A 215,093-nucleotide genomic window follows, 5' to 3' on the forward strand; every position below is an offset into this window, starting at 1 on the left:
TCATGATGAGCCTACTGTTGCCAATGTTGAGTCAATACCCATTTTTGAGGAGCACATATCAGTCATTTACCAACTCCGACCAAACAAAGCTGATTAGTCCTACAGGCTAAAGAAACACTTGCTGGTTCGGAACTACTTCCCTTGCACTGCTCCACATTTTCCCCCAACGGAAACGCTTGCGCGGACGGATCAAGCAACAGTCACAAAATGAGAGCCGGCGCGTAGGGATCTCAGCATGGTGAAGAGGCTCCGGGCCGAGTGTGCGCAGAGGGAGCGCCGAGTAGGCCCAGCCTGAGGCGGCGGGAGGCGCCGAGCAACGGACGGAGAGCGCGGACGAGCAGCGTAGCGAGGGAGAGACCGAGAGTGTGTGAGGGGCTCGCGGTCCGGCTGGGTGGGTCGTGGGAGGTGTTGCTGTGTGTGTGTGTGAGAGAGAGAGGGGGGGGCGGGAGAGAAAGGAAGAAGAGCCTCCTCTGTCTCTCCAACGCGCGCGTGTGGTTGGGCCAGAGGGAGGGGCTTGGGAATAACCAGGGGGCTGTTGTGTTGGTGCGGATCTAGGGAGGTTTACCTCGATTTGGACCGGGAGGAGGCCTATGGGGGGCAGAACTTGACCAAAGCAAAAAGAAGGGCGGAAGAGGTAAGCTTGAGATGGTGGGTGAAGAACTGGAGGGGTAGGGGTGCGTGGGAGACCCATGAAGCCGCTAACAATAATAATATCTGTGTAAATCAGATCTACCACATGTACACCCTTCCCCAAAGTGATACTGTCTGGATGTGTTGGATTTACAACTCCCAGCATGGGAATGTCCAATCCATCTGGAAGGCACCAGTGTTGGAGAAGGGCATATGTATACCAGTGGTCAAACCGCTTCGCATATGTTACCTTGCAATTCTGACAACCTTGCAAGGTAGGTATCACTATATGATTCCCCCCACACCCATGGTCTTGCAGATGGGAAGGTGAGGGAATGTGTGGCTTGCCTTAGGCCCAACTAAGTGAGATCTCCTTACTCCTGCTGCAGAATGAGGTGTTGGAATCTGAGGTGGACTGTACCACTTCAGACTGCTAGGGTGGGGGAAACCATATTTTTGAATGCTTTCCTGCATTGGCGAGGGGGGGCAGACCTAGCACTGTAGAGAGAAGTGAGGACTAGAAGCTTGCTTTATGCTAGCTTCTGTGTCTGCCATCCCACACAAATCATGGTAAGTAATTTTTATACATGAAGGGACATTGCGAAATAGTAATCACTCACTCACTATCTGAAATGGTACAGTTCTCTACTATCTGCTGCTTGTGTAGACCAGGCCTCAGTTCATACTGGGGACTTCCTTATTCAAAGCTCAGTCTTTTACAGTGCAATCTTTTTCATAATCTACTTAAAATAAGTGCTATTGAGTTCCATAGTGCCAGATAAGTGCATATAGGTTTGCAGTCTTAGCCACTGTACCACACAGCTGCTAGAAAGGCATAGTGTTGTGCCAACCTTTCCCAACCCGGACCCTTCCAGATGTCTTCAATTCTGATTAGCCCCAGCGAACATCGCCAATGGTCAGGGATTATGGGAGTTTTAGTCCAAAACATATTGAGGGCATCAGGTTGAGGAAGGCTGGTGTAGGTAAAAGCCTATATGGGGAGAGAGAAGTGTGAAAGATGCATTAAGGAAGCTAGGGCATATTGGATTTAACTTTGGAGTTGACATGTGTAGGAATGCACTTGTAAGTCCAGATTCCACCCACCTAGAGTCAGAAGTGTCGTTTTGGACAAGTTTCTCATGCTTTATAGTTAAAAGAATTTATGCTTGTATGTGGATTCATAATAGTTCTTCTGCTTCCATGGTAAGAACTTTTGGGACAATGTCTGTACCAGCTGTTCTTGCCCTGTTCTAAAATTCTGGGATCTCTTCTTTCTCTTGCATGGCAGGTTTTTCAAGATGACGCAGTTTCTGCCACCAAATTTGTTGGCACTATTTGCCCCCCGTGATCCTATACCCTATCTGCCTCCTTTGGAGAAACTACCCCATGAGAAGCACCACAATCAGCCCTATTGTGGTATTGCCCCCTACATTCGAGAGTTTGAGGTAAGTTCTTCAGGATTTGCCTGGCTATCTCAGGCTTGTGGTAATTTGCTGGGACATTAACTAGAGTGTACAGAATCAACTGCTTTCTTAACACTGTGTATCTCCTTTGTTATATGTTGAGAATCAGTTGTTAAAAGTGAGCTCTTCTTTTCCAGGACCCACGCGATGCTCCTCCACCCACTCGTGCAGAGACACGGGAGGAACGGATGGAACGGAAGGTATGCATAGCAGTGGCCTGTTTGTAGGTTGTCAAGTGTGATGTGTGAACCCAAAGTGCTGAGGCTAAACAACCCAGTGGTTAAGCCATGCTTTGTTGTTGGCTTAACTACTGGATTGTTTGGCCCATCAACAACCCAGCATTCCAGATTTGCATTTGATGCTCAATCTATGAACAGGCAAATCACAGGTTGTTGATTAAAAGCGGACGTGGCAGCCGCTTGGGAGGTATTATGTCCAAACTCTCCCAGTTGCGCATGAAAACCCATAGGTTGCTTCAACCATAGGGTGTCGTTATGTGTGAACCAGGTCTTAGATTGCCTGGGAGAATACTTTGGGTTCTGTCCTTGATTATGTGTTAGTAGGATTAAAAAGAAAGAAAGGAGCGGCTAATGTTGATGGTTGCAGTAGGATTCAGAAGGATGTATTTAGACTGAATAAGAAGCTAAGCATTACTGACAGTTTGCCTCTCCCTTTCCTTGCAGAGGCGAGAGAAAATTGAACGCCGGCAGCAAGAGGTTGAGAGTGAGCTGAAGATGTGTAAGTTTGGGAGAATTGCACGTTGTAGGGAGGAACAAAATTTGTGAAAATCGTATCACTTTTCTTTCTTTTACCTGCAGTGGCGTTAATATTTCATATGATGCCTGTTAATTCGTGGCAGGGCTTAGTGTTTGCATGTATGAGAGAATAAACAGGAAAGTAGAGGAGGGGATATATTTTACTTCCCTCACGTTGTCTTACGCAGTGACTTATTTTTCCAATTAGGGGACCCTCACAATGATCCCAATGCTCAAGGAGATGCCTTCAAGACGCTCTTTGTGGCCAGAGTTGTAAGTGACCCTATTCCTTCTTCCTCCTGCCAAAGCTTAGTTTTAAATAACCATTCACCTTATCTTTTAAGAGATGCTGGGATGCGAATGGAAGTAAACAGTTTCTTCAACCCTCCCTCCAGGGTTTATGCATTCGGTTTTCCACCAGTATGATCTCTCTGCCTTCTCATTTGGCTTCCCACTTATTTTGCAGAACTATGACACAACAGAATCTAAGCTGAGGCGGGAGTTTGAAGTCTATGGACCTATCAAAAGAGTGAGTGTAAAAATTATTTTGGGATCTGTTTGGCAAAAAAAGCTAACCCTATTCTATTCTCCATGAGTTTCTTGAATATAATTATCACCACATTCCACGGCAACAAATTTTGCAGGCCAAAATTGCACGGGTGGGAGGAATTCGTTTGTTTAACCTGTTTCCAGCTTAATTTCATCAAGAATTCACTCAAAACATTTCTAGACTGAGAGTACATTCCTGATTACCGTCCCCCCCTTTTGAGAGGAGTCTTCATATTTTTCTTTCCCATATAGTAGTTTTTTTAAAAAAAATTCATATCAAGTATAACATTTGTATTCAAATAGATTTATTAGAAGCGTTGCAAATGTTTAGAGCTTCTTCTTTTGTTTTAGGGTTTCATGAAAGCAGCACCTGATTTTAAAGCTTCTGTTTTTCTCACTTCAGTTTTGCAGGCCCATTGTATTGACCATTCTATCAGGGAAAAGTGGGAGTGGTATAAGTGCCATGTGGGGTCAGCGGGGGAAAACCTCCCTTCCAAACTCTCCTCACATAGCAGATTTTTTCCCCTGAGAGTTTGCTCATGCATGGTGAAGATTGTTCTCTGAGATTCCTTTCCTTGCTTATCTCTGTGCTTCCACCCTCCCTGCTTATATAGTGCTTCCACTGGCTTGCAGACTTATAGAGAGGGGGAAATGGGAATCACCAGGTTTCCTTTATAAGAATTGTAAAATGGGTTCTGGAATCTGTATCTTTCTATATCACCGAGGTCTTGTGGCATGGAAATGTCCCTCCAAATACACCATAGAGAACAAGGTTATTCGAGCAACTGGGAGTTGAGAGGATGCTGATATAAGTGGGTTTTTAAATTTTGTTTTTAAGTAATGGGGTTCTTTAAGGAGGTACCTTCTTAGAATTCAGTTGAAGCGTGTCAACTTAGGGCCATGTCCAAGCCCATAACCCTATTTCACCATTTTCTGGCACTGACAATTCAATTTCAGATCTACATGGTGTACAATAAGCACTCCGGCAAGCCACGTGGCTACGCCTTTATCGAATATGAACATGAGCGTGACATGCACTGTAAGTATAGTCCTTTTCTTGGGTGCGTTTGTGTCTTGTGTGTGAGTGTGTGTATGTTTTATAAATTAAATTTCTATTATAAAAGCATGTGTTTTGTAAAAGTTCTTTAACTGTTAAAGCCCTTGAACTATTTGAGGGCTTGGGCTCCCCCCAACAGGTAAGTACAGAATGGGGGAGCCCGGCTTGGTTTGGCGAGCACCCAAGTTCCGTTAATCTGGCCCTGATAGGTTTCCAAGGGGATGCTTTCCATCGCATCAACAATAGCATTCAGAAGGGAGGAGGTTTTTACCCCCTTCTCTCTGCAGATTTTTGTAATTGAAGTAGGATTTGGTGTTGGAAATCCCAGTTTGCTTCAGGTAGGCTATCTCTCTGGGGAGTGTCACTTCTGTTTCTTTGTCTAGTTGTGAAAGAACAAATTAACGTAGCTGGGGTGCCGCAAATGTAATGTGTGTGCTAAAGTAATACAGGCAACAGTTCAACAGCTATCCTCTTTACCCACCATAGTGCCCTTGTGTTTTTGCGGGCGGGGGGACCCTGTAGGTAGAGGGTGGGCAGCCAGTCCTGCCAGTCTCTTTTTGAGCAGGCTGAAGTTACTGCTTGCATTATGGGACCCAGCAGGGTCATATGGGCTGTCCCCACACTCTGAACTGTTGCCCATCTCCTTTCTATTAATTTTTTTTAAGAGGGAGAATGAATGCTATGAAGAAGTTCTTCTTCTAAAGCAAGTGTAACTTTGACCTGAAGCTGTGTTTTGAAAAGATGCTGTTGTCGAGAGGCGTGTTGTGAGCGGGGTGTATTAATTCTGTGTTCTTATTGTCACTGCAGCCACCTTTCTGATGGCTATTGCCACTGCTGGCTTGCAGCTGATCCTTATGCTTCCCCTTTACAACATCTCATTGTATGGTTGGTATAAGGGTTTGTATAATTGGTAAGAAACCTCAGTACCCAACACACTTTTATACACAAGCCAGGTCAAAGGCAGATGATAGGTAACATGGCTTAGTTAAGGGTGGAGGGAAGGAAGGTGTGTGGGGATCTATTTTTCTTCTGGCTTCTGCACTGCCCTCTTGCTGTGTGGAACGAGAAAGAGAAATAGATTCCTCATACTATATCATTGGCCCTATATTTTGCAGCATGAATTTAATGGGGAGGGAGGGAAGAATAGGTCAGCCCTCTCCAGTAGGGCTCAAATATCCTGAGTGAACCCTCCCTCTCCAAGCCACACATGTGCCATTTATAGTTTCTGCAATCTGTAGGGCCAGGCTGGAAACCATCAAGCGACACAAGCAGAAAGAAGTGTTGTTAGGAATCTAATTCTTTTCTCTCTGCCCCAAATGAAACACAGGTGGAGGTGGGGGCATCTAGTACCTCTTCAGACTGGCTAGACCAAAATAAGTGTGTCCTCTTGACTGTTAACAAAAATTAGACTCCAAATTAGACTCCTGTTCAGATAATTTGGCAGCAAACGGTTTTGTTCAGAAGACACCTTAAACCACGGTGGTTAAGGCTGCTTTTTGTTAACGAAAAATCCTTAACCACTGTAGTTTTAAGGTGTCTTCTGAACAGGGCGAGTATGTTTAAACTGTGGTTATGTAGCCACTATTAGAGCCTCGTGTGGCGCAGAGTGGTACAGCCGAAACTCTCCCCACGACCTGAGTTCGATCCCAGCGGAAGCTGGTTCTCAGGCAGCCGGCTCAGGACGACTCAGCCTTCCATCCTTCCGAGGTCGGTAAAATGAGTACCCAGCTAGCTGGGGGGAAAGGTAACTGCGACTGGGGAAGGCCATGGCAAACCACCCCGCTACAAAGTCTGCCAAGAAAACGTCAGCGAAAGCAGGCGTCCCTCTAGGTGTCAGCAATGACTCAAGTGCTTGCACGAGAGGTTCCTTTCCTTTCCTTCCTATGTAGCCACTATGGTTAGGAATGGTTCACACAACACGCTAAGCCATAATGTTTAGCTCAAAGTTTCCTAACCACCGTCACTTCGCATGTCATTTGAACAAGGTCAGTGTTTAAAGGTCTCTTGCTTAAAAACTGTTCATGAGAATATTAATCTGTACCACATTGAGTTACTTTCAGGGCTATTCTCATTATTTAGGCACAAATGTTGATAAGGCTTGATTAGGCCCACAATATTCTCACAAACATGGATTAAAGTTGCTTCTGGACTGGGTTAGCACTCTTTAGAAATATGGGGAAACATTCTTAATCATCCCAACTTACATAAAACAGACTGCTTGAAGCGTATTAAGATAGCCATATAACTTACCACTTGCCTGGTCATCTGTGGCAGTTACAGTTGCATTAAGATGCATCTCTAGTGCCAAAGGGGTAGAGCTGCTCACAATTGCTGTAAATTGTGTTTACATAACCCTGCTCGTTGCCCACTGCACACACACACACACACCTCTTTTTGTCTTCCCACCTAACCTCAAAAGTTTTGTTAGCTCTTAGTTTATGAAAGATTCATACATGTAGCCTCTGTAACTCTGTCTTGAAAACAGGGCAGCACTATGGCAGCTGTGCACTTGACTCCTTGCTATTCTTGGACAAGGACCTGCACTAGTTGCTTGGGGTGTGGAAATGACAGGCAGCAGCTTAGATGTGAATTGTGGGGAGGTATGGGCGAGTTTAGGAAGAAGTAGGCAGGCAGCCTTTGAGAAGTTATTTGCACACCTGCATTAAAGGAAACCTGCTTGTGCCCTGAGATGCTTGAATTTAACAAAATTATATTTGGGAAATGGAGGATTCTTCCCCGTTATTGTGTCATTTGAACTGGGTTGAGACATTTAAGGACTTGCAGGCAAATTGCATTTTATCCTTTCGCTTCTGTACTGGAAGTTCTTTCTTAAGTACAGAGATGCATTGGCTAAAAATATTTACTGAGAACAGTTGCAGCCTACCTCTTGTCAAACATGTGGACAAATGATCTCTGATAAATACCCCTAAAACACATTATGTGCACAAGCCCTGAGTGGCTGATGTGTGTTTCTTAGAAGGGAGTGCATATTTTTGCCTGTGCTTTTGGTCCTTCAATTGATAGGAAGCAGGACTGAGGATATTTGAGCTCTGCTTTTAGTTATTAAGCTAATGGGCAGTTTGGGTAGTTAGCCTGACTTGGGGCACAAAGCTGGGTAGATGGATTCCCTTGGCTACCCCTAGCATGGCTTGCCAAGGCCGTAATGGACCTTCAAGTGGGACACGGTTGGGATGTCTGTCTCAACAGAGGTTCTAAATCGTTAGTCCCCTAATGTGGGTTTTAACATGCAAGCAGGCAACTATACCACTGTTGCTGGGTTCCTAATTACTGCTAGAGAGGGCAGTTCAGATACATCACACATTCCTTGCTGTTCTTTCTTGTTATCTTCTTTTCTGTCTGGCTCCTTTAGCTTAGTTCTTTCAATTGTGAATTATTTGGAGCTTTCAATCCTGCCTGATGCAGGCTGTAGCTAGGAACGCCAAGAGGGAGGGCTGCTAAAATTCAGGACTTCAGTTGCTTACCTGAATGTGTAGTTGGAAGGATGCATTCTAGCAGGGGCCTTTAAGCATTGGGGTTTGGGTTTTTAAATTTATGAAGGTTTTAGATGGGATCATCCTGAAAGGTGTTTACTTTTAGCTAGTCTTTAGCTAGATCTAGAGTGCTATTTAGCATAATCAACAAAATCTTGTGGCATCTTAAAAGTCTGGCATAAGCTTTCATGGGCACTATCCACTTCATCAGGTGCATGAAGTGGACAGTGTCCACGAAAGGTTATGCCAGAATAGATTTGTTAGTCTTTAAGGTGCCACAAGACTCGTTGTTTCTGCAGCAACAGACCCCTCTGGGAATTTAGCCTAATGTTGCTGCTTTTGGCAAGCTGTAAAGGCTGGTGTGCATCTATTTTCCACTTCTGTTTTGCTTTGGGGAACTGTTGGCTGGGTTGTAAGCTAATCAAACATCAATAACAACCCACCTTTGCCCCTGAAGTGTAACTGCTGGCCTCTGGATCCAAGTGAAGGAGTGATAAGTGATGTCCTTGGATCTTCTGTTAGGAAACCAGAACAAACAGCACCTATGAGTTTAGTATCGGAGCTGTAAGCTGCCTTGTGTGGTCGGTGACAACCTTTCACTGTTGGCTCCTTGAGGGACTTTGTAAATGCTGTAAGTCCTTCCCCAGCCTTGCAGTTCTTTAACTTCTGCAACCTAGTTCAGAGTGTTAGCTATGCTAAACTCTAAAGCTATGCTAAACTCTAGTAAGTTAAGAGGGCATTATTTTCAGAGAGTTGCATGTTCATCTACATAGCAATCTTGCTACAAGATGAGTGATTCCTATATATTCTTTCATATTTAGTCTCATAAAAGTGTATCTGCCCAATAAAAATTATGACAGAGGTGCAATCAATGGAAACGGAATATCTTTCTCTCTACCTCTGCCCCTTGCAAGAATATGGAAACGTGAAGAATTATAGGAATTTCTCTTTGTGATGAGATTTCTGTATCAGCTCATCCTTTGGAAGTCAAGAGTTGTTGACCTCTTCTAGGGACGAGAAGCATTTGAGAGTACAACTTGGCGTTGAAAAGCTTTGAGTTGGGAGTGTAGAGTCATTAGTGGAAGATGGGCGAAAGGCTTGGATAGTAACCTTTCAAGCCTAATTGTAAAAATATTAGAATTGTTCTAGGTGAGTTTCCCCATCTAACCAGATGGTTTTGCCCATATCCCCTAAAAGGCCTTGCGGAAAGTTGAGAGGTTCTTAGCTAGGACCGTTGTGCTTTATTGTAAAATGTCCCTAAAAGGTAAGATGCAATACAGAGGGTGGTTTCAGGTAAGCATTCTGCAACTCTCCCAACCACGGACTGACCTCTTCATTGGAAAAGGCCCAGCTTCGTCTCCTTCCTACGATAAAATGGTGGTGAATATGCGGGGCAGGGTCTCTGCCCCTTGCTGACTTTGGTCCGCTGACTGCCCTGTCTGGAGATGAGCCGTGAGACTAACTTGGAGGCTCTGTTTGTAAGGGATGGTGGTCTGTCATCATGCCCCAACATCCAAACTGACTGGCTGCTGATTCTCAGCATGATGGGTCGCTTCAAGGCTCAGGATGACGTCTTTGCCATTGGTCCTTGGACAAAGTTTGACTTGGTGATGGTCTTGTCAAGCCCCATCTTTCAAAATTCTCTTTAATAGCTGGAATATCTCCATGGTTAAAAGAAAAAAAAATGGAGGCAGGGGGGAATGACAGACGGTTGAAAAACACATCCTCCATCAAAGAAACTGATTTCTGGACTGTATTTTTTTTAAACCCAAAGCTTTCCTGAGTAAATTAGGATGAGTGGAAATGTTTTGTGTGGTAATATGTTAGCCAGTACATTTTTTTATGAAGCCTTTTACTTGAAATGGATAGTTTCTAAATCACCCCCCCCATACACACACACACACACACACACACACAGAGTAATATTCCCCCCACCCCCAGTGCCATTTCTTTCTCTGAGAATAGAATTCACCACCACTTTTTTCAGTTCTATATATGAGAATACGGGTGAGGGGGAAGAAATTTTTTTTTTCTGTGTGCATGCACATTGAGGAGACAAATTCTTTCACACCTCTTTTCATGTGTCTACATCAGCCTTCCTCAACCTGGGGCGCTCCAGATGTGTTGGACTGCATCTCCCAGAATGCCCCAGCCAGCAGAGCTGGCTGGGGCATTCTGGGAGTTGTAGTCCAACACATCTGGAGCGCCCCAGGTTGAGGAAGGCTGGTCTACATGGAGACAATGATTCCCCCCTTTTCTCTAATGCATAGTTTATGCACATGGTTGACTTGGTGTTTTAAAAAGATGTGATTTCCCACAGAAGCAAGTATTTCCTTCTGCTTTTCCCCCTAAAATTAAACGTACACACATTTTCCTTTTGTCCCAGCCCCACACATTTAATAAAAAGTTTAATTTTCATTCTTGAAAGGTTCCCAAACAAGATACACAATAACCCTGGCCACTCTTTAAAGTCACCCAGCGTTTTGATAACTAACAATACACCGTTGTAATGTTTGGCTACCTGAATTTGGAGGTGGCCATGTTCTTAAAAGGAGATCGTTCTAAAACGGATGGGTTGAAGCTCTAGTAGTGTCTAGTGCTGTTTGACTGACTCTGTGGCCTTCTGCCACGCTTGCCTTCATCGCCACTTATAGGTGGCTTTAGTAGGTTGGTGGGGTGTGGGGCCCACGAGGCTTGTAAAGACCCCTAAAGGCATAAATGGAATCCACGCTCTTAATTAAGAACTTTACCTAGTTTGGGGAGTGGGGTGAGGCTGGGGGGCTGGGGAGGGGCTGGCAGGGGTGGGGGTCTGAGTGTCCGACTTCTGCTGCTGAGACAGGTAAGGCAGGGAAGGTCGGCTCAGCAGCTAAAATGCAAAACCCAAAATACCGCCCCAGCCGGGGGCGCCCGGGCAGGGGGGAGCTGCGCCTCGGGCCCCAGCGCTAGCAGCCCGATGCAGTGAGTTTGAGGAGTTAAAAGTTGCAATGGTTTTGTAAGTAGTTTCTCCAGGTAAATGCTTTTATTTCCTTTTTACATGTTAGCTGTGCTCGCCCCACCCTTCCCTTAGCAAGTGGCTTGAGAACATTCCCCTTCCCTGACAATCATCCTAGAGATTTGCAACGGGATAAGCGCGGCAAGGGTGGGGTAGAGTGGGCTGGGTCTGTTGAAGGAGGGTGCCAGCCAGTTCCCTGAGCGTTCTTCCCGTTTTTTGTGTGTGCGTACCACCCTCTCTCTTCCCTGCCAAGCATTCCGCTACCTCTCTAACATAGAAAACGTTTCTATCTCCCTCTTCTCTCCTCCTCCCCCTGCCCCAACACCTTCTCCACCACCTGTTTGTTTTTCAATTATTTCTTTATTTCGATGGCAAGAGCTCTTGCTTTGGGAGGGGGGTTTGGGCATGGCCAATCTTGGGACTGGCTGGTTAGGGGTGCTGCTGAAGGAACGGCAGAGCCTGGCTCACTCTGAAGTGAGTTGGTAGGGCTGGGGTAGCCCTTTCCCCCTCCGGGCAAGTAATGTATGTAGCGCGAGTGTCTTGACTGCTCAATAACCTTCCTTTCTTTGCAGCGGAGGCCAGGGGGGCTGCATTCTGGGATGGAACTGGGGTTGCTCCACAACTCGAGGGGTTTGTGGCTCTGTGGCAGCTGTGTTCAGGCAACTCATGAGGCGGGCTTGCCAATCCCACCCACCACTGCCACACTAGTGTGGATTTAGTCTCAGCTGCTTAAATCAAGGCAAGCACTAGGGTTTTTCTCCTGGAGAGCTTGATATGACGGCGCTTCCCAGGCAGGTGTGGAGCAATCCCTCGCCCAAGGGGCCGTGGGGCCATAGGAGCCTCCTCCCTCAGAATTCTTTGCGTGTGGTACATGTCCCTGGGGGAGGGTGGGCTTGTTTGTGTGCACTGTGAATAATGGCAGTTCCCTTTGCCCTTCCCTTCCCCCTGGATACCCCTCCTAATCTGTTGCAGCGGCTTACAAGCACGCGGACGGGAAAAAAATTGATGGCAGGCGGGTACTGGTAGATGTAGAGCGAGGCCGGACGGTGAAGGGATGGCGCCCACGTAGACTTGGTAAGTGTGTGCAGAAACATTGCATCAAACATGTTTCCAGCTCTTCTGCCCCACCTCTATCCCCACGTGAACTTGAAGTTGTTGCATTAGCCGGAACATCTCTTCCAAGACTCCTGAAAATAACAGCGCTGCTGGACTGCTGTATTCTGTTCTGGCCACCACACTTAGAAGGGTGTTGGCTTTTAGTAAGAGGAAATTAAAAATATGTAGGTTTGATGATTTTTCAGATTATTTTTTTCTAAATATGAGGAGAGGGAAAATAGAACATTTAGCGTCTCTGAAGACAAGTTAAGAATCTATCAGTATTAACTAGAGGGAAGTAGACTTGAGTTAAACACTTCTTCTTTTTAGAGCACACCTTAAGTGCAAGAGCCATTTTACAGTGAAGTAATGTAGCAAGGAGGTAGAGCAGAGGTGGGCAACCTGTGGTCCTCTAAGATGTTGACTTCAAGTCCAACCAACCCTAGCCAGTACAGCCAATGGTAAAGGATGATGGAAATTACAATCCAATAACACCTAGAGGGCAGTTTGCCCACCCCTGAAGTGGAGGAATCACCTTCCTTGGAAGCATTTATCATAGTATTTTTATGTCTCTCCTCAGCCAAAAAGGCACCCAGAGCAGCTTACATATAATCAGTTAAACAAGACAGTCTCTGCCCACAGGCTTAGAGTCTAAAAAGACATGACATACAAGGGAAGAGGAAAGGGGGGGGAATGAATTCTTTCCACAGCACTGGTAGAATGGCCCCGTTTCTCTTATCTCCCTCTGTTATGGCTTTTGGAATGGCTGTTGATGGTAAAACTTGAGGTGTGTGGGGGATCCTTCATGGGAGAGCCCTTTCAGCAGGGCTGGTGGAGTGGAGCTGCTCTCCCTCAGCTCAGCCAGTATTATTATTATTATTATTATTATTATTAATTAATTAATTTATTTATTTATTTATATAGCACCATCAATGTACATGGTGCTGTACAGAGTAAAACAGTAAATCGCAAGTCCCTGCCGCATAGGCTTACAATCTAATAAAATCATAGTAAAGCAATAAGGAGGGGAAGAGAATGTAAACAGGCACTGGGTAGGGTAAACAGGCACAGGGTAGGGTAAAACTAACAGTGTAAAGTCCAAACAACATCAAGTTTTAAAGGCTTTAGGAAAAAGAAAAGTTTTTAGCTGAGCTTTAAAAGCTGCGATTGAACTTGTGGATCTCAGATGTTCTGGAAGAGCGTTCCAGGCATAAGGGGCAGCAGAGGAAAATGGACGAAGCCGAGCAAGGGAAGTAGAGACCCTTGGGCAGGCAAGAAACATGGCATCAGAGGAGTATGTTGGATAGGCATCTGTCAATGCTTTCTGTGTGGGCTAGGGCTACTAGTGGCTTCTGTACAATTCTGTATAAGGAAGAAATGTTAGCCAGGTCCTGGAACCTGACAGATGGATCCAACTTTCCATTCTACGGTGTCATTGACCTATCTAGGACCCCTCTCTGTTTGTCAGGATCTCCTTTTCTAACAAACTGCTTGTTGGGAAAAGGAGTTTCCATTTCTTCACTATATGTTTAAGACAGCCATAAAGACTAATCTCTTCCGGCAGGCCTACCCAGATGAATTTTAAACCTCAAAGTTTTAAGATGTCCTGATTGTTATTTTGATATTGTATTTTTTTATGCTCTTTTAATTAATTTTATGAATTTGATTTATATTGTATTGTTGTACTAATGTTGTTTCCTGCCTTGATCCAAGGGGAGAGGCGACTAAGAAATTATTATTATTATTATTATTATTATTATTAATAATAATAATAATAATAATTGTTATTATTTAATAATATTTGTGAGTGCGATGCCTGGAGAAGGTGGACTTGGAGAGTCTTCTTTCTCTCCCTTGTTTCATATGAATTTGGTTCACAACATAACAAATTCAGTACCTACACTGTGCAAGTAAAACACTCTGGAGGCTATTTCTTCTTCCACTCTTGCTAAGCCAACCCCCAGTGAGAATAAAATTGGAAAGAACCAACCTTTTCTTTCCCCTCCTCTACAGGTGGTGGTCTCGGTGGCACCCGGCGAGGTGGCGCTGACGTCAACATCAGACACTCAGGCCGGGATGACACTTCCCGATATGATGAACGGTGAGCTGACCTTTATGGAGATGATGATGATGATGGTGATGATTTAGAATATTTATATACCGCTCCCCATTGAAAAATTTCGGAGCGGTGTACTAGGTAAAATGAAAATAAAAACAGAATAAAACAGTTGAAACAAAATTTAAGAAGAAGCAAAAATCAGAAATCCAAGGCTGCATGTTAAAGAAAGGCTTCTTGGAATAAAGACGTTTTCAGGAGGCGCCGAAAGGAGTACAAGGTTGGAGCCTGCCTGACCTCCAGAGGCAGGGAGTTCCACAGGAGGGGGGCCACCCCACTGAAGGCTCTTCCCCTGGTGGATTCCAGTCGGAGGATGGATCTAAGTGGAACCACCAGGAGCAGGCCCTCGGATGACCTCAGTGACCGGGCAGGTTGTTAAGGGAGAAGGCAGAGCTCTCTCAGGTATCCAGGAAAACAGTAGTGTCTGGGCCACCACTCCTGATATTAGACTCCTTTAGCAACTTCATTTCTGGCACTAGGAGCAACAGGGAAATTATTAATGGTTACTCTCATTCAACGTTTGACTTCATTCCAGCTGTGTGGTAGAACGTAAAGAGGGCTTATAGTCAAAGCAAATACCCATGCATTTGAAATCAGACATTTCTCAGTTGTAGAAGGACCCTTTGTTAAAATACACAATATACTCTGCAGATTAATTAAATTTGGACATCTTGCATAATTTGCCTAGTTTTTTCCTTATAAAATTGATTTTTTTTTTACAAGATTTCAGACTAGTAAGAGATAGGGAGGTCTGAGCCATGCATGCATTTTGTATCTCCATGTTTTCTTTGGAAATCTCTTGATCATAAGGTTAAGAAACTGAGATCGGTTAAGAAGCCAGATCCTAGGACTGGCAGTGGCTGTTCAGATTGCTAGCCTTTCATTCTGTTTGTTTTAGGCTGTTTAGTGTGCTGTTCCGCAGAAGCCATTTAGGATGCAACTTTGCTACGAACCTAAACTGGATTTAAAACAATTCAATTTTGAAACCCTGGAAGTTACAATTTAACAAACGTTCCAAGAGTTTAGAGAGATTTCTAACCCTTTGTAAAACTAGAATTCCTAGAGCTTTCTGAGAAGAGCTAGGACGTTTAAACCAGCTTGAAGTGCAGATGTGTCCTTCTTCCTGTATAGATGCCGTGTTCATTTATTGGCTTGCTTTTATGTCGTGCAGTGGCAATGCTTGTGGTAAACAGGCCATTCTGTCTGTTGACGAAGTATCTTTTGATTTCTTTTCTCCGAACTCACAGGGATCGGGACCGTGAAAGAGAGCGGGATCGCCGAGACCGCAGCCGAGACCGGGACAAGGAGCGGGAACGCCGTCGCAGCCGATCCCGGGAGCGCCGGCGGCGAACGCGGAGTCGAGAAAAAGATGAACGGAAACGCAGCCGGGAACGCAGCAAGGATAAAGACCGGGAGCGCAAGCGTCGTAGTCGTTCCAGGGACCGGAAGCGGGATCGGGACCGCGACAGAGACAAGAAGGAGGAGGTGCCGGAAGTGGCTGACGCCCAGCCTGATGAGGCCACCCTTGGCGAGATGGGCGTAGATGGGCTGGAAGTGAAGCCCGAAGGGGAAGAGAAGGCCAGGGACCGGGACAGGGACAGGGACAGGGATAGAGAGAGGGATCGGCGGCGCAGTCATCGCGACAAAGACCGAGACCGGGAGCGTGACAGAGAGCGTCGTCGGGATAGGGACAGAGATAGAGACCGTGACCGGGAGCACAAGCGCGACAGAGGTGAACGGGGTGGGGAGAAACGGGAGGACAGGGGGCAGGACAATGGCATGGGAGAGGCCCTGGAGGAAACCAGCCAGGATATGTTCCTGGACCAAGAATCCATGCAGTCGGCTGATGGCTACTTATCCACTGAGAATGGCTACATGATGGAGCCCCCGCTGGAGTGACGAATGAAGATGCTTCTCGCTTCCGTGCCCCTGTGCGGTCCAGTCAGGTGAGGCTCTGCCTCCCAGGCTGCCTAGCCAATGAGGCCCCATCAGCCAGTTGAGATAGCTGATTTTAACTGGCTTTGTTTAGAAGGGTAAGTGTTTCAGTTCTGCTTGTCCCTGCCCCATGTCTTCTTAACATGTAACCTTCCAGCAATTCCTTGTGTATTTGGATATTTTTCTTTGAACAAGAATAAAGTGTTGAATGTTTTTTCCTTCATGTGAAGTGTATCGAGAGCTGACATGTTTGAAGAAACACTTCGTTGGATTCCAGGCTGCCAGTGGATCAAAGATCCACAAAGAAGATCTTGGTTACATGCCAAATCACTGTTGCTGAAACCTTTACTGGTGGTAGTGGTATGAGGATTCAGCTTTTTGCTTGTGGTGAAATGGGTGGAAAGCAGCAAAGGTTAGAAATGGACAGAGGCAATGCAAACTGGGCTGCGTATTGCAGTTATAGGGGCTTTTTTATGGGGGAAAACTCACCAAATTGCTACAGGTATGGTTGGAGGAAGGTGCTTCACTTCAAAGGGGAGTGGCTCTGTGGGGACTGAGAAAAAGGTAAGCAAAAGTTCATCTAGGTACACAGAAGGTAAACTCAGTTTATCTGGAGTTGACCCTAATACAAGCATTTGGTGGGAATATAGTTAAGGCGGGCAGCCAAAGTGAAGGAGTACTTAGTTTTGAGCCCAGCAGTAGAAATAAATTCAAGGCTAGCTATCAAATCAGTATACTCTGTGCTAAAAGAAACAAAGTTGAATCCTGCAACTTGTATAAATTGAGCACATTTTCAGAACATAGCTTAATTTGCCTATTACTGCATAATACACACACTATCTTGTGTGATTTGTTTCAGTTGTGTTAGAAGGGGGATGGGGCAAAGAATTACATATGGTACTATGTCTTCTAAGATCTCTTCAGGTATTGCCCATGGATTTTCAAGCATCTCTTCAGAAGCTTAAACTTGTTTTTAAAATATGAAAGTAGAAATCTTTCAGGAAACTGAATACTGCACTCATACCACTGGGATTCTGTGAAATCACAGTGTACCCTAGTAATATTGACAGCTCAAAGCTAAAGCCAAGGGTTGCAATAAGTAGAGAGGTGGAGACTGTAGGGGTGAGTGATTATGGGATGTGGGGAGAGGCTACATGAACAGAAGCAAAACCTGTTAGTGCCTTTGTTATTACCTCCCCTGAAGGCAAGAAATCTGGTAATAGAATGGTTGGGCTGAGATGGAAACTGTAGGAGTACCTTTCATTGTAGTGATACTTAACTGGGAGCCTACATCTCTTCCAGGCACTTAATATCCCTGCTTCCACTTGCTGCCACCATCACTACTCAGCTGGAGACATTTTCATGGCTTTTTCATATACTACACCTCCACTGCTGCTTAGCTTCATGGAAGGGCAGGCTGTTGCAAGCAAAATTTGGCAAGGAGGCAAGCCTGATACAGCAGCTAGCCGAAACCTGAGGCTGGAGGACAGGCTTGAGCAAGGCTGACAGAATCAGCAGCAGGCTGTGTGGGTGAAGTGTATATGGAGGCTGTGAGCATGGGAGAAGGAACTGTGCTCTGCACAGCAGCCCCATCTGCTGGTCTATGTCTGAGCTATTTTAATACACTAGCCTTCTCCAACCTGGTGCCCTCCCCGTGCTGGCTGGGGAATGATGGGGGTTGTAATCCCAACACATCTGGAGGGCACCAGGTTAGGAAAGGCTGTACTATGCTACTTCTTCACAGCAAGTTTGTGAGACGTTAAACAGACTATCTTTCCCTGCAAGGTCCATATGAGTCACTGGAGATTTGAATCTAGTTCTCTGTCTGTCACTTTAACCACTGCACCACCCCGGCTCCTCTACCCCAAATCGTGGAGTGCAATGTATCTACTCTTAAGTTACCCCTGTAGCTTACCAGAACTTTTTACTGACATGCTACTCAACATATATGTTGTGAAGGCTGATGATGGCTGTGTTAGGGTTGTAAAGGAAGAGCGCCCAGCAACCTGCTGGATTCTTAAGGAAAAGGGTAGGAATACATGGGATTAGCAGAATAAAACCATAAGAGCATGCATAAATGTATAAGAACCCAGAACAAGCAAGCTAAAAACTACAACTACAACGTCATATGTCACCCAGACCGAACTCAGCTGACACCCCCTGTTCTATTCACAGGGAAGTCTTTATACTATTCTTTTGGCTCCTTCCCCCCTCCCTTCAGCTTTGATGCGTGGAGTTTCTTCACACCTCCGCCCGGGATGGTTAATCACTCAAGGACACAAGACAGTTACAATCAGCTTGGCTCCAGTCTTCTCCCCCTCATACAGCTGCCTGGTTCTTATCTCCCTTCCTGTGGAACCATAAAATCCATAAATTAAAAGACAAGCCAGTCCCAAGGTCCGGTTAACCCTCACCCCTACCCTTACAAGGGTGACCATATGAAAAGGAGGACAAAGCTCCTGTATCTTTAACAGTTGTATAGAAAAGGGAATTTCAACAGGTGCCATTTCTATGCATAAGAACGTAAGTGCCATGCTGGATCAGCCCAAGGGTCCATCTAGTCCAGCACTCTGTTCATACAGTGGCCAACCAGCCATCAGCCAGGGATGAACAAGCAGGACATGGTGCAACAGCACCCTCCCTTCCATGTTTCCCAGCAACTGGTGCACACAGGCTTACTGCCTCGAATACTGGAGATCGCACACAACCATCAAGGCTAGTAGCCATTGATAGCCTTTGCCTCCAGGAATTTATCCAGCCCCCTTTTAAAGCCATCCAAATTGGTGACAATCACTACATCTTGTGGTAGTGAGTTCCATAATTTAGCCGCTGTGTGAAGTATTTATTTGTCCTGAATCTCCCGCCACTCAGCTTCATGGGATGACCCCAGGTTCTAGTATTTTGAGAGGTAGAAAAATGTCTCCCTATCCACATTCTCCATTCAGCACCTGCTGAAATTTCCTTTTTAATACAACTGTTAAAGATTCTGGAGCTGTCCTTTTCATGTGGTCACCTTAGGTTGTGTGAGAGCAATGTGTGCGTTCACCCGGTGTCAAACTTGTACTTTGCAAACCACTATAAAGTAAGACTAGTTACATAATTAAACCCAAAATAACAAGAAGACATGTAATCCCCTGCTGACAAGTCCAGGGCAGGCAGGCAGGCCTCCCTCAACCAATGCTGATGTCTACACTTCACACTTGGATCCCAGCGTGATCTTCTAAATAAGTCTCCAATGTAGCTGGAGTCCTTTTCTTTGAAACCTAGAATAATTTTTTGCATAAGAGACCATCTCTTATGTAAGAAGGTTGGGCTGGGTCTGATTCTTCCATGGTGTCTGGAAGTTGTGGGTTGAAATAGTCCACATCCTGTGAAAGACAAGATGCAAAGTTTAATAATATAATATGGGGAGGCAGGTTGGGTAGGTTTTCCTTATGTAAATACCTCTCAGGTTGGGAAAGGATGTTGCTCCATATCCTGTGATAGGAAGTGAAGTGTGGGATGTGGTTTCTTGTCACCTCGATTTACTTGTGTGAACAGCATCTGTGTCGTAACAGCTGTGGGCTGGTCATGGAACATGGGTTTAAGCAGCCTACCCCAAACCGGTGCGTTCCAGATACTTTTGACTTCCTGACCATTGGCCATGCTGACAGCTGAAGTCAAAACATCGGGGGGGGGGCACCAAGTTGGAGGGGGGGCTGAGATAAGGTAAGAGAGGGAATGGGGCGAGGGGCGCTGGATGAGAGAGATTTTTTGGGGGGTGTATAGGGTGGGGGATCCTACTCCAGGAAAGCTTGTGGCACCTGGGCGATTGCGCCCCACCCGTTCCTTTTGCAGCACGGCCGTGCCCCCCCCCGCCCCACCTGGCCTAGATCGTGCCCAGGAGGCGAGGGGGCCGGGCGGGGCACCTAACGCACGTGCCCAGGCAGACACGCGCACCAGAGCTGCGTGTCAGGTTGCAAATCCCGTACGCAGTAGCTCCTCTTCCCTCCCCTCCGCTTTCCACGCTTTGACGTGCGAGACGGCGGTGGGGCTTGGGGCGTGAAGATGGCAGCGCTGGCCGAGCCTCTGGGGCTGGAGAGGGGTAAGCACCGGGCAGGAGGAGGGGGGGGGTCGGCTGCATCCTCGCCGAGTGCAGGTGTTGCATCAGATGTGTCCGGAGCGGGAGGGATGCCCTGGGGGGTTCCCATAGATCGTGGGGGAGGGGGAGGAAATGGAGACGAATCGGGGGCTGATGACCAGCCAAGACCGAGGCAGAAGGGGGCTGGTGAGAGTGAGTAGACCATTGCGCTTCCCACCCGCGACGTGGGAAGAGCTATCTTGGGGGATGCGCGAAGGATCAGCCCATCAGATAGACGCGCGCGGCTGGCGGTAAGGGGAAGGTTTTTGTTGCTCCCTCCTGGAAGATGGAGGTGGCGCCTGCGGGCCCCTATCCTTCCTCGCATGGCTGCTGAGCAGATTAGTTGAGCTGCTCCCTGGAAGAAACTGGATCAGATCTTCCCTGTTCACCTCCTCCCACCCCCACCCCATTATTTATCTTCGGGAATAAAGAAACTGGAGGTATTTTGTGTTGGGGGGGGGGAGGGAGACTGGGGCGTTCAGCATTCCTCCCCCTCCTCCGTTGGGCCCCCAACGCTGCCTGCCCTCTTCCCCCTCTTTGTAGATGTGGCCCGGGCGGTGGAACTGCTGGAGCGACTGCAGCGCAGTGGGGAGGTGCCCCCCCAGAAACTCCAAGCCCTTCAGAGGGTGCTGCAGAGCAAATTCTGCTCTGCCATTCGCGAGGTGAGAGAGAGAGAAGGTCGGCCTATCTTCCCTCGCCCCTGCCCTCCGGATCCTGCAGAGACATGCCTGCCTTTCTTCTTTTCCATTGGTTGCCTCATGGGCTTTGGTCGCCAGCTCACCTGTCTCCTCACATTGCCCAGAGCCCCTGCCCCTTTTCTCCCTTTGACATCCCCCTCTCCCATATACTTATTTTTATTATTTTATTTATTTATTTATTTATTACATTTTTATGCCGCCCAATAGCTGAAGCTCTCTGGGCAGTTCACAAACCTCTTCGTCAGCCAGTCCTTCCCACCCTGCAACAGCCTATAATTCTTGAATATTTGCATCTACGTCACACTCAGCCTCTCAACTACCCCCACCCCACCCCACGCAATTGCCTTTGCCTCCTTTCCCGCTATTTTGTATCCCCTCGTGGTCGGTATTTCCCAGCGTTGTGTCACCGCTGTGCCTTTTCAATATCTCCTGTGGGCCTCTCTGTGCTCCCCCGTCACTCTGCCCGAAGCTGACGCCCTATTCAAGCCTGTTTGTTAGCTTCTGTGTTCCACATGGTGTCACCCTTGTTTCGCAGACGTTCTCCCTCACCCCTCTTGTGTCTCTTCTGGGCAGGTGTATGAGCAATTGTACGACACGCTGGACATATCAGGAAGTCCTGAGATCCGAGCGCACGCCACGGCTAAGGTACCACCAGAACCCTGTTGTTATGCTTCCTGTGGTGTGCCCGACCCCCATTCCCCATACTTGTTCAGGCTATACAGCACAGGTGGGCAGAACAGAGATCTCCACGTGTTTTTGGCCTCAATTCCCAGATGTCCCTGCCAAGATGGCAAGTGGTCAGGAAGGCTGGGAATTGAGCTCCAAAATATTTGAAAAGCTACTTTCTGCCTCTATGCATCAGTCTTCCCCAACCTGTTGCCCTTGAGATGTGTTGAACTACAACTCCCAGCATCCCCAGCCAACTGGCTGGGACTCTGGGAGTTGTAGTCCAATACATCTCGAGGGTAACAGGTTGGGGAAAGCTGCTGCACATAGTTATACATAGTGCCTTATGATATGTGTATCGTATATATGTGTATACGATACATATATACGTATAGGATATATGTGCCATCATGCCTTACAGTTTTCTCCAAATGCCCTTTATGCGTGTTTATATGTTTGCAAAGGAGAGGGACTTTTTTGTGGTGTCACCATGGTTTTGGAACATCCTCCCAAAAGAAGTGGGTTTGAAGATAACATAAAAAAAATCCCTGCACCAGATTTTTAAAAATATTTGTCAAGGTATTTTAAACAGTCATATTTTTTCTGCCTAATTCTGTGCGTGCATGCGTGTGTGTGTGTGTTTTTTTAAAAAAATCTGCCTGTAGTTTATTCCAATAAGTTGTGGATGCTTTGATTGTGTTTGTATTATTTTATTTATAGTGGTATGATTGGTTTTGTTCATGTGTTGATAAACCGGCCACCCTGGAACCCATCTGGACGAATGGCAGTTTAGCAATCTTAAAAACTGATTGATTGCTTAATTAATGAAAGATGTGGAATTTCTAGCAACAAAACATAGTGATGGCCACTATAGTGAGGTAAAAAGGATTAGACAAACCCATGGAGGATAGGATGATCCGTGGCTGCTAGTCAAGATGACCATCTATAGGTACCCTCTGGGTTCAGAGGCAATAAGCCACTGTATACCAGCTGCTGGGGGCAACAAGAGGCTATTGCCCTCATGTCTTGGCTGTGGCCTTCCTAGAGGCATTAGGCTGGCCACAGTAGGAAGCAGAATGGTCACGCTCTTCTTTTGTTCCTTAGAACTGACCCCCAGATTTCAGGCAAGATGAAATATTTGCTAGAAACTGGCTGGGGTTGTATCCAATTTGTATTTACTTATTTATTAATAGCATCTTTCCCCTGTTCTGCAGCCCAAAAGACTCCCAGAGCAATCTTATATAAGATTGATAAAAACAATAACAAGCAAGTCTGCAAGCTTTCAGTTGGGGGGGGGGGGATGACACAGAAAGAAAGAGAGGGGAGGAGGAGAAATAGGAGGAAGATGGTGGGGAAAAGGTTTGCATGCATGTTGTCCCAGGGTGCCACATTCCTTCTGCTGTGTCTCTTGTACATCTTTTGTTTCTGTTCACTTGTTGTGGGAGTACTGTGAAGCGTACAGAATTCAGCCCCAGAGCTGAATTCCATTGTGAAGAAGCTCTCAGTGGCTGGATTCTAGTGGTGTTCGGACGAAAGGCAAAAGGGCAGGGTCAAAAATGCCAGCTTATTTTCGCTTAAAGCTCTTATTGCCAGTAACTAAGCCTCAGGAGAGGCAGTTCAACTTTTGAAAATGGGTTTTAAGTAAAACGTGCACGAAAGCTGGGAAACCACCCAATGATTGGTGGTTGAGGTAAAGGGGGCAGGGCCAGAGAAAGGGTGGGGCGAACTGGGGAACCCCGGTGGGCCAAATAGGGATTCCAGGAGGGCCGGATTTGGCCCCCAAGCCTGAGGTTCTGCACCCCTGGTGTGACGCATTGCAGCAAGAGTTGGTGCTTTAAGATAGACTAGGGAGGCTCTTCCACAGGTACCATTGGGTCATCCTGTTGACAGCAAAGGAAAGAGCCTTCTCTGTTGTGGAACACGCCAATCATGGAACACCCTCTCCACAGAGGTGTGGCTGGTGCTGGCATATTCTTTTCCATGCCACGTCAAAACCTATCTGTTTGCCAAAGCACTTTAAACTTTATTTTAAGTTGGCTGATATGAGCTTGCTATTTTATGTATTTCCTGCCTTGTATTGCAATAGTTCAGCCTTATCCAACCTGCTATCCTCCATGCTGGCTGGAAGATGCTGGAAATTGTAGTCCAACATTTCTGGAAGGTGCCAGGTTGGAGAAGGATTATATATATATATATATATATATATATATATGTGTGTGTGTGTGTGTGTGTGTGTGTGTGTGTGTGTGTGTGTTATTTTGATTGTATATCATAAAAGTATTTTAAATTTTTCTATACTGTCTTGCTATCGTAAGATGAAGGATGATATAAAAGTGTTTCTAATAAATAAATAACAAAATGAAGGGTGAGTCGAAATACAATGAAAATCAATGGAATTGCAATGCAAGGGGAATGGTGTAAGCCAGTGGCACCGATATCAGTGGGGTGGTGAATTCTCCCCAGGTTTCAGTCAGAACTCTAAAGGAGTGATCCAAATTGCAGAGCTTCTGACTGAAACCCAGAATGGATTCACTGCTCTATTAACATCGTAGCCACCAGCCTCCACTGGTGTGGATGTATTTTTTCTTTATTTATTACATTTTTATACCGACCAATAGCCGAAGCACTCTGGACGGTTCACAAAAATTAAAACTGCGAAGAGCATAATAAACCAACCAACAATCTAAAAACCCAAATACAAAATGCAATATAAAAAGCACAACCAGGATAAAACCACACAGCAGAAATTGATATAGGATTAAAATATGGAATTAAAACAGCAAAGTTTAAATTTAAGTTAAATTAGGTGTTAAAATACTGAGAAAATAAAAAGGTCTTCAGCTGGTGACAAAAGGAGTACAGTGTAGGCGCCAGCCGAACCTCTCTGGGGAGCTTGTTCCACAGCCGGGGTGCCACAAGAGAGAGGCCCTCCTCCTAGTAGCTGCCTGACTCACTTCCTTTGGCAGGGGCTCACAGAGAAAGACCTCTGTGGATGATCTTAAGGTCCAGGCAGGTACATATGGGAGGAGGCGTTCCTTCAAATAACCTGGCCCCAAGCCGTTTAGGGCTTTGAATGTTAGTACCAGCACTTTGAATCGGGCCTGGACCTGGACTGGCAGCCAATGAAGTTGTGAAAGGACCGGCGTGATGTGGTCTCGCTGGCCAGTCCTTGACATTAAAAAAAAAGAAGCTTGTGTACCATCACAGCTGCTGTAAACACTGACTTTGACTCTCTTCCCCCTCTGCAGGCAACGGTGGCCGCCTTTGCCGCGAGCGAGGGCCACGCGCACCCCCGCGTGGTGGAGCTGCCCAAGACAGATGAAGGCCTGGGCTTCAACATCATGGGGGGCAAGGAGCAGAACTCTCCCATCTACATTTCCCGCATCATCCCAGGAGGTGTGGCTGATCGCCACGGAGGGCTCAAGCGAGGAGATCAGTTGCTGTCGGTTAACGGCGTGGTGTGTATCAGGGGTGGTGGTGGCAAGAAATAGGGGAGGCTTTGTGGTAGAAGAAGGGTGTGTGTGTGTGTGTGTCATGGTTTTACTCCAGGACTCTATCTCAGCCTTTCCCCCAACTTGAGATGTCTTAGACTACAACTCCCATCACTCTTTGCCAGAATGGCCAGTGGCCAGGTACATGGGAGTTGTAGTCCAACATACCTTGAGGGCACCAGGTTGGGGAATTCTGCTCTATTTGGATGGGGAATTGATGACTCTGTTATTGGACAGGCTGGTTGACCAGTTCCTGCTTCAAATGTGTGGTCAGCCCTGAACTTGTTGGGAGACGTGGGGTAAGCTGGCCAGTGTTTCCCAGATGTGGATTGTCAAGCAGGGCCGGTTCCATGTTTCAGGGAGGCCCTCTTATATCTGTGGGCCCTGGTGAAGCAGCAGCGGCAAGTAGCCGTGCTCCAGTCAGCATTGGATCGCTTTCATGGCCACCAACCTAGAATCCTTTAAAAGGGGATTAGACAAATTCATGGAGGATAAGGCTATCAATGGCTACTAGTCATCATGGCTAAATATTACTTTCAGTATCAGAGGGTTTCCGTATGCAGGTTGCTGGGGAAGATGACCATGAGGATGTTATTGTGTTCATGTCCTACTTGTAAGTTTCCCAAGGGCCGCTGTGTGAACAAAATGCTGGACTAGATCCAGAAGGGCCCCGTCTTCTGTTCTTAGTGTCACCCCAGGGCATTGTGGGAAATCAGGGGTGTGTGCCATTTTAATTTCCCACAATGCTTCAGAGTGACACTACATTGGAGACATTGTGGGAAATTAAAATGGCGTCTCCTCTGAACACAGCTTCCCTTTACTAATCAAAGTGCTGGGGAAGAAATATTTAAACTTGTACTTGTGGTGGTGTAAACAGGGGGCCCAGCAGGGACTTTGGGGCCCTGACAGATGCCTTAGGACGTTGCACACTGATGTTGGGTCTGAGATTTAGTAGGTGAGCCCTGTGAATGATTCAGGAGCACCAGGTTAAGCAGGTGTAGATCTGGTCACTGCCTGGATGGGTGGCCACCAAGACCGCCGTGTAAATAAGAACTGGTTTTAAATACGATAACTAGCGAATGAAATGCCCTTTAGCAGTTATTAATAACATAGATGTGTTTGTTTAGTGAGGGGTTCTAGAATTCTCAAAAAAGGGAAAGGGCGAGTCCTTGGGTGGATTGTAAGTATTTCAAAGGTTTTGTGGAATGTGATGGAAGTATTCCAGTATTGCAGCTGACCTTGCAGTTCACTGGCTGGGGATGCTGATCCTTATGAAGCCAAAATGGCACCACCCAGTCACAAGAGGGAGGTGTCAACAAGCTTGGAATTAAAAAATGTCTATTGGGAAAAATACCCAAAGGAGAGGGTGGGGGCATCAAAACAGCTGGAGGGCTATGGGATCTGAGCGACTCTTGGGGAAAATGGAAAGGGGAGGGGGGATGAAATGGAGTTCCCTGGAAGCGGGCCTGGCTGGCAGGCACCCTCAATAGGAGCACTCCCACTGCAACGTTTTGATGCCAGTTATTCACATTTACACAACTAGGACTGCTTCTCGGTGACCCTAACCATGATGATGGGGATGAAGGGCAGAGTTAGGGGGCTTGCACAGGATGAACCCTTCTGCCTTGATCCCGTTGCATGTCTGTCTTTTCTTCCGCAGAGTGTGGAGGGTGAGCAACATGAACGGGCGGTGGAGCTTCTGAAAGCCGCACAGGGCACCGTGAAGCTGGTGGTGCGCTACACGCCCAAAGTACTTGAAGAGATGGAGGCACGCTTTGAGAAGATGCGGACGGCGCGGCGCCGGCAGCAGCACAACAGCTACTCGTAAGTGTGATCCGCGAAACGGACGCTTGGAACATTGACTCCCCTGGAGAGGGGATAGAAGGAAATGGTAGTTTTCAAGGATAACTGGCCCACTTGGGGTTCCCATCCAGCCCTCTGGAGTTCCCTAGCGGGCCATGTGCTTTCCCCTGTCCGCTAATTGTTTGGGGGCTTCCTGGCTTTTGTGCAATATTTTCACAAATTCTAAAAGGTTGAAATGCCACCCTTAAAAGCTCAGTAAAAGCTTTGAGCTACGATGTGCTGGCATTTTGGCCCTGCCCCTGAATGTGGCCCCTGAGAGCTCCGAAATGGAATTTGGTTTTTGGGCTGAAAAAGGTTTGACACCCCCGTTTAGGGCTGAAGGTTGTGGAGAGTCATTTTGACACTGCTTTTGTGGAATAATCCGGAGTCAGAAGTCCTTGTCATAGAATCATAGAATAGTAGAGTTGGAAGGGGACTATAAGTCCATCGAGTCCAATGCAGGAATCCACCCTAAAGCAATCAACTGCAAATCACCCAGGGATCTACCAATGAATTAGAGCTCCCCTCTTCCTTCCAAAGCCATGGTCCCAATCTGGATTACCACCACCCCATCCCACCCCTGCAGCTGCAATTTATTTATTTTATTTAAAATATTTCTTGGCTGCCTTTCAGGGCAGAAGTCCTCACAAGGTGGCTTCAAAAACCTTTCACGCACTTGCTAATCCTGTGAAAGGCCCGCCATCTTGTCTGGCCCCCAGTTGAGTCACCAGCCAGTTGTCAGATTTAGGGTGGAGTTGAAGCTTCGTCTGGAACGGAAATGTAGCAATCGCTTGCACCTCAGCAGGCAGTAAAACAGATCTGTGGTTGCTCAACTCCAAATCGGAAATTCAGATTTTGAAACCTTCCCACTATCGGATAGCCATGGGCAAATACAAAACAAGAAATGAATGGGAATTCCTTCTGGTTGTGTGTTCCTCCAAACAGACCCTGGAAATCAACATTTGATTGTCTTGACACATGCAGCTGGGGAACTGGGTGTGTGTGTGGTGGCAGCATGGAACGGTGGTGGTGGGGGAACCCACCCCAAACACAACACCTTTGTGAAGTCCGTCAAATTTACCAAATCCAGACACAAAAGGGGGCCTTCACTATTGGTTCCTACTTAGGGTTGACGGGGAGGTCTGGCCATGTTGCCTCCCTGATCGTTCTCATTGTTGGCATTTCCTCTTCCTCTCTTTTGTTTCCACAGATCCCTGGAGTCACGAGGATAATTCGCTTCGTAATCTGGTTGCTTGGGCTGCCCGGCCTGTGACTCTTCCTTCCCCACCCTCCCCTCCCTTCCGCAATGGTTTTATCTGTATAGCAGGAGACATATTTATCTACCTTCCTCCCCCTTGTTTGGGAGGTGGGCTTTTATGTACAGTATTTATTCTCCACATTCCTCTTATTTAAAGATGTTCTATGTGAGTGACTTGTGTGTCTGTGCGAGTCCGTACCATTGGTGAAACTGGAGAGAGCACCACAAAATTGCCCAAGAGGACTGCCCTCACCCGTGACGTACAGGGTATTGAAAGAGGAAAATGGGGACAGCCTTGCATGAAACGCCTTCCGCTCTAGAACCAGGCTTCATCTCCACTGTGGGTGTGAGGGATCCCTGTTTAACCAGCCCCCTTCCCCACCCTAGAGGGTTGCTACACATTTGGCCCAGGAAGAGGGTAAACGTAATAAACAAGCAGCCCTGATGGGAAGGAGCCAGGGCAAGGTAATAATGGATAAAGCGTTGGGATTTTGACTTCGATTCAAATCTTATCATATTATTCTCTCTCTGCCTCACCTACCTCACAGGGTTGTTGTGAGGATAAAATAGTGAAGACCATTGTATAGTGACCCGAGTTTTTTGGAGGAAAGGTGGGATATCGTCATCTATTATTATTATTATTATTATTGGGTGGATGGGGAAAGAAGATTGTCCCAGAACTCTTAAAGTGACAACTTTCCTAATCCAAACCAATTTTCCCTTTAGCAATCTGTGTTAGAATGTGAAACAATTTTTTAAAAAAACAGGTTGAATTTTGATGTGGAAACCCCCAAACCTCTCCCCAGTTTCAGCCACAGAGCTCACTGCCTATCTCTGGGTAACTTGTGTGTGCTCAGCCTTGGTTTCCAATCTGTAAAATGGGAACTGAGTTGCGTTGAGGCTCCAGGAGATAAAGACCTTCCTGGACTCCAAAGCACTATGGGAATTGTGAATACAATGACGTGTAAATAATGTGTATTCAGATTATATGGATCTCTATTCTACGTTTCTCTTGACAGGCTTCTAAATCCTTTTCTGTTGAAGGCTGCATTGTCCTGTTAATAATGTCAGGAGCCAAAGCCAACAGCTGAGTGGGTCCAGCCTCTTTCCACTCCTTTTTTGGCCATCACTTTTTCCTTCCTGCCCACCTAGCTGGCAGGGGAGGGGCAGACAGCGCTTGCCACAAGTTGCCAACCCTGGGTGCTGTTCACTTTTTCAGCGCCATCAGAGTGTAGGGTAGCCTTCCCAAATCTGGCGCCCTCTGGATATTTTGGACTACAACTCCTAGAATTCCTGACCATTGGCCATGCTGGCTGGGAATGATGACAGGTGAAGTCCAAATCATTCACCAGGTTGGTGAAGCCTGGCGTGGGAACAATAAAAAGCCAGAGGATGCACTATGCTGCATTTTTAACTTTCTACCAGTTGGTGGAGGTCTTCCTGTACTGCAGAACTAGTCAGGATTACTATGGCATTTGGAAGCTGTAGTTCAGGAGCGAGCAACTTGTGGCCCTCCAGATGTTTTGGCCTACAACTCCCATCATCCCTTGCCACTGGCTATGCCAACTTGGGCTGATGGGAGTTGTAGGCTAAAACGTCCGGAGACCTGTAAGTTGCCCACTCCTGCTGTAGTTTTTGATCCATCCATATTGACTTGAAGCCATACTGCTGCCATGCACAGCATTGGTTGCTAAAGCCACATGCTGAACTTGACATGGGTCAGTTTTTCATATGCCACTGTGAGTGCTTAAAAACAACAGTCCTGCTACTTGCAATTGCATTGAAAAAGCCAAGCCAAAGACTCTTGTGTAGGCTTTGAGCATCTTGGTCCAAAGTGGCCATCGCTAGAAATCAGCATGGAACTGACTGAGAGCTACAGTTTTTGTGTATCACTCAGAACAGCTTAGGAGAGAGCCACAAATTAGTAGAGTACATGCTTCGCATAGCAGTTGTCCCTTGTTCAATCCCCCTGATATTTGTGGCTAAAAAGATCAGGAGATGTCGGAGACCTTACCTATTTTTTAAAATTATTTATACCTATTTTTAACCCCACTCTTTAGTCCCAAAGACTGCCAGAGTGGGAGAGCAATAGCATTGCAGTCCCTGCCTTCAGGCTTACAATAGAAAAGCCATGACACACTAGGAAAATGGGATGGGGAGGGAAGAAGAAAAATACACGCTCAGGCACCTATCCTTAAAGGTAAATGGTTTTTTAAAAAATAAATAAATAAATAAAAGTAAATGCTTCTGCCAGTCAGACTAGACAATGCTGGGCTAGATAGACAAATAGTCTCACCTGGTGTGACAACTTCCTAACTTAAAATGAAATACAGACTGTGAACACCTGAACACACACACATTTGTATATAGTGTGTGTGTGTCAGACACACATATATTGATATGCATACACGTGTGTGTGTGTGCATGTGTATAAAAAACCAGTCCAAACTTTGTTTTTCATCCATAACTACTGTATGCTAAAATATAGGTCCATAAGATTTTCATAGTCTTCCAAAAAATCTTGTATTTATGATGGGAAAACTTGTTCAATAGCCAAAAAACATAAATCTCGTTCTGCATGCTAGAATTCAATAAAATGTCATACAAAGGGCGTTTCAATGTTGCTACACCTTTAAGACTGGATTGATTTGAATTTATTGTTCTGTATGGAAAACTTTTTGGACCCATGCTTTGCATACGGTAGCTGTCCCCTTAAGTCTAAGTGAAAGTTGGAGTCTGAACTGTTTTCTCTGGAAACATACTTGAAGGTGTCCTTTTTCTATACAGAATTGGGACCTACTCCTGTGTTCTCACTGTATGGGCTGAGGGCCAAAGTAGGCCTGTCCAGTTGAGCAGGATCAAAGCAGGCTTGGAAGAGTCAGGATTTAGCCCTTTCTTCCCCTGCTGTGGAAACTCCTTCTGAAGCTAGGATTTGCTCTGGGGCAAAATCCATGGAGGATTCCACCCTACAGCCCAGGCCACCCTGAAGCAAATGCTAACTTCAGGATTTTTCTCCTCAGCTCTGATTCTGTTAATTATCAATCAACTGGTTGATGCCATTTACATTTTCAAAAAATCATGCATTTAACTAGATTGGCCCCCTAAGGAGTCATGAAATTATCTGGGTTTTTGGAGAGAACAAAAAGTTTAGGCATTCATGGTCTCTCCAGCAGAAGAAATATTAACAACAATAAAGTGTTCAGTTGCAAAGAACTAGTTTAGGAGTTCCTTAGCCCCACCTAACCTGGGCCTCAATCTGTCCAGTGGAATCTTTTACTACCCAGCCCTCATTTGAACACCAAACCACTTGTGTTATATTGCAGTCGGCTTTCGACACTTCTTTACTGCTGAGGGAAGCTGCTGTGCAAGAAAACTTTACAACAGAGACCCTCTTAAGGTGTGCGGTTCTTTGTTTCTTTTGAAATGGGCTCGGATGCCTTGCCTTTGATTTAGACATTTGGATCCCCAGTTGTCTTTGGACCACAACTCAAAGCATGTTCAGCCAGCAGGGCCAATGGCCAGGGATGATAGATGCTTGAGATCCAAAAATATCTGAAGATCCAATATTGGGAAAGAGGGGCGAAATAAATTGCTTGCCTCTTGCATGACCCCCCAAACATTAAATTCTTGTCAGGGAGTCCTTATAGGTGATCCATATTGCTTCTCACTAAGATGGGATATGAAGTCTTCTCCCTGGCCCATTGAAGCAGACATACACACAGGTACACACACATACTACCCCATTCTTCCCTGATCTTGCATGCTCCAAATTTGTTGGACTGCAATGGCCAGTATAGCCAATGGTCTGGGATGCTGGGAGTTCAAGCCCAAAACATCTGGAGGGCACCAGGTTGGGTAAGGTTGCCCTATGCTATGGCTGGATTAAGGCTCAGTAACCAGATGTTGCGGTCCCCCAACAGTGATCAGCCTTTTTTAGGGAGAGCTGTCTTCTCTTGCCAGCTCCCATATTTCCATGGGCTTTTTGTCAGCTATCTGGACCTATGGATGGATGTCACCTGATCACACCACTAGCAGGTCTCCACTTGATCCATACTGGGAGGAGAACGTACCTGGGAATTCCGTGTCAGCTGTTCTGAGCTTGGTGAAAGAAGAGTGTTCTATGAGTGTAATCAACCAATAAACTAGTAAAGCACAGTGTCCCAGATGCCTTGCTTGAGATATTGTGTTACAATCTCCTTAGCTTCTCTTCCCTTCCTTCTTTAAAATGGTTGTAGTGAGGATCGAGCAGGTGTTCAGAACTCAACTGGTGCCTGAAGATGTCAAAATATCAATTTTCACTCAAGGAATTAGTTCAGTCTCAAGGGCCTTCCTTGGCCCATGTATGTGCAGTTCTAGAGTGCTCATCGTACACAAATAATATCCTTTGTCACTGAACAAATGTTGGAAGATTTGATTCCAAAGCAGCCTACTAGGTAGACTGTTGGTCCAACATGGTCCCAAATGGTACTGTGCCCAACGTGGTTTCCTAGAACAAGCTTTGTAAAACCAGAATGCCTCTTGGTTAGTCCCGCATGGATGTGCAGCCTCCTTAGTATCTTGGCAGTGAATTCTATTTGTAGCTGATCATGTGTGTGTGTGTGTGTGCATGGAATGTTTTGATGTTATGTGTGTCTATTGGTATAACTAACCAGGGTAAGTGGTGTAACTTTAACCAGGGTAAAGCAGGGGTGAGCAACTTGTGGCTCTCCAGATGTTTAGGCCTACAACTCCCACTCCTCACCATTGGCTATGCTGGCTAGGGCTGACGGGAGTTGTAGACCAAAACATCTGCAGACCCATAAGTTGCACACCCCTATGCAAAGTCTGCTTTCCACCAGTAAGAAAGGTAATTCATAAAGTTTTATCCCACCAGTTCTGCCAGAAACATGTCTGGTTTGGGCAGCTGGACCATGGAATGTTCTTTCGTCGTGTAAATGGGCCAAGGTACTGGTGGTAGGATCTTAAGAAGGATGTGAATTTTAATTTACAAAAAAAAATAAATGTAGTTGTGTGTGTGTATTCTCCCCTGTGAAAAGGCCCACAAGACAATTTATGACATAAAACCCATAAAATACAGTTGACAAAAACAAAAATCACAAAAAAATTGCACATGATCAGTATTAACTTTACAAGCAGCTAGTAGAGTAATTTAAGAGAGAAGCAATGCATGAAAAATTAAGGAGCAATCCAAAAAGCCAGAACAAGAAAGAATTAATTTCCTAGATATTTGATAGGGATGACTAGACTCCCTTGAAAGAGATTCCCTGGGGAAGGTGCCACAAGGAGGAAGGCCCTGTTTCTGCTGTTAATGAAGCTTCCCCAAGTTATGGTATTGGTCATTTATCACTTACTTGAGTAGTGAGAAGAATTTGATTAAGTTATAAATATACAAGCAGAGCAGAAGTGGAGGCAAACAGGCACACCTACTAAGTGGAATGTAGCCCAGAGAACAACTTTGGGGCAATCCATTAAAACTGCACCTAGCTCAAAATTCTCAGTGCCAACTTTGTAGATACCCCTGTTTTCCCCCTTCAGCTGGAAGGTTGTTCATCTTCTCCAAACTGGAGTGGTATCTCATTCAAAAACCCAGAGAAAAAAATCTAGCTACTAAGAGACAATCTCCTAACTTTAGATCCCACTGCTCCAATACCAGTGGCTTGATAATTTGCTAAAATCAAGCCAACGATAGAATATGCCCAGATCTCGAAAAGTAGTATAGTAGCAAGCTGATCTCAAAATACTTTGCTTTGGTTTTGCCAGCTCAGGAATATGGAAATTTCATTTTGTTTCATCCCTATAATATTTAGGAAACTTCAATGAACACTCTGAAATTGGCAGGAACAAAGAAAAGATGGAAGATCAGCCTTCAAATACATACACATGCACACACAGACAGATGCACAGACACAAATAATTAAATATAAGAAAGAAACATGCCAAGGTAAAAAAATTCTCTTTGCTTAATATTTTTTTTAAAACGGTGGTCGGGGTGGCGGGGAGGACAGACTTGCTACTGCTATGATAGAATACCAAGAATTATAATGGATTGAATCCAGGTCTAGTCATACTTAGAGTAAACCCACTGGAATCAATGGGACTTAAGTTGGTCATGACTAACCTAGGTCCCAATGATTCTAATGGGTCTACCCTAATCTCATATGGTTTGAAAGGGGAGAGTTGGTGAGAGCAATCTACCCTAAATAGCACGCCCCAAACTGGGGAATCTCCTGCTGAAAGGTAAGCGATTTGGAAGATCCCCTGTCAGTGACCTGAGAGGGCTCCCAGTCTTCTGAGAGTCCTGGTTTCCAGTGGGCCCTCCCTGGCAGGCATATTCAGTGTCAGCAATGCTCCTCCAATAGGCATTGGGCAGCCACCATTTAAAGTTTTGCGCAATGCTCCAGAACACTGCTGTGTCCAGGGGTATTGTGGGAAATTAAAATGGTGGCTAAGCAGCAGAAAAAGGGTTTTAAAAGGAAGCCCAAAGCAGCTGCTGGTAGTGAGCCCCTGCCAGGATTCTGGGGGCCCAGCAACTACCTGAGGATGCTGTATGGTGGCGCTGGGCCTGTTGTGCAGGTTTCACAATCTAAAGGTGCAGATATGACACTTAACGGAGGAAAGGAAAAGAGAGAAATAAAGAAGGTAAGTCACCCGGAGTGATTGAACAGCTGGCCAAATAAACAAAGGAAGGTTGTCTTTCTCCCACCGCCTCATATGGAGTGTCTGCTGGAGTTTAATAGCTCCATCACACCCGGGGTTAACACGCTCCCTACCTCGCTTCTCCACCCGTGTTTTCCTTCCTCAAGTTACTTCCTCTTTCAAAAGAGGAAGTACAGAACGAGCACGAGGCCCATTGAGTCCGCTGTTCTAATGGCGCTGCTTCTCCCGCACACAGCAGGAGAGAGCAGCAATTCCATGTTTAAAAGAAACATCGGACTTAATGAGGTTTTTATTGTCGCGCAAGGAAGGCCAGAAGGGGCGGAAGGCGGGCGGGCGGCAGACAACATCATGTCAGGGACCCGAGCAAACTCTGTGAGTGCCCAGTAACGAGCGTGCAATAAAACGCTTGTCAGATGGAGCTTTAAGAGGGAACCTGGATTAGGGCAGAGGTGCAGAATCTCAGGTATGCAGGCCACACCTCTTTCTCCTGCTCCCACCCCCTTTCTCGCAACTATTTATTTCATTTCTATGCCGCCCAATAGCTGAAGCTCTCTGGGCGGTTCACAAAAATTAAAATCATAAGGTACCAGCGTAAAATATGGAAGCTTAAAACCAGAATATAAAAGTAAAACCAGAATAAAAATGAGCAGCAATGCAGAGATTTAAAACAACAGAGTTTAAAGACTAGGATGGTAAAATGCTAAGATACAGAGAAAATTAAAAAAGTGCTGGAACTCTTTCCTGGTGCTGGAAAGAGTACAAAGTAAGTGCCTGATGTACCTCTCTAGGGAGCTCATTCCACAGCCAGGGTGCCACAGCAGAAAAGGCCCTTCTCCTGGTAGCCACCCACCTCACTTACTTTGGCAGGGGCTCATAAAGAAAGATGCCTGGAGATTATCCTAGTGTCCAGGCAGGTACACATGGCCATTTGGTGGTTTCCTGGCTTTTGTCCAGTCCCACCCCCCATTCGAAAAAGGTTAAAATGTCTCTCCTAAGGCTTAGTTACTGGGCCCTAAGACCTTAAAGCTAAAGCCTGCTGGTATATTTGGTATGTTGGGCCCAACCCATTTGCCCCACCCACCTCTGGAATGCCCTAAGAGTTTCTCTTTGGCCCTCTGACTGAAAGACATTCTGCACCCTGGGACTCTCCAGAAAACCCAGGTATCCTGGCTCCGAATTGCCCTGCCCTTTTAAGACACCTGCTGCTCCTTACGGCTTTCAAGCAGGGCGGGAAGAAGAGACAGGTGGCTTTTCGGCTCGTCAGATTTCAGGTTCCAAGGAGGTTTTTAATGGCAGGTTCCCAGGGCATCTCACACATCTCTCCCCCATCCCCACCCCGGCCCTGCCCTGCTCCCTACACAAGAGGAAGGTCACAGAACGCAAACAGGTCTGAGCTTGCTCAAAGGAACCTGTGCCAGTTAAAAAGAGAACCCAGGCATCCAGGTGCCCAGGACCACGCCCTTTCTTTTCTGGTATGTTAGGCCTCGCTCCTTTCCTAGACTAAAGAGGGCGGCGGGGAAAGTCACGCTTCTGTTCTTGCCCTGCGTTTGCCACCTGCATATTGAGGTCTCACCTTGTTCAAGGAAAAAACAATAAGGATGATGATGCTTCTCCCTGCCCAACAGGTGTGTGTCTGTGTCTGTGTGAGTCACCCCCACTACCCTTCCCAAGTCGGTTCTACTGGTTGGGCTGCCCTTTGGAGACTTCTTTTCCAGAAGGGGTGAGAAGGAGGACTGCAAGCAAGCAGGCAATGGCTCAGTCTCGGGAGCCTAGCAGAAAGAGTTAGCAGCCAGGACTTCGGAGTGGTTGTTGTTGTTGTTTTGACAGGCTGAAATAAAACGACAGGCTGAAGTAAAATGAATTCCAGAGGGTCAAAAGGGAGTGGAGGAGGAGGGAGAATTCTCATGCAAACCCAGGCAGGCTCATATGAGGGAATGCAGCCTCCACGAAGCTACCTGGGTGACCTTAGGCCAGCACTCACACGCACCCACCTCACTGGATTGTTGTGAAGATAAAATGGGCAGGCAGAAAAATCACTTTTAGTGGGATATCGATGTAGCAAACACCTCCCGCCCCCAATACTGAGTTACCTGGGGGTGGTGTTGCTCTGTGTGTCAAAGAGGGCATTGTCAGGGCCAGTGCCAGACTATTTTGCGCCCTAGGCAAGGTGAGCTACTTGCACCCCCCGCCCCCCAAAATTGCCAACTTCAATTTTTAAGAACAGATGTTTTGTAGAAAAAATAAAAAGCACAAAACTTGAACTTACTGTCTTTTCTTAAAACAGCTAATTTGTATAAAACTGTGACCCTTAAAAGTCAGTACTGCGCTCCTCTGAGGTCTGCGCCCTAGGCGGCTGCCTTGTTGGCCTAATAGTAGCACCGGAATTAGTCATTGTGTCAGGTAGACTAGACCACCTAAACGGGGAAGACTCTTCCACAGAAGTGCTGTGGGTGAAAATGCAGGGCCCCAAAACTAATGCAGTGCTAGGAACATGCTATTGTCCCCCAGACCAAAATGCTCAGAGCGACCTTGAGATGGAGAATGAAATCAGGGAGGTCTCTAAACGAAGTGTTGTAATAATGTGTGACTTCAATTATCCTCACATTGACTGGATAAATTCATATTCCAGTCATGACAAAGAGGTTAAATTTCTTGATGTCCTAAATGACTGTGCCCTAGAAGAGTTGGTAATGGAACTGACCAGAGGGGAGGCATCCCTGGACTTAATCCTAAGTGGTGCTGCCCAGGACCTAACACGAGATGTAAATATTGTTGATCCAGTCCGTAACAGTGACCACAGTGCTATCAGATTTAATATATACTTAAGTGGGAAATTTCCCAGGAAATCCAACACATTCTCACTTGACTTCAAAAGAGGAAACTTCTCTAAAATGAGGGAACTAGTGAAAAGAAAGTTGAAAGGGGGAATCAAGAGGGTTAAATCCTTGGAAAATGCACGGAGCTTACTCAAAAGCACAATAATAGAAGCTCAACTAAAATGTATTCCACAGGTTAGGAAAGGTAGCACCAAGTGCAAGAGGTCACCAGCATGGTTAACAAGCAGTGTCAAGGAAGCTATTGTAGAAAAGAGGGCTTCCTTCAGAAAATGGAAGTCTTGCCCAAGTGAGGAAAATAAAAGGCAGCACAAGCTGGCAAAAAGGAGATGCAAGCAAAAAGTAAGAGACGCAAAAAAGAATTTTGAAGAGCACATCGCTAATAATATCAAGTCCAACAATAAAGAATTCTTTAAATATATCAGAAGCAGGGAACTAGCTAGGGAAGCAGTTGGACTGTTGGATGACAATGGAGTTAAGGGAGTACTAAAGGAGGACAGGGAGATTGCAGAGAAGCTGAATGCATTCTTTGCATCGGTGTTCACTGCAGAGGATACAGGACAGATGCCTGTGCCTGAATTGATGTTTTCAGGAAGGGAGTCTGAGGAACTGAGGCAAATAGTGGTGACTAAAGATGAAGTTCTCAACCTTATTGACAAATTGAAAGCAAATAAATCACCAGGCCCAGATGGTATCCATCCTTGAGTTCTCAAAGAACTCAAATATGAAATTGCGGATCTCCTCACAAAAATATGCAACATGTCCCTAAGCTCAGCTTCTGTACCAGAGGACTGGAAGATGGCCAATGTAACACCAATTTTCAAAAAGGGATCCAGAAGGGATCCGGGAAATTACAGGCCAGTTAGCTTGACATCTGTTCCAGGTAAATTGGTTGAAAGCATTATTAAAGACAAAATTAGTAAGCTTATAGAAGGGCAGGTCCTGCTGAAGAAGAATCAACACAGCTTCCGCAAAGGCAAGTCCTGTCTCGTTAATCTACTAGAATTCTTTAAGAGTGTCAACAAACATGTAGACACCAGTGATCCGGTGGACATTGTTTACTTGGACTTCCAAAATGCTTTTGATAAAGTCCCCTACCAAAAACTCCTGAACAAACTTAGCAGTCATGGAATAAGAGGAGAGGTCCTCTTATGGATCAGTAACTGGTTAGAGAACAGAAAACAGTCAGTTCTCCCAATAGATGGAAGTAAATAGTGGGGTCCCACAGGGATCGGTATTGGGACCAATTCTTTTCATCTTATTCATAAATGATAATAGAATCATAGAATAGCAGAGTTGGATGGGGCCTACAAGGACATCAAGTCCAACCCCCTGCTCAATGCAGGAATCCACCCTAAAGCATCCCTGACAGATGCTTGTCCAGCTGCCTCTTGAAGGCCTCTAGTGTGGGAGAGCCCACAACCTCCCTAGGTAACTGATTCCATTGTCGTACTGCTCTAACAGTCAGGAAGTTTTTCCTGATGTCCAGCTGGAATCTGGCTTCCTTTAACTTGAGCCCGTTATTCCGTGTCCTGCACTCTGGGAGGATCGAGAAGAGATCCTGGCCCTCCTCTGTGTGACAACCTTTTAAGTATTTGAAGAGTGCTCTCATGTCTCCCCTCAATCTTCTCTTCTCCAGGCTAAACATGCCCAGTTCTTTCAGTCTCTCTTCATAGGGCTTTGTTTCCAGACTCCTGATCATCCTGGTTGCCCTCCTCTGAACACGCTCCAGCTTGTCTGCGTCCTTCTTGAATTGTGGAGCCCAGAACTGGACGCGATACTTTAGATGAGGCCTAACCAGGGCCGAATAGAGAGGAACCAGTACCTCACGTGATTTGGAAGCTATACTTCTATTAAGGCAGCCCAAAATAGCATTTGTCTTTCTTGCAGCCATATCGCACTGTTGGCTCATATTCAGCTTGCGATCTACAACAATTCCATGATCCTTCTTGTTTGTAGTATTGCTGAGCCAAGTATCCCCCATCTTGTAACTGTGCATTTGGTTTCTATTTCCTAAATGCAGAACTTGGCATTTATCCCTATTAAATTTCATCCTGTTGTTTTCAGCCCAGCACTCCAGCCTATCAAGATCACTTTGAAGTTTGTTTCTGTCTTCTAGGATATTAGCTATCCCACCCAATTTTGTGTCATCTGCAAATTTGATAAGCGTTCCCTGCACCTCGTCGTCCAAATCATTAATAAAAATGTTGAAGAGCACTGGGCCCAGGACAGAGCCCTGCGGTACCCCACTCGTTGCCTCTCCCCAGTTTGAGAAGGTTCCATTGATAAGTACTCTTTGAGTCCGATTCTGCAGCCAACTGTGAATCCACCTAATAGTTGTTCCACCTAGCCCACTTTTAGCTAGTTTGTTAATTATTATTATTATTATTATTATTATTATTATTATTATTTATTTATTTATATAGCACCATCAATGTACATGGTGCTGTACAGCGTAAAACAGTAAATAGCAAGACCCTGCCGCATAGGCTTATAATCTAATAAAATCATAGTAGAACAATAAGGAGGGGAAGAGAATGCAAACAGGCACAGGGTAGGGTAAACAGGCACAGGGTAGGGTAAAACTAACAGTATAAAGTCCGAACAACATCAAGTTTTAAAAGCTTTAGGAAAAAGAAAAGTTTTTAGCTGAGCTTTAAAAGCGTTAATCAGAATGTCATGTGGTACTTTGTCAAAAGCTTTGCTGAAGTCAAGATATATGACGTCCACAGCATTCCCACGGTCCACAAGGGAGGCTACCTTATCAAAAAATGAGATAAAAATGAGATAAAAAAATGATCTGGCATTAGGAATGAGCAGTGAAGTGGCCAAGTTTGCCGACGACACCAAATTATTTAAGGGTGTTAAAACACAAAGGGATTGTAAAGAGCTCCAAAGGGATCTCCCCAAGCTGGGAGAGTGGGCATCCAAATGGCAGATGTGGTTCAATGTAAGCAAGTGTAAGGTGATGAACGCTGGGGCAAAAAACTTGAAGTATAACCTAATGGAATCTGAGCTGGTGGTGACCGAACAAGAAAGAGATCTTGGGATTGTGGTGGACAGCTCTATGAAAATGTCCACCCAGTGTGTGGCCACTGTAAAGAAGGCAAACTCCATGTTAGGCATTATAAGAAAAGGAATTGAGAATAAAACTGCTAGCATCATACTGCCTTTATACAAATCTATGGTGCGACCACACTTAGAATACTGTGTACAATTATGGTCAGCACACCTAAAAAAGGTTTTTATGGAGGTGGAGAAAGTGCAGAAACAGGCAACTAAAATGATTAAGGGGCTGGAACATCTCCCCTATGAGGGAAGGTTGCATCAAGTGGGATTGTTTAGCTTGGAGAAAAGGAGTCTAAGGGGAGACATGATAGAAGTGTACAAAATTATGCATGGTACAGTGAATGTGGATAGGGAGACATTTTCCCCCCTCTCTCAAAATAATAGAACCTGGGGTCATCCCATGAAGCTGATTGGTGGGAGATCCAGGACTAATTCACACTGCGCATAGTGAAATTATGGAACTCACTACCACAGGATGTAGTGATGGCCACCAATTTGGATGGCTCTAAAAGGGGGCTGGATAAATTCCTGGAGGCAAAGGCTATCAATGGCTACTAGCCCTGATGGTTGTGTGCGATCTCCAGTATTCGAGGCAGTAAGCCTGGATGCATCAGTGGCTGGGGAACATGGGCGGGAGGGTGCTGTTGCACCGTGTCCTGCCTTGTTGGTCCCTGGCCGATGGCTGGTTGGCCACTGTGTGAACAGAGGGTTGGACTAGATGGACCCTTGGTCTGATCCAGCAGGGCTCTTCTGATGTTTTTATCTGGCATTCACTGACAGGATCTCAGGACATAAGGTAGGGATGGGGAACACAAAGCCCTCAAGATGTTGTTGGACTGCAGTTCCCATCAGCCCTCACTATTGCCAGCTAGGGCTGATGGGAGTTGCAATAGTCTACCTACACACACAAACATCATCATCATCATCATCAAGATTTTGTTCACCTCACTTAGTTGTCTGGCAGCGCTTCCAGACAGAGAGATTTTAGCACTGCCAATTTGAAGGCGTTGTGCAGTTCTGTCTTTTCCCCCTTAACAGATTATCTGTGATAAGGAAGAATGCCACTGTGTCACCACCCCGACCCCGAGGGCCTGCCTTGAATAGCCTATCTCCTCAGGACCCATTGGCTGTACTGCATCCTTTAAGACAGGCGTGAGCAATTTCTGGGGGCCAGAAATTCAGCAGCGGGGGCGGGGGGCGCAAAGAAAGGCTGCAGGGACTTCAAGTGGCCCGCACAGTGTGTGTTGCCCACCGCTGCTTTAACACCTTTTCCCTGGTTATATCCTCAACCTTTTTGCTCTCTTTTAGTCAGCGCAGTTTGGAACAGACACACCCTCTTTGAAGTCACAGTGATGTTCTCTGGCTCTCGCTCTCTCTCTGTCTCCAAGACAGTTGCTGGTTAACTCCAGCCGTGGGCATTTTGATGGTAGGGAGAGCATTTGAGTTGACTCAGCGTCATCTTTGTTTAACCTCTATTCATTTATACGTCAGTTCATACTCCAATCTCTGCACACACATTTCTCCCTCCCTCCTTTCCTCTCCTTCTGGGATACCATTTGATAACAGTTCTGGCTCAGGTTTATCATTCTTTATTTTTTAATATTTACCCAGTGAACCAATCAAAATGAATGCTATACTACAGCCTCCCAAAACCTGGTGCCTTCTGTATATTTTGGACTATAGTTCCCATCAACCCCAGCCAGCATTATGCTGGCTAGAGGTGATGGGAATTGTAGTCCAACATATCTGGAAGTTGCCAGGTTGGGGGAGTCTGCTCTTTGATTGCAGGGACTCCCATCGTCCATTTCATACAAAGAGCTTTGAAGATAATGATGGATTATGGGGGACAGACAGAGTGATCAAGACGAACGCCATGGCAACAAAAGCGCCAAACCTTTTGGTAGGCCCAGTGTTTCAAATGTGTAAGAAAGGGTTCCGTGGGCCAGAAGCCATGTCATCCAGTCTCAGTGTGAAGGAATGCTTGAGGTTTCTGGAGAAGGACTGTTCCCTGTCTGTTCAGAGGCACCATGCAGTTACTGTGAAAAACTGCCCCAGTTTTATCATGAATAGGGTGACCATATTTGGGAAACCAAAAAAGAGGACACCTAGTGTGTGTGTGTGTGTAAGCAGCTTTCTGAGTCCTGCAGAAAGTACGTTATTCCCCCGCCACCTTAAAGAACCCGATTGGAGTGGAGGAGGGGGAAGGATTTCATTCTGCACCACCACCATCCACTCCAATTGGGGCCTTTTCTATAACGTCCACGAATGACCCACTTTCCCCTTTAAGACCTCAATTGGAGCTCGGGGTGGGGGAATGATGTACCTCAAGAAAGCATGTCATTCCCTCCTGCCATGCTAATGGCAGCCTTAAAGGGGAAGGTGTGTCATTCCAGGACATTATTGAAAATTATAGAAAATCCCCCCGGACACCATGGAAAGAACAAAAACCAGGACAAATCCGGGGAAATCCTGACAGTTGGTCACCCTAATCATGAAACACTTGGGGCTCACCACTAGCTTCTGAAACATTTTCCTGTGCCCAACAATGGCAAGTCAGAGTGTGAAACGAAACATAGAAGCGATGTTTGTGTGTGTGTTTTAGCAGTGACCTGGCTACATTATATTTATCTGAGAACCTAAGAAAAACGTTGCTGGATCCAACCAAAAACCTTTCTTGCCCAGCATTTTGTTAACACAGTGGCCAACCAGCTTCCTGTCGAAACCCCATAAGTAGGATATAAGTGCAATAGCACCCTTCCACGTGTGCAAATGGTTTACAGAGGCATACTCTTTATTTTAAATATTTCTAGGCTGCCTTTTAGGCCCAAGTTCTCTTATGGTGGTTTAAGTAAGATACAATCCCAATAAATATCTAGTAAGATACAAGTAAGATACAATAAATTCCAGTAAGATACAATAAAAGTTGAAGCAGCAACTAAACATTTCAAAAGCTTAAAACCAGCAGCGATATAAAACATGGATAAGTCTAGGGTGACCATATGACAGGAAAAACCCGGATTTGTCAGGATTTTTGGTAACAAATCCGGGAAGGGGGGAATTATGAAATTTGAAGAAAAATCTGGATTTTTCCCATCCTCCCCGGCCAAAGGGCAGCTCTACTTTAATGGTAATTATCAAAAATGCTTATATCTCTGTCATTTTTAAAGATAAAGAAATAAAACTTGGCACAATGATAGCTCTTAGGTAGGGCTTTAGTCATACAAAGTTTGAAACATCTGTTCATCTGTTGAAGACCCTTTTACAAGTCAGCACTGAAGGGTCAAATGCATGTCCCTTGGGAGGAGTTCCACAGATATGGGCCCACCACCAAAAGAAAGCCCTATGAAGGTTTGAGGCAGACAGAGGCAAGGTAATAAGCTTGAGGAATGGGGTTTTTCTGTTGGGAGAGGGTGTCCCTCAGAGAAGTAATTTCATTTCCCAGTTAAGTTTAAATTCCTAAGTTAAGTTTCATTTCTTCAAGACTGAAAGACTTTTTGTTTTGAGGAAAGGGAGTATAAGCTTTGAGCCAGGGAGAAGACCAGAGCATACAGAAGGAGCACACAAAAGCAGCCTGGAAAAGTCTAAATGCAGCTAGGGTAAAGGAACTTGCATTTTTGCTACTTTTATTTTCTTTTAATGCCTTTATGTCACTCAGCTCTATTGAATAAACACATTTATTCATAATCTGATTGTTTTGATATACTAGTAAACTGTTGTGTTAAACCTGATGTGTCTGATGTGCCAGACATCTACAGCAAAAACCCCACATTACTGGAAAGGGGAAGGTAAAAGAGGGAAGATGGGAATTTTAAGGAGACAATAAATCATTAAGGAGTTGCTCAGGGGGTCCTGGATATAGAAGAAACCCTGATAGCACCCCATCTCCAGTACTTGCCAATCTTATAGGTCTTAAGGGCAGGCCATGAGCAGAACCTCCAAGGCTGATCTCAAGGCCCAGATTGACTCATGTTGACACAGGTGGTCCTTCAGCTATCCTGGTCCCAAACCCTTTAGGGCTTTAAAGCGCAATACCAGCATTTTAAATTGGGCATAGAAACACACTGGTAATCTGTACAAGGAGTGCAATGTCAGTGGAACATGGTCCAGTTGCCTGGCCCCCAAAATCATCCACCTGCCGCAGATGAAATTTCCAAACCACCTTCAAAGGCAGCCCCATGTACAGCACATTGTAGTCTAGTCTGGATGTCACTAGAACATGAGTAATTGAGGCCAGGTTTGCTTTCTATAAATATATACACATTATGTTCCCAGGATGGAGGCTGGTGGGTAGAATTCTTTCTGTATTTCCATCTGGTAGAATCTTGAAAAGGTGTTGGCAGTAGCTAAGGCTATATTCTCTTTAGCAATCTCCTAATGCAGATATCTCTGTGATTCCCACCCATCCCACACTTCTAACAGCCTAACCTGGGAACCTAATTTGATCTTAAGCGGAGAAAAAAAATCATATCCCAATTACATTTTATGACGTAGTTCTACAGGGCTCTATTTTATCCCCTATGCTGATAAACATATACATGAAAATGCTGGAAGAGGTTGTCTGGAGATGTGGGCTGAAGTGTCATCAATATGCAGGTGATACCCAGCTCTAACTTTCCTTTTCATCAAACCCAGGTAAGGCAGTGGCTGCTCTGAATCAGTGCCTGGACATGGTAATGGACTGAATGAGGGCCAAGAAACTGAGATTCAATCCAGACAAGATGGAGGTCTGTTAGCGAGTGGTTCATCTGTCTGGCTAGGGCCTCATCTTGACGGCGTGGCGTTGGTGCCGCAAGGCCTCAGGCTCCCGCATTTGCGTTCCTTCATGGCATCTGCACAGGAAGGAGCGCGAGTGTGGAGTTGCCGTCACCATCGCTGCGTTGAGCACTGGGGGGGGGGGGGGACGAACGAGGCAGCCAGAGGACAGAGAGGGACATTGCGGTGACCAAATCAGCTCTCCTCCCTCTAATCTACCTCTGGCTGCCCCATTCCTCCCCCCTCCCATTTTAAAAAACTTTTTAATCTGTAAATGCGAAGCTTCAGATTTATAGGTAAAAAATAAAAATAAAAATGGGGGAATGGGCCCTGTTCCTCCCCCCATTTATTATTATTTATCTGTAAATGTGAAGCCTTGCATTTAGAGATTAAAAAATATAAAAATGGGGGGAATGGGCCACGTTCTCCCCCCTTCCATTTTTTTTTTTTTATTTACAGATTAAAAAAAATTAAAAACGGACCCGGCTCCCCTGACTTGGAGCTCCTGGGGGTCCGCCCCCTTCGCTGTCCAGCCAATGGTGACCAATCAGGGGTCGCCATTGGCTGTGACACGCCTCCACAGCAAAAAGTCGGGTAAGTACCCAACTTTTTTTAAGCAGAGTTTCAAGGGTTTGCCCCTAGATGGCTTCGCAATGGTGACTGTGTCATGTAGATGACCTGCCACCACTCCAAATCCAGCCCGGGGGCAAACCCTTTGACAAGACAAGCCCTACGTGATGTTCACCCTGTTCTAGAGGGAGTTGCACTCTCCCTAAAGGACTGGGTTCATAGTTTGAGGGTGCTCTCGGATCCAGAACTGTCACAGATGAACTCAGTGGCAAGGAGCACCTTTTATCAGCTTAGGATGATATACCAACTGTGTCCTTATCTGGACAGAGATAGCCTAGCTACAGTTATCCATGCTCTTGATAACCTTGTCTGGATTATTGCAATGTGTTATATGTGGGTCTGCCTTTGAAAATGGTCTGGAAACTTCAGTTGGTACAAAACAGGGCAGCACATCTGTTAACAGGGACTGGCCAACAAGACCACATTACGCCAGTCCTTTTCCAGCTTCACTGGCTGCCTGTCCAGGTCAGGGCCCAATTCAAAGTGCTGGCATTAACACTCAAAACCCTAAACGGCTTGCAGCCAGGCTATCTGAAGGAACGCTTCCTCCTATATGTACCTGCCCAGACCCCAAGATCATCTTCAGGGGTCCTACTCTGTGAGCCCCTGCCAAAGGAAGTGAGGCAGGTGGCTACCAGGAGGAGGGCCTTCTCTGCTGTTGCACCCCGGCTGCGGGATGAACTCCCTAGAGAGGTTCGCCTAGCACCTATGTTGTACTCTTTCCAGCACCAGGTGAAGACCTTTTTATTCTCCCAGTATTTTAACAGTTTATCATCCTAGTCTTTCTTACTTCACTGTTTTAAATCTGTATTTTAAATCTATATACATCTCTGCATTTCTGCTCGGTTTTATCCTGGTTGTGTTTTTACATTGTACTTTTATATTGCAGTTTTATAAGGACATAAGTGCCATGCTGGATCAGACCAAGGGTCCATCTAGTCCAGCACTCTGTTCACACAGTGGCCAACCAGCCATCAGCCAGGGATGAACAAGCAGGACATGGTGCAACAGCACCCTCCTGCCCATGTTCCCCAGCAACTGGTGCACACAGGCTTACTGCCTCGAATACTGGAGACAGCACACAACCATCAAGGCTAGTAGCCATTGATAGCCTTCTCCTCCAGGAATTTATCCAACCCCCTTTTAAAGCCATCCAAATTGGTGGCCATCACTACATCCTGTGGTAGTGAGTTACTTACACTCTTGCTTGTTTTATACTTTGAATTGTACTTCATGATTTTAATTTTTGTGAAATGTCCAGAGAGCTTCATCTATTGGGCAGTATAGAAATGCAATTCATAAATAAATAAATAAATAAAAATATGTTGAGCTCCAAAACTGAGAAGAGGTTTCAGGGCATTATCCTAGCTCAAGCCGTCATGAACCCCATCTTTCAAGTCCCTTTGCCCTCCAGCCACTTCAGACCACACCAATAGGTCCCCATCATCACACGGACCAGTGATCCGGAAGAGAGAGAGAGAGAGAGAGAGAGAGAGAGAGAGATCTCTGCATTAAGGAATTGTTAGTGAGCATTGTCTAAAATTAACCTATTGGTGCTGCTATGGAGATTGGGTGTGGAATAAAAGGGACATTTAAAAAAACAACCAGCCAGCACAGCTGAACAAAAATGGTTTTGAAGTCGCAAAGGAGTGTTTGAGAAGCAGAAGCGGTCAGGGAATTGAAAATAAGGATACCTAGCAAAGGTGCGCTGATTTAGGGGCAGGGACCAAGATATTTCAGCGGTGAGAGCAGGATTCACCGCAGGGATCAGAAGAAACTGCTGTTCAGTTTATTTCTTAATTTGGTCCAGTACTGTCTTCTCCAGGGTGGGGAACATTTCGCACTCCAGATGTTGTTGGACTTCAGCTTCCATCAGAACTAGCTAGCACAGCCAATGCTGAGGGATGATGGGTATTGGATTCCCAACAATGGCTGGAGGACCACATATTCTCTATCCTTGATATGTTTTGACTAGCAGCAGTTCTCCAGGGGACTTAGGCAGAATCCCCCCCCATCACTGCTCCCTCATCCTTGTAACTGGATATGCTGAGGATTGAACCTGTGACCTTCTGTTCGTGCTCTACCACTGAGCTGAAGCCGACCCCCGAAAGGACCGCTCTCGGATATATTAAACTGCACAGCAGCAGTCAGTTTTTAAGAACATTTGTCATCCTTTCGCTTTCCTTGAAGGAAAGCATGCATGTCCCTTGGGAGGGAGTTCTACAGGTATGGGGCAACCACAAAAAAGGCCCTGTCTTTGACACCTGCCAAGCTTACAGATTTCACTTGTTATTTCCTTACAACAAATGTTACTGTCAGCAGCCTAACAGTAATTCAACTTGGGAATTTGTTCCTTTGGCATCCATACACAGCACATAGTTTCCTTTTGTTATTTAAATTATACTGCTCCCAGGGCATATCTATATCACAAACCTGTTATTAGCTTTGCACAAGGTTAACTGATATGGCTTGCTCCGAAGAATCCTGGGAGTTGTTGTTCAGTAAAGACAAAGTTACAGGGCCCTAACCCCATAGCAGAACTAAAATCCCCGGGGTTTCCTTTTAAAGCACTGTGTAGATATGCTTTCAGTATGCAGAATTGGTTGGTCAGCGACAGAGGGCCTCTGAAGGAATCATCATAGTATAAAACTATACCGTGTGCCTGGATTTACAGGTGGCGACAGTGTCAAGGCATTTGTATGCACACAATTATGTTATTACCTACCCATACACTAGGTTCAACATCTAAGGTTCCCCTCGGGTGCGTACTCCGAGGGAGGCTCGGAAAATGGCAACAAGGGAGAGAGCCTTCTACCCAGAGAGCTTGAGCTATGGGGCAGTATAGAAAATAATAATAATAATAATAATAATAATAATAATAAGAAGAAGAAGAAGAAGAAGAAGAAGAAGAAGAAGAAGAAGAAGCAGCAGCAGCAGCAGCAGCAGCCAGTGGTGACCTTTCCTTAGTTGGACTAATTTGGCAATAGTTATCCACACCATGGTCATATCACCTTTAGGCAACTCCAATGTTTTATGTAGGGGTACCCTTAAATCCGGAAGCACTAATTGGTGTAAAATGGGGTAGCGAGGCTGTTCAATGGTGCAGAATATCAAAATCATATTACTCCGATATTGAAAGACTTGCCAGTTGTTTTCCGGGCTCAATACAAGGAGGTGGTTTTAACTTTTAAAGCCCTAAAGGTGCAATCCTATGCATGTTTAGACAGAAAAAGATCCGCAACTCCCAACCATGCTGGCTGAGGCATGTGAGTTGTAGGCTGCTTTTTCTGTCTAAACATGCATAGGATTGTACCCTAAATGGCTTTGGGCCTGGTTATCTCAGTGTGTAGTTTGGGCCTAATGCAAAGTATGACAATGGCCACTGTTATTGGATTACAACTCATCTGTGACCCTTCAGATGTTGTTGGACTGCAACTCCCATCATCCCTGACCATTGGCCATGCTGACTGGGGATGCTGGGAATTGGGGTCCAACAACATTTGAAAAGCCAGAGGCTCCTTAACAACAACGAAAGGTTTTAGACATATTAAGAAATAATTATTCTATGAACAGCTACTAGCTCTAATAACTAAATGAACCTCCATTCAGAGACAGTATTCCTTGAAATAATGAATGTTCTGGGTGTGGGGAATAGCCATGATCTATATGCCCTTCTTGTGGGCAACCTCGTCTGCTGTTGGGAACAATGCTGAACTAGTTCAAGGATGGAGAACTTTTCCCCTGCCGTGGTCTGCATTACAGGGGTTGGACACTGTCAGTGTCCACATTCCAGCAGTGAGCATGGCCAGAGCAAAAGCAGGCAGGATTACGTATGCTTTGTTCAGCATGCAATGGGGAAAATCCATTTGCATCCAGCCATTCTTCTTCTCCAACTCGTACTCTCTATCAGCTTTGTAGTTGAGGGACAGAGCAGGACAATGTAAATATTTATTTATTTATTACATTCATATACCACCCCATAGCTGAAGCTCTCTGGGCAGTTTACAAAAGTTAAAAACAGTGAACATTAAAAAGTATACAAAATTTAAAACAGTTTGTTGATTATTGAACAACGGTATCAATAATCCAGAGTGGGGCTGGTGAAGGGGCGAGGACTGGGGAGAGGGGGCATGGCTTGGGAAGATTCCAGAAATCTAGATTTTGAGCCCTGGGCTGGAAACTCCCCACTCCTGGCCTAGTTGGATCCTTAGGCCTTAGCTAGACCTAAGGTTTATCATGGGATCGTCCCGGGGTTGTCCCTGCCTGCTCCCAGAATCCCATGTGTGTCATTTACATGAACAGGGATGACCCCGGGATAAACCTTAGGTCTAGCTAAGGCCTCAGTCTCATCCACCAAAGCAATTCTTAACTTCTTATGGGTTGCATATTGGTGTGTTTTTATTTTCTCTGGGATGCAATTTACGATCAAGTGCATACGTTCGAGAGGTATCTACTTTGTAGTAAAATCCCTCGGGATGTCATGTCTTTCTTCTATGACAAGCGATGGGATCCAGACCAAATCATACTTAAGTGTTGACCAACTGAAATTGATGTGATTTCAGTTAGTCATGGTTAGCTTTCAGTGGATCTACTTATATGTCTTGGATCCAACCTGCAGACTGGCTAACATATATTTGGATTAGAAATGGGTCTTCATTTCCTCCCTTAGCGATTCCATTTCTGTTGGCTGCATGAATGGGTGCTACAGCTTTGCGGCAGCTCTGTAGACCCACACCTCTATAATTATATGCACAGCTTCATTATCCTTCACTGCACGGGGCTGCATTCTCTAAATTAAAAAAAAAGGGGGGGGAGGGAGAATTTCCCAGGATATTTGATATTTCTCTCATGAATGCTTTGATGCACTTTCCCAGTTTTAACTTCCTGTGCTGGGTTATTTGTCTGGATCGGGCACTTTCGTGCATTTGTGGGAGTTAAGGCTAACTGAATTTTGCTGGAGGTCTGTCGTTGAAACCAGAATATTGCCTTTGCGTTGCAGACCTGGTGCGTTTCACAGTTGTCTTCCCCAAACCTGCGCATTTTCCTCAAAAGAAGTCCATTTTGCCTGCACAAAAACACACAGAGTATTTTGTCATTTGGAAAATATTAATTCTGACCCACTTGCGATCAAGGATACTGGTTGCACAAGTTCCTATTGGCTAGTACCTATGTACCATTATATTTTAAGCCACAGATTGCTAAACTTAAGAGCAGAAAAGCAAGTGGAGTCCTTACCAGTTCTGTAAATGCACAAGACAGCTCCTTTAGCTCTTTAAAAACAAAAGGAAATGTGACAGAGCCTAGGACATCTACTCCTGCCATTTCATGAATGTTTTTCCATTCCTTTTTCTCTTTGAAGGTTTTTCCCCCCTGTGTTCTTTGAAGGCTGTGAATCCTCTTTGCTCCTCTAGCAAGGAAGTGCACACCTGTCTCATTTTTAAAGACAGCATCAGAAAGGCTTAGCCCGATGCTCCTCTAATGCATTTACATGGGGACAAAATAGCACTCGGCTAATGTTGATTCAGAGCTGGCACTTATATAGCGCCAAGAATAAAATGTGTTATTTGCTCTCCCCCCTCCCTTGCCATCTGGAAAGGCCCTTAATGATGCATGGTTTGCCGTTCCCTCCCTAGATGGCCTTCCGCGTTGCATCGATGTGCAGTTCTTTGGCTTCATGCATTGATTTTTGCACCTTCCCCTACTGCATCCCTTGATATATTTCCACATCTTTATGACTGGATTCCCTAAGCTAGCACATTTCATCCATGGTACCAGCAATGTCCACCTTACCTTGCCAGTGCATTGTTTCATGTTCCTCTCTTAAACAGATGAGTTTTCCCAAGCTATTGAATGCACATTTTTCCAGGATGTTCAATGGATGCATTTCTCCAAGCCGGTTGACTGGCACATTTTTTTTAATGGATTGAATATATATATATATATATATATATATATATATTACTACCTTGCACGAATTGGTGTGCACGTGGTTTGGTGTGTCACCCCCCCCCCCCTTTGGGTTCTCTTGAGGTATATGTATGGCTCTTTCCCCCCATGAGTAAAATGGACCGGTGCATCTCCTTGGAGTGGGTGACTTGATTAATTTCTCTCCCTGTCGCATGGACTGGTGCATTTCCCTAGATTGATCCACTCCTCGGTAGCCCACGGACCGATCCTTCCGTGTGGAGTTATGCATCTCGGGAGAAGGGGTCGTGGCAGGTGCTCTCCGCTGGATTGCTGCATTTTTTTCAGGTTCAGGTGTATTTCCAGGTGGTACATGCATAGACAGAGATCCGCTCTGAACGGCATGAATCAGTGCATTTCTCGATCTCCCTCTCGCTTTGCACGCATTTGGTGCATTTTTCCGCCCTTGGTGCAAAGTCTCATTCTTTTCACCGGACTGTGGCGTTTCCTTAGATTATTAAACATGGGTTAGGACGTTTTCTTGGGCCGCTGCATGAATTCCGTGCATTTTTGTTACTCCCCCCGCTAACCCCCTGTTTTTACCTGTGATGCATCTGATTTTTTTCTTCTTCTCCTCCTCCTCTTCCTTCCCCCCTCCTTTCCCCCCCTAAAGAACCACCGGATGACATCATCCTTAAACTCAGCCCCGCCCACCGGCTTCCCCCATTGGCTTCCCATAGCCCCCCTCCGCCCACCAGCCCTTCCACTCATTGGCTTGGCCTCCTTGCCACTCGCAGTCCGGCGTCCCCTCCCTTCTCCACGCGTGGGCGGTGCCTAAGGGGCTGCCCCGGATCATGCCAAGCGCTCGTTGGACAGGACGCGTGTCAGTCAGGCATCTCTTAAAGGGGCAGGCGCGCCCAAGCTTTGCGCCGAGCGAAGGGGCGGGATTTTCTCCTCCTTTCGCTCTCTAGATCTGCCTGGGCGGGCTGGAGGGGGGGCGCCAGGCGGTGGCCGACCGGCCGGCCGGGAGGGAGGGATGCCGGGACTGGGGAGCGGGGTCCCCCTGGGGGACGGGAATCATCCCTGAAGACCGGGGGAGGGGGCCAGGCATCAGCAGCATCCAGGCTCCCTCCTGCATCCCTCCTGCATCAGCACCACCAGCAGGAGCAGCAGCGCCGCCTCCCCCGCCTGCTGCAAAGGCAGGTAAGAACCGGGCTTGGAAGCCCCCGTCTACTCCGCGGCGCTCCCCGTGGCAGGCGCTCCCCCCGAGGCCCCTCTCCAGGGTGGCTCGTCTCCCCAGGGCCACCTCTCCCCGAGGTCCGCCTGCAGCCTTGGCTCCGTCTTCCTCCCGCCGTGGCGCTGTCCAAAATCGCCCAGCAGTTCCCCCCCAGCTCCGCATCCCTCCCTCCCTCCCTCCCTCTCTCTCCGCCGGCCTTTCCCCAATGCACCTCTGGCTCTCGCATCCCCAAGTCTCCGGTTCTCGCATTGCACTGCTGCCCGGCTCTCGGCTCTCCCAGCGCCCACCTCTCGTCGCTTGGAGCCCACACCTTCCCCATGCGCTCCGCACCGCTCTTCACCGCGAACACCCCACCCGCCGCCGCCCAGATCCCACCGCTTCTCCTCCCCCTCCCCCAGCCACTCCGGTGCTCCGACACGCTCCTTTCAACTCAACTCCTCCACCCGATCCCGTCTCCCCGTGCAGCCTGGAGCCTTCCCACGAGATCTCGCCCTGTCTGTTCTTTATCCCTGAAACACCAACCACGCAGTCTGCCGCCCCCTGCCTTCCCCGAGTCACCCCCCCTCCAAAAAAAGAAAGAAAGAAAAAGCCTGCAACCTGCTCTCGGCTTCCTTCCTCCTGGAACCTTCTAAACCTCCTCCGCCCAACTCTGACCCACCTTCCAATCCCCTCTGTCTCCCCACCCACCCAGGCCTTGTAGGCTCCAGAGTGCTGGTGCTGACCTGCCCAGACCCCAATGCCTGGCATGCTGCCACAGAGGTGAGAGAAGGGGAGAGGGTCCTGCCACTAGCCCTTAGCATCCCTATGGAACCCCACTAACAGATGTCTTGCGCCCCACTCGTCTGTCTCATGCAAGTACCTCTCCAAGGGCCCTTCTGTGTATCACCTTGCCTTCTCCAGGGGCCTTTTCTTCCTCCTTCCTTGTTCTATTTCCAAACCTAGTCCTCTTTCAGACCCATATATCCCAGGCCCCAAAGAACAAATCCCCTTTCTAAAGGCCCTCCCGCCTGCCTGCTGCCTGTCAATGTTTCCATTTCTTTCCCTTACCAGTTCCTCTGACCATCCTTGCTTGTGCTCTGCTCAGCTGTCCCCAGTTCCCCTTTGAGCCTTGCATGCCCCCACATCCAGCAAATGCTAGTCCAGTTTTGGATTTCAGCTCCCATCAGCGCCAGCCAGCTGGGAGTTGTGGTCCAAATGCTTGGAGTTGTAGCCCAAAACATCTGGAAGGCACCAGGCTGTGGTAGGTTGCCCTAGGTTGTAGTCTAAATGCTGGGAGGTTGTAGTCCAAATGCTGGGAGTTGTAGTCCAAAACATCTGGAAGACACCAGGCTGTGGTAGGTTGCCCTAGGTTGTAGTCTAAATGCTGGGAGGTTGTAGTCCAAATGCTGGGAGTTGTAGTCCAAAACATCTGGAAGACACCAGGCTGTGGTAGGTTGCCCTAGGTTGTAGTCTAAATGCTGGGAGGTTGTAGTCCAAATGCTGGGAGTTGTAGTCCAAAACATCTGGAAGACACCAGGCTGTGGTAGGTTGCCCTAACTTCATTGATTCTCTGGCATACTTTTTGTACTGTGTTCTCCCCCGCAATCTTAGAGCACACAGCCCTTTCCGCCTTCATCACAGCTGTGCCCCCAAGATCCCCCAAACACTACTTCGCCCTAAGCTCTGCTGTATTTCCACATTGTCCCTCCCTACCCTCCATTGTCCCTCCATCTCCCAGCATATCTCTACTTTCACCTCCATTCAGCTACACTGAATCTCTAGGCCAGCCTTCCTCAACCTGGGGTGCTCCAGATGTGTTGGACTACAACTCCCTGGGCATTCTGGGAGGTGCAGTCCAACACATCTGGAGCGCTCCAGGTTGAGGAAGGCTGCTCTAGGCAACTTCACTGCTCTTTGACATTAGGGTTCCACCCTATGGCCCACCTCATGTCCACCAAAATTAAGGCTATCGGTGGTTACTAATCGCAATGACTATACATTGCATGCAGTATCTGGAGTAGTATGCCTCTGGAACCCAGTTCCCCCAGGGTGCCGTTGCGCTCATGTCCTGCTTATGGTTTCCCATCAGGGCATCTGGTTGGCCACTCTGCGAACAGAATGCTGAACTTGGCCTCATCTATACCAAGCAGGATATTCCACTATGAAAGTGGTATGAAAGCGGTATATAAAAAGGCAGGAGCCACACTACTGCTTTATAGTGGTATTGAAGTGCACTGACAACTGTTGGGGCCCATTGACACATACCATATACCACTTTCATACCACTATGTCCTGCTTGGTGTGGCTCCTGCCTTTTAGATACCGCTTTCATAGTGCAATATCCTGCTTGGCATAGATGAGGCCCTAGACAGGCCTTTGGTCTGAACCAGCAGGGCCCATCTTATTTCTCTCTCTACCCATTCTATCTCATTTGATTTTCTACCCACAATCCCTGTCTGGCTCAAATCCGTAATTCCATCCCTCTTGCCTGTTCTGCTGGCTTTATCCATTGGTCCATGGCTGGATCCCTTGCCGCTCTTATTTCTCTGGAGGACCTAGATCCCTACTGCCTGGCCACCCCATCTCTTTTGAAGCAGCCTTTTCTCCCCAGCTTAGCATAGTTCCACCCACTCCGATGGGTCTTTCACCAGCTCTGATTTCTCCCCATTACCCTCCACTAGGCAGTCCGAGTAGTTTGTTATTCTCCTCCTCTCCATTTTTATTGAGTCAACCTTTTAGCTCATTTTCTTCGTCTGCATGTATTTTCATCTTCCAAATCCCTGCATGTAAAGGATCCCCTTTACATGTACACTCCCTTTCTCTGGGATGTCTACCTGGAAACCCCTTACCCTCCACCTCCAGGCATCTGCCATCCCAGTCATCCTGCCTCTCAGATCATCTGCTTCTGCCAAGACCCCTCTGCAAAAGATTTGGCAGTAGTTCCACTGAAGAATGACAGCCTTCCCCAACTGGTGCCCTCCAGATGTTTCTGATTATATCTCCCTAAGCATTAACAATGCTGCCTGGGGCTTATGGGAGCTGAAGTCCAAAAACATCCTGAGGGCATCAGATTGAGAAAACCCGGACTGTGATATATAGAAAAGGAAGCCCGTGGGGGTGGGTACGTATATTCCTTGATAGCACAATATATTAGGGTGTTGTGTCAAAGCCAAACTACCTGCTAGTATGCATCAAAAGGTGGAGAGTTCTTTATATGTAGATTAAAAGTCCTCTTATAGATTTCCAGAGCTACACTTTCCATCTTCATGCATCTATTCTGTTAAAACTGAACTGTGGCTGTCTGCTGGAGGAGTTGGTGTTGGGTTTACTGTTGGTCTGTTTCCCACCTCCCCACTCCCAAGTGCATCAGTCATATTTGATAAACCTTTATTTGTAGTCCAGATATAAGCGTGTAAAAACAAGATGTGTATGTGGAGGGAGCAAAGTACATGCACCATCAGTGTTTCACAGGTGCACTCATATAAGCTGTGGATGTGAAACACCTTTGCACAAGCAGTTAAAAGTGCTTTATTCACCACTTTTGTGGACCAGAGATAATATGTGCTCATTGACACAGATTCCTGCTTATATATGATTGTCTGCCTATTCATTGTGGTATGGAGACACTGTCACATTGCACACATGTTTGGGTGTGCATGTATGGACATGAATGTTAGTTCCCTCACACATGCAAACAGTAAATGTGCTTGGCCACATGCAAAAATGTCAAAGATGATATGTTAGTGTAGACAACTGTGACAACATGTGTTGTGTGTGTAGAAATGTTGGAAGGTGCAAAAGTATAAACAGCTAGAGCAGGTATGCCCGTGTTACAAGTTCTTTTCATGAAAAATTGCAGCGGAAAATGTGTTCCAGATGTGTGTTGTGTGGGGAAAGTATCCGCTATGTGAACACACCTGTGCTACATAGAGGTTGCAGCACATGTACAGACTCTGCCTCTAGGAGACACTGATATGCACATATGTGGTTTTACTTGCACCAACATGTAGTTGTAGTTATGTTTGCTTATTTGCATATCTCAGTCGAAGCATGAAATCTTATGTATCATATACCATGGTTGGTGCACATAGTATTGCTCATGCTGCACATGTGGGATGGTGCTGACTTTTGCTTGCATACATCTGGACACCTTTGCTAGTTGTAGACAAACAAGTGTGAATATTGCCCACAGGTTTGCAAGGTGCTTTAAACTGCCATGTGACTGTGCTGTATATTCATCCTCAGCTGTGGTGTGAGAAGATGTCCATGTGTATGCAAGCAGAAATCAGCACCATTGCACATGCACATTTTGAGCATCATCACTCATGTCCCAATCCTAGCAGCATGCAAAGGCATGTACAATCACCTAAATTTGTGCAGTGTCAATGATATTCTATAGTCTGTTCCAAAGACAAGCAAGTTCTTCATTCAGAATAAATTTATAAACAGTTGCTATACTGCTATGTTAAATTAACATAACTTAGACTAATTTTACCCACTCACAGCCAATTTTGCTTCCATAGGATAGGAGTCTCTTCAAATAACCTAGAATATTTGACAGCATGGAGTTGGATGACAAGTAGAAAGGAAGGGTGTTATTGTTGTGTGGGCGCTATGTGTGAATGGCCCAACTAGATAGCCTTTCCTTCTCCTAGTTTCTGAGTCTTCACTAGACTCTGTAGTCATGAATGTTAGAAACTTGCAGGTGTAAAAAAAGAGTGGGAGACAATCAGAATGTCTACATTTTGCCTCAAGCTGGATTCTGAACCTGTTTGGTGTGTCTACATAGCATACTTAAACCTTTGGTATGAGTGTGTATGGTTTTGGTTCTAGGGCAGCCTTCCACAATCCAACCACCTCCAGATGTTTTGGATTGAAACTCTCATCATCCCCAGCTTTCATGGGTTATGGGAGTTGTGGTCCAACACATCTGGAGGGCGCAAGATTGTGGAAGACTGCTCCATTGCGTGCTCTATCTATGTGTGAGTCTGCTGAGAAAAGAGAAAATTGAACATTCAAGTCATGGTGTCTTTCTCACATCATTCTCAATATCCATAACTCTGTGCATGAATTCCTCAGTCTCTCTCTACTTCTCGTGTGCAGAAAGGTGTGTAAATTCATGTGCTGGAGTTATTGGCTGCTAGTCTGTGGCGTGCGCAAAAGAGCAAAACAATCCAGTGCTTGTATTCAATGGTTCCACAAGCCTAACCATTTCATTTATACCTCTGCTGTGCCTTAGTATTTCCATGACCAGCTGCTACATGGGGTTTTTAGTGTTTTTTGAAGGCGTAAGATTGACGGTGCATGAGTGGGCTTCCATAAGCCTTGGAACCTATTTTTTTCAGCGTGAAAGAGTCTGTGTGTCCTCTGCAATCACTGCCCCTGTTTGGTGGGCTCTTTGCTTCAGTTTGTGTGACTTGGGGGAAGGAAGGGGATGCATGGCCCACCAAGAAACGCATGTACCGTGCAACCCCTTTTCAGTTGACGGCCACATTTCTTCGTGGGCAAAATATTGGAGGCCATATGTCAGTGGGCAGAGCCAAAAGTGAGTGGGTCAGCCCATTTCTCTTTTTGCTAGCCACTTTCTCTCTCTCTCTCCCTTCCCATGCAGGGGGCTGCCAGGAAAGGGGCAGGTTGTCCTTGCCAGAGGTCTGAGTATCACATGCAGAGGGCCACGTGCAGCCCTATAGCTGCAAGTTGCCCACCTTTGGCATATCCCATGGGTGCCCAGCCTTTTGGGGGCCAGTGAGTACATTTGGAATTTTGGGGGAGTGTCTTGGGTGCTCTCACAAAATGGCTGACATGGGGGGCTGGGCTTACCTTTTCATAAAATGGTTGACGTGGTGTGCATGGCTGATGACAAGACACTTATTTCCCTTAACTGACGAGAATAAAAGAAAAGGAAGAACCTAAATACAAGGCAGAGGTGGTGTCTAGCGCAAAACATAAAACCTCTCTTTTGAACCCAAATAAAGAGGATGCTGGAGGCCAGACCTTTATTTTGTAACATGCCAGCCTCCCAAATCTTAAGAAATAAAATAAAAATGGAGAGGGCAGGAAGTCTGACGGGCACTGAAAGAGAGAGAGAGATGGCACATTGGCGTTCGCAAGCAGCACGTTAGAGACCCCCATGTGTGCTGACTTGCATGGCTTTATCTCTAAACATAGGCCTTTATTTGAGACATAGCTTCAGTACTTGTTACCAGTGACAGGGGTTTTGCCTTGAAAATAGGAGACAGGGTTCTCTTTGATCCACTCAAAAGTATGTCCTTTCCCCAAGGCGTGGTAGCACCTTTTTCAAGCACTTCTATAGGAATATGGAATACAATCTGTTCGCCTTGTTATGCCAGGAAAACAGAACATCTCCAACTGAAAGCTAGACCAAAAGAAGTGCTGGGCCTGCATGTGGTGTGCTCTAGAAGTTGTTTGAGAAGCCAGGGTTGAATATTCCTGGAGCCAAAGTGTCATCCTGCACCTTCAGGCTGGCTGGAAGGGAGATGTTCCTCTGCATACGGAATATCTTTCCCTCACCACACTGAGGGACTTCCCAGCATCTAAGGTTTATGGGAAGGGCCTTTAGGTCATGGGGTGCAGCTTCTAGCCAGGCTTGATTCCCAGGACCAGCTCTACTATGAATCAGAGTGAGGTGGCCACCTCAGGCAGCAATTGCCTGAGGGACGTGGAATGGATAGAGCTGTATGTGGCATGTAGGCCTGCTCTGTGCCCCCTAAGTTACCCAGCTTCCCTCAGGTGTAGTGGAAGATGTTGTCCTGTCACCAATGTTGAAATTGTCATCTTTTGTACATTGAATGGGGGCTAAGGGCGTGGAAATGCCATCTTGTCTGTTGCCTCAGGCAGCAAAACGTTTGGGGCAGGCTCTGTTGATTCCCCAATACTCCTCTTTTTTTTAAAAAAAAAATATATCTGTGCCTGTGTTAATCTTGTTCGGGAAGAGATGAAAACAAATCCTTATCCACCACTGCAGGGATATAATTCTTAACTTATTTGGCGACATGTGTGTAAAATTTGAGTTACTCTGTGTGGATGGAGGACTTATTGGAGATCATGGGTTTAAGAGTGTGACTTTAAATTCTAGGGAAGTAGACTTGGGTTGCACATTAGCAAAACTTTCCTAATCCTATGGGGAGGACTGAAATGGAATAATAGGGTATTTTTGGAGGCTGTGAAATGCCAGAAGGTTTTGTATTTAAGTGCCTGTGTGGATCTTGGTATGAATTGGGGCACACATCTTTATTTATATATTTACCATTTTTTTTAATCCCGCCTTTCTAGGTTTTTTTCCTAAGGGTACAGGGCAGCTTTCAATCATCATGTCACTAACAATAAAACTAACAAACAAACAAGCAAATGGAAAATGTGATTTAAAATAACAGCAAAAAGGAAACCAACAACAACAAAAACTGATAAAAGACCAGGAAAATAAAATAATCTTAACCCCACCCCACCAAAGAAATAACAAATTTGGTACAAGTAGATGTTCTAGGGAAGGGAATTGCACAGTTGGGTTGCCACCTGCAAAAAGGTCCTCTCTGTGGTTGCTATCCTCTTATCGCTTGGAGGTTGGAGTGCTCCGAACAGAGCCTCAGAACACTGCCTTAAACAGATAACTTGCTTTGTTTCCATCAATTTGCAGTGGGGGAGGAGAAGAGGGAAGCATTTTGTCCACAAGAGGAGTGCCCTCAGTGGGTGCTTGTGAAAGCGAATGAGTGAAAAGATGGCTGCGTTCACACAGAACAATAAGGCAAATTCCAGAGAATCCTGGCTTATCATGAGCAAGTTGGATGGTGGTGCATGCAGCTCGTTGGCCTTAGCTAGACGGGGCTTTATCCCAGGGCGAACCCCGGGATTGTCCCTGTGCATCCACATGAAGCACAGGGGATCCCAGGATCAGGGAGGGATCATCCCTCCCTTGCCCTGGGATAGAGAGCCCTACACTTTGGGCCCGGTTTTCCCGCGTTCCTGGACTGAGCCCGAGACCGTGGAACCTGTGGCCTGTTGTCCCGGGTTGACCCGGCTCCCCGCGATTCCTCGCATGGAGTCAGGAGCCACGGACAGGGCGCAGCGCTCCTGAGGGTGGGAGGAGCAGGGAATTTTTTAAAAAACAACAACAATGTACCTTTTGGCGCTTGTGTGTTCCTGTTGCTTTAAAAAAAAAAATGGCAGGTGTGACGCCTCTCCTCCTGAGGTCGTCGCACCTCACGTGTAAACGGAGAAGGGATCTCGCGATAATCACATTGCGGGATCTTCCCTCTGTTGTGGAATAAAAGGTAGCTCTAGCTAAGGCCATTAACTCCTGCTTGGCTCCTCCCACTAATGCAGTTGGATAAACAAACTAGGAACAGTTCGTTTAGCATGTCATTTGACCCAAGCATCCAGTTTGTTACTCCCCTCACAAACCAGGATCACAAACCAAGTTTTAGAAACCCTGGCTTGTTTGAGAATGACAAGGGCAGGATCTACACTACTGCTTTATAGTGGTATTGAACTGCACTGATAACTGTTGGGCACATTACACATTCTATCTACTCCTTTCATAGCATTATTTTTATTCCACATTATCCAAAATACCACAACAAATGTGTGGCCTATGATGTTTAAGTGTGGACGAGGGATGTAGTGTCCTAATCTACACCAAGCAGGATATAGCGCTATGAAAGTGTTATATAAAAGGCAGGAGCCACACCAAGCAGGATATAGTATGTGTATGAAAGCTGGATATGGTATGTGTCAATGGGCCCCAACAGTTGTCAGTGCACTTCAGTACCGCTTTAAAGCAGTAGTGTGGCTCCTGCCTTTTATATACCGCTTTCATAGTGCAATATCCTGCTTGGTGTAGATTAGGCCAGTGTTACCATGATGGTATTGTGATAATTTGACTCAAGGTACAGATCCGACCAAGGTAAAGAAACAATTCCAACTTTGTTTAGTTGGTCCTGCTAATGGGAGCAGCCAAGCAAGATCAACTTGTTTAATAAGACAGGGTTCTCCAGAATCCTGGCTTATTTTGTATGTGAACCGCCCAGAGAGCTCTGGCTATTGGGCAGTATAGAAATGTAATAAATAAATAAAGTATGAACACAGCCACTATTCCCTGTGTTTTCTCAAGGACCACATGAGAAGACAGTGAAGGGTGAGGAGTCAGCCCCAAGCCTTAAAACAGCCTTCCCCAACTGGGTGCTATCCAGATGTTTTGGACACAACTTCCAAAATTCCTGACTATTGGCTATGCTGGCTGGGACTGATGGGAGTTGAAGTCCAAAACGTCTGGAGGGCACCAGATTGGGGAAAGCTCAGGGGTCTGGAAACAAAGCCCTGTAAAAAGAGACTGAAAGAACTGGGCATGTTTAGCCTGGCGAAGAGAAGATTGAGGGGAGACAGGATAGCACTCTTCAAATACTTAAAAGGTTGTCACACAGAGGAGGGCCAGGATCTCTTCTCGATCCTCCCAGAGTGCAGGACACGGAATAACGGGCTTAAGTTACAGGAAGTCAGATTCCAGCTGGACATCAGGAAAAATTTCCTGACTGTTAGAGCAGTACGACAATGAAACCAGTTACCTAGGGAGGTTGTGGGCTCTCCCACACTAGAGGCCTTCAAGAGGCAGCTGGACAACCATCTGTCAGGGATGCTGTAGGGTGGATTCCTGCATTCAGCAGGGGGTTGGACTCGATGGACTTGTAGGCCCCTTCCAACTCTACTATTCTATGATTCTAAAGTAACTATCAATCTACAGGACCATGGGATGCTCTCTACATGCCTTTCCCCCTCTTTTAGGTTTGTGGGCTCATCTACACCAAGCAGGATATTGCAGTATGAAAGCGGTATATAAAAGGCAGGAGCCACACTACTTCTTTATACGGTAGCAGTATTGAAGTGCACTGACAACTGTTGAGGCCCATTGACACATACCATAGACCGCTTTCATACTGCTATATCCTGCTTGGTGTGGCTCCTGCCTTTTATATACCGCTTTCATAGTGCAATATCCCACTTGGTGTAGATGAGCCCTGAAAGGTACTAGCTGACATTTCACTTCAGGGCCTCCCATTGCTGAGCTTTCAGTGCACAATACAGACTGGACTTCCAAGCAAGGGGCGCAGTTAAAAGCCGGGCCTAAGCTGTGAAAACACAGGGTTCTGCAAGCTGACAAACACAGGGGTCTGCTTTACTCCTCCTGGAACAACTGCATTATTATTATTATTATTATTATTATTATTATTATTATTATTATTATTTTGGTCTGTGACACATGTACAAAAATTGAAGGGGTCAAAGAGGCCAAAGATTACATTTTGATAAAGCATTTCAGTGTCTGCACACATGTGCTTGCAAGAGAAATCTGGGAAATCCTTCCCCCTATGGTGTGTGTGTGTGTGTGTGTATCTATCTATCTAACTGGAGCTCTGCCTGCTTACAAACAACCATGAGGCCTTGTCTGAGGTTATCTAGCAAGTCCATGGCTGAGGTAAAATTTGAACCAAGGATTTCCTGCAGAGAGTGGGAGGAAGAGATATCAAAGAAATGGTATGTCACAGTTGGGGCTCATCTACACCAAGCAGGATATTCCACTATGAAAGCGGTATGTAAAAGGCAGGAGCCACACTACTGCTTTATAGCAGTATTGAAGTGCACTGACAACTGTTGCGGCCCATTGACACATCTACACCAAGCAGGGTATAACACTATGAAAGTGGTATGAAAGTGGTATATGGTATGTGTCAATGAGCCCCAACAGTTGTCAGTGCACTTCCATACCGCTAGAAAGCAGTAGTGTGGCTCCTGCCTTTTATATACCGCTTTCATACCACTTTCATAGTGGAATATCCTGCTTGGTGTAGATGAGCCCTCTGTCCAGGTGTGATTTTGTGGAAGAAACAGTGTTTTGAGGAAGGCTTGGCGTACAAAGGCAGTTCCTGGCACAGGCCACAGCCTGGCGGAAGGTAAAGAGGCAGGAGTGACAAGGCAACAGAGGGGCAGCAGTGGTGGAGGGCAAAATGTGCAAATTGACTAAACCGGTGTAGCATTTTAGGACATAGACTTTGTTTGGAGTGAGCAGAGATGGTGGCTACAATTTATTCAAAGAACTGCTGCTGCTGCTGCTGCCTACACCAAGTTAGCTTCTCTGTCTGGAGTGCAAATTAGTGACAGGCAGAAGTGTAGGCAATAGTGATCTGTGGGACAGAGGGAGAGGGTTAGAAAGATGTGGGTGACTGTATTTTCTCCTCCCTTCTTCCCTCCTGCATTGGTAGAGAATGGAAATAGGGATAGGTAAGAAGTAGGTGTGTTGAACTTTATGGCAGCAAGCCAGGCCATATTCACCACACCCAGAATCTTCCCCAACCCGGTGCCCTCCAGATGTGTTGAATTACAACTCCCATCATCCCCATTGACCAAGCTGGTGAATGTGTTCAACACACCTGGAGAGTACCAGGTAGGGGAAAACTGCCCTGATATCACTATTGTTACATAATCTATATATTATGTACTAATACATGCTATGCACCTAGCGCTTTACAAAGGGCCCGATTCCAAGGATTGCTGATCAGTACTGTGTTAAATAGCACACACTTGAGCTGGGTCGGATCAAGGATAAGTTACACTGCTCTTGGCAACTGCCCACATCATCACAGGGGCCTGTTTTGCCTCCACTGAGAACAGGACAATTTTAAAGCAGTCTTCCCCAACCTGGCGCCCTTCAGATATTTTGGACTTCAACTCCCATCAGTACCAACCTACATGGCTAGTTGTCAAGGATGATGGGAGTTACGGTCCAAGACATCTGGAGGGTACCAGTTTGTGGATGGCTGAACTAGAGGCCTTCTGTCTCCTTCAGTTCCCTCCTAGACCCCTGTGATCTTCAGCAATTCCCATTCTCACTTTACCTGCCCTCCACTATTGTATCTGGTTGCTTCCCACTCCACACAACTTGTCAACCCTCCAACCTGCGATGTAGAACATAAGTTCCCTGAATGCAGAACATGCTTTTTCGATGTTCTGTACAGTATCTAGCATGTTGGAGCAAAATTAATGCTGAATCAAGTGCAGCATGGAAACCATCTGCCTGATACTGAGTAAACATGCATGCATTGTTCATAACTCAGTGCAGTTGTGTATTTTAAATGTAGTATTTTGAACATGCGAACCCCCATTGCCCTTTCCTCATCTCATTGGCCACACTCTGGACTATGAGGAAGGCCACAGGCTTCTATAATGTATGATGTCTAGTGTTTTGAACATTCAGAAAAGGGCTATACAAATGCCAGTGTGGCATAGTGGTTAGAGTGCTGGATGTGGATTCAGGAGTCCCCAGTTGGCCATGAAGCTCACTGGGTGATGTTGGGCCCATCATTGACTCTCACCCTAACCTACTTCACAGGGTTGTTGTGAGGATAAAATGGAGAGGATGCTAATATAAGCCGCCTTGGGTTCCTTGGGGGTGGAGGGGGTGGGAAGGCAGGATATAAATGCAATAATAAAATAAGTAAATGTTTCGTCCATTTTACAGATTGGGAAAGTGTGACTGGGATTTTAATGTCGGCCAAGGTCATCCGGTGATGCCTGTTGTGACTGTGCTGCAATATTATTCTAGACCCCCACAGGTCTGTGGTCATAGATTATATAGCCACACTGTCTGTGGAGGGTGAATAGGGGGCAGCATAGGGCATTGCCTGTTACTTTCTTCAGAAAGGAGGACCAAAGCCAGGTGTTGTTTTGGCACAGGTGTCAGACTAAATTGGCCATTGACCCTACTTTGAGGCAACAGAGAGGGTGTTACCCTAAGGAGCTAGTTGCCCCAACATGGGGAGGGAACTCAAGGATAGGGTGGGGCTGGATTGGTTTCTGGCAGCTCCAGTTCTCCAACCGGCTGAACCTCATGCCTACCCCGTGACTATGCTTGCTCTCCCTGTCCGCCCACAAAGTTAATCTCAACCTCTCTTCCTTCATCTCTTCTTCCTCCACCTTCCTTCCCAGCCAGCCCAGCACTATTGTGGAACCAAGGCTTTTTTGCTTGGGAGGCGGTGACAAGAATGCAGTCGTTCCTACAGTAACACTTCTGAACCCCTTATCTCTACTTGTAATAAATTAGCAAGAACATGCGTGTCATCTGATTGGCCAGTTCCAGGGCTTGTGGCTCTGAAGCTCTCTTCCCAAGGGCAGTGCTTCTGTGCTGGAGAATGCAGCAGCCAGAGTTCGCCGTATATTCTTGCCACATCTCACTGCTTGATAGTCTGGTGGGTCCAGACTCACAGTTTTCAGCCCTCTGCCTTTAGGCTACTCTGCTCTTCCGACAAAACTCGGAGATCCTACTTCACACACGGAGTTCTGGGGTGCTTACCTTCCCTGTCATAGCAAGCTGCACTATTTCTCCATCTAGCCCAGTATTGTGTTTTCTGACTGGTAGCAGCTCCCCAGTGTTCCCACAGCCTAGTGTCTTCCAGATGTTTTGGGCTGCAGCAGTCTTAATCCCTGACCATTAGCCATCCTGGCTGGGGCTGATGGGAGTTGTAGTCCAGAGCATCTGGATGGCGTCTAGTTGGGGAAGGCTGCTCCAGGATCTCAGGCGGAGGCCTTTCCCAACTGTTGCTATCCAGTCTTTTCAACAGGAGGTGCCAGGGATTGAAGCTAGGGCTTTCTACATGTGAAGCAGGTGCTCTCATGACTTCTTGAAAGGAACATGTTCTGCTTTCCCCTCCCTTTGATTCAAGCTTCTCAGTTCTGTAGCGTTTGAAGAATCACACTCTCTCTCTCTCTCTCTCTCTCTCTCTTTTTTTTCCAACTGCAGGATCCAATTCTGTTCCTTCCTGAGGAGCCCCCCGGGCGCCCCTCCCCACTCCTCTTGGCATGATGATGTGCGAAGTGATGCCGACCATCAACGAGGACAACCGTCGTGGCTCGGCCTACGGGTCCGACGACGCCAACTTCGAGCAGCTCATGGTCAACATGCTGAATGAGCGCGAGCGGCTGCTGGAGACCTTGCGGGACACGCAGGAGAGCCTGGCCACCTCACAGCTCCGCCTGCGTGAACTGGGCCACGAGAAAGAGTCCCTGCAGCGCCAGCTCAACATTGCTCTCCCCCAGGTCAGGAATGGGGAAGGGGTGGCAGGCTGCAAGGGGAGCTGGGAGAAGTGGGCAGATGAGCACAAAACTTAAACAGCGGTGAAGGCCTGGCATGCAGATGGGTCAAGCTGAGGACGTGGCTTCAAAGGGGGATCTCTGCTCTTCTGGTGTAACATTAGTCACACCCTCTTCCCCTGGCCCCGCCTCCTCTCCCCTAAGTGCTGATGGGTTGGTTGTTTTCCAGCTTTGGCCCAGATCTTTCCCTTTTCTCAAAGATTGAAATGCCTCTCCTAAGGCTTATTTACTAGCAGTCAAAGCTTTAAGATGAAACATGCTGGTATTGGGGGGATTTTGACCCTGCTCCCCACTGAAATACAGCCCCTGAAACCTGCTCTGAAAATTGAATTTGGCCGTCGGTCTGAAAGAGGTTTGATTCCCCTGCCCTATGCAGGGGTGTTCCTCCTTGCATCGTATAGGTCAGTGTTCAAATTACAGGGCCTACATCTCTTCTGTGGTTGCCCCATAAAGAACTGTTTTTAGAAGGCTACTGAAGGGGGCAGTGGGTGAGAATCAATGGGTGGAGCTTGTGGGTTTCATTAAGGTCCTTCTCCTTCCCACCTTTTCACCGTAAATCTACCACTAGTGTGGATTGATTTGCCCAAGGCGATCACATGCAGGTGGCATCAAGGTAGCAGTCCAGGCCAGAAAACCAGCAGTCAGGTAACTCATAGAAATTGTATGTCAGGGTAAAACATGCATCCGATTCCCCCAGTCCACCCCCCCCCCAACTACCCCTGGTTTGTGCTTACGATCGATGTTTCTGTCTTAGAAGGAGTGTCATTCCCTCACCTCACGCTCAGGTTGGCTAGACAACCTGGGGCCCTCCAGAGGCATTGGACCACTGATGGGAGTTGTACTCAAAAACACTTGGAAAGCACCAGGTTGCCCCTGTGCTAGAGACTAAGGTGTCCTTCCATTGAGGTGTCTGGCATAAATAACTTCCTTGCATCCCCTGGGAGCAGTTTGCTCTGGCTCCCTCGATGAGGTCAACCTGGGTTGCTCTGGATATTGGCTCTGGTCTGGGACTCGTAGGTGGTGTTGGATTCCTGATATTCTACATCAAGGGTGGGCAACCGAACCGGCCCTCTTAGAGTCCAATCTGGCCTGCTTGGGTTCCCTAGATGGCCATGATCCCTTCCTCTACTCACTTTCCTCTCAGCACCAGTCTTTGGTGGTTTCCCAGCATTTTTGATGTTTTCCCCCCTTTCTAAAAGGTTGAAATGCCTCTCTTAAGGCTTAGTTACTAGCTGGAAGAGATTTAATCTAAAATATGCTGGTATTTTTTGTATTTTTGCCCCCACCCCTTTGCCTTCATTCCACCCACCACTGGAATCCAGCCCGATTAACTTCTCCAAAATTGATTTGGCCCTCTGGCTGAAAGAGATTCACCACCCCTGTTTCACATAGTGCCCAATTAGCATTTATGCCTCTATGTACCAGATAAATTCAGAGATCATATAGTCTTAGAATTGGAAATGGAGATTGTCTGGGGGCATTTATCATTGTTCAGATGGATAAAAATGGAGAGGAGGAGGAGGATAATTTACACCGCCTTGGGTTCCTTGGAAGAAGACAGGCGGGATATAAATGCAAAAATAAATAAATAAAATTAAATCTCACTTAGATCTTACCTTCATGTATATGGTGATATTCTGGGGAGTAATTAAGGATGCAGCCTCATTCATTCTAGATGACCATTGCAACACTAAAGCAGCACCCCCCAATCTGGCACCCTCCAAATGTTTTGGATTACAATTCCCAGCATTCCTGAACATTGGCTGGGGCTGTTGGGAGTTGAATTCCAAAGCATCTGGAGGGTGCCAGGTTGAGGAAGTCTGCACTGAAGTGTAGACGGGGATATAATCAGGCCACACACACACACACACACACCCCAATGTTACCTTGACTGCAAGGTGGATTTGCTAGATTCCCTTCTGTTACCACTCCTACATCCTCCAGATTTCATACCCACAGATGTGAGACTGATTATGTACAAGCAGCAGTAAATCGAGACATAAGCTATGTAGATGTAGGAGGTTGGATTGTATGGAGTCTTGTATGGCTTTTAGGTGCTGGAAGACCACCTCAGAAGTCGCTCCTCACCATTTCAGGGTGTTATGGAAAACCAACTGAGAAGAACATGGGCAAACCACATCTCGCTATTCAAAGGGCAGACTGTAGGAAGTGGGGCTGGGCAGAAAGTTGTGTCTGAATTGGAGTGAACCTCTTTTTGTTTATAGAGATGATACATTTTGAGAGATAACAGAAGTGCTTCCACCCTCTTTTTGTTGAGCACAATATAACCATATTGTGACCATACGGAAAGGAGGACAGGGCTCATGTATCTTTAACAGTTGTATAGTAAAGGAAACTTCAGAAGGTGTCATTTGTATGAGTGCAACTGGTGAAATCCCCTCTTCATCACAACAGTTAAAGCTGCAGGAGCCTGGCCCTCTTTTGTATCTGGTCAAGAGGGCAGAGCTCCGGCAGTTTCCAAACACTCTTCAAGGACAGCCCCACAAAGAATGGATTGCAGTAATCTAATCTGGAAGTGACGAAGGCATGTGTAACTTGGCCAGATCTCCAGAAAGGGACTCAGCTGGCGTGCCAGTCAAAATTGGCCAAAGGGGTAGGCAGAAAGTAGATCTCCAGATGTTTAGGACTTCCAACTCCCAGAAGTCCCTGCCAGGATGGCCAGTGGTCAGGATTGCTGAGAGTTGGTCTCAATCATCTGGAGATTTACTTTCTGCCCAGCCCTGCTTTAGAGGGAGTGTAACTCCATCCAGAACACTCCTGTTCTTCCACTCCTGGATCAGTTTGCCCACTGACCATCAGACGTTTGCCCAGGCAATTTTGGAAAGGTTTAAAAATAAATGTAAAGTCCTATACTTTAATCAGTAGATTTAGTAAATTAAAACCTTGGTTGGCTAAGCTGAAAGGGCATATTTTAGAGTGGCCGTGCATTAAAGATGTTATGATTTTTTAAAGCTATTTGGTCCTGGTGCAAGTATAATAGGGAATTAAAACTTACGTAATATTAACTTAAAAGGAAAACAACTAATAGTTTTATTAACTTACAAGTTAGTAATCATGCAAGTCCTTCAGTATCTTATAAAGGTATTTGTAATATACCCATTGACTGACATCTAATCATTTACAGTGCAATATTGTATATGTAGCTTAGAGAAAAGGAGGCTAAGGGGAAACATGATAGAGGTGTACAAAATTATGCATGGTGTGGAGAATGTGGATAGGGAGACATTTTTCTTCCTCTCTCAAAATACTAGAACCCAATGGGGTCTTCCCATGAAGCTGATTGGTGGGAGATCCAGGACAAATAAAAGGAAGTACTTCTTCACACAGCACGTAGTTAAATTAGGAACCCACTACCACAGGATGTAGTGATGGCCACTAATTTGGATGGTTTTGAAAGGGGGTTGGATAAATTCCTGTAGGCAAAGGCTATCAATGGCTACTAGCCTTGATGGCTGTGTGCTATCTCCAGTATCTGAGGCAGTAAGCCTGTGTGCACCAGTTGCTGGGGAACATGGGCGGGAGGGTGCTGTTGCACCATGTCCTGCTTTGTTGTTCCCTGGCCGATGGCTGGTTGGACCCTTGGTCTGATCCAGCATGGCACTTCTCATGTTCTTATGTCTACTGAGAAGTAATTCCCATTGCGTTCAATGGGGTTTATTCAAAGTACATGGATATAGGATTGTAGTAGTTTATGGAGCAATCCTACGTGATGAGGGGGTGAAGTAATAGCTGATCCATCCCTTCCAAAGAACTGCTGGCTCATTCCAGCTAGGGCAGGAGCAGATGTTTGTTTTGGTCTACATTTTCTGGAGGTTTTTATTTAAAATAAAATAGCTGGCTTCAAAGGGATGGTGAGGAATTAAGTATGCCAGCTCTAATCCTGGGCTCTCTCAGTGGGTAAGAGGAATGGTGTAGTGGAGCCAGGACACACAGGGACTTTCTAATTGGCAAACACAAGGATGTTATCTGCCACACACACTTTCTGAGCTCAGCTGTAATACTCATAGTAGCTAAAGAGGAATGGGTTTTCCTAGCAACGACATAGTGTTGTGAGCTATCCCTGTTATAATGCAAGGTATTTGGGGTGGCTTAATCTCGAATGGGCAATTAAGAGTCATTAGCTTTACAAAAGACCTGCTCCTGGGAGAGAGGAAAACTGCTAGAACTGGTTTGCTGATATGGATCAACACAGCTGCTTGCATTTTTGGACTTCCCTTGGAGGGGTAGCTAAGGGGACTGTTAGGATGAGTGCCTGCACTTGAAAATGTACCATTGATATCAATGGTAGGGAAGTTTTGGATCCAAGGCTACCCCTGAAATGGCCTATTTGGGGGCCTGAGACTGGTGATACTCTTACACTCACGGAGCTTTCTGCAGCCTACTTTGTCATCCTACTAGCAGATCTCCTTTCTGCTAGAGGGGCGGTCCTCCCCCCACATCTGCCCCCACCTTGGACCGCTGTCCAAGGGGGTTAGGATTGCTGTGCTCATCAGTTAAGACATAGATGGTTCATCAACCAACAATTCTTTAAGTGTTTAGCAGCCCAAATCCTTTTATGCATTAACTCAATGCAGGTAAGAATTCTCCCCAACTTTTTAAGCACGTAACTGCTCAAAACAAATCCAGTTTTTAAAGGCAAACAGGACTTTCCCCTACTGCACCAAGGCTCTCCTTGCCTGAAAAAAATGGATTTGTAAAACCCCTGTATGTATGCGCCTGTCCACATGTAAAACCAAGCATTTTAGAAGTTACTAGGCAACTAGTAATAGGAATACTTGCTCTTCTTCTTGCTTTTTAAAAAATAAATAAATCACAAGTAGATTAGAAAAGTGAATATTCTTGCCGTTCGCTTTGTCACTTCAGTAATAGGACTGGTGGCAAAGATGGCCGGTAGTAAAAGAGCTATGGAAATATCTCAGGCAAGGATGTGCTGGTCATTTGCCTTCAATGTCCCCAAAACCTTAATTTAGGGATTAAGCAGATAAGGAATGACAGGCCTTATTAACTGTAGAGCCTACGAAATCCACACAGCTATGATTGTGTCATGGACCATAGCATCTAACCTGGGACCCTGGGTTTGATTAGAATTCTGAGAATACCAGGTTGCTTCAAATTTAAATCTTAACCCTTAGGATACAGAAAAGATCCTGAAAATGTGTTGGCAATTTTTGCTTTAAAAAAAAAGATGAGGGAAAAATCTGGATAGCTAAGGTAATAGTACCTAAATACAAGTTTGTGGGCTTAACTCCCCCCCCAGTAATTACTAGAGTATTTAATTTAAAACATACAAAAGAATATGTAAAATACTTTCCCCACATTTTCTGGATTGATGGGTTTGGATAGTAGTGTTTTATTTATGCATATACACGGCAAGACATTTTCACATTAATTCTGTTTGTGAAGAGTTTGGGATTTTTCCCTAGCAGAAATTAGATAGCTGACTACTATAAAATGCACTGCTCATTTTATGGGTTATTCTGTTGTCTGAACGTAGTGTGTTTTCCAAAGGGTGGCTTGTTAACCATGCAGTATAGGTTATTTTTCTTGAACAACCCACCTTGAGAACCCATAGCTTGTTCTTGGGTAGTTCAGCCACACTGTGTGGTTAACGAGCAACCCTGCAGAAAAAGTGCTGTGTTCAGACAACAGAATAACCCACACTTCAAAACAACCCATTGTGGGTGGGTTAGCGTGTTGTGTGAACCCAGCCAAAGAGTGGTGGGCTGGGGCAGGAAGAATGGTTAGATCTGTAGTACAAGGACTGTTTACTTATAGTACAACTCTATGGACTTCTACTTGGAGATAAATCCCATTGTGTTCAGTGGGTCTTGTGCCCAGGTAAGTATGTATAGGATTGCAGCCTTAGATTTTTTGTAACCCGTAGAAAACATTGTGCACTTTATCAATGCGTAGGATGTCAACTTCACTCTGTATTCATGAGAATTAGCCACCTTTCCATCCTTCCAGATGATGGGTTCTGTATGATACTGAATACTGCACAGCTATATCAGAACTGCTTAGGGAAGGCAAGCCAGAGTAATGCAAAAAGATCTTCATGAACTTGAGAAATGGATTGGTAGCAACAGAGTGAAAATTCAGCCATAACAAACATGAATCACTCTTAGAACAGCACATAACCAATTATGAGAGAGATAAGTGGCTGGACAACTGCAGAAGGAATGCAAAGCTGTGATTGTTGGTTATATGAACTGGATCTAAGTCAGTGTAGTGGAGAGTTTTAAAAATGGGTCCTGGTTGGACTTAGAAAACAGAAGTGTTGTTTCTAAGGTGAAGAACTAAAAAAAAATCAGGGAGACAGCTGAAGTGTAATAATGGATGACTTCCAGCAACCCTCAAATTGACTGGATAAATGTAAATTCATGACATGACAAAAGACAATTTCTAGATGAGAGTTATTGTCCCTTGGAACAGTTTAGTCATGAGACAGATGAGGGAAGGGACAGCAATTTAGTCTTAGCAGTGTCAGATCTAGCACAAGTAGTCACTGTTGTTGAATTGCTTGGAAATTGTGACCACAATGCCATCAAATTAAACATTTGAGAGTGGGAAATTGCCCAGAGTGTCCAACAGTCACTTAATTTCAAAAGGAAGAAATTTCTCAAGAGAGAGGATTGGTTAAAAGGAAGTTGGAAGTGCAATTAGGAGGCTCATCTCCCTTCAGGAAGCTTGGAAGCTATTTAAAACCACTGTGTAATAAGAGTCTCAAAACATATACTTAGATTAGAAAAGGTACAAACAAGCCCAGGAGGGTGCCAGTGCGGTTAAACAGCAGAGTCAGAAAAGCTAGAAAAGATGAGACCGATCAAGTTCAGGGAAAACTAGTCCTGTGTATTTGCAGCAAAAATCTGCTGTGTACAGCACTGATTGGCTTGCGCCCGTGATATCACAAACCATCCTCGGCCAGGCAGGATTTCAACCTTTAAAAATTGAATTTAAAAAAGAAAAGAAAAAAGCAATGAGTGAATTGAATAAATTTGCAAGGGTTGCTTTTTTTTAAAAAAAAAAATCAGACAATCCACCTGAAATATGTGGGGAAGTACAAGACTGATGACTGAATAAGCATATGAATTGCTGGTAAATATATCTGTCAAATGCATGGGTTGGGGAGCTGGACTCACCCTGCAGAAAAGAATACAGAGTCCTGTTTTAAGGTATATTTGTATACACCCAAACATCCTGAATAGCTCAAGCAGGCAGCTGCCCAGAGAGTTTGTGGAAGCACTGTTCTGGCGATTTTCAAGGGGAAAGTTGGAGTTGTGGGGCTAGGATTTGGTTAGGTATTGGATAAAGTGATACCTTATGTTTGTTATGGCTGGGCAGAAGGAAGAGCAGGTTTTCTGAGTGATTTTCAGTAGATCAGCAAGGACCTTGAATTCCCAATTGTTTAACAATAGTAGGGTGACCATATGAAAAGGAGGACAGTATCTTTAACTGTAATGTAGAAAAGGGAATTTCAGCAGGTGTCAATTGAAAAGGGTGAAATTCTCTCTTCATCAACACAGTTAAAGCTGCAGAAGCCCTGCCCTCTTTTGTATCTGGCCACTCTACTATAGCTAGTGTAGCTTTAACTGTTGTGATGAAGAGGGAATTTCACCCACTTCAATTGACACCTGTTGCAATTCCCTTTTCTACATTACTGTTAAAGATACAGGAGCCCTGTCCTCCTTTTCATATGGTCACCCTAAACAATAGAAGTTATTCAGTCTAAGACCAGCCATCTCCAAGCTGGTGCACTCCATATGCGTTGGACTCCTCCTCCTAGAATTCTCCAGTCAGCCTATGCTGGCTGGGGGATTCTGGCAATAGTAGTCCAAAACATCTAGAGGACACCAGGGGGCTGTCTTCACCGCCAAGTTGGCACCGCCTCCCTCCTCAAACTCTCACATTTCCTCTCCCAAGCTGGTGTCGGGAGTGCAGGGTTTCTGGGCAGCCATCCGGATCCCAGAGCCGCTCCCGCCCTCTTCCTGGTGGAAGGGGACCAATCGCTGGTTGCCTTCCACCAGGCTCTGCCCCTGGGTTGGTCCCAGGTTTCCCACGGAGCAACATTACACAGTGGAAGTGCCTTGTTGATGTCTCTCCCTTTGAAAAAGTCCTGGTAAATACCTGACTTTTTCAAGTTGGAGCGTCGCAGGGAAGCCCCATGGTGGCTGCGAACCTGCGCTTGCATTGTCTAACTGACAGGGCGTAGATCCACAGCCACTGCAGGTCTTTCCCCGTGTGTAGGCAGCCCCCATGTTGAGGAAGGCTGGTCTAGACTGTCAAAATAGCTGATTTGTAGTAACTCAGTGTAGATTTGTATTTGTGTGTACAGGTCATCCTAGTGTGTGGCTCACTGTATTTGGTAGGTAATTGGTTCTGCCCCTGAGCCACTATTTTGCACCAGGCTTCAGAATGTGGGCCTTTGGGTTCTAATAGAAACAAGATTGAAATCTTCCCTCCACTGACCTACTGGGATCTCTTTCAATTTAATGAAGAAAGTCCAATAAGAGATAATGGGCTGATTTTGATGCCAATATTTATCTTTATTTGGGGTAGGGTTAAAGATGTGAAGGCCTGCGGGGGAAAACTCAGGAAAAATGATTGGTGAAGGGAAGACAGTTTTTTTTAAAAAAATCCTTTTTTCCCCCAAGGGAGTTTTGGAAACTTTAGGAGAAAGTTTTTTTTCTGTCCCCCACTCCCCCCGTACAACAAGTCTCTAGCTAGGTTAAGCCAGTGGTGAGAAGAAGGAAAATCTCCAAATGTTTTGGACTTCAACTCCCAGAAGCCCCATGGCCAATGGTCAGGAGTTCTGGGAGTTGAAATCCAAAACATCTAGAGATCTACTTTCTGCCTTCCCTGGGGTAGACTACCATTCTGGTCCAGTATTTTTTCTTACATGGTGTTGATGCTACAGAAGAGTTAATCACCATGGTAGGATGATCTAGGCAACTTGGTGCCCTCCAGATATTTTCGATGACAACTACCATAAACTACTGCCAATGTGGCCAATTGTGGTGACTTTAGTTGATAACATCTGGAGGGTACCAGGTTGTCTACGTATAATCTAAGCCATTGGCCTTCAACCAATGAGTCACATGAGCAGTCCCACCCTTAGGTTTGGGAGAAGCAGAGGGAGGGAGAAATATATCGGCATACGCTCTGCTTTACCTTTACCAATTAAAGCAGCCTTCTCCAGCCTGGTGCCCCCCAGATAATTTGGACTACAACTCCCAGTATTCATGACCATTGGCCGTGCTGATTAGGTCTGACGGGAGCTGAGGTTCAAAACATCTAGAAAGTGCCAGGTTGAATTAAAGAGCCAGAACAGATATTAAACAAGAAATCCATTATGAGATCCGACTTTTTAAAAAGACTTACGCTGCCAGCACCATCCCCAGTTTTGACTGAAGCAGCACTACAGGGGAAGAAGTGGTTTACCCTTTCCCCCAGCACTGCTTTCGTGATCAAAATTACTCTTCAGCCCAATCAAAAGCTATTCTTGGTCTTGCATGAGGAATTTTGTTTTTGCAATGATACCCTGTGTCTACACTAGCCCTATATCCCGGGATCGTTCCTGTGCATCCAAATGCCACACGGGATCCTGGGAGCGGGCAGGGATGATCCCTCCATTTTCCTGGGATAACCTTTAGGTCAAGAAAGGGCCATAGTCTTGATGCTGCAAGGATAATAGCCATTAAAATGTAATATGGGGGCAGGGTGAAAGTGGGGAAGGTTAAATTCCTGCTACTGATGCTGAAATTTGATTTGTCCTGTTTTTTCCGTCCTGCTTTCCTTCAGTAGCTGCTAAATTTTCAAAAAACATTGAGAAATCTGATCCTGCATCTCCCATGTCACATCTCTTTTGGTCTAGAGAATGGGACGGGTGGGTGGGTGAGTCCGACTAGGATGACCCTATGGAAAGGAGGACAGGGCTTAACAGTTGTATAGTAAAGGGAATTTCAACAGGTGCCATTAACTGTTGTGATGAAAAGGGAATTTCACCTGGTACCTAGAGTAATGAAGGAGCTAGCGGAAGAACTCTCAGAACCTTTGTCTATTATCTTTGCAAAATCATGGAAGATGGGTGAGGTGCTGGACGACTGGAGGAGGGCTAACGTTGTCCCTATCTTCAAAAAGGGCAAAAAGGAGGAACCTGGGAACTACAGACCAGTCAGTCTGACATCCATCTCTGGGAAAATTCTGGAGCAGATTATAAAGAAGTCAATCTGTAAACACCTTGAAATCAATGCAGTGATTACTAGAAGCCAACATGGATTTGTCAAGAACAAGTCCTGTCAGACTAATTTGATCTCATGTTTTGATCGGTTAACCTCCCTTGTGGACTGTGGGAATGCTGTGGACGTCATATATCCTGACTTCAGCAAAGCTTTTGACAAAGTGCCCCATGATATTCTGATTAACAAACTAGCTAAAAGTGGGCTAGATGGAACAACTATTAGGTGGATTCACAGTTGGCTACAGAATCGGACTCAAAGAGTACTTATCAATGGAACCTTTTCAAACTGGGGAGAGGCAACGAGTGGGGTACCGCAGGGCTCAGTCCTGTGCCCAGTGCTCTTCAACATTTTTATTAATGATTTGGATGAGGAGGTGCAGGGAACGCTTATCAGATTTGCAGATGACACAAAATTGGGTGGGATAGCTAATATCCTAGAAGACAGAAACAAACTTCAAAGTGATCTTGATAGGCTGGAGTGCTGGGCTGAAAACAACAGAATGAAATTTAATAGGGATAAATGCCAAGTTCTACATTTAGGAAATAGAAACCAAATGCACAGTTACAAGATGGGAGATACTTGGCTCTGAAATACTACAAACGAGAAGGATCTTGGAATTGTTGTAGATCGCAAGCTGAATATGAGCCAACAGTGCGATATGGCTGCAAGAAAGGCAAATGCTATTTTGGGCTGCCTTAATAGAAGTATAGCTTCCAAATCACGTGAGGTACTGGTTCCTCTCTATTCGGCCCTGGTTAGGCCTCATCTAGGGTGGATTCCTGTAGGGTGACCATATGAAAAGGAGGACAGGGCTCCTGTATCTTTAACAGTTGCATAGAAAAGGGAATTTTAGCAGGTGTCGTTTGTATATACGGAGAACCTGGTGAAATTCCCTCTTCATCACAACAGTTAAAGTGCAGGAGCTATATTAGAGTGACCAGATTTAAAAGAGGGCAGGGCACCTGCAGCTTTAACTATTGTGATGAAGAAGAAATTTCACCAGGTTCTCCATATATACAAATGACACCTGCTGAAATTCCCTTTTCAATACAACTGTTAAAGATACAGGAGCCCTGTCCTCCTTTTCATATGGTCACCCTAGATTCCTGCATTCAGCAGGGGGTTGGACTCGATGGCCTTGTAGGCCCCTTCTAATGCTGCTATTCTATGATTCTACTGCATGCATACAAATGACACCCTCTGAAATTCCCTTTACTATACAACTGTTAAAGATACAGGAGTCTTGTCCTCCATTTCATAGGGTCACCCTAGTACTGTGTTGCACGTTGGGATTAAAAATTGGTCCCAAAAAAGTTGAAGACACTGCTTTAGGTACACCTGGGCTACAGGGGTGAGGGATGGGTGGAGGTAGTTTGAGATCTACTGCTAGATTTCTGGGTGATTTACTGTGGATTGTCAAGGGTTTCTGACTCCCAGTTGTTTCACAATAGCAACAAAAAATGATTTTTTCCACCTAAATTTGACTGCTGAGATGAAGAAAGTTCAGGAGTGGACTTGTGTATTAAAGGACTGTGGGTTCAGTTCAGATCTGGTTTCAAAAACAAATTCTGAGGGTATGCTCAGAGGCACCCTAGATTTCTAAGTGTTTGTCTTTTGCACCTGCCTCTGGTTGGTGAATCTTGGGGTTCTAGTAAAAAAACCAAAAACAGAGTAGACAAGACAGGCCTAAAGTCCGCCCACAGTAGGCAGCCTTCCCTAAGCCAACCTGGAACCTCATTATGAAACAGAAAGCTTGATCCATAGGGCTGTTTCCATCTAGTGGCTGAACAGTATAATGTCTCAAATGGAAATTCCTCTGAAGCCAAGAGTTGGGTTTGCAAGGATGCGTTTAAAGATCTCCACATTTCCTCCCTCCCCTATAATTTAAAGGCGCACAACCTAGTATTTCAAGATGACCAAACAAAAAACCCATGATCATTCTATTCAGGCATCTAACTTTAGATATGCAAGTCCCCAAATGAGTGGCTGTTACTATAGCCTAGCGATGCAAAACTTGAATCTGTGGTCAGCAGGATCATTTTGTAAACTATTGGTTCAGCTCAGATGTCGCAGCCAAACCACATCAAGGCTGTGCTTCTGGATTCCCTCCCGCTCCTCTTGCATTGTGTGCATCAATCCCCACCCTGCATTTCCTGGTTCATAGTATCCAGATCAGTCTTCTCCAACCCGGTGCCCTCCAGATGTGTTGGATAACCATTCTTAGCCTAGCCATCATCCTGGCTGGGAAATGCTGGGAAGGGACCAGGTTGATCTAGCCACTTGGAACTGGGGATTTCCAAATAATTAATGTCCCAGTGACTTATAAAGGAAGTCCAATACGCAGGAGAGCAGGGCTGTTGATGAACCTCTTTCAGTCTGACGGATGAATTCAATTTTGGAGAAGCTCTCGGTGGGCTGCATTCCAGTTAAGAGAAAGGTCTGATGGCAAAAGAGAGTGGGACCAAAATACCAGCACATTTCAGTTTAAAACACTTACTGCCAGTACTTAAGTCTTCGGAGGGGCATCTCAGTCCTTTAAAATGGGTGGCGGTGGTGGAGGGTGACCCTATGAAAAGGAGGACAGGGCTCCTGTATCTTTAACAGTTGTATAGTAAAGGGAATTTCAGCAGGTGTCCTTTGCATGCATGCAGCACCTGCTGAAATTCCCTCTTCATCACAACAGTTAAAGCTGCAGCAGCCCTGCCCCCTTGACCAGATACAAAAGAGGGCAGGGCTCCTGCAGCTTTAACTGTTATGATGAAGAGGGAATTTCACAAAGTGCTGCATGCATGCAAACAGCACTTGTTGAAATTCCCTTTACTATACAACTGTTAAAGATACAGGAGCCCTGTCCTCCTTTCCATAGGGTCACCTGGGGTGGTGGCAAATGTGCAAAAGCCAGGAAGCCACCAAACAACTGGCAGGTAGGGGCAGGGGTGTGGCCATCTGGGGAACCCAGGAGACCTGGACTGGGACCCCAAGTGGGCCAGATTTAGCTCGTGGGCCTGAGGTTGAACAGCCCTGCTGTAGAGAGTACTGCCAATGAAGGAGGAAGATAATTTTGAACTGCCGTGCCTCTCCGCACCACAACTATCTGCCCTCTCCACTAGGAATTTGCAGCCCTCACTAAAGAGCTGAACTTGTGTCGGGAGCAACTGTCGGAGCGCGAGGAGGAGATCTCGGAACTGAAGGCAGAACGTAACAACACACGGGTGAGTAGGAGAAGGGGCATAGAGGGGCAGGGGTGGGTGGGATCCCAACTTGGTTTTAGAGCCCAGAACTTGTCAGATACTGGTATGTTGAGTATTAATGTTATAGGGCAGCCTTCCCCAACCTGGTGCCCTCCAGACGAAGGCCACGCTGGCTTGGAATGATAGGAACTGTAGTTCATCATGTCTGGAGAGCACCAGATTGAGGAAGGGGGTTATAGAGTCTTATGCCAGCCTTCTCCAACATGGTGCCCTTCACTTGTTGTGGACTACAGTTCCCATCTGCCCCATCCAACAATGCCCATAGTCAGGGATGCTCGGCGCTGTTGACCAAAACGTCTGAAAGGACTCAAGTTGGGGGAGATTGGTCTGTGCCAATATACTGGAAACCTAAGAAGTCTTGAGGAACCAGTATGGGAGGATGAGAAATAGAGTTAACTCTTGATGGTTTGGCTGACACTAAACTTGATTTTGGGATGGGCGTGGGAAGACTGAGATATCTCCTTTGTAGCTGTTTGCTCCAGCAGGTTGCAGGAGACCTGAGCCTACAATTTTGGTTAGAGTGGGAGTCAGGTGCTTTTGGGGTTACCAAAGCCACTTGCCCCGGCCTTTCCAAATAGGTCCTTTAGGGCAAACAAGCAGTTTGAAGAGAGCAGGATCTGGAATATCCACTCAGCACCACCCCAGCCATTCTTTCTTTGCAGGACATACAAAGCCTACCAGAGGATCTGGTTGTAGGAGGAACTTCTAAAGACTCTGGCCTTAGCTAGACCTAAGGTTTATCCCGGATTGTCCCGGTGTCATCCCTGTTCATGTAAATGACACACAGGATATCCCGGGAGCAGGCAGGGACGACCCCGGGATAAGCCTTAGGTCTAGCTAAGGCCACACTGGGCAGGAAGGAAGTCTCATTAAAGGGTCTTCCATTCCAAGAAAGCTACTAATAAAACTAGAAAGATACCCTACAGCAGTAAACCCATACTTATAAAAACTATCAGTCAGAATAACAACTCAAGCTGAGACCTCTCTTCCTCCTCAAAGGATCCTCCTCTAGGACCCTTCAGGTCTGCCCATTTGCTGGTCATCTGATTTTTCTGATCTGTTTAAAGGACAAGCAAAAATAAGTTTTCTTGCATCAGTGGGGTGGCAGAATATTTACTGTGCTTTCGGTGTTTCCCTTGTTTGCTTTGCTCCATTTCCCACTCTTCCTGAATTCTGGCTTGGGGAAAACCTCTTAACATTACTTCTATAATTGAAGTATGTGCAGATCACTGCAACTTTCCATTCATTTGCATCTTTTTTGCAGTATCCGCACATTCATTGATATAAAACAGATATATTCATTGATATATAAAGCAATATATATATTCATTGATATATAAAGCAGAAAAGGAATCTTGATGTAATCGCCCAGATGATTACATCAAGATACTTTTGTGTGTGGTGTTTTACTCATATGCAGAGGCATTCCGATACATTGGTGAAACGCCACACAAAATATGGACGATTATAAATTTGCCTTTTTTTGCAGTGTTCACCAATGTGTATGTAAAATACCCTGTTTCCCCGAAAGTAAGACATCCCCCGAAAATAAGACCTACTTCCAGTTTTGCCTCTCGCTGTAATATAAGGCATCCCCCCGAAAATAAGACCTTTTTTTTTTGTTCAACAATAAATGTGTACCGTATTCTTCTTCATGGAAAAATAAGACATCCCCTGAAAATAAGACCTAGCGCATCTTTGGGAGCAAAAATTAATATAAGACACTGTCTTATTTTCGGGGAAACAGGGTACCACACAAAATGAATCCTGATGCTGCCATGAGTATATTCATGTTCAATTTGTTTTTAGTAGCATTTTGTCTATGTGGAGATATAGTCTCTCATTGTTTATTGAATTTTATCATCTGTTCATATACTTATTAATCTGTTATTTGTGTATTATCATTCATTAGTTGTTCATTATTTTAATATTCATTAGGGATGGTGCTCTTCTTGGTGGGCTTTTTCTTCTTCTCCTGTTCGAGTAGGAAGGAGCACTTGTTCCTTCCTCCTTCTGTTGTTTTTCCTGATAGATATCCAGATGCTGCTGGACTCTAAGGCTCAGTTTGGACAACACGATAACCAATGGTGGTTTAGTTAGTCAACTGTCAGTTGACTAGCCAACCGTTGGTTATTGTGTCATCTGTCGGGCAAAAAACACCCCACAGTTCCTCAAAATAACCAATGGAGATAACCAACGCTGTGCAGAGTTGACTATCTGCACAGCCGTTGGTTAGCGTGTTGTCTTTCGGACTCAATGGACTATTATACAGGGTTGAGTTGACTATCCTGGCTGGCTACAGAGTTCCCGGGCAAGAGTGGCCAAAACCATGCTGGCTGCTCTACTACAGCCACCACAACTCTCAGGGGCTGCTGGGAAGGCACTGGGAGGACTGAGGGAGGAGGGAGGGAGGGCGGGGAGAGAGGTGGAAGCTGTGTCGGTCAAATTCCAGGTTGACTATTAGTTCACTCAACGTCAGCCCCAACCACTCCACAGTTGTGTAGAAAAGTGTTGTGTGGGGAGTACCCATAAAATAACCAACTGTGAGTTGACTATTCCCGTCACTATTGACTATTGTGTTGTCCAAAAGCAGCCACTGAGGCTGGGCTCACACACAGCATGCTAAGCCACCCAGTGTGGGTTATTGTTGAGATTGGGAAACTATTATGTTGTCTGAACACAGTGAGTTTTTGCAGGCTGGCCTGTAAATTGTGCAGTGTAGCTTGTTAAGCACCCCGAACAACCCAACAAGTCAGGGGTTTTCAAGATGGCTTGATGAAGAAAAATAAACTACCCTGCATGGTTAACAATCCACCCTGCAGAAAACTTGTTGCCTTCAGACAACATGATAACCCATGGCCAACAACTCAGGACCAGGTTATGTGAGAGACCATCTTCCCCATAGGCATCTGGTCTCTACATTCTGAGTGGGAGGTGTTGCTTACCATACCATGGCCTACTGATGTTAATTTGGTGCGGAGGAGGATTTTCTCAACAGTGGCATCCTCCATGTGATCTCCACATTAAGGATTCCTAGTCTGGAGTGTTTCTGCTGACAACTTAATGCACATTTGTTTGCCCAGGCATGCCCCTGACTGTTAGCATAGTCAGCTGTTTTATTTTATTTTTTACTGATTTTTTGTTTTATTTTGTAATATTGATGGGGTTTATGGTATTTTAAAATTATTTTATCTTGTGAACCGCTTTGGGGTTGTTGTTTTTAAATGAAAAGTGGTATAGAGATCTTCTGAAGTAAAGAAAATGGTCAGGGATGATGGGAGATGTAGTCCAACAACATCTGGAAGGCCACTAGTTCCCCACCCCCGCAGTAGACCCTGCCACTACATGCGATAATAGAACTGTATTTCTGTCGTGCCTGCTTGAGGACTCTTCCCTCCCCCCTCAGTTGTCTGTTTGGTGTAGGTGGCTATTTCTAAAAAAGGACGCGGAGGCCATTTTTTAAAAGCAAAGAAATGTTTGCATGGTGTTCTGGAGCTGTGGAAATTTGGATTTCCTTCTCCAGCTGTGTTCATGTGATATCTCTGTCCACCCCTGAGCTGCCTCATCTGTCTCTCTTTTTCTCCCTAGCTGCTGCTAGAACACCTGGAATGCCTTGTATCGCGACACGAACGCTCCCTCCGCATGACGGTGGTGAAGCGCCAGGCCCAGTCACCGGCTGGGGTCTCCAGCGAGGTGGAGGTGCTGAAGGCCCTCAAGTCTCTCTTTGAACATCACAAGGCCCTGGATGAGAAGGTGAAAGACAGGACGGAAAGACAGTTGACAAGAGAAGAGCTGGGGGTCGGATGGGAATTTGTCTCAGATTTCAAGCCTCATGGGGAAGCTGCACCTGTACTGTACTGAAGTCCTAAGCACACCTGCTCTAGCAAGACCCCACAGTTTTGCTGGCCAGAGGAAAGTGCAGGAGCCACCCCTTGGGCCATTGGGCAGTGGGAAGCAGGGCAAGACTGAGTGGGAGCGGTACATCTTGGGGTGAAAATTGGGACATGGATGAAGCATTAGCAGAGCTACACAGAGGACGAGGCAGGGATTGTGGGGCCGAGGGGAGTGGGAAAAGCTTGGCTGTTTGTCTACTGCCCCACTGTCACTAACTCCTCTTCATCTCTGTCTGGTGCGCGGCAGGTTCGGGAACGGCTGCGAGTGGCGTTAGAGCGGGTTGCCGTATTGGAGGAGGAGCTGGAAATGTCCAATCAGGAGGTACGAAGGAGGCTTTTTTCCTGTCTGCACTGATGGCCTATGCATCTAAATGGCAGATGGCAGATGTGCATCTGAAATTGTATATGCATCTAAAAGGTGCATCTAGATGGTATTCCTTCAGGGGAAAAGTTGCAGGTGTCCAAAAGGCATATATTGTGGATCTAGGATACTAATGTCTTGGGTTCGGCATTGGACATGGTGATTTACTGTAAGGGTGGGCAGAATGTACTGTAGATTAGGGCCTATTGCTAGATCACTGGGTGATTTGCAGTGGATCAACAAGGATGTTGAATTCCCAATTGTTGAACAATAGTAATTTTTAGGTCTAGACCAGCCTTCTCCAATTTGGTGACCTTCCAGAAGTGTTGTACCGCAACCTCCATCACCCCAGCCGGGCTGGGGATGATGAGGGTTGTAGTCCAACACATCTAGAGGGAATCAGGTTGCGGAAGACTGATCTAAAAGTTGGTAAGGATGTATGTCATGCCATGCAAACATGTGACCCTTGGGCACAGCTGTGGGCAAGACTCAGAACAGTGATGATTTCCAGTGGGTGATGGGTTTTTAAAAAACTTTTAAGGCCTTCTTGAAGGGGTTATAAAAATGTCTACAGAGATTCTTATAACAAAATATCTCCTGCTGTAATTCACTTCTTATAAGAATCTCTGCAGATATTTTTATAACCCCTTGAAGAAGGCCTTTAAAGTTAAAAAAAAAAAGAGAGAGAGAGAGGCCAAAACGTGTTGGTCCATCCACAGATATCTGCAGCCAGAGAAGGCATAGGGCCAACTAATTATCCCAAATGCTCTCTCAAATAGCAAGCTCTTAGCCTGCTGTCTAAACCCCATTAACAAAGGAGCCAGGTGAGTCTCCCTTGGAAGAGAATTCCACAATTTAGGTGCCAGTGCTGAAAAGGCCCTGTCTTTCATAGTCATTCACTGCACATCAGACGGACGGGGTTTGTAAGAGTACTTAAGAAGATGCAGCTTTCCTCAAAATGGTGCTCTCCTGATGTTTTGGACCACAATTCCCATCAGCTTCAGCTAGCATAGCAAACAGTCAGGGAAGACAGAAGTTGTAGTCCAACATAACCAGAGGGTATCACATGGGGAGGGCTGATCTGATGTATGGGAGGCCACTGTCAGCCTCATAAATAGATATTTGGATGCCCCTAGGAAGCAGGAGTGGCAGTTCGGGGGGCTGGGGGGGGGAGATGGAGAGCTATGGAAGATGCCTGTTCACTCCAGCCATCCTCTTGACCTATGAGCAAGATCAAAGCTTTTGCATTGCCTGCCCTGTCATAAGGAGCCAATTCAGTTGCCCCACCTTTTCCCAGAAGTCACTGCTCAGTTGAAAGGGAGTCATGTGACCTGGGGACATTGCCTGTGGAGCATACGTAGTCTGGTTAACAATCCACGACAGTGAAAGAGTGTGGACATAGCAGATTGTATCCAGGCTTAAGCAGGAGCCAACGGTGTCCTTCCACCTGTAGAATGGATACTGCTAGTGGATCAAATTGCCCCTCCCTCCTGTAGCCACATGCATGTCCTCCAAAGCAGCTTTGGGGGAGGTGCAGTGGAGAGGAGAGGAAGGGAAAGTTCCATGGCATGAGCAGAAGTCTGCTCACGTATTATGTTGGTTTTATCCTATTATCATACCTAGAGTAGACCCATTGAAATCAATGGAACCTAAGTTAATAACTAGGTTTGAGACTCAGGGCTCATCTACACTATGCCGGATATTCCACTATGAAAGCAGTATGAAAGCGGTATATAAAAGGCAGGAGCCACACTACTGCTTTACAGCAGTATTGAAGTGCACTGGCAATTGTTGGGGCCCATTGACGCATACCATATACCGCTTTCATACTCCTTTCATGGTGTTATATCCTGCTTGGTGTAGATGTGTCATGGGCACCAACAGTTGTCAGTGAACTTCAGTACCGCTATAAAGCAGTAGTGTTGATCCTGCAGTGCAGTTCAATACTGCTATAAAGCAGTAGTGTGGCTCCTGCCTTTTATATACTACTTTCATACTGCATTTACAGTGGAATATCGTGCTTGGTGTAGATGAGCCCTAAGCTTGAATCCAACCTGTAGCACAATAGCCAGCATTTAATATGAGCCATATATTCCCAAACTGAAACGGTTACCTTGTCCTGATGAAAGAGACCACTCCTGTCCTGCCACTCATTCATTAAGGTTAACTTCATTTTAACCATGCATGCATGTCCTCTTTCTTTTTCACCGCTTTCCTGCCTGCAGTCTCTTTCCCTTCGAGAACAACTTGCCCGACGACGATCTGGCTTAGATGATCCCAGCAAAGAGGGAGATGTCCAGATTTGTGTAAGTGGGGGAAATTTGAAGGGGAGTGGAGTGTGGAGGGACACAAGTACAGAGAGGGGATTGCACAGGTCAGTGAAGACGTGGAAGCACATCCTGTGTGGAAGCAGGGGACCCATTTTCATTCACAAATACTGAGTCATGGAAATACCTTCCATACTCAAGCTCAATTCTTTTGTCTTCTGGATGGTCTCAATTGCACCAGGCATCCCCTTTTCTTCCTTCATGCTTCCTTGTTGTTCTCCCATCATGTGCCAGTGTGGTGTAGTGGTGTAGTGGTACATTCTGAAGTGCTGGCGCTCCTGATGTAAGTCCCCATACTCCACATTTCCAAAGAGAGTCCAAAAATGCAGGCAGCTGTGTTGAACAGTATCTTTTCTCTCTCTCTGTGGGTGGGTGTCTGTATTTGAGTTTGTGTTTGTTTGTGTGCATCTATCTATCTGTTGCTGGGAAAATCCATTTTCTTCCAACTACTGTGAGAATTGAAGCTAAGCTCAGAGGGAACAAAAACTACTGAACACGGGGAGGCAGATAATGTCCTAGTCCCTGCTAATCAAAAAGTCCCAGTGCACCAAGCCTGTGAGCCTTGGCACCCATCTAGTCTTCCTTCCTTTCTATGAATTTTTAGAATCAGCTTCGCTCTTCCCCTTTTGCCTTGCTTGCCTGCACATGTTGAGCTTTCCTCTAATGCTTCAAAAGGGCCACTTTAGCCCGCCAACTGTGTGATTCAGGAAGTCTTCCTGACCATCAAGTGTACAAGCTAGAAGGGTGTCAAGTTCAGTTGCGTCTTGGTTTCTCATGGGTGCAGTTGCTGTATCTGAACAATCTAGAGGTTTTGGGTAAAAAGGACCTCTACCAGTGTATGGGAGACCCAGGTAGCTGGAGGAGGTTGTGGTTCACATGGAGAAAGTGTGAAAAAGATAAGAAGGTATAAGTCAAACCATTGGCTCATCTTGGCTGGTATTATCTACTCAGGCTGGCAGTGGCTTTCCAGGATCTCAGCAGAGGTCTTTTCTAGCCCTTTACCTGAGATTCTTTTTTAAAATAAAAATGGAAAGGTCCGGAAATTGCTCTCAGACCTTTTGCATGCAAAACATGTGCCTTATCACTGAGCAATGAGCTCTCTCCCCTATGTGGTTGTGAGAGCGAGATGCGTGTGGGTTAGCTGGATGTGTGTTGGGAAGGTGAGCAAGGTCAACCTTTGTAGCCTGTAACAATCCCGCTTTGCTCCCTTTACTCTTCAGGCCAACGGATCAGGCTCCCTCGACTTGGGGCGTGGTGGTCGGGAATCCGAGCTAGAAGAGGTCTTGGAGCGCCAGCGAGGGGAGTTGTCCCAGCTGAAGGAGCGGCTTACCATGCTTTGCCGGCAGATGGCAGAGCTCGAAGAAGAGCTGGCCACGGCCCAGCGGGACCTCATCAAGTCTGAAGAGATCAACGCCAAGCTGCAGCGGGACCTCAAGGAGGTAAACGGCAGTACCTGACGCCCTGGCTCCTCACTGTATACAGCAGGAGGGTCAAAACGCTTTCAACCCCAGGGCCAAATTCCTTTCTGGAGACTGTATTCCAGTGTGAAGCCAAGGCAAAGGGGGCGGGGCTAAAGGCACCAGCATATTTTAGCTTAAAACGCTTACTGCCAGTAGCTAAGATTTAGGAGAGGCATTTCAAACTTTTAGAAGTGTGTGTGTGGGGGGAATAGCACAAAAGTTTGGAAACCATCAAATGATCTGTGGTTGGAGGAAAGGGGTGGAGCCAGGGGAAGGGGTGGGGCCATTTGGGGAAACCAGGAGGCTGGATTTAGCCCCCAGGCCTGAAGTTCTGCACACTTGCTATTCAGGCTGCCTATGAACTGTAATATTGGGCATTACCAAAATCTCCTTCCTTCTTAACCTCTGAAGCCAGGATCACCCAGAGAAGGGCCTCAGATAAGCCCTAATTGATGGGCAGGTTCACATGGTAACAGTGTGTTCTTGCAGAGAACTTCCGGGAATGTGTCTCCCAGCCCCTGCCCCCAGTGCCGATCTAGGCGGCTCAGTTTTCACTGCCTGCCCCGGGCGGCTGGGCCAGGCCCAGGGAGTGAACTGGCCCTTGCCCCTTGCCTCTCGTTGCAATGTGATGGGAGGCAAGGGGTGGGGCTCCGTGTTTGCTCCCTGTCCAGGGTGGTGAAAACTGAGCCACCTAGATCGGTGCTGGGGGGTGGGGTCTGAGAGACGCGTTCCCGGAAGTCTGGAACGGGTTTTCCAGCCCCTGCCCCCAGCGTCGATTTAGGGCGGTTCTGGGAACATGTCTTCCAGCCCCCCCCCAGCCCCCGCGTTTTGCCCGGACATAGTGGGGAAAATGGGGATTTCCCCCCGGATTGGTTTTGGCCCCTCCGATTCCGGATATGTCCAGGCAAAAACGGACGTATGGTCACCCTATTAAAACCTTGTTGTCTGGAGTGTCATTTACACCATGCCTAAGGCCTAAATCCCATGTTACTGAGAGGGAAAGTAAAAGGTAGAAACTTGACATCTGATGGAAAGAAGGGCTCTTAAAGAGGCAAAATAACTTTAAGGAGCTGATCAAGGGGTCCAGGTAAAGGTGGAACCTTGACAGAGGCATTTAATACATTTTAGCCACCTTTCAAGATCCAAGGTGGCTTATAGTATAAAATAATACATGTTAATAAAACCATGTTAAATATAAACAATGTTATATTTATATAAAAATAAGATATAATTCTGAAATACTATCAGCAGCAAATACCATAAACATTTTCTGTTAAAAGCCAAGGAGAACAGATGATTTTTTAAAAAAACCTCTCAAAACTTAGTATTTTAATAGAGGTGGTTTATTTTTGAATATTTTTAACTGAGATGTTTTGTATTATCTGTTTTTAAATATTGTAATGTGTTTTTTTTGTATTTTAAAATTTTATGTTGTAAACTGCTTTGGCATCTTTTAAATATATATAATCAAGTAGTTATACATTGATTAAATAAATAAAAACAGACATAGGTGGGGACAGACGTATGTCTCCTGGGAGGGGATTCCATAGGGTGTGACTAGCATTAACACCTCTGTTATGGCTGAGTTTTCTTATCAATGACAATAGCTTTCTTGTGGAGCCTGCCTATCGTGAGGAGGACTGTTTGTGCAACAAAGTACAGTCCTGGAGCCCAAATCACTACCTGAAGAATAGACTGGCTCCAGGGAACACAGAATTTGGCCCTTCAGAGATCAGGGCTTGTTTGGTTTAGAAAAGAAAAGACAACAGAGATGGGGTGTGTGTGATAGAATTGTGTAGGGAGTGTGGATAGAGAACAGTTATTCTCTCAAACACTAAACCCCCAATTTCACTGGGGTCGTGCAATAAAATTGACTAGTAAAATGGTCAAGAAAAATGAAAGTATGACACAACTTTTGCTCCCTAAAGTACACACACAGACACTGACCCTGCATATTCTTAGGTGTATGTAAGGCCCAAGGACCTCTTAATTTCTTCCACAACTGGCCACTGAAGGATCTGTGTAGGGTTTTGCTTGGGTTCCAGGGTAATGGGGGGGCAGCATCCATGGCCCTCCCTGTTTCACTTCTCCCATCATTCCCTTCTCTTGTGTCCTGGGGGTGACAGGCGCTAGCCCAGCGGGAGGACATGGAGGAGCGGATCACCACTCTGGAGAAACGCTACCTGAGTGCTCAGAGGGAGGCAACTTCTCTTCATGACGTCAATGACAAGCTGGAGAATGAGCTGGCCAGCAAGGAATCCCTGTACAGACAAGTAAGACCCCACTTCCTGTCTGCCTGTTCTCTCCTGATCTATTACCCTTGGCTGTTCCTAGTACCTCTCTGCTAGTGTCTGGCTGTCCTTAACCTCCTCCCTCTACATTTCCTTTACATACAGTATAAGTGATTGGATAGTTAGCTCAGTCTCTTTCCAGTACATTCCCTGAACTTTTACATACTGCTAGCAGGTACAACCAGATGACTGACATTTTCTAATAGCTGTCTGTAATACCTTCCAGTTACATACTGGCTCTTTCCACGGCTTCCTTCTCTAATCCCCAAGTATGTGGACATGGGAGATCCTCCAGGCAGCTGAGACTGAATTGCATTTCCTCCTAGCACAAGGCACCTACCCTCCTAGGTCCTCTTCCTACGGTGCCCTGTCCAGTTTATTACTGCCAGTTTGTTTGGGGTCACTGCTTGGGACTTCCTTCCTTGATGAGGCCTTTGAATTTAGCTGTTTCCCCCATGCAGAGTGAAGAGAAGAACAGGCAGCTACAAGACTGGCTGGAAGACGCCAAGCAGAAACTTCAGCAGACCCTTCAGAAGGCCGAGACCTTACCCGAGATAGAGGCCCAGCTGGCCCAGCGGGTGGCTGCCCTCAACAAGGTACTGTGCAAAACGGGGAAGGGATCGAGCGTGCCAAGCAAGGGGATGGAAGAAGGGGCCAGTGGGGCCCATCTGCTGGAGTCAGAAAAGGGAATGAAATTGGTAAATTGGGGTCTCAGTGGATTCAGAAGTAGGATGGCTACTTGCACATCACCGCCCCCCCACCCAAAGACAAAATGCATCACCAAAAAAAGAGGACGTAATAGGGTGCCAGTTTACATGATATTTGCATGTGCTAATTTATACATAGAGATGCAGATTTGGAAATAATTACTATAATTTAAATAGAAGTGCAAGACATCAATCCGACCCTAATGGGGAAAACTGACCACGTGACCTGTCTAGGTGCTAACTGTTGATTATGGGGAATTTCAAGGCCCCTGCCTCTCCCTTATTAAACTGGGCTTGGACCAGACAGCCCTCCAAACGGAGGATGGTTTCAAATAGAGGACTGTCTTCTGACAGCCCTCCAATTGGAGGATTGTCTTTTGTACAGTAAGACACATGGCGATCCCATGCAGAAGACTGGGCTGCCAGAAAAGAAAAATGTGGCTTAACTCTTGTGTTCACTCCCTTTTCCAGGCAGAGGAGCGCCATGGGAATTTCGAGGAGCGCTTGCGTCAGCTGGAGGCCCAGCTGGAAGAGAAAAACCAGGAGCTCCAACGGGTGAGGGCATGATGAGAAATGGGGATGGCGTTCAATGGGGCTAGGGCGCCAGGAACTAGAAGAAGGCTGCAGCTTAGTGGCTGCGCACACGTGCTCTGTATGCAAAAGCTCCCAGGTTTAATCCCTGGCATCTCCAAGACAGGCTGGGAATGACAGACCCCTGTCTGAGATCCCAGACAGTTACTGCCAGTCAATGTAGACCAGGGGTGCAAAGCCTCTTTCAGCCCATGGGCCAAATTCAATTTCTGGGAAGCATATTTTAGTTTAAAGCTCTTACTGCTCCAAGAGAGGCATTTTAATCTTTTAGATTGGGGGGAAAGGGACGCAAAAACTGGGAAACCCCCAAACAATGGGTGGTTGGAAGAAAGGGGTGGGGCCAGGGTAAGGAGGTGTGGACTTCTGGGGAATCCTGGAGGGCCATATTGGGACTCCAAGTGGGCCAGATTTGGCCCACGGGCCTGAGGTTCAATACCACTAGTGTAGAAAATAGCAAGGTAGGCAGACCCATGATCTGATAGTATAAGGCACCTTCCCATGTTCCTATTTCACTGGGAATTTGTGGGCACGAAGACAATAAAGTGAAATGAATGGGGAAGAGCAAGAAGAGACGAAGGGGAGCTGGAATCAGTGGCGAAAGATTCTCTGGAGCTAGTGGGGAAGAGCTGGGCATGGGCCCTTTCCAATTACTGCTCCCTCTCTTGGAAATAAACAGGCACGCCAAAGAGAGAAGATGAACGATGAACACAACAAGCGCCTCTCGGAAACGGTTGACAAGCTGCTCTCGGAATCCAACGAGCGTCTCCAGTTGCACCTCAAGGAACGGATGGGGGCCCTGGAGGAGAAGGTGTGTGTATATACATGTATGTGTGGTGAGCGCGTTGTGGTGCGTGGTAACCACTCAGGGTTATGGGGGGAAGATCCTTTAGAATAGCTGTGGCTCTGCTGGCCTTTGCCTGTCAGTTGAGTTTTACAGGAGAAAACGGTGGTACTATCTGAAGTCCCCTTTTGTCCAGCCAAATTAGGGAAGGATGTGAAAAAGGCCTAGTGTTGCCATGCAACATGATCGGGCAAATGCCGGGGCCGTGCCACTGTTAACACCTCTGCTGCACCATCTCCCTAAGCCCTCTGCTTAGGTTTCCTTGACAGACATGGTTGTGGATGTTGACTTTATTTTCCTGAAATGCAGTGCACTGGACATTCCAGTTCTGGTGCGATGTGTAAAGAAAACATGGCCGACACCACAAAAAACATGACTGACACCATGTTTTTTTAAACCCACTATGCACTGGAATGCCAGGGGCGTTACATTTTGGAAAAATAAAAATACTGGCCATATTTTCAGTCACCAAAGGGGCCATCCCCCCAGATGCCCTGCCCTGGGCCCTGATATGAACGTTGCTTAGGCCCTTGGATATCAGTTGATTTGTGATTGTAGAGGGGACTTTGGCTGCTGGTTGGGTTGGTTGTAACAGCAGAGATGGCTGTGGAGAAGCTATGGATATAAGGCAAACTGGGCTAGTGTAGGACTGTCCTTCATATATCAACCAGCCCTTCAGCACAGCTCTAGTCACGTAGTGGAGAAGACCTCAGGCAAGCAATCCTGGATAGAGTGCATCTCCCTGTTTGGTATGGGAAGTGGGGAAGGAAGGGGTCAAGGAACATCCTGTCAGCAGCCCTATCTGGGTGCTCTCATCAAATTCTTCTCTTTCTCTCTCCTTCACCCATCAAGAACACCTTGAGTGAGGAAATTGCCAACATGAAGAAGGTTCAGGATGAGCTACTGGCAAGCAAGGTAAGACTGTTTGTGTTTAAATGTTTGCAAGGAAGGGGGAAGGGTAATTAAATGTAGAAGTGGGGGGTATTCTGAATTTGGAGGGGGGCAGGGGGGTAGTTTTAGGGGCAGAGTGAGAGAAGTTCCTAGAAGCAACTGAAAGATACGACGGCGGTAGGTTACTTTCCAGTACTGACGGCCTCCTTTGCACATGTCCTCCAGGAGCAGCTGCTGGCTGAGATTGAGAGGATGCAAATGGAGATAGACCAGTTACGCGGACGCCCAGTCTCCACCTACTCCCGGTAAGAAGGTGCCACCATTTCAATAAGAAGAACCAATTTAGTGCCTCCCCTCCCACCCCCAATTTTATTTTATTTTTTTTGGGGGGGGAAGCAGAGGTTATTCCCTTCCCTTCCTAGAATGCCCCCTGTCACACAACAGACGTTACTTGAAATGTGTGTCCAGCAGCTGTACTCCTCTTTATTTTTTACTCTAGAGTAGGTGCAGGTCCCCTAATCCAGATCTTAAAAGCCACCCCATGCTACAGTCTCAGTTTGGATCAGGGGCCCTGTGCCTACTCTAGAGTAAAAGTGTGTTGGGGGGGACGATAACAGTTTCTAGATGCGCATTTAAAGCAACATCTGTTTTGGCCCTTACTCCTCTAGGGTGCCTCTGCCACCACCCGTGTCGCTATGGTAATATCCGTCTGTGTCAGGATGCCAAAGAAATCTGTTTTATTGTTGCTAACATGTTGAGTGCATGGAAGGCCCCATCAGTGCAGAGGCCTTGAATGGGAAACGGGGGTCCTTGTTGGACATGAGGAGGACTGGTGGGAATGGGGCCCTTGATTTGTATAGAGGAGACCCTCCCCTCTTCTCTTTTCACCTCTCCTCTTCTGGATCATCCTTGCTCACGGTCTTATTTTTCCTGCTCCACGGAGGTCTCTACCGGGCAGCGCGCTGGAGCTGCGTTACTCCCAGGCACCCACGCTGCCCGTGGGGGCCCACGTGGACCATTACAGCAGTGCTGGCGTGGCAAGACGTTCAAAGAAAGGTCGCTGGACCGTCAAGGATGAAGCCACCAAGGTATGAGATTGCTATGTTGGGTTCAGTACAGGGACAGAAGGGAAATAAAGCTCAGCACTGGGGTGTGTGGAATGTGTTGTATTGGCAAGGCCTAGTGCTGGCATCATTTGATGAGAAGAAAGTCTACAGCTAGAATAGTTGTTTATGATGTGTGGCCACCACCAAAGCCTCTAGCCCTGTGTCTCTGTGCCTGTGGTAGTGTGTAATACAGGTGTGGGCAACTACCGTATTTCTTCGATTCTAAGACGCCATCGATTCTAAGGCGCACCCCATTTTTAGAGATGTTAATTTGGGGGGAAAAGGGCATCTTATAATCAAAGAAATACTTCCCTCACCGCCCAGCCAACCTCCTCCCCACCCCTCCGTGCTTTTTTCTAATGGTTGTGTCCTTTTCTTTTTTCCCTCTGTGAGAGAAGAAACTGCTGTTTGCGCGGGAAGAAGGGGGGTGTTGAAACAAAGAGTAAACTTAACTCTCCAGTCCCGCTCTTTACTTGTCTCTGCACCAGGGGACGGCGACACGCGAGTAAGTCCCATGGAAATCGATGGGACTTACGAATAAATTTGCCTAACAAAAAAACAGGCGCTTACCCAACTAGCTCCTCGCTCGCATGGCTCGAGGCTGCTTCAGGAGCTTCCTCTTTTCCTCTTACCGTATTGCTTCGATTCTAAGACGCCATCGATTCTAAGACGCAGTCCATTTTTAGAGCTGTTAATTTAGGGGGAAAAGTGCGTCTTAGAATCGAAGAAATACGGTAGTGGCCCTCCAAATAATTTGGCCTACAACTCTCATCATCCTTCACCATTGGCTATGCTACCAATTGCTGATGGGAGTTGTAGGCCAAAACATCTGGAGGGCCATCCCTGTTCTAGTAGTACAAAACACAGGTTGTGACATAATCACATGTGGCGGCCAATGGCATGGGTGGGAAACTCTAGCCGCAGTGGTGTCATGTCATGTCTTTTCTACTACTGGAGGTTATGGCAAAGATGTGAGTTGAATGAGACTCTGAACTACTCTTTTGGGAAGGAACCATGCATCCTGCCTAATGTCTAGTTCTAGCATATTTATTTGTTTTTAGCCCACTTCTGTTTAAAAAACACACACGTACAAAATGGCTATCAAAAGTTAAGACACAATACAAAGTCAAACGATGGTCAAACAGTACAATATAATGGACAAAGAATTTAAAATAATCACAACAATAAAAACAGACACCTTGAAACAGCAACCGGACTAAAACCTGAATTCAACACGAAATCAGAAAGAAGGACATCGTTCACAAATGTCTAAAAGGCTAAAAGAGAAGGATTCTGGCAGATCTCCATGGGGAAGGGGCATTACACAGACTTGCTTGAAAAGACACAGATGGGGGCGGGGGGAATGAAAAATCCCAGGTTCAAGAACCCCTGAAAATGACTTAGGAGGATGTAGCGCCTGGGAGAGTTGATGGCAGCAGAAGGATGTGGCTTTGGAAAATCTCCGTTGCCAGCTGTGGCTCCTAATGTAACACGATTGGAGTGTTTGAATTATTTATTTTTATTTATTTATTTAAAACATTTATATCCCGCCCTATATCATTAAGATCTCAGGGCGGCGTACAGATAAAAGCATACAGTGTAAAACAGTAACTATACTCCGCGAAAAACAAATTAAACCATGTTGTTTTTATACTGTTGTTCTTATGTTTTAAATTTTGTATACTTTTAATGTTTACTGTTTTTAACTTTTGTAAACCGCCCAGAGAGCTTTGGCTATGGGGCGGTATATAAATGTAACAAATAAATAAATAAATAAATAAATAAATAGCTAAACCAAGTTAAAACAATGTATAATTTAAAAGCAGTAAAACAATTAAAACAGTTAAAACAATGTGCCATCTTAGTGAATTTAACCATTAAAAGCTTGGTTAAAAAGCCATGTTTTCACTTGGCGCTGGAATAAAATCAGCGTTGGCGCCAGTCGGGCCTCCAAGGGGAGGGCCTTCCGCAGTTGGGGTGCCACAACAGAGAAAGCCCTCTCCCTTGCCCCATCATAGTGAATGTGTTGTGCCGGTGGGATGTCTGATGATGTTACGTAAGCTGCCTTGACTGTCAACGGGTGGAAAGTCAGGGTGCTTAATGTTTTTAAATCAAATAAAAATAATGCAGAATTTTGAAGCTCCTCCCAGAATGCTACAAATAAAAAAAAACAGCTGTGCCCCCTTCGTCACAGGGGTTCCTGATGCTTAGGTTCTCCTTCTGGCTCTGGCTGAGTCCCGTGCAGGTGCCTTGTGCTGCATTGTTCAGAGCCACTTGGCTGGCACTCCTATCCTCACTGTTTACTCCAGTCGGGGAGATTCCTCCAGAGGACAGGGATTGGAGATGAAGCCCTGCCTCTTGGAGGACCCCAAAGAGGCTCAGCAGGCTGGTGGCTCCATGCCCCGAACGGTCCTATCAATCAGGGAGTCTTAGCGCCCACCTGTCCCTTGCCCTCTGCCAGTTCATGCTTCGTGACCCTAAAGGAGCCTTCCACAATTCGATGCCCTCCAGAGGTGTTGGATTTCTGTTCCCATCCTCCCCATCCAAACTAGCCTTTCCCCCCAGTAGAGCCATCGCTCCATTACTTTCCCCCCAGTAGAGCCATCGCTCCATTCTCATCGCTGAGAATCCAGACATGAATCCAAAATCATTTCTGTAGCTGGCAATGCCCCCTTCCCACCCATCTCCAAGAAATTCCAGGTGTCCTCTTGGTGGGTTTTTTTAATGCCTAGTTTTAAGTTACTTTCAAAACTTCTATCACTGTTGTACAGTGCTATCATTTCAGGTGTAAACTGATGTGGATCCCCATTGCTGTCAATGACAATGGCAGGGCAGTGGATGAAGTTGCACCCCCCTCTCTTCATAGTACCCCCCTTCTCCCCACTCAGGATTGCTCTGTTAGTCACCCTTAATATCCACTGGAAATCAATGACGTTGGCAGACAGACATCCTTTTTTAATTATTAGATTTAGTTCATTTATATTCTGCCTTCCTTCCGTCATGGAACGCAAGGTGGCATAGATGGGATTCCTTTCCAGGAGGATTCTATCTGAGCATTGACCAGACCCAAACCTAAACCCAAACCCACTTACCTTGAGTGAGGTGGCTGCATCGTGTATCCTTGGACCATATCCTGGGATGAGAGAAACAGTATTTAACCCCACCCCACCTCCGCTGCACATAAAACAATTAAAATGAAACCTACATAGGCATCCGAGCCAAAGAAAAAGAAAGCAGAACGGTTCAAAAAGTGATGGAATTAATTTTTCTATTTTGACTGCAGAATTTTGGGCCCGCTGCATTGATAGGGCCCGGTGGCTTGGCTATGAAGCCGGGTGAGAACAAGTAGAATATGAGGCCGGTTGAAAGTAAATAAATGGTTTGAAGGGAGGTTCAAGTGAAGGTGGGGTGACGAAGTGAGAGGGGTTACCTCGTCTGGGGTGCAAATGGCTCAGTTTAACTGCACAGCATGGGTCAGCCATGGTTTTATCGGGCAGTGATGATGGGCAGGAGGACAGGGGAGGCACACAGAGAGCTGAAACTAGTTGAGCGTGGAGTGCAAAGTGCAAACTGCAAAGAAAAGGGAATGGTGGTGATGTTTAGTGAGCACTGTTCGTGACACTCAGGAGCAGAGATTGATTCAAGAGGAAATTGGGCTGACTCCACCAACTCCACAGAGCAGGCTGCAAACCCGGAGGGCATTGGATCATGACTGAGGGACAGGGAGGATTCTGGCTGAATAGAATAGATTCTAGCGGTCGCTCTGCCCCTTCCTTTTCCGCTCTGCTTTTTACCCTCATAATTTTCTTTCTTTCTCTCTTTCTTTTTCCCACCCCAATTTCCTTTGGACACCCACCTGGTGAGTGTCTCTCTTGATGTCACTTTTGTGGGGAGGATGGGCTGCCCTCACAGGGTTCCGAGGTGGGGAAGGAGAGAGACTGGGCCTTGTCTTCAGTGGCAGAAGGCCCTTTGCGTTCCCTGCTGAGGGAGGCTAAGCTGGCCCCCTCTCTGTTGCCCTTCCGTAGGCAGGCAAAGATGTTTTCATTTTGGCATATAAACCGGTCTTTTACGGAAGGTTTTTTTAAATTTCTTCTTGTGTGTTTTTAATTTATTTGTTTTTATGCTATGGTTTTAATTAAGATTTTGTTAATCTGGATTTTATTGTTAGCTGCCTTGAGTTCATTTTTTTCTTTGGTGGAAAGGTGGGATAGAAATTAATAACATAAATAAATAATAAAAAGCAGTCTTTGCCATGAGTCTGTCACTGACCCCCTGAAGTGGGCTGTGTATGAGGGGTTTCCCTTTGCCTCTACAGTAACTACCACAACAGGCAAGGAGGCAAGGGGACCCACACTTTCCTGTTTCTCTTATTTTCCCTTTCTTCCCTGATAGGTGGTGTCCTCACAGGAGTGGGAGCGAGCCCAGCAGGCAGCTGGGGGTCCTTTTGACGGTGGGTTGGACGGCTCAGATGAAGATGAGCACGACCCCCTGTTCAGCTCAGCTGACCTGCTGTCCCCCAGTGGGCAGGCTGATGTGCAAACCTTAGCCATTATGCTACAAGAGCAGCTGGAAGCCATCAACAAAGAGATCAAGTGAGCTGTCCTTGCTAAACCTAGAGCAGCCTCTTTGCAACAGGCCTGCATGAATACTTTCCCAGGATGCATCTCTGTATTCCTGTCAGGCCTTGGACCTGCTTTAGGCTTTCCCCTTAAAGCACCCCAAAGCTTCAAGGTTTTCCCTCAGTACAATACCCTCTCCTTGCAAATGGCTCAGTCCGCATGTAATGGCAAATTGTGGATCGTAGGTTGCGAGCATGACGTGCCAATCCGGAGCACTGGGTTGTTTAGGGGCTCAACAATCCGGTGGTTAACCAATGGTTTGTTGTAGGGTTAACCACTAGGTCACTTGCCCCCTAAACAACCCAGTGCTGCAGGTTTGCATGGTATGCTCACAAACCTATGAACAGGCTGATTGTAGTAAGTTGTTTATAGAAAGTGGAAGCGTGCTGGAGCCAGTGCGCTCGCTCCTGGCAATTAACCCACGATTTGATGAACTGACCTTTCATGTCTGTGTGTGCGTGTGGACGCTTTTCTAGACTGTACACACATTGTACTATATTCCGGAAGCCTCCCTTGTCTTCCCGTCCCTGCATGATCATAGGCCCAGTTTACGCATGGAGGAGACTGAGGTGGGGATGAGGTAGTACAGTAGACTCTACCACTTCAGACTGCAAGTGGGGGAATATAATTTTTAAAAGCCCTTACGAATATTATTATGTGTATCTGTCCATGTCTTCTGTTCACGACCACTCAAAATGGCCAGTGGTAATATATATACGAAAGCCAAGCCAATGGCATTATAGCAAACATGACAGCACTAAAACGAGCATAATTTGAAAGCAAGCATTCTTGATAAATAGCAGATAGTCAAATATTTAAAGCCCATTGAAGTAAGATTTCTTTCAGCTGATGCCCAAAACACACACACAATGAAGGAGTCTGGCAGATCTCTACAGGGAGGGCATGACAAAGTATTGTTGCCAAAAGGCCCTGTCTCTTGTTCCCAGGTCATCTAATCTCTTGTGATGTTGGGACAGGAAGCACACTAGACCACAACAATAGAAATCTATCCCAAACCCTCCTGTGCTAGGGGAGCCTTCAAATGTGGTATCCCCCACTTATATTCTGAAGTGGATTAGTCTATTCTGCCACCTCATCCTGCTTCATGTGTGTGCTCTTCACATGAAGCATTTCTGTTAAATAGGCTAATCTGTCAGCCTAAGCTAATTGCACTTAGATTTGATTGAAATCGGTGGGACAGAAATTAATTTTGACTAACTTTTCACATTGATTTCAAGGAGTATTATGTGTAACCAGCTTAGTCTGGCTCCAACCCAGGAGTTTGAGCTTTGGTTAAAATACACATTATTCAGAACAGCCTGGCTTAGTTCACTGATACAATGCAAATTGTTCTATCCTTTATGGACAGTATATAGAGCCTATCTGGGTTTACGTGAATCTTGTGTACCCGTGGGCAAGCACTGAATTTTCTAACTGGCTCTGAATTTGGCAGGCAGTAAGTTTCTAGCCCTCGTGACTGCAAATTTATTTGAGAACCTGAAATGTGAAAGCAGAATAAATGAAGCCAAAGTATTCAGGTCTCCTTCTTTTACTCACAAGAGATTTTTTGGGGAGTGGAATTTGGAGAAGGGAAAGTAGAGAAAGTATCCCCAAAACTTCTCATACTTTTTCTTTGCTTTTCTTACAAGACTTATCCAGGAGGAAAAGGAATCCACAGAACAGCGGGCAGAGGAAATTGAGAGCCGGGTAACCAGCGCCAGCTTGGATGGATCCCTGGGCCGCTACCGCTCAGGCACTTCCATTCCTCCCTCTGTCACCAGCTCCACTCTGGCCAGCCCGTCTCCCCCCAGCAGCGGCCATTCTACTCCTCGCCTGGCACCCCACAGCCCTGCTCGTGATGGAGAAAAAATGGTGCGTTATGAATGGGTGTGGGCAGGGAACATGGACAATGGTGTGGTGGTAAACTTTGAAGTACAGCAGCTCATTGGGACAGTCACCATGGAGACCCCCAAAATACAGGTGGCTTGGTTGATCCATCTCTCTGTGTGTGTGTGTATTATTTATTTATTTATTTATTAGATTTTTATACCGCCCAATAGCCGAAGCTCTCTGGGCGGTTCACAAAAATTAAAACCACAATAAAACACCCAACAAGTTAAAAACAAAATTACGAAATACAGTATAAAAAGCGCAACCAGGATAAAACCACACAGCAAAGTTGATTATAAGATTAAAATACAGAGTTAAAACAGTAAAATTTAAATTTAAGTTAAAATTAAGTGTTAAAATACTGAGTGAATAAAAAGGTCTTCAGTTAGTATATATATACTAACACTAGTATAGAAGTGTTAGTATATATATGTGTGTGCATACACATGCGCATACACTCAGGTTCAAGAGTTTCCAGGATTTTGTCCTCTCAGCACCAGGAAGAAACACGATCTCAAAATCAACAAACTAATTCTAGCAGTTTTCAGGAGTAGCTTGGAGAAAAAGCGAGTGAGGGGAGATATGACAAAAATGTACAAAAATATGCATGGTGTGAAGAAAGTGGAGAGGGAGACATTTTTCTCCCCCTCTCAAATTCTAGAACCCAAGGGGGGGGGGTCATCCCATGAAGCTGATTGGTGGGAGATTCAGGACAGATAAAAGGAAGTACTTCTCCAAACAGCAGATAGTTAAACTTTGGAATTTGCTACCACAAGATGTTGTGATGGCCATCAATTTGGATGGCTTTAAAAGGGGATTGGATAAATTCCTGGAGGAGAAGGCTATCAATGGATACTAGTCCTGATGGCTCTATGCTGCCTCCAGTATCAGAGGCAGCATGCCTGTGTACATCAGGTGTTGGGGAACATGGGCAGGAGGATGCTGTTGCACATGTTCTGCTTGGGCCTTTTCTGTGGACAACTGGTTGGCCATTGTGTGAACAGAGTTCTGGACTAGATGGCGCCTTGGTCTGATCCAGCAGGGCTCTTCTTATGTTCTTATGACCAGGTCTTTTGTATAGCTAATGGGTTTTAATTGCCCATTCAAGACCAAGACACCCCAAAATACTTTGGATTACGACAGGGATGGCTCACAATAATATATTGTTGCTGAGAAAATCCATCTCCCCCCACCTACTGTGAAGATTGTAACTAACCCTCAAGAGACCAGGTGAGTCTGAGCAGGGTGGCAGATGATGTCATTGTCCCTGCTAATCAGAAGATGCTAATCAAAAGATGATGTCATTGTCCCTGCTAATCAAAAGATTCTGGCACCTTGACCCTGTGAGCTCTGGCTCCACTACAGCCCTGACCAGTGGAGGCTGGTGGCTCCAGGGTCACTGGAGCTTGAATCCACTCTGGGTTTCAGTTAGAACTCTAAAGAAACTATACAAGATACTGAACCCGAGCCCCAAAATAGGTTCAGCACCTTGGATAGCTCCTTTACAGTTCTGACTGAAACCCAGAGCAGATTCACTTGCCCCATTGACATTGCAGCCACCAGCCTCCACATGGAGGGCATGGAAGAAGGATACCCAGTGTAAAATAAAAATGGGTCTGGAGGTAGGGGGAGAATTAAAGAAAAGTGTGCCTCCGAGCATATGCTTAGCCCCAGGAATTTGTTTTAGTTAGGGTGACCATATGAAAAGGAGGACAGGGCTCCTGTATCTTTAACAGCTGCATAGAAAAAGGAATTTCAGCAGGTATCATTTGTATATACGGAGAATCTGGTGAAATTCCCTCTTCATCACAACAGTTAAAGCTTCAGGAGCTTTACTAGAGTGACCAGATTTAAAAGAGGGCAAGGCACCTGCAGCTTTAACTGTTGTGATGAAGAGGAAATTTCACCAGGTTCTCCATATATACAAATGTCACCTGCTGAAATTCCCTTTTCAATACAACTGTTAAAGATACAGGAGCCCTGTCCTCTTTTTCATAGGGTCATCCTATTTTAGTACCAGAACTGAGCTTGTAATCCTTTCCACACACAAATCCACTCCTGGTTTTCCCTAAGCTTTTTCCATGTCAGCAGCCGAATTTAAGGGAAAACCTCCCACGTGTTTTTGTTGTGTTGTTGCCCTTGTTCAACAACAGGGAATCAAAAAACCCTTTGCAATCTGCTTCTGTCCCAGTCTGCCTTCTGCCCACCCCCAAACTAACCCCATGAGTCTGTGATGGGAAGCTGGTTCCTCCCCCACCCACCCCAGAAGTGTGCTCAACCTGAGGGACTCCGACCTCCCTCCCCACCATCCAGCAGTGCCATCCAAGTACCATTTTGTACCATTTTGTCCTCCCAGCAGAACCACATTGCCAAGGAAGAGGGGCGAGGGTCCGAGGAGAAGGCCCTGGCACTGTGCGAGCCCCCAGCTCCCTCCACCCCCCGCACGATGCGTCTAGAGCGCATGACCCAAGCCTTAGCCCTGCAGGCTGGAACGCTGGAAGACGGAAGGGACTTGAGGTCCAGGTATTTTATTTGATTATTTATTTGTTGCATTTCTGTACTGCCCAATTGCCGAAGCTCTCTGAGCTGTTCACCAAAATTAAAACCATAAAATACAACTTCGGTATGAACTTTAAACCACAATAGGTAGGTGGCAAATGAGTAGGCAGAAGAATACGACCGTCAGTGAGCCGTGTGGATGGAGGTTGGAAGACCGAGGTAGAGCCTGAAAAAGAATGATGACGATGATAATGATAATCATATACACCACTGGCCATGGAAGTTAAAGAAAAATGACAACAGGAAAAGGTTACAATTATTCTGTCAGTCACCGGCATCACATCACATCTTATCCCCTTTTTCTTCTCCCATCTGTACCTCCACCCTTGATTTCTCCCAATTGGTGCAGCATGGGGACAGATGGCACCAACAGCAGCCAGGACTCCCTACACAAATCCACCAAGAAGAAGAGCATCAAGTCCTCCATCGGGCGACTCTTTGGCAAGAAGGAGAAAGGGAGGATGGGGCAGTTGGGCCGTGAGTCCCCCTCGCTTGGTATGCTTTCCCCACCCAGAGCCCTGGTGCTATTTCTTCTTCCACCACCACCACCATTCTCTGGCCTTCCCTGTCAAAATGATCGTGCTACACATTCCTGTAGAACCCGGCTGTTCTTTCTCCTAGCAAGCAACCACCGTAACAACTAGTGAGGAGAACTCCTTCCCCTCCCACTCCCCACCCTGGGATCTTGTATTTCTACAACATACTAGAGACCTGCAAGTTTCTAGCCCTCAAGAATTTTGAATACACACAAAATGTTCAGTAGCTTTGGGCACATGCCAGGCTATTGTGGCCCACTTGGCTGACCTTCCACTGTGGGCGCTGATGTTCTGTAGGTGTCTACTCAACCCAGCCCCTTCTGCACATCACAGAGGATACTTGTGGTGGGACAAGGTCGAAGATGTTGCTTTTACTGTACAAGCCTTCTGGGGAGGCAGGAGCAGCTAAAGAGAGGCTCGTGCAGCTTTTGAGCTCCCCAAGAGTCTGACGCAACTTAAAAGGATTGTACTCCCCCAAAACCTCTGTTCTGCGCAAAGGGCTGTGGGGGGAGCACAAAGACAGAAGACTGGGTGGGCAGCCGGGGTGGCTGCTGCCTCAGTTCCCAACAACCTAGCTCTGCTCACTGCTCACATTAGTGTCCCTTGCCTGAGGTCTCCCAAAATCTTGGAGACACTGATAGTAAAAAAAAAAATGTCTAGGGGTTCTCTGTGCCATATAACCACCACCCCTCTCTGGCTGAACTCTCAGAAATATTAGCTCCATGCAGACAGTATGTGTCCCGTACCCCATTGCGTGAAGGGGAGAGCAGATTCCAGCTGGACATCAGGAAAAACTTCCTGACTGTTAGAGCAGTACGTCAATGGAATCAGTTACCTAGGGAGGTTGTGGGCTCTTCCACACTAGAGGCATTCAAGAGGCAGCTGGACAACCATCTGTCAGGGATGCTTTAGGGTGGATTCCTGCATTGAACGGGATTGGACTCGATGGCCTTGTAGGCCCCTTCCAACTCTGCTATTCTATGATTCTATGATTCTAGGGAGGGACGAGCCCATTGGCCCCCTCTGCCATGTCCTTGCCAATGTCACCCCATGTGCTGGAGGGGAGCACCGGCTGCGGGGAGCCTTCTCTACCTGAGTTGGCTCAGTGCTCGGGGCTGCAATGGGCCAACAGGCTTGTAGAGAAGTCTCCTCCCCCATTGCAGGATTTTGCCACCTTTCTCTGTGTGTAACTTTCTCGTCTTTCTCTGTAGCTGGGACACCCTCAGATGAGATGTCGCCTGCAGACCCCCTGGGCCTTTCCAAGCTGTCGGGACCTGTGGACAAGGACCGTAGGAACAAAAAGAAGTGAGGAGGGGCAATGATACTGGCCAAGAGTTGTTTGGGTTTAGCAGGGGGTTGGAGTTGGGGGAAGGTTTATCGCCAGGCAGCACCTGGGTGAGTCACAATGCAGGGTCCCTCCTGCCAGCCTTGCAAAATGGGAATAATAGCAACCTCTCTCTCAGGGAGGTTGTGCAGATGATGATAAATACCATAACGGGCAACTTTTAAAACAGCCGTCCCCAACCTCCAGCCCTCAAGAGGTGTTGGACTACAACCCCCATAATTCCCAGCCGGCACATCCAGTGTTGGTTTGAGATTATGGATGCTGCAGTCTAATGCGTCCAGGTAGCGGAAAGCTGTTTTAAAAGTTCACCGCTATGATCTTTATCATCTCATTCGTCTGCACAACACTTCCTTATTGCTAACAGATTTATTGTTGCTAACCAGAAAGCTTGGAGCAGCTGAACATAGTTGCATTGATAGGCAGGGGGAAAGGGGTGGAGGTTATTGATCAGTTGAAGACGAGTCCTTTGAATTTGTTTATTTCCCCCCTCCTCTCTCTGCTCTCTGTTTTGCCAGGCATGAGCTGCTAGAGGAAGCTTGCCGCCAAGGCTTGCCTTTCGCTGCGTGGGACGGGCCCACTGTGGTCTCGTGGTTGGAGGTAATGAGGGTGAAAGGGAATTCAGGTTCCTCTGTGTAGAGCTATGGTTGAAATGATTTCCAGACGGACAGCTGCATTAGCCTGTTACTGCAAAAACAACACAGAGTCTTGTGGCACTTCAACGACTAACGAACTTGCCACGTCATAAGCTTTTGAAAGCTTTTGCTGCAATACATTTGGTAGGCTTTTAGATGCCACAAGACTCAGTGCTGTTTTTGCTAAGGTGATGGGCTATGAAGACAGGACCGGCAAGGATGATGTCTGCAGTTGGAACTGGGGAAGAAAACGGCCCCAGCAGATGCTTTTGGGCAGCACATCAAGCACAGCTGAAGGCTGCTTCATACCTTTTATCAGTGGTGCAGAACCTCAGGCTTGGGGGCCCAATCTGGCCCTCCTGGGGTCGCAGATGGCCACCGGCTTTCCCCCAGCCACCGATCGTTTGGTAGTTTCCTGGCTTTTGTGCCATCCCCTTCAATTCTAAAAGGCTGGAATGCCTCTCCTAATTAGGGTGACCCTATAGAAAGGAGGACAGGGCTCCTGTATCTTTAACAGTTGTATAGAAACGGAAATTTTAGCCGGTATCATCTGTACGCATGCAGCACCTGGTGAAATTCCCTCTTCATCACAACAGTTAAAGCTGCAGGAGCCCTGACTTCCTTTGTATCTGGTCAGTCTAGTTTAGCTCCTGCACCTTTAATTTCCCCAGATGCTGCATGCATACAAATGACACTGGCTGAAATTCCCTCTTCATCACAACAGTTAAAGCTGCAGGAGCTCTTTAACTGCACAGGGCAGTTAAAGAGGGCACAGGGCTCCTGCAGGGCTCCTGCGGCTTTAACTGTTGTGATGAAGACGGAATTTCACCAGGTGCTGCAGGCGGACAAATGACAGCACCTGCTGAAATTCCCTTTTCTATACAAGTGTTAAAGATACAGGAGCCCTGTCCCGATATGGTCACCCTAGTTAATGTCCCCTCCCTGGACATCATGGTCCAGATCCTACTCTTCCCACCTGGCTTTCCAGCAGATTTAAAGTTTAAAACAGATATGCACAACTTGATGATGAATTTAGCACCACATGTAGGGCCAACATTAAACCATTCCCTCAGTTCACGCGCCCTGCTCCTTTCTCACAAGAAAAGGAAACAACACATTCTGGGGTAAGTATCTATAGACAAGAAAAGTAATGAATAATTAAAAAGTATTTTCTCAGGTCACTTTCCATTTTTCTCAGCCATTCTAATCAGAGTAGAATTAACCCCAAATGTGGTGCTTTACATGATATGGGTCAAGATGAGGGAATCCCCTGAAACACTACGGTAATCACATCTCATCATGGTGGAGGGATTCCTGGAATGTGGAATTGCAGATGACTTGCCTAAAAATGTTCTGATTTCCTCCTGAGCATTGTTGGGATACATTTGATGCCAACCATTGATGGAGGTTTAAAAGCAAGACATTTGCTAGAAAAGGAACGAAAGATAATTCTATAGGGGGTGTCTCAAATAGGAGAAAACATGAGCCCCATGGAGCAGGGCAGGGGTGAAGAACCTCAGGCCCAGGAGCCAAACCCTGTCTGCCTGGGGTCCCATCCTGACCATCCAAGGTTCCCCAGAGGTCCATGCATCTTTCCCATGACTACCAATCATTGGGTGGCTTTCCAGCTTTTGTGCAGTTTTTCCGAACCATTCTGAAAGCTTGAAATGGCTTAATTATTGGCGGGAAGCGTTTAAAGCTAAAATAGGCTGGTTGGTTTGGTATTTGGGGCTCCGCCCCTTTGGCCCCGCCCACCCCTGGAATGTGGCCCCTGATTGTTCCTCTGAAATGGAATTTGGCCCCTCAGGAGCTCTCCCCACCACCAACCCCTTGGAGCTGCCCAAGCACAACATCTGCTTAACCTTAGGTTTTCCTTCCGTTTCCTCTGCCAGCTGTGGGTTGGCATGCCGGCCTGGTACGTGGCTGCCTGCCGTGCCAACGTCAAGAGCGGTGCCATCATGGCCAACTTGTCGGACACCGAAATCCAGCGGGAAATTGGCATCAGCAATCCCTTGCACCGGCTCAAGCTGCGCCTCGCCATCCAGGAGATGGTGTCGCTGACCAGCCCCTCTGCCCCCGCTACATCACGTACAGTAAGTGAGGGGCCTGCTTCTTCCGTTGTCCTCTGATGGTGGAGGAGCTGAGGCTTCCCAAGCACACCCCAGTGGGGCTGGAATGGCGTCTTCCCCCTTTTAATACTAATAGCCATCTTCTTTTCCCCCCCCTCCCCCACTGCTCCTCTTGCCAGTCTACTGGAAATGTGTGGATGACACATGAAGAGATGGAGTCTCTCACGGCCACCACAAAGCCAGTAAGTGCTACTTCTGTGTGCACTGCCCTTCTACCTGTTGGGTGTCCTGTTGTGGCTATTTCCAGGATCTTGTCTTGCGATGGCATGCCTGTGTGTGTGCGTGTTTGTTAGCCCATGTTAACAGGAGGTCAGAAAATGATACTGTCTGTTTTTCTCTGGAGGCTCATTAGCTCCTTCCCCACACAAGCAAGTACTATTTAGCTCTTCTTGGAGTTGATATTTGCAGGGGCGGGGTCCATGTTTCCTTATTTGTGGATTTAATTAATTTTAACAAATTAACCTGTTCCTCAGTCAAAAAGGCTCCTGGAGCAGTTTACATGCAATCAGTAAACAATACAGCCCCTACCTGAAGTCTTATAATCTAAAAAGACATGGCACGCAAGGAAAAAGGGATGGGATGGGAAGAGGAAAAAATGAAGTAACCTTTCAGCAGGGCTGGCGGAATGCCCCCGCTTCCAATCTCCTCTTCCTTCCTCCTTAATGTGGATATGGGAACATAAAAGGCACTTAATGATGGCAATCTAGCTTATTTCTGTTCAGGAGGGCCGAAACAATCCAATGAAATTGCGGAATTTGGAATCTGAAATAAGGATCAGATCGATGGAACTTTACTCACCTGAAAATATTAACAATCGCTTAAGTAGTTCAATATCTTACAGATATCCAACTATTAGCTTCCACGTTACCTCCTTTGATCTTGTTTCCCTGAACGGCTGTTGATTCTTCAGAGCTGAGTCAGCTTGAAGCTCCATATACAGCAGAAGGAGGTGATGGAGTGGACCACTTCACATTGACAGACACCATTTTTAATTCCCCCCCCCCCTCTGTAAAACAAACAACAACTTGCATGTCAAAGATCTAGCACCTCAGGGAGAAAGGCCTTAGCCCAGTTCTTTCCCTCTTGTGCTAGGTTTCTACTGGCATTTCCAAAACTGGGATCCATTCATTGTCTGAAGTGGTGCAACCCATTCTACTACCTCAAGCCTCCAACACATTTTACTGCATGGGTCAACCAGGCCTGATTTAAGATCAAGCGTAGATCCCTCGCAGTGGGCTCTTCTCATTTACTCTGAGCTATCAGTGGCGGTAGTATGTGTGTGTGAACAAACTGTGTCTAATCCTGCCTTAACAATTCCTTTCTGCTTCCCTTCCTGCTTCCCATTTAACCTCTATCCAGGAGACAAAGGAAATCAGCTGGGAGCAGGTATGGGAGGGATTCCCGTTGGCCCTCTCTTTACTTGCATGCCTTTGCGTGTATTTATTTTATTTTTATATGCCGCCCTATAAGAAAACATTCGCGGGGTGGCTCCCACAATGAAACAGGACAAAAATAGGTTAAAAACAACAAGTAGTTTGGGCGTGTATGAAGGAAGAGGAAATTATTATTATTATATTATATTATTGCAGAGGGTAGAGCAGATGCTGGGAGAATCTGCAGTAACTCCAGTGAAAGGGTGGCCATCACCAATTGTGCAGCTCCTCCTGTTTTAATCCATGGCAAAACCAACACTTCCATCAAAGTCAATGGGAGTCTTCCCTTCACTCAAAAGGGCTTCCTGCTGTAGAGCATGTTTGAGGATGCTCTTTGTGATGTTTTATTTGGACAGAATTATTAGCACAGCTGCATTGGATGTTCCAGGTCATTCATCAGAGCTGGCGGTGTTTGGGGATAAAGAAAGAAACCTACAGATCCCTTTTGCATCCTTTTCTTTCTTTTGCCCCTTTCATTGTACTGTGAGCATCTGTTCCGTTCTTTCTATGCCTTCTGGGTTTCTAGGAGGCCATCTGTGAATGGAAGAGGTGGGATGTTGCCTGAAGGCTGCTTTGCACATGATAACTAGAAGAGGCAAAAAGTGGATGCACAAGAAATGTGTTTGCTCTGCTTTTGGTGAAGGGTGAAAGGGTGAAAGGTTAACTTACCCATCTTCCCAGTGGGGAAAGGCACAAGTTCCAAATGCTCAGGGAGCCTTTTTGGGCCCACAGGCACATTTGACAATTTGAAAATGTGTCCAGGGCACCACCACAAATTGCCGTGGAGGGCATGCCCAGTCACAAAATGTTTGGAGTGTCCCCCTCTCTGGATTCTGACTCCCCCCCCCCCCCCGGGCCGCCATTCTGTTCTTATCTTATCTTCGTCACTGCCCTAAACAATATTGTTCCATTGACTTGAATAGAGGTGGGGGAAAGCAGGGCCGGCGCTTCCATAAAGGCCAGTTAGGCGGCCGCCTAGAGCGCCAAGTTCGGCGCCCCCGGAAGTCGCCCTCCCCAGAGCCGCTCTGGCCAAGTGAGGGCAGCTTCCGGGTGTGCCGTTCCGAAGCCTTCCGCCCTGCTCCCCAGCGTCCCTGGCTTGGCTTCAGCTGGGCACCCGCCCAGCAGCCGAAGCCAACCTGGGACACTGGGGGGGCGGGGGCGGGCGGCTCCACGTTCTGACATCCAGCGCGCGCTGGACGTCAGAACATGGAGCTGTCTGACCGCCCTCCCCCAGCTTCCTGGCTTGGCTTCGGCTGAGGGCTCCCAGCCAAACCCAAGCCGGGACGCTGGGGGGAGGGAAGGAACGGCTCCACGTTCTGACTTCCTGTACATGCCGAAAGTCAGAACGTGGAGCCGTCTGACTGCCCTCCCCCAGCTTCCCGGCTTGGTTACGGCTGGGGGTCCCAGCCAAAGTCAAGCCGGGACGCTGGGGGCGGCGGCGGCGAACAGACGGAATTAGATCTGCCCGCCCACCCCACCGCAGCATCCCGCCAAGCCAGGAGGACTTCAGACGAGGGACAGGTAACCTGCCTCCGCCTACCTGGGGTGGGGGGGATATGGTGTGGGGGGGTGAAAGCAGCTCACCTTGCCTAGGGCGCAAAAAGCCTGGCACCGGCCCTGGGGGAAAGAGTGCCATGCCACCAAATGGAGGGGGGGAAGCCCTCCCACTGCCAAGGACCTGCTGCCCCAAGGATCCTTGGTGGAGGGTGGGCTTCCCCCTTCTCAAGCCATGTTACACCCAGGGACCTCCCCACCGCTCACACACACACCCATTTTCAAATCAATGCAGCAATAACTCTCTGAGTGAAGAGGAGTACAAGGGGCTTAGTGGGCGCCATGTTGCCGATCCCTGCATTGAAGGCTGCGAGAAGCACACACTCAAGCATCTGCTTTTCCCATTGCACTGTGACACCCAGTGACTCTTGTAACCCAGAGTCTACGGGAGTTACAGGGTGAAACGTAACAAGGATTAGAGAAGCTGTGGGGTTTGAAAAACAGGTGGGCAGAATTTTGGAGGACTAGATGCACGTCTTTGCAGAATTGTTGCAGGGTGGTTGTTCCATTTGTCTCAAAATGGGGAAATGAAGGCACGAGGTGTTGCCACCTTTCTGAAGCTAAGCAGGAGGAGGTCTGGTCAGTAACTGGGTGGAAGGCCTCCTGCAGAACCCTACATGGATGCTGCCTTTAGTTCCATGGAAGAAAGGAAGCCGGGATATAAAAGTTGGGAAATAATAATGTAGGGACACAGAATAATGTAAGGGCACAGGAAGGAATTTACGTAAGAGTATAGAGCAGGGGGAGGAAATTGGTGGCCCTCCAGATGATGTTGGAGTGCAACACTCATCCTCCCTCCCCATTGGCCATGCTGGCTAGGGCTGATGGGAGTTGCAGTCCAACAACATCTGGAGGACCACAGATGTTGCCCATGCCTTGAGGCAATGAGGAATAGGAAGAGGTTTGTAACTGTGCTTTTAAATACACACCTGCTAAATATTCAGAGCCCAACACAGGCTTCTTATCTTTTAAACATGTTCAATTTCCCCCCTCTGTGTTCATGAGGGCTAGAAACTTGGATTGTTTAAGTGAAAGTCCAGAACTATCACATTGTAGATTCAAGGGACCTGGCACATTTCTGGCCATTCAGATATCTAGATTCTCTGGTCTCAAGGCAGGTCTGCAAATGTTTTTAAAGCCCCTCACCTGCGTTCTTTCAACTCTTGTCTCCTTCCCCCTTTCTCCCCTCTTGGCTGCCAGAAAGAGTCCTATAGCAGCCTTGCAGCTCTGAGCACCGCCTCTTAGTGGCTGATGTTTATCCCAGCCTAGGGAAAAAGCATTATTATTATTATTATTTATTTATTTATTTATTTATTTATTTATTTAGCACCATCAATGTACATGGTTCTGTACAGATAACACAGTAAATAGCAAGACCCTGCCGCATAGGCTTACAATCTAATAAGTTGTAGTAAACAATAAAGAGGGAAGGAGAATGCAAACAGGCACAGGGAAGTGTAAACAGGCACCGGGTAGGGTGAAGCTAACAGTATAGAGTCAGAACAAACTCAATATTTGAAGGCTATAGGGAAAAGAAAAGTTTTTAGCTGAGTTTTAAAAGCAGTGATTGAGTTTGTAGTTCTCAAGTGTTCTGGAAGAGCGTTCCAGGCGTAAGGGGCAGCAGAAGAAAAAGGACGAAGCCGAGTAAGGGAAGTGGAGGTCCTTGGGCAGGCGAGAAGCATGGCATCAGAGGAGCGGAGAGCACGAGCGGGGCAATAGTGTGAGATGAGAGAGGAGAGATAGGCAGGAGCTAGACCGTGAAGAGCTTTGAAGGTCAGCAGGAGAAGTTTATATTAGATTCTGGAGTGAATTGGAAGCCAATGAAGAGATTTCAGAAGTGGAGTGACATGGTCAGAGCGGCGGGCCAAGAAGATGATCTTAGGAGCAATTGCTGCTCTTATTGAGAGTTCAGGCTCACTAAGGCTAAACACTGCAGATTTATGGTACAGGAAAATCCAACGGCAGATCTCAGGTCAGAAAACTCTTTCTCGTATTCTGGTGCACACAGCCTCTCAACTGCCCTGCTGCTTTTTAAAGTTTCTCTGCTTCTTTCTGAAAGCGTTTACCACTAGAAAGCCACCTTATGTCTTGGGACGAGTCAGGCAATGCATTGGTCCATATACTGTAGCTCAATATTGGTTTTGGACAGAGGTCTTTCCCAACCCTACCTGGAGATCTGGGGATTGCATGCCGAAGATCCTGGGTTCAAAGCGCACGCTCTACCACTGAGCTTCTTCAAACAATATATCGAGTCACGCCATGGGTCCATCTAGCTCAGGGATATTTCCAGCTCTACCTGGAGATGGCAGGGACTGAACCTGAGACCTTCTGCATGCAAAGCATGAGTTCTACCACCAAGGCTACAGTCCCATCCCTGCACGGCATTGTACCCTGCCAAGCTAAAATGAGCAGGGAGCCTCTCTTTGGTGACGATGGTTTGTGTGTGTTGGTATTTATATAGTACTATTATTTATTTACTTATTGTTTAAATGTATGGCCAGACTTCTGCTCCCAGGGTGGGTTACATACATATTGATAGAACAACATCGGACTGTGTAAAATTGCCATCAAATGCTCAGTTCACATTAGTTTGGTACACAGCTTCACTGCAGGGAGAAAACACGATCTTGTATCCTTCATCCACTTCCAAACGTATGCCTTGACTTGTGAAATGCATACAATGAAGTTGCCAGACAAACCTCAAAGGGGAGGGAATTCTACAACTGCAGGGCCACCACAGAGAATGCCCTGTCACGTGCCGCTGCCCCATGAACCTCGGAGGGCAGCAATATTGATAAAAGTGCCTCCCCTGCTGAGCTTAACACCCGGGCTGCTCTATAGGGGAGGAGGCACTTTTTCAGATATTTGAGACTGAAGTTCTTAGGGCTTTATATGTTAACATCAACATCTTGAATTAGACTTGGGAGCAAATTGGCAACCAGTGCAAATCCTTTAGAGCTGGGGTAATATGAGTCCTGCCAGTGTTACCTGTCGGCACCTGGGTTTGCTGTGTTCTGCATCAGTTGCAACTTCTGAACCACCTTCAAATGCAGCCCCTTGTAGAGCACATTGCAATAGTCCAGTCTGAAGGTTCCCATAGCATGGATCACTACGGCCAACCCATCTCTGTCCAGGAAAGGCCATAGCTGGCTAAGCCACCATAGCTGAAGGCACTCCTATACTACTGAGATCATTTTGTCATGGCTTTTAACTTGTATTTAGAACATTCCTAGCTTGTCTTTTTGCTTATCAAGCATCCAAGGCAGTTTGCAAATAACAAAATCAATTAACAGTGGAGGGATTTACACCACTCTTCAAAACACAAAACAATAGAAACCATTTTTTAAAAACAGACACAACAGTTCGGTAGCAGCAAAATAATCATCTGATGAATGTTCAGGAAAATAAAACAGCTTTAACTTGGAACCTGAAAGATAAGATGTTGGCACTAAATTTATTTATTTTATTTTATTCTTTTAGTGAGCCAATGTGGTATGTTGTGGATGTTGTGCGGACTTTATACTGTTAGTTTTACCCTACCCTGTGCCTGCTTACCCTACCCTGTGCCTGTTTGCATTCTCTTCCCCTCCTTATTGTTTTACTATGATTTTATTAGATTGTAAGCCTATGCGGCAGGGTCTTGCTATTTACTGTTTTGCTCTGTACAGCACCATGTACATTGATGGTGCTATATAAATAATAATAATAATAATAATAATAATAATAATAATAATAATATAGTAGTTCGAGTGTTAGATTGGGAATCGGGAGATGTGGGTTCTAGTCCCCATTCAGCCATTGAAGCTCATTGGGTTACTGTGGGCCAATCACAGACTCTCAATCCGATCTCACAGGGTTGTTGTTATAAGGATAAAAATGGAGAAGAGGGGGATTATGTACACCGCCTTGGGTTCCTTGGAGGAAAAAAGGCAGGGTAGAAATACAAGAAATAAATGACTACTTCTTGGGAGGTTGTTCCTCAGTTGGGCTGCCACCACAGAAGAGGCCCTATTCCTGCGGTTGCCGCCACCTAATCTCAGAAGGCCTTAGAAGATGGGGTACCCAGAACGAGGCCTCAGAAGGAACAGGCAGGTTCACATGGGAGAAGATGCCCAAATTCCAAGCATACGTGAACCCTGCCTTTCCCATTTCATTCTCACACCAACCTTGTGAGGTTGGAAGGGCTGAGAGATAGTGACTTGCCCCAAGTGAGCTTTGCGGCTGAGTGGGGATCGGGACCCTATGTTAGTAAGTTCAAAACCTTGTGTTAGTGCAGCGAATGCAAGGCAGGGTGTTGAGATACACAGATAAGTAGACTGTGGTGAGTGGTGAATACCCAGAAGTCACTGGGCCAGGGAAATGGAAAGGGCCTGGTGTGGATCCTCTGGGTGTGCACATGTGCCTCTCTCTCACTCCCAGTGTCTTCCCTTCTCTATTATGACAGATCCTGGCATACGGCGACATGAACCACGAGTGGGTGGGGAATGACTGGCTGCCCAGCTTGGGCTTGCCCCAGTACCGCAGCTATTTCATGGAGTCATTAGTTGATGCCCGGATGCTGGACCACCTCAACAAAAAAGAACTGCGGGGTCAGCTCAAAATGGTCGACAGCTTCCATAGGTGAGAGGGACAAAGGGCTGGAGCCTCCAGTGCATAAGGGCATACGTCCACGTCACACAAACTGACTTCTCACAGTGTAATCCTCTGTGCATTTGCTGCGTTCATGGCCCTTACTCCCATGTACATGTGCAAAGGATTATAGCCCTAGTTGTGTGTAAGGATACCTGTTATGGCTCCACTCCTAGCAGGAGATTCCGGAAATGGTCGTTTTATGAGGATGCTGAGAGCAGGGTTGAGCAACATGCACCCTGAAATTCATGTGCTCCTCTTGGCCTTAAGACCGAACACTCTGAAACCCTCAATAGGGTTCTCTGAGGGTTCTGTAAAAGGCAAGATTTGAACCAAGAATTCACCAATTCCTCTTTCCGTCTCTTAGCCCAAACACTTGGGCATCTCCCTGGGCTGCTGTTGGACTCATAACTGATGCCTGCAGTACTGCCAGAAGTGCAGTTAATAGACTCTGGATGTAATGGTCTTACAGGGATCTCCCTTTTTAGATATATTACTTGACGTATGCCAAAATGTGATATGCCAGCCCTGCTGTGTTTGAGGAATCTATTTCTCATTCTACTGGGTTGGGCTCTGGTCCTCTGTCCTAAGTCCTGTGCTGAGCATTGCAATCAGTGCTAGTTGTGCGAGCCACCATTTTAATTTTCTCACAATGCCCCAGAACAATACAATGTCAGGAGCAATCTGGGAAATTTAAATAGCTTTCCCACATCGGTGCCCCAGAACAATATGATGTCAGGAGCACTCTGGGAAATTTAAATAGCTTTCCCATATCAAGTTGCCCAGTGCTGATCAGACCGCTGCTGCCACCGCCAGATAAATCCACCAGTGCCCACGAAGGTAGGAGGGGGTCCACTAGAGGGCACTTTGCCAAGGATCCCTTCAAACCTGTAACAGGCCTGATTTAGCTAGTGATGTACAAGAGTTTTGTTCTGCTCAGAAAACACTTGAACAAGCCCTGTTTGCATACCCAAACGTAAGTATATGAGCATTTTTGGAGAAAATGTTTGTACATTTCTGAACTTGCAAGCCCTTTTAAAATGTGCATTTTCATGCTTCACTGAAAGGGGAAAAGTCTGCATTTTGGGCGTGCACTTTTTAAAGTGTGCATTTTTGATTGGGAAAAATGGACATTTTTCCTGATTTAAAAAAAGAAAAGACACTTGTGTTTGAAAATGCAAACGAGGTGAACTGAGCTTCAAGGAGGAATTCGGAGAATCTCAGCAAGTTCAAACATTGCCTGTTCACCCATTATTAGTCTTCGCCGTGATGCTGCAATATTTCTCAAGTATCACTTCTGCTTATACCTTCCCCAGGGTGAGCCTCCATTATGGGATTATGTGCCTGAAGCGTCTCAACTATGACCGGAAGGAACTAGAAAGAAGACGGGAAGAGAGTCAAAACCAAATTAAAGGTAGGTGTGGGGCAGGAAACATGGCCAAGGGGCAGCATCCACAAAACTAGGAATTGGGAAAGCAGGTGGGGGGGATGGCATTGACACAGCAGTGATGACGGGGGATGGGAGAGCCTGCTTTTTTTCTTCTCTCCCCCCAACCCATTCCCTTTCTAGATGTGATGGTCTGGTCCAACGAGCGTGTGATGTGCTGGGTGCAAATGATTGGGTTGAAAGAGTTCGCCAACAACCTGGTGGAGAGTGGGGTGCACGGAGCCCTTCTTGCCCTGGATGACACCTTCGATTGCAATGATTTGGCCCTGCTGCTGCAGATCCCTACCCAGAACACGCAGGTCAGGAACAGGCATCGGGAAGGCTGGGTGAAAGAGTGGGGAAGGAGCCCAGAGTCCGTGAGGCAGGACAGAATGAACCATGCCCGGAGCATCCCTGAAAAGGGACGAACAGAGGGAGCCTTGAGGCCTTGGCCATTCCTGGAAGTGGCCCTCTTTTATGTGCCACTGCCTTTACTGTGGCCACCAGATAAGGAAGTACAGATTTTGGAAAAAAAACCCAAATTCCATCTGCATTTTGCAGATTGTCAGGTCCCTTTCGTTCTGTTGTCTGCTCATTGGCAGAACTGGATTTTTTTCAATTGCGCAAATTTGCATTCCTGCAAATTCGCACTTGCTAAAATGCAGAAATCTCCCCCCCCCACACACACACATACGTCTCCAAAATGCCTCAATTCCCCCAAAACACACATTTTCATGGTTTAGCCTGTGGAGAAAATGCACCTTTTCAAACAGTTTTTTTTAATGTTACATATTTTTCTATGACTAAACTAGTGTGAAATTTACAAACAAACAAAATCCGTAAGTCCCACAAATTGGGAAAAACCACTCCACTGTGGAATACGTGGATTGGATTAATAGAAATCCAAAACATTTGATTCTGTTGTGGATTTCTTTGAGATCCCTAACATTGGGTTTCCCTGACATCAGAGGATCTCTCTCTCTCTCACACACACACGATCTCCCTTCGTTTTATTTCTTTATTTATTATAGTTATTTATATCCTGTCTTTCAGGATCAAATGGTTCTAAAGGCAGCTTACAAGTAAATAATAATACACTTATAAAATATTCTTAAAAAATATTAAAAATAACAACTGATAAGGGGCTCTCCTGGATATTTGGGAAAGAGGAAGAGTAGAGGGTGAAACTAGGCAGTACCTTGTGGAGCAGCTGTGACAAGACAAGAAATTGGAAGAACAGAGGCAGGGGAAAGGGAGCCTGAATGAACTTGCCTCATTTCTATTTAGGCTCGGCAGATCTTGGAAAAAGAATTTGGGAACCTCATCACCATGGGAACAGACCGGCGGCTGGATGAGGTGAGTTGCTCCTCCTTCCATAACCTCCAACTTTTCAAGGTGTTCTGACCTGGAGCACACCCACCCACCTATGCCTTTTCGTGTTCTGCCCTCTCAGGACAGTGCCAAGACCTTCAGTCGTTCCCCATCTTGGCGGAAGATGTTCCGGGAGAAGGACCTCCGCGGCGTCAGCCCTGACTCGGCCGAGATGCTGCCAGCCAATTTCCGCACAGCCTCCGTGGCCTCCATTACCTCACCCGGGGTGCAGCTTCGTAAGATGCAGCCAGAGGGTATGTGAGGAGCAGCAGTTGGGAAACTCACTGTCTTGCCTGGAACTTGTGTTAGTGGAGCTACGTTTTGACCCAGAGTGAAAAATAGAGGAAGAGGTTTTGTGTGCTTTGACTCCCACTCTCTATTTATCTGTTTATTAACATTTCTGTGCTACCCTTCGATATAAATATTGGGCAGCATCCACGCTGCACTCCTGCTAATGTAAATGATGTTGTGCTAGCATAAACTATATTTAGCACAACGCTGATAGCTCTTGGTGGTGTGACGCGTTCCCCAGGTGGCGTACCGATAAAACAAAATATAGCAAAGTAGCAAGATAATTAGGTGCTTCCTGGTACCAGGAAGTGTGCCTGTGTGTGTGCGTGTTTGTGAACATTTGTGTGTGTGCTTCCCCCTCTGCATCTGTAGGCTGGCAGGGGAGAATGCTTCTGAGAATGTGCAAATGTTTCCTGTTATACAGGAGCTCCCAACATTCTTGCATTCTGTTCACCTGTAGTATGGGCTGTGGATTTTATTGGACGTTGCCCTGACACTTTTGCTTAGGAATGCACGGCTTGAAGTAGCTGCCAGAAATGAGACTATGGTTCTGGAATTCTGCATAATTAGGAGCCAGACAGTACACACAAACCTGCCTTGATTTAATTGGAGGGAGTATTTTTCTGCAGCTTGGGGACACAGACAAACGCCTACCTAATTGGCATGCTACCACTCAGCTAGCTAACCCAGGAGGCGAGGTCAGAGTACAAAACCAACTGCTCCAAATGCCCTTGATTGGTCCTTTTGGTTTGGATATTGTGCTAGGCTACCTTGAATTGCTAGCTGGATATAAGTGTGACTGAGAGGCAAGGAAACCGCTTGCACCTTCTGTTCAGTACTTGGAACCAAACGTTTGGCCTCTTTGTTCTGGGCTCAACATTCTCTACACATTCAATTAAACCCTTTGTATTCTTCCTGTGAAACTCTTTAGCTGCCCTGGAATTGGGGTGGTGGATGTTCATTCTTCCTGCTTGGGCATTCTCCTTGCTTGTGTGCGTTAGCTCTGAAAAGAAACTCAGGGTTCGATTGGCTTCTATTCTGGCTCTTTGTGACTCTTTACTAGCGTGAGCCTCTATTCTATTCCGGTGCCACAGGATAGGATGGGGTGAGGCGAGGTGGGAGGAGAAAATGTGTGGGTGGTGAAGGCTGTTCCCTGTGCTGACACATCTGGTTATTAACAGTTCAGGCTGCCCATTCGGCTAGTCACTGAGTTACCCTTGGAAGTTGAGGGCTATAATGTATGATCTCTTTCTTTTTGTCCCCTTTCTCTCCACCCCCCCACCCCCCCGATTCTTTTCGCAGGGAACTCATTAGGTAGCCAACGGGCAGACAGTATGTCAGTGCGAACATACTCCTGTTAATGCCAAGACGACGGAGGTCAGTATGTTCAAATGCTGTTTGCCATTGATTGAGCACTAGCGGGGCACAGGGTACTGTGCAAAACAAAGCCCCAGCCATCTGCAAATGTTGCAGCCATTGAGATGACTTCTCCTTAGTTCTTCTCCCACTAGCCAAGCTCTGAAACAGGAAGTGACCCTGGCAGGGGTGGAATGGCTTCCTGGCGGTTGGTGGTGAGTTGGAGGAAGAGCATTTTCAAGGGAGAATTGGCAGGAACAGGAGGGGGAACCCCAGCCACACCTATAAATGCCCCTCCTCATATGCTGTTATCTCAGCAGACATGGATTTGAGACTGTGGATTTGCCAGAAAACATCTAGGTTCACCTTAAAATGGTTAGTTTAAGGATGCTGGAGAGGAGCAATGAGAGTATATGGCTGGCTGGCTTGTAAAATGCAGACTACATAAGCCAAGGGTAGTGGGGAAGGCTTGGTTGAAAAGGGGGTGGTTGGAAGCAAGTAATTGGTTGACGAATCCAGACAGAGTCGGTTCCAGGCATGGTGGAAAGTCTTGAAGATGGGAATGAGCGAGGATGGAACAAAGGGAGTTGGAGGCAGAGGAGTCTGCATGAAAGGGAGAAAAAGCAAGAAGAGGAATACAGAAGGTGATGCAGGCATGGAAGAGAGGTGGAGAGGAGGCTGGGAAAAGACATGGGCTTGGAGGGGATGGAGAGTAGCAAAGCCTACATTTCCACCATGCGAATTAACCTTGGCCTTGGAGAAAGTGGGTATTGCCTGAGACTACGGGAGTTGCAATCCAACACACTTGGAGGGCACTCATTTGGGGAAGCCTGCCTTAGAAGCTTGGGACTAAGGGTCATTGTTGCTGTGACAAGAGGAGCAAATTGCATTTCTCCTGAAATGCCCCCAAGTGGCGAAAGTATAATCATGGTAAAACACTTAGCAACAACCGTCAGGCTCCTGTGTTGCTGCTAGCCTGTACCATTGACAAACAAATGTACAATGTCAGATAGTAAAAATTGCAAAATAAATTATGCACAATAAGATACTTTTTGCCTGACAGAATGCAGGCGTTTCTTGACATATAATCTATTTATTTACTAATTTACTTATGTACCTAATGTGGAGCATATAAAGCTCTGGCTGAACTGGTCACCTTTCTAAAACATTTCTCACACCTTGCAGTGACATGATAAGTTAAGAATATGACCCACTAAGTCAGCTGTTGTATTTTCTAGTATGAACTGCAAAGTAAATAAGAAGGAAAATAATACCTAACCAGTATCTTTATATAAATTTTTTTCAGTCCTGTAAGCAAGAAAACTGAACCAGGGGAGCTTCACACTTGAGAGAGCTGATAGAATAGAGTGATTCACATGTTGCATGTACAGTAGGGAAACCTAGGTTCATGTCCCCCCCCACCCTCAGTCACGAAGCTCCCTGGATGACCTTGGGCCAATGTCCTCCAGGTCTCTCTCTCTCTTGGCGTAACCCACCTCACACAATTATTGTGAGAATAAAATGGGGCACCTTCTGTGTATGGGGCTGTGAGCTCTTTGGAAGAAGGGTGGGATAATAAATAAACTAATAAGTGCCCATACCTGAAGAAGGAAAGGGGAACTTTTCAGTATTTATCACCTTTTTTATACACACGCAGACACATTGGGCCAGTTTGCATCATCAAACAAGCCATGGTGGCTTGCTTTAATCCCTGACATGTACCAGTACCAGGTGCTATTTTCCTAATTCCCCCCTCAGGCACGGCTTGTCATACTTTTTTGTGAACCGCCCAGAGAGCTTCGGCTATTGGGTGGTATAAAAATGTAATAAATAAATGATGCTAGGGAAAGTGGAAGGCAAAAGGAAGAGGGGCCGACCAAGGGCAAGATGGATGGATGATATTCTGAAGGTGACAGACTTGACCTTGGGGGAGCTAGGGGTGGCGACGGCCGACAGAAAGCTCTGGCGTGGGCTGGTCCATGAAGTCACGAAGAGTCGGAAGCGACTGAACGAATAAACAACAACAACAATTCCGTCGAAACCTGGGCAGCATGACCTGGGGCAGGAGCAGGAGCCCTCAAATAAGTGACGACAGCCCATGGGTTATTTGAGCATTGTTTCCCCCTCAAACAAGCCATGCCACCCATGGGTTTGGACAACATGAGATGACAAGCCGTGCCAGAGCAGGTAATTAGGGAAATTAAAACAAGCCACCGTGCCATACTTGAGCCATGGTGGCTTGTTTTGATCGAGCAAACTGTGTCAGACACTAGTCGTGACTGAATACAGTGCTTTCCTCTTAATTCCCTCTCTCTTTTTCTATGCAGACGCTGTCCTGGGTGTGTCTGGCCACCCTGCCTTGGACAGGAGGACTCCTCGCTGCTGCTGCCCCTCCTTCCTCATCATGTGCTCCAATCCGGACTGTGAGGAGCTGCCGCTGCTGCCGCCACCACTGCTCCTGCCACTGCTGCTGTTGTAAAGAAGGAGTACGGGAGCATATGGGGATGCTGGAGAGAGAGAGAGAGTGAGAGAGAGAGAGAGAGAGAGAGCTCCTCCCCACTCCTCCTCCTAAGCAGCAGTGGCTTGTGGTCACCGGTGAACTCAAGGGACTAAAGCTGAGGAAGGGGCCCTCCCTCCCCCCCAGTGTGCAGGGGAAGTGGGTCTTCAACTCTGGTGTCTATTTATTGTTGTTGTTGTTCTGGGCAGGGGCAAAAGAATGTGAATGAAAATAATATAAGCCCACCCACCCACTGTATCCCACTCGGCTGCAAGCCCGATCTTCCTTTCTCTCTACTCTGTTCCTAGTGGGTGAGGGATGGGCATCTCACTTTGCCTTCCTGTTGCCACGGATTGGACCAACTCGCCCGTCACCCCTGGCAACCTGTTTCCTTTCCCTGCCCATCCAAGGGTCCTGAGTGTTCCGTCGGCACTTTTTTCTTTTCTTTTTCTTTTTGCATTGCTGCTACAAAGGTGTACCCTGTTTCACCTCATAAATGCCAGAAAAGGGGGGGGGATGCTGCTGCTTCGGCTGCTCAGAGCCCAGTTCTCTCTCTCTTTCTGCCCCTTCCCCCTGCCTCTTCTCAACAAGGTGTAGTGGGGATGCTGATAGGAGCGGGACCAGTTTTCCTCCCTCTGAATTCCCAACTCCTTATGGGGAATGAGTAGAGGAGCTATGAATAAAGAGCCATGATCCACCTCTAGCAGCAACTCACCCCACAGAGCTCTGAGTTGGGGATGCCTGTATACACAGCAGCTGCCTTTACCCAGAAGCAGCTGCATTTTGGCACAAGTAGGGGATCCCTTTTAAAACACCCCCTCTTTTGCTCCCCACCTACCCCCAAGTTGCAGCTCCCTTTTCCTCCAAGGAGAAGGGCCTGGGATTATGACGTAAGAAAGTTGTGGGGGGAGAGGAATATGGAGGTAGGGTTCCCAAAACACTCAGTGCTGGCACGAAGCTGGTGAATACATGATCAGTCTGTCTCAGTGGCGGGATGAAATTGTATTCTGGTGAAGTGTGGAAGCTTCCCCCCCTCCTTTTCCTGTAAGGGGAGTGGGGACTTCAGGTTTGAGATGCTCAAAGTGGAATGGGGTGCTCTCAACCTGGGATGGGCAATAGGACTTTTACAATATGGCACACAGACCCCACCCTACTGTAATATAAGAGTTGTATTTTCTGTGTATATCTGTGCTGTGGAATCTCGTGTAAATTGAATTTCTTTTTTTTTCTTTTTTTTTGACCGCCGTTACAAGTTCTCTGTTAATTTAATAATGTGTCCTGTTTCCCCCCCTCCCCCTCCCCCTGCACGCCCATAATTTTCATTTGATGTTTATATTTTCTGCCTTTTTTTAATGTTTTTTTTTTTTCTGGGGAGGGTGTGCGGGGGCGAGGGACAAACCAAAGGGGGTCGTTTTGCATGAAAGTGGGGAGGGGGGGAAGAAAAAAAATTACAATCTTGACAAAAAAAAATATATCAGGGAGATTGTGAGGGGCAAGCAGGAAGCTGAGGCGCAGAAAAAGAGGCCTTCTGGTCCCCTCAGCTCCAGTGTGCCTCAAGGTGAAGGGGAGAGGGAGGGGCTGAAGTGGAGCAAGTGACAGGAAAAGTTTAAAAAAAGGAAAAAAAGAAAAGAAAAAAAGTTTGAAAACATTTTCTAGGATCTGCAGACTTTTGTTTAATTCAACAGCAAGCATTCTCTTATCAACGGAATGAAATATTGGCTGAAGGATCTCTCTTTCTATTAGACAATATCCCACATTCTCTGTTTCTGCCAGTCTATAAATGCCTCAAATTCTTCTGTACTCTAGTGGAACTACAAGTCTTGAGAAAGATTAGATATAGGCCAGTTCCTTCCCTCAGAGAGCGTTTGGCCTCTGTCGCACCACCACTGTTATACTGGCTCTTCAGCGCGCATGACTGCGCATGGGACTTCACTACAATAGAAGTCCTGTTCAGGTATTCTATACCACATAAAGGAAATGCGTGAGGAGTTGGTGCGCTCCAGGCGCTCAGGCGCCCCTCTGTCGTCACATTTGTTGCCCTCTACCCTTGGAGGGCGGCAGTCTGCAGAGGAAAGTGTCCACGGATACAGAAGGCTCACGTCTTCAAACTGTTGTCCTCCATGAGTAGAGGGCAACAAATGCAATTATGGAGGTGGTCAGGGCTGGAGTGCACCCTCTCCTCACGAGTTCGTTTTGTCCGCATGTAGAAGGCCTATAAAGGGGCTAAATAGAACCAAACGGGTGGGGCTTTATAGCTGGCATCATCTGGTTCAGTTCTCAGTGGCTTCTCCCATTGAATTTTGTAGGCCACTTGCTGGGAGACAGCTGAGGATGCAAACATTTCTCTCACAACAAGACACTAAACTAAGGAGTGGGATACCTTATTCACCCCAAAGGCCGGATTCAGTTTCAGGGAACCTGTCAGGCTCCATTCCAGCAGTGGACAAGGCCAAAGGGAAAAGGGGGGTGGAGTCAAAAACACCACCCACCCCCTCACCTCAGCATATTGTAGTTTAAAGCCCTTACAGTCAGTAACTAAGCCTTCAGAGAGGGATCTCAACCTTGAGTTCAACGCCTTTATTTTATCCTCTTATAATGAATAGCTGCTGGTCATTCCTATTGGGAAATTTAAAGTCGTGCCCTTGTGAATCAGGAACTGGGCTCCACTGACAAGTTACATAGATATTCTTTTCAAAATAAAAGATTCCCCCCCCCCCCCATGCAATAGGCAATGTAGAGGACCTCCTAAGAAGAACATTTTGCTAGGTCAGCTATAGTTAATGAAGGCTGTATCTGCACAATCCACAGTTTGTAGGGTCCAACTAGCATCAAGTTGGGAGGCTACTTATGAAGTGCCACAAAGGAGCAAATGCATCACCAAATGAGAGAGCAGGGATTTGCATATAAAGTTTGCATGTGCTCATTTATGTGCATAGATGCAAATTTAGATATAATTTAAATGGAAATACACCAGTGTGGAAGACTTTGAGCAGGTGATTTGTGTGTCTGCCTGTCTAGATGTTTTGATGGGCAAGAAATCTTATGGTTCTTTAAATGGGAATTGGACCAAACAGCCCTTCAAATAGATTCCTTCATATAGAGATGGTTCTCTGTCAGTCTTTCTAATAGAGGACTGTCCTCTGCAAAAGAGGATTCATGGCCACTCTAAGAGTGGCCTGCTGGCTTCAGTACCATCTGCAAGATGAATAGGTGTTAACACAGTGCATCTAGCTGCAGAAGCCCAAATCTCGCTTGCTCTGTTTTGAGGCATTTTGAACCTGTTAACCTGCTCTTTTTTGGCCAAGTCCCAGTTGCTACCAGAAACAAGTGCCACTCTTCACAGTGTATTCTGAGTTTCTCTCTCCACCCCTTTCTTGCACAAATTTAGTAATATATGCAAAGTAAATCGGGGAAGGAATTGAGCGAGCAATTGCACCATTCTGGATCGAGTTGAAAAGATGACAAAAATGACTTGTAGATGAAGTCATCCCTGTTGTTCTGGAGTTGCTCCAACTGATTCTTCTGAGCAAACATCATCGGCCACGAACCAACACCTACCCGTGTGAACTAACAGGGCCACAAAAGAGAATGAGTTCACCTCCTGTGTAAAGAAGCCTAAGCTAAATTGTCAAGCAGACAGCTGTTTACTCCAGGCTTATCTTCAGTGGTAACGCACGTAGCTTCAGTACTGTTTGCACTGCTATCACGGGTGGGTGGGGGGTGAAGGTAAACTACTGCTGTTCCCCAGCCCATGAGGGAGAAAAGTTGTGGTCATTCATTGAGTAAAAGAAAAAAACCATGTTGGGTTGGATCCAGACTTAGTCATACTGTCAACAGAAACATTGAAATGGGGCTTAAGTTAATCATGACTAACCAGAGCTAGCCCTACTAGCTACAGTGAGGATATTGTCATATTGCCAGTGTTGAAGTAAAATTCAGTCCAGTCACTTTCTCTACATAGAACAGCAGGCACCATCTCAGACAGCAAAATGCCTTGGGCCCAACTTAAGCCCCATTGATTTCAAAGGATCTACTCAAAGTATGGCTTAAGTCTGGATCAAGCCCATTCGTCTTACTATTTTTGTTTGGGAGGGAAGTAAGTGTTAAATCTACTCCTGAAATGTTTGCATTGTCTCCTGAATTTTGCAGTAGCAATTTTTTGCCACACCATTGCTGTTTATGAGTTAGTTAAGATAGCAAGATAAGCACATCCAGCAACAAACTCATCAGGAAAATACCAGTATGGAGACATTCAGTATATCTTCAATATAAAAGGTGACCATTTTAACATCTCTGGGTGGAATATTGAGGAGGGACAGAATAATGTAAGGTGAACATGTGCTCTCTTTTACAGAGGACTGTCCTCTGTGAAAAACTGCTTTTGTTGTTTATACGTTCAGTCGTTTCCGACTCTTCGTGACTTCATAGACCAGCCCACGCCAGAGCTTTCTGTCGGCCGTTGCCACCCCTAGCTCCCTCAAGGTCAAGTCTGTCACCTCCAGAATATCCTCCATCCATCTTGCCCTTGGTCGGCCCCTCTTCCTTTTGCTTTCCACTTTCCCTAGCATCAGCCTCTTCTCCAGGGTATCCTGTCTTCTCATTATGTGGCCAAAGTACTTCAGTTTTGCCTTTAATACCTTTCCCTCAAGTGAGCAGTCTCTTAAGTGTGTGGTATAGCAGACACACACACACACACACACACACTTTAATATATAAGCGTGCAAATTGCTGTCCTTTTTTGGTGATGCATTTCCTCTTTTTTTGGCAATACATAAGTGTGGCCACTCTAGGTAGCAGTGGGGCAGTGTGCTTTAAGCTCATTGGCTTGTCTGGGAAAAGGAAATTAGGAGAAAAATATTTGCAGGAAGTTTGTGCGGGTAAGTTGGGTTAATCACAACCTTTCTAAGGCCTCAGGAAATGTCCGCTCACACCCCCAGCCTTCTCAATTTCCAGCAATTTTGCCATAGCAAAGGCTTTTTAGAAAAAACTATAGCCATGTCAGAAGCAAAAGAAGGTATTTTTTTTATTCTCCATGAAAACAAGTCAAAGCAATGGCTATAAATTAAAAAATAAAAAAGCAGCTGGAGAGAGAACATCCATCACAGAAGTGGGGAGATGGGATTATTTTCAGTTGAGCCAAAACAGGAGGGTCCCAAAACAGGACATCATAAGAAACAAGCCACGGGGTGGAGCTGTTTTGGCTTTCCTACATGGTTCTGTCTTGAGACTTTGTTCACGTGGGGTTTGCTCCTTAAAGCCAGCCTCAGGCCAAGTTCTGTCCTATTCATGCTTTTTGATCTTGTCAAAAGCATATCCACGCCTGAAGTTAGAGGAACTGTCATAGCTGTGTTTCTGCTTACATTTTTCCTCCTCTGCATAACTAAGCAACTATAATCCAGTTTTCAGTGAGGGTTCCCCCATACAATTTAATGCACAAATTGTAGTTCTAGGAGGAAACCATCAGAAAGGTCTGCCTCCTTCCAAAACTACAGTTCCTAGCAGTGCCATTTCCAGGTTAAGGAGGGCCCTTGGGCAAGTCAGTGAGTCTACCTTCTCACTGCCATTGTCACCAGCTGCTCCTACGCTTATCATTTCTACCGCTTGCTTGGCAGGCAGGCAGCCAGCGAGCAAGGAGACCGTGGCATCTGCTGCTCCTCCTCACCATCACTAATGCATCAGCCAGAGTGAGAGGCAGGTGAATAAGCAGGTGGCAGTGGAAAAGAGGACGCTCCAGGTGGCTCCTGTCAGTGGGTCTCTGCTGTTGTGTAGGCCCTCAGCATGTGTCCAGTTATCCCAACCTTTGACTCTGACCTTGGTTCCTAGGGTCCATTGGGGTGGCCAGATGTGAAGGAGGAAAGGGTTTTTTGTATCTTTAATAGTTATCCAGAGGAAGGGATTTCACCAGGGTGCAGCATGGTGCCAGTTGATCAAGGATGGGGCCTTCTAGATGTTATTGGACTGCAACTCCCATCAGCCCTAGGCAGCACAGCCAATGGTGAGGGGCAATCAGAGTTGCAGTCCCAACATCTAGAAGGCCACGTGTTCACCATCCAGGAAAGGGTCATTCATACCCCTGTTAAAATTCTCTGTTTTAGATCACCATTAAAGATACAGGCGCCTACCTAACACACTGGCTATGCTATTATAAAAATGTCATTGGTTTGTAGCACTGAAGTTATGGCTACAGTCAGGGTGCTTCCAGACAAAGCTTTTATTGTGCAATCGTTCTGCTTCTAGCACATAATTTTATTGAGGTGTGTTAGAGTGAATGGGTCCAGATGACTTTGTCTTCCACTGTGTTTTCTCACTGCTGCTTCTCTCTCTCTTTTCTTATCACAGCCCCCACCCACCCCCCAAAAAAACCAGTTAAGGAGGGGGAAATGGAATAGCAATGTCTTTTGATTTGTAGAGCTAGGAGCTCTCCATCTGGAAACACCGTTGCCAATTTTGCTGGGGTGGCTTATCAGAAAGGGATTGTGGTGGTAATTGTTCTATGAGGGCACAGCAATTTTTGACATCTTCAGAAAAACCACAATGCCCAGAATTCCTTGGGGGAAATGACAGCAGTCAGGCTGGTGTTGAAACAGTTTTACATTTGTAGTGCATTTTACCAGCTTATTCACACAGGGATGCCCATCTCTTGATGACAGTGGTTATCAAGCAACAACTCCCATGTATGAATGAGTCATCACAGATCGAACGCTATGGCTCAAGCTTTCATAGGGTCAAACACAACATTTTTTTCAATAAAAGTCAGTTCTGCAATTCATCAAGAGATGCAAAATCAATTATAGGATTGGCCCTTAGACTTTCCCAACCTTGATCCCCAGATGTTATTGCACTACAGCTCCCATCATCCCTAGCCAGCATGGTCCATGATCAGGGATGATGGGAGCTATAGGCTAACGATATCCAGAGACCCGAAGTTAGGAAAGTCTGACCTAAGGTGTGGGAAAACTATTACTATGAGGCGGAAATGTGATCTAAGTTCTCAATGATTCAAAAGCTGGGGAAACCTGGAATGAAGCGGCATGAGGTATCCTTTGCCCCAAGGTGTATTAGCTCAGGAAAATGCTGATCTCCTTCCTCATCCAACAGGCCCTGGCTTGTGTAGCATGGCCTCCCTGCTAACTACAAGGGCTGAACTATAGAAGACTGACAGATATGTGATTTTTCCTCTGAATGGATTTTTTAAAAGTGAAAAACAATTGCGTGAGTCTGCAACTGGGTGCTAAGGTAAGGGAGGAAATATGGGCTAATTTAATCCTTTCCCTTCTTGCCATTTGTCCAATCAAAATCAACTTCCCCTTGCCCCACCCATTTTGGGGAAAGAGATGGGAGCGCTGGATCTCTACCAACACCACTGCAAGGGGAGAAAAACAAATTGGGTGGGTGGGTGAAGAATTTGTAAGAGGAGAAGGAAAGGGGGGGAAATGTTGGGAGGAAGAACCATCAAATTACCCATCACACATAATTAGGCCCTAAACGTTGTCACCTGCTCCCCCCCTCCTAGTTTTGGCCTCTCCCCCTGGGAGTGCTTCAATGCTCCTGCTGCTCAAAGATGGTTGCAAATGTCCTGAAAATGAGAGCGAAGAAAGGGTTAAGCACCTGAGGTTCATATTTCCCCCACTTCATTATTATTCCTGTGACTTTATACCAGCTTTAGTACAATCTTTTGTTAATTTCTTTTTACATTTGCATCCTGCCCTTTTTCCTAGGACAGCCTTCCTCAACCTGGGGCGCTCCAGATGTGTTGGACTACAACTCCCAGAATGCCCCAGCCAGCTCCTGGGGCATTCTGGGAGATGCAATCCAACACATCTGGAGTGCCCCAGGTTGAGAAAGGCTGTCCTAGGAGGTCAAAGTGACGCACATGAAATTCCCAGGCAGTCTTCCAAACATATATCCATCTTTGATCTGAACGTCCTGAGAGATCTCATAGAGATACTTTTAAAATATGGCCAGCGGTATATATATATATATCTATTAAGTAAATGTTTCCATTTCACAGAGTAGGAAACCTCAGGGCTTGGAGATAAGAGTTTCTCCAACATGATCTAGGATCTGTCTTAACGTCATCTTTGCCCCGGGATGGCTCTGAATCTGCACTGCATCGTATAACTGATTCAGAGCCACCCTAGGGCAAAGAGCCAAAGTCCCGCAGCAGATTTACTCCAACTTTTCCTGGCCGAGCAAAGTCAGCGCAGTTCTTCCACAAATGTCCTTGTTTGGGCGCTGTGCTGGGGAGGGGGCATTCCTGGGCGGAAGGTGACCTCTCATTGGTCGCCAGAAGCCATGGGAAGGAGGGCCCAGAAAGCCTAATGGCTACCAGAAAGCCCACACTGCCTCCCTTCATAGAATGATAGAATAGTAGAGTTGGAAGGGGCCTATAAGGCCATTGAGTCCAACTCCCTGCTCAATGCAGGAATCCACCTTAAAGCATCCCTGACAGATGGCTGCCCAGCTGCCTCTTGAATGCCTCTAGTGTGGGAGAGCCCACCACCTCCCTAGGTCACTGGTTCCATTGTCGTACTGCTCTAACAGGAAGTTTTTCCTGATGTCCAGCTGGAATCTGGCTTCCTGTAACTTGAGCCCTTTATTCCGTGTCCTGCACTCTGGGAAGATCGAGAAGAGATCTTGGCCCTCCTCTGTGTGACAACCTTTTAAGTATTTGAAGAGTGCTATCCTGTCTCCCCTCAATCTTCTCTTCGTCAGGCTGTCTTGTAAATAACTTGCTGCCAGCTCACCACAGTGATGCAGCAGAGCTTGGCGATAGAACTTAGTGCCGTGAAGACAGTGCCCTAGTGAGCTCATGGCTGAAGCAACATTTGGACTGAAGGCTTAAGTCCAACATTTACATTTCAGATCCCAGTTAGTTGTTGACTATTCTCCCTCCAGATGAAGAGCCTGCAACACTAGGACTGGGAGTAGGAGTGGGATTTGGAGTCCAGGCTCTGCCTCTTTCTAGGATTTGGAGTCCAGGCTCTGCCTCTTTCTAGGATTAGATACTGAGTGAGAGGTGGGAGCTGCCACTTACTGAAATAATGCTCCTGATAATTCATCTACGATGCTTCCTGCAGAACATAAATGAGAAAAGAACAGATCTTTGCAGTTTCTAAGGCATTTCCCCTCTGCTCACTCTGAGCTGACATCTTCCCATTAAAACAAGATTTATGAAAGCACCATGCTTGATTTATTACTAATTTGGACACGCTCCTCTTTCAAGGAGCGCAAGATGCCATAAATATGGGGGTTTCTCCATTTTTTTCACATCAACCCTGTGGGGGAGAGGTGATGATTCAGCCAAGTCCATGCACTTAACTATATGGCTCAGCAGGGGCTGGAACCCAGGTCCTCCACCACCCTGTCCTAAGTCTGTCCACTAAACCACAAAGGAAAACCAACTCACCTGGTGTACAGGCTGTCTCACAAACAGGACACATGTAACAGAAATGGCAGTACTGCAAGAAGAGAAATACAGGAGTGGGGTTTAACAGAAGTTACTGCTGTGGTGAAGTTCACAAAACCAGATGGTCAAGTTATTGTAGGGGAAAGAGGAAGGGTTGGATCAGGGACAAATGTGATGGGAAACTTGCCACACCAACCTGACAGCTTGTGCAGTAATCGCTGCTGTCTCCTTCTTTACAGGGGCACTTGTCACACTCATCACAATGCTGGAGAGAGAGAATGAATGACAGGACAGATTAGCTAGGGGTGGAGAACAGAGAAATCGTCAGAGCTCTTCTGGTCTGCATGCTACAACTAAACCACACTGCACAAAAAGAACACTAAGTCATCTAGTTCAGTATTGTCTATGCCAGAGGTGCAGAACCTACAGCTCACGGGCCAAATCTGCCCCTCTAGGCTTCCCCAGAATGCTACGTTCCCTTCCACGGGCCCACCCCTTTCCTCCTGACTGCCAATCATTGGGTTGTTGTTGTTTATTCGTTCAGTCGCTTCCGACTCTTCGTGACTTCATGGACCAGCCCACGCCAGAGCTTTCTGTCGGGTGGTTTCATTGGGTGGTTTCCTGGCTTTTTGTGCCTCCCACCCACCCCATTCTAAAAGGTTGAAATGCCTCTCCTAAGGCTTAGTGATTGGCAGCAAGAGCTTTCAGCTAAAACAAGTTGGTATTTTGGAGCTAACACTTTTGCCTTCTTCTCTGCCCACCACTGGAATGTGGCCCCCTGAGAAACGGAATTTGGCCCTCAGGCTGAAAGAGTTTCAAAAGCCCTGGTCTACAGCTACACAGACACTCCAAGGTTTCTGGAAGCAGGGGTGTTTCCTAGCTCTGTCTGGAGATGTGTAGGATTGAACCTGGGATCTTTTGCATGCCAACCAAATGCCCTATTGCTGAGCTATGGCCCTTCCCAGAAATAGTCTCGTCTCTTGGCACTACATAGTCATTCTTCTCACCACCACCACCACCACTACCACTAGAGAAATACCCCCACCAGGATCCCCCTGAGAATTTCAGTGTAACTTCTAGTTATACAGTTGGCAGACGGTAACCCAGAAAGCCTCCCTTGCCCCTTTAAAAATTCCACTGAATCAAAAGGCAAAAGGCATCCTGTTGTCCTCTCCCTTTCTGTACTTGCTGAGGCAGGGAGGAGAGGGATTAAAAGTTCATTCTAGGTGGGAGTGAGGAATGTCACAGGACATGTCAGCCAGGAAGCGAGACAAGCACTTTATTGCCTCTCTCCAAGAAGAACAGAACAGCTAGCACTGGTTCCAAACTTGGGTCCCAGCATGTGGTTGGACTACAGCTTCCATCATCCACCTGGAGTGGATTCACCACCCCACTGACATCAACGCTACCAGCCCACACTGGTGGCTAGGAACTTCATAGAATCCTAGAATAGTAGAGCTGGAAGGGGCCTATAAGGCCATTGAGTCCAACCCCCTGCTCAATGCAGGAATCCACCCTAAAGCACTTGTTAGACTAGTGGTGGTCCTCCAGATGTTGCTGAACTACAATTCCCATCGCCCCAGCCTATTGGCCATGCTGGCTGGGGCCGAGGGAAGCTGTATTCCAACAACATCTGGAGGACCACATGTGCCCCACCTCTGGGCTAGAGAATTGTCGGCACCCTCACCAATCTACAATCCTTTGGGAGAAGCTGCAACCTTTACGGCAGTATCAAATCAATATACATTGGAAGTGTAGTATTCCCAAAGTTGTGAACTCCATAGAACCTGCTTCCTTGCCCTGTCTTTAGGGAGAGGAACGAATATACATCTCTTCCCCCAGGGTCTCTTCTACTCCTTTCACGTTGGAAAGAGAAGAACTATACTGAAGGAAGCCCCTATTTCAATGGCTTTGCATTCAGTTCTGTGCACAGTAACTTCAGTTAAAAAGGATGAAGTGGCGGGTGATAGGAAAAGGCTCCATACCTGAGACCCTGGCAAGACCCTGCCAGTCAGAGCAGGCAATACTGGACTCAATGGACTGATAGTCTGACTCAACACAAGGCAGCTCCATCTGTATATGGCTATGTATACTTTCTCAGCCTTGTGATGCAGTGATGGGGAAAAAACTTTATCTACTGGATTTCTGCCTTGCTGTGCCTACTAAAACCACAGGAGCCCTGTTTGGGGGGGGGGGCAGTTGTCCTACCTGGAAGACTAGACAGTTCAGCAGCAGGAAGGAGGAGTAGGAGTTGAGAAAGGATGTTCATGTACTGTAGGTTTGGCAGATCAGAGCCTGAAGATAGTGCCTGTCCTTTAAAAACAGGGGCGGGGAACTTGTGCCATAGTCAAGGGTGATGGGCGTTGCAGTCCAACAATGTCTAGAGGGGACTTACGTTCCCCATCCCTACTTCAGAAGTAGCAAGGCTGGTTTTAGCACCTGTCAACATTGGGCAATGCCCTGGCAGAGCCCACTGGTGTCACCTGCCCTGGAAGCCTCTTAAAAAAAATATTCTGGCCCAGTGCTCCAAGCACCAAGCGCTCTCTGCCATTTTAATTTCTGACAAACCCACCACCACCACAGCATCATTCTGAGGCACTGTGGGAAGTTACAATGGCTTCCCAGTGCTGCTGCCGCCTGCCGTTGCTGCCAGGCAAGTTCGCCATCATAGGAGCTGGCCCACCAGAAGGCACTTTGCCCAGGGTCCCCTCAAATGTGTTGTCCCTGCAAAGTAGCAGGGGAGAAGCCTCTATCCCTCCCCAGTCCCTTTGCCCATTTATTTATTTATTTATTACACCTATATACCGCTCCCATAGCCAGGGCTCTCTGGGCGATTTACAGAAATTCTAAAATTGAGATAAAAACAAGTATACAAAATTTAAAATTCTAAAACACAGAACATACACACATAAAGCATTAAAAACCGTTAAAAAACTAAACATGTGGGTGATTAAGATGTGCCGCCATATGCCTGGGCAAAGAGGAAAGTCTTAACCTGGCGCCGGAAAGATAGCAGCGTTAGTGCCAGGCAAGCCTCGTCAGGGAGATCATTCCATAGTCTGGGGGCCACCACCGAAAAGGCCCATTTGTCCCCCTCTCCTACTCTCTGGATAGCAGAGAAAGGTAAGTGAGACTGCTGGAGGAGTGATGAGGGAATCATAGCAGCAGCTGCTTCTCCTGCTGCCAAATTGAAACCAGCAGATTCTTCTTGCACCTTTAAATTCACTACTAAAGGCAGAGCTGTGGCTCCTCCCATCTGGATAGTGTTGTTATATCATTTAGTCACTTGAAGCTCTATCACACCAGTGTTATAGTCTGCTGTCTAGGTGAATTGCATGCAAAGAACTCAGATGACACTGGCCATGTCCTGCTGTGATTGTGGTTGATATGAGCAACGTCTACAGCTGACCTAGATTAGCCTCCAGCTCCCAACCAATAGCCGTCTGGAGCAAGAAGAGGTCCCATTGAACTCTATGTTCTTACTCCTGAGTAGGCATTTTCACCTTAAAAGAAATGTGGAAAATGCACCCTCCTTGCCAGCAGCACCCTCATTTTTAAAGATAAATAGATCAAAATTTGCACAGTGATATGTCTTAAGGAGGGCTTTCAGAATGCCCAATTTGAATCTGATTGGATCATCACTCAATTTTAGGGGATTTTAAATGGAAATTAAACAAATGCTTACATCTGTGTAAGTTTTAAAGATAAAGAGATCAAAATCATCACAGTGATAGGTCTTAAGGGGGGCTTTCAGCATACCAAATTTGAATCTGATTGGGTTATCCGTTGATTTTTTTAAATGTTTTTTTTAAAAATTCCTCCCTCAAACCCTTTGGAGCTTAAAGTCCATCAGTGCGAAAGAAAGGTAGGATTGTAGGAGTGCTGTTCCATTCCTTTGATCATGCAAAACTGTGCATCTTCAAGTTCATGAACTACAGATCTGCTGTTCCCTTACTCAAAAGTAAATTGCATTGACATCACATGCTGGCTTACCTTTGAGAAAACCCCATTAAACAGAGAAAGTCTTACTTCTGAGTAAACACATATAGAACTGACTTTTAATAGTGGGGTCACTCAGAAGCTTTCTTTTTAAAGTCTTAAAACAGCAAACAGGAAAGAAGTGCTGTGCAACCCCATGCTTACTTCTGTGGTCTTATTTCTGTTTACTCAGAAGTAAGTCTCTCTGTTCCATAGGGTTTACTCAAAGGTAAGAAGCCTTAATCTGATTTTAGTATGTTCATGCTCCAAAGCCTCCAGGAAGGGTGAGGGGAACGGTCGTAGCCTAGGCAACAGGGAATAACAACATAGGGAGGGAGAGTATTAAAAGCTATGTATGCAATGTGCCTAAGCCTCCAGGTGGAAACACTGTTAGCCTGTTCCCATTTCCACAAGCCATGCAAATAACCATGACAGCATTTAAGGGAGAATGATTTCGTTTCCAAAAGTGTTCAGTAACAAGAGAAGCTACTCCCAGTGCAACACCTGGTTGTCTGACAGGATGAATGGAGGGGAAGTTGTCCAACTTCCAACAACCAATAAACTGTAGGGGGAGGTACAAAGGAGATCAATGGGCGGAGACGATGGCGAAAACAACAAGGTATGAGAGTGAACCTCAGCAGGATAACAGCAAGTGCTACAGGAGAGGTGTAAAGACATTTGGACATACAAGCGCACAGGTGTAAGTTTGCAAGCTTTCATACGCTATGGAAACGAAGTGGGATAATTCGAGGGAAAATGTGTAGGTGTGATGGAGCTTTTGGTAGCACTGGACGTGGTTGTGTTAGGAGCGGTTTCTAAACAGGTCTCCAGATTTTGTTGGACTACAACTCCCATTACTTCGAGCCAGCATGACCAAGGATAGCTCCTTTAGCGTTCTGACTGTGAAACCTGGAGTGGAGTCATTGCCCCACTGTCGCCAGAGCCACCAGCCTTCACTGCTAGCCTCTTCACTCTACCCTTAAAAGAACAATGAAGCCTATGGCTCCCTCATAAAAGGAAATTGCTGTTAAACCAGTCTGAAGCATAGCTATAGGCTCTGGGAGATGAGAGAGAATGTGGCATGGCAGGGAAGATGTTGTGTATTAGCTGTGTCTACTCAGGGGCAAAATTAATTGAGGACTCTAGTAGCGCTTGTACTGCTGCACAGTTCACAGAGGTCTGCTGGACCTCAGTGGCTTAAAACCTGAGATTTACAGTCATATTATACCTAGCTAACAAATGCCCTCGGAGTGTTTACAATAATAAAAGCCCAAAACTACAATAATATAACACCCGTACAACAAAGGCATTTAAAATGTTAAAGAATATTAATATTATTTTTCAACGAGGACTCGCAGCTTGTCTGTTTCGCCTCTGTACACTGTGTGAGCAGAAGTGGGGTTATAGCAAGTCAAAGGCATGAATGCCAAATTACATGTGACACGTTACCCGTGTTCTGACCTGCCAACATTTCCATTTTGACATAACAGCAATTTTAGGGGCCCTTAATTGGAGAGGTGTCTGTGTGTTTTCTCCAGTGAGGAAAATAGCAGCTTCAGGAGGGGGAAATGTAGATGGGAGGAAACATACAAAGGGCAGGAGAGGTTCAAAAGTACCCTCCCCCAGCATCACTGAATTGATCCAAATAATTTCCGCCCAGGCTGCTTTTAATTAAAAATCAAAATCATAGATCTCTCCCATGTGTAGTTTGGGCCGTAGAGTACACATAAGCCAGCAAGGAAGAGCATGCAACATGGGGTGAAGGAAGGAAGAACACAGGGGAAATCTAGCTCTGAGTCAAAAGTGCTTCTGTTGCAGTAAGAAAATGTGCAAAAGACAGCAGACTCTCACCAAAGACATGACCACAAATGAAGAGGGAGGAACCATGGCATGGCTAAGCCCAAATGGCTCGATCAGAGAGACCAAGACGCAAAGGACAGCTCCCCTTTCTGCTCTTGGGATCTAACTAAAAGGAAGCATGTGAAAGATGTACTATGCAACATTCTCAGATCAGCTAGCAGTATGTCTCATCAAACAGTGAGGAGGAGGAATCTCTGCCAGTCACAGAGAGGGCAGAAAAGTCATCATGCTGTTTAATCTACAACTGGAATCGGACATGAAGGAACAAAGATGTGAAGCATGCATCTGCCACAGGGAGAGAACCTCACTTTTCACAATAATGTATTGCCGATCAAAACCCAGAGCATGGAGCTGAACAAGTACGCATGCAAAGGTCTCCCTTCATTACCTTGCAGAAGGCACAGTAGTGGCAAAGAGAGCCTGTCTCATACTCCTCGTCTTCGTCCTCATCGTCTTCATCCTCATCGTCATCCTCTTCAATGGAAAAGAGAGAAACAGATACAGCTGTCCAGTTCCTCCTGGGTTCTCTTGGTGGGGGAGGGAAGAGGTCTAGAGGGCAGCTAGCAGCTAAGGTGTGTACTGGGGCCTAGTGGGTTGGTGGTGCTGGAAAGGATGGAGTTGAGCTTCTGAGTTTACCAAAGAGTGGAATAAGTGCACTGGATTTGAAGGGAGCCAAGGGTTTCTATATGTAGCCTCATTGGGGAAAAGTAAGACCCAGGATTATTTAAGAAGGAAAGGGCCTGTTCAGACAACACGCTAAGCTACGGTTATTGAGCGTGTTTAAACCCTGGTTATGTAGCCACCATGGTTAGGAATGGTTCCCACGACACATTAAGTCATGGTTCACATGACACACTAAGCCATAATGTTTAGCTCAAAATGCTTAACCACCATGGCTTAGCGTGTCGTCTGAACAGGGTCAAAGAGAAGCCAGTGGGAGCCACCATTTGTTGGCCACTTAGGACATTAATGAAAGTCAGTGGGGCAGAACACAGGGAGAGGGTGGGAAGACAGGATTGCTGGCTTTTCCTGGCATATCAGTTTCCTCTAACAAAAAGAAACATGGTCCCATCCCATCCACCACCACCACCACCACCACCAACCACTGAGTTTCTCTCACCTTCTTCTCCTTCATGATGTTTCTTGACTTTTTTATGGCCTTCGTGCTTGTGGTGCTTTTGTTTGTGTCTTTCATGTTCATGTTCATCTTCTTCCTTAGAAGCAATTTCATCAGACTCTTCTTCTTCATCACCATGATGATGGTGATGATGATGGTGATCCTTATCCTCCTCCTCATCTTCTTCATGATGACGATGGCTGCCATGATGATGGTGCCTATGGGTCTTTTCCTTGTCCTCCTCATCGTCATCATTATCTTCATCATGGTGATGATGGTGATGACTGATGTGCTCTTCTTCATCACTGTCATTGTCGTCGTCATCATCATCATCCTTTTGGTGATGGTGGTGACTGTGGTGTTCATGATGGTGGTGTTTATCTTCAGCACTGTCGTCATCATCATCATCATCATCGTCATCGTCCTTTTGGTGATGGTGGTGACTGTGGTGTTCATGATGGCGGTGTTTATCTTCAGCACTGTCATCATCATCATCATCTTCATCGTCATCATCGTGGTGGTGATCACCATGATGCTCATGATGATGGTGGTGTTTGTCATCATCATCGTCATCATCATCATCATTGTGGTGATGGTGATGATGGTGGTCACCATGATGTTCATGATGATGGTGGTGATCGTCATCGTCGTCATCATCATCATCATCATCATCATGGTGGTGGTGATGATGGTGGTCACCATGATGTTCATGATGATGGTGGTGATCGTCGTCATCATCATCATCATCATCATCATCATCATGGTGATGGTGGTGGTCACCATGATGTCCATGATGGTGGTGGTGATGTTCATCATCATCGTCGTCGTCGTCATCATCATCATCATCATCATTGTGGTGGTGATGGCTGCCATGATGTTCACCATGATGATGGTGCTTGCCAAGGTCAGCGTCATCATCATCATTGTCGTCATCATCATCGTCATGGTGTCCACTGTGGTGATGATGATGATGGTCACCATGGTGTAGTTCATTGTGGTGATGATGGTGTTCCTCTTCATCATCATCATCATCATCATTGTGAGGATGGTGGCCACCTTGGTGATGTCCTGCTTCATGAAGGTGAGGGGCATGGTGGTAATGGTCATCGTCGTCGTCATCATCATCATCGTGCTGAACATGATGCCCATCATGGTGGTGTTCCTTATGATGATGTTCATCCTTGTGGCCATGGTGTTCTACATCACCATGGTGATGTTGGTGGTCATGATGGTGTTGCTGCTCCTGTCCCTGTGCCCTGGGGAGCTGGAATGAGCAGAGCAGGACCAGAAGGAGGCCCATTGTCCAGGCCTTCCAGGAAGCCATGGCAGTGGGAAAAGTGTGGGAGCTATACAGCTTGCACCCTGATGTCTTTGTAGAGGTCCCAGAGACAGGCAACTAGAAAAGGCAGGCAGCACGCAAGGAGAACTGAAGGGATAGAAATACACCGTTTCCAACCTACGGTTGGTGTGAGCGACGTCTACAGCTGGCCTAGATTAGCTTCCAGCCCCCAACCAATAGCAGTCTGACCCTGCCTCCAAGATAGCTCAGAAAGCCAAGCCAAGGGCCCCGCCATGCCCTTATATGAGGTAGCTGGGCTGGAGGGGGTGGGGAGCCAAGGAGAGGGAACTAAGCTGTTTGCCCTAGTGCCAGGCTATTATTAGTTGTTAGGAGCAACTGTACCTCACTCACTCCAAGTGACAGAGAAGCCAGCAAGCTTTCAGAGCAGGGAGAAATATGAACCAGGACTCCTGGGTTCTCTGAGAGAGGGGTGTGCATGTTCTAGTGCATTAGGGAAACTCAAAGTTCTGGTTGTATTGGACTACAACTCCCAGCATTCCTCAGCTAGCATGGCCATTGGTCATACTGGCTGAGGGATGATGGGAGTCAAAGTCCAATGCAGCCAAAGGGCACCAAGTTGGGGAAGGTTGGGTTAGAACAAGAGCCCTGTGTGCCCTGGAATGAAGGGAAGGCCTAGTGGTTTTAGGGTCGATATATGGAAATTATTAAATCAGGCAGACCAGAGGTTTGGTGGGAGAAAGGGAAAAAGAGGACAGAAATTAGCTGTTAAAAAACAGATTGACAATTTGCTGGTTGTAATTCCTAAATGCTAGGAAGGAAGCAATGTTAGCTATACATGCACAGAAATAAATTAACAGACGTACATTATCAATATCTATTTTTCTTTTCCCCTCCCTGAGAAACAGTAGCACTGCTAGTTGAAGTGGAATTGGGTGAAGGGGTGGGTGGAGGTAACCGAAAAATGCAACCTCCGGGATTTCTGAACAGTATCAGAGCAGCCAAACGGATGAATAAGGAAAAGTTTGGGATAAAGAGGGGTATATTTGCAGGGCGGTGGGGTGGGGTGGAGGGTTGTTGAAGAGAGGCAAGAAAGGTTTCAGGAGTCTGGGAGGGAACTGAAAGGGTCAGGAGCCAAGGTGATACTCCCCAGTATTTTTTTAAAAAGGGGGGGGGGCGGAGAGAGCTGTAGGGGACACACATTCCCAGCAGCCTCTGGAATGTGCTGATGGGACCCAGCAACTGAAACCAAACCCACAGAGCTGGCTGAGATCTATAAATACCTGTGCAGCAGCCCTGCAGCGGCCCAAAGGATTCCTGGCGGTGTCCTGTTCTCTGGATGACAGTGCAGGAACTGCTTGTGACATAGGCCACAATCCAGCCAATCGGGCTGAACCCCACTGGCCTCTAGAAGGCACCTACAACCACGCCTGCCACAGGGATAGGGGCGGGAGGAAACGGCCCAGGTGTGGATGCTACTGTCCAACGCCAGAACATGAACACCTCACACGGAAGCAGTAGGGAAGGGCATTTTGAGGAGCTGAGGGGGCAGCCTGGCTTGGCTCCTGTCAAACACCCTCCTCCTCTTTCTCCTCACACCAGGAACACGTTTGGAGAGGCTGCTGATGCTGCTACTGGGCCGAAGAGGTAGGGTGGCCGGGTGGCCGACTTTACAGAGAACAGTCCTCTATTTGAAGGGCAGCCCAGTTTAAGTCTAGTTTAAAAATCAAGAATCGACAGAAGGTCCCCTGGCCAGCCTACATTACTTTGGTAAGATATACTGTGTTTCTTTTTAGAGTAATTATTTCAAAATTTGCATGCAGAAATATAGATTAGCACATGTACATTTCAGAGAAGTAACATTCGTGGCTCCAGAAAGTGGCTTTCCGTGGCTTCCTCTTCCTCACAGATGCCCACCCTCTCTTAACTGGCAGAAGGGGCTATTTTGCTAGGAATAGGAGGATTTTATTCCTCAGGGGCCAAGGCTAGGCCTAGCCAATGAGCAGCCAATGGTGTCAGGGTTCAGCCCCGTCCAGAACAGGAATCTTGGGTCTCTGTGGAGGAAGAACAGACAGGTCACTGCACTGCCAGAGGCCTTGAGGATTGCTATGTCCCAGCCACTCCACACTGGTTCCCTGGATCCCTCCTGCTCATTAGTGCTGGGCCCACAGGAACTAAGGCGATGGCATGTGCTTCAGGGCCTCTGACAAACTGCAGGTCTACTTGGGAGGAAGGGGAAGCTCTTGATAGCACCTGCCCAGTTCAGCCCAGAGACTCCAGCACTTATATAAGCTCTACATCTGAACTGAGCCAGAGCTGAAGGGACAGCAGTGGCCTTCTCAGAATTGAGAGGGCGGAATTAATAGATGGTTTTATGGAGCACCCATCCCCTGATTTTTTTTTACCATGTCTCTGTGTGTGTGCTGGATATGGTGCTTCTGTCATACACACACAGATACAAAATATACCTGTGCAAAATGAGAATATTTTTAAGAAGAAGCTTTTGCATATGGCGCCAAATGTGCGTAGCTAGACTACATATGACTAGATCAAATACTATAGAGACAACTTTTTATCATATTGTCTCCACATCAACTCAAAAAAGCACATGATTTCCATTAAAATCCCTTCATATGTTTAGCTGGAAGTCACAAAAGCATTAATGAACTGCATATGTTGAGAAATTAAGTGAAACAGTAAGCATAAGCCAGGCCTGAAGGCTGAGGCAGCAATCCTATCCACACTTAGTTCAGAGTAAGGGCTTATCTACACAAAGCTGTTAATGCTCTGTCTATACTTTAGAGGTTTCGTCGTGGAATTCAAATCCGAGCACTACACAAAAAGTGTTTCCTTTCCTGCTTTTCAGTCCATAACCTCTAGGTGGCAGTGTGGTATAGAGGAATAGCGCAAATACCCAAGTGAAAAAGTGTTTTCTTTCCCTTTCACAAATAATGCTGCATTTCTCCTGCTCTAAAAAAAACCCCTCACTCTTTAGATGCAGAAGCAAAACTGGAGGGTCAAAACATTGTCTAAAGAACCTGTAAACAACAGCTATGAGCAGGGAATAATGAGCGCACAAAATGCCTTATGTAGAAAAGTTCTAAGTCCTACTGAGTTTAACAAGACTTATTTCTCAGTACATATGTACTGGATTGCACTATGAGTCTCCTTCTCAAGAGAAGGGTGGTGTTTTTCAAGAAGCCCCAGGCAGCTGAAGGAAATGGCCACTTAATTAAAATGAATTGCTCCCATTAGTTTGAAAAGTGCTCCAGCACTGCTTTCCTGTAACACACTGTGAAAAAAACCCAACATCACCAAGAGCAAACGTTCTCCCATAAACATGAATAGCATCCTGCCATACCAGTAAAAACAAATTATTCAGGTTGCAACTTTTAAGTTAACTTGTCAGTAAAATTAATTGGTTAAAAGCCTTATGAACAACTAAAGCAGTGTGTCTGATTAACAGGGCAGATATTTTTTTTTAAAAAAAATTGTTTATTTCTAGCAGAAGAACTTACAAAAACTGGATCGCAGATGTCCTCTTAAAAAATACATTCACCCTTCTCTCTCAGACAGGAAGGAAGGCCTCTTCTAAGATGGTGCCTACTGTGTTATATGTAGGTGTCATCTAAAACCAAGTAACGGTATGTTTTTTCTTCAGAAACAGTGTGCAAATACATGCAGATATAATTAATCAACTAAAACTTATATGACTAATTGACTAAGATCTAGTTGATGCAGAGATACTCAACCTAGGGTGACCATATTTGGGAAACCAAAAAAGAGGACACCTAGCGTGTGTGTGGGGGGAAGCAGCTTTCTGAGTCCTGCAGAAAGTACTTTATTCCCCCGCCACCTTAAAGAACCCGATTGGAGTGGAGGAGGGGAAAGGATTTCATTCTGCACCACCACCATCCACTCCAATTGGGGCCTTTTCTATAATGTCCACGAATGACCCACTTTCCCCTTTAAGACCTCAGTTGGAGCTCGGGGTGGGGGAATGATGTGCCTCAAGAAAGCATGTCATTCCCTCCTGCCATGCTAATGGCAGCCTTAAAGGGGAAGGTGTGTCATTCCAGGACGTTATTGAAAATTATAGAAAATCCCCCCTGACACCATGGAAAGAACAAAAACCAGGACAAATCCGGGGAAATCCTGACAGTTGGTCACCCTACCTCAACCTTTTGGGTCAGTGGGCACATTTTGAATTTTGAAAGAGTGTCATGGGCCCTGTCACAAAATGGCTGCCATTGGAGGCCCTGCCCTTTCAGAAAATGGCTGCTATGGTGGGTGTGGCAAGTCAGAAAACACTCATTTCCTAGAAACAAGCACTTTTCTTTGCAACATGCAGGCTTCCCAGAATAATAATAATAATAATAATAATAATAATAATAATAATAATAATACATCAGGGAAAATGTTTCTATCCTAACCTTCTCCCTGGTGTGCAAGATATTTGTTTGAACTTTAATGTAGGGGGAGGGCATTAAAAATGCAATTCTCCACCTGCAGTCTGAAGTGGTACAGTCAATCCTGACTCATTCTGCTGTACGTGGAGAGTCAGCTTTAGATTTCTTTCTTTAATTGGCTAAGAGAACAGTATTATTTGCCCCAAACGAAATCCCAACAATAAGAACATAAAAACATAAGAGCCTGCTGGATCAGACAAAGGGACCATCTAGTCCAGCACTCTGTTCACACAGTGGCCAACCAGCTGTGGACCAGGAACCCACAAGCAGGCCATGGTGCAACAGCACCCTCTCACCCATGTTCCCCATCATAGACTTACTGCATCTGATACTGGAGGTAGCACATAGCCATCAGGAAACATTATTTGCCCCAAACTTCAGCACTTTGGTAGCTACTTTAGAGTTTTGACTGAAGCCCAGAATGGATTCACTGCTCTACTGACATCGGAGCAACCACCCTCCAATGGACAGATCCTTCCCAAACTTTACCAGTTCACCTTAGTTCCCCACCCGTTAACAGCACAACAATCCCTGTCCAATTATAAGAAATGACAGAGCTTGATGGAGATGCAGGGCAGTTGGGAAGGACACATCAGAATGAACCTGACCCTGGTTTGTATGGTAATATTTTTCACAATTTCTCATCACTTGACCTGCAGCCAAATGTATGAACAGAACAGAACAGTCTACATTGAGGGAAGGCACTGAGAGGACTCAAACAGTGTATTTCTTTGTGGACACCCCTACATTTCTCTCCCTCCCCCCCCCCAATAATTAAGCACTGCTGTGGAAGTAACTGTGATCAAAATCCTGACTCCGGATGAATTACTCTCAGAGGTGTTTATCCGGTCAAGCAAGTTCCTCTGTGTGGGGTGTGGTGCTGCTGTTGCCTGATCTCTCGCTTACTCAGTCTAAGTTGAGAGACTGGAGAAAGTGCCGGGAGACTCTTCTACCTCTCCAGCCTGGCTCTGGGTGTGATCAGTTGTTCCACTCCATGGCCAATTCCAACCAGGTACTGGGCCCTGGGACGATGGCCACTTTGGGGTAATCGAGACCATGGAGGCCTGGACTCCTAGGGTTTCTGGAACATTTTTCTAACTTCTGATTTCTCACCCCAGGCATGGATCCCCAAACTCTTCAAGAAGAAAGTCTGCACGACATTTATCGAGCAACCCAGTGAACTGGGGTGAGTGATATCTGATTTTCCTCCTCATTATTCAGATAGGCAAAGACTTCCGACTTCTGGGCAGGGGTGCAGCTTGGTAATTTTTGCCCCTGAACTTAATGGCCTTACGGGGTACTCCTTTTAGATGGCCACGTGTATTGCTTCAATTGTGAAGCGCGTAACTAACATTCCTTTTCTCCTGCCCTGCCCACTACCATGCCGTGTTTTACAACCTACATTCCTGGTATGTTAGAGCGAAAAACACACAAACCTGTTTGCCAACCCTGATTATTTTTTAAAATAATAATAATGCTCTGAGCATATACAGTTTCGCACTTTAAACTCACTTAAATCGCAGCACCATCATGACCACAGGAATAAAGCAAATAGAGTTTGCTTCTGCTGCCCTGATGCTAAACACATTTACTTGGGAATAAGCACCATTTTGTCATAGAAAAGAATAATGTTTTTTTTAGTTGTTATTTTTTTAAAAAATGGATAAAATGAGCATCTGTAACCATGGGCATGCCTGGCCAGCTGCTCTCCATCTATAAAAAGTTTTTCGAAATAAGAAAGGAAGGATGCTGAGCTGAGCAGCGTCAGGCCTACTGGGCAGCATAACCCCTTATCACTTGCTTCTCTCTCTCTCTCTCTGCATGGTCATTTGGGGGAGGCCCTGGACTTTGGCCCCAAGGTCCAGCCCTAGCTGCTCCCTTGCTCCTGAGGTCTGTGTTATCTCTTATTCCCCACCCCCTCCTGCCCCCAGTTCTCTCCTCCTGTGTCTGGGCCATCTGTCTCCCCGTGACTCCTAGGCTGCACTCTTGATAAACTATTTCATACCTCCCAGCGCTGCCAAACTCTTGAGTAGGCTCTTGTCCTGTCCTCCCATTTCTGTCTTCTCAGCATTTGCATGATGTCCCTCTGTGCAACTCTTGCATGCCCTGCCCCAGTAATATCCCTCTTGACCTCACACCTCTCTGCTCCCCCACTCTCCCTGCCCAATGTCTCTTCTAAACAAGGAGTTGGTGGACTTTAGGCTTGCAAGATCTACTTTGTTACGTTAGCTGTGGCCAGATTCTTGTCAGTTGCAAGGAGGACCAGAAAGCAACTAAACTATCTGATGTTGGCAGGTTGTTCTTGTTTGTGTGTGTGGCTACCTTAGGATATCTGCTTCTGTACAGCTGCATGTTTGTGTTGAACTTTATGTTGCAGATGTTATATTTTGATTTATAACCATACTCTGATTGCTTTTGCTTCTGGTTTGGGAATGAAAGAATCCTGAGGCCAGTAACTTGTTTTGTGCACCAAAACAGAATGGACCCCACGGTCCTCCCACACAAAACCCCTCACTCCTAGGATAGATCTACACTAGTGCTTGTTATTGGTATTGAAGCACACTGATAACTGTTGGGGCACATTAGGCATTCTGTATACCCCTTTTATAGCATTATTTCCGACTTTTTATTCTGTAGTATCCAAAAATACTGCAATGGATGTCATTGTGCACACTAGGAGGTATAAACATGCAAGAGGGATATACCGTCACCATGGTGGGATTGTATCAGTACGATACCACTAGTTCTTTCTTCATTTCAGCAGTAGCATTTGTAGGGGGAGCATTTTATTGTTGCCATTGTGGAAACAATTGTGAAACAATACTGCAAATCACCCAGAGATCTACCAGTAGATCCAGACCTACTTTCTGCCTACCTCTACCACAGAGACACCAATTTCCTACACTACTTCCCCCTGCTACAGCCATAACATCCCCTTTTTATCACTTCCTGTTATGCTACATTATTCCATCTTTTCTCTTGTGGAAAATATTCCCTTCCACCAGGCCATTTTCTTGCTACCCATAAAATTCTTGCTGTCTCATTGCATACACTTGAAAACAGAAATTCATGTATACTTGTAACATGATTATTCTCATACCAAGGTTCAGTATCTGAGCAGCAACATCCCACACAGACATTACACTTTGCTAAAATCTCTGCCTGCTGTATGACTTTACTCTGTGATAGCCGGTCCTGTACTTACCTGTGAACCAGGGTAGTTTTCTAACACTCTAACAAAAGGACCCTCTTACGGTCAGTTTACTTACTAATCAGTTTCCTGATTAGTAAATAAACTGACTTTAAGAATGTCCTTTTACTTAAACGTAAGAATTGTTTAGGCTGCAGTACTAAACTCACTGACTTGGGAGTAAGTCACACTGAAGCACTGCACATTTCACTTTGGCTCTGTTGGTGTCCACTGTAGAATAGTTACAATTCAAACCGTCTTTGTCCACATTGAGTATCTTGATGCTAGCCAGTTACGCAAGCCCTCAAAACGGTGCACCAGCATTTTTGTGTTTAGACAACGACCAAGAAAGGATTAACCTAGTAGCAGTTTAGATTTGATAACAATGATGTAAAGGCAAAAAGGATGTTATACCAGAAAAGCAGAATTGTCTTACAATGTTGTTACACTGAACAATTCATATAGAAGAGGGCCTGAACACAATATACATCTTAAGATCTCTTCTTTGTGCTTCCGCGTCCTGCAGCGCCCCCTGCCTGTGCCAGTGTGGGAGCCCTCGTAGCAGCCACGTTGCTGTGGCCACAGAAGACGCCTTTGGAGCAGCCATTGTCAGCAAATGGAACTCAGCCCAGCATACAACAGAGGGCCCCACCGATGCCTATGGCGAGATGGAGTTTGTGGGCATGGGCCGCAGGCCCAGCAAGGTGAGTTTGTCATAGGACGAAAGCTAAGCTAACCATGGGATGGAGGACAGCGGGATTGCGGCAAGAGAACGTGGTGCCGCAGCAGCTTAATCTCCTGACTCTACAACAGCTTTTTCCAACCTGGTGCCCTCCAGATGCTCAGGGTGACCATATGAAAAAGAGGACAGGGTTCCTGTATCTTTAAGAGAAAAGGGAATTTCAGCAGGTGTCATTTGTATGCATGCAGCTCCTGGTGAAAGTCCCTCTTCATTATAAAAGTTAAAGCTGCAGGAGCCCTGCCCTCTTTTGTACAGTAAACAGAAACAAAAGAGGGCAGGTCTCCTGCAGCTTTAACTTTTGTAATGAAGAGGGAATTTTGCCAGGTGCTGCATGCATACAAATGTCACCTGCTGAAATTCCTTTTCTATACAACTGCTAAAGATACAGGAGCCCTGTCCTCCTTTCCATATGGCCACCCAACTCCAGATGTGTTGGGCTTAGTGGTGTAGTGGAGCCAGGGTTTGCAATGATGCAGCACTGATACTTTTTTATTAGCAGGGATACTGATGTCATCTGCCACCACTCCAAACTTCCCTGTTCCCTCTGAGCTTAGTTGAAATCCTCACAGTAGCTTGGGGGGAATTAATCTTCCCAACAACAATATATTGTTCCCTGTTGTAATGCAAAGTATTGGAGTTCCCTCCTTGAATTGGCCATTGAGACCCACTAGCTTTATAAAGGACCTGCTCCTGGTGGAGATAACGCTGCTAGAACTGGATTGTTGATATCATAGAATCATAGAATAGCAGAGTTGGAAGGACCCTACAAGGCCATTGAGTCCAACCCCTTGCTCAATGCAGGAATCCACACTAAAGCATCCCTGACAGATGGTTGTCCAGCTGCCTCTTGAATGCCTCTAGTGTGGGAGAGCCCACAACCTCCCTAGGTAACTGATTCCATTGTCGTACTGCTCTAACAGTCAGGAAGTTTGGATCAACGCAGTTGCCTGCATTTGGGGGCTCTCCTTGCGGGGACTGTCATGATGAGCACCTTCACTTCAAAATTTAACACTATACCACTGGCTAGGCTCTCTGGAGATGATGGGAGTTGCAATCCAACACATCTGGAGAACACCAGTTTAGGGAAGGCTGCTCTACAATCTAAGACAAGAGGGAGAGCATTGTGCATGGTGCGGGGGGGGGGGGGGGTTCTAGTGCTGGGTTACTGCGGGATGGATCTGTGAGTCAGGATTTGCCTTCTTAGCCTTTCCCCCCTGCCCTCCCCACTGCAGTTCATTCGCCTGTCGGACACATCCGACCCCGCGTCCGCCTACCGCTTGGTAATGCACCATTGGAATATCCCGGAGCCCAACCTGGTGGTGTCAGTGGTAGGGGGTGAAGGAGAGGTGCGTGTGAGGGCCTGGCTGAAGGATGTGCTACGAAAAGGGCTGGTCAAAGCTGCTCAGAGCACAGGTAAGAGACATCTTTTGCTGTGTTTTCATTCTAGCCCTTGGCTCTTTGAGCATTGGTATTTTGATGGCATGTGATCAAAACATTGCACTTGTGCCTGGGAGGTCCGTGGTCCTGCTGATGTGGAAGCCTGCAGCTTGCAACATTGGACTGCAGTGAGGATCTTTGCCCCTGATCCTATCCACTCTTTGTACTGCATGGAAGGCAATAAGATCATATAAAGACTATATAAATGCTAAGAATTATTTTAGCAATGATCTGGTTTTCAAATTAAGGATGATATTAACCCTGTGATAATCTCTGAGTTCCAGTGTTCCTTATCTGGTCTGCGCCAAGTGAATAAATATATAAATTATGTAGATCAAATGTTTCTAAGTTCAGGATTTTTTAAAAAAAATATGAAAATAAAGAATATACAGTTTGATATCATGAGTGACTGGAGTGTTACATTTCAACCAGGGAGATAGATGTTTAAATCCATTTACACTGCCTTTGGATCAATGAATAACTAGATGAATAAATGAAATAAAATACATCCAAATATGCATGATTTATTACAAACAGGAACTTGACATTTCTGTTTTCAGAACTCTGGATTTCTTAGTTCAGGATCCAGGCATTTCAAGCAGTTTAAATGCCTTGACAAAAATGGTATGAGACCTTGTGTGAACAGATTTGACTCAGTACACTCAGTGGCTCGGTTCAGATTACCATATGTTGGTTTATTGAGCTGAGATATATAGGAGCCTTTTGCCCACTTTTTGCCCTCCATTCCTCCTGTCATAGTATGCAGCAATCAAACCAAGAACTTCCCAATGAATCACAGTTTCCTGTTTGGTCTGAACCAAAAATCGGTAGTTTCCAGCTTTGAAACAAGCCAGGATCTTAATCCAACTGCAAACCATGGTTTTAAGATCTTGGCTTATTTCAAAGCTGGTAACCCCAGTTTCTTGGTTTGGAAAAGAACAGGAAATGATGGTTCATCAGAGAATTCTTGGTTTGATTGCTGTGCACCACGAAGGGAGGAGCAAAAGGGCTGCGTGCATGGGCAAAAGATCCATGCCTACCTCAGCTTAATAAGCTGAGATATGATCATCTGAACACAGTCAATGCTTCCCTTTACACATCTGTGCTGCTTCAGATAACACATCCGGATTAAAATGGGGGGGGGATTGAGTGGTAATCATTCACCCTTCAAAAGAGTACAACAATCTCCCACCACCACGTTTTAGAAATGAATTTTCAAAGTTCACCATGGGCCAAATCCAGTCCTCAGAAGGACAGGGGCAGTGCTAGGCCTGGGCCCATGACATCCCAGTTGCAAACCTACTTCCCATGGCCTGGATTTATTCCCCAGAGCCCTGGGTGCCAGTGGAAGGTGTTTTTCTCATCTTAATTGCCAATTTTCAAGGCAGATTGCAGCTGGGGAGGAAAGGGTTAACTCGCTCCCCAGATGCTACACCCCTGCCCCATACAATATTCTCCTGCACGGCAATTAAGCATAGAGAAAAAGTTCCTTTGGTAGCTTGGGATGATCCAAGTCAGGGTGCAAATTAACTGAAGAATGTATTATAGTTGAGATAAATTGGATAAGAAATTAATTGTCTGGCTTTGCCTCCTGTGAAATTTAAATAAATCCTAGTAATTATTTTAAAATCTGCATACCTAGACCTTACTCAGCACATGCAGTTTTATGCAGATCGGTGCCCTATGGGCCTAGGAAAGGAAAGGAAAGGAACCTCTCATGCAAGTACTGAGTCATTACTGACTCTTGGAGGGACGCCAGCTTTCGCTGACGTTTTCTTGGCAGGCCTTATAGCGGGGTGGTTTGCCGTTGCCTTCCCCGGCCGTGATTACCTTTCCCCCAGCTAGCTGGGTACCGACCTTGGGAGGATGGAAGGCTGAGTCGACCCAAGCCGGCTGCCTGAGAACCAGCCTCCGCTGGGATCGAACTCAGGCCGTGGGGAGAGTTTCGGCTGCAGAAACTGCTGCTTTACCGCTCTGCGCCACACAAGGCTATATGGGCCTAGGAACTGTATGTTTTAAGTGCTTAGCAATGCCCCAGCTGAGGTGTTACTGACTGGCTCTCCCTGCTATCTATCCCAGGTGCAAAAATTGAACAGTGTCTGTGGGAATGGGGTGGGGTGTCTTTCTTTCTTTTATGAAAACTTTACCCAGCCTGTTCAGTCAATACTCTCATGGTATCTGACGTCTGTAAAACAGTTAAAACAATAAAGCAATATTATAACAAATAAAATTAAATACCTCTGAGACACGAATAAAAAACCATACCATACAGAAGCATCAGTGTCAGATTAATAAACAGGCGTCTCTGCTTAATGATCCTTTTGGCGCTGCCCAGGTCCAGGAATAACAGATGGTCATGGGAGAGCCCCAAGTTGAACTGCTTTCATCCATGGGGATTTATAAGAGTCCATCCAGACCATGGAGGTGAGCGAATTAGGGATAGGACTTAAATTGCAACGGAGCCAGAAACAGAGTGTATGTATCCACCCTATACATTTTAGGGTACTCAGCCCAACTTCCAGATTTAAGACTGCACTAGCGACACATCTTGGAACTCCGAATATTGGTCTTAGAAAGGAAGATTGAACACCTTCCAATGAGTTCTTATAGAGAGGAAGCCATATCGGGGCACCAAACAGAAATTGGGACACCACCTTTGCTTTATAGACCCGAGTGGTGGCTGGAACGTATTGCCCGCCCCTGGAGAGAAAAAATGAGAAAGCGCCCCGATTAAGTGCTCCGCCCTAACTTTAGCCGGAGTTACAGCAAGCTGCATGGGGGCCATGTTCCCCATATGCCTTGGGGCTACGGGACCACGACCAAAACAGTGTACTTCTGTATTTAAGCTGGTTACCTATACCCAAATATAGGAGGGCATTATCCCTAGCAAGGCTTAATGCTATGCCTTCTAGGGAAATGGAGGGCAGATTTGGGAAAGTTCCACTATCAGATAGATACTGCCCCTGTAACAACGAGGAGGTGGAATCTATCTCCCACGTATTATTCAACTGCAGCTTCTACCGGGAGGCAAGAAAAGCCCTTATCCATCTTTTCACACAACGATTACCTGGACGATCGTCCGTGACCCTTACGTCGGTCTTTTTACAGGCCCAGGCTAAGCATACCACCGAACAAGTGGCTGAATTTCTTAACCAGGCAATCCTTACCAGATCAGTTATGGGGACAAGACTTCCTTTTGTTTCTAGTACAGAACTTTAAGGAGGCTTCATGCCATCATACTCTGTTTTAATTCCATGTATTTTAAATATTTATTATGTGTTTTTACACGTTTTATTGGTCTGTTGACTGTAATAAAGAATTGATTGATTAATAAACAGATTCAGGTTTTGTTTAAAAAGACTTGGGAAAATTAAAAAGTCTTTGACAACAAAAAGGAATTAGACAACAGGTTGTTTTGTAGTGGGGTGGGAAATAATTAAGAGCTCTGACCTGCTGCTTGCTTTTCAAAGCAGCTTTCTAGCAAAAGACGTGGCTGACCAGGACATTAAAGCTGTACTGCCCCACCTTCTCAATGGTACTACTAAAAGTATATGAGAGTTAATTGAAATACACTAAAATGAGATGAAGTGCATTGGCTAGAGATAGCACTATTTTAAACAAAAAACTGCAATAATACAAACACTCAGGGTTTTTGTTTTTTAAAAAATAGCAATCCCAGTGAGCTCTAAAAAAAAACCCCTAGGAAATAGAGTGGCTTTTTTTCCCCTTTATGATTGATTTGACTCCAGGGATCCCCACCAGGCGTTAGTCTATTAGTTTTGATCAGAATGTCTTAGTTCAACACCTGCTGTGGGAGTGTACAAGATTTATTTATTTATTTATTTATTTATTTATTTATTATACTTATATACCTCTCCCATAGCCAGGGCTCTCTGGGCGGTTCACAGAAGATGAGGAGGAGGAGGGAAGGACTGGAGAGGCAGCAGCAATGGAGAATGTTATATACCAACTACTGCTTGTTTAGGATATACAGAGGAAAATATTAAGGACTCTGTTTGAATTTTGGTGCTTGTTTTGGAGGCATCCTGTGTTTCTTTACATGTACAAGTGCATTCAAACAGTATGTGGTTGAATTTCACAAGTAACAGAAGATGTGTACCCTGGAAGAGGTGATGATTGCAAAGTTACAGGTGCTGCATGTTCCTTTACAGAAGGCTGTTTGTGTATGTACGAAAAAGAGGGAGAGAAAGGAACATTCTCTCTCTCTCTCTCTCTCTCTCTCTCTCTCTCTCTCTCTCACACACACACACACACACACACACACACACACACAGAGAGAGGGAGGGAGGGAGGGAGGGAGGGAGGGGTGCTGTTTCTGGCTATATTTGTAATAGCAAAACATATTTAAAAAGTGCACTGCAGGCCTTCTGCATGGGTGTGGAGGCTTTATAAATAGGGAATGGATACACAGAGGGACATTTCTGGGCTTGTCCTTCTGTGTGTACTTTATGAGATAAGCAGTTCATGTATATGTGACTGGGGTGGCCTTTGTCCAACGGGTGTGTCTCAGAGTGAAATGATTGTCATCCCTCTTTCATTTATGGCCATTTCTCAACCAGAGATTAGCTACAGTAAACGGCCCTGTTTGGAGGGCCATGTGTGGGAGGTTCAGGCAGTGTTCTGAGGGCTTTGAACGTACTCAGAAAAGCACTCCCTTTTAAAAAAAAATCTCACAGAAAAATGTTTTCTTTTACTTCAGGTCCAACATTTACAAACGTTCAAAAGCTTCAAAACTTTGTAACATGCTCCGTGTTGCTGTAATGGTTTCCCACTCCCACACAGGTGCCTGGATTATGACTGGTGGCCTACAAGCTGGCGTGGGGCGCCATGTTGGCGAAGCCGTGCGGGACCACACCACAGCCAGTACCAACCCCAGCACTCATGTGGTGGCTATGGGCATTGCTCCGTGGGGCATTGTGGAGCAGCGCCACTGTCTTGTGAACCCCAAGGTATGGTTGGGGGGTGATCGAGGAAACTGCTGGGCCCACCACACTGAGGATGGCATGGCATGGAAGGGTTATTACCCTGTAAAAGCCCTCCCTGGACCCAGCAGTTGATGCCATCCAGCTACAAATACACCGTTTTAGGGCCACATGCTCGAGAGGGCGGTGGCAGCACAGCTGCAGAAGCTTTCGAAGAATATGGAGTACCTTTCTGGACCCATTTCAGTCTGGGTTCAGGCCTGGTTTGGGGACGGAATCAGACTTGGTCACCCTGATGCATGATCTTTATTGGGAGAGAAACAGGGAGAATGTGACCCAGTTGCTTTCCCTTGATCTTTCAGCAACTTTTGATACCATCAGAACAGCATCCTCCTGGACTGTGGTGTCCTCCTGGAATGGCTCCGTGAGGTTGGAGCGCTGCATTGCAGTGGTTCTGTTCCTAGCTGTGGGTCTTGTTCCAGAGAGTGACTTTGGTGGACTGTGTCTCGGCCCCTTGACAATTGTGCTGTGGGGTGCCACACCAATGCTTTCAAACATTTATATGAAGCAGTCATTAGTGGGTTTGGGGCAAGGTGCCATCTGTATGCAGATGACACCCAGCTCTTGTTTCTCTGTTACTGACCTAGACCTGTGCCTGGATGTAGTGGTGGGCTGGATGAGGGCCAGCCAACTAAAATTGAATCCTGGTAAGACAGAAGCGCTATAGGTGGGGTGGTTCCTGGATCTGGGAGTTGAGTAATTTACCTGCCCTGGATGGATTTTCACTCCCCTGACAATGACAGGCGTGTAGTCTGGGAGATGTTCTTGGATTCACCTGTCACTCAAGATCCAAGTGGCCTTGGTAGCAAAAGCACAAATTACCAGCTCCGGATGGTCTGACAGCTACGACCATTCTTGGCCAGGGATAGCCTGGACCCAGGGGCTGCCTTGATGGTGCTGCATTGGTGCCACGTCTCCACAAAACCCAGCGCTTTTGCTCCTCCAGGTTTGAGCTGGGTAATCCCCATGCCAAGGAGCAAATGCGGGGTTTACAGCTGTCCCTCCCTGGCTTTCCCCCTTACCTGCTGCAAAACACAAAAGGCTCCTCTTCAAAAGGGAAACTTTTCTCACCACGCCAGAGGCAGCGCGGGGCATTCCGGGTGGCCGTTCAGCTTTCCATTCTGTCCCCTCCTCCTCCTCCCATGGCTTCTGGGGACCAATAAGAGGTTGCCTCGGCCTTCCTCCCCCAGTGTGTCTCCAAGCGAGGACAGCCAGGCAGAATTGCTGGGCTGACCTCGTTCTTGCTGGGAAAGTTGGGGGAGGTCCCCGACTTTTCAGCCACACGTCTTTGCCTCTTTGCCCTGGGGTGGCTTTGAATCAGCAGCTGCATCATATAACCGAAGCAGCGCACATTCAGAGCCACCCAGGGCAAAGACGACGTCAAGACAGCCCCCCACCCCACCCCAGTTATCCATGCATTGGTAACCTCAAGGTTGTACTATTGTAATGCACTTTATGTAGGGCTGCCTTTGGGATTGGTTCGGAAGCTGCAACCATTGCAGAATGTGGTGGCTAGATTGTTCAGTGGAACTTCCTACCACGAACATGCAACTCCTTTGTTTTAGAGCGGCTGACGATTAGCTACGGAGCTATGTTCAAGGAGATAGTGCTGGTTTATGAGGCCCCAAACAGCTCAGGGGCAGGTTATCTGACAGACTGCTTTCCCCCGTTTAAGATGCCCCTGTACATTCTGAGGGGAAGGCCTTGCTTATGGTCCTATAGCCTACTCTTTGTTTGTCTATGATGTGGGGCAGGGCCTTCTCTGTGGTGGCGCCCACCATGTGAAATGATCTCCCCATTGAAATCAGGCGGGCCTCCAGTGTGGAGCGTTTTCCTCGACAACCTACGACACAATTGTTTGGCAGGGTGTTTCCCTGACTGTTAGCATTGGCAGTTATCTCTTGTTATTTTAATGAGACGTTTTATTTTATTACTGCTTAATCATTTTACTGAATGTTTTTATAGCATTTTATGTGCTTTTTTTTTTTTAAGGAAAAGCAGTGTAGAAATTTTCTGCAATAAATAAATGAGTGAATAATGTAACAGGACGGAATCATTCCAGCTCTTGATTCATTTGCTCCCTGTAGGGTTCGTTCCCGGCACGTTATCCTCGGACAGTCCCTGTTAGCCCTTTCTGCCCTTTAGATGCCAACCACTCTGCCTTCTTCTTGGTGGATGACGGGACGCAGGGCAGGGCAGGCGGTGAGGCCTCCTTTCGTGCCCGCCTGGAACGCCACATTGCCCAGCAGAAAGTGGGAGCTGGTGGTGAGAGCCTTCCCCCCTTCCCCTGCATTGCATTCCCCTTTGCTTACCATGGTTGCTCCAACTTGCTCCCAGTATGCTCTACGGCAGAGGTAAGCACCCTCCAGATTTCAGACCACAATTCCCATCAGCCTCAGCCAAGATGAACAATGGTAAGAGAATATGGGAGTTGTAGTCCAAAATATCAGGAGGGCACCGGGTCGCCTATCTCTGCTCTATGGATTGTATCCGGGCTTACGGGAGTTTCCAGACAAGCCTTTTATCATGCAGCCGCCTTGCCTGATTCATGCAATTTTCCAGGGGGTCCAAACGGGGTCATCTTCTACTTGTAACCTTCCCAAGGCGTCTTCTGTGCATTTTCTTCCCACAACAAATCTGCTCAGGAGGGAAAGGCAGAATAGCTGCACAACGCCTTTTGACTAACAGCACTAGCAGCCGTCTGCCTGGAAGCAGACTTCCAGTAGCCCCATTGAAATCAGTGGGACCTAAGGTGGACATGACTACCTTAAGTCTCAGTTATGTCTAAGCCTGAATCCAACCCTTTGGACAGACCTCACGGTTTCTTTGCTATCTATCCTTGTTTGCAAATCACACCTCTGCCCCATTTCCTATTGCTTCCGAAACTAGCAACTCACCTTTAAATACAAAATGCGCTCCTTCTTGCTTTAATGTGGGCCTGATCCCATTCCAGCTACCCACAGCTAAAAAAAAGAGCCTGTTCTGTCATGGTTCCTGCTTCAGCTGTCCTTGATTGCACTCTGTCTATTACTGTCACTTCTATTTAATGTTAAATTACATGCCACGGTGACTGTACGTCTCCTCTTCAGATTCACACATCTTCATAGACTCACCAAAAACGTATCAAATAAATACTCCAAACGAAACTAGGCCTGATGGTGAGACAATGTGGTGTGGTGGTGCCCCCCCCTCAGAAAAAGGTCCCATTTCCTATTGTTACGGAAAAACTGGAGCCCACACGGAGAAACTGGAGTCCACACCTAAGTTATTGTCCAAACAGATAGCTTTATTCGCTAGCGAAACAGCAGCCCGGGATGAGTCCACGGGCAGCTGCCCTGGGGACTGGGAGGAGGGGCTTTTTATACACGCCCCTCATGCAGAGGAAACGCCCACACTTTTACACAAAGGAATTGCGTGCGCATCTTGGCAGCATAGCACAACCGGTTCAAACCTGTTCGGTAGGAATGTCTGCCTCGGACTTCAGGCATGCGCAAAGAACACGGCCTTCATTAAGGTCATAACCGGAAATGACAGCCAGTTCCCTCACATTCCCCCCTTTGATACACTCTTAGCGAAGGCACAGAGTGCTATCATTATCCTAGATTGTCATCATTGACAGGGACTGGCCTGTAATCCTGCAAGGCCATTAGATGCACTGCAGTACGTTTATCTGCAATTTGCTCTATCATGTCCTTCAAACTTTGTATAATCATTGGCATAAGACAGGGTAACAGCAAGCATAACATAATTCTTATAACAACAATACTGATAATCTCTTTTAGCCCACCAAACTAATTGAACCATGAGCCTAAGCCCTGGCCTGAAGTGAGCTTGGCCATGGGCGATTAGGAGGTATGACGGTTTGATTTGGTCAATAGGACAAGATAGTTTGGTTCAGCGTGGTAATGGTCTGACACGGGGTTTCTCCGATCTTGGGACCCCCGGAAGATATTCTTTGGATGCACCACCTTCCAATTAGGGTGTTTGTCAGCATTTACTGACCATGGGGATTGGGGTCAGTGGTCTCATTATACGGCTGGCTGACATTGTATTCTTGGGCTTCCTAAGGCCATTGGTCTCCTAGGTTGGTTCCTCCGCATACATAACAATTAGATACATTCAGAGTCGCAGCGACAGTTTCTGCAAAAGTGACAAAAAGGTTGCGCGCTATCTCTGGCACTTCAAAAGGCTGTTCGACTTCTTTCTAAAGTCTTGGAAGAAGTGCTCTTGTATGGTGTGGCCTGTTTCTACAAACTGGGTGAGCTTCAGATAAATCCGCCCCAGGGGATCTGCTCCCCGTCCATGAATGCGGAGCCCGAATTGGTTCCCAAAAGTGGTCACGAACTGTTGTGGGTTAAAAACAGTAAAATTCACTAAGTTGCACTGTTGTGCTTTGCAGTTACTGAGGACTGGCACTTTGGTTAAAGAGGCGTGGATTTTACTAAGGGGGGGTGTTGTTGAATAAGTGGCCCACCATACACAGTTCTAATAAGGACAGCTGTTATCGCAATTGGCTTGTTTGGGGATGGTAGTCTGCATCGGGTCTGTGGAGGGGCATATATATTTGTCTTTGTGCATGTATGTTTTCTCCCAACTGAGATCCCCACACTGATCTGGCCAGTGGGAGATCTTACAAGGGTCTATGATCACAGAAGCTGGAGAATTTGGGGTTCTAAGGGGTATTTTCTACAATAGTGTACCTTGCTGGTTAGCATCTCTGACCTCTAGGTGCCATTTAACAGGATTTTCTCTGGGATCAAAACATGTGACTTTGTCATTCAGAGAACATGCTGAGAAAGAAACATTACGGAAAGTGCAAGACGTTTTGGTCTCAGTACACTGCAATTTACTCTGATATATAATAGTCTGTTTGATTTGGTTATGCAGTTTCACTGTTTGTATACAAGAGGAGCAGAGATCAAGTTTTGACTTCTGGGATGATATGCTCAGGGTCAGCAGGAAGAGCAAAATAGGCAAAACATGCTTCGGGCGGTGTCCACCTCTTCTTTCCAGGTTGAGAGGGGATGCAGCGCCCCCAGTTATTTCGCTCCCTCGGTTGCCGGTCCCGAGGAGTCTTCTCCCGTCGCGTCCAGCGGTGAGGGCTGTTTCCTCAGGGTGAGCTTTAGGCCCGCGGCTTTTGTGGCCTGCCATCTCTCGGGTGCGGCTAATTTTGCTCGGCTCCAATGAATCCAACTGGAATTCCCTTGGACCTTTAAAGCAGTAGGCGTAGTTGGTCATCCACTTTGGTCCGTGGGTTTCCAGCAGGGCTTTCATGGAGTGCGAGGCAGTGATTTCTATGTGCTGTCCATAGGTAAGTTTAATGGCTTCAGTTAAGGGCAGGCATGCGGCAGCGATACATCGGAGACATCCTGGCCAACCTCTGCTCACATGATCAGTATTCTTGCTTAGGTATGCTACAGGCCGATTCCACGAACCCACTCTCTGGGTCAGAACGCCCACGGCTGTGCCCTTCTTTTCGTCTACATAGAGGTGGAAGGGCTTGCTGATATCAGGTAGTCCTAGAGCGGGTGGACTGGTAAGGGCTGATTTAAGATTCCGGAGGCTCTCTTTTGCTTTAGATGTCCAGTCTAGGGTCCCGGATTCAGGGACTTTCTGTTTCAAGAGTTCATAGAGGGACTGTGTCAGGGCGGCGTAGTTCAGGATCCAGATCTGGCAGTACCCTGCCATGCCCAGGAAAACTCATAATTCTTTTTGTTCCGGGGCTGGGGTATACAATTGATTGCCTGGGTCCTGCTGGCAGCTAAAAGTTGAGTGTTCTTCTTGATGATAAAGCCCAGATATGTCACTTCTTGTTTGCAGATTTGGGCTTTGGCTTGACTAGCACGGTAACCTGCAGTCTCCAGATGTCTGAGCAGGGCGATGGTGTTCTGGATTCTTAAAAAAAAAGATAACAAGTCCATGTCTGCAGGGGCTTTTCTTTTGATGCATTTACAAATGAAGCCAGTAAAAACAATTCACTGAGCATTTATATTCCTTGGCTGATCATGGTTCTCAAAAAAAAGTCTTTCAGTCATTGAAGAGTCTGATCAATGTCCATCTTGTGAGGTCTTAAAACACCTGGTCTTTAAACAGGGAGGTCATGATGATTCTTGGCACATCAGGGGTAACAAATCCCATCTTTCTGGGTTCTTGAAAACTTTGAGTTATTGTGCTAATTCCAAGTCTTCTTTTGCATAAGGTGGATTCAAATACTGAGAAATGGGCTAGCTCCAATTATGGCAGCTGTTTGTAGACAAATTAGCCAATTCTTTTGGCAACATCAGGGCTTCTAACAGATCAACTGTTAATTCTCCATGGGTCACTGCTCTATAGGCAGTCACAAATCTTCTTTCTTTCCAAATCTGTCCATGTGATATTTTGAATCAGTAAATATAGTCTTTTGCCTGAAACAAGCATCAGGGCTTCTGTGCATACTACGAGTTCAGCTGCTTGTTGTACAATTGTAGCTGGATCCATCAGTAAACAACTCGAGGTCATCGTATAGGTCTGGGCGAGGTTTGGTGCCAAGTTGCAAGACTTCAAGTCATGCTCTGGAACTTCTTCTTTGTAGTTCAGGTATCAACGTGGCAGGATTCAATGAGGCAAGCCTTGGGTCCACAAGGAGGTTGATCTCATATCTGGACTGGCAGGTGGGGTTCAGGTGTCAGCTTCTTCCACTGTACTCCACTGGTCTGTGCCACGTTTTTGGCACAGCACGCTTGAGGCTGGTATTGCAAACACAGTAATGCAAGCTGGAGTTTTTAATTGCTTTAATCATTTCACAAGTCCATTTTTAAAAAGTAATAGCTGTATTCTTCTTCTGGCTTCTAATTTCAAAGGATACTGATGCAAGAACACAGGGGTGCTTTTAGACTTCAATTGTAGTTGCATTTAGGGCTGGGCAATTTTCAGAACACAACGTTCAAAACACACACAAAAATATAGCAATTCAGTATTTCCAATCTTCGTCAGCAGAGGACGCAAGATTGTCCATTCACTAACTTTTTCAAGGCAGGGGTCTTTTACCCCCCTTTTCCTTCTGGTCAAAAAACCATGCCACGTACACTAACCTTCAAACACTTTCCTTTTTCTTTTCTTTTTCTTTTTCTTCCTCCCCTATGTTTCAACTTCTTATCTTTCTTTACGTCTTGTATTCACATACTTTTACATACTTCTGGCATTTAGCAACATACTTTTTCTTTCTCCCATCTTGGCACAATGGTTGGCAAAACTATTTGTGCTTACAAGGAGCTTTTTAACTCAGGCAGTGAATCTTCAAAGCTATGGAAGACATTTCTTCCGTGAAATGGGGTTCTACATTTCTAATTATCTGAGGTTAGTGAAAGACAAAATACACAAAGTCTTCAAAATCTTTGGACTACTTCCACTGAGAACAAAACTTTTACTGAAACAAAACTGCTTATCTCTAGCTGCTAAGCATAGAGAAGCAAAAAAAAACCACTAGGGAGGAGGCGAAGGGGGATCCGTAGGAGGGAAACAAAAAAACGTTCTCTTTTCACTTGGGCCGGGTGGAAAACATAAACTGACATTTATTTATTTTTTTCACTTTAACACAACACCAACTTTTCTGTAGTAGCGGAACTGAACAGTGGGCATTGTTGGTGGGGGCCTCATCTGGGGCACCGTAGGCGAAACATAAGGCGGCGGCAGTTCTTCCTGAGGACAAGGTATGATTGGTTTGTCCTTTGAAGCACTGTAAGTGAGCTGCCTCAGGCGGTGGGCTGGATTCTTTTTATCTTTCTTCGCCTTTGTACATTACACTGGGTAGTGTCAAAAAAAAAAACTTCTGCAAAAAAGCTCTACCATGAATCTAATGGAGTGGAAGAACCTCCCCCCATCCTAACTTTCTAAACTCACCAGACAGACAGACAAATCAGGTGGGTAGACAGGGAACCAACTGGCTATCGGTAGTGGGGGAGTCAGCTGGTGAAACAATAGGTTCACAATCACACGCTGCCAGCCCACGTTGCCGGAATTTCCAGGTACCAAATGGCACCAGAGGACTGATGGATCCAACGGCCAACTATGGAAATCAGGCTGCCATTCACACACCAATTACACAGACAACACCCTCTTTCCCAAATCCAGCCCAGCAGAGAAACAGAAAACAGAGAAACCTTCCGGCTTCTGAGGGGTTGATCCAGCCCCTCCTTCAGCTCCTGGGAGCCGGCTGAACAGAACAGAAACAGATTACAGAGAGAAACATTCCGGCTTCTGAGGGGTTGATCCAGCCCCTCCTTCAGCTCCTGGGAGCTGGCTGAACAGAACAGAAACAGATTACAGAGAGCTCATTGTTACTTGCCTGTTTGAAGTTCCGGCGCCGGTTAGAAAGGTATCTGTAGCAAAACTTCCACAGAGGTTCAGCTGCGTCCACGCCGCCCCCTCAGGTCGGTCCGTCTCCAGATCACCAGGCATCAGCGAAGCCGAAGGCAAGCTGACGGCGCGCTCCCGATGAGTGTCGGCGGACGCCTGGGGGGGAGCTGCGAGGAGGCAAGCTGGAGTGGGGGAAATCTCCCTGGCAGGCTGTCCAGTACTCCGTGAGGTTTCCTTGTTGAAGGAAGCGGCCCCACGTTGGGCGCCAGGAATGTTACGGAAAAACTGGAGCCCACACGGAGAAACTGGAGTCCACACCTAAGTTATTGTCCAAACAGATAGCTTTATTCGCTAGCGAAACAGCAGCCCGGGATGAGTCCACGGGCAGCTGCCCTGGGGACTGGGAGGAGGGGCTTTTTATACACGCCCCTCATGCAGAGGAAACGCCCACACTTTTACACAAAGGAATTGCGTGCGCATCTTGGCAGCATAGCACAACCGGTTCAAACCTGTTCGGTAGGAATGTCTGCCTCGGACTTCAGGCATGCGCAAAGAACACGGCCTTCATTAAGGTCATAACCGGAAATGACAGCCAGTTCCCTCACACTATGACCATAAGGGTGAGGCAGAGGCCTAGTTCTCTCTGAGGTGCAGGTAAACCTGTGTTTGGGCTATATTACTTCAGATTTCAGCACACATGAGTGAATATTTGAAAAACAAAATTCCCTGTCAGAAGCAGGGCTCGATTAGAACCCCATTTTCTTATATCTAGGTCTAATCTACACCGAGCAGGATATTGCCCTATGAAAGTTATATGAAAGGAGTATATAAAACACAGGAGCCACTCTACTGCTTTATAGTGGTATTGAAATGCACTGACAACTGTTGCAGCCCATTGACACGTATCATATACCGCTTTCATAGTGCTATATCCTGCTTAGTGTGGCTTCTGCCTTTTATATACCGCTTTCTTATTGCTTTCATAGTGCAATATCCTGCTTGGTGTAAATTAGGCCCTAGTTTCCGAAGTGGAAGGAACTTGTATGGAGAAATGATAAATTTCTGCTCCCCTGTCTGTTGTCAGAAATAGTACAGCCCAGGCACATTTTTAGCACCCTGGGCCGGATCTACACTACTGCTTTAAAGTGCTTTATAACAGTTATAAAGCGCTTTAACTGCTTTAAAGCGCTATAAAACTGTTATAAAGCGCTTTAAAGCAATAGTGTAGATCCGGCCCTGGTGAGAATTAGGCTGGGGGGGGGGGGGCAGCGTTGCTGCCTTGTTAATTAATATATGTTAATATGCATTGCTTTCCTCCCTAGTACCCAAACATCTTCTCCCTCCCATTGTTTTTCTAGTACTTGGTCTTCCTAGGCCTCTGGGGTCTCTGCTCCCTCATGTGTTTTCCTTATTTTCTGCCTCCCATAGGTCTCGGGAGCATTGAGATTCCTGTGTTGGTGATGCTCATCGGTGGGGACTCAGCTATGTTCAAGGTAATATGGATCTGAACCTTGTGAAGGGAAGTAGTGGAGGGTTTGGGACAGTGGCACCGTCAGAGTAGAACTTTGGGGCAGACGTCAGGGCCCCATGCATCAGAATGAGCAGGTGGGCCCTGAAATGCAGCCGGGCAGGTGTACCTCATTTTGAAGGAAGTGAAGTAAACACAATGCCATGGAAAGAGCCCCCACCTGTAAGACCATTTGAAGGGAGTAAAGATATACACGTTACCATCTGAAGTCCCCCTCTCCCACCCTTAGCGCTCCCTGTAATACTGTTAAGTCCGGACTCTAAATTACTTTCCTCCACCACTGCCATGTGTCGTGGCATGTGGCACTGAAATAGGGCAAGGAACTGTGGGAAGATGGTGGGATCATTGTGTGCACAGATAGAGGAGCATGGGGTGAAATGTATAAAGGTGTTGGAAGGAAACTGAGGGCCACCAGAGAATGGAAAGGGTTTGTTGGAGAGAGACCTAATAGTGAAGGTGGTGGGAGGGGCTCCTGAACCTTAAAGGGGTGCAAAATTCTCCTTGTGGAGGGAAGCAGGGGAAGAAATCCCCAATGTTAGATTTGTAAAGATGTTTGTGAGGGGGAAAAAGGGGAGAAGACATGAGGAGGAGGATTTGGGCGGGGTGGTGGTGGATGTGCAGTAAAAGATTGTGGGTAATGAAAGGGGTGGGGCTGGTTGAGATAGAGGAGGCGTCTACATGAGGACAAATATGAGGAGGGAGGCCGCTGATCGTGCAGAGATGGAGAGGAATATGAGAGAGAGTGTATGAGGGAGAGTGTAATGGGAGTAGTTGAAGAGGGCAGACATACAGAGAGGGGATTTTTGGAGGGAAGGACAGTGAAAGGAGGCCTGTACTGTGTGGGTGTGAGGGGGGAGTGTATGAGTTGGACCAGCAGAGAACCTGATGAAAGGAGCTGTTGTGGAGTGCAGTGTGGAGAAGGAGCTGGAGGCCCAGAGGAAGAGTCTCCAGGAGAACTTAGTAGGTTCCGAAGGGGCCCATCTCCTCATGCCAACAGCTTCTATCTCGTTCGTTTCCCCCAGCGCGTATCTGAAGCTGTCCAGGCCTCTATCCCCTGCCTGCTCTTGGCAGGAACTGGGGGAGCAGCTGACTGCTTGGCTGAGTTGCTCGAAGAGACGCAACCGGGAGAATCCCTGAAGGCGCTGGCGACGAAGAAGCTGCAAGGAAAGTTCCCTGACAACGAACTGGAGGATTTGGCAGAGGAGGTGGGATCTTGGAACAACAACACACACACTCCGTCTTTTTTCTCCATGGCTTCCCCAGAACTCTTGAAATCAAGAGCAGGCATGGAATGGCTCCTCCTTTTCACTGTTGCAACCTGGGGCTTGGCTATACGGCTTGCTTGTTTACCCCGACCTAAATGCGCAGATTCCCATTTTAGGACACATGACGCAGCCGTCCATTCGTTGCAGCTCCAGGTTTTTAACACGATGATGCGCATATTCGTATTTGTGATTTACCGCGACTGATATGTGTCCTTGGGGGAGTTAAATTGCATTTTGACATGTGGGCATAAGTTCATAGGCAGGACAAAGTGATTAGCCGATTTCTGGCCTTTCCACCTATTGCGTCCTCTGGCTGCCTCGTTCCTTCCTGCCGTTTTCATGTTGTATTATATGAATCTGCGGAGGTCCGCAGATGGAGCTTTTGAAATTATAACAAAGGGAGGGACGGGCAGCGAGAGGGAGGAGACGTGTTTAGTCCTCCTCTAGCATCCTCCTCTGCTGCCTCGTTCCTTTCTGCCCTCGGTTTTCCTCTTCTATGAATCTGCGGAGATCTTCAGATAAAATTTATAGCTTCGCTTGTCTATGCTCCATACCATCATATGTGTGTATGTGCGCATTAATAACTGCACTACAAAAAAAGTTCAGGAGATAAATCACTGTTGCTGCTGCAGTGTGAAGCTTTTTGCGTAGATTCGAATCTACAAAAATTCGGGTTTATATTCATAGAATCATAGAATAGCAGAGTTGGAAGGGGCCTACAAGGCCATCGAGTCCAACCCCTTGCTCAATGCAGGAATCCACCCTAAAGCATCCATGACAGATGGTTGTCCAGCTGCCTCTTGAAGGCCTCTAGTGTGGGAGAGCAATGAGGAGCAATCCCATTGTCGCATAGACAGGGGCCTGCTTGTTGAACTGCCTTTCTGTCAGGCTCAGACCATGATGGTGGTAAGAAACAGGAGCAATCGAGGCTACTGCCTCCTTGTTTACAGGCTGTCTTCCTGTCAAGTAAGCCAGTGGTAGAAATGATGAGGAAGAGGAGGAGGAGCCATAGCAGTTGGTGACAGTGGCGGTGAGAAGGGAGACTTACTGAAGGAGGGGTCCCATGGAGGGTGACTTACCCAGGGGCCCTCAAAAACCCGGAGCTGGCACTGCCTTGAGTTAATTCAGATTTCTTCTTATTCCATATAAGTGTTTGAAATTTCCCTCCCATAACCCCAGATGGCCTCACTAGCCCCCAGAGTGCCCCCTTTCTCTCTCGGGAGAGGAAACCTCATGTTTTCTGAGAGATCTCCAAGGGTCTTTCCATGCTTCTTCTAATCAGGTGGAGCGTATTGGAGCTCTGAGGGAACTGGTGACTGTCTATTCAGACCATGAGGGTCTGGAGGAATTTGAGACTATCCTGCTCAAAGCCCTGGTGAAAGGTAGGTATCCTACTGCAGAAACTTCTGGTAATCTTGATTTTGAAACTAAGGCTTATCTCATTCCCACAAATCCTATTCCATGAACATCTCCTCCTCACAAAGATCTCCTTTTTGTGAATTTCTGCACACACTTACAAGTCTCCCGCCTTCTTGCACCCACCACCACCATCATACACACACACACACACACACACACACACACACACCATTTATAGTGCAGCAAGAGATTTTGGGGGAAGCTAAGGCTATTGGTGGTCTCCTGTTCTCCACTCCTGGCAGCCTGCAGGCGTTCAAGAGAGGCCAGCTGCTACCTGGATGAGCTGCGTCTAGCTGTGGCCTGGAACCGCGTGGACATCGCCAGCACTGAGCTGTTCCGTGGGGACATTCTCTGGGAGGTAGGCCAGCACTGACCTGGGCGGGAAGAGGGTGGTTGGGGAGGGCTTCAAAAGGCCCAGTGGGAACATGAAAGGGAAGGGGAGAAGAGGTGGGGTGAATCCTTGGGGAGCAGATAGGGGGCAGCATGGAAGAAGGGGACAGCATGGGGAATTGCTTTCAGAATTGCATGACCTGCCATTCCCTTGAGATGGAGAGCACGCTGTGCCCCCCACCCCACCCCGAAACTTATTTTGCCGTCATTCCTGCCCTGCTGTTTCTTGCAGCCCAGCCTGTTGGTGGAACCGATGCGCGACGCCTTGCTAGGGAACCGCCCTGCCTTAGTGCGCCTCTTTGTGGAGAACGGCTTGGATGTCGGGCAGTTCCTGACCTGGAAAGAGCTAGAGCGCCTGTACACGGGGGCCCCCGAGGTCTCGCTCCTGCGCCAGATTTTGCAGCGGCGCCAGGTGGCCAACCCTGAGCCCTCTCCACCTCCTGAATGCCTGCTGCTGGAGAGGCCTCCGCCCGATTTCCATCTGTGCCAGGTGGCCCACCTCCTGCAAGAGCTGATGGGGGATGTCTGCGCTCCCTTTTATGCCAGGCTGCACCCAGCTGGACACAAAGGGCCAGGGGTAAGTTGCAGCGGTCTCCAGAGGTGTGTGGGTGGTTGTGTTGGGATTGGCAGGGTACTTTGGGGAGATGAGGAGAATGTGAAGGAATCTTGTGGAGGTAGGGATTTTGGAGAAATCAAATGAACTTGGATTTCTATGAGTCCGACCTGCAGATTACGCAGTGGACTGGCTTTTTCTGAGTTTCGTGAATTCTACAGACTTGCTGTTATTTGTGGGGGAATTTGCGCAGTTTCATTTGTGTGCAAATGCGCAACACTTGCATAAGTTCACATTAGCGGAAGTGAACATTTGCGAACTACTGAAATTCTTGTACAAAAAAATCCGACTCTTTCAATGAGCAGATAATGGAGTGAAAGACACCTGACAATCCCCAAAACACAGATGGAATGGATTTAATAAAATCCACCCCTACTTGGCAGGGTGGGTGTGTCGTTTATCTCTGTAGTTCAAGGCTGGGGAACTTGTGGCCATCTAGAGGTTGTTGGACTCGAATCACCATCAGCCCCAGCCACTTGGCTATTTCCCTGGGCCTCAGGTCTATTCCCCAGAGCGCTGAGTGACAACTGAAACCGGCCAAATAAAGTAGGCAAAACCAAAACCAAAGCATGCATCCCAACCCCGAACACGCATTAAACATTTAATGGCTCCCTTGGCCATACAGTGGGTTTAACTAATGGCTGTTGCTTATTCCAACAAAAATAAACCACAGGAAACCCTAAGACCATCCTTCTCCAACCTGGAGCCCTCCAGTTGTGTTGGGTGACCACTCCCAGAATTCCCAAACGCTAGCCATGGTCCTTGGGGCTGATGGGAATTGAAGTCGAAAATATCTGGACGGCACCAGGTTGGAGAAGACTGTCCGAGACAGACTAAATGGAAAATCTCAATCTGTGACTTTATTTTTATGGTATTTATATATCCTGATCTGAAATGGAGAGCCCAGTGATCTCCAGTCCAGATTGCTGGTCAGGTTTTGCTTTGTTTAGCTTCAGTAATGCTGAAAAAACAGTAAACATTGCTGGAGTGGGCCTTCGCAGGGGGGAACTTGCAGGCCACAGGAAGGCTTACGCACTCCCCTCCTGCCCACCAATATTTCCCTGTGTTTGCTTCTGCAACCCATATTTACTTAATAACATGTAGCTCTGTCCTTACTAGTGGGTTAAAAGACAGATATTACTGTAAAGGTTGGCTTATTTATAATCGCTGCCACCACACGACATCAAAAGAAGGTTGAACAGCAATGTAATTAATTGCAACAATTACTCTTTCACTGCACTGCTTCATCAACCAGTTGTTACAGCCCATGGTTTTAGACAATAAATGATTTTTCTGATTAAAAAAAAACGTTTAATTTTTTTTAAAATGTTCAGAGACATAGTTCAAATGCAGGAACTTTATGTTCAGGGCTGTAAAATATGGGGTGGTAGCTAGTGCAGAAACGGATTTCTAATGAAGACCATTTTAAAAAAAAGAGTTTCCAGTCCTCATTGTGAAGGACTCTTCTGGAAATAAACAGAAATACATGCCTGAAAAAAGACTGTATTCCCCTGCCCAAACTCCTAATTAGGTTCTGCAAAATCTCAACGATTGGTTTCGGAATTGGAACCTTTAGGCAACTTGCTCATTTTTGAATAAAAGTTGTTGATTGGAATAATTTCCACATCCTCAGTAAATTATTGGGATTATTGTTGAGTCTAAGGTTGAGGTGGGTTATTTTGTGGGGGTGGCGGGGGAGTCAGAAATTTTGGGTAGCTTTTGAACACTCACCCCGCAAGGGTGTATCTGTGAAAGTTTCCTTAACCCATGCTGATTGTGCTTCTGTCTCTCCTCCCTGAAGACCAAGGGATTGTTACCCAATGGAGATCAAACATACCTCACCGAACTTTCACCAAACCCTTGGACCGATCTGTTTATATGGGCTGTATTGCTGAACCGTAGAGAAATGGCCATGTATTTCTGGGAAATGGTGTGTATTTATTTATTTATTACATTTCTATACCGCCCAATAGCCGGAGATCTCTGGGTGGTTCACAAAAATTAAAACCATTCATAATATAAAACAACAGTATAAAACCATAATATAAAATACAATAAAAAGTTCAACCAGATAAAAAACAGCAGCAATGCAAAATTACAAATTTAAAACACCATGTTAAAATGTATTTATAGATTGTTAAAATGTTGGGAGAATAAAAAGGTCTTCACCTGGCGTCTAAAAGCATATAATGTAGGTGCCAAGCGAACCTCCTTAGGGAGCTCATTCCACAGCCGGGGTGCCACAGCAGAGAAGGCCCTCCTCCTGGTAGCCACCTGCCTCACTTCCTTTGGCAGGGGCTCACGGAGAAGGACCCCTGAAGATGACCTTAGGGTATGATGATGAATATGCCTCTTAAAGGGACAGAGACCTTGCTGAGAATGAATCTTTCTCCGCTTCACTTGAGATGTCACGGATACGTGGCACGGAGCAGGTGTACACTGTCTCCGGCTGCTCCTCTTAGGTTTCCATATGGGAACCTCAAATTCTGCATATCTCACTGCCAGGAAGTAACTATCTTTGTAGGTCCAGCTTCTCCAACCTGCTGCCCTCCAGATGTGTTGGACTACAACTCCCCTGCTGGCTGGAGATAACAAGAGTTGAAGTCTGAAATACTTGAAGGGCACCAGGCAGGGAAGACTGGTGCAGCTGTTCCATAGTAAAGACCTGGATCAGTCCAACTATAGTTCTTTCTGATGATCTCCCCTCACCTTGTGGCTGCTTCTCCTGCCCCTCTGGTTTGCATATCCTACGAGGAGAAGGCTGATGGGAGTTACAGTCCAAAACTACTGGAGGAAACACAAGGTTTCAAAACCGGAGAGTATCCAAAATAGACCCACGAATCAAAGAGGAACGTCTCAAGATGCTGGAACAAAGATTTTATTTGTTAAAAGGCTGGATGCATTTCAGCCTCGTTTTATATCAAGGCCTCCTTCAAGGGGCCGCAAAATAACACAAGGCAACACATTGCTGAAATAGAATTTCTAAAATAGTGTAAAATTTTAGCATAGAAGAACAAAACACTTAAATCACTGCACACTGCAAATAGGCCTGTGCATGCTGACTTATAAAAACGTTTGCAGAAAGTCTTGAAATAATGTCTCCCACTAAAATTCACTGGTGACTTAGAAACAATGAATTTATGAAGAAATGGTGTGCAATTCTTAACAAGTGTTCACAAGATCTGAATAAAAGCAGGATGAAACTTCATCTTGAACACACAGCTTGCTTTTGCCCATTTCCTGAACACACAGTCTGCTTTTGCCCGTTTCTAGATTACTGAGAGTTGGATCTGATGACAGGTATCTTTCCCTTCCTGGCGCTCTGTTGGCTGTGGTTTATTTTTGTTTTCGAAGGGCTACTTCCTTGTCTCTGACCCCATTGAGGTTGTCCCTTTCCCTCCATCCCAGGCGCCTGATGCGGTGGCTGGGGCATTGGTGGCAGCACGGATGCTTCGAGAGCTTTCACACCAGGAGACGGAGGCGGAGGAAGAGGCGGCCATGAAAGACCTGGCGATGCAGTTTGAGCATCTAGCCATAGGTGTGAAGGAAGTAGAGACCGGAGAAAAACGCTGGGGGAAGGAAGGATTGGGAAGGAAGGAGGGGGTTAATTGTTTCTATTACTATGAAACTAGCTGTCTCATTTTTTTCTACTTTTGGATTCAGGGGTGTTTGATTTCAAAAGAAGCGTTTAGCTCTCACTGCTTTTGAGAACAGGCAAACAGCAGCTCCGGAACAGGGCTCAGTTGTTTAGGTGGCAGGACTAAGGTAGCCCATATGACTACCCTAGTCTACCTTAATGTGGTGGTGCCGCTAACGTCAGATCTCAGGACCAAAGCCCTGGGTCCCATGGCCCAGGCTCCAAATTGACCACCCAGAGAAAGGCAGATGAGGGAGACAGCTGCAAACAAGCCAGGTGCCTGCCCCGGTTTGCTGATGTGTAAAAATGGGAATAAATGTGTTCTTTATCAGATGCTAGATAAGATGGGGGAAAGCAATTTGTACAGTTATGGGGGCTATATCATTGAGAATGCTGTGTCATTATAAATGAGGGTAAGTTTGTTGGCACAGCAAGAGTTCCTGGAAATTTCTGGACTTAGTACGTACTCCCAAATGTGTGTCTCCTCATAAATCTTCCCTCTCCCCAACTCCAGGCGTATTTGGTGAATGTTACCGTAATAGCGAGCCCCGGGCCTACAAGCTGCTGGTCCGCCGGTCCCAGCTCTGGGGCGGAGCCACCGTCCTCCAGCTGGCACACCAGGCCGATGCCCGCCTTTTTTTTGCTCACGATGGTGTGCAGGTATGGCCATATGGAGGTTCACGTCACTTTGCTTCTGGGGTGCTTACTGCTTGAGTGTTTGCAGTGTTTCCAACATCTATTCTGAACAAGTTCCCTGTCCCTTTAAGACGGGGGTGTAGAACCTCAGGCCCTTGGGCCAAATCTGGCCCTCCAGAGTCCCCCAGTTGCCATGCCCCTTCCCCTAAGGCTTAGTTACTGGCAATAAGAGCTTTAAGCTACAATAGGCTGGAATGGTTTGTATTTGGGGGGGGGCACCCCTTTTGCCTTTGGCCCCACCCACTACTGGAATGTGGCTGAAATGGAATTTGGCCCTTGGACAGAAGGAGGTTCTGCACCCCTGCTTTAAGATAGGGTGACCCTATGAAAAGGAGGACAGGGCTCCTGTATCTTTAACAGTTGTATTGAAAAGGGAATTTCAGCAGGTCTCATTTGTATATAAGGAGAACCTGGTGAAATTTCCTCTTCATCACCACAGTTAAAGCTGCAAGTGCCTTGCCCTCTTTTAAATCTGGTCACTCTAGTATAGCTCCTGTACTTTAACTCTTGTGATGAAGAGGGAATTTCACCAGGTTCTCCATGTATACAAATGACACCTGCTGAAATTCCCTTTTCTATGCAACTGTTAGAGATACAGGAGCCCTGTCCTCCTTTTCATAGGGTCACCCTATTTAAGAGCCAGGAAGCAGGAAATATTCAGCAGGAGCAGCAGCAGTACTGTGGGTGGAGAGTCTGTCTCTGCATTGCATCTGCCTGACTTAGAACTCTTAGACTTTACTATTCATGGTATTGTTGCAATGTAGTTTTTGTCCCTTTAAGACTTAAAGGGGCAAAAATCACTTTAGGACAATATATTTGTTAGCCCAACCAAAATATTTTGGATGGCCGTGTTATAGATTTCATGCCTTAGTATGGACTTTGGAATATTCCCTATAGGCCTTTGCTTCTTAAAGGGACAGACTCCTCATCCAGGGGGAATATATGATCCTGCTTGTTCACATCTCAGGTCAAGTAGAGGAGGGGAACCAAGATGGGGAAGGGCTTGGAGACCAGATCCTATGTGGAAAGGTTGGAGAGGTTGGCTTTAGCATGGGGAAGAGATGATTAAGAGGCAATATAATAGGTGTCTTCAAATATCTGAAGGGCTGTCGCACACATGATGGACCAAATTTGCTTTCTGTTGCTCCAGAGCAGGGATTAGCAGCCTGGTGCCCTCTAGATGTTTTAGACTATAGCACCTATCAACCCCAGCTAGCATGGTCAATGGTCAGGGATTATGAGAGCCCAAATGTCTGGAGGGCATCAGGTTGCCAATCCCCGCTTCAGAAGGTAGGACCCAAACCGACAGGTTCAAATGACAAGAAAGGGGATTTTGGCTATACATCAGGGAAAACGTCCTGAGGGTACGAGCTGTTCAAGGGTGGTGCAGGATGCTTCGGGAAGCAGTGGTTGTTTGCACTCCTTCGTTAGAGGTTTTTAAGTGGAGGCTGGATGGCCACCTGTCAGGTTTCCTGCAATGGTGGTGGTGGTTTGCACTGTTGGAAAGTCTGGTGTGATTTGCAGCAGAGTTGCTTTATGCAGAGAAAGTGCGGCAAGCAACATTTAGTATCCGAGGCAATGAACACAGGCTAGAGCCAGTTTAAAAGAAGTTCAAATCAGCTAAATTTATTAGTGCTTTGATACACTTTGTCAGAGAAGGCTGTCTTACACTGTTTAACTACAAGCCCCCACCCCCGACACTGGGTACATGAATGTAAGTAAGCGAAGGCATATGGTTACTTGCTTCCCTCAGGGAGAGGCCATGTGGTATTTCTTGTGGAGGCAAGAGGAAGAAGAAGGAAGAGGAAGGGGAGAGAGCAGGGAATAAGAACAGATCAAGCTACAGGACATTCTCTATCACACACTAGTGTCTGGGAGCATGAGGAGTTGTTGCTATGATCCGACATGACTTTTGAGGTCCTTTCTAGCTCTGATTCGAAGCACCGTGGATTTTCTTCCTCTGGTGGCTTTGGGGAACACAAACATTGGTTGGACTCGATGGGTTTTGCATGCTTATGATTGTAGCCTGTGTGGGAATCGCATTTTCAAGCACTGTATATACTGAAATGAGTGCTAGTAATGAGAAGAAAAATGGCTGAGGGTCCCAACCTCTCCCTGTGCTGATTCTCTCTTCCCTTCCCCCTGCACAGTCCCTGCTCACCCAGAATTGGTGGGGAGAGATGGACCGAAGCACTCCTGTCTGGCAGCTCCTCCTTACTTTCTTCTGTCCCCCTCTCATCTTCACCAACCTCATCAAGTTCAGGTGGGTGCTTGCTGGCCATGGCCCCTGCTTCATTATAGCCCAGACACCCACACTTGGGGGCAGTGGGTGGCAGGAGGGAAGGGTGCAAATTGCCTGTTCAGAAGCTGCTACTGCTGAATGTCAGAATTGGCTAGAGTGACTTCTCTACAGAGGAGCACCTGACCATGCGCAGAGTTCCCTTTGCTCCGCAGCACCACCAATTATTACAGAAGGGCTTTCAAATGCCGGAGATGCTCTTCCATGCTGCATTGTGTGATTTCATACCTGCTGGGATACCTGGGAAGGACAGCACACACACACCCGAGTTTACGGAGGCGCTTTGGCACCACGAGGCACCTTGAACCCGCACTTGCTTTCCTTCCCGGCATCTGCACGGCAAGGAAGGCAAGTGCGATTTTTCCGGCCCTGCACCTATCTGCAGAGCTCTGCAGATACATATAAGAAAAATAAAAACATGGGGGGAAGGAACGAGGCAGCAGAGGAGAACACGAGAAGGACTGGAGAACCACTTCTCCTCCCTCTGGCTGCCCATTCTCCCTCCCCCACTTTTTTTTATTTTATAATCTCTATCTGCGGAGCTCCGCAGATACATATAATTAAAAATATATGCCTCTCCTGGACAGGGATAGCTTGACCACGGTGGTACAGGCATTGGTAACCTCAAGGTTGGATTACTGCAACGCGCTCTATGTGGGGCTGCCCTTGAAGCTGCTCCGGAAGCTGGAGCTAGTGCAGAATGCTGCAGCTCGGCTGTTGTCTGGAGCTGCCCCTTTCCAGCATGTAACTCCTCTGCTGAGGGAACTGCACTGGCTGCCTATTCGCTACCGGGCCAGGTTTAAGGTTCTTGTAGTTGTGTACAAAGCCCTAAACAACTTGGGACCAGGATACCTGAGAGAGCGCCTTCTCCCTTACCAACCTGCCTGGTCATTGAGGTCATCCGAGGGCCTGCTCCTGGTGGTTCCACATAGATCCATCCTCCGATTGGAATCCACCAGGGGAAGAGCCTTCAGCATGGTGGCCCCCCTCCTGTGGAATTCCCTGCCTCTGGAGGTCAGGCAGGCTCCGACCTTGTACTCCTTTCGGCGCCTCCTGAAAACATCTTTATTCCAAGAAGCCTTTCTCTAACATGCAGCCTTGGATTTCTGTGTTGTTGTAGTTTTGCTTCTTTTTAAATTTTGTTTTAACTGTTTTATTCTGTTTTTGTTTTCATTTTACCTTGTACACCGCTCCGAAATTTTTTCAATGAGGAGCGGTATATAAATATTCTAAATAAATAAATAAATAAATAATAAAAATAAAAATGGGGAGGGGGGAAGGAATGAGGCAGCCAGAGGAGGACGCGAGAGGGTCTGGAGACCTGCACTAGCAGCAAACCACCGATGTCTCCTCCCTCTGGCTGCCCGTCCCTCCCCACCACCCTCTATTTATTTTTATTACATGTATCTGCGGAGCTCCGCAGATAGAGATTATAAAATAAAAAAGGGGGGAGGAACGGCTCCATTCCTCTCCTCCCCCATCCCGTTTTTATTTTGTTTACTTTTCTAGAGGCGCGGGTTGCCCATGGCGACCAATCAGGGGGCACCATGGGCTCCGCTGACAAGCAAGTCGGGCTAAGTGCCTGACTTTTTGGGAGTGGAGTTTCCAGGGTTTGCCCCCAGATGGCTTCACAATGGTGGCTACGTCATGTAGATAATGTGCCGCTACTGCGAAGCAGGCAAACCCTTTGTATAGACGTGCCCAGGTTTGAATCTCAGATCATCAGCCCTGGATTTGTTAGCCACCTTTCAGAGCTCTATAACACCCTTCCTCAACCTGGTACCCGCCAGATTTGTCAGGCTATAACTCTCATCATCACCAGCCAGCTCAACCCTGTGTGCTGGGGATCATGGAGGTTGTAGTTCAAAGACATCTGGAGGGTGCCAGGTTGGGTGGGATTGCCCTATACCCTTGGGCTGAACCATAGTGTCTCCAGCTGGGAACATGAAGGTGGCCAGGATTGCCCCCCCCCCCCCGATTCCAGACATATTTGCTCCGAAAGTGAATGTGACTTCCTCTTTCACAGGGCCATGGATGACGACCTCCGGCTCGATCCCTCAGGCCCAATTGAGCTGGACAGCCTTGACACAGATGTGAAAAGTACCATCGGCGGCATGTTGTCTGAGTAGGGGGAAATGGTCATGCTTTGGGGAAGGGGGTGTGGGCAGCTGGGAGGGGATCGCATAACTGTCAGGGGTGGAGTCACAATGGGGCTTGTTTGCAGGGGCCTGGATCCCTTAAGGCAGGGAGGAGCAACCTTTAGGGAAAGAGGTTGGGGGCTGCAAACTGCCAATAGTGGGCGGGCTCAAAGCAAAGAATGGGCAGGGACACCCCCCCCTCTCTCTCTCTGTATGTGTGTGTGTGTCCCTGTCTGTCTCTCACCCCTCCTCTCTTTCTCTCCTCTTGAGTCATCTATCCATCTATCCATCCATCTTTCTTCCATTCATTCCCCCTCCTCCTTCTCCTATCCCTCGCTCTTTTCCCTCCCTCTCTTCCCCTCCTCCCTCCCTCCCCTCCTCCCTCCCCCTTCCTCTCCTTCTCTCTCTCTCCCGCCCCCCTCTGTCTTCTCTTGTCCCCCTCCCTGCTCTCTCTCTTTACATTCATTCCACATTAGGATTAGAGGAGAGGGGGCAAGGTAAAGCCTCCCACCCACCCCCACCGCATTGATCCTAATGAAGATGGCTGTCTACACACAGCTGGACAGCTACTCCCTGTGGCGGTCAGAGAGCAACTTAGGCTGCATGTGACCCGCGGAGCCATGGGTTGCCCCTCCTGTGCCTTAGGGATATTCCAGGTCCCTTCTCTGAATGTTCAGCTTTCACTGGAAACATGGCTCTATGGATATGGCCTCCTCATGTTCCCTATTGCTCAGTATTAGCTTGAGAACTTTGCTGGTGGGATGCTGCAGTGGTTGGGAGAAGGAGAGTCTGGCTCAGCTGAACCTAAAGTCTCTGCCAGGCTGCAGAATTTCTCCTGAGACTTTGGTCCAGCCAAAGTCTACTATGCAAAGGACTAATGATTCTTCGAGGGTTTGGCAAACAGCCCAGGAAAGGGAGTAATTGCAAATTAGTCCCAGAGAGAGAACCTCTCTGTGGCCCTTTGTGGTTTGATGGAACCGGTCTTACAGCTTTCTAGCCCTGATGGATGTGAAGATAAATGGTTGAATGTGTGCAAGTGATGCCCACTGAAATCTCAAGAAACCAGAGGAGTTTCTCAGTAAGCTCCTTGGACCACTTCATAACTACTAGAAGCGGGGGGAAATGTGTGATGCCAGTCGCAGAATTCTGCTTTCCCTGTTGAGGAATTTGGGTTCCCTTGGAGCAGAATTTTAATTTAATTTGTTTTAAGCATATGCCACCCAGTGCTTTTAGACATAGTTGCAAGCATGTCAGAAAAAACAGGAACATCAAGGAAACTTAGGAAGCCACAGCCAGAAATAGAGCTATTCCTGATTGGAGTGAAGGAAACTTAGGAAGCTACAGCCAGAAATAGAGCTGTTCCAGATTGGAGTACAATGTTTAATCAGTGAGTCAGTGGATTGATCAATGACAAAATCTTTATACTGCCGACGGCAATTAAAGGCAGTGGATGTAATACACATGTGCCTTTCTCCTTCCTCAAGTCCTGTTCATTTCAATGGGTCTACTCCAAGTAGGCTAACATTGGCTATAACCCACATATGAAAAGCTGTGTGTGCAAGCTCCAGTTCTGCTACTGAAAACAAATTCTTGGGCTCAGCATATGCACAGAGGCAACTTGCTCCTCCATTCGATGTCTGCCTTCCTGAGCCGCTATTCGCATCTGGCTCTGGCTGGTGGACTTTAGGGTTCTAGCAAAAAAATAAGGGAGATCATCCAACGTTTAAAACACGATTTCCAAGACTATTTCCGGCATATGGGTGCATTGTCTGCAAATGAAGAAAGTGAGCTTCTCGTTTCAGAATTAGTTTTTACCTGTATGGAAATTTTCACCAGTCTAATCGAGGAATTAATTGACTAAGACTCATATTAACTAATCAACTATGGGCTCATCTACACCAAGCAGGATATTCCACTATGAAAGCAGTCTATAAAAGGCAGGAGCCACACCAAGCAGGATATAGAGGTATGAAAGACACCATGGTTTTAATTTTTGTGAACCGCCCAGAGAGCTTCGGCTATTGGGTGGTATAAAAATGTAATAAATAAATTATATATATATATATATATATATATATATATATATATATATGGAATGTGTCAATGGGCCCCAACCGTTGTCAGTGCACTTCCATACCGCTATAAAGCAGTAGTGTGGCTCCTGCCATTTATATACCGCTTTCATAGTGGAATATCCTACTTGGTGTAGATGAGCCCTAAGACTTCTTGAATGGGGGAGGATGCTGATCCTTCACTTTTTCACTCTCTACCTTATCACAGAAATTTGGAAGCTCCCTCTCCGCCATCTCCTCGCCGGTTCTGGTTACGACGGTGGCATCAGTTCTGGGTGGCCCCCGTGACTGCCTTCCTGGGCAATGTGGTGATGTACCTGCTCTTCCTCTTCCTCTTCTCCTACGTCTTGCTTCTGGATTTCGACCCCCCACCTCCCGAAGGCCCGTCCGGTTCAGAAATCGCTTTGTACTTCTGGGTCTTCACGCTGGTCTGTGAGGAGGTGCGCCAGGGCTGCTTCGTGGGCTCCCATCCACTGCTGCAGCGGGTACGCCGCTATTTCCAGGACACCTGGAACCAGCTTGATATCACAGCTCTGCTGCTCTTCATGTTTGGCCTGGTGTGCAGGTGAGAGCCTCTCCTGGGCTGGGATGTAATTGTGGAAGTGAGGATGTTGCTGAGAATTTTTTTCTAGCCGTTCACCACCTTCTGCATTTGACCAGTTGTCGTAGTCCTTTGGTCCCCAACCTTTCTGGATCAGTGGCCACATTTGGAATTTTGAGAGACTCTCATGGGCACTCTCACAAAATGGCTGGCATAGGGGGCATGGCCAGCCCATTCATAAACTGGCTGCCATGGTGGGCATGGCCAACCACGAAACACTCATTTCTCACAAGGCAAAGTGATGAAACTAAGAGCATCTTCAAAAGGGCGTTTTCTCCTACGGTTTTCCGCTCCTTCCTGTTCTGGATTCTTTTCGGGATTTATTCAGCCAGTTTTTCTTTTTATGCATAATGCCACATGCATTTGCAAGGGTGGGTGGAGCTTGGCAGGATGTTATCTGTTGTCCACCCCTCTGGCGCAACCCCGCCTCTCTCTCGGCATGAAATGAAATACTTCCTCACAAGTTCAGAAGCTGGCATTTTTGGAGATCAACCCCATACACACACAAGCCAGTTATATCCCTGTAAAAGCAACAGTAACATTTTTTCTCATTTGTATATACACTGGGAGAGGGGATTGATTGGAAGGGGGGTTACCCTTCTCTCCTGTGTGTGTGCATGTGGGGATTGAATAGAAAGGGCTAAAAGTTTTCTGGAAGGCACGTACTGAGCAGCTCCTATCCCTTTGTTAAGCACTGATTCTTTGCAAGTTCAGAAGTCTGCATCTTCAGGGGTCCGCCACCCCCAACTCCACATGCAAGTTAGTATTGTCCCTGTAAGAGTGATTTGCAGGAGGCAAAGCGATGGTCTGAAGATGCTCTAAAAGCAATCTGGAGGGGGATTAAATGGAAACGCCACGTCCGTTGCAACCACCATCTCCCTCCCCACTGCCCATCCGCTTTGGCATTTGGAGCAGAGGCGGAGAGACAGGAGGAAACACTCCCTACTGATCCTCGTCAGTACTAATGTCATCGCTGCACCGCCGAACACCCACCCACACAAAGCAGGACATAGCGCAAAGATTACATGGGGGGACGATAGTGGCTTTATTGCTTGACTGCAAAAAATACCGCATTTTCCCATTGTCTCATTTCCACATGAGACAATAACTGCGTGGCGACAGCATCACGTAAAGCTCATGGGAAAATCAGTGACCAAACCATGCTGACCGCATGAAAAAACACCCGGCGGAAGATGCCCTAAAAGAAAAGTAACTTGCTGAAGAGCCTAAGTACAAGCAGAGGTGGGGTCTGAGCTCGAAACACAAAACCATCACTTGGATCCCAAATAAAGGTGGTGCTGGAGGGCAGCCCTTTATTTTGCAACATGCCAGCCTCCCAAATCTTAAATAAAATAAAAATTAAGAGGGCAGGAAGCTTGATGGTCACCAAGAGAGGTGTCCATGGGGCACATTGGTGCCCAGAGGCAGCTATATGAGCAGAATATATGAGCAGAAAAATGGCCCAGGTTAGCTCTTGACAGACTGTACCATGTCAGCCTCTGGGAGGGTGGAAGGGTGTGTGTGTGGGGGGGGAATACATATTTGAATGTTATACTGAACAAAAACCACTCCCTGTATATAGAAAGCTCGTAAGCCTGGTAGAAAGCCAGGCTAGCTTAGAGTTCTCCATGAATATGTTAGGAAGACCATATGAAAAGGAGGACAGGGCTCCTGTATCTTTAACAGTTGCATAAAAAAGGAATTTCAGCAGCGCCCAGTAAAATTCTGTCTTTATCACAACAGTTCAAGCTGAAGGAGCCCTGCCGTCTTTTGTAATTGGTCACTAGTGGTCAGGGCTCCTGCAGCTTGAACTGTTGTGATGAAGAGGCAATTTCACCAGGTGCTGCCTATGCATACAAATGACTCCTGCTGAAATTCCCTTTTTTATGCAACTGTGAAAGATACAGGAGCCCTGTCCTCCTTTTCCTATGCTCACCCTATGATACGTTAGATTTCTAGATGCAGTCTTTGTTTGTTTTTTGATGCGGGGGAACATTCAGAGATACAATCGTGCACCTGTTCTCTGAAGTAGTGCACTCCAACAAGACATTTCAGAGACCGAGTTCTGGGAAATGAGTTGGCTACTTGACAGGCTTGAGCTGTAGCCTCTTCCCATTTGTGAGTAGTGCCACCTTATGGCTATTGAAGAAATGACTCGAAATGACCTTTAACTGTAAGTGCTCCATCAGACGGGGAAATCATGCTTCCCTGCCCTTGCTTTTGTTCCTCAATACTTCCTCTTTCTCAGAGAGAGGAAAGAGGAAGTAAACAATGTCCACGTGGCCCATTCAGTGGGCTGTTTTTATCTCGCAGCTTCTGCACACAGCAGAAGATAGTGGCAAGTTCCATCTCTAAACATAATTTGGCCTTACCGGGTTCTTTTTTGTCACGGGAAGAAGGCTAGAAAGGGAGGGAGACGCATGGGAGGCAAATGATGTCGTGAATAGGACCCGCGAAAAATCTGTGAGTGGCCAGTAACGAGCAGGCAATAAAATGTTCATCTGATGACACTCGAAAGCACATGAATGAAATTGTGAGGACTGGGATTCATGGCTCCGGAGAAATGAAAAGGGTAGTTTGTATGCATGTAGATACTGTAGTATACGGTAATGAGTGACTTCCTTTCCTTGATTTCTTACTCCGCTTTATGCCCCACAGGCTGTTCAAACGGTCGTATGAATCCGGACGCACCATTCTTTGCCTGGACTTCATGATTTTCACCCTTCGTCTCATCCACATCTTTGCAGTCAACAAACAGCTGGGTCCCAAGATGATTATCGTTGGCAGGATGGTGAGAGGCTGCGTTCGTGAGGCGCATGGAGTAGATGTGCAAAAAAGCAGGCCTTTGAGTGTGCAAGAGATCCTTGAGTTAAGAACGTACAGTGGCTGTGTCAGGGATTTTAGGTCGAAGTGCAGATGTGTTTATAATAAATGTGCAAAGGGCTCTTGACTTAGCTATGAAGAGAGAGAGAGAGAGAGTGAGAGTGAGAGTGAGAGAGGCTCAGATTGGATAATATGATAGTCAACGGTGGACTATTTAAGCAACCATTACTTAAATAGTCCCCCATTGACTAACGTGTTGTCTGTTGGGCAAAAACCATGGCACCAAAAACCATGGAGTAGATGTGCAAAAAAGCAGGCCTTTGAGGTGGCTGTGTCAGGGATTTTAGGTCGAAGTGCAGATGTGTGTATAATGAATGTGCAAAGGGCTTTTAACTTAGCTATGAAGAGACAGAGAGAGAGAGTCAACGGTGGACTATTTAAGCAACCATTACTTAAATAGTCCCCCATTGACTAACGTGTTGTCTGTTGGGCAAAAACCATGCGACTGTTAGTTATTTCCCAGAAATACCCAGCGGAGATAACCAATGGTTTACAGAGTTGTTTATTGTGTGAATTATTTTCCATGTTTACAGTGTCACGAGGCAAGAGCAGCACAGTGCGCCTCTATCAGCACGGGAAATAATCCCATCCCAAGAAGTGCATGGGCAGCCGCCAATCTGACTGTCCCTTGGTGGGGCGGAGTGATCGGGGGCTCCCCACACGCTTCCAGGAAAGGGCACCTGCTGTCCCTTTGTGGGACGCTGCTAATCACGGCGCCCCTCATGTTCTCAGGGATGTGCATGTCCCCTGCCCCGCAATCCTTCTGAAGTTCGGCTTGAGGGGATAGAAGGAACCCCTTCCATCCCTTCGAGACAATCCCCAAACAGATCGCAGGGTGGGAGGGCAAAGGATGTCTCCTGTGGGTGGACGTGCAATGTCAAAGTGCTGGAGAAATCCATCTGCCGATATTGGGGTGTGTGTGCAATGATCTCTCTTGCAGCTATGATGAGCAGGACAGATTCTTGCACCTCCTGTCCCCATTCGCCACAACAGAAGAGCAGGGGACACGGAAGCATTTCTCCTGCTCGTGCAAAGGATTCCCCTTCTCTTCTGGTGAATGAGGATGGGAAGCGCAGGAATTTGCCCTCCTCGCCACATCTGCAGGAAAGGTCATTCAGCACAGCACCCCTCCTTCTCTGCAAAAGGCCATGGCAACAGGGAAGGGGGCAGCATTGCTATAGCTGTCCACTTCCCTGTTGCCACGGCCCTGACGGGGAAGGTTGTGTCAACGCCGACCCATGTGATCCCCTGAAAGGGAGGACGTCGCTCAGTGCTGAAACTCTGGTTTCTGCTTCTGACTTGTGAAGGCGGTCAAGAACCAGAATCCCAGGTTAAGATGCCATGCTAAACAAACCATCCCTGGTTTGCTGAGCAACCAAGCTAGCGCAAAGGAGCAAAGCTGAAGTGAACCACTTGCATGTGCCACTATGCAGCTTATTCACAATTAGCCAATATTCGCAAGAATTCTGGTTTAATCACATAGGTAAGAAATGAAAATTGATTCAAGGTAGCAGAATGTATTGAAATACACACAAACACGTACAAGCACGTTCCCTTAGGGCGCAGTCCTGTGCCTGTTTAGACAGACAAGATGTCCAACAACTCCCAGGATGCCCCAGTCAGCCATGCTGGCAAGGGCATGCTGGGAGTTGTTGGACTTCTTTTCTGTCTTAAACATGCATTCCTTTAAGCCCTTTCTTCAAGTGCGTGTCCGGGGTGGGTGAGTGGGGGGCAGGTAGTACAGGTGTCTTTCTGTACATCCAAACAGTCACTTTTGCTCTCTCTAGATGAAGGACGTCTTCCTCTTTCTCTTCTTCCTCGGGGTATGGCTGGTGGCCTACGGGGTCACCACAGAGGGGCTGCTTGTCCCCCACGACCGACGTCTCCCCTGGATCTTCCGCCGTGTCTTCTACCGGCCGTACTTGCAAATCTTCGGACAGATCCCGCTCGACGAGATTGACGGTGCCTATTCTAGGGTGGGCTGGGACAGGGGTGCTGGTTTCCAGCCCGGATATGCAGCCACTTTGGGCGGCCCTGCCTCAGAGAGGAGTTCTGCAGCCCTGGAAATAAAGCGGCAAAAGTTACTAGCCCACCAAAATATATATGTTTTACTTGCCTGCTGGGATCTGGAAGAGGACAGACGCACCGCTGCGTTTCTATGCTTGGGGCAGAAGCGGGGCTGGAGTGCTCCATTGCTCCTTCTCCACCCCTCTCATACATGCATTCGACTAGTGCTTAAATGCAGGCCTGGGGTAGTGTAGCCATAGATAAGATGCAGAAAAGGGGTCAACCAAAATGGCTAAGGGGGTGGAAGATCTTCCGTATGATTGTTTGGGGGCTTTTTAGTTTAGAAAAAAGGAAGATGATTAGAGTGCTCAACTGAGTGATAGAGTGATCAACTAAGTGATAGAGTGATCAACTAAGTGATAGAGTGATCAACTGAGTGATAGAGTGATCAACTCCATGCTGTTCATCATATTATAAACTTCTATCAGAAGTTAACAGAATGATGAATGGCAAGAAGAGAATCAGCACAGATTTTTCACAACTGTAGAACTTGGGGACCCAGTGGAATCATCAGCAGTAGGCCCAGGACAGCCTAAAGCACCCTTTCCCAAGCTGGTGCCCTCCAGATGTGCTGGATCGCAATTCCCATCATCTGAAAGGCACCAAATTGGGGTAGGCAGGCCCAAAAGAAGCTCTGTTTCATACAATGTGTTCTTAGTTTGTGGAATTCACAACCACGTGATGCGCTGTTAGCTTAAATGGCTTTAAAATGGGATGAGACAATTGCCATTCGCCATCATAGCTCAATGGAACCCCCCTATCTAGAGCCAGTGTATCTCGATATCAGATGCTAGAGGGCGAAAAAGAGGGGAGGGACCACCGCCGTCATCATGTCCTGCTTGTAACATCCCCCAGGCATCTGGCTGGCCACTGGCCTGATCCAGCAGGGCTCCCCACCCTTCTCCAACTTGGGTCCCTCCAGATGGTTTGGACTTCAACTTCTGTTAACCCCAGCCAGCAACATCAATGGTTAGGGAGAGGGATGTGCGAATGGGGAAAACCAGCTTGTTCCAACTTGTGTCCGTGTCAGGTTGCGAGCTGCTTTTTTTCATTTGCACGAATGTTTGTGCAAATTTCTGTGTGCATTTTCCTAACTGTATGCCTCAAAATTTCTGTGTGCATTTTCCTAAATGTATGCCTCAATTGTGCACACCTGAAAAGTACGCATTTTTCGCCATTGACTAAAAAACATTTGTGTGTATTTTTCCACATTTTTTCATGCGTACTTTTTTAAAATGTATGCATCTTCGAATGCATTTTCTTTGGTCTCCCAATCTGCAACATGAGACCCACTTCAACCATTTTCTCCATGCCCAACATGGCAGCAACAGTAGGGTGACCATATGAAAAGGGGGACAGAGCGCCTGTATCTTTAACAGTTGTATAAAAAAGGGAATTTCAGGAGGTGCCATTTGTTTGCATGCAGCACCTGGTGATGAAGACGGAATTTCACCGGGTGCTGCCTGCATACAAATGACACCTCCCAAAATTCCCTTTTCTACACAACTGTTTTCAAAGTGTCCTATCCTACCTGTGTGTAGATCTGGCCCAAATGCCAGTCCTAACTGCAGACGCTGGGGATTGAGCCTAGGTCCTTCCGCGTGCAAAGCGTCGTCTCCACCCTTGACCGCAGGCCCCTGCCCTTTAAGGGGTTGTGCTCTAAGTCTCTCTGCCTGGTCTTTCCTTCTGCCCCCAGCTGCCCTGATCAAAGCATCGAACTGCACCTACGACCCTGTGGCCATCTTGATGGAGGACGCCAAACCCTGCACCAACACCTATGCCAACTGGCTGGTGCTCGTTCTCCTGGTGATCTTCCTGCTCGTAGCCAACATTCTGCTCCTCAACTTGCTCATCGCCATGTTCAGGTACCGTGGTTGTGGGTTCCTGCGCCTCTTGTGAATGAATTAGTGTGCGTGTGTGTTTGTGTATGTGTGTACTGCACGAAAGCCGGGAAACCACCTATCAATCGGTGGTTGGGGAGAGGGTGTGTGATCATCCGGGGAAACCCAAGAGATTGGGACCCCTGGCAGGCTGAATTTGGCCTGCGGGGCGGAGGTTCAACACCCCTGCAGAAACTTGTGTTCACCTAGGAGACAAAGTCATTCTCTTGATTCTGTCCAACGCTGTTTGTGTTACATATGGATGTAATTAATGTGCAGTTCACTGCAGACAAAAATGCAGGTTTTACATTTGTATTTTAGACCAATCTAAGTAATGCACATGGGAAGTGCATTCACAATCTTTTTTTACATTGGTGCTTATTTCTCCCTTGGATCAAGTTCTGGGGAAACCTTTTTCCCCCAGTTTGCAGCAGAAGTTGTATTTGCATAGCACTGATTGGTGGGCCCTTGTGTCGATCATAAAATCACTCCCCCGCTTGCCTTAGAGCAGGGTTGTGCGGAGCACTGATTAGACGACCCTTGTGCCAATAAGGAAGCCACTCCCCCATCCTCCTTAGAGAAGGGCTGTGCACAGCCCTGACTGGCCTGCTCTTCTGTCAATCACAAAGCCACCTCCAACCCTTCCTAGAGCCCATTTCTAAGTGTGAAAAAGACATGGAATTTTAAAAATGGAAGGGAAAAAAGTGCTAATAAATGCATGATCAGCAAAACAGGAACAGAACAGACAATACTCCATCAATGTACAATAAGGGGAGGCCTACAGTTAGCACACAGTTTGTAACTAAGGTGTGTGTGTGTGTGAGTGGGTGTGTAGGAGCAAAATGGAAGTAGTGCTTGTCCTGCTGCAACCACTGCCCACCATCTGCTCTTGTTTTCATGCACATCTGTATGTGGACTACAATTACCTTAAGGTATTTCTCCCCTGTCCCCCAACAGTTACACATTCTCCAAAGTGCAAGGCAACAGTGACATCTATTGGAAATCCCAGCGCTACAACCTAATCCTGGAGTATCACAGCCGCCCAGCCCTGGCTCCACCTTTCATCCTGATCAGCCACCTGCACCTTGTCTTCAAGCGCCACGTACGCAAGGTTCAGTCGGCCAAAGGGCGCCACTTCTGTGAGTCCTGTGGTGGGAGGAGGGGATCTTAGGGCTCTGAACAGGAGAGTTTCCTGTCTGTCCTTTCTCTTGTGCCCCCCTATCCCTTTCTGCCCTTCTCTGCATTCCTGTAAAAAAAACATGGCGCACGCACAGCCCCTCCTTCACCTGGTGCAGGGCTCAGTTGTGTAACAGTGCAATCCCATTTACTTAATGTATTTATTTGTATGTTTGTTACATTTATAGACCGCCCAAGTGACAAATGCCCTTGGGGTGGGTTTGCAATCGTAAAAGCCCAGAAGAGTAATAAAATAACCCATACAATAATGCAACTATGAAAATATCAAAACAATAAAACATTAACAATATTAAAGAGCCAGGAGTAAAGTTATATACAATAGACCAAATTCCTGCTGGAAGAAGGTCTTAGCCTGGAACCTAAACATAATCTGTACAGCACCATGTACATTGATGGTGCTATATAAATAAATAATAATAATAATAATAATAATAATAATAATAATAATAATAATAATAATAAATTTTATATTATATAAGATAGCAGGCTGATATCCTTGGGAAGGGCATTTTACAGACAGGGCGCCACTACGGAGGAGGCTCTGTCCCTGGTAGCCACCCATTGCACCATTATGGGTGGGGGCATGTCTACTCAGAAGTAAGCCCCATTGAATTTAGTGGGGCTTGCTTCTTGAATAAGTAAAGATTGCATTCGTCTTTTTTCATAAGGCAGATACAACCCCCTTGGCTTCATCATTTCAGTTGCCCTTTTTCTGTATTATCTCTGGCTCCTCAGCATAGGGCAGTGGTAGGCAGCATGGTGCCCATAGGCATTCCTGGTGCCCACCTTTTCTTTCTTTCTCTTTATAAAACGGAAATACTTTCCTACGGGCAGTTCGGATTGGTTCAAAGCGAAGCGGAGGTCTCCATCTGCTGCTGAGTTGATTTCTCAGGAATGCCTCTGGACTCCACGGTGGGCGCAGAGACATTCTTAGGAGATTAAGGGGTTGGGGGGCCAAGGCAGCTTTTTTGTGGGTGTCCAGGGAGCAGGTTTTCAAATGGTCAAACCTGCCCATGGGCTGAAAAAAGTTGTCTCCTCAAAAAGCTCCAAAAGATACTCTTATGTATGGATTTATATACATATGGATTTATATACATTTTTATACCACATCTCCCCTGAATTTGGTTGAAACCGTAATTGGATATCTGTGCTCAGTGTTTGTCTCTCAGTGTTTGTCCCTGACTCTAGGTCAGGCTTCCCAAACCTGTTGCCCTCCAGAGGTGTTGGTTTACAACTTCCATCATCCCCAGCCATTGGAAGCTGTAAACCGACCCTCTTGGGGGGGGGCACAGGTTGAGGAAGGCTGCTCTAGGTCATTTGTGAATGTTAGAAAGTATCATTCCCAAATTCCACACTTTAGTCCATGGGGGAAAATTGGGAATTGCTTGCGTAAATTTCACATTCAATAGCGGTTGGTTTTGCACAATTTCTCCACTGGTGCAAAATAAATGGTTATCGCAAAGGTGAGTGTGAATCAGGGAGAGATGAGCAGCAAGCTTGTGTTCAGAGAAACCTGGCAAGGTCGAAATCGCTCTTTCGTCCACCCCCTGTGCCAAGTTTACGTCCTTTTCACGTGGTCTTTCTTCTTCTCCCCCTCACCCCACATCCAATTTTGTTTCGGGCAGTGCTGGAACTCTCTGCAGCCCAAGATGGACGTCTGCTCACATGGGAATCGGTGCAGAAAGAGAACTTCTTAGTCGCTCAGTCCCGTCAGAAACGTGAGAGAGACACGGAGAGGCTCCGGCGAACCTCCCAAAAGTGAGGATTGGGGAGTGGAGGCCAGGAGTAGTGTGGGAGGGAACCTAAAGAGGAGACGAAGGGCAGGTTGGAATTAGAGGTGTCTCATTTCCAGTCCATGTCAATTTTCAGATCAGATGTGCTTATTTGTATATAGTGATCAGAACATCACATAACAAACATTTAGCAAAAGATATCAATACAAAGATAATGTATTTATATAAAAGTAACACAAATCTAAATTGTATAGAATAAAGTTAAAATTCTGGATCTTTAGCTGAAATAAGTGAAATTACGCAAACCTCTTTTAAAATGAAATAAAAACACTCTTGAACTTAAAATTCTGCATTTCCCCAAGTAGGAACAACATTCTCCTTCAATAATTGTTCCCTAGCACCAATTACTTTAGGTGGAAGAACTGCAGTTTTTGCAATTAGATATCTATCCTGGCCAGAAAACAGATAGATTTTGCATTTGTTCATTCAGAAACACATTCTGTTCCATTTCCATGTAAATCTGCATTTTTAAAAAATCCTTATGTGAATTTATATTTAAATAACATCTTTTGAACTATTTTCTCACAAAACGTGCATTTGTAAACATGCATTACGTCAAAGTATGCATTTCCTAATAGAGCATATATTAAAATACTAGTGTAAAGCCCTGCTCCTTTCCTGCTTTCTTCTGCCCACCCTCCCCACAGAGGGTCTCATGAATAAGGCAGATGTGGCCATTGCATAGTGACTCCCCCCTCCGAAATTTGCATGCAGCATGACCCTGCCCCCTCCCTCTTGCGCCCTGATTGGCTTCCCCCACTCCCCTCCCTGCTGGCGGTGACAACCTAACTGCACGGCTGCACCCAAGGCCCACCTTCAAGCCACACTGAATAGCCCAACTGGGCTGTCCATCATCGTGCTGGCAGAGGGGCTGCCTGCCTGTTTGGCATAGAGGAAATTAATTGCTAGTATAGCTCAAGCTTTGAACTTTTTCAAACTTTCAACATTTTCTGCATGTCTGCACTGCTCAAGCTTCACTTTAAAACAAAAATGAGCATAATCAGTCTGGTAGATCATGAGTAAAAAGCCTTACCGTACTGAATTCTTATATAAGATGCATTCTTGAATGCTGCTCTATAGATTTCTAATTTTCAAACTTTGTGCATCAGTCATACTGTTAAGAATTATTATTATTACAGCTTTTCTGCATGTTTTCCTAAACCATGGGGGAAGAACCTCAGGCAAGGGTGTCAAATCCAGCCCAACAGGGATCCTCAGATACCACGCCCCCATTGCATTTCCCCTGACCACCAATCGTTTAGCGGTTCCCTGGATTTTGTGCATTTTTTCTGTCACTCGAAAAGGTTGAAATGCCTCCCCTAAGGCTTAGAGACTGGCAGTAAGAGCTTTAAGCTAAAAATGTATGTATGTATGTATGTATGTATGTATGTATGTATGTATTTATTATTACACGTATAGCCTGACTTCTTTCCTCTTGCAAGGAACCCAAGGCTGCTGCTGCCATGGTCGTCATCCTCCTCCTCCTCTTTATTTTATCCTCACAACAACTCTGTGTGGGACGTTAGGCTGAGTGTCAGTGACCGGCCCAAAGTCACCCAGTGAGCTTCCATGGCTGAGTGGGGACTAGAACCTGGACCTCTCCAGCCCCAGTCCAACACTCTGACAATGCCATCACACTGGCTCTTAAAACATGCTGGTATTTGGTCGCACCCCTTTTGCCTTTGATTTTGCCCACCGCTGAAATGTGGGCCCCGAGAGCTTCTTCGAAATGAGCTGGAAGAGGTTCAACCAACACCTCTCCCTACCATTCTTTGGCTGGTGAAGAGGGAGGGCCTGGAACCTCGGCAGCCATCAGAGAGGGCAGGTGGGTGGGTGGCTTCCAGAGAGGCAGAAGGCAGGGTGAACAGCGTCCCTCTGGTAACTGCCTCACCCCTCTAACCCTGCAGAGTTGACCAGGTTTTGAAGCACCTTTCTGATATCAAGGAATCGGAGCGGCGCCTGAGGACCCTCGAGACGCAGGTATGAGGAACGGTAATGACCCATTGGGATGGATGGGGCAGAGAGGAAATAGGAAGTAGGTAGAGGAATGATAGGGGAAGAAGCCACCCAAAATGGCACCTGCAGCTGGAAGATGAGGATCTGCAGTCAAGATTAAGAGCTGTGAAGGACAGGAGGGGACATGGGAAGGGGGGAGGTGTCTGTATTTGCGCTGAAAGCACAAGAGGGCATGTCCTCGATACGCCCCACATACCAGAGATGGCATCTCCTCCTCATTTCTTCCCCATTTACTTCCACAAGATGGAGTACTGCACCAAGGCCTTGTCTTGGATGGTTGATGTCTTGGCCCAGAGTGACATAGCCAAAGGGAGGGAGGCTCCTCCCCCGCAGAAAAGAGGTGAGTAGATGGGTGGACCCCAGAAATCCTTGAGGACGTGGACCGCTGAGTGAATGCATGAGCAGTGATTCCAGTGCACCAGCAGAATCAAAGCTCTTCCAGCCCAAGGGCCAAATTCAATTTCGGAGAAGCTGTTAGGGGCCGCATTCCAGTGGTGGGCGGGGCCAAAGGAAAAGGGGTGGGGATAACCCCCCAAATACCAGGATAATTTAAATTTATGCTCTTACAACCAGTAATGAAGGCTTAAAAGGGTTAGTTGTGTTCCTGAAGGCAAGAACAGCCAGAAGCAACCACGTGCCACCTGCCTTCCACAACCCTCCCCGATCCATGTCGCACCTGCCTATTCCTCACCATTTACCTCTCCTGCCAGTTCACTCCTGAGGGCCAAATTGCATCAGCTAGTGAGCTGACAATTCTCAGGACAGCGGGTGGGGATTTAACCCTTTCCTCTCCTGCTGTGGCACTGAGGAAAATCCCTCTTCTGACGGGAGGAAATAGCCCGCAGAGACTGCCATTTATCCCACTTTTCACCGGCCTGCTAAACCAGGGGCTGTCGATTTGTAGGCCCGCAACATTTGGAGGGGCACATCTCCCATCAGACCTAGCCAGAGTAGCCAGTAGCAAGGCATGATGGGAGTTGCAGGCCAAAACGTCTGGAGGGCCACAGATTGCCCTCCCTCAATGTGCTGAATGTATCCTGGTGAGCTCATTCTGCCCCCATGGTTGTAAATCCGAATGCTTTGCTGTTCTCTCTTTCCCTGCAGACTGAATTGCTCCATGGAACCTCCAGACTGAAGGAGGTCCATTGCTCTCTTCGCCTGCCGCTCCAGAGCCATTATTCATGGACAGAGCCTAGGCTATCAGAGGCCTTTGCCACAGGTCTTGATGGGGGAACGTGGAATCCCATAATGTCCCTAGCAATCTAGCTGTCAGCATTTAGAATGGGGTAGGTGATAACGCAGAATATATATACACACACCCAAACATTTGAAAACCTGCTCCCTACACACTAGGAACCTCTTTGAATTCTGGGAACTAAGGGACCATTCTGTGAATCTTGAATTCTTGCTACTGTCAGACCATTCTGGACTTCCTACGCTTGCAATGAAGAAAGGACTGTGGAGAGAGAGCTGGTTCAACTTTCAACCCAGCCACAGACTCCCTGTCTCTCATCCTTAGTTTCTATTTCTGCATTGGAAGAAGAATCTACCTCTTAGAGTTGCTGTTGTTGTTGTTGTTGTTGTTGTTGTTGTTATTATTTTTGTTTTATTTTTAAAAGAAGATCTCACATGCTAGAAGTGCAATAGAACGTGTTTTGCATGCATGTCGGTACATGAATCAGCTGCTGGTTAGATTTTGTTCAATAACTTATTATTTGTCTTTGCTTAATATGCATGAGCAGCAAGCGCTGGGACTCTCCTCGCAGGAACGATTGGAAAGGGACCTCACTGAGCCATCCACATGTTTGGGACTCCAATAATTCCTCTCCATTAGCCATGCTGGCTGGGGCTGATGGGGCTCGTAGTCCCAAACCTGGATGGCACTGGGCTGCCCACCCCTGGGCCGCCCACCCCTGGGCCGCCCACCCCTGACTCAGTAGAATAGCAAAGCCCCCGGCCAGGTCCCTGACACGTGCAGTGAAGTGGTTGAAATGAGCCTTGTCTGAGGCTGTAGAACGAAGCCACTGTGCGTCAGAGTCAACTGGTTCCTATACGGCAGTCGTCCCCCTAGCTCTTGAGGTGCACAGCGCAGGTCAACATCCGTCTGCTAGGGGTATGACTGCTTGCCATCTCATTGCTGACTCTGGGGGGGATCTATACTACTGCTTTAAAGCGCTTTATAACAGTTTTGACAACTGTTGGGGCCCAGGACACACTGCATATACAGGTTTCGAAACGTTTTCAAAGTGCTTTAAAGCGCTTTAAAAGCAGTAGTGTAGATCCCCCCTCTGTCTCTGCCAGCAGAGCAGCTGTGGTACTGAGTAGGCAGGCTGGCTGACAGACTCAGAGCAATGTGTAAGAGACCATATTCCACAGCAGGGGAAGGCAGAAGGTAGATCTTGGCCCACTGGTGGCCTGGGGCCCTTCCACACGCTGTACTGAAGGCGCATGCATGCGCCCCAACTATGGCCCCAAAACGATAGTGTGGACTACAGCCAGAAGAGACGGAGGAGGAGGCGGCTGGGGAATCCGGGCGCGTCCTTGCCGCCGCCGCCTCCCCGCGAGCCTCCTGCTGCCTGGGTAAGAGCGACCCGGGTCGGAGAGCTCGGCTTCCGCTTCCGCCTCCTCCGTCTCTTCTGGCTGTAGTACACACTATCGTTTTGGGGTCGTACTTGGGGCGCATGTGTGGAAGGGCCCCTGCTTAGTGCAGGTGTGCTGAGTTTTGCTGAGTTTTGCATCCCAAAGGCCAAATTCCATGTCGGAGAACTTCTGGCGGGCAGCACCAAAGGCAAAGGGATGCCCCCCCCCCCAAATACTAGTAGATTTAAACTTAAACCCCTTGCTGCCAGTAACTAAACCTTTGGAAAGGCATTTCAGCCTTTTAAAATGGAGGGAAGCGGCACAAAATCTGGAAAACCACCAAACCGTCAAGGGGAAAGGGGGCGGATCCAGGCGAGGGGCCATCTGGGGAATCCTTTGAGGACCGGCTTTGGCTCACAGATCCAGGCTTCTGCACGCCTGTTCTAGTGCATTTTACTAGCTGGGATTCTTAGAAAAGACCTTAGATAGATGGTGCAAGACAATTCTTATATTCTTAAGAAAAAGTGCATGCTCAGGATCACGCAACCTAAGATTACAGTTATGTCTTGATTGGTAAGAGATCCAAAAGATCATACACTTTTGCTTTGTAAAGTTAAAACACATTGGTGGACTGTCAGGAACCTAGTTTTGCTTTTTAATTAGATCATGCAAGATTGAAGTTCTCCTGCCCCTGTTCTAGAGCAGACCCAGAGTGAACCACTAATTCTATACCAAGTAGGATATTTCACTATGAAAACCGTATGAAAAAGGTATATAAAAGGCAGAAGCCACACTACTGCTTTCTAGCAATATTGAAGTGCACTTCAAGATATTCACTACTGCTTTATGGTGGAGCTGAAGTGCACTGACAACTGTTGGGGCCCATGACACATCTACACCAAACATGATATAACACTATGAAAGTGGTATGAAAGCGGTCTATGGTATGTGTCAATGGGCCCCAACAGTTGTCAGTGCACTTCAATACCACTATAAAGCAGTAGTGTGGCTCCTGCCTTTTCTATACCACGTTCATACCGCTTTCATAGTGGAATATCCTGCTTGGTGTAGATGAGCCCAGAGTCTTCAGACAGGGTGGGGGGCATCTCCGCTCCGGGCATGGTTAAGGGATCCTTTGCTTTTGGAGGCTCTGGATATGCTCGAAGACACTTCATCTGAGATCTTTTACAAACAAAAGGTAGTAGCAATCCTGAATATCTTAAAGTACCTGCCTTAGTACATAGGTGGAGACTTCTAGGCCAGTAGAACAGCCTAATTCTACCTCTCCTTTCGAATAATATATATTAATATAAAAGGGAAACCACACAGCAGAGATCGCTAGAATGCAACGCAAACTGCCCTTTTTGGAATTGGATGCTTAACACTTGTGCCATAAACTGCCCTGAGGATATTTGTGAGTTGGGTGGTATATAAATAGATAAATATCCTACCCCCCCCACTCCCAAACTGCTATTAATCCTGCTGGGGGAAAAGACATTCACGATATAGGTACACATATCCCTCACCACCACCGAGTGGGGCTATAGTAGCGGCTATGTCAGGGGGTAGATTCAGATTAACAAAATGGTACATTGGGGAATTGCTGACCGCTCCCTCCCGCAATATCAATGTGCTCTGCACCATTTGCCCAGCCACCCCAACTCTATTGCCACAGCTGCTTTTCAGGTTTGAAAGAGCCGGGCGATAGGGTCATAGATCTGTCATGTCAGATGTGTTTTGGCCCTGAGGTCAGACGTCTCAAGACTCTGCCACTCTGCTAGTAGCATATTGATTTGTACTTTTTTTAAAAAATGACTGTAATCATGAGAATGTCCCCAGTGTTTTGGGGATTAAACGAGAGCAAAACAGTGGTTATGGTTAGATTTTTATTTTTTTGCACTAAGACTTACATTATGGCACTGGAAGGCAAGGTCCCTCCCAAATAGAGTAATTAGGTTTTAGGTTTGGGGGATTTTTTTAAAAAGAGAAAACTTTTTCCTGTATACCGTATTTCTTTGATTCTAAGACATACTTTTCCCCCCATATAAACATCTCTAAAAATGGAGTGCGTCTTAGAATCGCGGGTGCGTTTATTATTTCTTAGAATCAAAGCTTTTTTTCTGTTGGTGGTACTGAAATTAGTGTGCGTCTTACAATCGATGGCTTCTTAGAATCGAAGAAATACGGTATTTTGTTTGGTAAATTGTCTTTGCCAATGAATGAAAAGAGGGTGTTAACAAATCAAACACTCAAGAGTCCCATTCCCTTCACTTCCCAATACAGCTTTCTTTGTCCAAGAACATTTTTCTAGTGCTGCTAATGAAATATTACAGAATCATAAACTATGTTTTGAGATTGTCGCAAATAAGAGAAGGAAGTTGTAGTGCTCTTTTATTGATTGTTGATATTTTGTAATAGATTGAACTTTATTAAAATATTTATAAAAATGTGCTGGAGGCCTTTAATGTTTTAGAACAAATGTTGTTGATGGTCATCACTGTGAATTTCCCTCAAGTCTAAAAACAAGTTACTTTAGTCTTCCCAACAAGAAGAAAAATCCAGCTGCTGCTCTCTTGGCCCAAACATGGGACAAGCTCCGTGAAAAGGGAAAGAAATGCACGCCCTGACATCTCAACAGGGACGTGATTGTGGTACCCCAGTTTTCACTTTATGAACTCTACCTTCCTCTATTGTTACCCTTCGTTAATGGTTCTTTGCTCTCTGTCGTATGCAGTATTAATTTACTTTGCCATTTGGGGGGGGATATATTTTAAAAATCCATTAAAAGCACAATTAAGGAACTGCAATTAAAGGAAACTCTGTTAACAGTAGCAAACCCTGTTAACAGCAGCAGCTTGCAATGAATGAGGATACAGTCAGAAAAGATATTTGACGAAAGGGGAGAATGTAACACACAGAGTATAGCAAAAGCTTCAAAGTACAGCAAAACCTACAAAAGTAGGAGTGAGTGAAGTTAATTTCAGATACATTGAATCTCTCACTTGTTCTTTATTTCAGTGATTTTAACACTAAGATGCTATGTAGAACAGATTTGTCTTAAATGTGTGCTGTAAAATCAGACATGTGACCAAAACTATGTAAGGGTAGGCATGCCCCCTTGGTGCTGGACCCCCCGTGGGGGGCGACCATGTTGTCCTCCTTTTTGGTTTCCAAAATATGGTCACCCTAGATATAGGGAGTCTGTGAACCACTAATTCTCTTCCCTGCCTAGCTGAATTCTTAGCCCTTGGTCTGCTCTTCTGCCTTCTGTAGGGTGACTATATGAAAAAGAAGGACAGGGCTTCTGTAACAATTGTAGAGGAAAGGGAATTTCAGCAAGTGTTATTTGTATGCATGGAGCACCTGGTGGAATTCCCTTGTTATCAAAGTTAAACCTGCCCTCTTTTGTATCTGATCACTCTAGTATAGCTCCTGCAGCTTTAACTGTTAGGATAAAAAGGGAAATTCCCTTTTTTCTAAAACGGTTGAAGATACAGGAGCCCTGACCTCCTTTCCATATGGTCACCCTACCTTCTGCTATGACACCATCTTTCATCATCATATCCCACTTTGAATATTCTCCTTGAGCCCACCTCACAAACCCCAGGTTACCATGGGAACAGCAATAAACAGTTTTACATCATTGCAATTGCATGGCCTATTCCTTACCGGACATTTGGACGGTCAGGACTGCTGCTGCCTGACTCTACAGTGTTTGCGAAGATTTCCAGAGTTGCGGCCTTTTCTAGCATCATGGCAGGTAAGAAATTTTTTCTTAGATGTGGAGAATAGAATGAGGAATAATGTAGTAAAGAATTTCTGTCTGTTAGTTTTATAAACGTTTTTAGATGTAAGTGATCAGAATGGTGGTAAACCCACATATCCAAAAAGGTAATCTCATTTCTATCTTAATGAGAGGAAAATTTGATGTTGCTATAGTATTGATCCAGGTTACAAATTCAATGAAACTGGATTTGCAAAAATTAAAAAAAAAAATCATCTGTGTATCGTTTATAGAAAAGTATTTCCTTATAGAACGGGTTTTGAGCCAGATGAGAGATAAAATCCTCTTCCAGCCGTGCCATGAATAAATTGGCCACACTAGGGGCAAAAGGGCTTTCCATGGCAACGCCTCGAATTTGCAGGAATTTTTTTTCATCAAACCTAAAATAGTTTTTTTCTAATATGATCTCAGTAAGTTCTAATAGGACATAGGTAGGTGGAGAAAGATTATCCCGTTTATTGAGATACCATTCAACAGTATTGCATGCCTCATCATGGGGGATATTAGTATAGAGGGAATTGACATCCAATGTTGCCATAATGGCATCAGACGGAATATATTTACCCTCTATTTTATTGATGAAATCAGAGGTATCCTTTAAATATGAAGGCATTTGAGCCCCGAAGGGGCACAAGAAATGGTCAACATATTGGGATAAGGGCTCTAAAATGGAATTACACCCTGAGATTATTGGGCGTTCTTGTGGTGGGAAACTTGATTTATGGATTTTAGGTATGACGTAGAAAACCGGTATGCGAGCGTGTGATTTTTGTAGAAACTTTGCCGTTTGTTCATCTATATATCCCCAAAGCATGGCGTCATTGCTTGCAGTTCTTATAAAAAAAGAGATATTCTTGGTAGGGTCTGATCTGCAGGGTTTGTAGCAAGATGAGTCCTGTAGTTGTCTAAACACCTCTTTCAGATAACCCTGTTTGTCCAGTAGGACAATCACACACCCTTTATCTGCTTCCTTGATGATTATAGACGGATCATTAGCCAGGTTCTTTACAATTTCCCAATCTTTATTTGATAAATTGTGCCATGCTGATGGGATGTGTAGTTCCAGTTGATGTAAATCTTTTAACACAAGATGCTCAAATACTTGTATATGCGGATTGTAGAAATTAGGATTGAACATAGAGTGCGGGCGGAAGATAGAAGAAGTGTCAGGTGCACTATCACCAAAAAATTCTCTCAATTTTATTTGATGCACCAAATGAAATAAATCAAGCCTTGTATGAAAAACGTTGTATCACAGTGTAGGGACAAAACTCATGCCCAGATTCAATATCCTTCTCTCTTCATTGGATAGTGTTCGGGAAGATAGGTTCACAATCAAATCTTGTTGCGACCTCTGCGACGTGGACGATGGGTGGAAAAATGCTCCCTTCTGGGGTGTAAAGGTCTGTCCCAGGAGGTTCTATTTGAACCTTCATCACCGGAGGTCCCAGTGTATTCTTCCATTGTATCCGTACTATCCAGGTCTGTAGAACATATGATGCATCCTGCCAAGACACTTTCTTTGTAGGCTTCCTTTTAGGGTGTTCATCAGACATCTGTTGTTCAGAAGGACCCTTGCTTTGGGGGCCCTCAGAGCGCTAGAGTAAGAAATGTGTGTGGGAATGAAGTGCCTATGAAGACTTCCTACTTTCCTGCTGTAATCCTAAAATAGCATTAGAAGACAAAGAGGCTGGCTCTGGTTTCCCATGACCGCAACTCAAATCTCATTGGGGCTTTTGAGTGACGGGTCCAAGGGAGCCGGAAGCTCTTATGTATTAATTAATCCAGAGCAAAAAGTTCCAGAAAGTCAAGGAAGGTTGGGAGAAGAATGTGATGTTTAAATAGATAGCTCTCTCTAACAAGAATCATAGCAAAATATAAAAGGCGAAGGAAATTTGGCTGGTGCCCAAGACTGCGCCGAGATTATCCATTCACATTTGGGAGAAGACTTTGGTCAAAGCAAACGCTTATTTCTCAAACTTACTGTGTGGTTTGACTTACTCTTTTGCTCCCCTAACAGCCTCCCTCCCCCACTCCCAGCACCTTCCATTCAGGCCAAGCGGCCATCCCTTCTTTGGACTCCCGTTTGCATCATGAGAGTCTCTGGCCTGGTAGAACCTTGGGATCCCAGTAGGAACGGCAGTAAGCAAGTGCAGAGGATGCCCATTCCATGGGTTCCTCTTTACTTGAGGGCGGCACCTCTTTGTGCCAATTCAGATGTTATTGAAACTGGCAGGCTGCAAAGCAAAGGGCTGCCCTCCAGCTCCATCCTGATGTGGGTTCAAAGGAGTGTTTTTCTGTTTGGGTGCTCAGACTCCATGTCCGCCTTGTATTTGGTTCTTGCACAAGTGACCTTTCGTTGAGTCTTATTTTGTAAGTGTGCCCAAAACAGCCTTTCAAAATGCCAAATATGCCCACCAACCCAAAAAGGTTGGGCACCCGTGCCCTGGCAGCTCCTGTTGAAGCAGCAGCATGGGGAAAGGACTTTGCCTGGGGGGACCTGAGAGAATGGCTGCCAATCAGCAAAGACAGGGAGGCCCAGTGGTTTGGCCCAGTATTAGGGGATTTCCAACACACCCACCTGCGACAGTAAGTGGGCTATCACCTTTCTTGCAGGGGGAGGGGTACTAATGAAGAGAAGATGGAGCAGAGACAACCATCTCAATAATATTTATTGATTTATTAGGATTTATGGATGTTTGACATCCGCAGATTTCAAAGTAGCGAACACAAACCATAAAAACATAAACATGTAAAAACAATATGTAGAATAGATTGTATGTATTATTATTATTATTATTATTATTATTATTATTATTATTTATTCATTTATTTATATAGCACCATCAATGTACATGGTGCTGTACAGCGTAAAACAGTAAATAGCAAGACCCTGCCGCATAGGCTTACATTGTAGATGAATTACACAAAGAACGCTTGCATAGACTGATGTGTCTTCTTCCCAGCAGAATCCAGAGAGGATTTGCGACTGCCCCGGATCCCTCAGGAGAGAGGACTGTGCAGCACAGTGGGAAGACCTCTGCCAAGGCCACGTCCCGATCCATGGTCACTCCCCAAAACTCAACTGGCTCCTGTGAAGCCACTGCCAACTTCTCAGCCGAAGAAAGTGCCGACCAGACTGCCAAAGGTGGTGGAGGCCTCCTTCCCATGGCCCCTGGATCAAAGCAAGACCACTTGACCCAAGCCAATACAATTGACCCTTTGGCCAATGCCAGCGCCAACTGTACAGAAGCCGGTGCCGCCTCCAACAACTGTACAGAAGCCGGTGCCGCCTCATGTGCGGACCCCAGATATCATCATCTTGTGGGTAACCCCACTCTACATGTCTACTCCAAAGCCGGTGACACCCCCAATGCAGAGCCTAGGAACAACTTTGCCGAAGAAGCCACTCCTGGTATCTCTTCCAAAGTCGATGGCGACCTGCGTCGAAAAGGCCGCTGCGCCAAAACTAGGAGAGAAACCTTGGAGAAGGTCAGTGGTGACCGATGGACCCAAGTCAGGGCCGTCCAACTGGTCCAGGCCAACGTGGCTTCATCATCCAAAGCCACTGCACAGGTCAGTGATGAGACTACGATGTTTGTAAGGATTCGCCATGATTCATATTGATTCATATTAGGGGGAAGGGGTTGTTGCAAACCATTTTGCCCATTTTGCTCATACCTTTACATTTGCTTTCAAAAACAGTTTTTTAATTGTTTGTACATGTTTTTTCAGTGTTAGAAGGGGATCACCCTGATTGTAGGGATGCAAGGGGCGCTTTCAATTGACACACACGGGATTGCTGTCTTGTTCCTAATTATTTTGAGTAGTTGCCTCAATTGAAAGGCATCATGGTACAGCCTAAGATTTGGGACACCCAACCCCCCTAGTTTAGATGTCTGGAAGAGAGCCGCTTGATTGACATGGATGCATTTGACCCCTCCACTGAACGTGGCTAGAGCTTTTTGCCAACGTTTGAACTCATTTCCAGGAGTCTCTACTGGCAAGGTATGAAACAGAGAAGACAGTTTAGGCAACAAAGTCATTTTCAGGGCCATATTCCTCCCTAGTCAAGATAATTTAAGTTTCTTCCACAGAATCACTTGAAACCCCTTTTGTTTGAATGGAAGACTAACATGTTATGCCTTCATTTTTCCAGAGTGCCGTAGGATTTATTCCATCCAGCTTGGGTGAATGCATTTTTGTAAAGCGAAAATGGTAAAATGTTTGAAAAACTACTAAAAATCAGCGGATGAACCTATGTGCTTCAAAATTGCCATGCATCTAGCCCTACTTAGGTTCTATCACACTGCAAAATTGCAGGTGTGTATCTTGAAAAATGACAGCGTATTTTTAAAGAATATTTTTTAAAACTCAAAACTTAAAAAAAACCCTAAAAATTAGCAACTGAAACCATGTGCTTCAAAATTGCCATGCCTAAGGATATATTTAGAAGCTATCAGGCTGCCAAGTTACGTGTGTTTACCTTTAAAAATGACGGTGATATAGAAAAATATAAAAGGCTAAATTTATCTTGGTTTGGAAGAATAGCTTTAGTAAAAATGAGGATTCTACCAAAGGTATTTTTTTTATTTAGAATGTTACCGATAAGAATATCTGAAAAAGAATTAAAAAGTTGGCAAAATATTTTAAATAATTTTTGCAATGGTGATAGGAAAGCGAGAATAAATTTAAAAAAAGGTGGTATACACTGCAAAAAAAAGGAGGGTTAGGACTCCCAAATTTAAAACTATATTACGTAGCTAATAGGTTGAGACATGTAGTAGAAAGCATGATAGGATTAGGAGATTTAAGTTGATTGGAGGATAGAAAGGGAGAAGATAAAGAATGGAAACTAGAAAATATATTTTTCAGAGAATATTCCAAAAAATGGGGGAAGAAATAGAGAACCCCCTTTTAAAAAATCACTGGGAAATATGGCGTGTATATAAAAAGGGCTTACTTCCAAGTATTTCCCCAATAACACCAGTGATAATGTTGCAGAATTTTCCAGGAAACTTAAATGACAAGTTGGGGAAAACTTTAATAGAGAGGAATGTAATGAAGCTAAAAGATTGTCTAGGAAAGATGAATACTCGAGAAGAATTAGTGGAGAGATTAAAAGAGAAAAATTTATCCTGGTTAAATTATTTTCAATTAGAACAATGGACGAAGAAATGGTTAAAGGATAACGGAGAATGTAGAGTGACTACGAAATTTGAGGAGCTGATCTTAAAAAAAGAAATGGAGAAAGGGGAAAATAAAACGATAAAAGGGTTAATGAGTGAAATATATAGAATACTACTTGGGAAGGGGGAGACAGAAAGTATGGGTAAGATGGTCTGGGAAACTGATTTGAAGGTACAAATAGGGCAACAGAGCTGGGAGGGAATATGGAAACAAAGAGTGTTGAGAAATATGTCTGTGAGGATAAAAGAAAATTATTATAAGATGATATGGAGGTGGTATCTAACCCCGGTGAGACTAAATAAAATAAATAAGCTGAACTCAGCAAATTGTTGGAGAGGGTGTCAAAAAAAGGAATGTATTTACATATGTGGTGGGAATGTGAATTTGTACAAAAATTGTGGAAAATGGTGTTTAATGAAATAAAAGAAATTGTAGGAATGGAGATTGAAGAGACACCTATAGTGGCATTGTTATCATTATATGGAGAATTAAATTGTAATAAAGAGACAAAAGAATTGATAACGAATTTGTTGACGGCAGCAAGGTTAATGATATCTAGGAACTGGAAGGTTCAAGGGGATTACCATATAGAAGATTGGTATAAAGAAATATGGGACATTGCTATTAATGATAAATTAACATGTAATATAAAAGTGAGAAGAGGAATAACAAAAACGAATGATTTCGAGGGAATATGGAAACAGTTCCTGGAATTTGTTTTATCTAAGGGGAGTGGGAAAGCACCTCCAGAAGAAGCAATGAGATTCTGGAAACAGGAATAGATCCCAGGGTGGGGGGTGCACTTTTATGTTAAGTATGATTATGTTAATAGATTAAACTAGAAAATATGCTATTAAGGTTATTCAACATTTATGTATTATATTTTTTATTGTATTGATGTATGTTTAAGTATCGGAAAATAAAAAACTATTATAAAAAAAATGACGGTGATAAATGCATTTTTGTAAATGGGGGGCTGGTTTGAGGATAAAATCTTTAAAATAATTCTAAAAATCAGCGGATGAACGTATGTGCTTCAAAATTGCCATGCATCAAGCCCTGCTTAGGTTCTATCACAATGCAAAGTTACATGTGTGTTTTTTGAAAAATGAGGAAGTTATAGCACTTTGAAATGACTGGGACTCACAGTTTTAAAAATTTATTGCAAGAAAATTGATGGACATATCTGTCTAAAATTGGAAATGCATAAGCATCTCCAAGGTATCTGTAAGCTCACCAAATTTCATTTTTATATCATTAAAAATAAAAAAGTTATAGGCATTTCTTTAGGCCAATGTAATCCTATGGCAAACCTCCCTTGACAGGAGGGGGTTGCACTTGCTAGAGAAAGGTGAGCAGATGTGAAGAAAAGCATAGGGAGCTCTTCGTCTTCTTTTGTGTTCACTAAACTCCATTGAACTTTCTTCTGAGTAGGATTATGCTACACTGTCTTGTCATTCATACAAAGTTAACCAGAATTAACCTGAACTTCACACTGACTATCCATTTAATATTGGTAGTATGTTAAACGTCTGACTTGTGGATTGTGGTGTAGTGGCTAGAGTGTTGGACTGAGAGTCGGGAGATCTGGGTTCTAGTCTGCACTCAGCCATGGAAGCTCACTGGGGCCATAGCTAGACCTAAGGCTTATCCCTGGATCGTCCAGGGGTCAAACCTGTTCATCTAGTTGACACACGGGATCCAGTGCTCAGGCAGGGGCGAACCCTGGATGATCCCAGGATAAACCTTAGGTCTAGCTGTGGCCCAAGTGTTTTTGGGCCAGTCACAGACTCTCAGCCCATCCTACCTTGCAGGCTTGTTGTTGTGAGGATAAAATGAAGAAGAAGATTATGTACACTGCTTTGGGTTCCTTAGAGGGAAAATGGTGGGGTATAAATGGAATAAATAAATAAATAAAACCTAACTCTTGTAACTTGTAGTCAGATGTTTTGATAGTGGTAGAAACTCAACACTGAGGCCTTATGGTGGGTGCTTCTCACCAATTCTCCCACTATTGTACAGATAAAAATCTGCAAAAGGCTATGCCTGGAGCAAGACCTTTAATAGAAATTGTGAAAATCTAGTTTATATTACATCTCAAGTGTTACAATATTTTAAAGAGAGACGCTCTTTCTTGCTCAATATTAAATCACATTGAATGGGCCTGAGAAAAGATTGCTACAGTGACCCAATCATTCTTCCGCTCTTCTTTCTCCACCCTTGATTAGGAATAAGTCCTGTTAATCTCAGTGAGTCTTGCTTTTGGTTAGGGCACAAGCCTATGCATGCTGCCTGTGCAGTGTTGGGAGTTGTAGGACATTTTTTCTTTAACATCAGTTTCCCATTTTCTGTTTAGTCTAGCAGTTGTGTACCAGGTCCTAACCACAGTGTTCTTTGGCCTTTCCCACCCACCCCAATCCAGGACCTGTTTTCTTTAGAAAAATGGAAAATAATAGACTTTCTTTTGCATTGATCTGGTATGAGGACAGCAAAAAGAACCTCCACAAAGAAATTTGTACAGCAACTAAAAATACATGTTAATTTCAGATATATTGAATGGCTCACTTTATTTCAGTGGTTTTAACATTAACATATTTTATAGAACACATTTGTCTTAATTGTGAGCTGTAGAATCAGACATGTGATGAAGGCCACGCCCCCTTGGGGCCGGTCATGTCAGGATGGGCTCGCCTTGGGGGCTGAGCATGTTGGGTTGGGCACGCCTCCTTGAGCCATGTTGTCCTCCTTTTTGGTTTCCAAAATATGGTCACGCTAATCAAATTCAAGCTAGCCCGCTAGCCTCAGCCGCACACACTCGTTTTCTCATACATGTGTTTGAGAAAAATAGGAAGTTGGAGACCAAGCAAGACGAACACCATTGAAATCAACCAGGAAGTGCCATGGCAGAGGGGAACATGTGGGAGCTGTACAGCTTGCACCCTGATGTCTCGGTAGAGGTCCCAGAGACAGGCAACTAGAAGAGACAGGCAGCACACAAGGAGAACTGAAGGGATAGAAATACACCGTTTCCAACCTACGGTTGGTGTGAGTGACGTCTACAGCTGGCCTAGGTTAGCCTCCAGACCCCAACCAATAGCAGTCTGACCCTGCCTCCAAGATAGATCAGAAAGCCAAGCCAAGGGCCCCGCCATGCCCTTATATGAGGTAGCTGGGCTGGAGGGGGTGGGGACCCAAGGAGAGGGAGCTAAGCTGTTTGCCCTAGTGCCAGGCTATTATTAGTTGTTAGGAGCAACTGTACCTCACTCACTCCAAGTGACAGAGAAGCCAGCAAGCTTTCAGAGCAGGGAGAAATATGAACCAGGACTCCTGGGTTCTCTGAGAGAGGGGTGTGCGTGTTCTAGTGCATTAGGGAAACAAGAAGCTCACAATTCTAGTTGTATTGGACTACAACTCCCAGCATCCCTCTGCTAGCATGGTCATTGCTCATACTGGCTGAGGGATGATGGGAGTCAAAGTCCAATGCAGCCAAAGGGCACCAAGTTGGGGGAGGTTGGGTTAGAACAAGAGCCCTGTGTGTCCTGGAAGGAGGGAAAGGCCTAGTGGTTTTAGGGTCGATATTTGGAAATTATTAAAGTGGAGTTGGGCAAAGGGGTGGGTGGGGGTAACGGAAAGATGCAACCTCCGGGATTTCTGAACAGTATCAGAGCAGCCAAACTGATGAATAAGGACAAGTTTGGGATAAAGAGGGGTATATTTGCAGGGCGGTGGGGTGGGGTGGAGGGTTGTTGAAGAGAGGCAAGAAAGGTTTCAGGAGTCTGGGAGGGAACTGAAAGGGTCAGGAGCCAAGGTGATACTCCCCAGTATTTTTTAAAAAAGGGGGGGCGGAGAGAGCTGTAGGGGACACGCATTCCCAGCAGCCTCCGGAATGTGCTGATGGGACCCAGCAACTGAAACCAAACCCACAGAGCTGGCTGAGATCTATAAATACCTGTGCAGCAGCCCTGCAGCGGCCCAAAGGATTCCTGGCGGTGTCCTGTTCTCTGGATGACAGTGCAGGAACTGCTTGTGACATAGGCCACAATCCAGCCAATCGGGCTGAACCCCACTGGCCTCTAGAAGGCACCTACAACCACGCCTGCCACAGGGATAGGGGCGGGAGGAAACGGCCCAGGTGTGGATGCTACTGTCCAACGCCAGAACATGAACACCTCACACGGAAGCAGTAGGGAAGGGCATTTTGAGGAGCTGAGGGGGCAGCCTGGCTTGGCTCCTGTCAAACACCCTCCTCTTTCTCCTCACACCAGGAACACGTTTGGAGAGGCTGCTGCTACTGGGCCGAAGAGGGAGGGTGGCCTTGTGGCCGACTTTGCAGAGAACAGTCCTGTATTTGAAGGGCCCCCCAGTTTAAGTCTAGTTTAAAAATCAAGAATCAACAGAAGGCCCCCTGGCCAGCCTACATTACTTTGATAAGATATATTGTGTTTCTTTTTAGAGTAATTATTTCAAAATTTGCATGCAGTACAATTAGCACATGTACATTTCAGAGAAGTAACATTTGTGGCTCCAGAAAGTGGCTTTCCGTGGCTGCTGCTTCCTCACAGAGCCCCACCTGCTCTCAGCACCTCGTGAGGCCCTCCCTTAACTGGCAGAAGGAGATTTTGCTAGGAATAGGAGGCTTTTATTCCCCAGGAGCTAAGGCTGGGCCTAGCCAATGGTGTCAGGGTTCAGCCCTGTCCAGAAGAGGAATCTTGGGTCTCTGTGGAGGAGAAACAGACAGGTCACTGCACTACCAGAGGCCTTGAGGATTCTCATGTCCCAGCCACTCCAACCGCATGGCCACAGGCCTCCACACTGGTTGCCTGGATTCCCTGTGCTCATCAGTGCTAGGCCCGCAGGAACTGAGGCGATGGCATGTCAGGCATGTGCTTCAGGGCCTCTGAGAAACTGCAGGTCTACTTGGGAGGAAGGGGAAGCTCATGTTAGCACCTGCCCAGATCAGCGCCTGGCTAAGAAACATTAAAGGGTAGAGACTCCAGCACTTATATAAGCTCTCCGTCTGAACCGAGCCAGGGCTGAAGGGGTAGCAGTGGTAGCGTGACCATGTGACCGGTTTTGCCCAGACAAGTCCGGAAAATGGAGGGCAAAACCGGGTCGGGGGAAATCCCCTATTTAACGGGGAAATCTGAAAAAATCACTGGGCAGGAGGGGCTGGGGAGGCCCGTTCTGGCACTTCCAGAAACAGGCCTTCCCAGACCCAACCCGCTCCGATCTGGGCCTCTGCTGGGTCATCGGCATAGCGATGACCCAACAGACACCCGGATGTACCGTGGGAGGGGCTGGAAAGGCCCGTTCCCAGAAGTAGAATTGCTTTGTCAATGAGGTAGTTGTGTTTTTGTTTTTGATGACTGTTATGTCTGGTCGATTGCAAAGCATTGTCTCGTCCCAGCATTCTTCTGTCCCAGCATAGCGTGGCTTGGCTTAACTTGTTGCAGTGTGTCTGGATCTCCTAGGCTCTGAAACCATCTTTCTGGAGAGCATCTGCTGGTTGCATGATCCAGAGGCCAGGTTCTGTGAGTGCATAGTTGTCCTTGGCAGGAGGGGCTTGCACTTGCTAAAGTAAAGTGAACAGATGTGAAGCGGCTGCAATCCTATATTCATTTATCTGGGAGTGAGCTTTATTGAAATCAGTGGGAGTTGTTCCTGATGTTTCTTTGGGTCTCTGATTGGGAATTCAGGAGATATTTGGATAAAAGGAGGGAAAGATCCTTGTCTAACATTGTGATAATGAGCATCTGTTCTGTCTGTTCTTTGTATTGCTACTGACTATGGTCTTGTTTACATGGCTGATGAACCAGAGATATAATGACACATTTTTAGATTAGTTTCTCAATGATAAACCAGAAGTTGAAACAAGCTAAGGGGTGCTAGTGAGAAAATGCAACAAGCCTCTAGTCTATTTTGTTCCATGGCTAAGTTTGCAGAGTAATAGTATTTTATTCTCTATCTGAATGCTAGGTTGCTAGTTTGCTGCACTAGATTTTTCTGCACTTGTCAACTGTTTCATTTGTTCAGTGGTAGCAGTATGCTGAATCTGGGAGTATGGATGGGGAAAGAGTGTTAAATGTTAGGAAAGGTTAGGCTATGGTCATCCAGTGAAGAATTTGCAGTCAGAAAAGATATTTGAGGGAAGGGGAGACTGTATCACACAGAGTATAGCAAAAGCTTCAAAGTACAGCAAAAGCTACAAAAGTAGGACTGAGTGAAGTTAATTTCAGATACATTAAATGTCTCACTTGTTCTTTATTCCAGTGATTTTAACATTAAGATGCTATGTAGAACAGGTTTGTCTTAATTGTGTGCTGTGAAATCAGACATGTGACCAAGGCCATGTTTGGGTGGGCACGCCTCCTTGGGGGCTGGGCATGTTGGTGGGCACACCCCCTTTGTAGCACCCATGTTGTCCTCCTTTTAGGTTTCCAAAATATGGTCACCCTAACCAGTGGGCCAAGATCTACCTTCTGCCTTCCCCTGCTGTGGAATATGGTCTCCTACACATTGCTCTGAGTCAGTCAGTCAGCCAGCCTGCCTACTCAGTGGCGATTCCACAGCTGCTCTGCTGGCAGAGACAGAGTCAGCAATGAGATGGCAAGCAGTCATACCCCTAGCAGACAGATGTTGACCTGCACTGTGCACCTCAAGAGCTAGGGGGACGACTGCCGTATAGGAACCAGTTGACTCTGATGCACAGTGGCTTCGTTCTACAGCCTCAGACAAGGCTCATTTCAACCACTTGCTATATGACCCTTTTCACTGCACGTGCCAGGGACCTGGCCGAGGGCTTTCTGCACGCAAGGCGTGTGCTCTTCCACTGAGTCAGGGGTGGGTGGCCCAGTGGCGTCCAGGTTTGGGACTACATCCCCCATCAGCCCCAGCCAGCATGGCTAATGTTCAGGAATTATTGGAGTTGTAGTCCCCAGTCTGTGGATGGCTCAGTGAGGTCCCTTCCCAATCATTCCTGCGAGGAGCATCCCAGCACCTGCTGCTCATGCATATTAAGCAAAGATCAATATTATGTTATCTAACATAATCTAACCAGCAGCTGATTCATGTACTGACATGCACGTGGAAAATGTTCTATTGGACTTCTAGGATGTGAGATCTTCTTTTAAAATAATAATAATAATAATAATAATAATAATAATAATAATAATAATAACAACAACAACAACAACAACAATAACAACCACCACCAGCAACCCTGTGAGGTATATTCTTCTTCCAATGCAGAAAAAGAAACTAAGGCTGAGAGACAGGTAGCTCTATCACACCAGTGTTATACTCTGCAATCATATCGAATTCAACGCAAAGGACTCCGATGAGGCTCACCCTATAATCTGCAGTCACGGCGAATTGCAGGCAGATCAGATTTTTATTATGCGGTCACAGACCGCATAAGCTTCCGCCGAGCTCTCCGACCTGGGTGGCTCTTACCCCGACAGCAGGAGGCCGGCAGGGAGGCGGCGGCAAGGACGCGGCCGGTTCCCCAGCTGCCTCCTCCTCCGCCTCTTCCTCCGTCTCTTCTTTCTCCGTCTACACCATCGTTTTGACGGCGCACTCGAGGCGCACGCAAGCGCCTTCAGTACGACATGTAGATTCTCTCCAGCTCTCTCTCCACAGTCCTTTCTTCATTGCAAGCGTAGGAAGTCCAGAATGGTCTGACAGTAGCAGGAATTCAAAGTTCACAGAATGGTCCCTTAGTTCCCAGAACTCAAAGAGGTTCCTAGTGTGTAGAGAGCAGGTTTTCAAGTGTTTGGGTGTGTATATATATATTCTGCGTTATCGCCTACCCCATTCTAAATGCTGACAGCTAGATTGCTAGGGACATTACGGGATCCCAAGTTCCCCCATCAAGACCTGTGGCAAAGGTCTCTGATAGCCTAGGCTCTGTCCAGTCCCCTCGTCACCTGGAGCGGCAGGCGAAGAGAGCAATGGACCTCCTTCAGTCTTGAGGTTCCATGGAGCAATTCAGTCTGCAGGGAAAGAGAGAACAGCAAAGAGTTCGGATTTACAACCATGGGGGCAGAATGAGCTAACCAGGATACATTAAGCACATTGAGGGAGGGCAATCTGTGGCCCTTCAGACGTTTTGGTCTGCAACTTCCATCCTGCCTTGCGGGCCTACAAATCGACAGCCCCTGGTTTAGCAGGTCAGTGAAAAGTGGGATAAATAGTCTCTGCAGGATATTTCCTCCCGTCAGAAGAGGGATTTTCCTCAGCACCACAGCAGGAGAGGAAAGGGTTAAATCTCCACCCCACCCCTGCCTCCTGCTATCCTGAGAATTGTCAGCTCACTAGCTGATGCAATTTGGCCCTCAGGAGTGAACTTGCAGGAGAGGTAAATGGTGACTAAGGATGAGGAACAGCCACGTGCGACGTGGATCAGGGAGGGTGGTGGAAGGTAGGTGGCACGTGGTTGCTTCTGGCTGTTCTTGCCTTCAGGAACACAACTAAATCTCTTAAGCTTTCATTACTGGTTGTAAGAGCTTTAATTTAAATTATCCTGGTATTTTGGGGTTTGGCCCTGCCACCACTGGAATACGGCCCCTAACAGCTTCTCCGAAATTGAATTTGGCCCTTGGGCTGGAAGAGGTTTGATTCCGCTGGTGCACTGGAATCACTGCTCATGCATTCACTCAGCGGTCCACGCCCTCAAGGATTTCTGGGGTCCACCCATCTACTCACCTCTTTTCTGCGGGGGAGGAGCCTCCCTCCCTTTGGCTATGTCACTCTGAGCCAAGACATCGACCATCCTAGACATCTTGTGAAAGTAAATGGGGAAGAAATGAGGAGGAGATGCTATCTCTGGTATGTGGGCCGTATCGAGGACATGCCCTCTTGCGCTTTCAGCGCAAGTACAGACACCTCCCCCCTTCCCATGTCCCCTCCTGTCCTTCACAGCTCTTAATCTTGGCTGCAGCTCCTCATCCTCCAGCTGCAGGTGCCATCTATCCCCTATCATTCCTCTACCTACTTCCTATTTCCTCTCTGCCCCATCCATCCCAATGGGTCATTACCGTTCCTCATACCTGCGTCTCGAGGGTCCTCAGGCGCCGCTCCGATTCCTTGATAAGGTGCTTCAAAACCTGGTCAACTCTGCAGGGTTAGAGGGGTGAGGCAGTTACCAGAGGGACGCTGTTCACCCTGCCTTGTGCCTCTCTGGAAGCCACCCACCCACCTGCCCTCTCTGATGGCTGCCAAGGTTCCAGGCCCTCCCACTTCACCAGCCAAAGAATGGTGGGGAGGGGTGACGGTTGAACCTCTTTCAGCTCATTTCCAAGGGCTCATCTACGCCATGCAGAATATTGCACAATGAAAGTGATATATAAAAGGCAAGAGCCACACCAATCAGGATATTTATTTATTTATTTATTTATTTATTTATTTATTTATTACATTTCTATACTGCCCAATAGCCGGAGCTCTCTGGGCGGTTCACAAAAATTAAAACCATTCATAGTATAAAACAACAGTATAAAATATACTGTTATATATAGCGGTATGAAAGCGGGATATAGTCTATGTCAGTGGGCCCCAACAGTTGTCAGTGCACTTCAGTACTGCTATAAAGCAGTGATGTGGCTCCTGCCTTTAATATACCACTTTCATGCCACTTTCATAATGGAATATCCTGCATGGTGTAGATGAGCCCCAAGAAGCGTTTGGGGGCCACATTTCAGCGGTGGGCGAAATCAAAGGCAAAAGTGGGGCAACCAAAATGCCAGCATGTTTTAAGAGTCAGTGTGGTGGCGTTGCCAGAGTATTGAACTGGGGCTGGAGAGATCCGGGTTCTAGTCCCCACTCAGCCATGGAAGCTCACTGGGTGACTTTGGGCCGGTTACTGACACTCAGCCTAACCCCCCGCACAGATTTGTTGTGAGGATAAAATGGAGAGGAGGAGGAGGACGACGACCACGGCAGCAGCCTTGAGTTCTTTGCAAGAGGAAAAAAAGTCAGGCTACGAGTGTAATAATAAATAAATAAATAAATAAAATTTTAGCTTAAAGCTCTTACTGCCAGTCTCTAAGCCTTAGGGGAGGCATTTCAACCTTTTTGAGCGGCGGAAAAAGCTGTACAAAATCCAGGGAACCACTAAATGATTGGTGGTCGGGGAAATGCGATGGGGGCGTGGCCATCTGAGGATCCCTGTTGGGCTGTATTTGACCCCCGTGCCTGAGGTTCAAAGCTTGAGCTTTAATAGCAACTAATTTCCTCTAGGCCAAACAGGCAGGCAGCCCGTCTGCCAGCACGATGATGGACAGCCCTGTTCGGCTATTCAGTGTGGCTTGAAGGTGGGTCCTGGGTGCAGCCGCATGGTTAGGCTGTCACCACCAGCAGGGAGGAGGATGGAGGAAGCCAATCGGGGCGCAAGAGGGAGGGGGCAGGGTCATGCTGCATGCAAATTTTGGAGGGGGGAGTCACTATGCATGAGCCACATTTGCATTATTCATGAGACCCTCTGTGGTGAGGTGGGAAAGGAGCAGGGCTTTACACTAGTATTTTAAGATATGATCTGTTAGGAAATGCATACTTTGAGGTAATGCATGTTTACAAATGCACGTTTTGTGAGAA

The 215,093-nt window shown here is 46.4% G+C and overlaps 5 protein-coding genes across 17 annotated transcripts; 4 read left to right on the forward strand and 1 right to left on the reverse strand.

The window, feature by feature from the left end:
* Positions 1-238: 238 nt before the first annotated feature.
* Positions 239-16,306, forward strand: SNRNP70 (small nuclear ribonucleoprotein U1 subunit 70). 2 transcript variants are annotated; one of them, XM_063137765.1, is made up of 10 exons: positions 239-365; positions 1,919-2,075; positions 2,231-2,293; positions 2,777-2,831; positions 3,057-3,121; positions 3,315-3,377; positions 4,355-4,436; positions 11,910-12,011; positions 14,046-14,133; positions 15,396-16,306. In XM_063137765.1, the coding sequence occupies exons 2-10, from the start codon at positions 1,929-1,931 to the stop codon at positions 16,045-16,047; spliced, it is 1,317 nt and encodes a 438-aa protein (XP_062993835.1). In that variant the 5' UTR covers positions 239-365; positions 1,919-1,928; the 3' UTR covers positions 16,048-16,306. The 2 variants fall into 2 exon arrangements, with proteins under 2 accessions (XP_062993835.1, XP_062993834.1); XM_063137764.1 differs by lacking the exon at positions 239-365 and adding an exon at positions 556-634.
* A 3,640-nt stretch (positions 16,307-19,946) lies between these two features.
* On the forward strand, positions 19,947-28,784 carry LIN7B (lin-7 homolog B, crumbs cell polarity complex component). Its single transcript, XM_063137315.1, has 6 exons — positions 19,947-20,167; positions 20,747-20,865; positions 21,475-21,546; positions 24,816-25,025; positions 26,719-26,882; positions 28,111-28,784. Exons 1-6 carry the CDS (start codon positions 20,131-20,133, stop codon positions 28,130-28,132), a joined length of 624 nt encoding a protein of 207 aa, XP_062993385.1. The 5' UTR covers positions 19,947-20,130; the 3' UTR covers positions 28,133-28,784.
* A 24,219-nt stretch (positions 28,785-53,003) lies between these two features.
* On the forward strand, positions 53,004-193,277 carry PPFIA3 (PTPRF interacting protein alpha 3). Of its 12 annotated transcripts, none has more exons than XM_063137750.1 (31): positions 53,004-53,207; positions 67,025-67,320; positions 80,744-80,845; positions 84,473-84,637; positions 85,025-85,099; positions 87,364-87,444; positions 88,686-88,904; positions 91,052-91,198; positions 91,678-91,812; positions 92,395-92,478; positions 93,191-93,322; positions 94,208-94,270; positions 94,472-94,551; positions 95,190-95,334; positions 99,745-99,944; positions 101,621-101,843; positions 104,218-104,384; positions 104,770-104,915; positions 106,168-106,261; positions 106,817-106,898; positions 108,826-109,026; positions 109,182-109,244; positions 110,422-110,448; positions 116,494-116,660; positions 117,986-118,092; positions 118,249-118,424; positions 119,392-119,460; positions 119,558-119,729; positions 121,069-121,143; positions 123,450-123,646; positions 193,268-193,277. In XM_063137750.1, the coding sequence occupies exons 2-29, from the start codon at positions 67,084-67,086 to the stop codon at positions 121,125-121,127; spliced, it is 3,618 nt and encodes a 1,205-aa protein (XP_062993820.1). In that variant the 5' UTR covers positions 53,004-53,207; positions 67,025-67,083; the 3' UTR covers positions 121,128-121,143; positions 123,450-123,646; positions 193,268-193,277. The 12 variants fall into 12 exon arrangements, with proteins under 12 accessions (XP_062993820.1, XP_062993826.1, XP_062993822.1 ...); XM_063137756.1 differs by having other exon boundaries at positions 104,770-104,897; XM_063137752.1 differs by having other exon boundaries at positions 104,221-104,384.
* LOC134406340 (uncharacterized) lies at positions 129,990-141,468 on the reverse strand. The gene is made up of 6 exons (XM_063137708.1): positions 139,987-141,468; positions 139,255-139,340; positions 133,225-133,293; positions 133,029-133,080; positions 132,657-132,693; positions 129,990-131,195 (listed from the first exon to the last, which is right to left on the reverse strand). The coding sequence occupies exons 1-5, from the start codon at positions 141,172-141,174 to the stop codon at positions 132,682-132,684; spliced, it is 1,407 nt and encodes a 468-aa protein (XP_062993778.1). The 5' UTR covers positions 141,175-141,468; the 3' UTR covers positions 129,990-131,195; positions 132,657-132,681.
* TRPM4 (transient receptor potential cation channel subfamily M member 4) lies at positions 146,679-194,089 on the forward strand. The gene is made up of 25 exons (XM_063137766.1): positions 146,679-146,761; positions 146,868-146,935; positions 149,466-149,643; positions 150,914-151,094; positions 155,922-156,088; positions 158,209-158,386; positions 165,884-165,948; positions 167,006-167,188; positions 168,531-168,630; positions 168,910-169,025; positions 169,290-169,634; positions 171,472-171,600; positions 173,079-173,208; positions 173,822-173,967; positions 176,154-176,266; positions 178,329-178,427; positions 180,721-181,077; positions 183,772-183,904; positions 185,784-185,958; positions 187,760-187,928; positions 188,901-189,082; positions 190,766-190,898; positions 192,841-192,913; positions 193,193-193,289; positions 194,054-194,089. Exons 1-25 carry the CDS (start codon positions 146,744-146,746, stop codon positions 194,056-194,058), a joined length of 3,540 nt encoding a protein of 1,179 aa, XP_062993836.1. The 5' UTR covers positions 146,679-146,743; the 3' UTR covers positions 194,059-194,089.
* The last annotated feature ends 21,004 nt before the right edge of the window (positions 194,090-215,093 follow it).

The sequence above is a fragment of the Elgaria multicarinata genome, chromosome 11, assembly GCF_023053635.1.
Source record: "Elgaria multicarinata webbii isolate HBS135686 ecotype San Diego chromosome 11, rElgMul1.1.pri, whole genome shotgun sequence".
NCBI classification, from domain to species: Eukaryota; Metazoa; Chordata; class Lepidosauria; order Squamata; family Anguidae; genus Elgaria; species Elgaria multicarinata.

Bases quoted from the DNA above. Each gene is read 5' to 3' on its own strand.
- SNRNP70 (XM_063137765.1), top strand. From the start codon at position 1,929: ATGACGCAGTTTCTGCCACCAAATTTGTTGGCACTATTTGCCCCCCGT. The intron at 2,294-2,776 runs GTATGCATAGCA...CTTTCCTTGCAG, and splicing joins AGGAACGGATGGAACGGAAG to AGGCGAGAGAAAATTGAACG. The intron at 14,134-15,395 runs GTGAGCTGACCT...CCGAACTCACAG, and splicing joins ACTTCCCGATATGATGAACG to GGATCGGGACCGTGAAAGAG.
- LOC134406340 (XM_063137708.1), bottom strand. From the start codon at position 141,174: ATGGCCACAAGGATGAACATCATCATAAGGAACACCACCATGATGGGC. The intron at 133,294-139,254 runs GTAATGAAGGGA...CTCTCTCTCCAG, and splicing joins ACTACTGTGCCTTCTGCAAG to CATTGTGATGAGTGTGACAA. The intron at 133,081-133,224 runs GTTGGTGTGGCA...CTCTTCTTGCAG, and splicing joins ATTACTGCACAAGCTGTCAG to TACTGCCATTTCTGTTACAT.
- PPFIA3 (XM_063137750.1), top strand. From the start codon at position 67,084: ATGATGATGTGCGAAGTGATGCCGACCATCAACGAGGACAACCGTCGT. The intron at 87,445-88,685 runs GTAAGTGGGGGA...TTTACTCTTCAG, and splicing joins AGGGAGATGTCCAGATTTGT to GCCAACGGATCAGGCTCCCT. The intron at 93,323-94,207 runs GTGTGTGTATAT...TCACCCATCAAG, and splicing joins TGGGGGCCCTGGAGGAGAAG to AACACCTTGAGTGAGGAAAT.
- TRPM4 (XM_063137766.1), top strand. The intron at 165,949-167,005 runs GTAATATGGATC...CGTTTCCCCCAG, and splicing joins GGGACTCAGCTATGTTCAAG to CGCGTATCTGAAGCTGTCCA. The intron at 185,959-187,759 runs GTGCCTATTCTA...TTCTGCCCCCAG, and splicing joins CCCGCTCGACGAGATTGACG to CTGCCCTGATCAAAGCATCG.
- LIN7B (XM_063137315.1), top strand. From the start codon at position 20,131: ATGGCAGCGCTGGCCGAGCCTCTGGGGCTGGAGAGGG. The intron at 21,547-24,815 runs GTACCACCAGAA...CCCCCTCTGCAG, and splicing joins GAGCGCACGCCACGGCTAAG to GCAACGGTGGCCGCCTTTGC. The intron at 25,026-26,718 runs GTGTGTATCAGG...TTTCTTCCGCAG, and splicing joins TGCTGTCGGTTAACGGCGTG to AGTGTGGAGGGTGAGCAACA.